Source organism: Podarcis erhardii, assembly GCF_964252035.2.
Source record: "Podarcis erhardii genome assembly, chromosome: 10".
Classification (NCBI taxonomy): domain Eukaryota; kingdom Metazoa; phylum Chordata; class Lepidosauria; order Squamata; family Lacertidae; genus Podarcis; species Podarcis erhardii.
In genome coordinates, this window is record NC_138500.1 from 50,431,280 (window position 1) to 50,675,133 (window position 243,854).

General features: G+C 43.0%; 2 protein-coding genes across 5 annotated transcripts; one reads left to right on the forward strand and one right to left on the reverse strand.

The window, feature by feature from the left end:
• Nucleotides 1-22,188: 22,188 nt before the first annotated feature.
• Nucleotides 22,189-234,968, reverse strand: TMEM117 (transmembrane protein 117). Of its 4 annotated transcripts, none has more exons than XM_081878005.1 (8): nt 234,450-234,968; nt 226,185-226,479; nt 199,450-199,582; nt 151,850-151,949; nt 110,219-110,316; nt 74,041-74,200; nt 39,104-39,233; nt 22,189-22,564 (listed from the first exon to the last, which is right to left on the reverse strand). In XM_081878005.1, the coding sequence occupies exons 2-8, from the start codon at nt 226,459-226,461 to the stop codon at nt 22,401-22,403; spliced, it is 1,062 nt and encodes a 353-aa protein (XP_081734131.1). In that variant the 5' UTR covers nt 226,462-226,479; nt 234,450-234,968; the 3' UTR covers nt 22,189-22,400. The 4 variants fall into 4 exon arrangements, with proteins under 4 accessions (XP_081734131.1, XP_081734129.1, XP_081734130.1 ...); XM_081878003.1 differs by lacking the exon at nt 22,189-22,564 and adding an exon at nt 26,967-29,346 and having other exon boundaries at nt 234,450-234,965; XM_081878004.1 differs by lacking the exons at nt 22,189-22,564; nt 234,450-234,968 and adding exons at nt 26,967-29,346; nt 234,115-234,357.
• On the forward strand, nt 204,471-208,498 carry LOC309351742 (P2Y purinoceptor 1-like; the record flags this gene model as incomplete). Its single annotated transcript, XM_081879560.1, has 2 exons — nt 204,471-204,525; nt 207,285-208,498. 2 exons carry the CDS (start codon nt 204,471-204,473, stop codon nt 208,289-208,291), a joined length of 1,062 nt encoding a protein of 353 aa, XP_081735686.1. The 3' UTR covers nt 208,292-208,498.
• Nucleotides 234,969-243,854: the final 8,886 nt, after the last annotated feature.

Below are 243,854 nucleotides of genomic sequence, written 5' to 3' on the forward strand. Positions count from 1 at the left end.
ATGGAGTTTTTCAGATGATATCTATTGATATACAGATACATGGAAATAAGCACACACACACTTTTAAAGACAATGTCTATAAATAACAGATACTCGAGGGATTTGCTGTTTTATCCACAGATTCTGTCAAGCAGCAATCAGTGTTTTTTCAAGCAGTAATGCAGGCTCCTTGGAAAAGGGGCTGTTTTAATGTAGCATTTTCCTGTTTGCTAATAACTATCAGGGGATCGTGTTTTGCCCTTCAGATGCAATGACAGTTGTCTGCAATGACAGTTGTTTGTGGGAAACACAACCGTCTAATGTGATGGAAGAAAATACTGTTTAGGGATGCTGCTGTGATTTTATTACAGGATGTGTTTAGGTAGCAATGGGAGGTAAAAGAAAAGATGATATTCTGGTTCATGGAAAGAAAAGCTGTTGAAGGATATAGATCCTAATGGAACCAACACTAGGAAGGACCAGGAGCATATCTGTATCTAACACCCAGATCACCTAAATAGGAGTAGAATTGTGCTAAAAGAAGAAGGGCAAAATCTTAGTCAATAAATCCACAGCTTGCATAGATCTCTGGGCCTCAAGATGAGAATATAAATGGCAAATGAGACTGCACTGCAGAAATACTATTCAGGCTATCCATGCTCAAGGCTCTTAAATATTCAACAGAACATGGCTGAGCATTGACTATGTGGACGGAAATCCATATTGTCACTCAGGTGCACAGCTGCATCATGTGAAAACCTACAGAACATGAGATGATAATGTGATTAGATGTCACGGAAGGGAACAGTGCTAGACGTGTCAACGTGTTGGCAAATTGATGAATGCAAGGGCAAAATGGTTCCTTTCTGGTACCATGGGGAAATAACTATGGCTCTGGCATTATGGAAAATGAACTCAATGAAGTATGGAGCTTGTGGCTTGTTCAAGGGGGAAGATTGCAGAAAGAAGCATCCACACTATTAGGGCTTCATGTCACATCAGACGACATTATGTGTGTGAGGGATCATGGCCATTTCTCCTCTGTACAAAGGCTTTCACTGGTCAGATAAGTGGCTGAGCTGAGGCATAAAATTCCCTTCACACGTGACTTTAAGTGTACCACAATCAGTGCTATTTTTGTGGGGAAATGAGTGCCTAAACTTGTCATGAATGCCTCCCTTGTTCTCTTAGAACGGCAATGCCACCTCTCTCCCAAAAAAGCCCAACAACTCTGGGCAGTCTACCCCCATTTTCTGAATTTTGAAAAATAGGGGGTGTCTTATACATGGGGGCATGTTATACACAGAAAAATACATTTGATTCTGCACCAGTCATATTTGAAGATTTAATCTCAGATCTCACTCTCATGGATTTGGTTACTGCCAAATCAAAGCTACCTCGTATCTCTGGGACTGGGGAACACCCTCCTGCTGCTACTTCTACAGTGAATGTGCCATGCTAAGAATTAAGTGTATGTTCATCTGACATGATTGCCTTATCCTGTGCTGAGTTAGGTCTGTCACTGAAATCAATGGACTTGGACATGTAAATCTGTGCAGGAATGGGATGCATACGTGTAATGAGACATTAAAATGGGGAAGTGAAAAAAGGGACTTCAAAAACCCTGGTTGTAAAAATGCCATTATTGTTTTTAAGCATATAAATGCCAAAAATCTAGAAGCCCAATGTAAAATTACTGTTAATTAGTACACTTCCCCATTATTAGAATTTTTCTTACTCTATAAAATACAAGTATAAAACCTCCATACTTCTGCAGACAGCGTTCACCATATTCTTCTAGACAACTTTAAAGATTAATTTCAGCAACATAAAATTTTAATTATTTTGTAGCAGAACAATCTATCATATTATACTGTCCATTAACAGTAGCCATGTACAATTACCATGTTCTGAAACATTTCCCCCTCGCTGATATCTTTTTACCATTTGTTCCTACTTTAAGCCATAACTCTTTTGATGTCTTCTCATGCATCAGACTGACTATGTGAAATCATGAATATCATAAAAATTCCATGAGTCCTTCAACTTATCTATCTGGAGTCATTCAAGGTCAAAATAAACTGATCTGCATCAGTGAAGCTAGGATATAGCCCTATAACAGTATAAAACAGTAGGCCAATAACAAAAAGTAAAATAATAGAATTGTACTACAGTGTGATTCATTCAAAAAAATGAATGTAATCACAGCCTACAATACAAACCTCACCTGAGAATTACCCCCATTGAACTCATTATGACTAATTCTAGAGTAGACATTTAGGATTGCAGACAGTCAACGTAAATGGATTCTCTATGCCATTACATCTGCAAAAAGATTGATATTGATATATTGGAAGGACAAAAACATGGCCTCTTTTGATCAATGGATAGATGGCATGACAACTCTTACAACCATGAATAGATTGCTTTCAGAAGAAGATTGTGTATGGGCAAATTTAATAATATTTGGAAAGTATTCACTGAAACCAAAGTGATCCTTGAATCAAAGTATATTTGAGGGAAACAATAAGTTCATCCTTTTTACATGTATGTTACAGCATACAGTTCTGTAATCTTAACTGCTCCCCATTTGATGAATGGCAGTTCAATGTATCAGCTGACTCCATTTGCCATGGCTTCAAGCACAATGGAAAAACATTTCATTGTCACAATCTCTGAGAAGCCCTGTGATGGGGTTCTTCAGTTTTGTTGACATTTTCTATAAGGGCTGAGGAACTTCTTTCAGAAAGATACGTCCAAAAATGAGAAGTCCCATTGTTATGGGCCACTGAAATGAAGGTTAACGTGTGCTTGGGTTGAGCACATGGTTTTTCTATATATGGCAGGAGTGGAGACCTGAGGTTTTCCAAATATTGTTGGGACTACAACTCCCACAATTCTCCATGCAGGAGCTGGAGTCCAGCAACATCTGAAGGACCACAGGAGGCTTCATACTTCTGACATAGTGGATGTGTAGGTCATTTTTTATTTTTACCGTGTAGATCAACATTGTTTATTCTATCTGGCCGCATCTCCCTAAGGCCTTTCCTAGTCCTAAGGCCTTTCCTAGTCATCTTGGAGATGCCAGGAATTGAACTTGGAACTTTTCAGCAAGCAAGACATCTGCTGTTATCACTGAGCCAAGACCCTGGAGCTCTGAGGGCCACACATTTATTCTACGGTCATGGTTTTATTTAGCAATTATAGAATACTTTCCACAGTGAACTCCCAGTTGCATTAACAATGCAATCTTTTTGATACAGTTCTGAGAGTTGGGTGAAGGGCACAGAATGCAAAAGAAAAATTACAAACAAAGTATTTCATGCTAAGATGTGCTGAGTGGTGGTTGTCTCCATTGATCTAATATAAATCAGATTACAGAGTGACAGAGATGTGGTTATGCAGTTGCCTATCTCATATCTGGAAGGGGAAAATCCTCCCAAAAAGTATAATGGCAACAAAGAACAATGGATGGTTTTTGTTGTTGTTAAATACAGCCGTTGCAGGATATGAATTTGTGCCACTGTAATCCTAGCATGTGGTTTCTTGTTTGCAAGAGACAACACACTCTCTTGCTGAGATCTATGGGGATTTGCAAGCATGAAATTAGCCACTGGAAAATGGCTACATTTTCCAATCTCAACATCTCCAATTAGTAAAGAAACTACAATAAGTGAAAGGGGAAGGGATGGAAAGAAGAACAGATGAAATAGCTGCAAGTTGTTTTTGTTTTTTACTCCTGTAGAGAATTTTGAGTATAAACACACACCCCTGAAACACCCCCAGAAGTAATAATCTAGGGACTGCACTCTTCCATGGATGCTAAGTGCAGAATAAGCATATGCTCAGAAAAAATTCAAGGTGTCTTTCACTGATAGCATTTGGCACACTAGCTGAACCCTTCTCTGGATGACACCGGACATATTAGAGTGCTTGACCTTGCTTTTGTCATGCAACCTCCAAGCCATCTGAAGGCAGCTCTGTTCACTATGGTCACCTGCATCAGAAGTCCAGCTTCAGAGGTCAGAGGAGTAGACCTTGGATGCAAAGCTATTTATGTGGTTCCCCACGTAAATGAAGTTTAAAACAGTACCTAATGCAACTACGTTCCATTTGTTGCAATTACATGACGGGCCAGCATATCCAAGGATACTGAGCAAACCACTGAAAGAAGACTGAAATAAGATCTTAGCTGATGCCAAAAACTAGACAACATGGGTACCAGCCAAAGCTAGAGGGCAAGGTGTTCCATAATCGAGGTGCCTCCCCAGGCATTTGCCAAGCAAGAGCAGGACAGGTAAATGGCCCCTAAGCATTTAGGACTTTGTACATCAAAACATCACCTTTCAGTGGGCTTAGTAGGAAATATACAATCAGTGCAGGCTTTTCAAGGTTGAATCACATGAGCCATCAGGACCTTCAGAGCAGTGGCAGCTGTGTTTTTCACCTGCTGCAATCTCTAAACCATTTTCAAGGGAAGTCCCAAATATTTATAAATTCCTTATGCACAGGTAATGATGTACACAGGGAGAAAATATGTACTGCACATACGGGACAGTTACAATCACAGGGTATGGCAAACACAGGCGTTTTATTTCAGCTGAGTTTCTATATATGCATCTCCTGCAAATTAAGATGCATTTCCTGCTGACATGTGTATTATTAAACAAAATTTTCAGGATGTCAGGGCAGGTAGAGCAGCCTGTGTTGTTTCCTTGCCTGCATGGAGGCTTCTCTGCTCTCCTGATTGCAGGCTGTCAGAGAAATCAATATCTCATTTCTCACATCAGCCAGATGGGTAAACCAGGCAAAGCTTTCGAACGAAGCCTTGTGCATTTGGAGGGGGGCGGGGAGAGGGACATGTTTTCCCTGTTTCAAACTCTACACTTTACAAGCAGCTATTGACAGCTTTGAAGTACTTTCTTCCAGGTCTGATCCATCATGGCGGAGCAAGAAGCTTTTCTGCATGTGTGGTAAAAGTGTGTTTCCCAGCGTGACCTGCCAAATGCAATTATAAATTCACTAAGTGGTTCCTACACTTAGATGTGATTCAATAAACTGCAAAGTCTTGCCAGGAATCTGTAGAGATACCCTGAATCACCTCGAAAGGTGTAGCCCACAATTATATTTCCAAACACTATTTCCTAAGATCCCGGCTAGAGTAAGGTTACCAGACGTCCCCGTTTCCCAGGGACACTCCCCGGATTTGCAAATCACTCCCCATACAAAATCAATTGAAGTTGAAAAGTGTCGCCAGATTCACTGAAAAAAAATCTGGTAACCTTAAGCTAGAGGAAACAAAACTCTTCTGTGGCAGCTTATAAGGTATAGCCAGCATGACTCTATTGATCCTTACAGAAATGTGGATTTAGGCTGCAATTCTATAGAACCTTTCCTGAGAGTACTTCCCATTGAATGCCGAGTGGTTTACTTCTGGGTAGACATGTATAAGATTGTATTGTTGTTAGGATAAAAATTAGCCAATGCTATATTTGTGCATTCTGAGAAAAGGAATCTTCACATACAGTGGTACCTCTGGTTACATACGCTTCAGGTTACATACACTTCAGGTTACAGACTCCGCTAACCCAGAAATATTACCTTGGGTTAAAAACTTTGCTTCAGGATGAGAACAGAAATCGTGCAGCGGTGGCGCAGCGGCAGCAGGAGGCCCCATAAGCTAAAGTGGTGCTTCAGGTTAAGAAAAGTTTCAGGTTTAGAACGGACCTCCAGAACAAATTAGGTACTTAACCCGAGGTACCACTGTACATCTTTTTCATATAGCCATTTAAACTACTTACAGAACATTACTTCAAATTACTTGGTAACAGAAATGCAGAGGGCATACAGGGGAGAGCATGCAGGGGAGAGCACGCAGATCTCCTGCAGCCCCCAGGGCCGCCCCCTGACTCCTGATCCCCGGGAGAGCAAAGGAGAAGAGAGTGATGGCTCAAGGTTGGGAAAAAGAAGAAGAAGAAGAAGAAGAAGAAGAGGAGGAGGAGGAGGAGGAGGAGGAGGAGGAGGAGTTTGGATTTGATATCCCGCTTTATCACTACCTTAAGGAGTCTCAAAGCGGCTAACATTCTTCTTTCCCTTCCTCCCCCACAACAAACACTCTGTGAGGTGAGTGGGGCTGAAAGATTTCAAAGAAGTGTGACTAGCCCAAGGTCACCCAGCAGCTGCATGTGGAGGAGCAGAGACCCAAACCTGGTGTGACGTTAACATATGAGAGTGCTGGAGGTGAAATAGTTAAACAGGTTACCCAATCAGAACCCAGGGGGGTGGAGTCAGAGGGACTATAAAACCAGCTCTGGGACGGGTGAAGGGAGGAGCTCGTAGGGAGTTGGGTGGTTGGTTGGAGTGCAAGTGAATTGGGATAGAGTCTTTGGGTAGGTTGAGTTAGTGTAATGAAATAAGCTGAGTCAGGAACAGTTAGGGGCTAGGAAGACAAGTAAATATCTGAGAAGTGCTTTAGTGAGTGAGAGCAGATAGCGGAAGTTATAGGTCTGGATAGGCAGCCCATGATTGTAATTGACCGATACCGTTTATGAAACCACACGCTTGTCAAACTGCAATAAATAAACAGAAGTTTATGTTCCAATTTAACCCTGACTGGACTCAGTATTGTACCAGGTAGGGCCCGGGTGGTGGCAGTGAGAAATAAAGTGGTGGCACAGGGATCTATAGACGGCGAAACGTCCGGGGATCCTGTGTGATTGCCACACCCAGTTCACCAGATTAGGAGACTACCGCTCTGGACCACTACACCACACTGGGAGAGAATGGGGAAGAACAGGCTAGACTCAGGGATACCTCGTGGCTCTCCTTCCATGGGGAGGGCATACCAGGGCTGGAGTTTGGCGGAGTTGCAGAGAACTGAAGGCAAATGGGAGCAGGTGGCGAGGTGCCTTCCTGGCTGACCGATATGAATTGTGCCACCAACAACCCATTGCAAAGGTGCTGGGTAGCTAGCCCCGCTGCCATTTGCCCAGTTGCCACAGTTACACCAGCGCAAAGATGGCTGTCTCTAACTCTGCAGGGGAAGCACAACAATAGAAGTGTGTCTCTGTTTTCCCCTTGCACACAGAGAAGTCCCCAGAAACCAGATGCGTTTTCACACAGCCCAGCACTTATTACCACTCGAGCAATATGGGTGTACTCTGTCAAACACACATAAGCAGCATCAAAGATCCCCTTTTCCATTTCTGGGTGACACTGCCATGGCCAGCACTGAACTAGGGAAGGCCATGCCAACAAAATGGAAGTCCATCCCCAAACGGACTATGTTCGCAATACTAATACTAATACTAATACTAATACTAATACTAATACTAATACTAATACTAATACTAATACTAATACTAATACTAATACTAATACTAATACTAATACTACTACTACTACTACTAATAATAATATAATAATAATAATAATAATAATAATAATAATAATAATAATAATAATTTTTATTATTAAAAACGCAAGCCAGAACACTCATTTCCGGTTTTGAAGTGTTCATAATCCAAAAAGTTCGTTGGCTAGGCTGTTCGTAATCCAAGGTACCACTGTGTAGTTAAGGGTGTGACTGAACATTGTGTGTTATTTCCACAGGGTTAGGAAGAGCTCTAATGTTTTTCTGGATGACCACCATAATTATCAGCTCTGTGTGGTAAAACCTGTGATCTTCAAATTTAAATTAGGGTCATATTCACCTTTCTTCATGGGATTGTATACTGTGTGCACTATTGGATAAGTGACCTTGGGCCCATCGCTATCTTTACACCTCTACAATTCCAGCATTATAAATTCCAAGTAATTTTATTTTTCAGTTGCACTCTCTTTCTTTCTGAGTACTAAGATGGAATCTCTTCACTTCACATCTCCATTTTATTTGCTGATTTAAGCCAGCAAAAGCAATTTGCTCAAATTACATGAGGAATTCTTAGGCATACACAGCTCATCACATTTCTGATTTGTTTGGTTTGGGCATTTGGGATAGAACTGGAAATGTTAGGTGTTACAACACATACGGTTATGTGTTGTAAACTGCATTATTGCCAAAAAGGAGAAAGGGTGGCATTTTTTTGGAGTAGAAAACAGTCTGAAAATGTAGTAAATAAAAGCAAAACACCAGTGTTACTCCTAGTCACAGGTCTGACCGAGCCACAGCAATCCATGCTCTAGTCATGGCTCTCCTTTTTTGCCTAAAAGGTAGAGTATCTTGTTGACAAGTCTACACATTATTAAGTAAAGGAGCTGGTCTTATCAAAGTCAAGCATGGCTTGCTGAAAAAAAATTAAACTCTACTCTTCAAGTGATCACTTTTGTGAGGCAATCTTCTCTCCCTCTGCCCATTCCTCTGAGCCCTTTATACGCAGTTCCATTCTACAAGCTACCATTATGTAAAAGTCCTTCTTCCAAGAACCAAAATGCATGTCTCTTCGGCCTGATTATGGCTTGGAGTGAGGCTGGCTGAAAATGAATTGCGTAAACATTGATTCTGAGACCGTTGGCCTCTCTGAGGACAAGCTGATCTTTTCATTCTTCTCACAAAAGAACAGGTCAGGTGTGCTATTTTAAAACACCCACTTCCAAAAGTGAGATATTTTACCTTTTCCGTTGTCCAACTTTACAGGGTATCTTTGTGGTTGTTGTTGGAGGGGAAACACCTTTCAGCATAACAAATTAGAAGTCATTCATTTGTCACTCCAGATAGCTTGGGTAACCATTAAATGAACAGAAAGTATTCAGTCCAGCGGTGTAGCTAGCTGCTTGGGTACCTGGTGCGGGGGCGTGTCCTGCAGCCGGGGGCGTGGTGATCCGCCCATGGGGGCGGGGCGAGCCTCTCCACCACTTGGAGCCTCTCTGCTGCCTCCCCCTCAGCTGTAGGGTGGCAGAGAGAGAGGTGGAGGGCAGACGCAAGTCCCACACTGCCGTTTAAGGCATTGTGAAACCTGCAGGTGACTAAGCCACCACGTCACTCCTAAAACGTTTTGTGAGCCCAATTTTTTTAAAAAACCTCATTTTGTCACCTCACCCCCCAGTGATGACACCTGGGTTAGACCGCACCCCCTTCCTCCGCCACTGATTCAGCCACCACCCTTGTTTTCCAGCAAATGAGCTAACATAGGGCTGCCATACATCCAGAATTCCCTGGACAAATTTTTGATTCATCTGTCAACAATGGTGTCCTGGCAGAGTTTTCAGGAGCCATTTAAAATGTCCAGGAAAACCCAGGCATATGGCAGCCCATATTGGAAGTGTTGAGATTATATGTTGAGATATATGTCATGTGCTGGTTCCACGTGCTTGTAGTTATTCCCACCACTGAAAATCTAGGCTCTTTGGAGGTAAGAATAGAGCCATGTTAAATAAATATAATAGCTTCATTGTTTTTAGCACCTGTTGAAGCTAGCCTACCCAGAAACTCAACAGGTACTTAAATATGTAATTTTATTCTATAATGAATATTTTATTAAAACTCTTGATTTTATTTACGTTTTGAAATTTAGTTTTGTTTTCAACATCGTATTTTTATTGGTAATTGGAATGTATATTTTAAGTAAATTGCTTGGTGGTTTTTGATGATTAAGTGGTATATAAATCCTGTGAAATGAAACAGGAAGGGTTTAATGCAAAAAGTAGCAATTTCTCCCTCACCCATTCACACTCTCAGTATGTGGGCATACCATTATTTCTCAGCCCCCGCCCCCGCCCCCACCCCCAAATCAGCGGGGCTTAGTGACAGGCTTCAATACTCCTCTCATGTCACACACTGTGTCTCCCAATTTATTATGCACACAGGGTTTGATTGGCACATCTCAGCATCCCACCTGCAAGCAATCAGAGGAACAGTGAAGCTCTTGCCGCCGTTCTGCTGCTGACTCCTATCCCTAGCGGGCTTGTAGTGTCGCTAAAAATAGGATTTACTAGGCTGACATAGAAACAGGCTCTGCACACCTACCAAAAGAAAAAGAAGAACCCGGAACATCCACACAGAATCTTTTTACCCATGTGGCATCTTCCTAGATTTACAGTGGTACCTTGGTTCTCAAACGCCTTGGTACTCAAACGCCAAAAACCTGGAAGTGAGTGTTCCGGTTTGTGAACGTTTTTTGGAACCCAAATTTCTGACACAATTTCTGCTTGAGTGCAGGAAGCTCCTGCAGCCAATTGGAAGCTGTGCCTTGGGTTTTGATCATTTCAGAAGTCAACTGGACCTCTGGAACGGATTAAGTTTGGCACTTTTGTTTTTGCTATTTACTTCACGTTTTTGTTTTTGAGGTTTTTTCAGTTAATTTGTTTTTGTGACTGTGTGGAACCCAGTTCAGCTACTGATTGATTTATTGTGTGACTGTGGAAATGGATAAAAGCACACCATCCAAATAATGACTATCATCAGTGCAGGTAAGAAAAAATAATAATTTATTTTTATCATCTACAATACTGTCTTTACAATACTAGTAAAATTGTTTACAATACTAGTAAAATTCATGTTAAATTTCTGTTTTAGGGGTTGTTTTTTAAAGTCTGGAACAGATTGATCCGTTTGGCATTTGCATTTCAATGGGAAAGTGCACCTTGGTTTTGGAACGCTTTGGCTTTGGAACAGACTTCCGGAACGGATTAAGTTTGAGAAACAAGGTACCATTGTATTTCTGTATTTCTGGCAGCCAGGCTGTACAGGATAGGAACAGGCTGAAGGGAATGTCTGATAGGGCTTGCCCTGGGAATTACCCCAATTTCTTGATAACATAGGGTTTTGAATCACAGGGTTTGCAACAACCAGGTTCTGCCTTCCTTGCAAGGTAAGGACCACTGAACAATCTGTGTGGTTTTATTTAGTCCTTATGTTTACTGTCTCCTCCCCACCCCCTTCACAGTGAGTTCCCAGGATGGTTTTAAACAATATAACATATCACTACAAAAACAGATAAAATGATTACAATGATAAAACAAGTAAAACTGTTCTAAGTGGAACAAAATGGCATACATGAGTATTGCCACAACCACCCATCTAAACATGTGGAAATTCAAACTCGCAATACATTCCATGCCCTTTTAAAATGTGGGTTTTTTGGGGGGGGTGTTATTGTTTTTATTTTGATTATGTATTTTGTGGTTTTACAGGTCAGCATCATCAGCTTTCCCCGTAGTAATTAAGTAGCATTGGGCAGGGCTTCTTATTTATTTATTTATTTATTTAATGTCCTAATTTTAAATGTTTACTAAAGATAAAATGAGAGGGAGAAACAGAATTGTCACAAACATTAGTCAATTCCACAGAGCGGCGATATCTAGAGTGGGACAAATGATGCTTTTTGGGTAAAATGATGGACAAATGGCTTAAGCAGCAGGGCGTGCCATGGCTGATGTTTGCTGGAATGTAATGTAACCCAGATGTTGGGTTGAAATAAACGACAGACGAGTGGTGGGTGTCATATGGGAGGCATCTCCCGAGCATGTCTCGGGGAGTCTCTTTTATTGAATATTACAGCATTGCCACATATGTGCTTGTTGCTGATTGGTCAACACAAGTACAAAGCAAAGGTTGCATATAGGCATCAATCATCAATAGACCAAAGGCTGGGAAAGGGAACACAGAATTGGACAGGCGTGAAAACCTCCTTGTTAAACTATTACTAGTGATTAATATATAGCAAGACTTAAACAATTACTTGGTGATTAATATACAGCATTCATTCCTAGATGTGGTCAACCAAGCACTAAGAACAGGTCAGACTAAGAACAAGTCAGAATGCAATGTTTTCATGAACTCATGGTGAACTGAACATTCTAGGGTGATGTGCAGAAACAAAACTTTCCTTCAAAAGTGAATGGTTGAAATGCTGTGCTATATTAAAAAATAAAATAAAATGACCAGTGTTGTCTAACCAACCAATAAGCTTGATACACATCCTAAAATAAGTTTCACTAAAATGTAAATCTGAAGCGTGGGTGGTACTATGGTGTAAACCACTGAACCTTGGGATCGGAAGGTTGGTGGTTCGAATCCCTGTGACGGGGTGAGCTCCCATTGCTCGGTCCCAGCTCCTGCCAACCTAGCAGTTCGAAAGCACGTCAAAGTGCAAGTTGATAAATAGGTACCGCTGTGGCAGGAAGGTAAACGGTGTTTCCATGTGCTGCTCTGGTTTCGCCAGAAGCAGCTTAGTCATGCTGGCCACATGACCCGGAATCTGTCTGCGGACAAACGTCGCCTCCCTCGGCCAGTAAAGCGAGATGAGCGCAGCAACCCCAGAGTCATCCGCAACTGGACTTAATTGTCAGGGGGGCTTTACCTTTTTACCATGTAAATCTGAAGCGTTGTGGAAAAGACAGAGCTTTCCCAGGCCAAATGAAGACAGCAGCATGGTAAAATCTAGCCACTTTTATGCTGAGGAGAGAGCTGTCATGGCGGGAATCCAGCGCCCAATCAAATGGGATTATTTGTTTTTCAGTTTTAGCACACACGAAGGTTGGTGACACTTAACACATTGCTTTGCTGATGGAATAAACTTAAAAGGTGTAAACTTGAGACACTTTTTTCTTCCTGCTAGATGGGATGAACCCAAGAAAACCATTGTCTGGTGGATTTCTGCAACATTTCAGTGATGTTTCTCAGCTGCCTTGTAGTTGCCTTTGCCAAGGGAGAGAATCGTTGGCAAACATTGTGATAAGAAGATCAATACTTTGTATTCCATTACACTGAGGTCTATCTCTGAGGGCCTTCTGGTGGTTCCCTCACTGCGAGAAGTGAGGTTACAGGGAACTAGGCAGAGGGCCTTCTCGGTAGTGGCGCCTGCCCTGTGAAACACCCTCCTATCAGATGTCAAGGAAATAAACAACTATTTGACTTTTAGAAGACATCTAAAGGCAGCTCTGTTCAGGGAAGATTTTGCAACTGTGCTTTGAAATATTTTGTCAGGAGCCATCCAAGGTGGCTGGAGCAATCCGGTCAGATGAGAGGTATATAAATAATAAAGTTGCTGTTGTTAGCACACATTCTAATAGGGAAACAAAGAAATGGCATAGAGTGCATGCAACACACCCTACAGTATGGAAACGAATGAGATGAATAAATGTGATGTGAAATCAGAGGGGCTCAGTGCTACACTTAGGGGAGAAAGTGGGGTGTAGGTACCAAGGGCATGGCATGTGGCTAGGAGGAGCGATGAGATGCTCCTTGCTCAGACATTTCTTGGCACATGATCTATCATCACATTTGGTCCCCTTGATCAGGGCAGGCTGAAGGTAGTTCAATGTATATGGTGGGTCTTTGAATGATTAGCAAAACTTTCTGACTCCAATGTGGATTTTTCCTAACTCTCAGATGTCCGTTTCAGTCCTGTATTTACATTAACTTAATACTCAACAGATAAATGGGAGTCATGAATGTTGCGCTCATTATTTTCAAGATGCCCCTTAAATCTTCAAACTGATCAACAGTAGCTACAGAAGATAAACTGTGATGTCATAACCCTGTCAACGAAGAGGGGGCATTTTCAACCTTTTTCTCTCAAAGACTGCAGTTTCCAGCTAACTTTAAGGTAGTTCTTAATTATAACAACTAGAACAATTCTTCTTCTTTCCATGTGTACTGACAGTTGAAGACCCAGTGAAATCCATGACTTAGGAGAAAACTCAAACAGAAACAACAAAAAGGCTGCCCTCCACTTTAATATTTGGGTGTTGAACTGCAGAAATCTTGGTGAGTGAATAAGGAGTGGATTTTTTTGAGTGAAAAAGACTGAGATCAATTTTGGTGCTCCATGTTCCAGGAACACTCTTCTTTGTATGTGATTCCAGTTGGTGGATCTCGAGGTAGTAATAGAAAATAATGCAAATCCTGTAGGATTGAAGTCTGTTCATCCATTTAAATAAGGTTAGCATGGAAATCAACTACCTGCTTCAAAGTAGCTTAGTGCCTTCTTGAAAGTCCATAAAAACTCTATTTATTCACCACTGGAAAGCATGGAGTGCCTTTTTGCAAGCTTAAAATTGCTGCCATAATATATGGTAAATGGAATAGGCAGAGGATTCCTGAGGCACAACTCTAGAGAAAGCACACTGAATTGCTGGAATTCAACAAATACAAAGCAGGATTTCAGCATATACATTGCAGACTTTCAGTTAATAATATCTGGCCATTTGCGGATGAGTTAAGAGTGCTTTGATATGGCCAGCTTTGATTTATGTGAATACCAGATTTTCTGTTCTGCTAAGGGGTACGTTTTTTTTATCTAGTCACAAAGAAATAATGAACAACTTGAAGGGTTATTTGCTCATCGGTTTTTATTTTCTTATCTTGTGATGCCAGAATATAAGATTTTTCTTGATGCTATAATAAACAACCTCTGGAAGGGGTCATATATAAAGCTTTAGAAACGACACCATCGTTTCTCAGAAGTAATTTGGGTTTCAGGATTATTCAGTGACAGAGTGTGATGGGGGTCTTTACATCTGAAGAGAATAAAAGTGAATTTTAATAAACTGCCCAAGGACTGGGTGTAAGAAATGTTTTGAAATCCAGAGTTTTATTTCCCTTGGACCTAATACATTTCAGTAGTAGTCACTGAATAGATAACAGCCCAAGATCACCTGCCATTTTGTCAGGTTGCATCTCTTCTTCCCCCACAAGAGGAAAAGAGTATATGGGGGGGGGGGCTACCTCAAGGCATAGATTCTTCCCAGGTTGAGTCATGTTCCTAGAGCTCTGGGCCTAAGAAACTAAAAGTTGTGTTTAATGCATGCCATGCACTATCACCACTTGGCTTCTAAACATTGAGTGGTTTTAGATGAGTAATAAGTTCCAATAAAAATTGGGTGCCTCCTGTGCTCTTCCATTACAGACCAATCTAAACTTGTCATTTATGCAGTGGTTCCTTGGTTCTCAAATGGCTTAGTTGTCAAACAAATCGGCTCCTGAACACTGCAAACCCAGAAGTGAGTGTTCCAGATTGAGAACGTTTTTTGGAAGCCAAACGTCCGATGCGTCTTCTGCGGCTTCCGCTTGAGTGCAGGAAGCTCCCGCAGCCAATTGGAAGTTGTGCCTTGGTTTTCAAACAGTTTCAGGAATCGAACAGACTCCCGGAATTGATTAAGTTCAAGAACCAAGGTACCACTGTAATGTTAAAAATGCGTTATTAAAATGTGATACCAGAGGGCGCTGTAGAACAGCGAGCCTTTGAGAATGGGAAACTGCATTGAGAGTTACATAATGTTATATTTAATAACGTTTTTACAGATCAGCGTAGATCCAGTCCAAGTGAAGTAAATCCCAACATTATCATGTTTTCTTTCTTTTTTTCTCTAAGCCTTCCCAAATTAGTCTACTTCGCCGCTACAGTTTTAACTCTTACTGGCTTTCTTGCTTTCATGCTGTTTTATTATTGGTTTTATGCTTTGTAGTTTGTTACTGGTGAGTGCTTGGCACTACGTGGGATTTTTTTTAGAAACATCAAACTTAAAATCAGGTGAAGTCAATTCAAAGCCATGTTCTGGTCCACCATCTGGATTCAAAATGGTGCCTGGCATACAAACATCAACAAAGACTGCCACTCCATCTCTGGAACCAAAAATAGTGTACAGTGGTACCTTGGGTTAAGAACTTAATTCATTCTGGAGGTCTGTTCTTAACCTGAAACTGTTCTTAATCTGAAGTACCACTTTAGCTAATGGGGCCTCCCTCTGCCGCCACACTGCTGGTGCGTGATTTCTGTTCTCATCCTGAGGTAAAGTTCTTAACCCGAGGTACTATTTCTGGGTTAGCGGAGTCTGTATCCTGACGTGTCTGTACCCTGAAGCATCTGTAACCTGAGGTACCACTGTAGTAGACTTCTCCACACTTCTTGGGTATACTTGGAATGTAGAGGATCTAAGTGTAAAATAAAATGAATAATATTTTATATTGTGGGACTAAGTGAGTGGTCAAGAAAAGGAGAAATACTTTTAAGTTGTTGTATCAAAACCAGGAAGGTGAGAGTGACCTCATCTGAAGGTCAATTCCACACCATACATTTAAAATACAAGACTCGCCCCCAGTGGCATAGCGTGGGGGGTGCAGGGGGGCCGGCTGCACCGGGCACAACATCTGGGGGGGCGCGTTCGCACTCGCAGCTCTCTGCCCCTACCTGGCTCACTCACTCTCTCTCACTGCTGTGTGAATCCAATCCAAGCCGCCGGGTCGCCACCCACTATGGAGGGGGGGTGCCAGGCGTGCGGGTTAGGGGGCGCAAATTACTTGCCTTGCCCCGGGTGCTGACAACCCACACTATGCCACTGCTCGCCCCACTCAAGAATCCCAAGAACAGTAGTTTCTCCCTCACAGAACCATAATTAGCAGACTAGTTTCCAGGATTCTTTGGGGAGAGCCATGTGCTTTAAATGTGTGTTGAATGTGCTCTCAATGTGTGGTGTGGATCTGGCTGAAGCGTCATGGCTGTGTGAAAGGAGGTTTTGCCACCACCAACTTGATTTCCTGCTTAACATTCCCTGGCAGGTTACGTCTTTATATAGTCAGTCAACCTATACCAACATACCCCTAAATGTGATGTATGTGTGCTGTTGCTAAAGTAAGCTACCCTTCAAGATATTCTCTTGCTCTCTGATTTAAAAGGAATATTCTTTCCATGGTTGTTGGTACTTGCTGCATTGTGTGTGTGTGTGTGTGTGTGTGTGTGTGTGTGTGTGTGTGTGTGTGTTATGGTGACCCCCCTCCTGTTTATCTTCTAAGCTACCCAGGGAAATTCTGTTATAGGGCAGCATGTAAATTGCATAAACAAACGGAATAATGACAGAATAAATCAATAGTGAGCTGGTGCAGCCAGGATTAGAGACAAGCACAGAAGGATGTTCAGTGCTTGCAGCCTCATAACCAGCCTTGTTGGTTTTTACTTCCAGCCATCTCTCTCATGTACTACTCACCTGGAGGGCAGACATGAACATAAAGACGAGTGGGGCTGTACCACAGGCCTTGCCCCTGTCCCTACCCTCACATCAATTGCTGGCCTTGGGTCCTTCGATTTACAATGAGATTTGCAAGCAGACTTCTAATGTGAGGGGAGCCCTCTATTTTCATTTTTAGCCAGATACGTAATTTTTAGCCAGATGCACAGGTGGCGCTGTGGGTTAAACCACAGAGCCTAGGACTTGCCGATCAGAAGGCCGGCGGTTCGAATCCCTGTGACGGGGTGAGCTCCCGTTGCTCGGTCGCAGTTCCTGCCAACCTAGCAGTTCAAAAGCACGTCAAAGTGCAAGTAGATAAATAGGTACTGCTCCAGCGGGAAGGTAAACGGTGTTTCCGTACACTGCTCTGGTTTGCCAGAAGCAGCTTAGTCATGCTGGCCACATGACCCAGAAGCTGTCTGCGGACAAATGCCGGCTCCCTCAGCCAGTAAAGCGAGATGAGCGCCACAACCCCAGAGTCGGTCACGACTGGACCTAATGGTCAGGGGTCCCTTTACCTTTACATAATAAAACTCTGCCAATCAATTACAAAAGAATCTTTGTGCTTTAAACCCAGTGGCAATTTTGTTTCATTATTTAATTTTCCCACAGGTGCTCTTTGCCACACTTTGTGGTACCCAATTTGTCAGAGACACACCCACTAAGTTCAGCGGCAGACTTTGCCTCTCAAATTTCAGCGGCATGCCATGTGTCATGATCCGGGGCATGATTGGCAAGGGGCATGGGCAGGAACGCTGGGGCCAGGGTACAGGCAGTGGCACTGGGAGCAGAGGCAGCCTGAGTAGCCGATGCAAGATCCAACATGGGAAAGGGGTGGGGTAGAAGAGGCAGTCCAACTGGCAGGTTCACAGTTGGGAAGCAGCAAGAAGTCCAACCAGGGTCAGAGACGAGAGGAGATCCAGAAACGTACCAGAGTCAAGGCAGTTGAAAAGTCCAGCTGGGTAAGGTCACAATGCATGATCACAGGAACGGGCTGGAGCTCAGCAGAAGACCTCATTGCTGTGGCAAAGTCCAAGGGCAAAATGCTAGCCTTTTGTAGTCCTCCTGGGCTTGCTCCCAGCCATAGTGCATCTCGTGCTTGCTGGCCTGCATCTCATTCATTTAATGTCAGCACAGCCAGGGCCTCCTGACTCTCGCAAACCCTCACAGTACTCATTACACCATGCAATGCCAACATTTGGCACCACCCACCTCTCACTCTCCATTTGAAATAATAGTTGTCGCCTCCCCAAGTCTCCATGCCCAGTGCAACCAAACTGGTTGTGCTTCCCTAATTCCGCCTCTGCAAAGTTCTTCCTGTCGCTCATTAGTTTGACCTTGGTTGCTAGTAGCAGAGGACATACTAGAAGTCTGAGCTGAAAGTTAATATTCTCTCCCATGAAAAGATTGAGGAGCACCAGCTCTGGACACGGAGATACATTTTGTCCAGTAGTTGCTTTAGCCACTTTCCCACATGTCCACCACATATGTTGATAAGAGCCTAACATTCAGCACCCTCTCCAACAGTTTGATGAATAGGGGGCACTAACAGAGGTTTCTTTAAGTCAGAACTTGCCAAAACTCAATTCTGGCACCTCTCAGGTGGGCGCCATTGCCATTCTAAGAGAATGAGGGAAGTGTATTCATAAGATGATATTTTTGCAGTATATTGAGCGCTACCTCTCTCATTAATGCAGAGGCCAATTGTTGTGTTACATAACTGTGGCTTTTTCACTGATATACCGGCATGCTATGGTAAATTTCACACCAACTCTGATTTATTTCAGTGACATGTGCAGAATATAAGCTTCTGGTTGATTGCAGCACACTAAGAGACCACTTTTCATGAAACAGGGACAAGATAAAACAAAATAATAGAATATTTTACAATACTTGGCCATGTTTCAATTAACATAAAATGTCACATAAATAAGAAAACACATTTAAAATAGTTGGCCCTTTATGGTAAGTATGGAAACACAGAATCAAAGATTATTGGAAGTGATTTGCAATTATTGGAAGTGATTTGCAATTACAGGAACTATTCTAGATGACAGAGAAGATAAAGAGTCCTTGAGTTCTGAGCTGCACTATCTGGCAAAGTGGATGTGATCAAGCAGTAATGACAGTCACTGGCATCTTTTATTGTCTAGAACAGCTTTATGTCTTACCGCTTTTGAAGGGGTGAAGTTTGGCTCCTAGTCTCCAAGGAGCATCAGTACTGAACAAAATTTATTTAACATATTGTTGTCACTCTGCGGATCCAGGTTAGGATACTCTCTATTATCCCAAATTAAATAAAAAAGAAGAATCAATCAATCAATCAGTCAATCAAAGGGCCACTTTGTGCATGCAAGTACACACACACACTATTTATTTCACAACATTTATATACCACTTGAATATACCACTAAGCAATTTACAAAAATGCCCAAAGCGCTTGGCAACCCTATGCCAAAACACTTGACACAGGAAACAACATGCATCCTTATATATAAGGTCATCATGTATGTAGAATCACCCTCAGCCTTCATTGTTCCAGTACGTGTCTTTTTGCACACGTCGCTTGGCTGGAGAACTGCATGGCAAAATTCAGAGATGTGCATTTCGAAGGATAGCTGTGTTTTGATGCACATACTGCTTTAATTAGGTAGGTCTGTCTTTGAATAAAAACTCCGTCTAATTTCTCCCACCTCCCTAGGTGTGCAGAAAGGGGTTGATCTGTGTTCCATGGTCCTGATAAAAATTGCTCCTGCTACCCAAGTCTTAATTCACTTGGAAACCAGTCATTGGCACCAATTCTCCTTTCCATGCTAGATGGTGTCAATGACAACTTCGTCTGGAAGAAAACTGCAGCTTTGGGGAGAGTGTTCACCAGGATGGCAGCTCAAGAGTGGAAGGATTAAGTCTTCACATGTGCAATGGACCCAATAGTTATCAGTCCGCCTACCTACAACGGCTAAACACACACAGCACCAAACTATGTGTTTCATTTAACATACAGTTTGGTCCATTCCAGTCTTAACATGGATTGAGGAAGATGTTAGACTTAGTAGCCCACTCCTGTACTTGTCTTCACAAAAAGCCCATTGAGTTCAGTGGGACTTGTTTGCAGGAAAGTGGTTATAGGATTGCAACCTGAATTAGGTACCAAACAGACAAGCAAGTCACAATGGTTGTTCTTTCTTTCTTTCTTTTTGGATTTGATATCCCGCTTTATCACTACCCAAAGGAGTCTCAAAACTGCTAACATTCTCCTTTCCCTCCCTCCCCCACAACAAACACTCTGTGAGGTGTGGGGCTGAGAGACTTCAGAGAAGTATGACTAGCCCAAGGTCACCTAGCAGCTGCGTGTGGAGGAGCAGAGACGCGAACCCGGTTCCCCAGATTACGAGTCCACCACTCTTAACCACTACACCACACTGGCTCTCTTAAGTAAATGTTCAGCTGAACTGCCTCTCTTGTGTGGTAATTGCACAGATGAGTTTTTCCACAATGTGTACCTAGTTGGTGCAGTTTGACAAAGCTTTCAGCATATGTCAACATTCAACAAAATCTTAGTGTGCGCGCACATGAATGTCATGCTTCCCAACTGCCCTAATGCAATAGGCAATGTGGCTCAAATGAATAGGCTTTGCTAAGGGGTTTCAGAAATGGCTCCACCAAAACATTTTTTAATAAATTACATTTCTTGTATGATTTACAAAGGCTACATATTCATAAATATGCACATCGCAGCCAAGCGCAAAGGATGAATAAAGCCCCACCTCCATCAGTCATCATGAATTGCAGCCCATATCTCTATCTCTGCATTTTATCCTGGTTGAGATAAATGAGACAATTATGGATGCACCTGAGATTAAGTCCCATTGAGCTTAATGGGGTTTATGCCTGAGAAGATTGTATGCTAGATCTAATTCAACATAGCTAGGCTTCCATTGATTTACGCAGACCAAAATCTGTGATGGATTGTGGTTTAAACAGATCCCCTTTAAAATAATTAATGCATATAGGTTTGTTGATTCAAGTTATTACATGGTGTGCAGTCATAAATGAGAACTGTTGCAATAACTTAAGAATTCCTTTTTGATTAAGAGGAATTTATGCATGGACTGAATATGGATTAGTGATTTCTGAAATTATGCCCTAGGGATCCACCTTCATATTGATTCCACCCACCCCCACTCCAACAACCACAAACTCATCAAGTTAATGGATGTTACTAGCATGCCTAGTTCCAACAACAAAGATAACTCTTTCATGAATAATTCCAAACAGTGACTCCAGGTGATTGATTGCAGGGGTTATGAATTGGAGAGATAAATGACTTCTTCAGTATGCAAATACAATACAAGGCAATAAACACACACTGGTGCATATCAGTGCAAAACAATAATTGCAATTAACTCCAGTGTCACGGACAATCTACCTGATATACATTTCTGCGGAAATGCCACAGTCTACTGTCAGGTATGCTGCTGAATTTAACCCTGCCATACAGCCCTAACACAAAGATCCCCAGTCCAGCTGGGATTGAGCACAACAAAGTTGCGGTGAGTGATGAACGGCCCAAGGAGAGAGTTGATGGAGATGCAGATTGCCATGTAAGATGGATGGGACATACGCGGCAGCCTGAATGGGGATTGCATATAATACCTCCCGCTTTTGTTGTTGGCATGCTCATTACTATGTAGATTCAAATCCAAATTTGCATCTGCACCTTTTCCCCCAGAGCAGTTCTCACTCTAACAAGGGAAAGGGCTGGATCTGATTGACAAGAGTCGTGGGCCCATTTGTCAAATAAAATGTACAAATCCTCAGATCAGGGACCTGGAATTATCAGGTATTCTTGTTAAGCCAAAAGGTTGACTATGGTCATTTCCAGGTGATTTGTTCAGGGATGAATGACCCTGATTTGTTTGATATAAAGTTTGTGGAGAGATTAGATGACAACAAAGCTTTATTGAGAATAGACAGAATCTTTTTTGTTTTGCTTTTCAGATGTGCTGCTGCCCCAATCATGGGTAGCTGCTACTAGCAATCAAGGCAGCCCTTTCCTGTGTATCACAAAATCAAAGTTACAGCGGTACCTTGGTTCTCAAACTTAATCCGTTCCGGAAGTCCGTTCCAAAACCAAAGTGTTCCAAAACCAAGGTGCGCTTTCCCATAGAAAGTCATGCAAAATGGATTAATCCTTTCCAGACTTTTAAAAACAACCCCTAAAACAGCAATTTAACATGAATTTTAATATCTATCCATAAAATGAAAGCCATAATCAATGTACTGTACTATAAAATAAATAAGACAGTATTGTAGATGATAAAAATAAAAATTAATTTTTTTCCTTACCTGCACTGATGATAGTCATTGTTTGGATGGGGGGCTTTTATCCACTTCCACAGTCACACAATCAATGAATCAATCATTAGCTTAACTGGGTTCCACACAGTCACAAAAACAAATTAATCAAAAAAGCCTCAAAAACAAAAACAAAAAATAAATAGCAAAAACAAAAGTGCCAAACTTAATCCGTTCCGGAAGTCCATTTGAGTTCCGAAATGTTCAAAAACCAAGGCACAGCTTTTGATTGGTGCAGGTGCTCCAGAAACAATAGCCGACAGCCGCATTGGATGTTTGGCTTCTGAAAAATGTTTGAAAACTGGAACACTTACTTCCGGGTTTTCGGAGTTTGAGAACAAAAGCGTCAAGAACCAAGGCGTTTGAGAACCAAGGTACCACTGTAGTTCTTTAGCCTTTGGACCTGCACAAGCCCCTTTGAAAAATCTGGGAAATCCTGCAGTGAGGGTGGACATTTATTTAAGCCCCCTTTTTTCATCCTCCCCTCTGCTAGTCTAGACTGGACTGGGACATTGGCCAGGCTGACTGGGAAGGATGGAAGTTAAGAACCTACACCAACAAACCCACTGGACTCCAATGATATCTGGAAGGCTGCGGAGTCCCCCAGTGCCAGTTCTCAGCTTCCGAAAGAGCCTCTGTAAAATTTTAGGCCAGAACGGCATTGGGAAAAAAGAAAAAGATCATCTGCATTGGTTGGGTTGAAGAGTGCCAATTTACTCATTAGAGCAATTCCAGTGCGTTTTAAGCAGTAGCTGTTTTGTCATAGACGACACTGAAATCAAACAATTACAGGGAGACAAGTCAGGTTCCAACGAGATCTCAAGAGGGGTAAAAATTAAAAGGACAAGTGGGAAGAAATGGAGGTTGAATGTCGGCAGCAGAGAAGCTATTCAGATGCCAAGAAACCTCCTCATGAAGCAGAGCCAAGTGAGGAGGCTGCCTGCAGGAATCTGATAAGTGACCTTTCATTTGCTGCCCCCTTCTCTGTTCAGAGGAACAGAACAGGCCCCCTGAGTCTGTGAGTGTTTAGAAGCTTTCTGAAAAGGGATGTCTTTCCTATATGGTTCTCCAGCACAAAGCTAGCAACAGAGGAGGGTTATCTTGGAATATGAACAGAACAGGTTGTTGTTCTGTGGATCCCAGGGATTTCCCCATAAAAAGGAGAAGTGGTATCTCCTACTGCATCAGCCTAGCAGTATGCAAGCTGTGAAGTCATTTGTAGTCCTCACTGGGAAAAACGGGTATGATAGCAAGTTTTCAATTGTATCTGTTATGTTTTTCTTTTAAAAAGTTGCGTAACACATTTGCACAGCCAGTGTGTTGTCATGGTTAGTGAGTCTTGGTGGGAGGGACCTCTAAAAATTACCACTGATCCCACCCAAATGCTACAACCAGGAGAAAGTAAAAAGAGGAAGAAAGAAGGCTCCTACCAACGTGAGAGGGTTTTCCAGAGGGCCCCATGGCAAGAGGCCCCTTAAACCTGGAGATGATCTTAAGGATGAGACCTGAACCACACAGCCCATTAATAGGTCATTCTATGTGTTTTTCCATGGAACTGCAAAATCAACTCATGAATGGGCAACTGTGAAATGCAGAGGCCGGGCAGAGATTTATAAGCACACTTTCTCTAACTTCCAGTTTGGACACTGAGGTTGTTGTTTTTTAATGGTGGATCAAAGTCCCTATGTAAGGCTTATAAGGATGCTATTCTGAATCTAAAGCAGGTGCAATGATACAGAAAGAAATGTGTCTATGCTGTGTTGCTAACTGTCCGATGAAATGCGTGACCCAAATTGATTTATGGGGCCTTCATGTCTTCCTCTGCGGTCCTTCCCATTAGTGCCTCACCGGATGTGCTTGACATCCATACAATATGCATATGGGGCCATTTCTGTTCCAAAAACGTCTCTCTCTCTCTCTCTCTCTCTCTCTCTCTCTCTCTCTGTGTGTGTGTGTGAAGTTGGATCCATATGAATTGTCATACCAGAATAGTCCTTTGTCCATATAAGGCCTGCTCAACTTGTCCCCCAACATGCTGAATGGAGCAGATTGCAGAAGCCTACATGAATCTTATAGGGTTGTAGACTATGAAGTTGTCTTCTTCCTGCAAGGACTTCTACTTGCACAATACAATTTCTCCATCCTCAACTTCTCCCCTGTGTGTCCTCCCCAAATTTGTTCTAGGTTTTTTTTTACATGTTTCCCCTTTCATTTGCTTCCATAGGGAGGGAAATGAAATACACTAACTTTCTCCATGTCTCAGGGGGGTGTCAGATGAATGGGAAGACTATGGATCCTTTAGATCACTGTTTACTGTTGATCCACTCCTAGCATGCTCCTTGACAGCAGTGGTAGGGAGGGCACACTAAGATCAGATCTTCCCTTCTCAGACCTTTCACTCTGCCCTTGGAAGGGAAGATCTAAGACAGTCTATGGTCACCTGGAATAGCCCCAAAATCTTCTTGGTGGCTGCTGTAGGTAATTTCTGGGAGTCCTCTTCAATATAATGAAGTTTCTGTTTGTTTGCTTTTGCAGACCCCAATAAAATCTCAGGATTATTAGACTCTCTGATTACTGCTAGACTTTTAGGTAATTCATGGTGGCTTTGGAAGAATTAGTGTGATGTAAGGTGAAAGAATTTATTCTAACGGTGAGCCTGTTGCTTAATAACCATTGCTTAGGGTCATGTAATTGTGGAGGCAGCCAGGCTCAAAGCGCTCTTTCATTTTTCTTTGCACTTTAATTAAATTAATGATTTTCCCTCATACACTAAGCAAAGGAAGTGGAACACACACACCACACACACAAACAAGATTTTGATATTTTGGTGCTCAGCACAGAAGGATGAGTGCTGGCAAACCCAATCAGCCATTTGTGTGCCTCTCGTCCAAATGCACTCCAAAATAAAATTTAGCTGAAAAACTAAACAAAGCTAATCATCTATGCAGCAAAATCAAAGTCTTTGCATTTTAATAAGCTTCCAAGCAGTGGGCTCCCTGTAAAATGTAAATTCTATTTTTCTACAGCTTGAACAAGTTTCCACTTACCAAACACTAATGAGAGCTACAATTTCCAAGGGATACAAATTCAGTGGTGATTAAAAGTTTCTGCAGATAAAATATTAAATATTCTGTAGGCAAAGGGGGGCGGGTGTTGGTATTACTGTGATCCTGATGTCTGTGTTTTTTAAAACCCTTCCAAGAACCAATAAAATCTGTGGAATTTCCAACATCCTGATGCCCACACATAGGTGCCAAGCGAAGAAGTGTTAAAGTGGAGCACCGATGCATCATTTTCAGCAGGGACATCATGGCGGAAATTCAAGCTCGCGTAGTGCTGTGGGGTTTCAGAGTACAGATGAAAAGTAAAAGACACATACTTCGGCAAGGATAGGCTCCAGCCATATGCTGATCAGTTGCTGAGTGTTTATTAAACTTAGCTCTCAAAAGATGGGTAATAAATGCATAGTTCAATTATGCATGCTAATTTTAGCAGGCAGCCAATTTGAAAAGCAGGCACATCAAAACAAAATGCGCAAGCATCGGGAGACAGCTGAGAAACTAGGATTGTTACAGCAGGATTTGGGTCTACTTCTGAGGCAGTTTAAGTGCTTGGGAGGATCGGGATACAGAAGCCCATTTGGAAAAAGGCAACTGACCAACCAGATCAACCTAATGAGGGCCAGTGTGGTGTAGTGGTTCGTGTGTCAGAATCCAGCATCGCCTGAGCTCTGCGAGTGCAGCTTTCTCCCGACTGAAGTGCAGAGTATTTGAGGACCGGGACATTCACAGCGAAACAAAAATGCTTGTTTACAAAGCTATTGTACTACCAACCTTACTGTATGCTTGTGAAACATGGACCACTTATAAACACCATCTCCAGCTCCTCAAAAGATTCCATCAATGGTGTCTCCAAAAAATTTTACACATCACTTGGAAGACAGGCAAACTAATGCTAGTGTACTGGAAGAAGCAAAGATCACCAGTGTCAAAGCGATGATTCTTCAACATCAACTTCGTTGGACTGGACATGTTGTGCAGATGCCTGATGATCATCTTCCAAAGCAACTACTCTATTCCAAACTTAAAAATGGAAAGTGTCATGCTGGTGGTCAACAAAAGATTTTTAAAGACTGTCTCAAGGCAATTTTTAAAAAACAATTGGGAAACACTGGCCTGCGAGCACGCCAATTGGAGAACAGCCTTTACCAAAGGCTTGGAAGACACTTAACTCAGGATGCAAGGGAGAAACGTGCTAAGAGGAAGGCACACTTGGCAAATCCACACCATGATCAACTCCCACCCGGAAACCAATGTCCCCACTGTGGAAGGATGTGTGGATCCAGAATTGGCCTCCACAATCACTTACGGACTCATTGTTAAAACCATGTTTATGGAAGACAATCTTACTCAGCTACGAGTGATCACCAAAGAAGAAGTATGTCGGACTAGGACCCAGGTTCAAATTCCCATTTGGGCAGGAAGCTCACTGGGTGATCTTGAGTTGGTCACTGCCTCTCAGTCTAGCCTACTTCACAGGGTTGTTGTGAGTGATTAAATGTGGAGGGAGAGAGCCAAGTAGAACTCCCTTGAGCTCCTTGGAGGGGAAAAAAGCAAAATAACTAGGAATTTGTTTATTTATTATCTAACAAGGCAAAAGAGAAAATAAACACAATTACACCTTGATTTTGTTTCTCAGTTTTCTTTTTTATTAGCGGACACAGTGTTAATTCCTCAGAGTAACAAAACAACACAGAATTTGCTATTCTATTTCATGCATTCAGTCCTCGTACCACAAGCAGCCAACAAAGTCTATTCCCTTGGTGGCATTGCCCAAGTTGCCTGCTGGTAGACCCAAATGCAGGGGCAGCCAGATATCAGGCTTGATGGATCTATTTTGTTTTCTGCTTGGACTTTGAGATCCACCAACCAGAGCTGGATGCAAAACGATGGCTCCAGGGGATGAGGGTTGGGCTTCTGTATACTTAATATTAAGCACCTGTTCAGCCCAAGGATTTGTGTTCAGGACCGGAATAGCTTTCACAGTCCTTTCAAACATCAGTCAATCCCTGGTTCCCCACTTCCCCAAGCTTTTTATGTTTCAGCAACCTGATTTTAGGAGGTGGAAAGTCTTTTTGAGAAAGATGAACTCTTGCCGATCTACTGCAAATCACCCTGAGATCTACCAGCAGATGCTGAGTTGCTTTCTGCCCATGCCTGCCCCAGTGCATGTTTACATCAGAGTTCATCAGCACTGCAAATGCTGCACCCTGCTAGCTTTAAGTGCATTCCCAATATTGGTTCTTTGGCATCGCTTTGGTTTCGGCAAAGATCCTGACTTGTCCCACCAACACTGCATTTTAACCTTTTTGCTCCTAAAGGAGAAGAGCAGGATTTTTAATCGAGTGGCAATTCATCTCTAATTATGGAAAAGGTAATTAGGTATTATCACCTAACTGCAATTACTTGTGGAGAAAGTCACATGTCCCTAAGCAGTGACCCATGCTACATTATCAGTCTGATGTTATGAATCGGCGTTTGTCTCTGGAAGCTAGCCAGCAAAATTAAAAGGGAATCAACATGCTTCTTTGAAGTCCAGCTGTCGAAGTCATTGGCTCTATGCATCCGTAAATAAAAGCCGGGCTTTCATTGCCATTGCTTATGAGGAACCTTTTCACAAATACATTGACCGTTGACATCAGGCCTGTGTTGTTGACAACACTCATCAAGTGAGGTTCCAAATTGTGGGTAGACCATGTATAATACACTACCCTCCAGATGTTGTAGACTCCAATTCCCATCACCCGTAGTCAGCATGCCAGTGGCAAGGGAGGAATGGAATTGTAGTTCATATTATCTGAAGGGCTAACCACATTGGATGGTCTGTAGGATGTAGCAGATTCTCAACGGTTTCCCACACCAGTCTGCAAACAGAGGGATTCCTTTGCTGCTCCACAGAGTCTACTATCATCCAAGTCTTAGAAGGGGCGGATGTTCTGGAGTAAGACTTACCATGTTCAGCTAGTGGACGACACATTCTCTGGCCAAGTTCTAGAAACCAAAGTGCCCTTTCAAAATAGTTGCAAAGGACAACTTCAGCTCTCTTCCACATGCTGGAGTTAGAAGGACCATTTAAAGTTTCAAGGCACCACCAAAGCAGCATTTTAAACCTGCAGGTTGTCATCTAGTACACTATTGCACTTTTGAAAGAAGCAATCTATAAAGGAATGTTTGATATAATACAATAGGCACAAGTCATTATAATACAAGTAGAAAACAAAGCCATAAAAAAAGCATGTTGAGCACCGTTGGGGTATAGGTTGTATCTCTTGTTCTTTAGACTACGTAAACTGTCACTTTACAAAAAAGTTAACAATGAAATCTGACCACAATTGCTTGTTTCGCTCTTTCCAAAAGATATGTTATTAGGTTAAAGAGTTATTCCTAGGTACGGGAGGCTCTCTTATCGGTTGCAGGGGGCTTGGCTGTTCATTTAAATGTGCGCTAAGGTTTTCTGATGTCAGAAGGGAAGAATTAAAGACGATTTCGCTCAAGTCTGACTTGATGGATATAAAATGTGGATCTTCGCAGCTTAAGGGCTCCTCTGCTAAAACCTGGGTGTTCTCTCGCGTCATCGCCACATCGGACGGCGATTTCCTTTTCATGCGTGTGTACGATTTGTCAAGATTTTCCATGCCTTGGTCGGTTTTCTGAAATCGCCCAAAGAACCAGATGAAGAAGCCAAATAGTGCGAAAGCCAGTAGACATGGAATGAAGGCCAGACATTTGACATCTAGGCTCGCACCAATGTACCGGCTATGCAGAAACATGTCACCTTCGGCGTAGGTCCTGTTGGTCAAAGGGTTAGTGTTGTTTGACCTCCATTCCCAAGACAGTTTGGTTCTGTTCAGGTCCTTCAGGCTTTCTGAGTCTTCTACTGTGTAAATCTTCTGCCCAGGACCAATATATTGACCATATTCATGGGGCTTGTAAAATATCTGATTCTTCCACATGTTCAGATCCAAGATCAAAACAAGGAATATGATTCCATAGTTAAACCACTTGCCTGTAGCAGAAAGAAAAATAAGGAAAGCATATGATGAGTCCATCTTTACCTGGACAGCAAAAGGTACAGGCAAAGTCACTCAGAAGAATATGAAGAGAGCATTTTCAGTTAATTTGTACAATGAGGTTTGAATTAAACACGCAGTAGAATCAGATTGGTGACTGAAAAAGTTTTACTGTTTCAGAATAATGCCTTGCTTTATAATAAATCATTTGGGAACGGAAACCCAAAAGTACAACAAATTGAATTCATCTGTAGGTGACCTGTGGGTTTAAAATACTAGGAGATGCAGTGTAGATCAATAAACCTAAAGAGCAGCTGTTTCGGGACACAAAAATCCTTGCAGAAAAATAAAGGCCACATCTAACGGACCATCTTGCAGGTTACTAAAGTGTCATTAGGAGTGATCACTCATTTGTTCAGAATTAGTGCTGCTGCTACAGTGGTGAATGCTAGATTCTATGCAACTCACTTCAAGGAGGGCAGAAGGCAAAGGCCTCATGGCATTTATGCAGCAGAAAATTCCAGTAGTCAAGCATTCAAGGCTAGAGATTTGTAGCAACTGGTCTATGTCATGCTTGCCTAACACTACTGTTGTATCTAATGCTTCCTTCTTAATAGGTAACAACAACAACAACAACAACAACAACTCTTTCCTGCCCTTAATGATCAGATCCTGGGAAGGCTACGGCAATTTAAAAATACAATATTAAAAATTGTTTACAAGATATTATGATCAAGAGCAGAGGATGGGTCTTGAAAATCTATTTTAAAAATCTAGATTAATGAAATTATGCAAGAGAGGGGGGGATGGGTCCTACAATATATATCAATGGGTTATTGCAAAGAGGTGCATCTTCAATATACAGCAGAAACGCTATAATAAAGGTGCCAAGCACACCTGTTTGTGGAAGGAGTGCCACAGTTTAAGAGCTGCCACAGAAATGCTTTCTCCTGGGCCACCACCCTCAAGTTCTGAGCATGGTGGAACTACCAAGAAGGACTGTGGGGAAAGATTCCTCACCACCAGTGCCACATGGTAGGTGAGATAATCAATGGCCGAGCTAGCCGCTCCAGCTCCTAGAGTGTCGCACATGCCGCGCACCCGGGGCGGGGTGATCTGCCCAGGGGACGGGGTGATTGCGCCCAGGGGGTGTGATCCGGCACGGCGGTGTTCATGCTGGGAGGGTGATCTGGTGTGCCGACGATTGTGCTGGGGGTGCCATCCAGCATGGCGGTGGTCGCACTGGGGGGCACAATCCGGCATGGCAGCATTTGTGCTGGGGGGTGCGATCCGGCGCAGCAGTGATCATGCCGGGAGGTGCCATCCAGCGTGGCCGTGCTCGCACCAGGGGTGCCATCTGGTGTGGCAGCAATTGTGTCTGGGGAGATTTTGTCACCTCCCTCAGGGATGACACCCAGGGCAGTCCGCCCCCACCGCCCCCCTTCCTATGCCCTTGGTGATAATGTGGCTTCACCACGTTTGGTCAGGTTCAGACTGAGATTTGCCCCACCAGCACTAGTCACTGACACTCCCATTACATTGCATATAGGTCATTAGACTGCCGATGTGACCTACATGCTGCATAGCAACCATGAAGGGGAAGAAGGAACAATTGTGTCCATGGCTCTGCTCATCTCATCATTCCACCAGGTGAGGAGAGTCCTGACAGGAACATGAGACATATCTTTAAGGTGCAGGGGAAAAGGTTAGAGAAGAAATTTTAAGAACCCTGTATTTGTCTTCTCTGAAGTTACAAATTGGACAGTAATGTCAAAGCTTAGTGTTACAGTTTCCTGATCAAATCTGCTCTGACTGCTCTTGCCCGCCTTAAAGTTATTGTGTTCTTCAGCAGGGCAGCCTTCGCAGATGAAGCAAAGAGCTTCTTTGTTGCTTACTATGTCACCACAAAAACTCCCTCTTTACTCCCCAAAGGTGGCAACCACACAATCACAGTGCCTGATCTCCAGCTACGAAGGAAACGACCTCCTCATAAATGTGTTCAATTAGCTGCCCCTCAGGGGCTCCAAACTGCTGTATTTATGTGAACTGCTGTCTGGATGCTCACTGGTCAGATGTCCTGGGAATTGCCGGAACATGTGAACACACAAATTGCTCTGCCTTTATCCCTCTGTCCTACAACGAGCCATCCATCTCTCCTAATAATAGCCGGCTTCCATGGATCTATCACTTCTATCTTATGAGGGTTCTCTCCTCCTACCTGGTCAGCATAAACCCTGTGTGGCTGCATTTCAGGAGGAATTTTTTCCGGGTGTCAAAGCCATTCAGGCCTTCTGTTTCCCATTCCGGGAATGGAGCAAAAAGAGCAAATTAAGGATCAGCTCTTTGTCTGTGTGAATTTCCAGTAGCTAACGTTTCAAAATGCTGCTGTTTGTTGAGCTCTCTCATCTCAGTTACAGCCATCGCAAGGAGCATCAAATGCTTCTGTCTGTATCTCCAGAAAGCACTTTGCTGCTATTGAGTGCCTTGCGAGCATGTTTGCAGACACACATACTGTACACAGATGAACAAAACAGGAATCCCTCAGAGACCTTCTGGAACAACCGCTCTGCTTGGATTGCTTCGCTTTGACCTCTGACCTTTCTATTTTTGCCCACAGGGTCCCCGAGGCATCTCTGTGTCTGGAGTGCCTGCAGTCAGTCCAGACATGCATCCTCCGCCTTTGCTAGCCTCCCTATTCTGATGACAACCAGCAGCGAGATTCTTTCAGAGTCTGGCAGAGACAACTTGGTTGCTTAAAACACTGGGTTTCCTTTGCTGACCTTTATTTCTAAATCTGCGGGCATTTTCTAGCATGGTACATATTGATCTCCAGCATATCTGTTTCAGCTGGAATGACTGTAAGTGTATTGTCAATCTTTATACCATAAGGGAAACTCAGAAGCTGTCTTATACCAGCTTAGATTACTCATCCACCAAGCCCCCTGTTTTCTCTTTCAGGGGTAGCTAATGTCTCCATCATTCCTGATGATTGGCCGTGCTGGCTGGGGCTGCTGGAAACTGGAATCCAACAACTTCTGGAGGGTGTGGTTTTGACTATCTTGGACTTGGATCTGCAGCCCACAGTCTCAGGGAGCAAATACCTTTCCCATCGACTGCTACAAGATTCTTTCTTAACTGTACATGCCTGTCAGGCTTCAGGGAATTGACTTCCTTCCTTGTGGCAGTAGATAAGCAGAATAAAGGAAAAGGAGTCTTCTTACCAGTTAGAAAATTTTAATAATCACAGCGAGAGAACAAAGGACTCATCTCCTACGAATGGCAGTGCTTCCAATTAAGGATCCTGCCCCCTTACATCCCTATTAATCTACATCACTTCTACGTCTTGTGATCTGAGTATGTACCCTCTGTGCTTTGTGTGCTTTCTGTTCTGCCACTTTCTTAGCTCTTCTTGACCTTGAGGAGAGTGGAGCAATGCTTTCCAGAGACAGTGAATTTGTTATCCCTCTTCTCCCCACTGTTTCATCTCCTAGCTGTTCCCCATCCAGTATTTCCCAGCTTCTGCCTTCTGAACTATGTCCCTCTGCAAACCGCTTTTCCAAATCTATACCGTCTTCCTGCTCCTGGGAAGATTCAGGATATGGATATGGATATGGGGGAGGGGGAGGTTCCCACCATTCCTTCTCAGTGCAGCCCTCCTCAGCATGGACTCTGACAATGCCAGGGTTTTAACCTGGGACTTTCTACATGCAATGTATTTTCCTGGATGGTTCATCCCACTTTGCCGCTTGAAGCAAAATGGAAAGTGCCACTCTGCCCTGTTGCTGCTGCCACCAGCACCAGCACCGCCATAACTGGTCCTGCCACTGCCACATGTACCACCCACTGCCACATCTGCACTGGCAGAGAAGCGATTCTGGCACTGCTGCTGATTTAAGGCGAGCTCTCGGCTTAAATCATGCAAGATCTTGTGCACTCTGCAAGTTCTCGTATGGTTTTGGTGAGATCTTGGCCGAAATCATGGAGATGCTCATTAAAGAGACTGAAATAACATCCCCTTGCTCAATATTGCAAGTGTTTATATATTTGAATCTGAATTACCTGGACCTTTATAGATCCAAACTATGCATCCAGCATGGCTGGATAATAAATGGACTTTTTTTAAATAAAGGAACTAGTCTAGCCCCTGAATCTATTTTAACAAGGAGAGTGGATAACCAAACTCACTTCTAAGTCCTACAAATCTCCCAGGGTACCATGGAAACTAGGCTATGCTGTGTATTTACATAAACTGCTGCCTAGGAAAGAAAGCACATGCGTTTGCAATGAGCCATCTGTCAAGGGAAATCCAGATGAGTTAAGCAGATGCAAAAACGCAAGATCTCTCTATGCACACAGAAAGAAGAAAGAATGGAAGCAAGACCAAAAAATATTTAACATGGACTAAAACACACATTTGGAACTCCTTGCTACAAAGGGATTTAAGGAGAAGTCATAGCATGGGGGGGGGTGTTACTGGATCATAAAATAATAATGGTGTACATTAGGGCACAGACATCGGTATTGTTGATGTTTCCATTGTGCTGGTCTTGACAGAGACCTGATGAGCAATGTTGGAGAGTAATTGGCACTGACCTTCTCCAGTCTTGTGGCTCCCTCACTTCAGAGTCCAATTTGAGGATTAAGGGGACATTTAGTTAAAAGAGGTGTTCCATTCTGTGATACACTGGCTCCACCATGCACAATTAACATATGTCATGCTCAGGGATTTCAATATATTTTTTCTTGTTTATAGACCACATGGTTGAGGTGATAGATTTTGTTCTGAACACATTGATTTGATGTCCATTAATGGAGCCAATCTAACAAGAATGACAACTTGAATAGAATGAAACGGGCTTCAGACATCGTCCCCCCCACCAGCACATTACAGGCAATTCACATTTATCTGGTCACACACTCACAGCCAATCAGGTATCACATTTATCAACCTGATTTTTACAGAATGCCTGGTAGCTGAAAATGCAAATTTGGCATTCCTTTCACAAACTAATTATACTCAGCCTGTGTGCTAAAGGTAAAACAAAAGCAAAATAACCCTTGTCCCATAAAACCAAAACCAAACCCATAAGAAATGGGTGGATCTCATATGGTCTGGAAGGATCGAAAGAAAGCTGCTGAAACCAAGACAATTCTTAGAGATTCTGAAGTACAACAGGAAAGGGTGTCTAAAGGTAAAATTTCAAGTGACAAAGGGTGTTTGGTGGGAGGAGGGGAGTGTAAATACTAAAAAGACACATTTCTAAATATTACTCAGAAAATGAAGTTGAGAGATGAATGTCCTTTGACATTGTTGATCTGGGTTTGGGGCCAAATCATGTCTTTGAGTATCTGGTGTGAGGGCCTAATATCATTGCCCCACACCAGGGGTCAGGAGCCATTTCAAATTCAGAAGAAGAAGAAGAAGAGTTTGGATTTGATATCCCGCTTTATCACTACCTGAAGGAGTCTCAAAGCGGCTAACAATCTCCTTTCCCTTCCTCCCCCACAACAAACACTCTGTGAGGTGAGTGAGGCTGAGAGACTTCAGAGAAGTGTGACTAGCCCAAGGTCACCCAGCAGCTGCATGTGGAGGAGCGGGGAAGCGAACCTGGTTCACCAGATTACGAATGTACCGCTCTTAACCACTACACCACACTGGCTCTCAGTCAGGATTCCAGAAAATCCAAAGTCTGGACCAAAACAAACTCTAAAATAGCTTCTGAAATGTGACTTAAAATCTGAGTTTGCTGGGAATTCTGTATTTATCCTGGACAGGAATGTTCTAATGCAGGATAAAGTCCATGTGATGCCCTTCAGATGTTGTAGGACTCCAACCGCCATTCGTTCCAGCCACCATGGACAGGGATGATGGAAGCTGCAACTCAGCATCATCTGAAGGGAACCATGCTAGCTCCCTAGATCTATTAGAAGTGCTCTCTTTGTGTTCTGCATGCTAATCTTATGCCAATGATCTGAAAAATACATCACAAGCAACTTCTGGCTTTTCATAGACCTCTGCTGAATGACTGCTGGAAACCTTTAACTAGCCAGTTCCAGGCCACTTCATCTTCCAAGTGCCACCAATTATTTAGATGTCCTGCCAACTACAAGCACAGAATCATTTCCAATTCCTCCAGTGAGTTATTGCTGCACAATTGGAGGACACATTCCTGGCAGTGCCAGAATACTGGGTAACAGGCAGGGATGTCCTCCCAAATGCTTTTTTTCAAAGTTTTTTTAAAGAGAGAGAGAGATGCCATTTCCATTTGACTGTTCTTCTATGACAACAAAATACTTCAGAGAAGGCATGATGTAAAGCCTATTGGCTGGTCCATGTGTGTCGTGAACTTCTCCCTTGGAGAAAGGGAGGGGGGAATGGAAGAATCATGGGTAAATTTTGTTGCTGTCATGTTTTGTTCCTGTTTTTATTTTAATCGACTGAAAAAATACCCATTTCTTGTTGCCAGCTTCTGTGATCTATGCATGGCCTCAGCAGATTTCATAGCTACGGCATTCATTTTGCACCAAATGGACTGAATAACAAACAGCCACTTCATATACAGAGTGCATCATTTCCAAAGAACCTGTTTGATCAGTAATTCACATCACCTGAAATATTTTCAGGTGTTGTATATATTCATCTAGATTTGGACAGGGAAATCACAGCGTGTCTGCAAGCAACACAGAAAGCTTAGAAAGTTCCAAAGTTTGAGAACTGAGCTCAAAACCCAGCATTGATTTAACAACAGATGGGCCTAGCAAAGCCCACCCAAAGGGATTTTCTCATGCCGAGTTGATGTGCTTTATGATTCTCCTAAAAAATGGCACAGAGCTGAGATAAAGCAGGCTCTTGCAACTCAAACGATGTGACATGAATTCAAATAGACTGATTTGTCTAGGAAATCTAATAAATAGAACTTATTAATTCTGAGCTGGAAGAAAAAAAACCATTCTACAATCCCTATTCATGTGCTCATTCTCCAATTAAATTATGCCCTTCACAAAAAAATATCCCCATTAGTTTATCGAGGCTGGGAGAGGGAAGAGACATTGGCTAACCACAAACAGCCTACTTTTAAAGAGCACTAGAATGAAAACAAAGAACATCAAATTCCAACTGCCATATTAAGGTATCTCATTATCAGTGGCATTTCCTTAATTCCCAAATAATCAATATCCCAACAGGACCTCCTGTTTCCTCTTGATTGCTGCATTCACCAGAAAATGTTTAATTATCTTTGCTCTTTCGACCAACAGTAGATCTTTAAATGCCACAGCCTGCACTATAATTTTTTTTTAGTTATGGTTTGGATCTGCTACACCTTCTCCCGCTAAACATACTGGCAGGTGACTCCCTATGGAGGGGTACAGAGGCAGCAGTGTGCGGAGGAATGACTCATGGTTTCAGTTGTCTCTACAAGAATACACAGAGTATGTGAAACAAGCAAGAAGAACTTGAGCTCTAAATACAGGATGGTAAATATGGCCTAATAGGCATTACTGAAACCTGATGGGATGGCTGGAATGTAGAAACTGAGAGGTACAACCTGCTCAAATGGAACAGATCAAACAGAAAGGGAGGAGTAGCAGCAGTAGTAGGTCCAACAAATTCCTCAATTTCCTCAACTGACAATTTCATTTCCCATAAGATGGAAGAAGCAACAAGGGAGTAATCTCTCTTGGACCTGGGACTCACCAACAGGGAGAAACTGATCGATGAAGCGAATGTACAGGATAACCTTGGGAGGAAGTGATTATGTCCTCTTGGGTTTCATTAGACACAGGCAAGGAAAAACTGAGTGTAGTCAAACATGTACTTTAAGAAAGCTGATTTCAAAAGCTTAAGGGTCAGAAATGATCCCATGGTCAGAAATACTTAAAGAGAATGGAGTCCAAGATGGTTGTCAGTTTCTTGACACGGATATCTATGTTTTCATTCCTTTCTTACAGAATTAGGACAAGCCCCACCAAAAACACATCTCCCTGAAATCTGACGCATATTACTCTGCTCTTAAAAGATCTGCACTGGTTGCCAATTCGCTACCAAGCTCAGATTAAGTTGTTAACATTGACATGTAAAACTCACATACAACTTGGCTCCCAAGTATCTGAAGGAACACCTGCTCCTACATTGACCTGCCTTGGGTAAGATCAGTGGGGGTGGCTCTGATGGCAGTGACACTGCCAATTGTGGTTTCAGGGGCAGTGGCATGTGAGAGGGCACTCTCTGTCATGAAATGACTTGCACCATCCCTGTATGCTTTTCAATGATTGGTCAAGACCTGCCTCTTTACTCCAGGCCTTTGGGCATATTTCCTTCTCCTGTCTAACTATGCACTGATGTACATTTCAGCTGTCCTGAAATCTCCCTGGTGCCAACTTCGTGACCACTTGTTTATAACCAGGAAAGATTAGTTTTTGATATGGAGTTGCCACTGAGGTTTTTACATTAATACGATTGCATTTATTAGGTCTTTAAATAATGGGTAGCTATAGTTTTATAATCTGATTTATACTTGGTTTTTACTCATTTGTGAACCACCTTGGTATTTTTCTCAAAATGAGAGGGGGTGTATAAATTCTAAAAGCAACAACACTGATCAGGCTTCCCCATGATGGTTGCTAATACATAACAAAGAATGTGCACATTCATTGATGAATATTATGTCATCTAAGTGCCATTTTCCCATCCTAAAGCAGAACCAATTGGAAATTCAGATTCCTCTTAATGTTAGAGACTGTTTCTGCATCAGAAAATCCTCTCCCCCTCCTTCCCTTTGAGTGCCAGGAACACCTACAGCAGGGTTTCCCAAAATTCAGATCTCAAGCTGTTTTTGGACTACAACTCCCATCATCCCTAGCTAGCAGGAACAGTGGTCAGGGATGATGGGAATTGTGGTCCAAAAACTGCTAAAGACCCAATTTTGGGAAACCCTGATCTACAGCTGTCATTCCTCTTCTAGTTAAAGCATCGCTGTACGTTTCAGGAAGCCTTTCCAAAATGAGAATAAAAGAGAGGCCAGAAAAAGATACAAGCAGACAACAGATGAAAGCTGAACTAATCTGCAGTGACATGGTGCAACCTGTGGTTCCTAAAGACACACATCCTAGAGCTGTTTTGAAAGGCCTGGCCTGCACGAAACAGCAGGTGGTTTTAGAGAAGCTGTTTCAGGCCTGCACTATTTCAGGCTACAGGTGTGGGGCTGCATGGCTGAGTCCTTTCCCACAATCCCCAGAAATGCCATCTACGTAGAATCATAGGACTGTCATGTTGGAAGGGAACCTAAGGCTCATGTAGTCCAACCTCCTGCAATGCAGGAATCTCAACTAAAGCATGACAGATGGCCATCCCACCTCTGCTTAAACCTCCAAGGAAGGAAGGTCCACCACCTCCCAAGGGAGACTGATCCACTGTCAAACAGCTCTTACTGTCAGAAAGTTCTTCCTGATGTTTAGTTGAAATCTCCTTTTTTGAAACTTGAATCCATCGGCTTGGGTCCTACCCTCATGAGCAGGAGAAAACAAGCTTGTTCCATCATCCACATCAAACTAGACATGCAAGACTTCAACTCTGAAGTGGTACAGTCCTGGAGGAGCTTTCCCATGACTGTTGACAGAGATTAAGCTCAAGCATAGCAGAATAAGGTTGGATTCTGGACTACACCACTTCAGAATCACTGGGGGCGCGCGGGCGCGGTGCATTCCCAGCCTAGTTAAATACCAAGAAGGGGATGGCAAAGAATGTTAACATACCTGTTATATGTATATGATACTCCTCCTTTAAAATCTTCTTGAAATAAGGCAATCTAAACTGAAAGTGCGCAGCAGGCAAGCCGGGTAGATTGACATCAACATCACCCATAAAATGTGGAAACTCCCAGTCCTGGTGACAAAGAACAGAACAGAAAAGAAATCACCCAATTATTTATCCTCTGAAATATTCCTTTAAATTATATGTACTTTACTGTTTGTACCATCTTGGCTGTGAGTCCTGGAAGAGCTCTTTGCCTTCTCCCACCTGGTCTGGGAAGGCAGGGCCCGGACTGACTCCAGCTACAAAAGCTGGGGCTGCTGAACAGACTCTTTGGCTGAGGTATGTACCATCTGGTCTAAGAACCTGATGGCAGGGAATCACAATCATGTATGCATTCTCTTGAAGATTCAACCACCAGTATCATCAAAGGGAAATCTAATAGGTTCCAATTCAATTTTTGTGAGAGAATTCATTCACTTTAAATTCACCCAGTACACCTTGTTTATCTCTTCATGCCAAACAGGAATAGTCTTTGGTCAGTGACCTGAGAGTACCTTTGAGTGCCTTGCAGTCCATTAACTTTCAAACCTTGAGCAGCAGCTGGCAGTACAGAATTAATACAGTCAGATTTCTTCAATTGTTATGAGAAAAAAAGAAAAGAAAAGAAAGAAGCAAAATTGGGGCCCTGCTGAGCTTCATTACAAACCATAATCAGAAATTGATTCTTTTCATTTCCAGTAATAGGTCTTGCTGCCATAATTAAGCTGTCAGATCATGGATAGATAATTTAGCAAGCAAGCACCTGACAGCAGAATTCACAGACAAAGCGTAGCTGCTGCTAAAGGCAATACAGATTCATAGCCAATAAAGAGAGGCTGTGAGTCTAAGATCACACCCCTAGACATCGGATTGGTCTCTTCCTAGTCACATTCATATAATGCCTTCTACAAGGATTCCATTTATTTTGCCGGGGTGGCTGGGTGCCTTTTGAACCTGGCAGGGTTGCTAGGAAGTCATGGGGGTGTGGCCACAGTATTCCAGTATGCCACATAATATCAGTCTTAGATTTGAACAGGGAAGCTGTCTTCTGCTGAGTTGAACCAACAACCCATCTAGTTCAGTAGGTTTATATACTGATTGGAAGCAGCTCTTAAGGGTTTCAGACAAGAAGGCATTTCCCAGCTCTACCTGGGAGACGCCAGGGATTCAACCCAGCACTTCCTGCATACAAAGGAAATCCTGTACCACAGAATTACAGCCCACCCCTCCATTTCATCCTGATTTGGCTAAGAAGCATCAATAAGCCTAACTTCCACAGAAGGACATCAACAGAACCTCTGTGTGTGTCGTAGTTGCCTAGATGCTGGGATGCATAACAAATATTCTCCCATGTCATGGCCAGTGAATCTTACATACGTATTCCATGCCAATCCTTCTGATGCGGTTATAATAATGTGTTTTCCATTTGCTTCCTCAAAGGGTCATACTATCCCCACCTTGTTTCCAGTGAATTGCAACGGGCTTTTGTCTGTTCCTACTTCCTGCTGGTCAGCACATCCCAATGTCCCTTAAGACAGACTGCTCCCCTAATATGCTGCTGAAGTTTCTGCCAGTAGCATGACGGCATCAGCTCCTGAAATCCTGCAGCCACCCTATCATGCTGCGATAGTTTCATGGAAAGTCGCTTTAATGTTTCTGCTACGCCAATCTTTTTTTTAAACTCAGTATTTCACCCCATTTTAAAATACTTTATTTATTTATTTATTTATTTATTTATTTATTTGTAAATAAATAAATAGATGCACAGCATGTTCACATTCTTACACATAAAGGTTGGTGGGTAAGTTGGGAATGAGCAGGGTCTAGGTCCACTGCTGCAGGCTGCAGGCCGGTCCACTGTCCCTCAGACCTTGTGGCGGGCCGGGGCAGGGCAGGGGGAGCTGGAGGAAGTGGTGAGGGGGTCAAGTAGTCCTCCTCCCCCCCCCAGCCCCAGCCTCAGCTGCTGTGCTTACCTTCCCAGGGGCTGCCACCACCACCACCGCTGCTGCTTCTTGTTGGTAGGCAGAGCGAGCTCATCCTCTCCATTCTCTGGCACACAGGAGCACCAGGGCAGTGGTGGCGGTGGCGGAGAGAAGATGAGCAGCACGAAAGGGCTGGCTCCAGAGAGGGGCTGCTTAAAATGGCAGTCAGCCAGCTCAGCCCAGCCCCCTTCCTCCTCTAGGCAGGGTGGGGAGAAGCCAGGAGGAGGGAGGGAGGAGGCGCCACCATGGTGTGTGTGAGGGAGGGAGGGGGGGAAATGGAATAATGCCAGGGGGGGAAATGGCGCAGCCCGAACAAACAGAATCCCCAAGCCGATCCACAGACAGTCCGTGGGCCAGATCCTGAAGGCAATTGGGCCTGACATCTTGAACCTCAAGAAAGATGCACAATAGCTTCAAATAGGAGTGGGATGAAACTGACAAGAATGGAGCCCTGCGATGCAGAGGTGAAACTGGCCAAGATTTTCTCATACACACTGCCTACAGTGAAGACGATTCTCCACGAGACTCTGCTGTTTCACACAAACACACACACACACCTCTTCACAAATAAATTTGCCTAATAACAATGACAATAATAATAATTTATTATTTATACCCCGCCCATCTGGCTGGGTTTCCCCAGCCAGTCTGGGTGGCTCCCAACAGAAAATTAATAATAGTAATAATAATAAAGTGATAAAACACCAAACATTAAAAACTTCCTGATACAGGGCTGCCTTCAGATGTCTTTTAAAGGTCAGATAGTTGTTCATTTCCTTGACATCTGATGGGAGGCCATTCCACAGGGCGAGCGCCACTACCAAGAAGGCCCTCTGCCTGGTTCCCTGTAACCTCACTTCTCGCAGGGAGGGAACAGCCAGAAGGCCCTTGGCACTGGACCTCTGTGTCTGGGTTGAACGATGGGGGTGGAGACATTCCTTCAGGTATACCGGGCTGAGGCATTGCACATTTAATACTTTTCTCTTCTATGACTTTCTTATACAGACAACCCCACATTTACATGGGGGTTATGTTCCAAAGCACCACACGTGCCAGTAAAATTGTGTATATTTGAAACACCACTGAAAAATCTAGCAAACACCCCATTTTCGGGTCACTTCCAGGTTTGGCACAATGCACATATACACGGTCACATGCATATTGAACGCACATAAATGGGGAGTTGCCTGTAACTGGTTTTTTTATATATGTTTTTATTTGTAAGGTGTAGCCAACTTGGCGACCTCAGATGTTGTGAAATACAGTGTCCATCAGTCCCATTCTGCATAGCCAGGGGTGATGGGAGCTGTAGTTCAAAATATCTGGAGCTCACTATTTTGGTTGGCCTTGCTACATCCTTATTTTATATGGTTATTTGAACTCCCCCCCCCTTTGTTCACTTTTTTCTTTAAATAAAAAAGGTGTTTACATTGTGAGTCATTTTGAGTTCATTTGGGTTGTAAGCTTTTAAAAGGAATAAAATGAAACGAGCATCTTAGTTAAACTCCCGAGAATTGTTTTCCAAGAGCAGGGAAATGAAACTGACAAGACTTTCAACCCTTAGCTCTGCAGAAAGTCCAAAGGCATTTTACAACAGAAATAAAATTGACAACCTCTCGTCAGGGGAAGTGGCTTCTCACTCCCTGCAGAGGTGAGAGTCTTGTCAGTTTTGCCACCCTTTGTGCACACATTTTTTGGATCACAAAAGCAACATGGAGCAAAATGCTGTACACTATCTTCTCTGCAGCCAAACAGTTGCCAGTCCAATAACAGGGGAGAACATTCTTTCTTTCTCTCTCTCCCTCTCTCTCTCTCTCTCTCATCTGTCTCTCTGTTTTTCTATCCATGCATCCATGCATCTGGCTCAGCTCCTGCACACTCCACTTGCCAACTCCAGAGGCAGAGGAAGGGGGACAGTGGGGGCAGTCTGCCCCACCCCGGGTGTCATCACTGGGGGGGGGTGACATTCGGCGCGCCACCCACCCTTGACTCCCAAGCCTACCCCGAGCCATCGGGGGAAAGGGCGGAGCTGTGCCACCTTGCCGGCAGCCTTCCCCCCTTTCCCCTTAGTTTTGACAGATCAGGGGAGGCTGCCTGGAGGGGGGAAGCCTCCCCCAAGCTGTCAAAGGGCAAATAATAATAATAATCCTTTATTGTCACTACACCACCTGTGTGCAGTGAAATTAAATGAGCCCCCCCCCCCACTCAGTCTTGTTCGCACTCTGTGTGCTTGTCGGAAGTCAATTGCACCACAATTTTTTTCCCCATTCAGCAGCCCAACAGCCCACTGTTCTTTAACCTGTGGGTGCGGCTAACTATACTTCTGTATCTCCTGCCCGGAAGGTAAGAGATTAAAGAGGTGCTGGCCGGGGTGTAAGTTGTGCCTAAGAATTTTCCTCACTCTCCTGAGGCAGCGGTCTCCTGCGATGTCATCCAGTGAACTCAGGGGACAGCCCATAATATCATGTGCTGTATTCACCACCCTCTGTAGGGACTTCCTGTCCGTGGCTGTCAAACCAGCGTACCACACCGTAATACAGTATGAAAGGACACTTTCTATTGTGGACCGGTAGAAGGAGATCATCAGTTTTTGTTTGACACTGTTCTTTCGCAAGACCCTGAGGAAATGGAGTCTCTGTTGGGCCTTCCTAACCACCTGGGTTGTGTTGATTTCCCAAGTGAGGTCTTCACTAAGGAATTTAAAGGAAGAGACTCTCTCTGCACAGCCCCTCCCCCGATATACAATGGGTAAAAGTGGTACGGCTCCCCTCCCCACTGCCCCAGGAATCAGCCCGCCATGGGCAGCTCACCCTCTGAGGCGCTCGCCACAGGCGGCGTCTCCTTGGAAAGCTTGCCCCGCCCCCAGGTGCACAGCATGTGTGCCACGCTGGGTGCCAGAGCAGCTATCTCCACCTGTGGCCAACCCTACATACCCATTTGATAAGGCCCCCTGCCAGCTCTTCACCTCACACAATTCCAGCTGCCCCATCCTTCCACTCCTTCACTGCTTCCACTCTCCGTGGATAAATTTAACAGGGAATCTTCACTAACAACACAATCAGTGACCCTGCAAACTGCCAAGCATGATTACATTTTACATTGGGGTCTGGGTGGGTGCATCGGTGTGCATGCCCTGCCTTCTCTATGTATTGATCTTTATGGCCAGGAGCAAGGATGGGGGAGAAATTTGATTCAGTTCACATTTAAAGGCAAATCTATCTAATTTGCACTTTCCAAAGCAATCAACGAAACAAAACACAGCTATCCTTCAAAATTCACCTTTCTCTGAATTTTGCAATGCCATTTTCAAGTGAAGTAATGTGCATAAAATTCCATATATTAGTAAAAAAATAACACAAAAAACACGCATTATATTGTTGGGATGGCTTTGCAAAAATGTTTATACTGGAATGAGTATATTAGGAGAAATTGCACTTAAATGCTAAAGAGTTTTCATTATGGCACTGAAAACCCAAAATGCATATAGAACAGCAAAGTGTCTATAATATTAGAGGAAACTGCTTTGCAAAAATGTCTGTATTAGGGGAAACTGCATACAAAATGTGTGTATGATGTGGATTTTTTGTAAATGCAAAATGAAGCAGAAAGTGGTATAGAATAAATGAGAATGGACACAGATATATATTTATATCTACCACAAATCCTGTCATGGAGGGTATCACAGAAGGACAGAGAGGTTTTTCCCCAACCCAGCTGTTGCAACTTTTTTTTAAAAAAAGATGTTGTTGGGAAAAAATTACATGTATTAGATGCAACCTCTAGTTTTCTCCTCCCTATATTTTAAAGTGTGCCGAGAGATTAGCGAAGTCCATTATTTGGGGGCATCCATTTTAAAACTAAAGTTGAAACTGCTTTGATCAAAGGAGGAAGAGAATTCAAGTGTGGCATCCAAGGAGCATCGACTCAGAAGGTCCATCAAGTTCAATGAAAATTTTACTCCCTAAAAAGTGTCCGTAGGATTGCAGACTAACAACATTTAATCCCTATTTTGAAAAAAGAGGGGAAGAATTTCTAAAGTCTGATTCAAACCAACACCATTTTTGACAAGTTCCTCAATATGAAAAGGCACCATCCTATTCTGAACGATAAAGGGGGGAAACTCCAAGGAATCATTAATCGAGATGCACAATTCTAGCACCAGCAAGACCCCTGTCACACAACAATCATTAACAAGCCAGGATACAAATCAAAAGATGCAGGGTAATGAAGATACATCATGCATAGAAGCATCAAAAAACAACAACCCTAATCTAATACAAAAATGCATCCCACAAAACATAAATAAGAAAGAAATGTGTCTTTTCTTTCAGAAGAGTCTGTTCAATTATTGAGATTAAAAAAACAAGCACAACTTTTAAAAAAACTTATATCCATGTCTGAAATTATTCTCATTATCACCCTGAGATTCACGAAGTTTCAAAGGGCAACTCTTATAAATGTAGGTTCCTTACAAGTCCAATTAAAGACCAGGGTTGTTGTCTGATAGCCATCATTTTATACCCAGTACATTGTAACTCACACCCTTCAGTTTACACTACGTGATTACTATTCAGACAGCAAAGGTTAAATATGATATGTGACGTTCCTGTATTCTTGAATACTCCAGTGTGTAATTATGTAGACTTTTGTTGAGCTGCATGGCCATTCTCTAGGTTAGAGAGCATGTTGTGCAATGCCTAGCTTCACATTAGCTACTGGGCACTGAATTCCTAAGCTAGATTGCACATAAGGTTCTGTAATTGTACAAATAAATGTGCACAGCCACACCAACGGGTCACATTTGTCCCTCTGAAAACGCGCACACGAACCATTCATTTGAATTCACTAATAGTCAAAATTTGATTCCGTCTGATTGTGCCTTGTAGCAGCAGATCCCAATTAAGACTTAGAGGAATAAGACATTCATAACTTCTACATAAATAATAAGAGGACACGTTCAAAAGTTATGTATTTTTCATTTTGAGATGTATTGGGTCCCTTTGGGGGAATTTTCAAGTTATAGATATATAAACATTCTCAGCCTTGGACTTCCGGGTTAGCGCGAACGGCTAATGGCGGATTCCCTCCGAGCTCCGGAGGGAATCGGCTCTGCTGAGGACGGGTCTTGCCGTGCCGGCGACACGGGGACCCTCAGAAACCGCAGGCGCGGAAGCCTGCGGACTTGGTGACTCGGTGGGCACCTTAAGCGCCCTCCCCGACCCACGAAGAGCCTTTTTAAAGGCTGCGGAGAGGGTACGGAGAGTGGCGTGGTGCTGAGAGTAGACCGCTACCTCAGTAGAGCGAAGCCGCAAGCCATGGCCGGAGAGCGCTGACTTTCTTCCCAAAATTTGGACTGGATAACAAAGGACCCGTGAGTAGTGGAATTTGGACTTTAAAAATTTTATCCTGTGAATTCGGCACGATCGGGGGATGTGTTAAAGGGAAGTCCGCACCCCCTCTACTTATAGACGTTTCAAAGCAAGGAACGGAGAATTAAGGCGGAATGAATACTGTTTTGATGATTTAAAAGTTTCTCACAAATTTGATAGAACAAGATTTTTGTGCTGGAGAGAAAGGGAATTTGGAACTTTGTGTGTATCCCCCCCAAAAAACCCGGGAGTGTCCTATTTGGGTCCCGGAGGAAGAAGTGAAAGGAGTTTGACAGCTGTCAAAGAAGCTGTCAAACGGGCGGACAAAGTAAAGAATTTTGCTATTTAATAACTCTTGGAATTAAAGCTGATACATTTGGACTGAGGCGATTGGAAACAAAGTATTGATAATAACAAAGTAACAGATTATTGGAAAAGGACTACTAAATAACTGAAAGCCCCCTAGGGGGAATTAGTGACATTACAATGGCTGCAGAGGGAAAATTACTGGCGGAGATAGAAAAAATGTTTTTTCTCGTGGGAATCCTGCAGGAGCAGAGTATGGCTCTGAGTAAAGTTTTTATGACCTTGAATCCTGAAACAAACAACTCTGCTGAATGCACAAAGGAGATGTACGATAAAAATTCTGCAGCTGAGCAGGAAGAGATGCCTTTGGAATTGACAGAGAAAAAAGAAGGAGTTCAGACACTACAAGTGGAAAATATCAACCAGAAATCTGCAGCGTTAGAGTATGAGCAAGAAGACCTCTGGATTACAGACCTGCGAAAGATGAGAAAGAAGAAGAGAGAAGCCCCTGGAGTACTTGGAATATTAAAACTAGAAAGAACAAAGCAATATGATTGGGACTTTTCTCTTGAGTATGGAAAACTAGATGGTCTTTCGCAGCAAACACTCTTCAACATTCTGAATGAAAGAAAATATGATCTGACTCTGACTGAACTCCTTCGGGGTCTTAGGACCATCAAAGAGGACTACCAACATAGCTGGCAGAGAGGGACTGACAGAGAATCAGACGCCTCGGACGTGAGGAATCCGGGCTAGAAATATTTTTTGTTTGTTTTTTGGACATTTGTCTAGGAAGGGACAGAAACCGGGGCAGGGGGGGGAGAGAATAGAATTTTAAAATGTTATGTTTTGTTTTACTTGGTCAATGTGACCTATAATTAATATAATAAAGGGAAAATTTGTGAAGGGGAAGTTAGATCGACCTTAAAAAAAAAAGAAGTTAATGATTATAAGAGAATTGGATAGTTGAATACAGATAAACAAAAGATTTTAATTTTTAAAAGCAATGTGAATATCTTTAAGAGGTTAGGTAAGAACTTGCTGAATTAATTTTGGAATTGGGATGTAAGAGGAGGGGGTGGGGGGAAGTCAATGAAAGTGGGTAAAGAAACTTAGGGTATGTAATTGTATTTGTGTGTTTGTTTGTCTTTGTCTTTGTGTGTGTGTCTGTTGTTATAAAATGTAAAAACCCAATAAAAATTATTTAAAAAAAAAAAAATATAAACATTCTCAGCCTTGAAACAACCAAATTAAACAAATCGATAAAGAAATTTTGAAAGGGGAAATAACAAAACCGGTATGAGTACCTGATTATAGAGGAACTAGATGTTCCCAGGGAACTGTTTTGTCCCCAAACCAATTTTCACCTGCAAATGTGCCCCCGCCCCTCAAAAAAGGCTGTTTAAAATAGAAATGTCAGCTGCAGTTCATATTCTTTGGCTTAGAGTATGAACCTTGTAACTTATAATTATATTTTTTTGAATATTTTTTTGTTAAATTTTCCACCGTAATAGCACAAACCACAAAGCAAAATGATACACAAAAACAGAAAAGGAAAAAAAGAAAAAAGGGGGGAAGGGGGGAACAATAAACAAATAGACAATAATAACAATCTTAATTCTTCCCAAATCCAACTTTTTAAACATCTTAATTGACTTCCTCAAATCCCTCCCTTCTGAGTTTCCTTGTAATTTAAAAGTAACAGCTTTCCAATGTAATTTATAATTTTTGTCTCAGATGGGAGGGAATCCTTATGACCACAACATGAAGTTCTTCTCTGTCTCAGATTTCAAACAAGAGCGGAGAAGAACTCAGTTTATCCTTCCTACCCTCATCAGAAGCTCCAGGCACCTCACTCAGTGCTGCAGTATGGAGAGAGTTGAAGACTAGCATATAAGGAGGAAGAGCTTGTAAGGAGGGGGAAAGGAACAGGGCTGGAGCAGCTGGGAAGGAGTCAAACCTATCACTGGTGGGGATTGATTTGACTAGGATCATCTTGGAATAAACCAACTCCAAGATTGTTTCCTGCTTGGCAGGGGGTTGGACTCGATGGCCCTTGTGGTCTCTTCCAACTCTATGATTCTATGATTCTATAAACTCCTTTTGGCCCATAGGGACCTCTGCCACACCTCCTCTACAAGCTTCCCCATCCCATTCCACCAAACAAACAGAAAGAGAGAAAGCACATGTTTGCACTTGCACATGAAGACACACAGACATTGGATTTCCAAGGGTAAAAGTCAGATCCAGTTGGATAAAAGCAAATCTTCAGTTTACATGAGTTTATATGGAGTCGTGGTGATAGATTGCATCTGTACAGTTAAACCTTGATTGTCGAACGTAATCTGTTCTGGAAGACCATTCGACTTCCAAAACAACAACCAAGGATCAAAGGGCGGTTGGTAAAGTCAACGAAGAAAAAAATAAAAAACTCCCCGGAAGCAGTTTGGCTTCCAAAAATCGTTTGAAAACCAGAGCAGTTACTTCCGGGTTTTCAGCATTCAGGAGCCGAAACATACAATAACAGAGGCATTCAGGAGCCAAGGTTTGACTGTAATAAAAATAATAATAACTACAGCACCACAGACACGTTGATACAGGCCCTGGATCCTCAAGGATCTTCATCATTTTTTACATAGGATAACAATAATACCCTACAAATCACAGAGCACATCTGGGAACACAGAGTTGACAAGATCTGCTGGAGGCTTGGAGGGTACCCCTTGTAAAAACTGTGTGACCCATAAGGATCTCCCTCAAATTCCAATGCTGGAAACCACTTTGTTCATGGTTTTATAGTGTGGTCACTGGAGACAGATGTAATCTGGGATGGTGGCTGGCGGTATGGGGGACTAGTAAAGAAAAGTATGCCATGGAAGGACGATGGTGATGGGGGCAGGACTAGCAAGTGCCACCATAGCTCAGTATAGAGCTTCTGCTTGCCATGAAAAAGTTCCCAGGTTCAATTCCAAGTATTACTGGAAATGGGCCCAGTCTGAAACGTTGGGCCCAGTCTGAAATGTTGGTGTGCGGTGTGCTGGTGTCAGTCAGTGAAGGCTATACTTAGCTATCAATGGACTGACTTAGTATAAGACAGATTCCTATTTTCCATCACATGATTGTCATTGTATGAGGTCTGAACATGTGAATAAGAGTTTTATTCCCGCTTCCTTCCAAATCTGTTGAAAATCTGCTGCTATTCAAAAAACCTCAGATAAACCCCTCTTCATTTTGTTGTGTTCCTTTAACATATTTTAATACAAAACAGAACAGGATCGCCCAGTTGTTCCTTGAGACTAATTTTGGCTTCCTATTTTTTTACCTCCAGCCTCAACTGAGCTGAGCACTCGGCAGGTTCTTTCTTCAGTTTACGGACAGTTTTTTTTTTTGTTTTTTTGCAGTTAATTCTGGAGTTAGGGAAACCAATGAGATGTAATGCTATATTATTTTGCACTCGGGAAATAACTCAGTCCTGTCATGTCCGTTAGGCTTTCCCATAAGTTACCGCCAACTGTAACACACATTTTGTTTTTCCTTTGCTATTTTGTGGGGGAATAAATTACTTTAGCAGATTGTGTTATTATGGAGCTTGGGAACTTTTCATGGACATCCCCATGCTGTTATGTGCAGTTGCCAATTCTCTTAAACTAAAGGCTCTTACAAAAGAAATAAGTTACAAAAGAGGATATTTAGAGGGCCCCTATGAATTGTTACTGCTACTACTACTACAACTACTACTAATAAATTAGTCACTTGTTACACAGAAAGGTCTCCAAGCAACTTATAACTTATTTAAAAGCGCAAGCAGAAATGCATAATATTACCAAAAACAAACCAACCCATATCCGCAAAAATCCCATCTGAAATTCATGAAAAACCCGACAAAGCCAGCCCCATCTGTTTGTATTTATACAGTGGTATCTCGGGTTACAAATGTTTCAGGTTACAGATGCTTCAGGTTACAGACTCCGCTAACCCAGAAATAGTACCTCAGGTTAAGAACTTTGCTTCAGGATGAGAACAGAAATCGTGCTCCAGTGGCGTGGCAGCAGCAGGAGGCCCCATTAGCTAAAGTGGTACCTCAGGTTAAGAACAGTTTCAGGTTAAGAATGGACCTCCAGAATGAATTAAGTTCTTATCCCGAGGTACCACTGTACTGTATTTGTTAGAAAATATAAATTACAAAAAATAGATTGTATGGGGGGAGAAAATCTATGTACAGTCGGACCTCTGTTTATGTAACCCTCTGATTATGTAAACTTCAGGATGCAGCATGCGGCAAACCTGGAAGTATTTTACTGGGTTTTGCCATGCACGCATGCGCAGAAGAAAAGAAGAGAAGAAGAGTTTGGATTTGATATCTTAAAGCGGCTAACAATTCCGTTAAAGGAATCTGGGGGTCCCGGATCTCGTCCAAATCCACTTGATGGGCTAGCCCATGCCAGGATCACAGGAAGAAGAAGAAGAAGAGGAAGAAGAAAAAGAGGAGGAGGAGGAGTTTGGATTTGATATCCCGCTTTATCACTACCCAAAGGAGTCTCAAAGCGGCTAATAATCTCCTTTTCCCTTCCTCCCCCACAACAAACACTCTGTGAGGTGAGTGGGGCTGAGAGACTTCAGAGAAGTGTGACTGGCCCAAGGTCACACAGCAGCTGCATGTGGAGGAGTGGAGACACGAACCTGGTTCACCAGATTATGAGACTACCGCTCTTAACCACTGGCTCCCTCAGTGGTCCTCAGGTTGAGGAAACCTCAGGATCCAACCTGACCTCCGGAACAGATCCCATCCACAACCAGAGGTACCATTGTAATCTAATATAACAGCTGCAAAATCTTGTGACCCAATTAAGGTCACAAAAATGCTGAACCATTGCTTTGTCAATTTGATAACTTCCTTTAAAAGTGAGCATGTGCATGTGGTGGTTGGAGATTGGCTGGCTGCTTCACTGTTTTGCTGAGAATGGAAACTTCAAGCAGATGCTGTCCAGAGGAGTTGGTGAGGACAGACAAGCTGTAATTTATGGACTGCTTCAAAGGAATTTTAGAAGCATGAAGACCCTTTCCTGGGCTCAAGAGAGTGAAACACACTGCATTTGACTTGATATGCATAAATAATACTGCTTGTAATAGTTGACATCCTGCAAGTAAAGAGTCATTTTAAAAGTCGTGTGTGGAGTCTGCTTCATTGCAAGGGCTTCGATGGTGAAACCACTGCATCACTTTGCATGACTCAGAAAAATAGCCATGCCCATTACATCAGCAGGAAGCTTCAGCAGCCCATTAACAGCAAACCTTTCTTGTGTTGCCGCCTTCTGGACCTCTTCTGGAGGCCCACAAATATGGACACTTTGCTAGAACATCAGAATGGTGATCAGAGATTGCCAAATTCAATATAGTTACTAATCAGCCTTATTATTTACTCAGCGCTATGCAAAGGGGGCGGTATTCCACAAAGGTCTTTTTTAACAGCCAAATGCATAGAATTTTTCAGTAACTGGAATTACAGTCGATCTAGCTTTAAGGCACAGCTTTTGTAGTTCATAACAACCATGAGAAAGATCTTCCCCACAATATCTCAGTGGGAAAATTCCTTTCATAAACTCTTCCCCACAAGCAAAATATTTTCTTTGTTCATGTCAAAGACTGAATACATTGGCAGGCCATTGATTGGTGCCATAAATGTTATGGGCTTACTGATGAACAGTCTTTAATCATTTGGCAGCAATTAGCCTCTGGCCCAGGTTTTACACTCAACTAAAGGTTATAGGTTTTTCCTCCATAGGCCCCTCTATGTGACTTAAAAGATATGACAGTCAAAGTTCACTACAGAATATTACAAGATCAAGGCAAAGAATGTGTGATTGTGTCAGTTTTCAGAGCACTGCAATGCACTAACGTTATTTTATTAATTACAACAAGGCTCACTGCCTAATTCATTTTTAGGATTATATTTATCCTGCATCATTTCACTCAGAAAACAAGCAAGAGTTATCTCCTAAATGTTCCCCCTAGACAGCACAATGCAGTGCAGATTTACCCAGAAGTAAGTCCCATTGCTTCCAGTGGAGCTTGCTCCCAGATTAAGTCCCAAGTAGGATATGGGTGGCGCTGTGGGACACGGGTGGCGCTGTGGTCTAAACCACAGAGTCTAGGGCTTGCCGATCAGAAGGTCAGTGGTTCAAATCCCCACGACAGGGTGAGCTCCCGTTGCTCAGTCCCTGCTCCTGCCAACCTAGCAGTTCAAAAGCACATCAAAGTGCAAGTAGATAAATAGGTACTGCTCCGGCAGGAAGGTAAATGGCATTTCCATGCGCTGCTCTGGTTCGCCAGAAGTGGCTTAGTCATGCTGGCCACATGACCCAGAAGCTGTATGCTGGCTCCCTCGGCCCGTAAAGTGAGATGAGTGCTGCAAGCCCAGAGCCGTCCACGACTGGACCTAATGGTCAGGGGTCCCTTTACCTTTAGCTTTAGAACTGGGGAAATCTCTTGTTTGAAACCTGGACAAATCACTGCAAAGTGCAGACAGCACTGGTGCCTGACATGGTACAAGGCAGCTCCTTCCTCTTCTTCCAGTTGGCCATTGAGAAAAGCCCTCCCACTGGCACCAATGAGCAGTCCCATCTCCACCACTCATTGGCGTTGAGGTAGGCTGTTTTAAAATTACAATCACATCTCAGAAAGGAAGGCTTAATTCTCCCCAGATGTTGCCATCCATGCCACTTGCCAGTCATCCACACATACACCTGGTATTTTTTAAAAACAACAACAACTTGATTGCTAATTATGTTGTTAATGTAACATAATTAGGCCCTAAGAAAGAAAATGACATATAGCTAGCAATCACTTTTCTTGAGCCCTCAGTCATTATATTCTGGATAAAGGTAGGGGGTATTTAGTTTGAAATCCGCAATCCCTAGGATTGTCATGGATCCAAAGCTATTTTTCTACCCATGTGGTAAAGGAAATGGGTCCACAGCTCCCTCCTTTTGTGATTCCACATAGGGATTTTGTGGAACCACATAAAGATTGCGGTTCCTATGTTCCGGAACTGGGTCTGCAAACTGTTTGAGGTGGGGTTGCCGTCTCCCTACAAAAGAAATATGTAGCTTGTGGGTACAGTTACCTGAAACCCAGGGGCCAAGCCGATGTGACCGTCACTGTGCCCACACTGTGCTGACCTCCCTGCTGCCTTGCCCCTCTCCCTGTTGGTTAGCTGGTAGAAAGCTCTGCATTGGGAAGCCAGGTAAGCAATGCTACCCCACCTTGCTGGCTGCTACTGGCAAGAAAGGAAAGGGCATTTTCTGCCATCGCTGGTACAGATTGTGTAGGGCAGGTTAAATTGGTTTTAATAAATACAGCTTTAATAAATTTATCCATATTTTGGGTAGGAAGATGTCATGGACTAGCTGGATGCAGAAGGGTGATGAGAGGCATCAGCTGGGGGAACCCCCAAGGAAAGAAGGTTCAGAGCCAGGGGATTGGCGTGTAATGATGATGAATGGTCAGAGGAATACGTTTGGGGGGAGGAGGTGTCGGAAGCTGAAGAGGCAACAGGGTTTATTGGGCAGGAAGAGGCCGTGGCAGAGGGCAGCCCAGAATCAGAGGCTGAAGCGAGGCTGGAGAGGAGTGGGGGGGAGAATCAAGGGAGTCTCCCCCTCCTGCTGCAACCAGCTTCCCTCCCTTCTGGTCTCCAAGAACACAGAGAATTGAAGAAGGTGGAACGACAAGACAATGGAGCCTTAGAGAGCGATAGGCAGGCAGACACCTTCAGCTGTCGCAACTGCCTCACTGGGCGAAGAGCAACTGAGGAGAGTTGCTGTGACCACTAAAACATTGAGTGCTTTATTATTTTATTGTTGACCTATGCCTGTCTCCAGCTCCTGGCAGAAGAAGGCCAACGGGTTAAGCTGACTCTACATCCTATTCAGAGTAGACCCCCTGAAAATAATGGATCCAAATTAGTCATCTCCATTTCAATGAGTTTACTCAGAGTAGAACTAGCATAGGCTACAACCCTTGCTCTGTAACACCCTCAATTTCACCATAGCCTCTTCTTCTGATCATTAATCCTTTACAAGAGGTCTGGGCTCTAGTTAACGGCAACTTGCCAGTTCTACTGGTACCAGGATCTTTCATTACACCGAGATGCTGAAATCCAGAATGATTTTAGAATTTCAGGCGGGGATACTTTTTTGGTCATCCTAGTTAACCACTGGTTTTGCCTGCACACCGATTAGGGCATTTGAATCAACCCACCCAAGGACATTCTGCTTAGCTGTTGGATTGGCCGAATCTGCCGGATCAAAGAGAAGGGAAGCAATGGGTGTTTATGTGAACATACATCTTAGATCAGCAGCCTGCAACCTCTGGACCTCATTAATGCCAAGCGGAGCTGGCAATTTGGATACATCCAGCCAAGCTGTCCATGGCTTAGCTGATTCAAATGAAACAGATTTCAATGCCCAACACAACCATAGTTCTTGTATCTCCACCACAGGGGTATCCTTCGACATCTGCGATAAGGAACACTTTTCAATTTATTGTGCGTCATTTACTCAAAGTTTTGTCGTGAGAGCAATAAGGACACAGTAGCCTCCCACCATTAATGCAGGGTCTACCAGTTTTATTGTTTCTAGCAATAACACGCAGCTTCATAAAACCAGCACTGCCTGGATTATTACACTGTACCTTCCGCACAACTATTACATTGCTCATTCATGGCAATTCAAGGAAATGAAATAAGCTCCTTTTACTGAAAGCCTGGGAAGCTTATTTTCCAAATAAAAACAAACAGGTCATTCTTCTCCCCCTTTTATTCTGAAGCAAAATGTTTCAGGCGTAGCCGGGATTTATACTGCACACATAAATCAACCTCCTTAACCAATGAACGGGATCATAAAAGCAAATATAGGGCTTCAAATGGGAGTTTAAAAATCCAAAAGGGAGGGGAGAATAAATCTGTTCAACATTATTCCCTCTGACCCCAGCGCTGAAGCTTCCTTGCTGAACAGGAGAGCAGAGAAATGCAATTTCAGCTATTTTGATACCAGCACAATATATCTGCCTCTGCCAAATCCATGCAGAAAACATAGATTTCATCCTAAAAGGCTTTCTGTGTTTAAAAATCACACACACAAGGCCCAACACATAGCCATCCTGGTTCTAACTGCAGTAACTCAAGCTGGTTTCGACAAACAAAGCAATGTAGTTTGAATATCAAAACTTCTCAGAATGTTCCAGTCATAAGGAAAAGCACAAATTAACTACTCCTTTGGCAGGCCGGTGGGGAGTACACATCTGAGAGATGGCATTGGAATCTGGTTGCGAGCCTTGAATGAATTAAAGGCCTCCTGCCAGTCAGATGAAAGCCTATTTATAGCTCTCAAAAGCAACGACTCCGGTATAATTTTAGAAAATGACGTGAGAGGGATGATGGGCAAACCTTCAAAGGGTTCAGTAATTTGGTTTAGATAAGGATTCATCCTTTAAATGCATTCCTGAAGCACAGCCAAGCTTTTGATGGATGACTTCTTGTGACCCCTCCTTCCTCATCGTCTAGATCCCTGTCCTGCTTGATTGCTGATGCAGCACCTTATTAAAAGAATTCTTGGGGAAACTCCCATTGACAGTCTTCTATGTCTGAGATCTCTCTCTCTCCCCCTCTTATAGAATCATAGAATTGCAGAGTCTTTTTCCAGCTCATTCCACAGCTTCTCTCTTGTATACACTAGATCTGAAGCTGACTTCTTTTTAGAAAAGGGGGAATACCATGACATACATACATACATACATACATACATGCATACATACATACATACATTTAGATAGATAGATAGATAGATAGATAGATAGATAGATAGATAGATAGATGATAGATAGATAGATAGATAGATGATAGATATAAACAGCTAAATCATATAAAATACTGAGGCGGTGCGTGCACCAATGTATGCAAATAGAACATAAAGGTAAAAGGACCCCTGACCATTAGGTCCGGTTGTGACCGACTCTGGGGTTGTGGCACTCATCTCGCTTCATTGGCCAAGGGAACCAGCGTACAGCTTCCAGGTCATGTGGCCAGCATGACAAAGTCGCTTCTGGCGAACCAGAGCAGTGCATGGAAACGCCATTTACCTTTCTGCCGGAGCGGTATCTATTTATCTACTTGCATTTGACATGCTTTCAAACTGCTAGGTTGGCAGGAGCAGGGACTGAGCAACAGGAGCTCACCCTGTCATGGGGATTCAAACTGCCGACCTACTGATCGGCAAGTCTTAGGCTCTGTGGTTTAACCCACAGCGCCACCCGCATCCCCAAATAGAACATAAAAATTCATAAAAAGAGTTCACTCAGCACATAGTTAAACTATGGAATTCCCCCTCCCACAAGAAGTAGTGATCAGCACCACCTTGGATGGCTTTAAAAGTTGAGACAAATTCATGGAGAAGAGTGTCATCAAAAGCTACCAATTACAATGGCTGTGTTCTACCTCTACTGTCAAAGGCAATATGCCTCTGAATACCAGTTGCCAGGAGTCACAAATAGATAGAGTGCTGTTGCACTCAGGTCCTGCTTGTGAGCTTCCCATAGGCATCTGACTGGCCACCACAAGAACAGGAGGCTGGGCTGGAAGGGCTGTTGTTTGGAATATGCCGTCGAACTATGAAAATGCCTATTGTCTGTCTGGATTGATGATAGAGAAAGCGGTGTGTGTGTCAGCACGTAGAAGAAGAAGAAGAGGAGTTTGGATTTGATAACCCGCTTTATCACTACCCGAAGGAGTCTCAAAACGGCTAACATTCTCCTTTCCCTTCCTCCCCCACAACAAACACTCTGTGAGGTGAGTGAGGCTGAGAGACTTCAAAGAAGTGTGACTATCCCAAGGTCACCCAGCAGCTGCATGTGGAGGAGCAGAGACGCGAACCCTGTTCACCAGATTACGAGTCTACCGCTCCTAACCCCTACACCACACTGGCTCTCGTAGAGACCTCTCACTCTTGTGTAGTTGAAATGAAAACTGGCTGTAGAAATTAAGTGTCACTTTCATTGGCCTTCCCACTTTCCCCTCTGGCCCTGCCCACCATTGGGATGTGGTCACCAAAAGACCTTTCTTAGGCTGAAAAATGTCCCCCAAGGCTGGTACAAAGCATTGACAAAAAGGGGTGGGAGCCAAGGAAAGGAAGCCCACTTCCTATGGGAGAAAACATAATAGACATGTCTTCTCTATGGGCATAAAAACATTCATATGGACATAGAAATAACATGATCAGCAAGAGGAATTTAAGAAGGTGTAGAGTCATCAAAGTTGAGATGGCGGGCGATAGAGCATTCTCTAGGTCAAGTAGCCCACAAATATGGGCTACATATCTGTTGTCTAGCAGCAGTGAAGGCATGGCTGTGGTCTAAACCACTGAGCTTCTTGAGCTTGCCGATCAGAAGGTCAGCAATTCAAATCCCCACAACAGAGTGAGCTCCCATTGCTCTGTCCCAGCTCCTGCCAACCTAGCAGTTTGAAAGCAGTGCAAGTAGATAAATAGGTACCACTGCAGCAGGAAGGTAAATGGCATTTCTCATCACGGTGTCCCATTGCGCCAGAAGCAGTTTAGTCCTGCTGGCCACATAACCTGGAAAGCTGTCTGTGGACAAACACTGGCTCCTTCGGCCTAAAGCAAGATGAGCGCCGCAACCCCGTAGTCGCCTTTGACTGGACTTAACCGTCCAGGCATCCTTTACCTTTTTATCAGTAGGCTTGGCAAGTGGAGAACCACCATACCCACATCTCTCCCAGCAAGGGGCAAATGGAAAACATCAAGTGAAACTTCAATAGGAGGTCAATTCACGTTGATCTGCTGGGGCACAGCTAGCTATGTCAGTATCCCTGGGAATCACAATGTAACAGGAAGCTGGCAAGCCACTCCTGCAAGGAGTGTGTTATTCTGATATCTTTTAATAAACTTGTGGTCTATTAAAACCTACCAATTGATACCTGTTCATTTATTCCTTTTCCCATGCAAGGGTGTTTGTGTTTATTTGTTTGTGTGTGTGTTACAGTTAAACTCATTTTACCAAAACTAAGCCATTTAAAATGGGTACTCTAGTTAGCAAAACATCTCTGGGAAAGAAGGGATCATCTGCTTCAAAGCTCGGCACAAATGATAAATCAATTGTCTCATTGGAGGAGCAATTCACCAAGTCAGAATAATGAATGAGCCCTTGTATCATTGTGTTCCTAGTGGAGACATTATGCCAAATGATATGATTACTCCATCTGAACCATTTATAAAAAGTCAATCACAGTGTGGATCATATATTTTACACAGTTTATTTTGACATCCACCTATTTTTTATTCTTTGACACAAAGGTCTGAGCTATAACCTTTCTGTCATGTCTGCAGAATGAACGTTGCTAACTGAAGTTGTTGTGTTCCCTGCATTATGCCATTTGTATTAGGAAACACCATGGGGAATAAAGCTCAGAAATTGCCGCTTTCAAAAACTGACAATAAAACATGACTTTTTAACCTCTTAACTTTCTTTTTTGAACTCGGAAATGGATTGATAAAAAAATGTAGCAAATAAAACAAACACATCTAATTCCAGTCATGGTGGGCAGCTTTTACAACTGAATAAACAACGAGATGATCTGGAACTTCCCTGCTTCTGTGGATAGGCATAGCTGGAAAGCTTCTTTTTATGTTTATTTATTTAGTCACTGGGTATCAACTCAAGTATGCAAACATTATGCATATGGGGTGTTCTATGGGCCATCAGCTCTCACACACTAGAAGATGGAAGACATAGCCTCCAACATTCTCCAATGAAAATAGTGATGTCCTATTCCATAACACCACCATCAACAACAATTTTATTATTCATACCCCACCCATCGGACTAAGTTGCCTCAGCTTCTCTGAGCGGCTTCCAACATATATATATATATATATATATATATATATATATATATATATGCAGGTTTTGGTGTCCTCGGGTGTCTTCCCGTGTAAAAGTTGGGGTGTCTAGGCGACGTTTCGACGAGGTCTCACTCGTCATCTTCAGGCTGGTGCTTTCGGCTTCTTGTTACTGGAACAGAGCAGGATCTCAGTGTTTGAGTTCCTATAAATACTGTAGAGGGGGTGTGGTGTGAGCAGGATCTCAGTGTTTGAGTTCCTATAAATACTGTAGAGGGGGTGTGGTGTATAGCCTCCAATGTTCTGGGCAGAGAGGAAGTTCCCAGGCTAGTGTGCCTTTTCTTCTTTTGTTCCTTAATTACTTGAGAGATATCTTGAGTGATTTCTTGAGTGATATCCTGAGTACCACTTAGGTGGGTCATTAGGTGGGTCATTAACACGGAACATCACCACAAGAGAATAATCATGGAAGCCATCGAGATAGAGAAACACCCTCACAACATGAACAAGCGTGACGACACATCCCGCTTGCCAGACATCTGGAAATTAGCCCTCCCCACAAAAACTGACACCAGATCCAGAGGCACACAGAACGCCAACACCAATCAACCACACCAGACCCAAACCCAGACCCTCTCCACAGATGAATTACAGACACCATCCAGTAGCCAATCCATGGTGGCACCTCCGGATGCTGCACCCCCCTGCAATCCCTACACAGATCTGGCTGACACAAGCCACAAAACCACAGCTCGCCCCTATACACGAAGCCAAGCCAGAGCACAACTAAGTACAGTACAGCCATCTTCTCAGGAAAACTCTTCACAAAGTTCAAGAGGTCAAGACACAAAGACTTTAGCAACTAATCCACACCTAATGACCCACCTAAGTGGTACTCAGGATATCACTCAAGAAATCACTCAAGATATCTCTCAAGTAATTAAGGAACAAAAGAAGAAAAGGCACACTAGCCTGGGAACTTCCTCTCTGCCCAGAACATTGGAGGCTATACACCACACCCCCTCTACAGTATTTATAGGAACTCAAACACTGAGATCCTGCTCTGTTCCAGTAACAAGAAGCCGAAAGCACCAGCCTGAAGATGACGAGTGAGACCTCATTGAAACGTCGCCTAGACACCCCAACTTTTACACGGGAAGACACCCGAGGACACCAAAACCTGCATATATATATATATATATATACATAATAAAACATTCAGTAAACATCCCTATATAGGCCTGCCTTCATATTTCTTCTGAAGGTTGTGTTATCTCATTGGCTCGGGGCTTGCATAACCCCATGCCCGTCGACATTTATCTGATGAAAATAGGGATGTCCTAAGGAAAAGTGGGGAATCCCCGTGACGGGGTGAGCTCCCGTTGCTCGGTCCCCGCTCCAGCCAACCTAGCAGTTTGAAAGCACGTCAAACTGCAAGTAGATAAATAGGTATCACTCTGGTAGGAAGGTAAACAGCATTTCCATGCGCTGCTCTGGATTACCAGAACCGGCTTAGTCATGCTGGCCACATGACCCAGAAGCTGTACGCCGGCTCCCTCGGCCAATAAAGTGAGATGAGTGCAGCAACCCCAGAGTCGGCCACGATTGGACCTAATGGTCAGGGGTCCCTTTACCTTTACCTTTTTATCCACAATTGGGGGCTCTGCAGGTGAAGGGCAGCAGCTTTATCACTGCAGAGAAAGGTGAGGCAGGGCAAAAACATGAAGCACAGTCTCCTATACAGTCATACCTCGGGTTGCGAATGTGATCCGTGTGGGAGGCACGTTCGCAACCCGCAGCACTGCGTCTGCACACACGCGTGATGCGATTTGGCGCTTCTGCGTGTGATGTCATTTTGTGCTTCTGCGCATGCACGAGTGTCGAAACCCAGTGTTGTTAGGCTGCAGGTCTCATTATCCCTGGCCACTGCTCATGCTGGCTGGGACTGATGGAGTTGGAATCCAGCTTGGGGTCTTAGGTTCCCTACCTTGTCTTTCCTCTAATATAAAAGCTGTCAGGGTTTCTACTTCCTCAAACAAGCAACAAGGACTTGGTTGCTACTCCCACAGAAGGCAATGCTAAAACTCCTCCTGCTTACAGCGACCAATATCAGCCATCAGAACAGAAGTTAATTTTGTGGAAGCGATACATTAGCTATTCTTTATGCCTCCCCTTTTTATCTAATTAGGCTTCAGTGGAGTTCAGTCTCCAACTGTAATTATATATAGTTTTCAGTCTACGTTTCTCAAGACACTGTTACACCCGCACCACACACACACACACACACACACACACACACACACACGTAAAATTAAATCTGCCTCGTACTTGACAGCACCTGAGGTCAAAGTTTTCCAACGGATGTGACAGATAGAAATCTGCTCCAAAAATACATTTAATTGAATTTTACTCATCTAATCAGAAAAGGTATTTGTGGTATTACTTGTATATAGGCTAAGGGAGGAATTGCACTGCTAGAAACATTCTGCCACTGCAAGTATATCTGCTTGCCTGATGGAATGATCTATCCTATCCGTTCCCCATATGCTGTTCTGGGGGGTTTTCCTGACCACATGGGCCAATTTTGGGATGTAGGGGGACATGTAGAGAGACCAGGAACTTTTGACTTCTCTCTTTGGACTATTTTTGCTCCAGCTGGTCATAACAAGAACTCTGCAGTTAACAACGAATGCCCGAGTTTGCCTTTTTCCTTCTCCTTCCCAATCCTCTTTCCTTTTGTGCCATGTCAAATCCAAGGGCAGAGACTGACTCATTATAGAGACCTTTATTCCAGTCTGTTCATCAGAAGAGCAGCGTAGCAGCAGAGGAGATATAAAATGCTGTGCACAAACCTATAAATAAGATATAAGCAGCACAAGCAAATAGAACTTTGAGAACAGATTAATTTTGCGACGATAAATTTATGTACAGAACGAGGAAGGCGAAGTCTGTTTTCTCTCTCTAGTGTCATTACAGATCATTTCAAGGTGTTTTTGTTCTAATGCTATGCAAACTTCAAACGTGATCATGCCTTTCAGAAGCCATAGAGGCTGCATCAATTCTGTAGTATCTTCAACAATAAGTAAGTGATTGTGTGTGTTGACATTACCGCAAGGAGACATCTCTTGTCCATTTGCACCTTAGAATCATAGAATTGTAGAGTTGGAAGGGATTCCAGGCGTTCTCTAGTTCAACCTCCTGCAATGCAGGTAATCTCAACATACGGTCTCCCATCCAGTTTGAAACCATACCGGACCCTGCTTAGCTTTGCAAATGTGCTAGCAGAAGATAAAATGCTGCCATAGCTCCTGTAGCTTTATAAGACAAACGTTGTTTGGCATGCTTACTTAGCTAAGATTAATCCATTAGCATGAAATTCAAATTCCTTAATACAATTGTAACACAATCCAGTGAGAACGCAGTAATAGCTAAGGTGGAAACTTTACAAACATGTTTTGATTCTGACCAGTGGGATGCCAGAAGCCTGGCTTGTGTTAAAACTGTTATTGTTCATGTTTATTATTTTAAAACAAGTTGAAAATGTATTCTATTTTTTAAAAAAATCAAAGGTACAGTTTTGGAAGAGTTTAAGCATTCTTGGGAAGGAACTGTAACATTCAATTGCTATGTAAACAAAGCGGGCAAAAAAAATAAATTTAAAAAATCCCTACCTCTGTATGGTGAAGAGAAACAAAATTACCCATTAATGGCCACAATAAAGTATTATTATAACAGATGCTAATATACCTAACGTAGTCATTATTGCAAGGCACCTAGTGATTAAGCATGCATATCCCTTTTGTTATGCAAAAATGGCAACAGCTTTATGGTACATTGCAGGCGCTCAAAGGCAATAAAAATAAGTGTGCCTTTCAACTAAGGTACTCTCCAGTAGCCATCAAACTTCCTGAGGAAGCACAAACAACTGCCATTTAATCGGCTATGCAGAAAAGAAGCAATCAGACACACAACATTACTCATATTTTATCCTGCTGTTTCTGTATATGCTAGCACTAACAGCAAACAATTTCTTTACTCTGGTGTGCACTGTGCATGCAGTTGCTAATATGCATCAGTGTGCCCAAGGAGGATTATGTCTGTGAGATCCCATGGTCCCTGAGACAAGCCTGAAAGGTGCATTTCAAACAAGAGCTTAACATGTAATTATTTTAAGGTAGTGTTCAGAGAATGGGAATCAATGGAGTAACAGGGCAGTTTGGAAGATGAATGTAATAATAATAATAATAATAATAATAATAATAATAATAATAATTTATTTATTATTTATTATTTATACCCCGCCCATCTGGCTGGGCCTCCCCAGCCACTCTGGGCGGCTTCCATAGAAACCAAAAATACAGTAAAATATCACACGTTAAAAACTTCCCTGAACAGGGCTGCCTTAAGATGTCTTCTGAATGTCAGGTAGTTGTTTATCGCTTTGACATCTGCTGGAAGGGCATTCCACAGGGCGGGCGCCACTACCGAGAAGGCCCTCTGCCTGGTTCCCTGTAGCTTTGCTTCTCGCAATGAGGGAACCACCAGAAGGCCCTCGGCGCTGGACCTCAGCGTCCGGGCAGAATGATGGGGGTGGAGACGCTCCTTCAGGTATACTGGGCCGAGGCCGTTTAGGGCTTTAAAGGTCAGCACCAACACTTTGAATTGTGCTCGGAAACGTACCTGGAGCCAATGTAGGTCTTTCAAGACCGGTGTTATATGGTCTCGGCGGCCGCCCCCAGTCACCAGTCTAGCTGCCGCATTCTGGATTAGTTGTAGTTTCCGAGTCACCTTCAAAGGTAGCCCCACGTAGAGTGCATTGCAGTAGTCCAAGCGGGAGATAACCAGAGCATGCACCACTCTGGCGAGACAGTCTGCAGGCAGATAGGGTCTCAGCCTACGTACCAGATGGAGCTGGTAAACAGCTGCCCTGGACACAGATTTGACCTGTGCCTCCATGGACAGCTGTGAGTCCAAAATGACTCCAAGGCTGCGCACCTGGTCCTTCAGGGGCACAGTTACCCCATTCAGGACCAGGGAATCCTCCACACCTGCCCGCCTCCTGTCCCCCTAAAACAGTACTTCTGTCTTGTCAGGATTCAACCTCAATCTGTTAGCCGCCATCCATCCTCCAACCGCCTCCAGACACTCACACAGGACCTTCACCACCTTCACTGGTTCTGATTTAAAAGAGAGGTAGAGCTGGGTATCATCCGCATACTGATGAACACCCAGCCCAAACCTCCTGATGATCTCTCCCAGCGGCTGCATGTAAATGTTGAAAAGCATGGGGGAGAGGACAGAACCCTGAGGCACCCCACAAGTGAGCGGCCAGGGGTCTGAACACTCATCCCCCACCACCACTTTCTGAACACGGCCCAGGAGGAAGGAGCGGAACCACTGTATGACAGTGCCCCCAGCTCCCAGCCCCTCAAGACGGTCCAGAAGGATGTTATGGTCGATGGTATCAAACGCCGCTGAGAGATCCAGCAGAACTAGGAAACAGCTCTCACCTTTGTCCCTAGCCCGCTGGAGATCATCAACCAGTGCGACCAAGGTAGTTTCAGTCCCATGATGAGGCCTGAATCCCGACTGGAAGGGATCCAAATGGTCCGCTTCTTCCAGGCGTGCCTGGAGTTGTTCGGCAACCACTCGCTCAATCACCTTGCCCAAGAATGGAAGATTTGAGACTGGGCGATAGTTGGCCATCGTGGCCGCATCTAAAGATGGTTTTTTAAGAAGCGGTTTAATAACCGCCTCTTTCAGCGGGTCTGGGAAGGCTCCCTCATGGAGGGAAGCATTCACCACCCCATGAAGCCCATTGCCCAGTCCTTCCCGGCTAGCTTTTATAAGCCAGGATGGGCAAGGATCAAGGAGACATGTGGTTGGTTTCACTCGTCCAAGCAGCCTGTCCACATCCTTGGGGGTAACAGATTGGAATTGATCCCACACAACTTGACTAGACAGAACTCTAGCACTCTCCCACCCCGGCCCTGCTCCCACTGTGAAGTCTACTTCTTCCCGAATCTGAGCGATTTTATCTGCAAAAAATGTAACAGTGTGACTTGAGCTAGACAAAGAGAAGCGAATGCTTACAATCCATTTTTTGAACCCCAACGCACGTCATTCAAGCCTCCTGCAAAATTATGCTCTTTCAGACGAATTACATATTTGAATGCTGAAATTTCATCGTGCCAGAAAACGAGCATATCAGGAAGATAGGGAAGCTAAAACCCTTTCAGTGACAAGCACTTTTCTGTAGGGGATTTTTTTGATAGGAAGGAGAGTGTTCAAACCAACAGACATGACTGATTTGATATTCATTCTGTAGTGGTCCAGATTCAAGAGGTTTGGGTGGATGGAGGATGGAGGATGTATTTTGCTTGGCTGGAATGTAACCTTCTGCACAAAGCTAGGAGTAACATCCATTTCTCTGCCTGTTTTTGGCTCTGCCCCCTCCCCCCATTGGTCTGTGGCCCCTGGAACTGCAGCCTTCAAGCTGAAAAATGTTCCCCACCCCTGAATTAGATGACAAAGGGGAGGCACAGAAATCTTAGTACCTGCAGTTTGCTTCCTAAAAAGGTAACATTAACCTTTATAGCTGTTAAAGCATAACAAATTCTAGTATATATTCACGGGCAAATTAAGACATTTCTGAGCATTGGTTCTTGAGAATGAAACTCTTGACAACCAATCCACCTACTGTCATTGTAATACAGGCAACAATGAGGAAGCACGAAGCACGGAAGGCACATCTTAGAACAATGGAGTCAATCAGAGAAAAATTACAGCAGATGGATATTCTCTGCAGAGGCCAATCACTGTACCAGAATAGCTGCGAGAAAACAGGGAGGGGAAGACAGAAAGCAAGCAATTTTTGCCATTTCAAGCTTTCTATTATTTCAACACAGTGGCATTTTCAACCTTGAAATATCCATCCCCTCCCGAGCGGCAAATAACAGCAATGACTGTTGGGAATGCTTCATTAAAGCATTCATTAATGCTTTAATGAAAAGCATTAAATAGCCATGACTGCTGACCAATGGCCAGAAGCCTGAAAAGGCTCGTTCTCATGTTCCTCCCCCCTCCTGATATCTCATGGAGGAGGCACACAAAGAACATCTTCAGATGATGATTCCAGGGTCTGGGTCAGTTCCTATAATGACCGGGGCCAGTTCACATGACCATTTGATGTTTGCCCAGATCCTTGTTATCTCATCTTTCAAAGATATTATGCTTCACTAGCTGTTAAGTCCCCATCACTCTTCATAAAGCTGTACTGTGAGCCACAGATTCAACTATGTTCTGAAAACAACATGGCTGCTAACCTTCATTACAGTGATACTGGATCCCAACGAAAACGTAAGTAGCTGCCATTTCAATCCAGTCCCTTGTTTGCTATTTCAGTGCATGTGGGTATAGCAAGAGTGACAAAGCTGTAGGCCTCCAGATGTTATTGAACTACAACTTCTCCCTGACCGTTGGCCATACTAGCAGGGGCTAATGGGAGTTGGAGTCCAGCTGGAGGTCCACAGGGTAGCCACCCCTAGGAGTTTTGGGGTGTAACCTTAGAAACCACGCGCTTCATACTGATGGTGCAGAAAGCCAAAACTGCCAACAGAGGCAGCAGTTCCAGGGGGCATGTTCAGATCTGTTTCAGAAGTTGTGAGTTGAGTTTGAAGAATGTTGACCTGACACTTGGGAGATGCTTGGGCTATGAGCAGGGCATACCTGCTTAACCACACACCACCACCACCCCAGCATGAAACAGATGCTTTGGATAGCAGATTCAAGAGATAGCATTGTTTTTTGTCTCCTCTGTGTGCCCCCTTTGTAAAATGAGCTCCAATCTAAAGCAGAAGGGCATTGCTTTCACTTTTTGTTGCAGGTCTGGCAATGTCCAAACTTGAAAATATTCCGAGCCCTTGAATTTAATGTGCTTCTTCTGGCGCAATTGTTCCGAGGGCTTAAGCAATAATGAATTATTTCTCTACAAGATAACTTCAGTTATACCTCTAACTGATCTGCTATTACAGTAAGGTCAGACATGTCACAGTGCCTGATTAATGGAATGGACTTACTGAAACTGTTCAGAGTTAAGATCCCAATTACAATACAGGTCATAAATCCCTGTATTTCTCTCAGTCCAGAATCCCACTTACTTCTAATGTGTGCTTGAAATGATCTAACTTTAGATTGTTCTCTGTTTCACAGAAATGTTGATGCACATGTTAGAAACGGAACAGAAACTAAGACTTTCCCCCATGGCATCACAGTTGCTTTCATTACCGATATTGTTACTTTACCAATAAACCATCAATACACACTTAGCAGGAAAGTGTGATCTGATGGGCACATCCCAATTTGAAGAAAACTGTTTTCAAGATACTTTAGCCCAATTTTGCTACACTTAAGTTACAAGTAAACTTACTGGAAAGAGAGCTACACATCAATTCTTTGTTGTATTCTCAGAATGATGAAGGAAGCAAGGATGGAAGTGTAAGGTGCACATGGACTTGATAGGAGCCATCAATCATGTGAAACCTTGATAGGAAGGTCAAGGTACATATGAAAGCAAGTGGGGAAGTGAAAAGACCTAGGAAACACAAATCTGATTGATATGAGGTCAACAATTAACCTTGATTCCCTGTACCAAATTAATTAAATCCAGATGGGAAAAGTCTGATAAATTTGATGAGGTGGGTCAGATAGACTAATGCGTGTCAGGATAGGTCAAAGAGAATGTCGTCCTTGGAGGTAGTCAAAGAAATAAATTTTGAAGCAGTGAATGGAAGGCTGAGTGTATCAACCCATAAGGGCATCTCATAAAGAAGGCGCTGAGGGTTTCATTGATTTGTTGTTGTGCTCATTATTACTGGGCATCCATATCTGTGCCCTGTTTTCTGAAGAAGTTACACAGAATGCCATCTTACATTAAAAATGGTTATCAAGCACTTGGGCTTGCCAAAGCCTCAGGGTCAAACTACATGGCATGGCACTAGATGCATCATTAAAAACTATGGGCTGTATGCAATGTTAGTGTTGAAATTGCCATGCCAAAGTTAGCCCTGCTCATTAATTTCAGTGGGTCTACTCTGAATATAACTAACATGGGATAAATAGCATTGGATGCAACCCTGTGAAAGGGGTGCTTTTACTGAATAAAAGGCACAAGAGCAGAGAGGAGTTCTATTGGGACCATACTGCACAGCTGCCTTGTCTGTCTCCTGTTTTCTGTTGACAGTTGTGACCAATGCTATTTTTCTAGAAAAAAAGGTGCCAGAACTCACTCACCATGAACACCTTCCCTGTTTAATAATAATAATAATAGTAATAATAGTAATAATTTATACCCTGCCCATCTGGTAGGGTTTCCCCAGCCACTCTGGGTGGCTTTCAACAGAGCATTAAAAACAGAATAAATATTCAAACATTAAAAACTTCCCTAAACAGGGCTGCCTTCAGATGTCTTCTAAAAGTTAGATCGTTGTTTATTTCTTTGACATCTGATGGGAAGGCATTCCACAGGGCAGGCGCCACTACCTAGAAGGCCCTCTGCCTGGTTCCCTGTAACTTCACTTCTCACAGGGAGGGAGCCACCAGAAGGCCCTCAGGACTGAACCTCAGTGTCCGAACAGAACGATGGGGGTGGAGACGCTCCTTCAGGTATACAGGTATACCTCACATGGGAGGTGCCAAAGCTGATTTCTGGTGAGTTCTGGCTGAAAAAAAATCCATGGTTGTGACCACTTTCACCCTCTTTTGCATCCAAACTGCAAAGGACAATTTCTCATCATCAACAACAGCAACAAAAACAATGAACAATCCATCTGTTTCAAGTAAATATGTGCCTGAGACCACAGCTGAGATTTCTATTGGCTGTTCGTTTAGATTCCTTAGCTCTGTTGTCCCAGTTGTTCTGACTCTCTATGGCTTCTGCCCACACACAAATTCCAGAAGTTTATTTGCCGCTACATCAATTTGCATCAAGCAGAATTGATGCAGTATTGCCTACATATTGGTAAAGCTGTTTTCTCTCCCACCCTCACTTGGAGTGTATAGTGGCACATTTGGAACACAGTATATTTGCACTTAAATTGGCTCCATCAGCTTGAGGCCAATAATTCTTGTAAAGTGAGATGAGCAAACAGAAGTTAAAAATATAAGCGCAGCTACAAAAATCTGTTACGCCTTCTTCACAAACTGCACATACACTTGTTTAGCATCATGAGAAGTACTTCACTGCCTGGTGTGGCCCCATGGCATAGGGGAAAGTATGAGGATATCACAACTATACAGGAGGGTGCTGACAAATTTGGAAAGATTCATACAGTTGAACCCTCATGTGGATGCAATATTCACATACACTGCCTAGTGAAGTGATCTTGCACGAGTGCAAAACAGATCCTTAACGTGTGTATATGCTGGGGGCTCGGTATCATCCTGGCCTCCAAAACCTCACCCCCCAACTTTTGGTCCATTGCCTTGCATGATGGGATATGATGCATTTCAAAAATGTTGCTGCGATGGCGCCAGTCATAGTTGCATTGTACTGAGTTGAAAAGCGAGATGAATATTGGGCTGAAATAAACACCAAATCCTAACCATTTCAGCAGGGATTCAATATAACAACCCCCCCCCCCAATGCTGAGAATGACTTTTGCACACTAGGGGATGGATTCAAACTTAGTCATCCTTAGAGTAGACCCACTGACTTAAATCTGGATCCAATTCTAGATGATTGGTACTTACAGCTGAGTGAAAATGGCCTCCCATAATGCCCCATGCTATTTTGGGCAGTGAAATTGGGTTGAGGACAATTCGCCAAACATTATCCAGGGGAGAACTGAAATTGTCCAATAGTTTAGGAACAGCTTAACAAAGGAAATTTTCAATAATGTGTTTTTGTTGTTGTTGTTGTTGTTGTTGTTTTTGAGAGGATATGGCTCACTTTAATGTTGAATTGAACTCTGGGTGACAGTCAACACTTATTGCCAAGGAGACCCACTGAAATCAATTGACTTAAATAATTTGATTCTGTTACTTAATTGCTTTAAGTGACTGTATTCTGAGGGTGGCTAATTCTGGATATCATCCTCTATGATTATTAGTTCATGTTGGCGGATTAAGGAAGCAGAGGACTGAGAGGACTAGGGACCAAGCTCATGGCTTCCATTAGTAATATTAAACTAATATTGAGCAATATTAAGACTGGATCCACAGCCTCATTCAGGAGTTCAAAAATATTGCTTTTCAAAAAAAATCTGTTCAGAAATTATTTACTGAGAAACTGTGGCTCAGTCCTGTTCTGTTTCTATTACTAAAGTTAGTTGCAGATAAAGTAGTAACAATTTGGAGGAAATCACAGGAAATGGTGTGCAGCAGGAGTAGCCAATACAGTGCTCTCCAGATGTTGGACTACAACTCCCACCAGCCCTGGCAGGATGATGATTATTCAGGGATGATGGGAGTTGTAGTCCATATGATAGCCACCACATTGGCTTCTCCTGTTATATAAGATTAAATAATCCACAAGCGGAAAGTAATGTTCTCAGTACAACTGAACCAAATTTATATGAGCATTTAGGGCACTTCTGGTTGGTCCCTAGTTTGGTTAGAAGGCCTTTACTGCAATTATTATTATTTCAACCTGTAATTTAATACCAGCCTGAGTCGGCCTAACTTTATTGCAATGGCAATTTGCGGGTGCCGGAGCCACCTTGTAAATAAGATGAGTCACCTCCGTTGTGTGCATCCTGGATAAATATCTTTAAATAAATAACAACTCTGCTGTGCAAACATCATTCAAAAATGCAATTAAACTTAAGACTTACTCTGCACAGTAATATATATATATATATATATGAGGGAGCACTGAAGCCAAGGATTTTCAAATGAAGTTTCCCTCTTAGCTCGATACCCTCAAGGTCATATTGTGGTGACTTCATTTTTCATAGTCAAAGGAATGATTTAGTAATAATGGTGGCAGCATCCTGTGCCTTCAGTATAATGATATTCAGTGTTGCATAGGATAATGTAGGGGCTATTCGTATTCATGTTTCTCATTGCGGCCACACAAAGTGGATCCATTTGTTAGAAGCTCTCTTGCATCTTATTAAACACAATGTGAAGAGTGGGTTGGGGAAGCAAAACAAAAGTGGAAGGAAAACTGCATCACGTTGTAAAAGAGACGGTCACACTTTCATAGTTTCCCCCATTAAACCAAAGTTCAGAGGCATACTATTAAGCCAGGTTTCTGCCTACTGGAACCAACCATTACATCACATATTGCTTTGGCATTCTCAGTAGAACTGCACTGAAGGATAGAAGCACAGGATGGTTGGGAGAAAAAAGGCCAACTCAGTCTTTGCCCTTCAGGTGTCTTGGACCAGCCAGCAGGTGCTGGGAGTTGTAGTTCAAAACATTTGAAGGGAAACCACATTGGCAAGGGCTGGTCGAACCAGTGGTGTACCGGGGGCACAGAGCTGGGCTCCACTGAACATGGCTTCTCCATGTGAACTAGGAAGTGACATCTCCAAACAACCAAACAACTCTTTTCTTATCTCTGCAGCTGCGATCTCTTGGGTGATGTGGAGACTGCTGGGCAGTTGAATGTGCATGAGTACTCTATCCATCGCCCTCCCTCTCAACTTCCTCCACATGGCCCTGGGCACTGGCAACACACGCTATGCTACTGGGTCTAACCCTCTGAACCATCCACACAGCTGCCACCTACAGAACAACCTACTCAATCCAGACCACAAATGGTGAGTAGAACGAGATTGGAGATGGCTTAGACATATTCCACTATGAAGAAACACAAGGAAGAAACAGTTTCCCCACCAGTTTTCCTGGCTACAAGATCCCGAGGTTAATGAGAGAAGATCTTATGGCTGACACTTGTTCTGATACACTGCCAGCAGCAGCTGCCACATCCACACTGTGCTAAGCTCCCTATGCCTTGCCCCTTCTCCCCTTGGCAGCAATGCTCACCATCAGGAAGCCAAGTGAGCAACACAACCCTGCCTTCACCAACCCACCAATCTCTGCCAACTACATTGACTCTAAGGCCACCATGGTTAGAAGCTAAGTGGTAGATATACCATAGGCCTCCTCATGTGGTTGACTCCATCCCCCACAAACACCAGTCAGAATGGCCAATGATCAGGGATGGTGGGAGATGTTGTCCAACAACATCTTGAGGGCACTACATTGGCAAAGGTAAAGGTAAAGGGACCCCTGACCATTAGGTCCAGTTGCAGACGACGGGTTGTGGCGCTCATCTCGCTTTATTGGCTGAGGGAGCCAGCGTACAGCTTCCGGGTCATGTGGCCAGCATGACTAAGCCGCTTCTGGCAAACCAGAGCAGCACATGGAAACGCTGTTTACCTTCCTGCTGGAGCGGTACCTATTTATCTACTTGCACTTTGACGTGCTTTCGAACTGCTAGGTTGGCAGGAGCAGGGACCGAACAACAGGAACTCACCCCATCGCTGGGATTCGAACCGTCGACCTTTCTGTTCGGCAAGTCCTAGGCTCTGTGGTTTAACCCACAGCACCACCCGTGTCCCTCTACATTGGCAAACTCTACTCTAAATAGTCAGTGACAAAAAAAGTCAATTGAAACCAAAGAAAATTCTTACTTTGTCTGCCAGAGCCCTATGTGTGTCTGTGTGTGAATATTCAAATGGTGGCAGAGTTGAAAGGCCACATGAAGACATTTTTGCTCTTTTCTTGTGCAGGACTCCCAATGTAGCAGTGAAATTTGAAAGAGCAAGCCTGGATGGTCTACAAAAAAACTATCTCCTTAGAAACACTGGTTGGTAGGAAGAAATCTGACACAACAAGCTGCCGCTAGACTGGGTGAGAATTTGCTGGCACAAAGGGGGGAAAGACTGCCTGTTGAGAACGGTTGTTAATTCCACATAACCACAGATTGTACATTGATAGTTTTGTAAACCTTGCCTCGGTATGTTATTGCATCTTCACAATAGAGGCCTTTTTATCACAAACAACTTCCCTTTTATTTCCTCCTTTTCTTCCATTCCATTTTGGCAAACGGCAACTGCCCATTTCTACAGTCACAAAACCCTGGCAAAACAAAGCTGGCAATAATCAGATTTTTTTTTAATAAACAAAAACCAAGTAGCTTTTAAAGCCTCCCCCCCCCCCCACCAGAGAACACTGATGTAATGCAAACCTATTAATAGCGGCTGTGAAACAAACATTCATTTGACTTTATAAAGCCTTGGCAGAACAGCAGAGGCTGGAGTGGGGGGACTCTAGCAAGAAAGCAACTTCAGCACTCCCTGGAAGAAATATTGAGACAATGTACCTGCATGACAATCAGAAGGTCAAACACTAAGATGAAAGAAGCCAAGAAGGCGCGCGAAACCTCGTCGCTTGGCAGGAATCCACGGTTCAGCTTGTCCCAGCTGATCCAGTCAGTTGTGATGATGAGCACAACCACAGAGGTCAAAGTAAACAGAACTGTCCTGAATGGGGAAAGCAGAAAAGAGGTCATCAAATCACAGAGTGTGTGTGTGCCTGCAGAGGATGGGTGGAATTACAAGGTTGCTTTTATCTATCTTGCAAATGCTTTTAAAGGATGATGTTTTTATCCACTTGAAATTGCTGGTTGACCTTCTTTTAAAACAGGGACAGGGAATCTCTCATATCTACACACACACACACACACACACACACACACACATTTTTTAAATTAAATTTTCTGTTTTACAATTTAGAATGTTCATTTAAACATCCTTAAAATGTCAGTGACTTCCCTTCTTCTCTTTCCATGGTTCATTTTGCATAATATAAATCCCTGCATATTTTACATAAACTAAACCATTCGCTATTCCATAGTTACATCCATCAAAACTTATTTACAGTGTTGAATTTATCTTAATGCTGCCAATGTTTTCAAGTGTACGCAATTTCCCCCCATATATTCAATAAACATTTTCCAATCTTCTTTAAACGTATGTTATTCTTGTGCTCTTATTCTTTTTGTTAGGTCAGCAAGCTGCACATATTCTATCAGTTTAAGTAGCCATTCTTTTTTAATTGGGATTTCACTTGTTTCCCATTTTTGGGCTAACAAAACATGGGCTGAAGTGGTGGCATACATAAATAACCTTTTTGACACCTAGGAATTTCCGTCTGAATTATCCCCAACAAAAAGGACTCTGGTTTTCTTTAAAGTGCTTTGAAACTTTTCTTTTTCAATTCATTATGGATTATTTCCCAATACCCTTTTACCCATTTACAGGTCCACCACACATGAAAGAAAAGGGTGGGGAATCTCAAGTCTGTGGGCCAAGTGTGGCCCTCCAGGCATCTCTGTCTGGCCCTTGGAACTGTGTCCAAGCCACACTCCCTCGATCAACCTCATACTATCAACCCTTCACATCCACTATCCTGGGAATCTTGGGAGCTGTAGTTTACCCCCACAGAGCTACAATTCTCAGCACCCTCAACTAACTACAGTTCCCATGATTCTTTGGGGGAAGGTTGTTGTTGTTGTTTCAATTTATATCCCCACCCTTTCTTAAAAGATCCCTGGGTGGTGTACAGCATTAAAAGCACATTACAGAATGTCAATGATAAAACAGAATGAAAAACAGAATGAAAAGCATACAGTGGTACCTCGGGTTACATACGCTTCAGGTTACATATGTTTCAGGTTACAGACTCCGCTAACCCAGAAATACTACTACTTTGCTTCAGGATGAGAACAGAAATCGTGCTCCAGCGGCGCAGTGGCAGTGGGAGGCCCCATTAGCTAAAGTGGTGCTTCAGGTTAAGAACAGTCTCAGGTTAAGAACAGACCTCTGGAATGAATTAAGTACTTAACCTGAGGTACCACTGTACTGACATGCACTTTCAAAGTACTGTGTGCATGTGAAGATCACCAACTTTCCTTGAACAAAAGCTGGAAAGTATGCCACAACCCTTTGGAGCTTCAACTATTTAGGAAGTCCAAAAAAACTTACAAAGTTATAGGCATTAAAGGCTAAAACCACTGCGCTACTACTTCCTCCACACTATTAATCAGTTGTAAACATATTCATTTCAAAAAATCAAATTACAGAGATACTTGATTTAACAAATGAAACCCAGGTTTATTGGGGGGGAAACAACATTATTTACGCAGTTCGCATCATTTTGCCACACAATGGCTTGCTTTGGGCTGTCTCTGCATAATAGCTGTGAATCCCTCTTCACAATGCACTTTAGAATGTTTGAGACAGTGGAAGAGAAAACAATAATTCTGGATGTCAATGCACATGTGCTATTACAGAGCAGATAAATGCCTGGGCATATGCATAAATAGAATGTCAGCAAGTCAATATTTGCTTCTGCCTCCAATTGGCCCTCTCACAATTGTTCTAAGGCGTTAGCCCCCTCATTAATTTCTTTCTCTGAGAGGGGAAAAGGAGAAAACACTGAGCATGTTTTCTTCGATGTTTGCACAGATGACCAATGCTCAGTGCTCCTGAAAATCAATGTGCCAAAGAACCCACACAAGTGCAGATGCTGACAGAGGCTAAACAAAGCAAACAGCAATATGGGCATGTATGCCTAGAGACTACATTTTGACTGTGTGCAGGAATCAAATACAAAACAGAATAATATAAAGCACCGCTACAGCATGTGTCATATCCTCTAACATTTCTCCGGTGAAAATAGGAACATCCTAAGGAAAAGCGGAACAGCCCAGGATCAAATCGGAAACCGGAACTGCTTCTGTAAATCTGGGACTGTCGTTGGAGAATAGGCAAACTTGGAGGGTCTGCTTGTCTGCGAAAAGTCACCCAGGTTCAATTCCTGGCAGCTTGAGGTAGGAATAGAAATTGAAAACTTGGAGAGGATGTACACAATGCTAAGCTCGTGGACTAAAGGCCTCACTTGGTCTAAGGCAAATTGCTATGGGCAGTATCCAATGAAGTACTTCTGCTTGTGCAGGATTTGCACTTGTGCAATGGAACTGCTTCCTTTCTTCTTCTGGTACACCTCCATGTCCTCCCCAAATTTGATCCTGACACACAAGGAGAGGAAAAGGAGGGGAATTTTCACTGTGCAGCCAAAAATCCTTGCACCAGCAGAAGTACTTGGTTGGATTCTACTCTCTATGTTTGAGTCATGATATGCATGTTTTCTAGTAACACCTGGAAGCTCTAATCACCTGGGGTCACTCTGACCACTTTGTTACTTTTCATGCAAAACATATATGCCATGTTTGAAGGAAGGTTGCTGGCAAATCACCCATGCAGAACTATTCATTCTTTTATGTGCATCTCACTTAAATCTTTGGAGATTCTCCAGTTACTGTTCTGATATGAATGCATGATATACACAGAGTGAGTAATGTTGTTGCTTGAACTGCCTTTTGAAATTTAAAATAGAAATAGAAATTATCCAGCAAAAATGTACAGGGAAGGGTTGCAATAGGAGACAAACAATATAGCGCTTATGCAAATAATGCCACCATGTAGATATTTCATTGAATATATAAAAATGTCACTGTATTGTTAGAAGGCAATTTCTCTGTTTTTCAAAGAGATTGAGATTGGCTCTGAGAATTTTGTCTAGAAAACTGGATAAAGGAGGCTGGAGACTTCCAAATATTGACATTGCATTTCAGCCTTGCCAATTATGCAATATTATCTGGGAAGCTAGAAAGTACTCAATTAAAATAGAGCATCTAATGTTGAATAAGAACCCTGTGGTCTTTACAATTTGAAGATACACCTACTTCTTTTCTTAAACCCCCCCCCCCAAAAAACCAACCATAATCCATTTATGCTCTCCACATTTCAGCTTTGGCATAAATGGCAGTGGAGGCTATCACTAGTATGTTCTCCTTTGATTCCTAGTGACAGGAGTCTTATTGATGGGTCAGAGAGCTGGGTCTCCCAGGCTGATTATAAAGCTCCCTCAGGCTCAGACAGGTACAGGAGGGCCTCCAGGTAACATGGTCCCAAACCACTTAAGAGATTTAAAGGTGAAGTCCAGCACTTTAAACTGGGCTCAACAACAAATTGGCAGCCCATGTAAATAGAACATAATTGGTGCAATATCCTTTTATCATTTGAGCACTCTTGTTGCCATCTGGAGGCGCTAGCAAACAGCACAGATGTCATTGAAAGACCTTTGAAGAAGGCAGATATCATCCTATCTCCTGCTTACAAGAATTTTTAACCAGCTAAATTTAGCATTTTCTCCAAAGCCTAATGCAACCCTCCTGTCTCTGCCAAAATCTTCGTACTAGAGCTTTGATGATCTGTTCAAATCAAGAGACAAGATGAAAGCCCCAGTTTGACTAGTTTCCTCGTTTTAAGTATGACGTCTCAGTTTTGTTTTTAGCCATAGGAACTGAGTGTATGCTGTATTATGTTTTTCATATCCCCCAAAACTTGGAAATGTACATTTCCCCCTTGTAGTATGGTGGCTAAACTTTATTATTCGAAAAAATTGCAGGAGCAGAAATGGCCATCTAATCCAAAAATAGATGTGCCTATACACAGGTTTTCTTGTTGTTGTCTGCACAATGCCTACATGTATTTGACCTTATTGAGCTATGTATACTTATTCATATAAGAAAATATAAGTAATTGCTCTGCTAACCACACATATATCACATTTAAAATAGAGAAACATAATTAGGGTTATTACAAAAAGTGAAAATCTGGGCACAAAAGTTGTTGAGTTTTTTTTGAGAGAGGGGTGTGGTTTTTTTTGCAAAAAACAACAACCCTAAAAATGTTTTTTTAAAAAATAAATAAATAAATAAATTCACCCAAAAAATCAACACTTCCGACATTTCCCCCAATTTTTGGAATTTCCGACCAGATACTATTTCCGATGGATGAATGCTGGATATGTCCAGGAAATTCCAGAAGTATGGCCCTAAACATAGTCAACTTTCCATCTTAATATATGTGCATGGACATAGATGCATGCACACAGATATCTGGTTTCGTGGCATGGTAAGCCAAACTACCGGGATTGTGCAAAAAAGCTGTCTCCTGGATGTTAGTCTTGTGGTCCAATCAACATCAGCAATCACCATGCAAAACTCTGGCCAATGCACTAACACCCATTGGTTCCCAACCCTGGTTCTAATTTTGCTCAGTAGCTTCCCAGTGGACTAGGGAGTAAAGCAAGGAGAAGACAATAGAACTGGTGGCCAGGGACTTTTGGTGGCCCCAGATGCGGGGAGAGATAGCGGATTACGTCGCCAGGTGTGACACTTGTCAGAGGTCCAAGCCAGTGCACCAGAAGCCAGCGGGGTTACTGGAACCGCTGGAGACGCCACAGCAACCGTGGGAGAGGGTGGCGCTGGACTTCGTCACTGACCTGCCCAGCTCCAGAGGCAAGACGGCGGTGCTGGTGGTGGTGGACCTGTTCACCAAGATGGCGCACTTCATTCCTTGCGCAAAGGTGGCGACGGCGGAACAGACCGCCAAACTCTTCATCGATCACGTGTTCAAGGTGCATGGGCTGCCACAATCCATCCTGTCCGACAGGGGGCGCCAATTTGTTTCTACTTTTTGGCGGAAGCTTCTAGGTATCCTGCATGTCAAGATCAACCTAACGTCGGCAAGGCATCCGCAGACCAACGGCCAAGCAGAGAGAGTCAACGCGATCATGCAGCAGTACCTGAGATGTTACGCCAATCAGCGCCCGGCGGCGTGGGTGGACTACCTGCCGATGGCGGAGTTTGCCTACAACAACACGAAGCACGCGTCGACGGGGGTGACGCCGTTCTTCGCGAACAATGGTCGTCATCCCAGAACCTTCCCGGGGTTCGTAACACCGGGAGAGGGGGTGACGCAAGAAGCCGACCAGTTCGCAGCAGAACTGCAAGAGGTGCACGAGGAGCTGCGGAGACATTTGGAGCTAGCCAAACAAGCATATAAGGTGCAGGCAGACAAGAACAGGAGAGTGGGAGAGGACATCCAGGTGGGGGACTGGGTATGGTTAGCGGCCCAAGCGATGCCAGCCAGGTCGTTGGCTAAGAAGAAGCTGGGACACAGGCAGCTAGGGCCATACCAGGTGGAGGCTAGGATCAACCCTGTAGCTTTTTGACTGGCCCTCCCCGAAGGTTCCAGAGTGCACCCGGTCTTTCATAGGTCGGTGCTCACTCCCTACAAGACCCCGCACAGGTTTCAGGAGTCTGAAACAGTACCGCACGCACGCACTCAGTCACCCGAGAGGGAGGGGGCGCCCAGGGCCGAACCACTCAACGAGGTCACTGAGATCCTGGACTCGAGATGGGGGGTAGAGGGAGTAGAATACTTTCTAGCCAGAGAGGGTACCCCGGCCAGTGCCAATATTTGGGTGCCGGACTACGCTTTAGACGAACCTCTTCTGAAAGACGAGTTCCATGCACTTTTCCCGCATAGACCCATGCCAGCCGAGTATTTTGATGACTGGCTCTTTACGCCCACACTTTCAGACAGTACTTTCAGGGGCTTTTCTTCCGCCGAGGAGAGAACGCCAGACTCAAGCCCGCCCAGGGGATCGTGTTCGGGAGTAGACACAGAACCCTCTTACTGGTGGGACGAGCAACCAGAGGACGACTGGCGCAAGAAATGGCTGACGGGGCCTTGGCAGGCAGCACCAGACGAAGTAGCAATGGAAGAGGGAGCCGAGAACACCTTGGGTGAAGAACCCGCATTCGAACACACATACACCGAGCTGCTAGCAGAGGACATTGAAGCAAACGAACTGTATCCTGCATCTACCTCCGAGGAGCTGCGGCTCCCACGACCTGCCTCCGAGGGCCGGGAGGGGGGAAGGGGGGCTTCGAGGGGGGGATGGATGTCAGGGGTTCAGGGAGAGAGGCGCAGATGAGGGAGGAGACAGAGAGTGAGGGGGAAGGATTCCAGAGTGACGAGGAAGAGGATGACAATGACCCAAGATTGTCCATGAGTCCGTCCAGTGAATCGGAGGACTCCCAAAAGGGAGCCCCTCTGGTCAAGCCAAGGGGAGCTAGAGGGGGAAGCAGTCAGGAGCAGGGAAACGAAGGGGGAACCCCCAGTGGGAGTTGGAGAGCGAGACCGGCTGCTCCGCTGGAACGGAGTGAGGGGGGAGGAGTGACCAGTGTGTCAGAAGGAGCAGAACAGGAAGCAGAGAGGGGAAGGAGATCAGGGCAAAACGTCCTGCCGGAAGGGGAGGAAAGTAGTATCGAGGGCAGTGTAACTGTCGAAGGGAAGGTCAGGAGCAACGTACGCGCGCCAAGTTCAAAATGGGAGGCGCGCGGAAATGAAGAGAGTCCTGGGGAGGAGCCTGGTCCCAAAGCCCGAAGGAGGGGGGAGGAGGCGGCAGAGGATTCAGCCTCTGGAGAGTCCCGAAGGGAGAGAACACAGGGGGGCAGAAAGACCCTGCGGAAAAGGAAAGAGAGAAAGAGGTGGACCAGTACAAGCCTCTTAAACTGGTGTAGAGGCGGGACTGACTCAGAGGGGACTTCAGCGGTCTAAGCGTAACAGACGTAGAGTCATGGAGCTCGGATGTAAAGCTAAGAATGTTCTTCAATAAAAGCTTTTGTACATAAGCTGGACTAGACTTTGGTCTCTTGTGAGCTGGGACCACGGGTGACTCTGACAGTATGTAACCTGAGGTACCACTGTACTGGCTACAAGGGCACTCTATTCCTGGGAAAGGAGCCTAATCCAGGTCTGTTGAGCTGCTGTAGCGAAAAAAGGGGGGGAATGATTACCCTCACCTTTGGCCCTGGTGAGAGGCCAGAGAGAGCCAGCAAGACTGCTGATATGGTGAAGAATCTCCTACTTCATGCTTCCCTAGACCCTCTTAGGACTGCTTTTTTTAAAAAAATAATTTTTTATTGGTTTTCCAACATAGATTATAGACAAAACATCACACACAAAAGAACAAACAAACACATAAAAACATGTATAATTTCAGAACCTCTTTTTCATAAACCTTGTTTCCCGGACTTCCCCTTACCTCCCCTTTTCTGCATCCCTGTTTTAGCCTTTTTTCAGCAACCCCTCACACCAATCAATTAATAACATCTTCTTATTTTAGTTTCTCCTCATACTTAATCAGTTACAGCTGTAAATCTATACTTTCCTTTCCCTTGACATTTTAGCACTCATAAATTGTACAGCAGTTCTTAAGGTATACTTTAAATTTCTTCCAGTCTTCTTCCACCGTCTCTTTTTCCTGGTCACGGATTCTGCCAGTCATCTCGGCCAGTCCCATGTAGTCGATCACCTTCGTCTGCCATTCTTCCAGCGTAGGTAATTCTTGTGTCTTCCAATACTTCGCTAGAAGGATCCTTGCTGCTGTGGTAGCATACATAAAAAACGTCCTATCCCTCCTTGGCACCAATTGGCCGACCATGCCCAGGAGAAATGCCTCTGGTTTCTTATTAAATGTACATTTAAGTACTTTCTTAATTTCATTATAAATCATTTCCCAGAAGGCCTTAATCCTCGGGCAGGTCCACCAAAGGTGGTAGAAGGTACCTTCAGTCGCATTACATTTCCGACATTTGTTATTGGGCAAATGATAAATTTTTGCAAGCTTGACTGGGGTCATGTACCACCTATAAATCATTTTCATAATATTTTCTCTTAAGGCATTACATGCCGTGAATTTTATACCGGTGGTCCATAACTGTTCCCAGTCAGCAAACATAATGTCATGACCAATGTCTTGTGCCCACTTAATCATAGCTGGTTTAACTGTCTCATCTCGTGTATTCCACTTCAACAGCAGGTTATACATTCTCGATAAGTTCTTAGTATTGGGTTCTAACAGTTCTGTTTCTAGTTTTGATCTCTCCATCTGGAAGCCAATTTTCCTGTCTTGTTTAAACACCTCCATTATTTGATAGGAATGAAGCCAGTCTCTTACTTTAGACTTCAATTTCTCAAAGCTTTGTAATTTAATTTTCCCGCTCACTTGCTCTAAAATTTCACCATATCTTGGCCATTTAGATTCCATATTGAGTTTTTTCACCTCCTTAGCCTCCATTGGTGACAGCCACCTAGGAGTTTTGTTTTCCAACAAATCCTTATATCGAATCCAAACATTGTATAATGCTTTCCTAACAATATGGTTTTTAAATCCTTTATGGATTTTTACCTTGTCATACCATATATATGCATGCCAACCGAATCTATTGTCAAACCCTTCCAAATCCAAAATGTCCGTATTCTCAAGAAGTAGCCAGTCTTTCAACCAGCAGAAAGCTGCCGATTCATAGTAAAGTCTTAAGTCTGGCAGGGCAAACCCCCCTCTATCTTTTGCATCAGTTAGTATCTTAAATTTTATTCTGGGCTTTTTGCCCTGCCAGACAAATTTAGATATATCTTTCTGCCACTTCTTGAAACAGTCAATTCTGTCTACAACCTGTAAAGTCTGAAACAAAAATAACATTCTAGGCAGTACATTCATTTTGATTACAGCAATTCGGCCTAACAAGGAAAGTTTCAAATTTGACCATATTTCTAGATCTTTCTTTACTTCTGTCCAACATTTGTCATAGTTATCTTTAAATAGATTCACATTCTTAGGTGTCATATTAATCCCCAAGTATTTAACTTTCTTAGCCACCATTAACCCAGTCTCACTCTGAAACCTCTCTTTTTCTGCAATTGTTAAATTTTTCTCCAAGACTTTAGTTTTTTGCTTATTCAGCTTGAATCCTGCTACCTGACCAAAAATTTGAATTAGTTCTAAAACTCTTTTCGTACTAGTGTCTGGCTCTTGTAAAGTCAATACTAAATCATCTGCGAAAGCCCTCAGTTTATATTGTTTAGCTCTGGTTTCTCTTCAGATCGTATAAATCTTTCGCCTTTTACCTCTTAGGACTGCTTAGCCCACAAAGCAAAGCCATTTTTAAAATAATTTCTGTTTCATTCCTTATAAAACACCACAGCCCAAATAGCTTTTGAAGATAAACAAATGTGCCCTTCAAGCTCATCCCCATCAATTAATCAAAGTCAATTCACCAACCAATTAAATCCATTAAAGTCAACAGCCCCCAAATTAATATATCACACACTTCTGACTCACTGGAAAAAAAATATTATACATTCATGTTGAATACAATATCTGCATGGTAGCAATTTATCATGCACAGTCTTTCATAACCACGTTGGAAGCTTTAAATAGTGCACTGTGGAAATAAAAGCTTGCGTAAGGCCAGGTTTGATGTTGCTGTTCTCGATACTTAGAAAACGTTTTGCAAGCCGGAGAAAAGAACTTTTGCCTTTCATGTTTTCATTCCAGAACTAGAACCGACTCTGATGAACAATTTTGCAGCAAACAATAACCACTGAGCACAATGTGCTATAACGTGTCATGTCCAAATGCCACTGTTTTTTCTTTTGCCTGTTTTATCCCTCGTTCCTTTGACACATTTTTCACCTTCATTTGATGATCTGTTCTCTTGGTGAAAACTCAGATGCATACAAAGCTCTCCTGATCCGAGTGGCTTCTTTTCAATTAGAAGAGCCAAGGTGCGCACATTTATCTGCATGCATGGGTTGGCTCCCTTCATTGAAATGAAATGGGACCCCTGCAGGCGCATCCGAGTGCACATTGATTTCTGGATTACACTGTTTGCTTGGTAGCAAAACTACTGACTGTACAGAGGAAGCCTGAGCATATTTGCTCAGAACGCAAGTCCCACTGAGTTCAGTATGACTTGGTTAAACGTGTTTAGGAGGCTGCAATCCTATGTCCACTTACCTGCATCCAATGGGACTCACACCTGAGTACACACATATATCAAATTACAACGTGGATTGGGGGCTGTGAACAGATACAATATTTTGAGCAGAAAGCCTTATAGCGGATCTCCACTCGTAGTCTTTGGTCAGAGTTCATTCTTCCTCCACCTGGTGCCCTACATATTGGATGCTTCTCACACACATCTGGTTGGTACTGGATGCTGGAGTAGATGGACCATTGGTACAGGATGTGAGTGCAGGATGCTAGGCTAGATGGCCATTGGCCTGATCTAGTAGGCTCTTCTTCTGTTCTTATGCTCTTAAATGTTGCTACAGGACCTGTCCACCTTACCCTGCCTGCATGGCCAATGCCAGGGGATGATGGGAGTTGTAGACCTAAACATCTGGATGGCATCTGGACAGAGAAGGCTCTGTTAGATGTACAGAGAACTAGGCTCAGTAACAACCACTTCTTCCTGTTCCCTGTTGAAATTGGCATTGCAGAGTGAGAAATGGGTTGGTCCTTATGATGGTCACAAAGGCACATCTCTTTCCCCCCACTCTCCCCCTCTGCTCAGAAGCAATGAAAATAAAAAAAACAGAATGAAAAAGGAAAAAAAACCCTTAGAAAAGTCTATCTGGGGCTCCCTTAGCCACAGGCATTCTGCTGTAAGGCAGCAGGTTTTAATTGCCATCTTAGATTAGATGGTCTTAAAGAAAGACAAAACAAAACAAATTCCTTCCAGTAGCACCTTAAAGACCAACTAAGTCAGTTCTTGGTATGAGCTTTCGTGTGCATGCACACTTCTTCAGGTATCTGAAGAAGTGTGCATGCACACGAAAGCTCATACCAAGAACTGACTTAGTTGGTCTTTAAGGTGCTACTGGAAGGAATTTGTTAAAGAAAGACAATGATTAGTGTTGCCCATTCCAATTAATAGTTTCTCCATTAACTTTTCGCAAGCATTCTGTATCCATGGCAGCAACAACTCATTCCTTTCTCTTCTGCTAGATTGAGGGGAATGCATTTTAATTAATTAATTAATCAATTAATGAATTAATTTCAGACTTGTATAAATTGCATATATAAATACCCCATCCAACGCACAACCATTCAATTACAATCTATTCATCTTAATCACATATACCCATTTACTATCCTTATTATAAATTACCCGTAAAAAGTAATTATCCTTTATTCTTACCTCTTTATGTAACCCAATAATTGAAGGAACTTTGCATCAAATGAGCTCACAATAAATACTTCAATTTTAATTATTTGGAAATGTAATCTAATTCATTGCTCCTAGAACAGAGTCTTTACTACAATAATTAAAGAAACTCTCCAAGTATTCTAATAATGTGGTGCAGAATGAGGAAAGACATTGTCAAGAATGTAACCTTAAATCGGAAGCGGGTGGGGAATACAGAGGCCAGTGTAGTGGTGTCAGTTTTCAAAAATTATTTATTATTTTCATTTATTCTCATACTCGTGGTCATCTAAGACACACATGCTCTGTAGAGATCTCTAACCAGATAGCTAGTCTAAAAGCAGAGAGGGATGATGGAACAGGGTAATATTGAATGGCTTTCAGGGACTGGCTGGATGAGAAATGCTGGAAGCTGCTGAACCAAAAGCCTCCCAGGTAAACCCAGAGGATTTCAATCCTGGCTCCTGGTGGTGGGAAACCGGCCACAGAGGAGGGGAAGAGCTGGGAAGTACTGGAGGCTGGGAGCTTGAAGGATGATGAAGAGAAGGAAACTGGCAGGTGCCCCAACACAGGGAATCAGACTTGGGAGTTCTACCACAGAGCCACCCTGACAACTTCTCTGTCAACAGCCTGCAAGACAGCCTGCCAACCCACTCACAGAACGAGGCATCTATTGCAAATTGCTGAGCAGAGAGCCAGGCAGACACAGAGAGGGCCCCTTGAGGCTTGCTGTAGACAGAGGGAGGGGCCTGACCTAGAGGGCTAGGAACTGAAGAGAGAGTTACAAGCCAGTCCTGACAACTGCTTCATCTAGACAGGAGCAACCCTTAGAAGTCTCTGTGTGTTCTCTGTTCTGCTTCCTTAATAAACCAATTTTATGTTAGCCAAATGGGATCGTTCTCAGAAGGCGGTCCTTCTTGCAACTGGGCCCCTGGACACACCCCTGACTAAATAGGTTTCGTTTCTAGGTCTAAGTTTCATTTCTCTAAATAGGCATCACGGTCACAGCCAATCAGGAAAGGGGTGGGGGTGGTTAAGGAATTATATAAGCATCAGCGCAAGAGTGCCCTAGGCACCTGATTGGTGCTGCTGAACACCCACCCTCCCTCCCTTAGTGTAGGTTCTCTGCCTTGCATTGGACAATGTGTGAGTCGCCTGTCTTGGGACAGCAGCCGAGTAGGAATATTTATCCATTTGTCAAATTGCCTACCAACCTTAGAAATCGTCACAACTTTCCAGGTTTGGCGATTAGGCATTGGCTTAATTTTGTGTGTGGAGGGGAGGTGTGGCCATTACATGCCCCTCAATGATCAAAAGCTATTCCGTTAAAGGAATCTGGGGGTCCCAGATCTCTTCCAAATCCGCTTGATGGGCTAGGGCCATGCCAGGATCACAGGAAGAAGAAGAGTTTGGATTTGATATCCCACTTTATCACTACCCTAAGGAGTCTCAAAGCGGCTAACCATCTCCTTTTCCCTTCCTCCCCCACAACAAACACTCTGTGAGGTGAGTGGGGCTGAGAGACTTCAAAGAAGTATGACTAGCCCAAGGTCACCCAGCAGCTGCATGTGGAGGAGCGGAGACGTGAACCCTGTTCACCAGATTACGAGACTACTGCTCTTAACCACTACACCACACCGGCTCCCTCGCGGAACCTCACGGTAAGCTTCTGTTGGGCAAAACCCCGATGTTGCTGCCCCGATGGGTTTACCTACATAGACTCTGTCAACTGGGGCCATAGTCCATTATAGTCTTCAGTCCATGCCTATGCCAATACCACTCACATTTAATTAGCAATCAGTAAAGTTGTGGCCTTAATGTTACCCATCAACCTTAATTCTGGGTCCGTGTGTAGTTATTTCATGGGGGGCTGGTTTGGGGCCTCAAGACGCAAGCAGTTGACTCTCTTTCTCTGATCTGCGAATGACCTGCCCTCCTTGTCGGCTCCCTGACGATGGCATCTTGAGGTGATACAGAGTGTTTTTTGTCCTTACTTTACTTTTCACCCCGTTCCTTCATGCTCGATATATAAATCACCTCTACGCGATGTACAGCAAATTAGAAAAACAAACATATTATTTCTTCAAGGGCAATGCCTGTAACTAAGCATGTGCAACGTACTTTTTCCTGTTTATTCTTGTTTCCATTTCCTTTCCTATGTTCTTTCCCTGAGGTTGACTTTCAGATTGTAAGACCCTCAGGAGTACAGGAACCTGTCACATTGCGCCCTGTAAATCGGCGCAGGTGAAGACTGTTCAAGTTGGACAGCCCCCAACCCCCAACTCAGGGCCACATCATCTGTCCTGTGGGGAAGAACATCAGAAGCAAACTCCTGCTTCAGCAAAGCTGATTGCTGTTGTTTCAAGTGTGCAGTTTTTAGGGGCTCTGTTTTAAGTTCGTAAATGTTGTCAGCCACTTTGAGGACTGTCCTTGAAATGGAGAATATGAATCTGCTCCATAAACAAACCTCTTGTTCATTCACATAGATGCACATCTAAACGTCTCATTGCCCAGTTTTGATACTCACTAAGAAAATTGCATCTGCGTGGCAAATTACATCTTAAATCCTGAAAACACAATGTAATTTGGTGCAGTTTTTGTAAATGATGGTGTGATGGTGGAAGAAGTCTCTCACAAGAACTGCTGAATAAAACGTAAATAAAAATAAAAAGAGCAGAGGCTACTGCAGACTGATGCATTATGTTTTAATTTTAAAAGCATAGGTAAAGGTAAAAGTACTCCTGACCATTAGGTCCAGTCACGGACGACTCTGGGGTTGTGGTGCTCATCTCGCTCTATAGGCTGAGGGAGCTGGCGTTTGTCCGCAGACAGCAGCACACGGAAACGCCGTTTACCTTCCTGCTGGAGCGGTACCTATTTATCTACTTGCACTTTGACGTCCTTTCGAACGGCTAGGTTGGCAGGAGCAGGGACCGAGCAACAGGAGCTCACCCCGTCGCAGGGATTCGAACCGCCGACCTTCCAGTCGGCAAGCCCTAGGCTCAGTGGTTTAGACCACAGCACCATACATTTAGTTATTTATTTTAATTATTGCATTTATTTCTCACCTTTCATTGTTCTTCCCCTCCTCATTTAATCCCCTGTGAAGTAGGTTAGGCTGAGAAGCAGTAACTTTCATATACAGTGGTACCTAGGTACTCGAACAGCTTGGCTCCCAAACAAATCAGCTCCCGAACGTCGCAAACCCGGAAGTGAGTGTTCTGGTTTGCTAACATTTTTCGGAAGCCGAACTTCTGCCGCGGCTTCTGCGGCTTCCAATTGAGTGCAGGAAGGTTCTGCAGCCAATTGGAAGCCATGCCTTGGTTTCCGAACCGTCCCGGGAGTCGAATGGACTCCCAGAATGGATTAAGTTTGAGAACCAAGTTACCACTGTACATATATTTGCACCTGATATACATTTATTGCATTTTCTCCCCTCTTCCATCTGCTTTCAGGGAAGAAATCAAATGCTGTAGCCCAATTAATGACCCATGTTCTGTGTGACAGATTTCATTTCCTAAGGTTCATACCTTTAAGATGGACAGAGTCCATTAATTCAGAGTCAATAGTCGAACACACTGGTAGAAAGATTAGATCTTTACTTGTGGTCTTCTCCCCTTTTATGAATCCTAATATGTGTGAATTCATTTCATTTTCATTTTTATTTGTTAATTGAACTTGAAAATCACTTTGGCACTAAATGACATTCCAGTGAATCTTTGAGGTCTGCTGCATAGTTACTGAAATTAAAAGTTTTGCTGCGGATTTAAAAAGGCCTTCAAAGCTTACAAAAAAATGAAATGAGTAGGTAATGAGGCATAAAGTAACACATTTTATATCATCAGGTACTATGAAGTACTAAGTTGCATGTCATTTGAGATTAAAATTATAAGCAACCGAACTAGAGCACTGGGTTTTTGGTGCTGTTAGTTATTACTCAAAATGCCAAATGTCACTTGATCTTATTTTCATTAATATTCATATTAAATTCTAAAAATGATATTTATGTTAATTCAGTGGAGAAACACTTAGAGTATGCATAAAACACAGGTTTATGCAGGGGGGGAAATCAGATTAGGTAAATACATTACACGGTGAAACATTAGATTTTAGAGAGCACCATATTTTTTTAAGTGTCCTTGAACTTGCATTGGCCATCATTTGCCCAAATGAAAAGTGTTTATCTATTTCAAACACCAGCTGATTTAAATTAAACTCCTCAGCCTTAAGCTTTAACTTGCAAATACCAGCATTTCCTATCTGTGACATAGAGAAACAGCCTATGAAAAGTTCATGGTTTTCCTTGTGAAAAATATTCTCTGTCCTTACCCTAGCATGTGTGGAATGATAACCTGAACTTTCTGTGAATTATAGGCTTTCTAGAACTCTTTCCCCTGTTCAACTGCCAAAATGAAACTTAATGACTAAACTCCAGCAGAAAGCAATTGGAAAAATGATTCACGGAGAGAAATATTCAGATTATATTTTAGTAGCCTAGATGAATGATGACTCGAAAGTGTGGAGCAGTTCACCCTAGGAAGGCGTGGTGAACATTACACTGAGGAACTGTGGGATACTTTTGACCCATCCTATGCTGTATTGTTTGCAGAAAATATTGTTTCTTTCTAATCAGTGTAATACAATAAAACATGAGTTCTACCACTTTGTTCAGCATCAACTGCAGGAAATGGCAGAGCTGATTTTTAATTTTTACAGCCATTTGCTTCAAAAGAGTGGCTCTCTAAGTTCTTAAAAACAGTTTGTTTTTCTTTCTCTTCCCCTTTAATGAAAAGAACGAACATCACAAAGCAAACTGACCAAATTTGTTTTGCTATGTTTTCTGAATTATACCTGGAGAGGCTGGAATGATTGTTTCCTTGATCCAGACCATCTCACTAGGACGAAATGTAACATCTGTAAGCTTAGGTCATATGTTCTCAGGAGGAACTCTACTCAGAGGTTACAAAGTTGAAAATCAGGATATCGGGTTGCGTCAAAAGTAAGTCACTATCCTGCTCAAATGACCAAGCAATCTGTTGTGGGTGGGGTCAACTTCAGCATGTATTTGGGCGCAACTGGGACCCACATCTTTTAGCCCCGTTCTGTTTCTTGCTTATAGCCTCACCTCCAGAAATAGCTATATTTAATGAAGAAAATGTTCAAATGGACTATTCCCCAAATATCAGAAGCTTTCCTTACAGCAGTGGTTTTTAACCAGTGTGCCATGGCACCCTGGGGTGCCTTGAATGGTGGTTATGGGAGATGTGGGCAACACTGACCTCTGTCCCTCTTTCCTTCCCTCCCTCCTCTGGTGTCCTCTTGCATCTCTGCTTCCCAAAGGCTTGCACAGCTGTTTGTTGCAGCAGCCCTGGCTACAAGCTCCCCAAATGAATGGTGCCTCTGGGGCTGGCCAGGGGGTGCTTCTCAGGCCCCTTTGGGGCAGTGTGAGGGAGCACCTTTCTTTGGAGCAGGGGGCAGCTCAGAGACGAGGGGCAGCAGCAGTGGCTGCCCGGAGGACTCCCAAGGAGACGGAAGAGGAGAGGAGGCTGAGGGAACACTCCACAAGGAAAGGTGTTTGAAAAAGGGCGAGAGGCTACCAGCACTGCAGGCAAAGGGGTGACATAACTGGACTCCTGATTCCCACAAGGGTGCTGCAGAAAGAATGTAGTAGGTCAAAAGAGCCATGGACTCAGAAAGGTTGAAAATCTCTCCCTTGCAGGCATAACAGGGACAGAGGTTCCAAAGAAGATGACTAAACTGTTTATTTACATGACAACAGCAGCTAGAATATTATATACACAGAAATGGAAAGAGCAGGTCTCAACAAAGGAAGAGTGGCTTTTGGAAGGTAATGGGCTACACAGAAATGGCAAAGATGGCAGCGAAATTAAGAGATCAAAATGAACTTTTTATAGGAGAATAGAGGCCTTTTGTGGACTGTTTTAAAAAATACTACAGTGGTACCTTGGATTACATATGCTTCAGGTTACATACGCTTCAGGTTACAGACTCTGCTAACCCAGAAATTATACCTCGGGTTAAGAACTTTGCTTCAGGATGAGAACAGAAATTGTGCTCCGGCGGTGTGGCAGCAGTGGGAGGCCCCATTAGCTAAAGTGGTGCTTCAGGTTAAGAACAGTTTCAGGTTAAGAACGGACCTCTGGAACGAATTAAGTTCTTCACCCGAGGTGCCACTGTATAGTCAAATGAAACAGTGGAAATCCTTTCCTTTGCAATACTCCAAAACCTGCCAAAAAACTTGCTAGGTTTTTATTGCTAATTTTCTGAAAGTTTTAATAAAACACAGTTAATTAAAGAGCTTTTCACATTCAAATATATTTCATGATATATTAATGGCAGCAGCTGACATTGCCTTCTGGGTCACAGCCTGCAAGAAAGATCTTAGTCCAATGAGCTCCGATAGGAATGCCTTGTAAAAGTTCCACTCCCACTTGCCAATAACCATCTCTAATGAACTGATTGCACAGATGTCCCATTATGCTTAATGTGCTTCCAAAACTAGTTTAATTTAAACTCTGGATTATGGCCTCTTTTCTACAGCCAGTATAGTGTAAACCTGTTGGCTACAGACAAGATATTAGAGTTTCTTCTCCAATGGGAGAGAGATGTGTTGGGATGTAAAGTGCTGTCTAAAATGTATAAGATATTTCTGGAATGGGGGACAAAGGATGAGCAAGTAAAATCTTCAACGATACATTGGACAATAGATATTGGTTATAATACGGATATGGAAGCGTGGGAATGATTGTGGAATACAGATATAAAATTTACAGCATGCTATGGTTTAAGAGAAAGCTGTGTGAAAATGTTATGTAGATGGTATCTAACACCATGTAAACTGGGGGGAAATGTATAAATCAAAATCGAATAAGTGTAGGGAATGCAAAGAAAAAGAGGTACTTTAATCATATGTGTTGGTCTTATTGAAAGGTTAAATCTTGCTGGGAATGATATATGATGAATTGAAAAAGATGTTTAAAATAATACTTGTAAACAAAAAAAACCCAGACGCTTTTCTTCTGGGAATTATAGGGGTAGAACTACCTAAACAGTATAGAAATTTATTCATGTATGCAACTACAGTGGTAATAATGTTATTTGCCCCAAAATGGAAAGAAGTCCCAATGAAAGAAGAATGGATTAAAATGGACTTTTGTCCATATGGACCCACAAATGGGCGGAGGAAGTCCATGGGAATTTATGGAATTCTGTTTGATGACTGTTTGTAAATTTCAAAATCTGAAAATTAAATAAATTTTATAAAACAAAAACCTATGGACTGTGCAGAAATTGTGAAACTTACTAGAAAAATAAGAAATCAAGATAACACACTTTTTAAATAAAAGAATGGAAATGGTTTATTGAATATTTACAAACAAATTGTAAACAGGTAAGGACATTAGCAGGATTACTGCAATAACCTGCAGTTTCGTAAGAATATATAATTAAAGTAGATGAATAAAAGAATAAGTTAATTTAGAATATGCAGGAAAACAATAAAAATAAACTTAAGGAACTGCAGAAAGAGGAGGAAGGAAGTCGAGTTTTGAAATGTTAAAATGGCTGTAAAACTATTGAAATGTATATAACTGAAAATAATAAATACTTTTTTAAAGATATTAGAGTTTCTTTGTTGTATTGGGCATATCAGTCACAAAATGGATGGGATTCGTTGTATTCTCAATTACAACGAACAGAAACATTAAGAAACTGGAGACTGGATTTAGAATTTGTGTGATTAGTTTTGAGGGTTTTTTTTTTTTTTTGTCTTTTCTGAACTTTGGAGAAAATAGAATTGCCTGGAATATTATTACTATCATCATCATCATCATGATGGGTGGGCAGGTCCATACACTACCAGAAGGCCCCTCAAGGGATGTGATGCGTTACAATATTAAATTCAAAGCACCCATTTTAGAAATGATCAGGGGGTGTTGGGGTGGTGTTTACGGGCTTCTGTCGGGGCCAAGATTTGGTATTGGTGAAGCAATATTTTTGCTGCTTTTGTGGTTATGTTTTTGTATATATTGTTGCTGGAATTTATTGTGAATTGTAAGGGGAGTGTTACATTTTATTGAATATTCCTTAATGATATGCTTTCATTAACTTATTGGTTATTTTGTTATTTTTTATAACATACAGATTTATGTATTTTTTCATGTTGGGAGCCACTCTAAGCACCAAATGGTGATCTTATGACAACAGAATGTTCCCTGCAAGAAACAAAAGTCTCGGTTATCAAGAGTTTGACCACACCTGAGAAAGGTGAGTCACTTTTCAGTGAAACAACCGAATGCAGTGAAGAAACCCTCTCTAGATGCAAAGGGTCGAGTGTATTGTCTCCCTCTCCAACTGGCCAAGGACTGCAGAACACAGAGACCTGCTGTGCCAGCAAATTTTGAGTTTCAGCTTTTGCTGCAGGGGACCTAACCATCATCAATCATCATTGGGACGGAGCTATGAAGGCAAAACAGCCTTTACAAAATTGGACCCTGGAGTTTAAATCACGTTGGCGAGCTTCCTCCCACATCTTTTTTCTCAGGGACAGACCCTTCAGAGTTGGACTCTCAGCCCTTTATCATGACATGCAAGGTACAGGTTTTAATCTAACAACACAAGGATCATTATTTTGTACATAGGGTGTGTTTAGGACCTCGGTGCAAGCGGAGCATAAATGCCTTTACCCATTGTAGACACAAGAGAAGGAATCGTTTACAAGAAAGAAACGAATGAAACCACTGGCAATAACAGAACGTTAAATCTACTCCAGGATTGCTAGCGTTTGGGTTTTGCTTTAATAGGAGCCTGAAACTGAGCTTTCAACCACACTTGGCTTTGCTTTAGTGTTTACTTTAGATAAATTGCCTTTGCTTCCCCGTGCCACTATCAGTCAGTGGTGCATGTCATTACTGGAGCAGAAACTGTCATTCTGCTAATGGTATCACTAAAATAACACATTAGGATGATATTGTTTTCATATGGGGGATATCCATACATCTCCCACAAGTAATTACATTACCAGCAATCCTCTTAAACTATTGGTTTTGCTCAGATGTTTGCCAGTAGTACTAAGTCTAATTATTGGAAAATCCCATTACTCGAGGTGTATGAATCAACAACAAAGGAACCATCTGAACTAACAGGGGTGCCTGAAAGTGTTATTTCCAAGTGGCGAAGATTCCTAATGGTTGGGAGTCTTGTGGGTTTGAGCCATGGACAGGAAAGGGTTGTAAGGTAGGGAGAACAATAAGTGATTTCTAATAAAGGAAAAAGTCTGTGGGCGAGTTCCCTTAGTAACATTTGGAACTATTATCTGATATCGGTGACGTGCTGGAGCCACAGTGTTCTAAACCAAAAATCTATTTCAAGTATCTTTAACATCTGAAATGAAAGGTGCAGAAAAGGAACTGCTGACCTTCAGAATAATAGCTGACCCTATTATATTGCTCTGCAAAGAATGGCAATTATCTGGAAATATTATCACTAAAGTTCTGAAGAACTCGTTTCATTTCCAAGGTCTTTTTCTATTGGAGCCTCTGAACTGGATGCTGGTACAAATGCTACTTTGTGAATCATAAATGCAGCGCTCTTGAAATCATATGCAGTTCTATGCTGATGCCCCAGGACATCAAGCAGAATGAAGGCTTGTTTGCCTTACCACTGACAGCAGTACCAAAGGTTATTTCTGAATCTTCTGGTGGAGAATCCACAGTGTGTCTGAGCATGTTTATGAGCTCCATGCAGGTCAATCAATTAATCCAAAGAAGCTTAACCCAGAAAAGACACATTGATGGTAGGTCACCCAGAAATGAGAGAGGGGGCTGCCTTCGACCAGACAGATGGACTATTTGATCACCTCAACAGTATCATCTTCAGGCTCTCAGGCAAAGGTTTTTACTATCACTGGTTAACATAGGAAGCTGCCTTATACTGAATCAGTACATTACACCATCGAGTCCTGTATTGTCTATATTGATCGGCAGTGATTCTCCAGGGCATCAGGCAAAAAGAAGAAGAGGAGGAGGAGTTTGGATTTGATATCCCACTCTATCACTACCCTAAGGAGTCTCAAAGCGGCTAACATTCTCCTTTCCCTTCCTCCCCCACAACAAACACTCTGTGAGGTGAGTGGGGCTGAGAGACTTCAAAGAAGTGTGACTAGCCCAAGGTCACCCAGCAGCTGCATGTGGAGGAGCGGAGACGCGAACCTGGTTCACCAGATTATGAATCTACTGCTCTTAACCACTACACCACACTGGCTTTCCAGACCTACCTGAAGATGATGGAGATTAAACAAGGGACCTTGTTCATATAACAAATGTGCTCTACACCACTGAGTTTTTAGGACCAATCCTAGTTCGGGACTGTGGCATTACCTTTGCTGGATGAGCTCACAGTCTTCTGGAAGGCTAAGACATATGACCCACATGAGATATGTCTCCCAAAAAAGTGTGGTTTTGGGTGCCATGCCCTTAAAAATTGCAGCCTGAAATCATGTGTGATCACAGCAGCCATTTGGGCTGCTGTCCCCTCGCAAGAAAAAACAGGGCTGTTGATGGGTACGGGGTTTGCCACTGTTAGGAGTAGGACGGGGAACTAAATGAGCCCTTTTTCTGATCCAGCAGGGTTCTTCTCGTCTTCTTATGCCTGAACTGATTTATGAAATTCATCCAATTTTGTGTAACAGCTGTCCAAGCTGTTGCTTTTTGCAGACATTCCAAAACAAAGTCAAATCAGAAGGCCCCAATTATTCTAGGGATTTCCCCTCCTTCAGTTTGACTCAGTTATCTAACACATCAGTTGCATAAACTAATGTGAAACAAACAAACTGATGGCATTCATTCAAGCAGCTCTTCAACTCCAGGCAGGTTTTATTTTGACTCTGCTTAATTCACTTCTTCCTTGAAAGGGGGCGGATGGGATGTGCCCAGCTTGTGATATGTTTCTTGTCTATCATTCCATACACCTGAAAGCTAACACTTGAGTGGTTCTATTCCATGCGCCAAACCCATCAAAAAAGTATCCCTAAACTGGGATATTATTATTACTTTGCTTGTTGATGCTGATTCTGTTGCATTCTTGTTTTGTGGCATTGTGATTTTTTCACCAAAATGGCAAGATGCAAATATTTTAATAAATTTTAAATAAATCAGTAAATAGCTAACCATATAAATAAATTTCTGATCCATGTTACATAAGCACAAGGGCTAAAAAACTAACAGCATAGGACATGATCCAGTCAATGCCTGTATATGTACAACACTTGCACTGCTCTCTTTACAGATGAGAGATAAGAGTATGGTATGGGGTTGTTTGAGAATGGGAAGGGGGGATTAAATGTTTAAATGTTTCATCAATAGATGAATGGCCTCCTTTACTTTACAGTGGTACCTCGGGTTAAGTACTTAATTTGTTCCAGAGGTCCATTCTTAACCTGAAACTGTACTTAACCTGAAGCACCACTTTAGCTAATGGGGCCTCCTGCTGCTGCTGCACTGCCGGAGCATGATTTCTGTTCTCATCCTGAAGCAAAGTTCTTAAGCCGAGGTACTTTTTCTGGGTTAGCGGAGTCTGTAACCTGAAGCGTATGTAACCTGAAACGTATGTAACTCGAGGTACCACTGTACTTCCTGTATTTGAAATGTAAGTCTTCCTCTTTCTTGCAGCTGTATTCAAGTGTATTCAGCAACAACTCATTGGTGAAATAATTTCTAAAAACATTGACAAGGCCAACAACAATGAATATTCAAGACATTAATAGCAAAACTCTTGGATGACAAGAGAGTCAATAGTGTGCGAAAGGAAGATAAGGATCTTGCAGAGAAGCTTTACCAATTTCAGGATCTATTTCTGTTTCCTGAAATAATGATGTAGAAAAAATAACTGCAGCTTTGTGAGTCAGTCAGAATTTGTACATATATACTGTATGTGATGTAGCTGGCACAGATCTCCAAAATGTTTTTGGATTATCCAGTAGTTGCAAGGGGGCGGGGGCGCGAATAGTGAATAAATTAAAACCCAAAATAAAAGCCTCAGGCTGATGTGTTTGAACTTCACTGCAAACATTATTCATACATATTTAATTGTTCCATTGAGACTTTGACGGTTCTGGAGAAGTTCCAGGCATTATTTCCATTCCATTAGTAAGCCTGTAGCCTGCATACTCCTTAACCCAAAATGATTGATTCCATAAACGTCTTACCACTTACTGACCTGAACACTAATTGAAGTTGTGTATAGATTAAAACAAAGTGTATGGTTTTGTTTTTTTCTGAAGCCAGCCAAAATATGTTGTAATCTCTGGAATGCTGTGTGGCAGATGACAAAAGTGGAATTTCTATAGTGTCTCAAACACACACACATGCTTCCTGTCTATGAAGAAAGCTTTTCAAGAAATAACTGCTAAAACTAAAATGATGGGTTGCAAAGGAATAACCCACTCACATCCCTTTCATAATCAGAAGTTGAAAGAGAAAGGTATAGCTCACCCTTCTTTGAAACATTAATATCACGTTACATATTCTTTCATCTGCACTTGGATCTTCTCAATTACTTTGTTTTGGAAAATGCTATGCATTCTTCACCACAAAATGAAACTAAATAATTGGAGATAAGTTTATCGTCTAGGGTTCATTCAAACAAACATGCAAAACACTATTTCCTAAGGTTCTGTTTAAACAGAGAGTGCACGAAATGTATAAATTATTTTAGCATTAAGCTAAAAGAAATCCCTTAGAAAAAGAATTCTGAGAAGAATGAGAGTGATGCCAACTCTGTTTCAACCTTGGTTGGACTCCAGTCTCACAAACTGACTTCACTTGACTAACTAAAATTAATGCAGTAGAAGAATAACAGAAAATGCAAACAAAACAACATACAAGCCAGAAGCACACAGCATTGTGTGTGTGGGGGGGGTGCAGATCTCCTGGCAGCTGTGACTGCTGCTTACACTGGTGGGGAGAATGGGAAGGGTGAGGAAGTGGGAAGGTCAGTGGAGTACAAACATACCAGCAAAGTACAATCCAGCCAATGCATTTGTCCCTACCACCTTATCCCTCTACCTCCTAGTAAGCAGCAAGACTCAGCTGTCAGGAAGTCATGTAAGCATTGCTGCCACAACATGCTGTACACTACTAATATAACCACCATCAGCACAGAGGATTTTGCTTCCCGGAAAATTGTATACAAAGCTGTAACTTGGAAGAGATTTTGGGTGAAGCTGTTCCAACATGTGGGCACCACCACTGGCAAGGTCCTGATCCACTATTAACAAATTACACCCAGTCTCACACAGAAAAAGAAATATATGCTGAAGATATTGCTAAACTAAAATACATGGTGGTTTTATGTTATTATGTCAACGTAAATTACTCTTGTTTTCAAGATGACATTTTTGCAACCCACCTTTGGACCATTTAGTGAAGAACCATTTGGCTATAAGTAGAAATGATAAATAAAAAAGCACACACCTTTGATTCCTTTAACAGTTTTTGCAGCTAAGCTGACTTACGCAAGGTTACTTCTTTCTATAATATCCATTTGATACGACTGCGTGTCAATCTGCAGCAGCTGATCAATGGGCATTTGGCAGTCAGATGGCAAATGTCTAAAAACCCTCCAGAGATCTGGTTGTGAGAAGCTGGTAAGGTGATTCAGATTCAGCTTTCAGCATGCCCTGACTACAGTCTGTAAAGTTACTTTCTGCTGCCAACTTATCTTTTTAGAGGATTTCAGGTGCCCTATAAAAATCTGAGTCATGCTGCTGGTTATTTTTAGGGATGAATGGATTCCCTTCATTTCGTAACTGTTCTGAGGTTCTATCATTCCTTTGATTCTCTTCTAGAAGAATTCCAGTCAGAGATCAGGACTTCAAAACATCCATTCTTAAATTCAGTCCGTAGACGGTACCTGATAGGTTCACATGTCAGCCCCACTTTCTCCACCCTTGACCTTTCCTGTGTTGAGTAGGAAGATTCGAAGGAGAGAGGGTTGTAAATGCACGCAGTTGAGCATTTTTACAGGCACCCCTGTGATTAGGAACCCAGTTCCAACCATGGGGAGAACTGTGTGTTCAGACATGATTAAACCTCACTTCAGAATATTCAACACAACATGGGAAGCGACAGAGGCAGAATGGACAGCCCACATCATCTCCACAATAGAATTCAAGGATTCCTGAATAGGCTAGTATTGTTGTTTGTCTGTCTGTTGTTTTTAGAGGAAACTTCAAAATAGATGCTAGGTATAGTTTGCATGGCAGGCTGGAAGAGAGGGGAAATCATTTTTCTCCCTTCAAACTCATGCTGTGCCATAGGAGCCAACTTCTAGGGGGTGAGTCCCACCCCACAAGATGATGGGCATTGGCATTCAAATGGTGCTGTGTACCCTGTCTTGTGATCGATTATGCAGGGCAGGGATTACCTGGGGTCCCTCAATATTTTATTCAAATTGGCACCCCTGTGCTGTGCTAAGCATCCACTGCTGATGGGAGAGAAAGGGGGTGTAAGAAGGGAACAGGGTTGCATACATGGCAAAGGATATTAACTTCACATATCCGCTCATGGCAGTTGAACTTGTGGTGGCTAGCCAGGAAAGAGATTGTTGTGGATATGGCTCAGTGAAAATGCCTATCCAGGGCGAGAAAGTAGGGGTGGGGGGAGGAATCATATTCAATGCCATAGATCAGTATGAAAATAAGAGTACGAAAAACTTGTGGTATTGTAATAATGTTATACCAAGGTACGGTTCTGGGAAGCATATCCCAAGAAGGATGTGCAGAGCTGAAGAGGGAGCAACCCTTCTCAAGTGGTTGAAGCACCTTCACTTAGGAAAGGCTACAATGATTGGGGCTTTTCATTTTTTTTTAAAAAAAAGCAACTAATGGCGGTCATAAGTACAGTGGTACCTCGGGTTATAGATGCTTCAGGTTACAGACTCCACTAACCCAGAAATAGTACCTCAGGTTAAGAACTTTGCTTCAGGATGAGAACAGAAATCATGCTCCGGCAGCGCGGCAGCAGCAGAAGACCCCATTAGCTAAGGTGGTGCTTAAGGTTAAGTACAGTTTCAGGTTAAGAATGGAGCTCTGGAACGAAATACTTAACCCGAGGTACCACTGTTAAATGTAATGGTAAAGGACTCCTGGACTGGTTAAGTCCAGTCAAAAGTGACTATGGGGTTGCTGCTCTCATCTAGCTTTCAGGCCGAGGGAGCCAGCGTTTGTCCACAGACAGCTTTCCAAGTCATGTGGCCAGCATGACTAAACCGCTTCTGGTGCCATGGAATACCAGAGCGCATGGAAATACCATTTACCTTCCTACCACAGTGGTACCTATTTATGTACTTGCACTGGCGTGCTTTCGAACTGCTAGGTTGGCAGGAGCTGGGACAGAACAACGGGAGATCCTTCTGTCACGGGGATTCGAACCGCCGACTTTCCAATCAGCAAGCCCAAGAGGCTCGGTGGTTTAGACCACAGTGCCACCTGCGTCCCATAATGAGGGTCATAGTAGAAGTTCGTTACACCATGTAAACTGCAGACAAAATGGATGGAAAGGAGAGAGGTTTTCTCCCGGTTACACTTGCCAATCCTGAATCCAGTTGGGATGAGATTCAGGTCAGAAAACAAGAAGCTCTTTTTCTTTTCTTTTTTTACACAGAGAGTAATTAAAGTACAGCATTTGCTACCATAAGGCTGTGATGGCCACTAGTGACTCAAAAGGCGAATGTGGCTTTCAATAGCTGCTCATCATGAGGGCGATGTATTACCTCCAGGATCAGAGGCAACTACCTTTGAATGTCAGTTGCTGGAGGGCAACAACAGGAGACAGGCATTCTCCTCACATTCTGCTTGTGGGCTTTCCAGAGGCTTGGCTACTGCAGGGCACAAGGTGGTGTATCAGAAGGACCTTTGGCATAACCCCACAGCCTCTTCTTCGGAAAGAAGCAGCTGCTTCTCTCCATGCCTCCAGCAACCTTCCCTTGCCCTCAGGCTTCACCATGGACAAAGTAGAATTCCTGTCAAATAATCAAGGGTTGTCTCCTCTTGCCAGCTTTATGATCAACTATTCTAAGCCTCAGATATCTAGCTTACAATGTCCCTAGGAGTATATATAGGATCATATTTTTCTGCACTTTATTGCACCAATACATTATAACCATGCTTCATTTTTCCACAAAAGTGATTATAAAGCTGCCATGTATATTCCCTTTCTTGTTGGCCTGATCTCTCTACCTATAATTATTATGTGGCTGGATTTGTTCTTCCCATGATTTCTAATGAATTCTGCTCAATGATGAATGAATAAATGCCAGTGTATCCCATCCTTGCGTGGACAGGCGGAGTCCCCCAAACCCTGGGCAGCCCCCGTTTGGAATAACAAATCAAGACAACGTGCTATGGGATTAAAATTGGCCACAACTTTATTATGTTTCAGATGTGGGTAGACCTTGGCTCAGGCACTGGACGTTTATCCCTCCCAGTCCCCCGCCAGGGATCTGGGGAACATCAGGGTTATCCAGTGTGTGTAGGGGGGTAAGGGCTGGCTCTGGAGAACATATGTTCAAGCAGAGAGAGACCGCCCCCGTTATGCCGCTGTCGCATGGGAGAGCAATGACGACCTCTAGGCGTATGACCAACGCCTCCCCTCAAACAAGCCCTTTAGCGGGGAACCCTAGTATCGCCGCCGCAAAGAGGAGGGGGTCACCATTGCACGCCCCCCCCCCATTCAGGGAAGATAGACTAAAGGATTTCACCCAAGGCCTGATACTGTCAAAGTTGTGATGTTTTGCTACGGGAAAGGCAAACCTGCCTATGCAGGGGAATTCCTTTCCGGCCCTTCAACAGAGACCCTGACATAGCAGCGCCTGCGAACCTGTGGAGAAAAGGTTAATCTGCAAAAGAAGTCTTAACTGAGGGTGGGAGAAGCTCTGGAGCCAACTGACAATTCCCAGGTAAGATCCTCCCTCTATTGTGTGGGCAAGTAGACCCTCCCCCTACCTGGCCTGATCACCTTGGCAACGCTTCCCCAGGCGGGATTGGGCAACTGACTGAGGTAGGCGGAGACCTCCAGGTATCCCACCTGGGAGGGAGGCGAAGCCAAGCCTGTGCTAATGTTGCTGCATAGGGTCCAGGGGCTGTGCGCGACCATGCAAAGGACACCCCCCATTTAAAGTGGGGAGCGGTCATTCTGTCTTCTTCTGTATGTCATCTTTAGACAGAAATATATTCTACTGCTTGTCATCGTTCTACCAGATTTTCCTGTTATAAATATTCTCTTCCAATATCAAGCTCATTTTCCTTGGCTTTGAGATTTCTAGAACTACATATGAGTACCTCTATATTTTGTCTCCCTTTAGATGTTATTTTTGGATGTGATTTTGCTGTGTTACCTTGACTGATTGAATCTCCCCTGACTCTGGGCTCCTCCAGGTGCCCTGCTTATTGCACATCGATTCTGATTTGCTTGCACAAAATTTATGAGGAGGTTAGACTATGTCCAGTTTGCAATGAGCGTTCATTATTATCACCGTAGTTTGCAGTGAGGTTATACAGCAGTGAGCATTCATGCTGATTTGCTTGTGCAGTGGTTAGACATATTCCAGTTAATCATTCACTCTCCCCACACTTTTCTATGCATTTCCCTGTCACTTTCCTAACCTCAGAAAGCCAGCTTTTTAAAAACACTGGATTTATTGTGCCAGAGCAACAGAGCATTTTTAATCCACTTTAACTGTGCAAACCTAGATTTCTGGTGTGCTCTGGATCCCTCACCCTCAAAATACTGATAGTCTGGAGATGACCTGTATGTACAGCTGCTTCCTACCAATTCTTGCCCACTAAGGAATGCTGGCTGCAGCAGCACCATCTGCCTTGGTGTAGGAATACCATCCTCTGGAGCAAAGGGATTAGACTGGTAGAGGAAGAAGCTGTAGATATCTGCCAACAGTCAGATGGCTTGCCTGGAACAAGAATTCCTCCAGAGCCAGGTCAGAGGAGCAGTGTCCTTTTAGAACTATGAAAAATAAATCTCCAAGAAAACACAAACCCAAAACCAACCCATGAAATATTGCAAGGAATTTTTAAGCCAGAGATTATATCGTAGCAGTTCCAAGAGTTTCTCTTTCTTTCTTTCTTTCTTTCTCTCTTTCCTCAATCAGACAGAGAAAAATGTTTGTTTCACACACAGTTGTCTTAAGGAAAGAAAGGAATCACTTGTGATGTATAGCATTTGTTTTGACTCAAGGACACAGGACAGGAATTGGCTTCTGATGATATCATGCCAGCATAGTTTAAAGACAATCTGGAAAGCTATATATGCTTGTATTGAGCTCCGGTGACAGTACAGCATTCATGGGTCACCGAGAGAGTAGTAAGGCAGAGATTCTCTGCAACTCCACTGACTACTCTGATAACTTTGTAGACCAGAATTTAGCAGCCATGCTAGTCCAACGGAACAAGAACAGGGCAAAATTACTAGGTGCAAGAATTAATTAGTAGGTGGAATAAAGGTATTGCAGTATGTACTACTTTAAATCAGATCAGATTTAGCCATCCAGAAGTCTGCAAAACAAAGAAGAAATTGTGTCATCAAGATCTTGTGCAGTGTCAAGAGATTGAAATTTCTCCTTAGTAGGCACAACAATAACATGATGACGGTAACCACTGGTGCCAGCTCCCACAAGAAACCAGAAGTCGCATTGAGGGCCTTGTGAGGCCTCGGATGCAACCTCTGAGGCCTATGAGGCCTCAGAAGTGCATTGGAGGCCACCCAGGCACAACTGCGGCCCTCACAATGTAACATGATGTCATGATGAAGGACGTTGTGCACCCATAGTCTGGGGCCCAAGTCGGCACCTCTGGTGATAATCATGGCAGTAATAGTAGCATGAGGAGGATTTCTTAGCTGCCCTTCACCATATTTTAAATAAATAAAATGTTTCAGATTACCTTGGAACTCAAACCCCCTTTCCCCAGGTCATGAGGCATTCTTTGCCTCACACAGGATGCCGTGTTGGGGGAACACCATCACTATGTCAAGGGACACAATAGCAGGCCTTCTTCCTTCCATGCTAGCAAGCCTGCTGGCCACGCCATCCCAATCATACATGTAGCATCCATGCAAAGAGATGTTAGCATTGTTACAAAAGTTGGGCACCACCCCAGTCTTTGCTGAGCTGTGGCAAGATCCCAGGAGGGTTCCCGCCACTCACTCAGGGTCTGTATTCCTTTGAGAATCAAGACCCGCTGAATGACATAGCTTTAAGAAATATGCTTCATTCACATATTTACACCTGACTTTGGACGGAGAGAGTCCAGATCGTACAGCATGGCCAACTCAAGAGGGGGGTTGTTTTCCGCAGCCGTGCAGCCCTGAAGGTCCAAGGCATCTCAACGGAAGTGTTGCTGAAACTAAGCTGTGGGCACAGCCTTTCTCCGCTGGTCTCTCACTCTGAATCCCTATCAGGCAGATTGAGAGGGGGAGCTCCTCCTCTGGGCATGTATGACACATTGCTCAGCAATGTGCAGTACTCTCCTCGCGCAGGGTGTCAGAGGTGGAGAAGAGCCAGCAGGAGCTTCTCCTTCCTTCTTCTGACACACACACACACACACACACACACACACACACACACACTGATTGCTCAAGTCTCCTGCTTCTATCATCTACCTTCTGTTGACCGCTCCTCAGTGTCCCAGGCTCAAAGGTGTTATCTTCGGAGCGTTCCCTGAGGGACTCTTGGGAGGCAGGCTGCCACCCAGCCAGTTTGAGCCCTCACCGGAGAACTCTTGGGCTGGTGGCTCCCAGCTCTTCTCCTCCTCCAACCAGGCCTTGACATCTATCCTGTACTAACTGCCAATCATCAAACCGCTCATGAAAATCTCTTGAGATCTGGAGGTGATGGTCAGTATAGTCACTCGCATTCAAGAGGCCCTTGGCACCCACAGAAGCTCCCTCCGGGCTAATCCATTAACCTAGTATCAAAAACGTCTCAGTAAAAAAAGTGCCGTTTATCAAAGGCATCTCTCATTCTATTTATTTCAGATGCGCTGAGAATTCAAATGAGTAGCTCAGTTCAATCCACCTAAGGGCAAAGCAATCCTACCAAGCAACAGAAAAACAAACACACATCAAAAAAACCTTGTTTCTTAAAAGCCAGGAAAAGAGGCGGACTCTGGAGGTCAACCAATTAGAATTATTTCAAGGAGAAAGTTTAATCAAAAGGAAGGAGGGGAAAGCTTTAGTAATATTCTCCACCTCAGCCACATGTATTCGGCTAAGCTAATGCGGCTCAAGCAACTAATGCAATTTAAATGTACACCTGATCCATTTTAATGCAGTCTTCGGGCAACCCCTCTTCCCTGACTGCCTTTGTCGTTAATGTAATCAAATTTATGTTACGTTGTGGCAGGGGAAAGTGGATACTGATGAGAAGTAGGAATACTCAAAAATATTTTTCTATCTTCAGATGTGGGGGTTTGTCTTTTGAAAGCACCTCCCTTTCCATCTTTCCCTCGCTCCCTTCTAAAAGTCAGGTGTCACTCTGTGGAAACACATGGGGATTTGCCCATTAGCAACAAGAAAGTCTTACACTTGTGTCGCGGGAAGCACTGCCGTAAATTAGAGTCAAGGTTCATCACAAGGCAAGCTAATCCAATTCCAGAGGAGAGGGCTGTGAATGCGCAATAGCACAAAAGGGTGAGAGGCACTTACCAGGCTACTGACAGCACCATTATTTTAAAGGCTCTTTAAGCTAGGCCTTTGAGTGCATTCGTCGGTACAATAAATAGATTGTATAATCTTCAGCATAAAGACGCGGTATGAGCAAGGTAGCTCAAATCCATGGATGTGAAAGGTTTGCATCATATTTGTTGTTCTAATAATTTTTGGGCATCCATTCAAAGATGTCTTTGTGTGATGGGGTTTTAAAGCAAAATGGGGGTGGGAGAGGACAAAGAGAATAAAAAGGAGGTGCATTAGACAGCAAGGAGACCTACGCAGCAGCTGCTGTTAACATTTTGTGATTTACTGATATTTTAATCTATCTGAAGTTCTACCTATTGCTTTTCCTGTTGGAGGTAGACAACATGTAATTATGGAAAGCCAAAATCTGAGCACCTTGTTCTTATTATTTCATCTCATGTACAAAGTAAAACTGGATGACTCAATATTGCTCAGCTATCAGCTCATTCTTCTACGGCAAAAGAAAGCTATATTGATTTTTCCCCCCAATAAAACATCTTAGGTTATCTTTTGTAGCATGATATGGGTTACCTGAGCAGAAATGAGTCAGTTAAAGTACACATAGATGCAAAGTGTGTGTCTTCTACTCCTAAGGATTTTGCAAAAGTCTTACACAGGTATGCTTCTTATTCTTATTCTTAATTTTATTAGTATTAATTTTTTTATTAATTTTATTAACTGCCGTTCACCAGCAGGTCCCAAGGTTGGTTACAGCAATGTGAAAATCCAGAATTAAAAACAGTTTAAATATATTGCAGTCACAGGAATGGGGTGGGACTTGAAAACAGACATCTAGGGTGCCAAAAGTCAGGTAAAAGAGGTGAACCTTTAGCAGTCGCTGAAAGCTGTACAGTCGTACCTTAGTTCTCAAACAGAATGTGTTCTGGGAGTCCGTTCAACTTTCAGAACCATTCGAAAACCAAGGCACGGCTTCTGATTGGCTGCAGGAGCATCCTGCAGCGAATCGGAAGCCGGGCAGGATGTCCAGCTGCCAAAAATCGTTCAAAAACCGGGACACTCACTTCCAGTTTTTGATTGTTCGGGAGCTGAAACGTACGAGTTCTAAGGCGTTCAGCAACCAAGGTACAACTGTATAGGGAAAGGAGCAGATGCACCTGTGTGAAGAGGGCATTCCACAGCTTAGGGGCTACTACCAGTGGCAGAGCTTCATGTTCCAGCACTGGGAGGTGGAGAGCAGGTGGGGGCGTGACTGGTGGTGGTGTCCTGGGGGTGTCCTGGGGGTGCCCAGCGTGGGAGGGCAGCCACGATGTCACCCCACCGAGATCGTGGTGCTGGGAGCGGTGTGCTCACCCCGCCCCCCTCTTCGTCCGCCAGTGGCTGCCACAGGAAAGGCCCTCTCCTAGGCCATCCCCACCAGCATTCTGAACTTCTTAAGGTGGACCCTTTGCTGATTTTAACACCCAGTGGGGACTGTAAGAAAGGAGATATTCTTTCAGATATTTGGGGCCAAGTTGTTCAGGGCTTTAAACACTAGCATGAGCACCTTCAACTGAGCCTAGAAATTAAATGCAAATTAATTAAATTAATTAAATTAATTAAATGCAAAACGGTGCTTTTAAATAAGAGGTTGCACAGTGAGGCATGTTGAACAAAAGTTGCATAAATATAAAATATGTAAACTATGTGATTGTCTAAGCTGTATTGTTTTTAACACTTGATTGGAAGCCACCCAGAGTGGCTGGGGAAACTCAGCCAGATTGGCGGGGTATAAATAATAAATTATTATTATTATTATAAGCTAACATTGATGAATGGTTTGGAATAAGCCATATTCATTTCCCCTTCTTCTTTGAGCAATATGCAACACTAGCTGAAGTACATTAAATTTGCCAAAATGGAGGTTGGAAGCAAATTGCTGCTAAAAGCATATGGAAGATGTAAATTTGGAACAACGTGTTCTGCAAATTTGCCTCTTAAAGAATCCCTACCTTAATGATTCTTCACAATTAGCTTTTTTCAAATTAATGCTTTAGTCAAGCAGCTTAGGCCATTCTGAGATGGGGGTGGGAAATATTTCATTTGCATCCATCGATTGAGAAGTGGCCCTGGGAGATATCACAGGGTGAGAGGCTGTGAGAAGAGAGGGATGAGCCCAGGTTAGAAATGGAAGGACACAACTTCCTCTGTAGAGGATGGAAGTTAAGATATAGTGATGAAAGAGGATCTTGTTGTTTCTTTCTTTTCTTCATTTCCAGTAGATTAATTTGTTTTGTTTATTGCATTGTGAAAACTTCAATAAATTTCCCAAAGGCTTTTGCATATGTGGTCATAGCCAGTGGGTTTAATCTTCACCAATGGGAGGAATAGTTCTGTCTAAGTTATGGTTCATTCCCAGTTTGGACCTATTTCCCATTACTGCAGACCCATTAAATCAATGGGCTTAAGAAAGCCAGGGTGGTAGAATGGTTGGGTTGCTAGAATTGGACCCAGGAATCTAAAGTTCAAATCCTCGGTCCAGTATACCTGAAGGAGCATCTCCACCACCATTGTTCTGCCTGGACACTGAGGTCCAGCGCCGAGGGCCTTCTGGCGGTTTCTTCACTGTGAGAAGCGAAGTTACAGGGAACCAGGCAGAGGGCCTTTTTGGTAGTGGCACCCGCCCTGTGGAATGCCCTCCCACCAGATGTCAAAGGAAAAAACAACTACCAGACTTTTAGAAGACATCTGAAGGCAGCCCTGTTTAGGGAAGCTTTTAATATCTGAAGGACTATTGTATTTTAATATTTTGTTGGAAGCCGCCCAGAGTGGCTGTGTTTGTGTTTTCATCAACACTGCTTTGTGAATGATCACTGTAGCTATTTTATATATGGTTAAACTATAATATAATTGTCACGGTCTGTATTTTTTGCATTTCCTGCTTATATTTCTCCCTCTACAACCACGTGTCTTTAAGGGGTCACAATACTTGGTTATAATTTTTAACGTTACTTATTTGCCCATCTTTCTTTTTCACTCTGCTTATTAAGAAGGCTGTTATTGAATGCCTGGCATGTATCCCATAAATAATGTCTTTATTTAATGAGTGGTGTTGCCTAAGGCAATTTTATTTCATTGCCCACAGCAAGAAATGAAGGCACTTATGTCACCCTTTATATTTTAAAAATCCCCATTAGATCAGCTTATTTTTGAAGATGAAATGATGCCTTGCTTACACTTAATCCAATTTAACATTCAAGACATTTGTGGCAAATTATTTCAAGGTAAAAATAGGTTAAGAAAACTTTATATCATGGTAAAACTCAGCAGAACATTTATTGATTTGATTCTGATAAGAAAAGACACGCTGTATCAGACCAAGGATCTATCTCAGCTTTCCTCAACCTGATACCCTCCAGATGTTTTGCGCTACAACCCTTGGAAGTGGTTCAGAATTACAGTGGTGCCCCACAAGACGAACGCCTCGCAAGACGGAAAACCCGCTAGACGAAAGGGTTTTCCATTTTGGAGGCGCTTTGCAAAACGAATTTCCCTATGGGCTTGCTTCGCAAGACGAAAATGTCTTGCGAGTTCCTGCGGTCCCCCCTCTTTCCCCCCCTTTCCCTAAGCCGCTAAGCCGCTTATCAGCTGATCCGCTGATAAGCCGCTTAACAGCTGATCGCTAAAAGCCGCTAAACCACTAATAGCGCTAATCCGCTAAGCTGTCAATGGGCTTGCTTCGCAAGACGAAAAAACCGCTATACGAAGAGCCTCACGGAACGGATTAATTTCGTCTTACGAGGCACCACTGTATATATTTACATGGTATATTCTGTACAAGCACACAGACAACCGTTTGCAGTAATCGAACTGTGGTTATTTCCTACCAGAATAAAACGATCCTGGTGTTCCCCCTTTTCCAGAAAGCTCTGGCAGACTTTCCCCAGTCTGGATAAGGCTTGTCCTGAAGCATCATATCTGTGACCTGGAGTGAAGAAAGAGACAAAGAGACTAGTTCAAGCTGAGGTAGTTCAGTTACAGTCATACACACACAGAGAGAGAGGGAGAGAGAGAGTTTGCAATGTATTTCAGTGATTTCAAACAATACATCAAAAATGCCCCAAGACAGGGGACAAAGTTGCACATGTAATTATGCAGTCCAGTGCTATGTGTGTTCACTCATAGATAAGTCCCAGAGAGGTAAATGGGGCTTAGTCACGAATGAGGACCTGCCCATATCTCAGCTTAATGTGTGCTGTGAACCCCTTGTGTCTCCTTTAATCCTTCCCTGTCTACGCACCATTCTCCTCCAACTGCTGCCATCCCACACTTCCATTAAAAAAAATATTTTTATTGATTTTCCAATATCGTTCCAATAACAGCCTCAGTATAACAATTCCAATTAATTTTATCCAATTATTAAAAACAATTATTAATATACCAAATAAAACAATTTAGCTAAAGTGGCCTCCTCACATGCTAGATTTGATGGCTCCCTCTTTGTTTTTGTTTTTCTTTTCTGCGTTCCAAAATCTTAATAATTTCAATTACATCCCCTTCAAGATAATAATACTTTGTACAATGGCTACAATCTTATGGTTTCAATTCATGTTAATATATTAAATAATTTACAAAGTTTCAAGTAAGGCACTTAGTCTGTAATCACTGTTCATTCCTGTGCATGATAATTTTTTCTCCATGATGTTGTCCCAACCATATATGTTGTTGTGTCTTTCATTCTTCCAATTGTTGATATTTCCCATCATGACTCGGGGGAAGTGGTCGTGTCACAGTTTTCCAAAAACCTCTGCGTCACTTCGTTCCATGATTGAAGAGCTTGTTAGAGACCCCTCTGTTCCAACAAATAAACTGTCCTCACCATTTTTTTTCCAACCTAGGAAGAACAGTCTTATTCCAAACTGCCAATGATTAATAGGAAAACCTCTGACCTTGCAGCTGGCAGATACTTTTCCTCCTTTCAGCTGAAAATTTATAATCAGTTATCTTTCCAGTTAGATTACATTCCAAATTGTCTCAGTCTCCTTCACATTCCTTTGAAAATAACGGAGAGTGGGGGTGGTTTTGTTCTATATTCCAAAATCTATATGAAGCCGCTGGGAGAGATCATCAGGGGGTTTGGGCTGGATGTTCATCAGTATGCAGATGATACCCAGCTCCACCTCTGTTTCAAATTAGAACCAGTGAAGGCGGTGAAGGTCCTGTGTGAGTGCCTGGAGGCGATTGGAGGATGGATGGCAGCTGACAGATTGAGGTCGAATCCTGACAAGACAGAAGTACTGTTTTGGGGGGGACAGGGGGTGGGCGGGTGTAGGGGACTCTCTGGTCCTGAATGGGGCAACTGTGCAGGTGGGAGTCAGTTTGGACTCACAGCTGTCCATGGAGGTACAGGTCAATTCTGTGTCTAGGGCAGCTGTCTACCAGCTCCAATTGGTACGTAGGCTAAGACCCTACCTGCCCGCAGACTGTTTCGCCAGAGTGGTGCATGCTCTGGTTATCTCCCGCTTGGACTACTGCAATGCACTCTATGTGGGGCTACCTTTGAAGGTGACCCGGAAACTACAACTAATCCAGAATGTGGCAGCTAGACTGGTGACTGGGAGCGGCCGCCGAGACCACATAACACCGGTCTTGAAAGACCTACATTGGCTCCCAGTACATTTCTTAGCAAAATTCAAAGTGTTGGTGCTGACCTTTAAAGCCATAAACGGCCTCGGCCCAGTATACCTGAAGGAGCGTCTCCACCCCCATCATTTGGCCCAGACACTGAGGTCCACGCCAAGGGCCTTCTGACGGTTTCCTCACTGTGAGAAGCAAAGGTACAGGGAACCAGGCAGAGGGCCTTCTCGGTAGTGGCTCCTGCCCTGTGGAATGCTCTCCCATCGGATGTCAAAGGAATAAACAACTGACGTTTAGAAAACAGTCAGCCCTGTTTAGGGAAGTGTTTTTTTAATGACTGATATTTTAATGGATTTTTAATCTCCTGTTGGAAGCCGCCCACGGTAGCTGGGGAAACCCAGCCAGATGGGCGGGGTATAAGTAATAAATTGTTGTTGTTGTTGTTGTTGTTGTTGTTGTTGTTGTTGTTGTTGTCCTTTCAAAGGGTGTAACTCCCCACACACACACTTTCTCTCTTTCTCCAGCCATCCCATACTTTCTGCTCCTTAAAACTGGAGATTTTCTTTGAAAATCTGAACAGGAGAGCTACACTGATTATGATTTATCTTTAGCTACATGCTTCTATAGGTCACAACCATCTGGATAGCTCAGTGGGCTAGAGCATGGTGATGATAATGCCAAGGTTGCAGGTTTGATCCCTGCATGGGACAGCTGCATATTCTTGCATTGCAAGGGGTTGCACTAGATCAGGCATAGGCAAACTCGGCCCTCCATATGTTTTGGGACTACAACTCCCATCATCCCTGACCACTGGTCCTGTTAGCTAGGGATGATGGGAGATGTAGTCCCAAAACATTTGGAGGGCCGAGTTTGCCTATGCCAGGACTACATGATCCTCAGGATCCCTTCCAACTCTGCAATTCCATGGTTGTTTAACCAGGATCCATTTGCATAGTCCCATTTGGATTTGGATGAAGCAAAACTTGGCCACGAGTTGTTCTTTGGTGTTGCTATTGCTTCTGGCACTATAAGTGAACAAATGATATCCCATTTGGCATGTGGAATGGAAGTAAGTGGCATGTGAAGTGGTTCCTAGAAGATGGGCAGAAGCAGCAATGAAACCTGCGCTTGTTGTGACCTGGTGCTGTTGTCCAATTTTGAATGGATGACCACTAGAGAAAAGGTTACTGGCCTCCAACCAATGAACTGGCAGAGTGAGCAGGCTTGATTACCATTTGACTAACTGTGTCACCAAGCACAGCGGCACAACAGAGGGGTAGCACCTAATCAACCAAGATCAAAAAGAATAGAAGCAATGGCTGAAAAATGGAATTCATTGAAAGTGTGGGGTTTCCTTTCATGGCGCACCTATCGATTCCCTTGCTTTTGATCTCTGTAGAGATCAACATGGGTCCACTGTTGTAATTCTCTGTGAATGCTTCTCTGTGGAGAGAGGACCTTTTAAGTTCCCTGTTCTGCACTCCTTTGAATTTTCCTACCACTGAGAGAATAATCCCTGTGCCTCTTTCACAAGAAAACTTTGGCTACATTTGCTTTCGCAGAGAAACTATAAAGCTTGCCATCCAGCTTAGAGAATGAGCAACTGCCGCTGCCTCGACATTTCTGCAGCTGTGTTATTTCTGCAGCTGAAATATATTCCACCAAAATATTTCAGGGCCCGCTAAGTCTTGCCATGGAGGTTATATGCCATTGCTCCTAATGTATGAACCAGATCTCTGTCTCTAAGGACAGGTTTTCAAAAAGTGTTTTAAAGTGCCTTTGACACGCAGGAAATTATGGAGCTGTTTGAGGACATGTTTCTGCATAGCAAGAAAATGGAGTTTTGAATGCTTTCATGTCTTGCAACCGTAGTGTAAACTCAAATAGGAAACGGTGTAATGTGACACGAATACCAGTACGCCAATGTTTGCTCAAATTCTTGTTGATTGTTCTAACAGAAAAATGAATACAAAATACTTTTAAAAATGCGGAACATTCTTTCACCTCTGGTGGACATGCCCTAAGGTGAAGGTCTTCTGGGAAATGATATATAATGAGCTGAAAAAGGTATTTAAGTATACCTTTACTAAGAAACCAGAGGCCTTCCTTCTGGGTATTGTCGGCCAGAAGGTGTTAAAGAAGGACCGAACATTCTTCATGTATGCAACAACGGCAGCAAGGATACTCATCGCAAAAAACTGGAAAACTCAAGATCTACCCACACTGGAAGAGTGGCAGATGCAACTGATGGACTATATGCAACTGGCCGAGATGACTGGCAGAATCCGTGACCTGGGAGAAGAGAAGATGGAGGAAGACTGGGAGAAATTCAAGAAGTATCTACAAAAACATTGTAATTTGGTTGAATGCTAAGAAGGATGCTAGATTATAAAAAACTGGCCACCACTAAATTAGATTTGAAATTTGATGATAAGTGAGACTAAAGAAAATATAAAAATTTTTGGAAGAAGTGCTAGATTATATTTGAATGAGTGGACATGAGATTGTAAACAAGTTGATAATTTGTTTGGAAAAAACTTTTAACGATGTAAATGGGAGCGGGAGACGTGAGGGAGCCCAAAGAAGTGATGAAATTATGTCTGTGATAGAAGTAAGACTGTTTATTATTTGTGCATTTATATTTAAAAACTTTAATAAATATTTATAAAAAAACAAAAAAAACAAAATACTTTTAAAAATGCTTTGCCGTACTTTAGTCCCCTGGATTGCAGGGGGCCGGACTAGACAACGCTTGGCTCCCTTCCACCTTAACAATTCTATGGTGAATGCACAATTAGATGTGACTTAAAAGGTTTGCTGCAACAGGCCCTAAGGAATGGCAAATTTCTTTGGATGTCATGGTGACTATAGTTCTATTGTTCTTCTCCTTAATTGCGTGATCAAAGAAGGCAGAGAAGGGTGTTAAAGATTGATTCAAGTGATCTAAAATATTCATAAAAACCCATCTAAAAATATCAAGATCTATGATACGACAATTCTAGGCAGTTACTATGGAAAAGAAGCCTAAGAAATCCAGATTCTGGATCCATCATTTCGGAAGAGAATAGCCCTCTTACAATCAATGTGCTATGTACATGCAACATTCTAGTAACTCTCAACATCAAAGTGGGCTTTGATTCCCAACGACAGACTGCAGCAGAAATGCCACAATTGGCGTCTGCATTGCTTCAGACTTTTGGAAGGCCATCTAAATTCAAGATGACTGATTTGCCACATATGGCCATGAAGACACACACAATTCTGTTCCAATCTAACTCAGAAGTGGCATCTAGAGAAATCCTGGCTTGGTAGGCAACACTGCAGTCCAAGCAAGTGAAGCCTGAGAGTCCTCCATAAAGAAGACCATATGCCCCCTGTGATCTACTTTCCATTATTAATGCCAGTGAAAATTAAGCAGAGCAAAAAAGAAGGACACCCACACAATGTTTTCTTCTTTTTTTAAAAAATGTGGGGGATGAAAAAGCTAGTATTAATTTTTAATCTGTATATTTCAACAGACCATCTGTTAATCAGTTCCCAATTTATGGCTATTTAAGAAAAAGGGGGAGAGGAATTAGAAACAAGAATCAATATTAGCCAATCCTATTTGATTTCCTCATCCTTAGAATGTTCAAAAGCCATAAGATGAGAGACAACTTGTTTTGACATTGTAAATTGATGAGCATGAAATAGCCCACTCTTCTGGGCCAGAGTTCAGGGTTATAAACATGAGACTCTGGCTGCAATCTGCTACATACTTCCTGGGAGTAAATCCTATTGAACTCAGTGAGACTTGTTTCTGAGTTGACACACATAGGATTGCATTCTTAAGTGTAAAATGATGAAAGCAACTCCTTTTGCAAAAAGAAAAACATGGAGTTAACCTGCACCTTTTCAGTTTTGAAATTCTAGCTGCTGGATGATTATAAGGACTCCATGTTCTGTTGGACGCGGGGAAAACGTGTTCAAGTATCTGTAGCATTTAAGCATATATTAATAATGTAATGAATCAGGCATCTGTAGCTCATAAAGCACTCGCTGTGTTATGAGATCTAAAGAGTCACGTCTGCTTTTATCTCAGACTATCTGAGTCTAACTTCAGCTGACAGTGAACCTTAAACAATTTACACTGCCTTGATTCTCCTGTAGTCTCCCGCTGCCCTTAAGCTTAAAGAACAGTTTGGGGATAGGTTTCCACCATAACTGTCTGCCACCCAAAGCAATGTCCACTTGAATCTTCCCCACTAAGAACAATGTTGATAGGCAAGCGCAATGGCACTATCATTGCTGACTGAAATTAATTATAAAACATGGCAGGGGAAGAAAACTGGGTTAATGAAGGTAGGCAAACCATGTTGCTGAAGAGTAAGGCTATTACCATGCCTGAAAACTAAACCTAATCATGGTTGCATGTATTTGGTAGCTATGATATATCTTCTAGCTCACCATCTCCCAGAAATGTTCAGTGTGGCATACAGGGATGGTCAATCTGTCAGTTTTGTTTTCTCTGGGCTTCTCATCCCCCCCCCCCAGTCTCAATTTCTGTTTTTCACACTTCCGCATCACATTGCAATTTTTAAAATGTATTTCAAAAAAATCACCAGCAAATTTCGAACATACACTTTTGTGTGTATACGTGTGTGTGCATGCGCCATTTTTCAACTATACGCCTTTTTGCAAAGTGCTTATCTCTAATGTGATGCGTTTTTGTATGTCAATGCATGCATTCGCTATGCACCCTTCCCCCTAATATATGCATTCTTGTACACATGGCTGGCAAACTGCCCTGCAAAAATGGAAGAAGTGGAAATTTCTAAGAATGGCTGTTTTGGTTCACATAGTGTTTTGGAAAGTGCAAATTAGAGAGGTTTGGCATTAAGTACAAACCTAATTGAATATCCCCTCCGTCCACAGGAGCATATGAACATAGGAAGCTGCCTTAATAATAATAATAATAATAATTTATTATTTGTACCCCGCCTATCTGGCTGGGTTTCCCCAGCCACTCTGGGCGGCTTCCAACAGAGATAAAAAATACACTAAAATGTCACAGTTTATAAACTTCCCTGAACAGGGTTGCCTTCAGATGTCTTCTGAATGTCAGGTAGTTTTCCATCGCCTTGACATCCGATGGGAGGGCATTCCACAGGGCGGGCGCCACCACCGAGAAGGCCCTCTGCCTGGTTCCCTGCAACTTGGCCTCTCGCAGTGAGGGAACCGCCAGAAGGTCCTCGGAGCTGGACCTCAGTGTCCGGGCAGAACGATGGGGGAGGAGACGCTCCTTCAGATATACTGGACCGAGGCCATTTAGGGCTTTAAAGGTCAGCACCAACACTTTGAATTGTGCTCGGAAACGTACTGGGAGCCAATGTAGGTCTTTCAAGACCGGTGTTATATGGTCTCGGCGGCCGCTCCCAGTCACCAATCTAGCTGCCGCATTCTGGATTAGTTGTAGTTTCCGGGTCACCTTCAAAGGTAGCCCCACGTAGAGCGCATTGCAGTAGTCCAAGCAGGAGATAACCAGAGCATGTACCACTCTGGCGAGACAGACCGCAGGCAGATAGGGTCTCAGCCTACGTACCAGATGGAGCTGGTAAACAGCTGCCCTGGATACAGATTTGACCTGTGCCTCCATGGACAGCTTTGAGTCCAAAATGACTCCCAGGCTGCGCACCTGGTCCTTCAGGGGCACAGTTACCCCATTCAGGACCAGGGAATCCTCCACACCTGCCCGCCTCTTGTCCCCCAAAAACAGTACTTCTGTCTTGTCAGGATTCAACCTCAATCTGTTAGCCGCCATCCATCCTCCAACCGCTTCCAGACACTCACACAGGACCTTTACCGCCTTCACTGGTTCTGATTTAAAAGAGAGGTAGAGCTGGGTATCATCTGCATACTGATGAACACCCAGCCCAAACCTCCTGATGATCCCTCCCAGCGGCTGCATGTAGATGTTGAAAAGCATGGGGGAGAGGACAGAACCCTGAGGCACCCCACAAGTGAGCGGCCAGGGGTCTGAACACTCATCCCCCCCCCACCACTTTCTGAACACGGCCCAGGAGGAAGGAGCGGAACCACTGTATGACAGTGCCCCCAGCTCCCAGCCCCTCAAGACGGTCCAGAAGGATGTTATGGTCGATGGTATCAAACGCCGCTGAGAGATCCAGCAGAACTGGGAAACAGCTCTTACCTTTGTCCCTAGCCCGCCGGAGATCATCAACCAGTGCGACCAAGGCAGTTTCAGTCCCATGATGAGGCCTGAAACCCGACTGGAAGGGATCCAAATGGTCCGCTTTTTCCAGGCGTGCCTGGAGTTGTTCAGCAACCACTCGCTCAATCACCTTGCCCAAGAATGGAAGGTTTGAGACTGGGCGATAATTGGCCATCGTGGCCGCATCTAAAGATGTTTTTTTAAGAAGCGGTTTAATAACCGCCTCTTTCAGCGGGTCTGGGAAGGCTCCCTCACGGAGGGAAGCATTCACCACCCCACGAAGCCCATCGCTCAGTCCTTCCCGGCTAGCTTTTATAAGCCAGGATGGGCAAGGATCCAGGAGACAGGTGGTTGGCTTCACTTGTCCAAGCAGCCTGTCCACATCCTCGGAGGTAACAGATTGAAATTGATCCCACACAACTTGACCAGACAGGACTCTAGCACTCTCCCGCCCCGGCCCTGCTCCCACGGTGGAGTCTACTTCTTCCCGAATCTGAGCGATTTTATCTGCAAAAAAATTTGCAAAATCATTGCAGGAGAACATGTGGCCCGTACTGGGCCCCGATGTTACAGGTGGTTCCGCTAAATTGCGAACCACCTGAAAGAGTCTCCTGCTGCTGTTTTCTGCAGATGCAATAGAGGCGGTGAAGAAAGTCTTCTTCGCCGTCGCTATCGCCACTTGGTAGGCTCGACGTTGAGCTCTAACCCGTGTCCGGTCAGATTCAGAATGAGTTATCCGCCACCGGCGCTCTAGCCGTCTCAACGATTGTTTCATTGCTCTCAGATCCGTGGAAAACCACGGGGCTCTCCGGGCTTCATGCAATCGGAGAGGGCGCTTCGGAGCCAAACAGTCAATAGCCCTGGTTAACTCCACATTCCAGCGGGCCACCAGGGAATCGGCTGAAAGGCCATCAACATGGGATAAAGCATCCCCAACCACTCTCTGGAAACCATTTGGATCCATTAAGTGGCGGGGGCGGACCATCCGAATCGGTCCCACCTCCCTGCAGAGGGGATGGGTCGCAGAGAAGTCCACTTGCACCAGGAAGTGGTCTGACCATGGCACTTCTTTCGTTTCGCTTTTACTTAGTGTCAGATCACCAACATCCGTAGAGGTAAACACCAGGTCCAAGGCATGTCTGCGACTATGGGTTGGGCCTGACTTATTCAGGGACAGCCCCGCCCCAGGCCAGATGGTGAGTGGCAGGAAGGAGCAGGGCCCTCAGACACTCACATACAGGATAGTCCTCCCGGGCAGCAGAGTCCAGCAGTCCTTTATGAGGCTTCAGGCCCCGCCCCAGGCCAGATGGTGAGTGGCAGGAAGGAGCAGGGCCCTCAGACACTCACATACAGGAGAGTCCTCCCGGGCAGCAGAGTCCAGCAGTCCTTTATGAGGCTTCAGGCCCCGCCCCAGGCCAGATGGTGAGTGGCAGGAAGGAGCAGGGCCCTCAGACACTCACACGCAGGAGTCCATCTGCCCCAGTGCTGTCAGCACTGTCTGGCAGTGCCTCTCCAGACTGGAATCTTTCCCAGCCCTACGAGGGAATGGGAGGGATTGAACATAGGACTTTTTGCATGTAAAACATGTGTTCTCCATTAGGCTATGATGTATTCCCATCCACATGTACTCTCAGAAAACTACACTAATTTGCCCTGTTGAAAATAATGAGGAAAATCTGCTTGCACAAAGCCTGCAAAGTTAACTGAAGCCATTAGTGCATATTAGCAGGCGGCTACATGGGAAGTCCATGGAGCAAACTTTCGGTAGACCGCAAGATTATTAAACTCCCTCTTTCCAAAAGCACCCCATTGTGCTGCCTGAGGAGATACCTCCACAACTTGGAGCAACTTCAGAAGCACCAACCAGTGCTGCGGCATGAGCAATAGCTATCAGAAAACAAAGCCCAAGTTCTGGTGCATGCTGGCAAGACCTTGCACAGACCTGAAGGAGTCCTTGAGAGCATGACTTATTTCTACAGTGAAGGCATGACTAATAAATGTCAAATATAGACCTGTGTGCACTGAGAACAAGTAGGAATGTCTCTGTACTTTTCCTTTGCTCTAAGAACACTTAGTATCAGCTGGATAGCTAGACCATTCAACAGCAATCAGTTAGCCAAATTTCTTATTCATCCATACCATGCTTTGAAAGTAAATATTTCTGGCCTAGGAAGAAGTATTTATAGCATTAAATAGCTCCTGGCACTTGAGAACACAGCTCTAGTTGACAGTCACACAGAAGCATCCCTTGATCTGCAGACCCTTTTGCAAAGTCCTCTGGGCCCAGGCAGTTAATGATATAGTTCACTCTAGGACAGAGAGAGAGAGAGAGAGAGAGAGAGAGAGAGAGAGAGAGAAGGCTACAGATAGATTCAGATAATAAAACAGCCAGGCCACAGAAAATGCCCCTCCAAAAATCAGCAGTATGTAATTTCTACTTCTACAGTGGTACCTTGGTTTTCAAACGTAATCAGTTCCGGAAGAGTGGTAGAGTTCTGAAACGTTTGAAAACCAAGGCACAAAGAGTGGTCTGCAAATTTAATAGAGACAATTGAGAAAAAAAACATATACACTCAGCGGAAGCCGTTCAACTTCTGAGGTGCATTCAAAAACGGAATCATTTACTTCCGGGTTTACAACGTTTGAGTTTCGAAACGTTCGTCAACGGAGACGTTCGAAAACTGAGGTACCACTGCATTTGCATTTAGCAACTGAAAATCCCAGGAATAAAGGTAAAAGGACCCCTGACCGTTAGGCCCAGTCATGGACTACTCTGGGATTGCAACGCTCATCTTGCTTTACTGGCCGAGGGAGCCAGCGTACATCTTCAGGGTCATTTGGCCAGCATGACTAAGCCGCCAACCTTCTGATCGGCAAGCCCTAGGCTCAGTGGTTTACCAGGAACAGCCAATGTTTAAAATCCAATAAAGCAATGTTGCTCTCTCGGATAGAGACAGGTGACTGTCCAAGACTTCCTAACCTAACACCCTCTCTCCCTCTTCAGCCACCAGATTCTTTCTCAAAATTGCACTTCCTTGCACTATTAGGGATTCACAGTGAAGGGAAGTGCTGTCTATGGTGCTGATGTCGTGACCTGTGGAGAAGAAACCCACGTGCGTGTAAAACGTGGCAAGTGATGGTATTCCAAAGTGCTTTTTAATTTTTAATTTTTAGCCTACTTCCATCAATGATGAACTAGAGGTCAGAAATGTTTTGCTTTGAAATTGCCTGGACATTTGATGTTTATCTCTTTGGGAAGAAATAAATTAATGCTTTGATTCAATGAGTGTAGCATTATAAAACCAGCTACAATTGGCAAGCTGAGGACTACAACCTGGATCTGGGGTGGCAGGCTGGATCTGACCAGAGGGCTGGATCCAGAAGTGCCTAATCCTTTGTGGGCTCACCTGCCCCTCAACCTCCTGACATGGTTTAGAGTTCAAATAGAAAAAGGCTTCCTTTGCAGCCACAGCTTGAATTCAAGTCATTCTTCCTTTGCAGCCCCAGCCTGAATTGATTGAATCCAAGCCGCAGCTGCAAGGGAAACATTTTCCCCTTTGCAGCTGGTGCTTTCTAAATTTAATGCATCTTACTGTCGCCCATGCAGAGCAACAGAAAAAGGTGCCCAATTTTTAAAAAATGTTAAATTTTGGCTGCAAAGAAAGAATCAGTGCGTTCCTGATTTTTCCTTTGCAAGCATCCTGAACTTTCCCAGAGCTGATGTCTTATAATGTCAGGCATGGGACTGGTGGGAAGGGTCCACTCCATATGGCCAGGAGTTTCCCCAGTTACTGCCCTAGAGAATGTGTGGTCCATAAACATTCATGACATTGTGCATATATAGAATGGGGTGACTGAAGGTAGTTGAAGAGAACTTGCACGATGGAACAACCACCCAGAAGTAAACCTGAATTCTCAAGAATTTACCTACTTTTTTGTTGTTATTGTTATATATTTAATTATAACCAGCCTTTTCCCCTGATAGACTCAAGGCAGCTTACAGATTAAAACTTACTTACCAAATTATATTTAGATCCCACCTAGATCAAGGAACCCAAGGTTGCATAGATGTAGTTTTGAGATGGTCCCACACGCAGGGTGCTCCTAATCTAGAACCCTTGTAAACTGCTTTGAGGTTCATGGAACAAGGTGGATTAGATGTCTTAGCTATCCAAAACACCTGTGGTCCTCCAAAGGTTGTTGTTGTTAGGAGCATCCTACTCTCGTGTAGGACCTTAGCAGAGACACATGCCTGGTTGGCATGTTCTCTCCCTCCTGGTCGATCGTTTGGGAGCTTCAAAAGCTTTCTTCAGCCCGAACATCACAGCGACCAATGCCAACTGACACTGGCACACTTAGGGATCTGCAGAGTTTGCGCATCATGCGTGACAGACCTCAGCAACTCAGCATTTTGGCTAACCTACATTTATTTACATATAATACACTCGGAGCATTCTGACTTAGCTCCTTCCTCTTTCTCATCAGACAGCAAAGAGAAAAAGAACAAAGGACAATAGTCCCACTTCACGGAACACAGTAATACAAACATCCTGTCTCCATCACTTCCCACACTGTGGAACAAAAACATACACCGTCATGTGATAGACAACAATCTCATGACTGCAAACATGGAGGAGGAATCTTAACAGTTGTAGCACAGTGGTACCTCAGGTTACATACGCTTCAGGTTACATACGCTTCAGGTTACATACTCCGCTAACTCAGAAATAGTGCTTCAGGTTAAGAACTTTGCTTCAGGTTGAGAAAAGAAATCAGCTTCCGGCGGCGCGGCAGCAGCAGGAGGCCCCATTAGCTAAAGTGGTGCTTCAGGTTAAGAACAGTTTCAGGTTAAGTACGGACCTCCAGAACGAATTAAGTACTTAACCTGAGGTACCACTGTACAATGGCTATTGTCCTTGGTCCTTGATCATGGTGGCTGAGGCTAATAAGAACTGGAGTCCAATAACACCTGGAGAGCCATAAATTCCTCACTGATGTCCCAAAAGATGACAGTAGTGAATTGCCTTGAACATAATCCTGTGGTATAGCAATGAAGACATTGATATTTTCCATTGGCACTGCCCAGCTCAGTCTATGGTATACTGACATAAGTCTATGGTACACTGGCATAAGTGTAATACTCTTACAAATGAGCAAATCTCACCATGAGACATTTTTAGACACAAGTCACTGGTGATTGTACTCTCATAAAAACAAGGCTGTGAAGGCATTCCATTTCTGGATGAAAAGTTTATATAAACAGGCAGGTCCTGAAAAATATTTTTTTTAAAAAATAAAATCTAACCCATAGCCTTAGTAGGACAGATGACATTATATACTGAAATATTTAAGGTTGTTCTCAAGTTGTTTGGCACTGGGTCTATTGTTAACATATATCTGGAGGGGGGGACAACATTTAACAACAGAGGTGTAGCCTTTAAAAAAGTAACTCATTCCACTTAGTATTATTGATCCCCATGCGATCCACTGATATAATTACAGACTACAAAAGCAGCAGGGCTTCGTGGATTGTGCCTTCAGTTCCAGGAATACACTGAATCGTAATAAGCACTTGCAAGAAGCAAGTTTATTGCTGGTTGAATTTTATTCAATTTTCAAAGTGTTGTCTCCAAGGCACTTTCTGGAAATTACTTATTATACATGCTAGAAGGATGCAATCTGCTACTGAATGATCAATTATTTCAATTGTATGCTTTAAAAGAATGATATTCATGTAGGGGATATTATTCAAGAGTAGAAAAAAGATAGGAAATATTCTGCCCACACACCCAAACTATCAAACAGCTGATCTTTTTCATCTCGTAGCTCAAGCATTTATTTTAAGTCCTATCATCAGATCAATGTCAGGTCACTTGCAGTTAAATTGGCCGACACAGTGGTAGTCATTAAAGAGATGCATTCAATAAAGAAAAAAATCCAATTACCTTTTGCATTAGAGGAATCAAATTCATTTTCTGATGCTCATGAAGGACAGTCATTTGCGGATGCTGGTACATCAAAGAAAGTACTTGACATTGTCACAACATACCAAACAATAACACGGTGGTCTTGTTTGGGAAAAAGGGATGTGATCATTGTCATTCCAACAATTTGTTCTGGCTTCTACCACTGTGTGTGTGTGTTGGGGGGGGAGGGTGAAACCACACTTTTTAACGCGGTAATTTAGTTAATTAGCAATAAGTAGGCACCTATAACAGCAACTTTTTGTTCAACCTACAACTGCTATTCACATGATATTCTTCATCATGATATTCCTTCCTTTATTCTTCTCATTCTGCTTGTTCAGGTTCCCTCGCAGTGCACTGGACAGTTTCCACCTCTCTTGGCCTGCCAGCACAAGGATTTCTGCTTGTGCAATGGGACTTCCCCCCATCTTCTCTCCCCATGCCCTCCCAATATCGCCAGCACAGATTTAGGAAGTGCACAGAGGAAGGGAGGAGCTTTATTCTTTTTTTGGGGGGGGGGAGAGTTTTAGTCAACAAGAGCAAATTCTTGTACAGATGGGACCATTACTTAACACTACCTTGAATACAAGCCAAAAGCTAGCATTTCATTGGACCTCTTCTTGGCCTTTGTCCTGCTTGGCTTTCATCATCAAAAAAGTGAACAGATTCTGTTTTGTTTTTTAATGTGGATTTGTTCAATTGCGCCCATTAATGTAGAGACACACGTGTGCGCGCGCACTAATTTATTTTAGAAGACAAATGTAAAACAACTTCACCATACCAGGATCAACTTCATCATCAAATCCCTTACCCACTTTTGCAGCACAATGAACCTATTCTTTTTACAGTACAGTAGGTGTGATTGTAAAAAGCAGAGACATCACCTTGCCAACAAAGGTCCGTATAGTTAAAGCTATGGTTTTCCCAGTAGTGTTGTATGGAAGTGAGAGCTGGACCATAAAGAAGGCTGATCGCCGAAGAATTGATGCTTTTGAATTATGGTGCTGGAGGAGACTCTTGAGAGTCCCATGGACTGCAAGAAGATCAAACCTATCCATTCTTAAGGAAATCAGCCCTGAGTGCTCACTGGAAGGACAGAGCGTGAAGCTGAGGCTCCAGTATACTTTGGCCACCTCATGAGAAGAGAAGACTCCCTGGGAAAGACCCTGATGTTGGGAAAGATGGAGGGCACAAGGAGAAGGGGACGACAGAGGATGAGATGGTTGGACAGTGTTCTCAAAGCTACCAGCATGAGTTTGACCAAACTGTGGGAGGCAGTGGAAGACAGGAGTGCCTGGCGTGCTCTGGGTCATGGGGTCACGAAGAGTCGGACACGACTAAACAACTAAACAACAACACAGGTGTGATTGTGCAAGATCAGTACTTGATGGTTTTTAAAAATAACATTAAAAAATCATTGGTGGCAGGGAAAGGTAAAAAGCAGATATATAATGCAGGAAATGTGGTAATTAGCGCCAAAGCAGTGAGAGACACAGCACAGGGTGAATGAACAGGGACAAGATTGCTGGTTCAGATGTACCTCAGTCATATATCTCAGAAATCCAGTGATCTGCTTAGTAAACAGTCTTCTGTGTTTGATCGGACTAGGAAACGGTGGAGCCTATAATGCAGGGGGTGTGCAATCTGATGTACAAGATAATACTTGCGACTGGCAGGAATAATCATTACATATATGAGATGATCAAGAGAGAGAAAAGAGGAGGTCAGATATTGTTCTTAACCTGAGGTACCACTTTAGCTAATGGGGCCTCCGCTGCCGCAGCATGATTTCTGTTCTCATCCTGAAGCAAAGTTCTTAACCTGAGGTACTATTTCTGGGTTAGCACAGTCTGTAACCTGTAGTGTCTGTAATCTGAAGCATCTGTAACCCGAGGTACCACTGTAATGGCTGAATGCAAAAAAATAATAATCTTAGGCTCCTTTTGTGCATAACTATGATCTATCAGAGGAAACAGAGTACTTCAAAATTACATAGCGCACGTTGATTCATGTTTGTTGTTCTTGAAAGGCACAAAGGGCACAGTCAAATCTGTACTCAGTGAAAATAGAAAATTAGCTTTTCATGCAGTTCCACGAAGGACCACAACATCTATTTTTCAAAACACACTCTACAAAGGCAATCTAAAATTCTTCAGCAGGTCATTGCTCTTTCTCATTAGGAAAAGCTTAAAATACAGTAATTTGTTATCAGTATAGGCTTTGTAGGAGCTCCCACAAAATCAACTATTTTCTAGGAAGTGGATTCTAGTATACATTATAGTCTATTCTCTCCATGGTTATGATGGACTATGTATTATCGAATGCTACAGCATTGTAGGATTATAAGAGATATCATAGGATAACACCATAATATTATAAAGCTGTTTTTGCAGTGGTTGATCATAGGTTGTATGACAAAAGTCATACAATGAGTTGACACAAGTCTCTTTGACCCACCTTCTGTCAGTGGAACAGCGAGGGAGAAAATTCCAGAAATCCCCCCTTCTCTCTGTGCACTCCTCAAATGGAGGGTTAGGAAGCCCTTCAGAACAGTATGGGAAGTTCACAGGATCTGCTAGCGATAGGGAAACTGGTCTCTCTTACTATTCTAGTGGTGGAACCCTTCATGGGATCAAATAGGTTTTTAACAGCAGAGAGCCACCATGTTCTATGTACCACTGTACCATATACGATTCCCTGAATTCCCACTTGTGATGGATTTCAGGAAGTGGGAATTCTGTAACCACACAGCAAACTGGATGTCAGATGGTGAAGAACTACAGTGGTACCTCAGGTTAAGAACTTAATTCGTTCTGGAGGTCTGTTCTTAACCTGAAACTGTTCTTAACCTGAAGCACCACTTTAGCTAATGGGGCCTTCTGCTGCATGATTTCTGTTCTCATCCTGAAGCAAAGTTCTTAACCTGAGGTAATATTTCTAGGTTAGTGGAGTCTGTAACCTGAAGCATATGTAACCTGAAGCGTATGTAACTCGAGGTACCTCTGTATATTCCCAAAGTCAACTTATATTGGCCATCCAAAGGTCACTCTTTATTGAGCACCCCCCTGTTATGATATCAGCCCAAGCTGTTCAGGTTGAGAACCAGTCTGGTCTGATGGGATGAATGTTAGATTTCAACATGGGAAACACTGGATTAAAATCCACTTCATCTGAGTTGCGTTGTAAACACTCCTACAAAGTTCTTGCCTATAGTGTTAGACACAATGCCTTTTTGTTGCCTGCTTACGTGAATTAAGTTGCTGGCTACTCATTAAAATGTACCTTTGCCTTATAGAGAGATATTCACAGAATGACCTACAATTAAGCTATGTATTTAAAGAAGTCCAGCTTCTCAGGAAAAAAAACAGGGTTCCCCCCCCCCCCACACTGCCACACAGTCAGATTTTTATTAGATTTGCTGCTTGTAATTTCTAGACAGTTATTACTATTCCTGTGTTCATAGCAGATATGTACAATCTTTGCTTTACAGCTGCTCTTGTTTGTCATCTCAGCTTACTTGATTAAGCTTTTTTAATCAGTGTTTTGCATAGGATTGTGCACCTTCTGTTGGAAATCATGCTTGGCTGGTATTTAGTAAAAGCAATTGACTGATGTTTTATCTAGGCATGCCCTTTCCTGATCCTACCTCTTAGAATCAACAGTCTTTAACACTGACTTTTCCTTATTTACTGTGCTATAATATAGACCTGACAGTCATTTTTAAATCTTTCCATAATGATGTTGGTAAGCAGCTCCTGATGATGCCATTAAGCTGTTTACATCTAGCATTTAGCTTAATGCCTTAGAGAATTGCAGGATTTGACTGCCTTTTTAAAAACTTGTCTTTCAGCCTGATTCAATGAGCACAGGGATATTTAGGTTCGGGTAGAACATTGCCTGCGATGCAAGGCAAAGTCACGTGCGGCACTGCATTGCCATTATAATGTTGCCACATCTAATTTGGGACATTATGATGGCACAGCACTATGCAATGGTGCTCTCATGTTCAGTGTGTGGTAGCACACAACACTGTTACCTAGAGGGAAAATATTACTGTAGATATTTTCCAAGTGCCCTTCATTTATCATTGCAGGGTGGTGTGTAACAACATTACAATCACATACAATAGTCTGTGAACCGCCCTGAAATCCCCAGATATAGGGCGGTATATAAATTTAATCATCATCCTCAACAACAACAACATACAGGAGTGAATAGCCTTTCGTGGACACATTGTCCCACAGCAACCTCTGAGCTTCACACATCAGAGTGTTTGTGGTGGAAATATAAAAGTGCTCATGGCTAGGACTGGGCAATTGTCAGGCGTCAGAGGATCCGACCTCCCATGGCAGGTTGCCAGGAATGGATACAACAATGAAAGTTCTTACCAATGCTTTTTATTCAATATTCACAGAGAGAGGCTTAGAAATGCAGTCTCTTGTAGCAAAGGTGTTGCTCTGAGTGAAACCCCATCCCCTCTATCTTTCTCACTTCCTCATGAGTCATCGCTATAGGTGTTGAAAAACGCTTTTTGCCTTTGAGATCTCTGCTCTCCTATTTTCAATGCCCGCCATATTCTGGGAGGGGGGGTCTGGAATGCTTTCTAAAGACACTGAGTCTGCCGGCTGTCTTTCCCCTTCTTCTTCTTCTTCTTCTTCTTCTTCTTCTTCTTCTTCTTCTTCTTCTTCTCCTCCTCCTCCTCCTCCTCCTCCTCCTCCTCTCCCATTATTTCCCAGCTTTTCTCCTCATCTGCCTCTGAGCTGTGACCTCCCTCAAACCCCCTGCTGTAATTCTGAACTGTTTCCGTCTTCTCTGGAAAGGTCAGGCTGGGGAGGCGGTCTCTACCATTCCTCCTTTGCCCAGTCCCTGACAGCAATGTATCAATACATCGTCCAGGATCAGTTTGAGGGTCAGATTGCAATGGCATTTTGACCCAGCAGTATATCATAGGTGGGGCTTGCTGGCCAGCCGCACCTTAGCGGCCAGCTGCTTCCTTCCTCCCTGCACCAGGCACTGGTGGCTGCAGGGGCGGCTTCACCCCGGTGCCTCGTGGGGCCAGAGCCAGTGCTCCTTCCTTTTCAACACCTTTAGGTGACAACGTTCCATTGTAGCCAGGCTTTTAGATGTTATTGAGTTGTTTTTATTTTGATTATATAGTGTGTGTGTGTGTGTATAGTGGTTTTAGATTTTGTTCTGTGAAGTGCCCTGAGACCTCCGAGTATAGGGCGGTATATAAATTCTAATAATAATAATAATAATAATAATAATAATAATAATAATGTATCACTATATTGCAGTGTTTGGCTGATGATGAATCACAGTGTTGAAAACCTGATATCACCCAGCCCTACTCATGGCCAGAGTGCAAAAGTGGATGCGGCCAAAATGTTATTCCTGCCTCCCCAAGGATAATTGAGGGCTCTTGGGGGCACAAAATCTTTTTGGAATCACCAAATCTCATCAGCGAAGCTTCGTGAGTCACAAAAAACCCAGTGGCACCAGGGTAGGAGAGTTATAGAAGCAATCCATAAATGTATCTATGCATTTTTTAAAAAAGTCTTGGAAGGGGCTCGTTGGGGAACTACACTTCATATAAAACCACAAACAGTAGTGTGCCCAAACCAACCTAGATTTAAAACCAACAAATGTTGGAGAGTGGGGGATCGCAACACACCTGGAAGTCAAGACCAACACCTGATTCAGCAAAAGTGGCTGCTATGAGAATTAGCGGATAAGAGGGAAGGAATGGGGGACAACCTATCTATCAGATAAGGATTCCGAAAACAGCACAGTCAATTACATCTATGCAGTCCTATATGTCTAATATGCATCACAAAAGTTGGGCAGTTTGGGGCATAGATTCCCCTCACTGGTGTGACACTCTGTGCTGTCACGGTCACCCCTATCTGTAGGGTCAGAGGCATTAAGCTTTTGAGCCGCTTATTTTTTTCAAGAATAAACACTGGCATTTAAGTGCGTTCTCAGGTTCCCTTGCAGCCACTGCCTTCCTTCAGGAAATTCATGAGGCAGAGATAGTACGACCTTTAAATGGCCCCTTGAAACTTTTATGTATACCCAAGCTTTCCTGGGCTTTGGGTCTTAATTTTTAATGTTTCTGTTTTGTACACTGCACGGTTTTATTTGTGCTACACAGCTGCTTTAGGGTTTTATCTTGTTTTTATCTAGTTTTTCCTGAATGTTGCTGTTGTATTTTTATTTTTATGTAAACATCTTGGAGATTTTTTTATATCATATTTAATAAAATAAATATATAATTAACCCTCTGCCCCTGCCTTCTCCCCATTATTGTCCTGGCCAGCATGAGCAGATAGAACTTCATAGATAAATAGATATTTGCATCAGCCACTAGCTTTTGCAATTTGACTATAAAATACAAACATGCATAAACAACTAAGCAGGTAAAATTACAGTGGCTCCAACCACCAATCTTTCCAGGCCCTGGTTTAGGATTGAATACCCTCCAACGTTTCTCTAATGAAAATAGGAACGTCCTATTCCATTATTACTATTACTATTATCACTATCACTATTATTTTATTTATACCCTACTCATCTGTCTGGCTTGCCTCAGCCACATATATGTTTTATATATAAAAACATAATAGAACACTGAAAAACTTCCCTATACAGGGCTGCTTTCAGATGTCTTCTAAAGGTTGGTTCGGGAATTGCGTAACTCCATACCTTCCAACATTTCTCCAGTGAAAATAGGGGCATCCTACCAAACCCTCCAACATTTCTCTGATGAAAATAGGGACATCTTAAGGGAAAGCAGGACATTCCAGGATCAAATCAGAAACTGGGATGGCTTCTGTAAATCCAGGACTGTCCCTGGCAAATAGGGACACTTGGAGGGCCTGGGATTGCTTTGCCTGACTACATCTACAGTTGGCATTCACACAATCCAACAGTAAATCATCAAAGACTGTGTCTATAAGCAAAAATCAAAGCTGTTTCAGACCACAGATGCCCATATACTGGTTGCAGCATCTTCTATATTCTTAAAAAACCAATTCATAACAATAAATTGCCTGAAACTGTTTACTTATTTTCCATGGAATTTACTTCAAAGTAGAAATGTTTCATATTTCAGTGCCAGCTTGAAATATTAAAAAGCACTACTGGTATATAACAAGACCGTCACACTTTAATTTGGTATTAACTGACAACAGAAAGTTTGTTTTATAATGGCTAGGAAACAATCAAATATTAAGGGGGGAAACTTGTCATGAGTTACTTTTCTCCGTATCAGTAATATTCATCAGCAGATTTCCTGTTGCCATCTGTGCCTACAAAGAACCAGAAAGCCCAACAACAACAAAAACCCAACAACAGAGGAACTAACACCTAATTAAATATTTTTTTTGAAGGTACTACTGCAGCACAGATTAGATTCAAACTCTCTCTTACAAATATTTTTAATAGCTGATTAAAAAACGCACAAATATATTATTTGTGTTGTCAAATGCGCGCACACACACACACACACAGTGTCAAAACTATATTTTTAGCCATGGAATCTACTAAAGCCCACACCACTTTGCTTTTTATTTATGTTGGCAAATGAAAGAGAAGAAATCTCGGGGAGCTGAGCTTCGCTCACAGTGCTTCAAAGCCTCTGTTCCTACACAGCTGTTCCTTCTATCATGAGGTTTTGGGTTTTTTAATGTTTATTCTACTGGGTTTATATTGATCCCCGCAGTAGCTGAACCTTAATTGTCTCAGGTTTTACTCTTATAAACAAGCCATCAAATATTGTGGAAATGCAATTTAAAGACTACAGCAGAGATAGTTGAGAACAGAAGAACCATCATTTTTGATAAGACCAAAGGCCGATCTAATCCTGCATCCCAAAGTGGCCAACTAGATGCTTTCAGGAAGCTCACAAGACGAACATGAAGATAATAGCCCTCTTTCACTGTTAACACTCAGTAACTGCAAGTAGAATGTAACTATAGTTAGTAATAGCCACTGATATGCATTTATCAACTCCCCCTTTAAAACTATCTAAGATATGTCTGAGTCTTACAGTTAAGTTTGACTCTTCTAGCACCAATTAAGGACAATCCAATTGCTTGTCACACAAGCTATCACAGGTCAGAACCCCAGTGGACTCTGGCCTATGAACACTTATAGCACAGGAAATGCACTAGTTAAGGTGTCACAAGAGTATTTATTTTCTTCCCCAGCAGATAGCCCTTCTGGAACCTAAATTTCAGCCCAAATTAGTAGGAAGGAAGAAACAACCAAATAAACTTGCAGAGGATTCTGCATCCCAAAGAAGAGGTTGACTCTTTAACCCTCCAGCAGGAGCAGACTTTGGTCTTTCAAATTTCAGCAGCGCTCTGTGCAAAGCCAAAATTTGGTGCCCTCCTGCCTCTTGCCTTGCACTCTGCTCAATTCACTACACCATAGTTGCAATGCCTGGCAGCACCCCCTAGGCTCAGCACCCAGTGCAGCAGAACCAGTCAAACTGCCCTAAATCTGCTTCTGCCCACAGCAATTATTCCAGTTCGGAAACAAGAGCAGGAGTTTGACTGTAGGTGAACTAAATAATCCCCAATGAAAGCAGGCTGGAAAATACTTGCCATAATAAGAAGTGAAACAACCTACTGTATTTTTCTGTGTATAAGACGCCCCCATGTATAAGATGCCCCCTATTTTGGTTTTTAAGAAAACACCCATGTATAAGATGAGCCCCAATTTCAAACCTTATTTTTTGGTTAAAAAACAACAAAAAACCCTAGTCATGTACATGGAAAAATACGGTATTTACTGGTCAACAGTAATGGAATGGGCAGGAGCCTTGGGCTCTCTCAGGAATCTAGACTGAGGGCTTATCCCATGCATTACAAAATGTATACAAAGTTAGTGCATTTGTTTCCATGTAGCAATTGGATTTTACACATTTGTAGATTCTAGGCCATGATTATGTGGCACACTTGGTTGGCAATGTAGTATAGTTCTATGTTGGGGGTTCCCCATCCTACGACTGAGGTGGGGTGGGGCTTGAGGGCTTATTCTTGCCTTTTCGTGTGAGAAGATAAATGAATGTTGTTTTTTCTGCCATTTGCAGAGTTGGATTGGTGGAATCCAGATTGGCAGGGTTTGGAATAGGTTAATTTTGGAAGGGTGGCCCTCTAGTTATGGTTGAACTACAACTCCCATCATCCCTGACCACTGACTGGGGCAGATGAAGTCCAACAACATGTAGAGCCCACCAGATTCAACATCCCTGTTCTAAATGCACGTACTATGGGTTAGGAAGCCACACTTATCTTGGTACAGGTAACACTGGGGCTTCGGGATGGCTCACTCATAACCACCCCTTGGTCAACAAAGGTTGTGCCTACTTCCCATTGATTCATTTTAGTTCAGCATCCACAACAACCAACAATAAAATTCTTCAAACTATAGTACCTACATTAGCAGCAGAATTGTAAATACCACCTTAATAGGTTGTAATGCTAAATTTAACTCACTGTGGATTTTGGTGGCACTATTTTCATCAACACAGAATGCAAACGGTCTTCCATCTCTATTATTTCCTCCCTCAAACCAAAAATAGTGCAGAACAAATCAGGATTATACATTGTGTGCTATTAAATTCAATTGCAGACATTCCCAGTTATTTAGAGCTTTTTTAAAAAAAATGTTTTAAAGCCTTTCGTAATCTCTCAGTTTTGAGTTAAAATTGCCTCAAAATAACCCCCCTCAGAATTTCCATTTTTGAAGACTTTTATTATATGCTAAACAAACTACCTACAGATCTGCTCATTGCATAGTTGGAAAGCGGAAGGCTGAACACAAATGTATTGCCACAAATGTACTTGCACACTTGACTGCTTTCTGCTAGTCTCTAAAATACTGTTATAACCATTTATGACTTACATGGAGTGCGTAGGTGTATATTGTATACCTGGCAACTGATTCAAACTCTTCAATTGATAGGTCATCAGCCTTTCAACTGGGTTAATTGTGATGCACTAGTCAAAGTTAATTCTGCCATTTGCCTTCCTGATATAGTTACTGGTTGAATTGTGGGAGAAAAACTCATGCAGTCCCTTCAATTTACGGCTATGCTTTCCTTCCAGCATATGGCTACGCTTAAAAGCAACCAATTCTGCTAATTCAAAGGACTAAAGATCAGCCTGCAACAAAGAGAAAATTCAAAGGAAGCTACATCTGGCAGTACAATGAAGGCATCATCCGATTACTCCTTTATTGCAGGCCCATTTTCATGTGCGCACTAAAGTGAACTGGGGGGGGGGAATAGATGGATCCCTGTCAATCGCTAGAAATTGCTTCCCCCTGCTGCTAAATCAGTCAGATGGTTAGTTCACAGAATTCTTTGTGGGCTGGAGATCGCTTTTGGCCTTGCGAATTACACCTTTATAAGGTCCGTGACCTGGTCGCTTTAAAAGCAAAAGGGGGAAAAACAGTGCCTACTCATAAAATAAGGAGTGGTATGAGACACCTGAGGGTCAAGTAATTATTTTTAACAAAGCCCCTTCCCTTGTTGACTCCTAATTAAGATTCCACCTCTTCCCCCATTTCATTTTTTTTTAACAAATGCTATCCCTCTGTCTCTCTCACATACTTAGCAACACTGAGGCATTGTGGGGAAATTAATGGGTGCCTAGACCTACTAAAGCACTGCCACCACAGCTAGGTAAGCCTGCTAGGGCCAGCTGACAGAGGCAAGCATCCATCATAGGTGAGGGCCCCTCAAACCTGGAGCCAGCCCTGACTTGCATACCCAAGTGGAGGGCAGGAGAGAACTGCACCAGCTCACTTGCTTATGTACATAATGCCAAACCATCTTAACCCTACCAGAGTCTTATACAGAAGTGACTGGTGAGGAGGAGTGGTGACACATACCTCTTATTACTGCCTCCAGCTGCAAAGGCAGAGGGTAGAGCTATGGTTTTCCCAGTAGTGATGTATGGAAGTGAGAGCTGGACCATAAAGAAGACTGATCGCCGAAGAATTGATGCTTTTGAATGATGGTGCTGGAGGAGACTCTTGAGAGTCCCATGGACAGCAAGAAGATCAGACCTATCCATTCTTAAGGAAATCAACCCTGAGTGATCACTGGAAGGACAGATCCTGAAGCTGAGGCTCCAATACTGGCCACCTCATGAGAAGAGAAGACTCCCTGGAAAAGACCCTGATGTTGGGAAAGATGGAGGGCACAAGGAGAACGAGACAACAGAGGACGAGATGGTTGGACAGTGTTCTCGAAGCTACCAGCATGAGTTTGACCAAACTGCAGGAGGCAGTGGAAGACAAGAGTGTCTGGCGTGCTCTGGTCTATGGGGTCATGAAGAGTCGGACACGACTAAATGACTAAACAACAACAACAGCCATCATGAAGAGTAGCCACTGAAATAGCCTTGTCCTCCATTAATTTATCCATCACTGCCTCCTGTGGAAATGAGTTCTGTACTTTAGCTATCTATATGCTATGTGAATGAGTCATTTCTTTTATCTGTTCTGAATCTTCCAACATTCACCTTCACCGGAAATCTGCAACTTCTAGTGTTATGGGTGAGCAAGAAACTTTTCTCTATTTCCTTTTTTTTTTGCATGCTGTGAATAATTTTATCAACATCTATCATATCACCTCTACTGGCTTTTCCACTAAACTAAAACATCCCAAATTCTGTAAATTCCACTTGATTCCCTTGATCATTTTGTCTGCCCTTTCCTGAACCTTTTCCAGCTCTACAGTAAAGAGATTGAAGCATTCCTAGATAGGGGATCCGGAGCTATGTTGCTCTTGCAAAAGCAAACTGAAATGTAACAACTGAAACTATTCTTAACCATTATTATTATTATTAGATTTTTTTGTTGGGAAATTAAGTGCAATTGTGAATGCTCAGTATTAAAACCAGTTTTGTGTGTGTGGGTTTTTTTTTTTAAGGAAACTCCAGCTTTCCTTCACAAGGCAAGCATTTATATAACAATGGGATATTTCTTTTTTTTTTTTTTTTTTTACTATAAAGATTTTGTTACCCAAGTTGCAGAAAATGTTTTATGGGGGAAGCATACAATTGGAAATATGAGTTTTCAGACAAAACGTCAGTCATTCTAATGAGTACAAGAAAACTTGCTATTTAGCATGTGGAAGGAGGAAAGGAGGGAAGTCAACCTCTCCCTTTTCCGTTCGCTTTCTCTCTCTCTTTTTAAAGCATGAATTATTTGATTTTGTTTGAAGAAAAGGTCTTGCCAAGATGACACCTTCTGCTTTTAAGTAATTTTACATTTTATACTAAGTAAAAAAAATAGAGAGAATAATCTATTGTCTGACCTGGCAGCAACGCACCCATTAGCTAGAACAGAATGCATAACAACCATGTTACCATAGGGTCATTACTCTGCATTTTACAAAGCTGAACAAAAGGAGGTAAATTGTGGGCTTTCCATCTCAGCTCTGTCTAGGAGGAGGGGCAGAAAGACAAATGCCCTTCTGGAAACACTGTGCATTATGTGGGGGTGGGAAGTGCCAACCCTCTCTGAGAGGAAATGTAGGACTTTGACATATACTTACACCACACACACACACACACACACACACACACACAGTTAGGCACACATAATTACATTCCCAAAGAATGCTAAAGCAAAACCCGTTGCAGGATTCAAAACCGCATTCATACCTATGGAACCACAGAAGATTATACAGAAACCAAGGATGTGCTTGCTCTGAGGAAATCACCAAACCAAACCACTTTAAAATATTCCTGGGTTCAGAAAACAGTTTGAGGGGTTTGCATGGGAAACATGTGAGAAGAAATCTGCTGCAAATATTTTCACCAATACATGCACTGTATGCACACTTGATCCTATTTTCTGCATTTTTGTACTGGAGGGTTGCATTGCAAAATTCAGAGATGTGCGAATTTCTTGGGATGGCTGTGTTTTAGCTTGCATGTTTGTTTCAAACAGTGGAAATTAGGTGGGTACGCCTTAAAAGGTGAACTAAATGGACTTTCTGCTCAATCCCTGCTCCCCGGTAAGTGAGGTTAGGACTAGAGATGGGAAGGCCTGGAAAAAAATGGAAAAATTGGAGGGGGAATCCATTTCCCTCCATTTTTTCCCAAAGCGCTTGGGGAGGCAGGGGGAGAAACCTGGGGTTTTTTCCAATTTTTCCGGGGGTTTTCCAGGCTTTCCTATCTCTAGTTAGGACTGAAGGTTTATTCAGGATGCAATCCTAAATATGTCTACTCTGACATAAGTCCGATTGAATTCCATAGGGCTTACTCCCAGGTAACTGAGGATAAGGTCTGCAGCCTTACTTCCTTATTGTAAACATGGATGTTCTGCCTTTCATCAGCACAGCTAGATGTCCAACAAACAAAATGAAAGCATTAATATAATAAAAACAAAACACTAAAAAGATAAGTAGGTTTTGTTTTGTTTTTTTAATAGAGAGTAAAAGCTGTTAACAAATCCACTGAACTTTCAGCCAAGTTAAATACAGTTTGGTTTTAAAAATCTATGGCCCTAAGTCTTCCTAAGAAGAAAGGCCTTAAATAAATATGGTACAATGTCATTGAGGAAGGGCACACAACCACGAAGGCCTCTTCTCACTGGTCCCAGTCAGATTTATCTCAAGGAATGTCGGGACATGCACTGAGGTGTATGATGTGTTACAACAGGGGCGGCCAACCTTGTACCCTCCAGATGTTGTTGGACTCCCCTCAGCCCCAGCTAGCATGGCCAATGGTACAAAATATGGCCAGTGTGGTGTAATGAAATACAACCTGGGAGACCAGGGTTGGAGTCCCCACTTGGCCTTGAAGCTCACTGGGTGACCTTGGGCGAGTCACTGTCTCTCAGCCTAACGTACATCACAGGGAGGGGGAAATGATGTACACCGCCTTGAGCTTCTTGGAGGAAAATGTGATATGTAAATAGACTAAGTCTATAGGCAAATAAAAAGGGACGCGGGTGGCGTTGTGGGTTAAACCACAGAGCCTAGGACTTGTCGATCAGAAGGTCAGCGGTTCAAATCCCCACAATGGGGTGAGCTCCCGTTGCTCGGTCCCTGCTCCTGCCAACCTAGCAGTTCGAAAGCACATCAAAGTGCAAGTAGCTAAATAGGTACCGCTCTGGCGGGAAGGAAAATGGCATTTCTGTGTGCTGCTCTGGTTTGCCAGAAGCGGCTTAGTCATGCTGGCCACATAGCCCGGAAGCTGTACGGCGGCTCCCTTGGCCAATAAAACAAGATGAGCGCCGCAACCCCAGAGTCGGTCACGACTGGACCTAATGGTCAGAGGTCTCTTTACCTTTATAGGCAAATAAATAAATAAAACATCTGTTTTGTATTGTAGCATCAAACTAGCTCATCCTATTTCCTCGAAAGGCAAATGTGGCAAAATTCCCTGGCCCATCACATTACCCAATTATGCCCATATCAACTGTTTTCTATCAAAACATTCTTGAAGAGAGCTCAGATCCAACCACAACTTTCAAAAACTCACGGGAGCTGGACACAACAAGTTCTTATCTTGGTCCATCCATTTCCTTTTCACTTTGGGGAAGAAAACAACACACACTCCATCTGCAAGGCAATATGGAAAACGAGCATTCTGCCTGCCTCATAACTGGGGACTCTGCCAAGCTGTAAAGCTTAATCACAGAGAACTGCCCAGCCAAGACACCCACTTCCATATGCTGCAAGTTCTTAGCAGGTTACCCATGGTGATCAGATACATTTGTGGCATGCTGCTAGATGGTGTGTGTCTGCATGGGGCAGGCAGATTATGAAGCAAAACCTGATATTTAGGGAAAGGGAACTGACAAAATTGCAGAGGCTAGCTTTGCTTAGCAATGCAGGTCAGCTGGAATATATCACCCCAGTGCTGTCTTATGCTAACATTTAATTTAAACTACCCAGTTGCTGCATTTGATATTCCTCAATGGGCTAGTATGTATTATAAAATGACAAGTGTGATCCTACAACAAAATGTTGCAGGTCATACCTGGCAAGTAATAGGAATGCTTCAGACAGGCAGGAAAAGGAAACTTGTACTGCTATTCAGGACTCAAAAAGGGGGTGAAGGGAGGAAGGTGGACATTTCACCCCCTATCCTTCTGAAACCTTCTTCTGATGTGCTGCATGTTAGTTTCTGTTCTTATCACTGTGCAGCTGCTTGGAGTCACAGGACTCTGTTTACATTCCAGAGACCTTCCAGACTGTGGGAAGTCTCACGGGAGGGGAGATGGGATGTGACGTTAGTGGTTTCCTGTTTCCTTTGTTCCTTTGTTTCTTTGTTGATTTGCTCTCTGCTTTCATAGAGAGAGGATGTCTTTTTTGTCTGAGTAGTTTAGAAATAAAACTCTTTACAATGTAGCCCAAACCTCTCGTCTCTTTCCTGTGCTGGAAACTCTGCTGAATGGAACGTGCCTTGGAGCCTTATCAAAGGCTCAGGTCGTTATTCATTGGGAGGCGATTCCGAAGACTCGGGAGAAGAAAATGAGCTTTATCAGCTTGGCCGAGCGGAGATCCCAACACTGCATGCCCACCCTGGTCTTCATAGTTATGCAGCACAGCCGAATGGTGGTTCTGTTGCCCTTTTTCATATCACCACACAGGTGCATTTCTGATACAGTCACAGCCACACAGGAGCTCATTTCTTGTGAACTCACCTGAGGCCTGGCTCCAGAGAATGACAAGGCTGGGACATGGTAGGCCATGTCGAACTGTACCCACTGTTTTGTCTCATCTTCTAGACCATGTGGGATTATGTGGCGCACTTGGTTGGCAATGTAGTATAGTTCTGTGTTGGGGATTCTCCACCCTCCTACTAAGGAAGGGAGGTGTAGGTATTTGGGGTTTATTCTTGGTTTTTTGTGTGATTTTTTTCTGCCATTTGTGGAGTTGGGTTGGTGGAATCCAGATTGGGTTTGGAATAGGTAGGTTAATTTTGGAAGGGTGATCATTTTGATCGTGGCTATTTTATCGGAGAGAGTGAAGTTAGTACTACTCCATCTCTTCAGGTCTTTGTTAATTTGTCACCATAGGGGTTTGTAATTGTGGTGGTATGGTTTGTTGAGGTTTTACTCCCAGGCATCTGAACTTGGTGCGGCAGAGTTTTATCTTTATGAGTCTGAAATTGATGGAGGGGATTGGAGCCTTAATAATTCTCTCATCATTCTTTATACCTTCAAAAATTAAAAGCCCAGGACACTTCTGTAGGCTGTGATGGAACATTTTAGGACAAAGGACTTTCAAACCAAAACATCAGTTACTGTTCAAATTGTACTATAATGGGCGTCCATGAGTAAATGAAAATAAACTATACACAAAATGGTTAGATTTTGAATGAGCAGCAGCAGAATGCAAATGGAAAAATGAAAGAATTCCACCCCCTGAACTATTAATCTTCTAAATGGGCCATTTATGAGCAATGCAATATCTGAAACTTTTAAATATGCAATAAATAAATGGCTTGCCGCTTTCCTTCGGCAGGCTTGACGAAGGTATGTTGTCATCAGATCAATAGTGAAGTGGCTCAAGCGCAAAGGGAAATTCTTGCTGCACAGGGAGGGGGTGGGCTTTTTAATGTCAGGGCAGATTCACTTGAATAGCTTTTCCACAGCCATCTCGCCATCCCTATGCCCACATAATCTCAGCATTAGCATCCTTGATTAACCCATGTATCTAGACTCTGCAGGGAAAGAGAGGAAAATATGACAATGGTACCCATATTATCCTGACTTCTCCACACCATCTGTCTTATTCCTTCTCTCTGACTCACTGGTATTTCATCTTAGGTGACCTGTTAGTCCCTCAAAAGGAACATGTTTTCCACTCAGATCCTCCTGCCTCCCACTGTTTTGGTCACTGGCTGGGATATGGTTATCTTTCAACATCTCGGAAACTTACGGCTATAGGGGTCATGTTTCATGCCTCACTTTGCTTCTCTTCCTACATGCAAGCTGTTCCCGTGTTTTCTGTTTTTATCTTTAGAAGTATCCTCTCCATAAAAGCACTTCTCCAAGCACCGCTCATGTCCCATCGAGCCTCCTTTTCGCTGGCTTTTCGTACTGCGATTGTTGAGTCAAAATAGCCCTGGGTAAACTCATATTTTCTCTCTCATCACTCTGCTCCTTTGCCTCTGTACACAGGCATTTTCAAACTCCTGCTTCTGATGTTCTCTGACACTTCAACCTTGAAATCTTCTTCTCCCTTACTTCTTACTACCATTTTCATCTTGCTTCTGGGCAGAGGTTTGTCTACCATCATCTTCTTTCAACTAGTCCCCTGCCTCCAACTTCTGCCAGGTTTCTCGGTATATTTGTGACAACCACCAAGCCAATTCCATTTATCTCCTCAGTCCCCATTCAAAGCTTTTCGGTGTCTTCCATGCCAGTGCCACATGATCTTTGCATGCTCTGTTAGTGGCTGTTCACCCACTGCATCTTGCAGGCATATATTATTGTACCATGATGCAATTTGAGAACAACAGCCCTCTCAAAATGGAGAGAGAAACGAGCAACCTTTCTTAAGACCAATGATACCTATTGGAAAGGGTATCTCAACACTGAGTTTGGTAAGTCTCTCATGCCAATTATACCTTAATAATTATGAGAGAATTGTTCATTTAAAATGACAACAACACCCTGAGCTTTACGTAGTTGGGATCCAGTTCAAAATGCTATATTAAAAAATGCTGGAACACACTATAAGCATGTGTATTTATGTCTGGATGTGTATTTAGCATGTACAAAAGCACAATATCAGGCTAGTGGTTCCCCCACCCCCCGGGGAATTTCAGTCAAAGTTAATGGACTTACAGCAGCCAGCGATTTGGCCCACTATGCACTTTGTAATTTGCTCTAATAGCCTGGCGAAATTATAGTCTTCATGACTGACTAGGCGGCAAGTGTGGTCATGTCCCTGCTGTGCTTCCTGTCAATCTTTCAGCCTCTGCTAGGCTCCACTATGTTCTTTGGGGTGGCTCTGAGGTAAAGCTCAATACAATTTAGTCAACCATTTAAATTTTATTGACAGTTTTGACACACAGATCTCTCTGGGCCGCCTAGACTAGGAGACCAGCAGACCGCAAGGCGGCTCCAGAAGGGCTGATGAGATAGCGACACTCACAGGCACCTGGGGCCTATGAGGATTCTAACCTCAGGAGGGGCCTGTCTGTGAATGACAAAATGCAAAACGTAACAGGCAAGATGCTTACAGCACTGGTACATTTATCCTTGGCACATTGAAGCATGAAAGCACACACACCGCACTGGTAAGCAACACTGACCCACCTGCCAAAAAGCCGGCACAGCAGCTCCATCCCACCCAATGAGCTTTTCTACCAAGCATGTGTGTAGGTATAATAATTAGGGGAAAGCTAAACAGCTAAGAATGTTTGGGAAGAAGAAAATTGGACTGCACCAACAATAATCTATAAGCCCACAGATGCCTCCTAGTTACAGGACTCGGTTTTCTCCATCTGAATGTTCAAAGAAGTGCTGTGCCAGTTTCAAAGCCTTGTTGCACAGTTCAATTCTATATCATCCCTGATGAAATGCAAACCCATTTTTATTTCCACAAGTGTAGGAGGGTAGCAATACATTTCATGATTTGCAGAGGTGGATTGCTGTAAAGCAAATGCACAAATAGCTTTTTAATGGAGATTTCAGAAGGTACTCGGGGAAACTTGCAAGGGAACTCGGCAGCCTTTCTATCAGTTTAAGTGTTTGAAATCCCCATTCTAAGCCGTGTAAAACAATAATAAAGAAAACTCAGCAAAGACAAGATTAGATTGCTCTGTTTCGAGACCATTTTACCAAATGCAATATTCAAATGAATTTCAGTATGAATCCATTTACACTTGCCAACATCCATCTCAGTCATATTAAGTAATTTATGGAGGGTTTTCCCCCTTGGTACCTCTGTAAGAACAGATTGGGGGGAGGGGGGAAACCCTGACTGCTTTTATTTTGGAGAAAAAGCAGTTGCTGAGTGCCAATATGGATTGCTGCTTCTGCCATATTTTTGCTGAAACTCAACTCCTACCTGCACCCAATGCTGTGTATTTGGAGACAAAATGCAACCAGGAGAGAAAGATTATGGTGTGCTGTCCCAGTTAGGACTGGCATCACATTTTGAACCAGGGCACCATGGCTGTTTTTTCTGCAAATAAAAGCAGCCATCTTAAGCCTGCATGTTTAGACATATCCCTCCCCTCCACCATTTCCAGGAAAAGCAGGTAATTTTGTCTAAGCAACCAAGGGACCAAATTCAGTGCTGCTTCCTGCCATAGGGTAAGTTGCAAGAGGGTGGTATCATAATGAGATATAGTCACTCTTATCTCAGCATCGAAATTAAAAACCCAAATGAAACAGGAAGGTGCACTTAGCTACAAGCACCATTTTCACACTTTCTATTTCCAGAAATATTCTCCCCTCCTCTCCCTGTAACAATTAAATTTTACCATTTGACATCTCCATATATTCTTTCTCTTTCCCAGGTCTCACCAAGCCGAGGCATTATTTAAGGATTAAGCGAGCCTTTTGCTGTGTGTCCCTGCCATCTGCTGCTAATCCTTCCCTCTGGGGGATGCAGGGGTTTTTGTTTGATCATCTATTTAAGCCATTCAAGTTCTTCTGCTCAATTTGCATGGTCAATTGAATCCTTCTCTGATGATAACATCAGCCTTACTAGTCTAATGTTGGGCACAGGCCCCTTCCATACGCCCCGTTTGTCACATTTGTTGAGGAGGCTGGTGAGCAAGAAGATAAAAATACTTTCCAGGTGGAATTGAAGGGTTATACTTCTTTCAAGTAATATTTTAGGAAACAGGGAAAATCCCCACATCTGCCTACCCTGATCTTTATAAAACGACTCCATGTTATAAAGCAGGGATAGGCGAAACCTTCCAGACATTGTTGGAAGCCATTAACTCCCATCAGTTCAACTTAGTGTGGCCAGTGGTGAGGGAGCTGGAGTCCACAGGATTTGGAGACCCCACAAGCTGTCCTCCACTGTTTCAGCATGCAGCCACAGCTTCCTGTGGCTATTATGGGGTGGGTGGGTGCTTTTTGCATATGTGCATATAGATATATAACATATGAATTGTTGCTGTTTGTGCGAGATAATGTGTTGTATGCATTTTAATAGAATAATGTCTTTATAATTTTGAAATGTAAGTCACTGGGAGATATTGATATCAAGGAGTATATTAATAATGCATCGTCGTAAGTGGCCTCAGGAACATGTTTGCGTCTAAAGCAGATCACCGATGAACTAACGTGAGGCACAATAAATTCTGGGAACAATATGAGGCAGAAGAAAAGCATTTGGAAATGGAACAGTCGAAGTAGTCAGTGTAGCCTCCTGGTGATGTGATTTGCAGACACAGAAAAAGCAAATGTCAGTTGAAACATCAGTTGTGAAATGGCCATAGCTTCCGAGAGAAATTGTAAAAAGCAAATCATACATCTGTTCTCAAATCCTTCATGCTGAAAACTATTATATTATTCCTTAAATTTGTATCCCACCCTTCATTAAATTTGTATATTGCTTTTCTTCATTGGCCTATACATACTTCACAACCCCCTGCCATCTTCCAGGAGCTACAGCAAGATGTCCTGCACCTGAATTAAGAATAACGTGCACCTTGACAGACCACTAATGTAGGGAGTTATTTACAGATATACAGAACTTGTGTTCTTTGACTCAGATGTGCTGGCCACTTCAGTTTCAGTTGATGCTGAAACCTGTTCACTTGTTTGACTACAACCACTGAACGATTCACACAGGTTGACTAGTTGGCACAAGTGGCTTCCTGGTTGTAACCATGGGTCCTTTCCGTTTCCAGATATGCACTAACAAGGCCGCTGGGACACTGGCTACCCAGAAGAGCTCCCTGTAAGAAGAAATGCCAACAATGGAACAGGAATTCAGTCTGTCCTGGATGAGAAGAGATGCTAGACTACATGGGCCATTGCCCTGATCCAACAGGCGCTTCTTATGTTCTTACGATCCAGTGATGTTTAGTGTGTAATTTCCACAGAGTTTGGGAAACACTGTGTCAGTATATTGAACAGTTCGCTAAGCAGAAATCCCTCTGGAGAAAGGAGAGAGAGAGAGAGAGAGAGAGAGAGAGAGAGAGAGAGAGAGAGACTGTATAAGAAATCCCCACCCCCAAGAACAGGTGCTTGCTGCTATGAATAGCACCTCACTACCCCTAATGAGGTCATTCGTTACATCCCTGCGCAGCGATGCTTGCACCAGGCAACTTTAGTTATATATCTTATCCGTTTCATTTTTTCCATTTCACGCTTCACAGTTTAATTTCATTTTCACCTCTGAAGTACAGAGTTGTTAGCTGCACTGTACTTCAGATGCTGCTGCAAATTCAATTATATCTCAGAGGAAGAAAAACAATCAGAAAGATGGACTTTGATCGTAACCGGAATTGTCATGCCCAATTTCTTGACACAACAGTGACTCAGTGACGACGTCAGTCAGAGAGTTTGGGGCTTCCCCAACTGCGGTCCTGAGCCTGCATGGAATTCTCAGGAAATGGGTAGCAATTTCATATATAGATAGATAGACAGACAGATAGATACGGTAGATAGATAGATAGATGATAGATAGATAGATAAATGATAGATAGATAGATAGATAGATAGATGTGTGTGTGTGTGTGTGTGTGTGTGTGTGTGTGTGTGTGTGTGTGTGTATGCATGCTGCCCTATGAACATGGCAACTTGAAGCTGGTTGTAAAATAAATTGTTCCACTTGTCCTTTACTAAATGGTAAGAAAGGAATGGCATGCTGTATAAGAGGAGATCTTCCTCCATTTTTTACATGACCTGGCATGATACTATTATCATAATAGTATCATGAGAGCCAGCGTGGTGTAGTGGTTAAGAGCGGTAAACTCGTAATCTGGTGAACCGGGTTCGCTTCCCCGCTCCTCCACATGCAGCTGCTGGGTGACCATGGGCTAGTCACACTTCTTTGAAGTCTCTCAGCCCCACTCACCTCACAGAGTGTTTGTTGTGGGGGAGGAAGGGAAAGGAGAATGTTAGCCGCTTTGAGACTCCTTCGGGTAGTGATAAAGCGGGATATCAAATCCAAACTCTTCTTCTTCTTCATAGTAGCTATTGTCCTTCTGCTCATGATCCATTGGGTCCTACCACTAGGAACTCTAGGCCTCTGTCTCTCGGGACTCTTTCAGGCCACCCCTCAAACCCAGATCCTGCTCTCTTTCCCTGGGCCGCACAGCTCAGTGGCCCTGCACTGCACATCCTTTGAGTGCTTTAAAAAAAAATGTTTTTGCATTGCAATCATGCCTCTTGCTTGCCTGGATGGAGTGATGTGTGAGTTTAGAAACATCTGACTGGCTGGAATGTTGCCTGTCTGCACAAAAGACTGACATCCATTGTCTGGCTCCTGGAAGGTTCCCAATGAAGAAATATACCCTTGGGGCTGAAAAATGTTTTCTGTTCCCCACCTCACCCACTATGGAGGCCAAACTCAAAGCACATTCTAATCATGCATCCTCAAATTAACAGAACAGATTAATGAGTAAAGAAAATCTGGAATGGACAGAAGAGCCAGGGAAGGTACTGGCAATTATTGGATGAAGTTGTTGTTAAAGACGTAGTGGGATATAGTGGTTAGGGCAATGGATTGTATCCAGTTGTGCCTCTGTTTGATCCGGCAGAAGCTTCTGCAACTGACAGAGAGGGGTGATTATTGCAAATCCCCCCACTTTCCTGTAGTCCCCCTAACCACCTCCCACTCTGTCCCTAAAGGACCCATAACCATTAAGCAGATTAAGCAGAAGGCAGGGAGCATGGGGAGGGACAGGCCCTTCTTTTTCTACTAACAGTAGCCTCTGGTGGATCACATAGCACAGAAAAACACAATTAGATAAAATACAATGGGTCTGCAGTTAAGAAGTCGGGTCCAAATTTCTGCTCTGCCATGAAGCTCTCTCGGTGACCTTGAGCCAGTCAACATATTTCAGCTTAACCCATCTTGTATATACTAGTTAGGAGATCAACCCATATGTGATGCTACCTTGATGCCCTTGGATGCAGGCCGTATAACACAATTATAAGAAGAAAAAGGAAATGACAGAGAAAAGCGAAAAATTTTAGGTTTCAGTGATATACGGCCCGTGATTGCACCTTGAAACATACAAAGAATCTGTTATAGTTGGTTTAATGTGATTATTTGGCATTCCATTAGTTTGCAGGTTTGTTTCTTTGTACTGCAGAAACTCCAATGGATACAAGAAGGGGGTATGGTAAACAAATGCATTAAAAATTATACATTTCAAGTTCAAATATCAACTCAGGCCTCAGGTCTGCTTTCAAATGAAGAATCAAATGCAAAATCTATTACAATATGGTACCTGACTTGAAGACAGAGGTACTGAAATCAAAATAAATGTGCACATTCAGAACATCATTGTTCATTTCATGTTCAAACCCCTTCTCCATCCATATTTCTTTTCCAGGAGGATTCACTGAATATGCACACCAGCTTTGATCCTGATATATCTGTCTTTGAGGGAGAGACCACATTACAAACAAACAGAAACTTACAAATGAAAACAGGGTTGAGAAGCCTGTTGTCTTCCAGATGTCTTCTCATTATCCCTAGCCAGTGACTTCATTTAGACATGGCCCTAGAATAATGCCCAATAAGCCACCTGATTCCCTTACTACAGATTCCCCAATCAATTTCTTTCTAGCAATAAATGAACAAAACAAAAAGGATAAACACAAATCAACGTGCATTCAGCTGTTAAACACACAATGTGAGCCTTGGCTCTTTCGTGTAAATACAGATGTGCTTTGAACATCTGCCTGGGAAACTTCTGTTTATATTTCATGTGTTATTCCAAAAAAAAAGTGCAATTCAAGAATGCCATTATCATGGCTTTGCTTCATTTTATACCACAGACATCTGAAGAGTTAACTTGCTTCAGAAACTTTGACAAAATGCCCTGCAATAAACAAAACCTATTGCAGCAACAAAGGTTTTTAATTGTCTCCTGTGTAGTGTCACCTTGATTGGAGGACATCACAGAATATAAAGCACCACCTCAATAGATCTTCATTACTGCGGTTACCACCCACAAAATTGTTGACAAGCCACTGGAAAGTGAGGCCTGGCACCAGTAAACTGCTAAAATGGTTTGCTAGAGAGTGACAGGAGGTTGGAGGGCTAAGAGGCCAGACAGATAAGGTTGTGGAGATTAATGAGCCAAAGTTTCATGAACACCTTTCTTCAAAGACATCTATGCACTCATGGTAACCTTCATTCAAAAACACATACAATCCTTCGATCAGATTTAACTCCATTTTACTACCTGACTATGCAACTTACAGACACCTTCTTTCTCCACATAGAGATTCGCCCTATTACTGAAGGTAAATAAAAGCACAAAGGTTTGGATTCCAAACTAAGTGAATGGAAGTAAGTGAAAGGAAAGTGTTCCACTCCTTCTTTTCCCCATGTGCCCTCTGAAAAACCTCTCCAAGGGGGTTGGGGCCCTCTTGAACAGGGGGTAGTGTCATGGGACTTCTAAAGGACAGGTACATTGTCCCAAATCATTCTTCTGTTCAATTATCTTGGTCTCTGAGCCTATATCAGCACAGATCCAGTAAATACTCCCCAGAGACAAATTTCTTTAAAAGAAATGTGTAAATAAGAAATGAGAAATGCACCATTTGTAAAAGTGAAGCCAAACATCCAGGAATTTACTATTTCATAAGAATGCAGTCATACCTCGGGTTACAGCCGCTTCAGGTTGCGTTTTTTGCGGGTTGCGGACCGCCGAAACCCGGAAGTACCGGAATGGGTTACTTCCGGGTTTCGGTGGTCGCGCATGCGCAGAAGCGCTAAATCATGCTTTGCACATGTGCAGAAGCACCGAATCGCAACCCGTGCATGTGCAGATGGGTTAGAAAAAAGACAGAGGCTCAGTTTGAGGACAGTCTGGGACCTCCATACACACTGTCCAGACTTGTGCCCCATGGAGGTCACTTCAACACTTGTTAACACAGCAGTTTGACTTCACTCTCAGAGGTGCACTCCATTGTCTGTTGACAGGTGCCAACAGAAACTGGGTTCTGGATTAGGTTAATTAGCTATAATGATTATGTAGTGCTGTTTGTCGCAGACTTTTTATTAGCTGTTTCCTAATCACCAGCGTGGGTACACTGCCTGTTGCACTTTGGTTGAAAACTGAGCTTCTTGAAAGACAACCATGATCAAACAATGTCTGTTAACCACTAAATCATGCAATATCTTTCTTCCAAAAAAAATAAAATAAAAAAATTAGCACAGAGAGGACAAGATAGGAAAAGACCACGCTCATAGTCAGCTGAATGATAAATGGTTTTCTGGAAACTCTGAGGTGCCAACGTCCATCCCTGCAGCAACTCTGTTCCTCTTCTTCTAAATCAGTCCCAGGCGATGATTTATTGTGTGCTTGTTTTTCATGGTCACCAAATCAAAATACTGTAATTTGTTTTGGACACTCTGCTTTAGACCACAGCATCTGAAAGCAAATGTATCCTTGATCCTGTTCCCCCCCGCCACCTCCACAGTTTTGATTTGCTCCAGATAGAAGATAAATGAGGAAAATTTAGATGATTTCCCTGCAGACATGGAAAACAACAAATCTGGTACTGCTTGCTTTTAATTCTTACATCATTCCTGTCAAGGGTGCTTCCTGGTCAAAGAAATGCACACAGGAGAGAACTCATTATTCTGAAAGATAACAAAGTGGCTTCTGCAGCTCTGGAGTCTTATGCGCACCAATCTAATGTACAGGCAGCTATTCAAAGGTCCACATTCTATGGAGCAGTTGCAGCACCTGGGAACCGCTCCCCCTCCACTAGTTAATCCACCTTAGCCTGATGGGCTGTGTGCTTGTAGTCGGAGACTACACCTGCATGGAAGCTTCCGCTCTATCCAGTTCAGTTCTCTCCTGGTTCTGGGAGACAATGGTCCAGGAGAGGGTGGGAAAGCACCAAGCCCTTCCCTTCCCTTGCCTGGCCTGCCTCTTTCTCCAGCTCTGAAGATTCCCCCTCTTTGATTCTAGCCTGCTGGCTGGTGCAGTTTGCCACAGACCCCTGCCCCCCTCCCAAATCAGACTCCAGCTCCACTTCCTCTCATCAGCGTCTGGCCAGTGTCTGACAATTCATTTACCCCCTCCCCCCAAAAAAAGACCAGCATTTAGGTAACCATAAAGGTAAAGGACCCCTGGATGGTTAAGTCCAGTCAAAGGCGACTATGGGGTTGTGCCGCTCATCTCACTTTCAGGCCAAGGGAGATGGCGTTTGTCCACAGACAGCTTTCCGAGTCATGTGGCCAGCATGACTAAACCGCTTCAGGCACAACAGAAACCAGAGTGCCATTTACCTTCCTGCCGCAGTGGTACCTATTTATCTACATGCACTGGCGTGCTTTCAACTTCTAGCTTGGCAGGAGCTGGGACAGAGTAACAGGAGCTCACAGGGATGCGAACCACCAACCTTCTGATCGGCAAACCCAAGGGGCTCAGTGGTTTAGACCACAGTGCCACCCGCGTCCATTTATGTGAATAATGTCTATCACAAGGCCCAAGGATTGCTAGATCAACATTCCAGCATTGGTTTTTCCTCCTTGCTCATATTTTGCAATCATATGGCTTGCAAGCTAAGTGGTTGATGTGCATGTTTGGCCTGTTCAGACAATCGTTTTCTAAAGGTTTGGATCAGGGCTGGGAAACCTGTAGATATTTTAGGACCATCATTCTTGACAGCTGGCCATGCTATATGTGTCTGATAGGAGTTGGGGTCTTTAGTCATCATATTATTGTGATGCATTTCTACAGCAAAATAAGTATATTATAAAAGCCAAAAAGATATATTACTTTTAAAAAATATCATGAAAATAAATAAACGAAACAGAACTAAAATGGCAGCACTGAATTACCTATTGAATCCGAACAATCTAGGTTTCTATCCAATGCAGCAGTGAGTAGCTGTCCGATCAGTACAAGGATTTCTACTTGTACAACAGGACTTTACCCACCCACCCCCTGCCAAAACATGCCCTGTGCCCTTCCCAAATCTGTTTTGGAGGGTTGGGGGCAAACCCAGAACAGTTGTAGGGAGTGCACAGCAGGAGGAGAGTGGTGAAAGCCCCATTACCCTTGCACTGACTAAAAGCTCCTTAGCACTGCGTTGGATACCAGTCTCAGCACCTAGCTTGCCACTCAAAAGTTAAGCCAAGTAAAAATATCAACATTTTCTAGAGGCAAGTAAGGAAATGAGACTTTTTATTTTCAGGTGGAAGATTGCATTACCTCCCTTTCACCCACCAAATAAATATAAAAAATACCCAGTCACTGACAACAGTTAATATTTATTCCATTATTCCATTTCGCAACAACAATGAAATCGGCTTCTGCATTCCTAGCCAGGACTCATATTGACATCAAGGGAACAATTTAGCACCTAAGTCATCCTGACTATAGCGTCTTTGTATTTCCAATGCACAAAAACACCCAGCTGTTATTCATCATGCCACTGTGACCTTGGGGCTTATTTGGTTTGAATTGTGCTTTTAAAGGCCTTCTGACTATTCTGGATTTCAATCACCAATTACACTTTTCTGGTTCAACTTTCCCTTTCCCCCCGCTTACCATCCAAGCTGTGACAAAGTCTCCCATCCAGGTCCCCACGGCTGCCACCTTCATAAAACTTTCATTCCTGATGCCCATGAAGTCTGTTACCAGGTATGGCCTGTAAATGCAAGCACATATACCGTTACATTACAAACATTCAGGTACAGCAGAGTTATGGATGATTTGGCTTTGCTGGCACAGAGAAGAAAGGAAAATAATTTGTCTATCAAAAAGTGCTTTGTTTTGCAGTCTAGATATTTGTTTGCTCATTTGCCTTCATATCCTTTCTTACTTCATGCTAGCATACAAGCGGTTCCATGTGCACCTACCTTCAAGTCCCATTGAAGTCAATGGAACACAGTTTTGAATGTTGAAAAGCAGACGTTCATATTCAGAAAAAAACTAGAAGTGGTATTCACAAAATGAACACATATACTATATACTGTACTATATAAAACACAATATAATTGATCTAAACAAAGGTCAGTAGCAACGTTACCCATCATCAATATTCTGGAATTGCCTATGTAACAGAAAAGTTTTGAGCTGGCATCAAAAACACAGAACAGTTAGCACTTGTCTAATTTCAAGAGGCAGAGCAGGCACCAAAAACACTAAGCTCTACTCCAAGGAGCCACTGAATATGTGGAACATGCAGAGGTTCCCATCTGAAGAACTCAATAATCATACAGGTCAGAAGGGGGTTTCTTAGGTATCCTGATTTCAAGAGCTTTGTAAACTATTAACAAAGGGTTGGTTATATCCGCACCTGAGCAGATTCAGTTAAAAATGTGATATAATGTTAAACCACATGTGAGGTGAAAAGTGTTAACCAGTTGAGGGTGGAGTCACGTTTGAGCTGTGTCCCAAATCGTTCTGGTAACCTAGGTGAACGAATGGCATGATTTATTATTGCATTAGAATCATCCCAAAACCTAGCAGGAGAAGAAATCACATTTATTTCCCAACCCACTTGGTACTTCCTAACAGTAAGGAGCTTCCTAATGGAAGAAGATGCACAACTGTGTTAGAGGTATTTTGCCAAAGGAGAGCTATACTTGAAAGATTCCTGCATTGAGCAGGGGTTTGAATTAGGTCAGGATGGGAAACCTCTGGCCCTTCCAACTACTGTGCCCCCCCCCCCCCCGCATACATGGCCAATAACAGAAATGATGGAAACTGTAGCCTGACAATAACTGGAGGTCCTTTTCAAGGTCCATTCCAACTATGTTTCCCAAATCTGTATAAACTGCTTTTAACTTGTGAACCCAATTTTGCAGGATTTCTTTTGCAAATTTTGAGGGCTACTTTTGCAGCTAAAAGCCAAAATGGGGTCAAAGTGACTGGATCACCTATCATATTTTGTATTGCACAATTTGGACTGGAGTTTGTAGTTCTTCAAAGTCTATGAATTGTCCAGCCATCATTCTTTTAGCAAATCTCTTTTAGAGTCAGAATATGAATGGGCAATGCAGGGGGCAGGTAACAAAATTGGACTGGTGGACAAGGAACCCCACTCCCTATGGGCCTCATTTGACAAGCTGCTGGGGCCACCCAGCTGTCAATCACCTGATGCCACAAGGACAATGATGTTAGGTGACGCATTTTCCTTTTTCCAACTGGTTTGAAAGACACAGGGCTTTGTGGGTACAGATTGGCAAAATATGTCTTGCTGGTCAAAAAGTGAGGCTGGCAGGCTTCAGCCCACAAGACAGACATTCCCCACAGCTGGGTTAGTGGAAACTGTTTATGGAAAACCCATGAAGCACTGTGTCTTGGGCCACAGTCAGTCATTGAAAGTTCTATGACACCACTTTAGACATTCGTGGCTTCCCCAAAGAATTCTGGGAGATGAGGATGCTGAAAGTTGTTAAGAGATGCCTATTCTCCCGATAGAGCTACACTGAAGTTCTCCATGAAGAGGAATTGATGGTTAAACCATTCTGGTAATTATATCGGTGTAAGAGAGATAAGGATCCAGGTTGTTCTCTAGATTCAGTTTCTTACCTCTGAGACAAATTACTTCTATCTTTGGCTAATGTAGAGTCAACTGTAGACATGGAAATACTGTAGCCTTAGGGCAAGATTGCATTACAAAGATTCTCATTTTAACTAACTAATTTATTCGTAATGCTAACACATTTACAGTTTGTTTTCTTTTTTTCTTTTTAATTTGCCCTAACCATACCTTAGGTCATCTTCCCCCTTCCCAGTACGTCTATGCTAGCTGCTATACTCATTATTTATCAGCATATTTTGCCTAGTCAAGTCACTGGGTGTGTGGGAGGAAAAAAAGTCGACTGCAAAGCTTTCATTTTGATCCATTCCAAAATAAAAAATATAAAACAGGGGGTTATTTAGCTGCCTTGGCAATATATAGGTTGCCAAATTAAGTTGAAACTCTGCTTTGGAACTTTTTCACATTTTTATCTAAACTTTAATAGCATTCATTTTTTAGCTACAAGTTCTTTCACACCAGCTGCTTTTGAACAAAAAAGGCACCCCAAGCAAGGTTTGTTTCTTTTCTGGAAATATAATGGGCATAGATGCTACTCTATTTATATGGCCTCGCCACTTACAAAGCATAAGGAACCTCTGTTATAAGACATGCTATTAACAGGTTTACTTGCTGCTAAATTCAGTGTATTTTGGTTGGATAGAAAATGCTCCCCACCCCCTTACTAACACTACATTTAAGACAAAACACTGCAGCTGAACTGAATGTTCTCTAGACTTTTTGGTTCAGAAGAAGAGTTGGGCAGTGGACGGGGGTTCACACCTCCTATCTGAAAAAGTCCTTAAGCTCGTCTTTTTGCATGGCTACTTATAGACATGCCTTCCTTTGCTGCTGCTTTGGAAATCTCTCCCCCCATTTCATTATTCTCAAGTAATAAGGATATAACAGGTAATGTCCTGGCAACTGCTACTACTTAGGGGTCTAAAACGGACACATTTTTACTTACCTTTAACATATGGTTACAACTATTACTTTATAGTTCAGAGCAACGGGGCAGCAGGAATCGTGAGCAAAATGACGTCTGGCCCCATAGTTTTTCCCACATCATGATTTTTTCCTTAGTGCGCGCACACGCGCACACAAACACTGCAATTTGTGATATATTGCCATGCTGAATATTATGAAACTATTGCCATGATGTGGCCTTCAAACCGATTTCGGATGGTGTATTGATACATCCCATAGTTTGTCCCATAGTTTCTAGTTTCAGGCTCCAGGCTCACATCAGAAAACTGCCCCCGTATAGGCTCATGTTGACGTGCAGCTTGGCTTCTCCATGTTAGACTCATTAATTCCCGGGATAGCATGGTTCGAGAAAGTACTGCTACTGCCATCAGAGCACTGTGTATAAACCACCAAAATGGAGGGACCAGTTCACACACACACAAATGACACATTTGCTGCAGCCCAGAACAACTGTCAGTTTCCCTCCACCTTTATATAGTAACAAGGCTTTTGCATGAGGCCACATCTAAAATAGCTCCTACTAAACAGAAACTATGAACCAGTCTCTCCTACATCCACATTCAACAAGCTGTCTGCCACCCACTCTGACCCACAATCGGATCATTTTAACCTGATCTTCGTTTAGCTTGCAATACGCATATGGCAGCTGTGGCAGCAAATGCAAGACAATTTGAGAAAGGATACAACCGTGGACTGGAGAGAACAAAATAAAGAGATATCGTACCAGAACCACAGAGTTATCAAATCAGAGACATTTTCTATTTGAGAGATCACAAGATTAAATGAATGAACCACAGACGTGAACAATTTAAATCATTTCAGCAGTTCAGTCTACTTTGATTCAGTTTATAGTCTACTCCCTGTAGCTCTTTATAAATAAACAAAACAAAACAAAAAGGCAAAGCCTCACGAGGAATGGGTTACTGAATGTTGCTTCCATTCCAGTATATGTGACAGTTCACATCCTGCACCATTCTCTTTCCTGTGCCTACATGGTATATCCAGTTATGACACATACAATGTGCTTTTATTAAAGGAATACCCTTAACTACAGAACAGATGAAGTGATTTACAAGAGGAAACATCAGTGGGGCAGAACTCATAATTCCATGGATTAGCTTGCTGCCAGGTCTATAAGAGCAGCTTTTAAAAAGCCTTCAGGACAGGCTTAAAATTATATGTATTTAAAATAAATACAAAACAGACAAAGTTTCCTTGTTTGTTTGATGTGTGAAATCACAGCTAGGGTGTATTTTCCCCCTTTGGTTATATAGGCTTAGAATTGTGTTTGCTGTCCACATTAAGTCCCCAAGGTGTTAATTAGCCAGATACATTTCTCCATCTAAGTACACAAAACAACCCAAAAACAATCCTGTGAACCAGTTCAGACACAGGAATTTCAAAGAGCACCAAAGGATATTCTAAATCCCAGTCTCCTGAGGCAGTGGAAGCAAACTGTTGTTTAGTTTTTGCTTAGATCTTTAACTTTAACATGCTGTACAAAAAGTTTAAATTTTTTTGCTTAAGCCTATTCTTTAAACAAGAAGCTGCTAAACAAGGTGTTTGGGGAGGTGCAAGTCTCTTTCTAACCAAAAGATCCAGGATATGGGAAGCTGATCACTCCATAAATGCTATGATTCGAGCACAGCAGCAACTCTTTTTAACACAGTCAAATAGCCAACATTAGGTCATTTTAGCATTTGGAAAAATGCCCTGTCAATTTCTTTCCTGTATTAACTGCAACTGAGGGGAAAACTGCAGGGTGGGCTAGACAAAGGGAATGCTAACTCTGCTTAGTATCTCAAGATGCATTGTTGAAACGCTTCAGGGCTGCCATTTTGTCAGGTTACCTAATTGAGTGCATTGTAATTTCACACTTTACAAGAAGACAACTCCATTGTGCAAGACTGTGAATAATGAAGAAGGAAGGTAGGCACAAGAGCATTCCTAACCATCAGCCCATATGCAAAGTCACCAGGACTGTACAGCACTAAGGGATAGCTGCAAAATGATGCTAACCCCAGAAAGTTAACTAACAGCTGGTACTACGCAGAAATAAGTCCTACTGAGTTCATTGGTGCTTATTAAAGGTAAACCTGCGGCATTACAAAAAAATGGAAATCATTCCTTTCCACTTATGGGACAATTCACACACTCACATTCATTATAGTCCGACTCAGGGCTCTGCAGGTACAAGGGCATAGAAACTTTTGTTTCCTCTCCTTTCCACTCTAGCCCCACTCCCTCTCAAAAACAGCTCTGGGGGGTCGTGGGACACCCTGGAGGTATACGGCTTCGGTCCAGTATACCTGAAGGAGCATCTCCACCCCCATCATTCTGCCAGGACACTGAGGTCCAGCTCCAAGGGCCTTCTGGCAGTTCCCTCACTGCGAGAAGCCAAGTTACAGGGAACCAGGCAGAGGGCCTTCTCAGTAGTGGTGCCTTCCCTGTGGAACGCCCTCCCACCAGATGTCAAAGAGAAAAACAACTACCAGAGTTTTAGAAGACATCTGAAGGCAGCCCTGTTTAGGGAAGCTTTTAATGTTTAATAGACTATTGTATTTTAATATTCTGTTGGAAGCCACCCAGAGCGGCTGGGGAAACCCAGCCAGATGGGCGGGGTATAAATAATAAATTATTATTATTATTATTATTACTACTACTACTACTACTACTACTATTACTACTACTTTGGAGCAGCAGGAGGGCAGCCATGTTTTCTCCAAACCAGTGCACCTGAAAGGATTCTACATCATGACATAACATCACTGAAAAGGAGCACTATGGGTGAGAAATGACCCCAGAGCAACAAGGAGCCCTATAGATAACTTGTCATGCAGCATATATGTATATATGGCAATGAAGCCTTTGCTACTGGGCATTAAATACAAGTGCGTCCCCCCCTGGTGTTTTAAAGAAATGTCTTCAGCCCATGAAACTGCAGAGGTTTTCTCCCCTCATTTCCTCTCCCTCCATAAATATGTCAATATAATTCCCAATAAACGTTAGGAACATCAGGAGCTTCAGGAGGCGAGAGGCCTCTTGTGCTTGAATCCTGTTTGCCGGTTTCCCGCAGGCACCTGGTTGGCTACTGTGCAAACAGGAGGAAAACTAGATGGGCCCGACAGGCTCTTCCTCTTAGATCATTGGTCTATCTCACTCATCATTGTCCGTACTGAATGGCAGCAGCTGCCTGGTGTTTTTTTTTTGGGGGGGGGGACATTCTCAGCCACTTGACTTGGGACCTTCTGCATGGGACCACTGAGCTACAGTCCTTCTCTAACGTTCTACATTAGTACTGGCTGGAGACATTATTCAAGCTGGGATGGCTGCCTCAGCTATGTAGGTTATCCCACCTCCAGGCAGAAGCCAAACCTGTTGTGGTATCTTTTTAGTAACTTATACTGGGTATCCATGCCCTCCAACATTTCTCAGATGAAAATAGGGACGTCCTATTCTATTATTATTATTACAGTCATACCTCAGGTTACACATGCTTCAGACTGTGCGTTTTCGGGTTGCACACCGTGCCAAACCCGGAAGTACCGGAACAGATTACTTCCAGGTTTCGGTGCTCGCGCATGTGCAGAAACACTAAATCACGCTTTGCGCATGTGCAGAAGCGCCGAATCATGACCTGTGCATGCGCAGACGCGGCACTGCAGGTTGCGAACGTGCCTCCCGCGTGGATCACGTTCTCAACCTGAGCATCCACTGTAGTATTATTATTATTATTATTATTATTATTATTATTATTATTATTATTATTTACTATTTATATCCCACCCATCTGACTGGGTTGTCCCAAGCCACTCAAGGTAGCTTCCAACATATATAAAACCATAGTAAAATATTTAGCATTTAAAATCTTCCCTATACAAGGCTGCCTTCAGATGGCTCGAGGCTCAGTAACTCCATACTCTCCAACATTTCTCCAATGAAAATAGGGGCATTCAGGGAAAAGCAGGACATTTTGGGATCAAATCAGAAACCAGGACAGCTTCTGTAAGTCTGGAACTGTCCCTGGAAAATAGGGACACTTGGAAGGTCTGCTTTTTGAATCCTAGGACTACGCAGATCCTGCTGCTACCTCCCTGCAGGGTGCCCCATGTGGCATACATGAGTATCATTACCCAGATAATGTGTTGGCTGTTATTATATCGAATAAGGCAGAGACCCCAATGCATCAGGGCATACAGTTATGTCATGGTGTGGAAGTGTTTACTACAGTGTTGCTTTGTAAATCTCATCAGTCTCTTTAACCCACGGTTTTACTTTCGGGTTTTTGACAGGCAAAAAGAGTTGCTTAACTCAGTGTGTGCATCTAATTGGCTGTTACTCAGTAAAGTGGCTAACCCCCATGTCTAATTAATCTAATTGCATAGCTTAACCCTAATTAATATAATTACATTTGCCTTCTTTCCATTCTGTTAAATATCCGGAGGCTTTAAACGCATAGACACACAGCCAAAGCCCTGTGATTGTTGTTTGGTTTGCGCAATGGCTGGTATCAGTGGGAGACGAGAATTTGATGGTGGGTATAAAAATGTGATCCTTTGGTGTGTTTGATTCCTGAAATCCACATCAGACATGCTGAGCATCTGCTGGTGTTCTTCTCATGGGCCTTGCAGTGAGTTGAATAAGAATGGTGCTGTTTTACAAAGGTTAAGAACCGACCTCAGGTCAGGTCACACAACATCACACCATAGCGTCCTGGTCTCGAATGCTGTTTTCATCACTGTGTGTTTACCGCTCAAATGGCTGAAAGAGGAATATGTGATCTCCCCTTAAACATTTCCTGTCTGTGTAAAATAGCTGCTAGTAGACACCCAGGGTGGATCTAAACACGGGGGGGGGGGGGGGGGACCCGCTATAAATAAGTCAGAAATTATTTATTTATTACAGTTTTAACAACAACAACAACAACAACAACAACAAATTCTATGGAAACTGCATTTTAAAATTTCCTGCCATGTGGTGTTGCATGTTTATAGCGCATTCAGTTCGCTGTTTCTTTACTAATGTAGGTGAGTCCCTCCAAGTGTCCCTATTTTCCAGGGACAGTCCTGGATTTACAGAAGCTGTCCTGGTTTCTGATTTGATTCTGGAATGTCCTGCTTTTTCTTAGGACGCCCCTATTTTCATCAGAGAACTGTTGGAGGGTATGGAGTTACTGAGCCTCGAGCCGTCTGAAGGCAGCCTTGTACAGGGAAGATTTTGAATGCTAAATATTTTACTATGGTTTTATATATGCTGGAAGCTACCTAGAGTGGCTGGGACAACCCAGTCAGATGGGTGGGATATAAATAGTAAATAATAATTAATTAATTAATTAATTAATTAATAATGATGCCTTCTCTTACTATTATAAGTTGGCTGTTCCTTTGGGATAACGAGAATGGATTTTTAAGAAACAAACCTGAAGCCTCTCATTCCATCAGAACAAATTTATCTTTTTATTTTCAGTTTCAGTGCTAAAGTATTATTTATTATATTACTAGGATCCACTGAAATCAGTGAGACCTACTACCCAAATAAATATACTTTAGTCTTTCTGCCCAGTTAATGTCCTATAAAACATGCAGCCCAAATTGGGCTGCATCACAATGTAGTTCAAATGGAATGTGTGTTAGAAAGTAACGAAGCATACTGAATAATTTTAATCATGAGAAAAACTTGCACAGATTTAGACAACAAGCTGGTAAACATCTACATTTTTGTGTGATTGGTCTCTAAAAGCCATAAAGCATCCACTGTGGTTCATTAATTCATTCCAGCAGGATTTCATTAATGGAATTGTGAGGCATCACATTACTAATCTGGTCCGTTTCCCTAAAATAACCTATTTGATGAGATTAGGGATTTACGTGCGCACTCACCGTCGGCAAACTTTATCTTGGACTTGCTAGGGCATCCCGAGAGAGGTCTCAGGGGGGAGTTATTTACTTTCATACTAATTATAATCAATAATTTCACTACCCCCCTGTTGTGCTGCTTCAGGCCAACTTAATCTAACAGATGGGTCAAGCGCCAAGAGACATTTTTAAATACAGAAAACGTTGTGTTGCGGGATTCGGATATAAACCACATGCCAAGTTCTAATTTCTCAAGGCTTTTACAAGGAAACTTTGCATGTCTAAATGACTACTAACTATGTGTACTTTGCTACAGTAATTAAACAGCCAGCCAAACATGCCCGTTTTGTGCTTCACATGAGATTTCTTACAGGCTCAGCTGCAGAATATTCCGTATTCCATATTTGAACCTGTGATTTTCCTTTGTCAGTTTTCTTTGCAGAAAAAACAACTGAGGCAATGGAGCTAACTAAAGGGGGCCATAGTCACAGGACTGTCCAAACCAGAGATCCTGTATTTTAAAAACACTTACGCAGGTTTCAAACTTCACATCCTTTAATATATCTTCTACAATATATAAATACTGTTCAGCTGACATATCCAGGATCAGGGTATATATATATGGGGAGAGCAGAAGTGCGAAAGCAGATGCCATCCCCCAAACAACAAATGAGGGAACTTCCATGTGCACAATATTTGAACTCATGGAACTGTATTCCTTTTTATTTCAAAAACAGCATGTACTGTTTTTCCATTAAAATATTCAAAACAAGTCTAAATTTTTTATCTCCTAATAAAAACACAAGAGAACAAATTTGCACAGCAGCACCAGTGAGAAGCAATCAAATCAAACTAAACGCAGCAACCATCAATCATCCATTTAAAAGCTTTTTGTTAAGTTATGGGTGAACCTATCAGACGACACAGTGATTCTTCAAACAGCTCTTGTTTATTCACAGGCCAGAACAGAACTGAGCTGAAGGGTTTAGCCAACCTGCTTATATACAGCTCAACTACAAGGTAACAGTAACAACTTTCTGTAACTATCCAATCACTGAACGTCACTTTCAATTCCTTATTTGCATATGTGGACCTGAGTGAAAACTATCTACAGTATCCCCCTGCTGGCCCAGGGTGGGAACTTCAGTATATAACACTTTTTGTTTTGGTTAACATTTCCTTCCTTCCTTTCTACCCCACTTTTGAAAAGCAGCTTTGTAGCCTGGAAAAATAAGACGCTCCTCCAAATGCTAGCGCCTGCTGAACTTGCTCAAGAAGTGAGGTGCAGCCACTAAAAAGACCCTCCTCAGAGAGTGACCTTTGAGTAACGCTGAGTAACGCTGGCTAGCCAATCCCAATGTGGAAATTAGGATTTTAGGTCAAAGGGTGTCAGAAAGCTTGAAGGCATCACTCGTTTTAGAAATTAAGCACTTCTTGTGAGTTGTGGTTGTTCGGAGAAACAAAACGCAATCTCTCAATTATATATGCACCCTACATATCTTAATTGCATGGATAGCTCAGTCGGTTAGAGTGTGGTTCTAATAATGCCAAGGTTGCAGGTTTGATCCCCATAAGGGGCAGCTGCATATTCCTGCATTGCAGGGGGGTTGGACTAGATGATCCTCAGGGTCCCTTCCAATTCTATTAGTCTGCAAAATGTACACACTGAGAAAGATTCTGACTTCCACCCTTAGCTCGGCTTCATCTGCAGCCCTGAGCACTGGCGGGACAGAATCGTTTCTTCGCTGAGATTTACAGCTTCCAACATGAAAAAGGGATTAATGCCCAAAGCTTGCTGAATTTTCGGATGTGCTTCTTTAAGATTCTTAGCCTAACTTCCAGGAAGAATGCTCACAGGGAAGAGGAGAAAAAGAATGCCTGCCAGAAACCGTATTAGACTTTGGAGGCCTGAGCATACTACAACATGGACATGCACACATTTTCTTCATACGTTTTCTGTTCTTGATGCTTTAGGCTGCGACCATAACCCCACTTGCCTGGTGAAATTCAATAAGACTTTAACATACTTTTCCGTGTACATGATGAGGTTTTTTACTTTAAAATAAGCTTAGAAATTGGGGGGGGGGGATCTGTGGTGGCCAAGGGATGGAAAGATCAGGAGGCTCCAAAAATAACAGATTGACAAATCAAATTACAGGAACTGGTGGTTCAAAAATACAATAATAGTTGTGACTCCGTGATAGCATTCGAGTGATAAAGGAACTAAAAGGATTTATTATGTTTTCAGAATGTATTAGAAAAATTATATAGAAAGGTTTATCGTTTTGTGTACATTCAAATGTAAGATAAATGTAAGATAAAACATATGCAAAGGGACTTGACAGGAAGTCAAAGTTGAAGAAAAGATTTTGGAAGATAAAAGGGGAAAAAATATTTACTTTCATTATTATCATTTTCTGTGTGGGTGTGGGTGTGTGGGTGTCTGCACATATGTGTGTTGTTCTATGCAATGTTTGGGAGGAAATAACAAATAACAAACTAAATATTGATGTATGTAATTTTTATTTCTTAATTATATTTAGTGGTAGTATGACTGTACTGTTTTTTGTAACATAAAACCATTCAATAAAAATTATTTTTTTAAAAATAGAAATTGGGGGGGGGCATCTTATACACAGATAGTTCATATGTGAGACAGGCGATTGGTTGCAGCAGCGAGCAGGAGCTTTTCAGTGGCGATTGGGTGGACAGTTTTTGTCTGTGGATTGGCTGTCGCTGTGGCAATTGTGCTTGTGATTGGCTGCTGGTGGTGGCGAGTGGGCAGGTGCTTGTTCTGTGATGGGTGCGATTGGCAGCTTTTTTGAGTTGGGCGAGTGATTTTCGGCATTCACCGCCAAAAAAACGCTCAACAACTCTGGGCCATCTCTCCCCATTTTCTTAAATTGGAGTCCCCAAAAGTATTATACATGGGGGAGTCTTATATACTGAAAAATACCGAGAAGGCATGGTTAGGATTGTGCTGTTTGCCCCTAAAGTACTGTACTTATTCTAGAATACAGTAAGTAATTGGAAAATCTGCTGCTTTTAGAAGAGAAATTTGTTGTTGTTTAGTCGTTTAGTCGTGTCCGACTCTTTGTGACCCCATGGACCAGAGCACGCCAGGCACTTCTGTCTTCCACTGCCTCCCGCAGTTTGGTCAAACTCATGCTGGTAGCTTCGAGAACACTGTCCAACCATCTCGTCCTCTGTCGTCCCCTTCTCCTTGTGCCCTCAATCTTTCCCAACATCAGGGTCTTTTCCAGGGAGAAATGGGCAGTGCCATATGTTTTGTGTCATTCCAACACTCTACCCAAAACAGAATACAGGTAAAAAAGCAAAAAGTTCCCTCCCCTTCAAAAAGACCACCCCGCCCAAACAAACCACCTCAAACAACAATTTTATTTTAAAAGGAATTGCAAACTGGGAGGGGCAATACACCTTGGTGGGCATCTGTGGTGGATTCCAAGGTGTTCACAAATGTTACATCAGAGCATGTCATGTTTGGCAAGACAACTTCCATAAACATCACAGGTTTTGATATAAAAGAGAAACTAAACACCACACAGCACTGAATGACAACTTCCCATGGCACATACTGGCTCATGCCGCACGTTCTCTTTGCTGCTGCTTCAAACAGCCTTTTGATAATCTGTTGTGTCGTCTATATACATAGTATTAAGAATCCACCATGCTTTGACATCACGAACATCTGGTTGGGTGCCTTCTCGGAAATAAATATTCCAAAGAACTGGGGGGAGGGAAAAGTCAAGGTGTAATAAGTATGACAGGCCTTTGATCTTTTCACCATAGAAAACCACATGCCCAATAAATAATTTAATAGAGGGGGGAAGGGATAACTGCACATCTTCATGGATTTGCCCTTCTTTGGTGTAGAGTTTGACTTCATTCAGGATTAGAAGAATACAGGTTTGCTTGTGCTGATTAAAATATATGACTCCAAGGCAGCATTCAGGGGCTGATTTAATCCAATTAAAAGCAAGCAGCTTTCCCCCCCAGTAATGAGCGTGAATATGCCAGCCCCTCTGCTTGTACATACGGACAGGTTTGCAAGCAACAAAATTAATGTATACCAGATGAAGAGAGGCCTCCATATTATTAATTTATTCTTCTGTGTCTAGGTTCTGGTGACCATATGGTAAACAGCAAAATATGTCTCGTGTAATCTTACAGGATGCCAATCCCCGTCTTCCTGAATGCATGAATGATATTGATAGTGACTTCTTAGGTAAGAAAAAAAGGACCATTTCCAATTTCCATGCAGATTAATTGTCATGTGCTTTCATCTTAGGCTATTTATTTAAATCTATCCTCCCCAAATCAAACATAAATATCTACGGCATTTAGTTAAGCTCACACTAAACAAGCAAAATTGCCACAGAACATGTTCAGCAGTGCCAGAGAACCTGGTGCCAAAGGCGTTCTATATTGGAGAAGGAGATGAGATTTCTTCACACTCAGTCTTTTGGCCAGCAAAATGCATAAGCAAATGCCAAGGTTTTAGTGTGATTGCTAAGGCTGCTTCAGACACAATAGGAAAGATGTCATGTGAGCAGTGAAGATTCTGATCATATCTTCCATCCAGCCATGGTGATAATAGCCAGGGAGGCGTGCAGTGGACTGATGGAACGGTAATGTAATGTGAGGCTTCACAACACACATTTAAAGCATGTAGTTTTCCCTCAAGGGTGATGGGAACTTTAGGTCTGTGAGGGGTAAACTATAGTTCCTGGGTTTATTTTGGGGAGGCCATGGGCTTTTAAAGTGCTTTAAATACATGGCATGTACACAGCCTGACTCTTTGTGAGTCTACAAATACTACAAAAGAAAACTTGGTCAAGAGGGTGAGAAAACATGGAAGATAAAGTGGGAATAAAACATAAACATAAGAGTTAGTAGCCACTAATACTATGCACACCAGCATAGGGATTGGCACTAATTTCTCCATAAATTAGGGGGGTTAGAACAAGCTTTCAAAAGGAAGGAGGGGGAATTACAAGGCAGGCCTCTGACCCCTTATAACGTAAATTGTGCTTCACAGACTACTGTGTGTTTCAGAAAAATATGTCCCAATTCTCACAGCGACCTAGGAGGCATGATCAAGGACAGCTCAGTCCAAACTGTGGAGCAAACTAATTCCTTCCCCGTCCTTCATTCAGAGAAAATGAAAAACCAAAGGTCACAAAATCTAGAGATCTGGAAACTATCAATAGAATTAAAATAGCAGTTTGCCACATTACATAGCCACATGAGCGGTAATTACAAGTTGAAAGAGAATCTGAAGAAAGAAAGAAAAAGAAAGATATTGAAAGCATCTTTATCCAATCATAGTAAAACAAAACAAAAAAGTTCATAGAATCACTTGTGAAATGAGGCTAAATCCAACCCTGGCTTTCTGAAAATCACAGATACTGACATTTCAACATATAGTTCAAGGTTAGGCTCTTAAATCAAATTAACTTTATGACTATAAAATAATTCCTAGTAGACAGGAAACATCCACTGCACAAAATAGAGTGCATAGTCAAGCAATTTAACAGATGGCACTTTAAATCAGAGTTAGAGCTGCAAAAATATACAAATCCCTTCAGATTAACGAAAAGGGGCTGTGTGCTCATCAAAACCTACAATCTACTCAAATGTCGTTCATTGGTTCCTACATAGCCATCAAGAATCCTGAGGAAAACTTTTCAAATATTCCCTTGACTGTTTGCTTCTTGGTAGTACCCTTCTTTGTATACCTGCCATGTAAAAGAAGTTTACCTTTTACCTCTGATGTTCAGGGGTAAGTGCCAATCCTGATTGATTGATTGATTGATTGATTGATTAGAGTTCTTCCAAGCCCTTGACCATAAGCTCCCAGAGCAACTTACAACAATAAAACACACAACTGCAAAAGCCAATAAAACCATTACCATTCTAGAGCAGGTGAAATCATTCAACATGGAACAGAACAAGGTAGGAACATAAGGGGCTGCAGGATCAGGCCAGCAGCCCATCTAGTCAATGTCCTCACAGAAGCCACCTGAGAAACCCTCAAGACAGACCCAAGCCCAAGAGCACTCTACCTTCCTGCGGTATCCAGCAACAAACATCTAGAAAAGACAAGATTTTATGTAGCTTCACTTGCATAAACACTAGGCCACTTTTCAGAAAACCAAAGGGGCTCAGCACAAGGAACACAATACAGATGTGAAGTAGCTGTTTCGATGGACAGCTCCCACTGCTTTCAGCAGGTTAAGAATATTAAGCCTGGGCTCCTGCTGAGCCTGGAGAAAAGCTACTATTTTTTGCCTCCTGTGGAATTTCCCGTGCTGTCTCCCAATGACGGTAAGACGCCGCCGTGTTCCAAACCAACCAGCTGGTAAGAGGGGAAACACCTGAGTGAGGTCCCCAGCAGATTATATATCTCATCTCTATCTGCTGCCCCTGACAGCTTTGAAAAAGAGACTCCAGTATTATCTTTGCTTCAATAAATGAGGCCGCTTCAGATGAGCAGTTCTGAGAGAGGCTTTCCATGCTCAGAGCAGGACTTCCAGATACATCTGCACTCACAAACAGACCCAGGGTATTGCTTTGCAACTTATATGCAGTTTCCCCTTCTTTATCATTTTCTTCTATTAAAAAAAAAGCTATTTAGAGAAAATGATAAAGTAAAAAATTAAAAAATAACCATGTCAAAATTCTATTATAAATACAGTTGTACCTCGGGTTACATACACTTCAGGTTACATATGCTTCAGGTTACAGACTCCGCTAACCCAGAAATAGTACCTCAGATTAAGAATTTGCTTCAGGATGAGAACAGAAATCGTGCGGCCGTGGTGCGGGAGGCCCTATTAGCTAAAGTGGTACCTCTGGTTAAGAACAGTTTCAGGTTAAGAACGGACCTCCAAAATGAATTAAGTACTTAACCCGAGGTACCACTGTAGTTAGATAGATCTCCATCCCCTAATAATGAATAAGGACTAGTTGTATCTTGCCCTTTATCATTCTAATAAAGGATGGGCAAGAGACCTCAGGCCTAGGGACCATACACAACCTTCCAGCTGCACTTCCTTCTCAGACACCTGGATCTTCCATGGGTCAAACTTAATTCATTCTGGAGGTCCATTCTTAACCTGAAACTGTTCTTAACCTGTTCTTAACCTGAAGCACTACTTAAGCTAATGGGACATCCCACTGCCTCCACCACCGCACAATTTCTGTTCTCATCCTGAAGCAAAGTTCTTAACCCGAGGTACTATTTCTGGGTTAGTGGAGTCTAACCTGAAGCGTCTGTAACCTGAAGTGTCTGTAATCTGAGGTACCACTGTACCTTTGTTTTTACAGCACCGAAGAAGGCCTTGAAACATTATGAAAATAATATTGGCATCTTGAGATTACATTTCCTTTGTTTCTGGGTTTTTGCATTTGAGAACTGCAAATGCTGCTGAGAGTGAGTCACCCACATATCTCCAGTTTTCCTCAACTGGACTTCCACGGTTTGCCTTACACGGGATGTGAAGATGAAACATTCTTTAAAGATTTTGAATTAATACTTCTACAAGAAACATGGTCAACTAGAGATATCAAAATCAATGGATTCACCTCCTATACGAAACCCGCATTGAAAACAAACACGAAAGGCCGGCCGAAAGCAGGGTTCTGTTGTATGATCAAAGACAACTTAGGGTTTGAAATCAAGCAACTAGAAGAATGCTTACCACTTGCACAAGCTCTACTTTTAACCCAAAACAAAGATCCCTTGCTACTTGTAAATGTCTATATCCCCCCAACTAAAAACAACAGCAGCAGTGAAAACTGGTCACAACTAACCTCTTATATAGAAAATTTGACCGATAAATACCCAAATGCCTCACTGATAATAGCAGGTGATTTTAATGCCAGAGTAGGAACCAACAATGAACAACTATGTAGCAAACTAAATTGGAATACTGATAATGATATCGCACATGCCCTGAAAATAGGACGATTCTCCAGAGACAGGGTTGTTAACAACGAAGGCTTACGCCTACTTGAATTATGTAACAACTTTAATTTGCAGATTGTGAATGGTTCAACAAAAGGCGATAGAAGCGGGGAGTTTACATACTTCTCCCCCCGAGGATGTAGTGTCATCGACTATATTCTTGTCCCTTATAATATTATAAATTCGATCATGGACTTCAAAATTGGAACGCGCACTGAAAGCGACCATCAGCCATTATCGTTGTCTATTAACTTAAAGGACGAAACCAAAATAACTAAGTACAATACCATAGAACCTTCTCAATACAAACAAATGACCCAATTAAAATGGTCCCAGGAAATGAGTGTAGCAGTGGGGCAAAAACTTACAGCCAACCTGAGAAAACAAGTATTATCCAACTTAAAGATCACTAATTTCTACAGTGATATTCCGAAAATTTATAATGAAATCTTCCAAATGTTTGTAGAGCTTAGTACTCCACCTAAAGTTTGGGTACTTAAACATACCGCTAGCCCTTGGTTTGATGATGAATGTTTCCAGCTAAAAAGAAAACTGCGCCAAACATTTAAAAATAATCGCACCAAACTAGAGCCCTCTTATCTTGATGAAAAAAGAAAATATCATTACATTCTGGCTGAAAAGAAACAGAAATACGCAACCCAAAAATGGCTACAATTATTTGACTCAATTCAGAGTAAAAACAACAAAGCGTTCTGGAACCTAGTGTATGGAGGATTGAAAGCCGAAAATCAACTAACTCTACCACCAATTGCAGAATCCAAATGGTCCCAATACTTTACATCTGTATTTAACAATCTACACAGTGAACTTAAAGGAAATGAAACCACTAAAAATAAAATTATTAAACTCCAGGAGTGGCCAAGGGTAGAGGAAGAGGAAATTAGAGAGATAGTTAAAAATTTCAAATCGGGGAAATCTCCTGGGCCAGACGGTCTACCAATAGAATTATTTAAGACCTATATAGATTGGTGGGCAGAACCCTTAGCCCAACTGTTTACGCTTATAGATAAATATGGGATCATACCTGAGACATGGCTAAGATCAATAATTATTCCAATCTTTAAAAATGGCGACCCAAAAGAACCAAGGAATTATAGACCGATAAGCCTTCTATCAGTGATAGGGAAAATCTACGCTAAGCACCTCTTATCTAAACTCCTTACCTGGATGAAAAATCTAAATTTACCAGGGAAAGAACAAATAGGTTTCTCCAAAGGTTGCTCCACACTAGACCACTGTCTTATACTTATGCATCTGGTTGAAAAATACAGATCCCAAAGGCAATCTAAGATATACGCTGCTTTTGTAGATTTTCGTGGTGCATTCGACTCAATTGACCGCCCAAAGTTGTGGAGGAAACTCGCAGAATTAAAAATTGATCAGCGCCTATTGATTCTAATGCAAAATCTACACTCTTCCAATACCTGTCAAGTCAAACTTAACATCAAAAGTCACCTTTCATCAGACATCCCAATCTCGAAAGGGGTAAAACAAGGGTGTATTCTTGCCCCCTTTCTATTTAATTTATTTTTATCAGACTTGCCAGATTACCTTCAAAAAATAGAATCACATGCCCCTAAACTTAATCAGAAACCAGTTCCTCTCTTACTATATGCAGACGATGCTGTCCTACTATCCTTAACGAGCTTGGGTCTGAAACGTCTTATATCTTCACTGATCCTCTATTGCGAATGTAACAAACTCTCTATAAACTATGAGAAGACAAAAATTTTGGTCTTCTCGAATGGTTGGAAATTAGAGAAATGGAAAATAAGAGGGCAAGAAATCCAACAAGTGAAAATCTATAGGTATCTGGGAATCTTATTCCAGAGCAATTTAGGGTGGGCAACCCATCGCACAAATGCCATAAAACAGGCAAAGTGCATCTCATCAGCAGTTGCCCGTTTTCATTATCAGAAAGGTAATCAATTTATTCCTGCGGCAAATCAGATATTTCAAACAAAAGTGCAATCCCAGATATTTTATGGAATCTCGCTATGGGTCCAAGCATATAACAATGATTTAAAAAAGATTCACTCTAGCTTTCTGAGACGTATTCTCGGACTCCCAGCTACGATCAAATATGAAACAATGTGTGCAGAAATAGGCATACACACAATGGAATATTGGGCATGGTCCACCTCAATAAAGTATTGGTTACGCTGCCACTTTCGCTGCCCTCCATCAAGTCTGCTCGCTGATTTGCTCAAAGACTCCTATAAATCAAGATGGTATCAGCACCTCGAAAAAAAGATTGAATCTTTAGGCATCGAGCTGGAGCCCCTGTACAATTCTAATGAGCAATATATTTCCCATAATATCCTAACTAGACTAAAGGATGTCAAGAGACAAAATATTATGGCAGCTGTAAACAAAATTTGCTCCCCCATATTCTATGAATTAAATATCTTAGATAGCAGAGCCAATTACGTCACTAAACTAATAATCCCAGCCCAACGTAGGGCTTTTATGCTGGCCCGTTTGAATGTTTTTCCCTCAGCATTTGTCAGGGGAAGATATCAAAACATTCCTAGAAACAAGAGACTCTGCAGATGCTCTATGAATGTCCCGGACACTGTAGAGCATATTCTCCTTCATTGCCCATTGTACAGTACGCTCCGTCAACGCGTGCTGTCCCCTCTTTTGGGTGGTCTGGAACCGCAGCAAGGTGAATGTGTGGGATTCTACCTATCCGACGTTGACCAAAGGGTAACGGCGGGGGTAGCCGAGTTTTTGGTAGCAGTCCTCCAAGGAGCAGGTTAACAAGGAAAACCACTGACTCTATATGTATATATATATATGCATTTAGCAAACTGCTGCCTTTTTATATATATTTCAAGGCTTTTATATGTTATTTTCTCTTTTAAGGTTTTATTTCCATAATGCCTAATAAAGGTTTGATAAAGTAAGTAAGTAAGATGAAACATTTGTAACTCTGAAGTAGCAAAGGGACTGTGGTTTCTGCCTCCCCATGTTGTGACACCCTGCTGGCTGGGTGGTAGTGTGGCATTCTGCTTCCCTTCTAGCATTCAAAGTGCACTCAGTCCAGAAAGGGAAAGGGGGAATCACCTAGGTAGAGCCTCAACACTGAAATTCTGGGACACCAATGGAATGGTACGGTCTAGTATGATTCGTGGAATGCTGTTTGAAAATCTTAGTGCAGCCTTGCAAATAAACCCATATAGATTAGATTAGATTAGATTAGATTAGATAAATTTATTGTCATTGTCCGTATATACACAGTATACACAACAACAAAAATCAAACACCCAAGACCGGATTCACATACACATTTGCACGTATCTCCAACACTCTCATCCTATTCAGACATAATCTATTAAAACATACATAATCCAGAATATAACACAACCTATTAAAAGCATAGCATAACCTAAAACCTATCACATTCCTTACTACTCACTGCTTGCTATTTCTTACAACTGGCCCTGAGATCATTATTTAGTGCAATCAGAGCTCTTGGATAGAAACTATTCAGAAGGCGTGTGGTTCGTGTTTTCATTGTCCTGTATCTTCTGCCCGAAGGCAACAGTTCAAAGAGGTTGTGAGCAGGATGGGTGGGATCTCTCAGGATATTGTGTGACTTCTTCAAGCTGCGAGACGTGAAGATCTCATCCAGGGTTGGTAGTTGGAGCCCAATAACATTCTGGGCAATTTTAATTATTCTCTGTAAAGCTTTTTTATCCATTCCAGAGCTGCTCCCATACCACGATAATATACTATAGGTTAAGACACTCTCAATGGTACTGTGATAATAGGACAGAAGTAGGTGCTGAGATAGATTCAATCCTCTGAGCATTCTCAGGAAATACAACCTCCCCTGCACCTTCCTCACAACCATATTAATATTTGCAGTCCATGAGAGGTCCTCAGAGATGTAAGTGCCCAGGTATTTAAAACTACCAACCCTCTCCACCTCCTCGCCATTTATGTGCAATGGTAAAAATACACTTTTCTTTCTCCTAAAATCAATTATGAGTTCTTTGGTTTTTTTGGTGTTAAGCATAAGATTATTTTCTTTACACCATTGAATTAACCCCTGTACTTCTTTCCTATAAGCAGCCTCATCATTCTCACCATCATATAAGTCACTAGCCTGCAAAATGTTTACTGCTGGAGGCTGACGGAGAAGGCATGGAGAGCTCCACCCCTCTTTCAGAAATCTGTGGCATTTCTTTGCTGGGTGCAGAGGGGAAACAAAGCAAATAAATCCCAAGGCTGCTCACTCAACCTATATGCAATTCCTAGTCAACTAAGGCTAAAACCTAGTGCTTAAACACAAGATGGACTTTAGTGGTTGATCACAGATTACATTTAATCAAATGTTCATCCTTAAACATATGTTTCTAATACTTAGGGGTGTTTTCTTTTATTTTTACCGTGCTCCCTGCCCTTTAGGGCAAAGACTGATTAAATTTCCAAAGGAAATTATTAAAAGTTGTTCTTCAGCTAATTAACTATCTGGAGGATAAACATGGTGTGTTACAGTGCATGCTTACTCAGCAGTAAATTCCATTCTGTTCTGTGGGTCTTACTTCCAGGAAAGAGTGCATAGGATAGCACTGCAGCGGGTGGTGCTTTGGTCTAAACCACTGAGCCTCTTGGGGTTGCCAACCTAGCAGTTCAAAAGCACACCAGTGAGATTAGATAAATAGATACCACTGCGGCGGGAAGGTAAACGGCTTTCCGTGCACTCTGGTTTCTGTCACGGTGTTCCGTTGCACCAGAAGCAGTTTAGTAATGCTGGCCACATGACCCGGAAAGCTCTCTGTGGACAAACGCCAGCTCCCTTGGCCTGAAAGCAAGATGAGTGCCACAACCCCATAGTCGCCTTTGACTGGACTCAACTGTCCAGGGGTCCTTTACCTTTACCTTTTTACTGCAGCCCCAAAAGTGTTTTTTTGTTTTTCTTAGTCTGAAGTGCACATATAAAATCTACGGTAGCAAAAGGTACATTGATTTCCAACCCACCCCCCACACCTGAAAAAAAGCCTTTGTTCTATAGAAGTAAAGAGTAGCACTAAGGAATTTGAAGTGTTGTGGGTGAATATGTGTCCTTCGTTTCCACCCCCTATGTATTTCCTTCCCTTCTCTTAATTCATGATGCTACATTGTGTGGAGTACAAATGTTGTTGAAAATCCTCACCAAGGCCATGGGGTTTTCAGCAAATTGGTCATCTCAAATGCCTGAGCCAATCATCTGCAAGAGCAGGAACGCACTGGGCCTTGACACAACACCGCTTTGAAGCATTTCCTTGTTCAGCAAGGTCACAGCAGCTGGAGCAGCATAACAATGGCTGTGGAAATTATGCCCTTGAGTTTTGCAGAGGCCCAATGAATTTGAGGCATTGCTATACAGGTCACTCACCCATCAAGGTCAGCTCTGCCCATCTCCAGCTGCCTCAAACAGCAGGTAGCCAGACTGAATTTCTACTAGACTATCATGCAAAGAGACAAGCAGAGAAGGGGGAAGTTTTTTAGTTCATGACTCCACAATAACACAGTCTCTAGTTCACATGTTGGCCTGTTGGCTTCCAAAGCATCCTTTTAAGTGATGATAGATACAGATGGACAAAATCTCTTTCCCCCCCTTGTTGTTAAAAAGAAATGGCAAGGCAGCATAATATTTCCTTGCTTCTTACCTAGCTAGAATAATAAATGTTCTTATAAGAAATAGATCGAGCGACAAACTCAGCGAAGAGTTGCATTTACAATCCCTTCCTCTAAGCTCAAGGTGATAAAGGAGCAAATGACGATCTGTCTGGAAAATATTACTATTATTTCTACAGCACTTTGTTGTGCTGTGTAATGTTTTAGCTCATTTATCCTCACAGCAACCCAGAGAGATCTGTTAGGCAGCCTGAGAGTGGTTTGCCCAAGGCAATCCCCATGAGAACCATCACTCGGCTCTGCGTTGAGTCTGGATCCCCCAAATACAAACTCAACATTCCATCTGTTTCACCAACTAAAAGGAGAATGGAAGAATGGATTTGTCAGATGATTCGCTGATACTGGATCCTGCTAAACGGCTCCATAAGCTAGGCTAGAAATAAAGGATAGCCCTGGAGCCAATTTAAGCAAGATGGGTCCCCCATGTTGACATTGGTAAGTGATCATGATCACTACTTTTTTGAAGCCTCCCATGGCAGTTGTCACATTTAACAGGCAGTCATAAAGAAAGCCAGCTAACACCATCAGTTTTATACTGGTCTGATATGAGGATTCAGATCAGGGATGGGGAACCTTTGCGCCCAGAGACTGAATGTGGCCTCCTAGGCCTTTCTGCTTGGCCCTCAGAACTCTCAACAGACTCCTCATTGGCTCTGCCTCCTGTCCCAAGCATTCCCACTTGGTTTGAACATGCCTTTGAACTCTGGCAATACCTCTTGCTTGTCCAGGTGGAGGATGGAGCGGGGGGTGTGAGTGTGTGTAGAAACTAGCCTGTTTCTTGTTGTTGTTGTTGTCTCAAGAGAAAATGTAGTGTGCCTCCTGGGGTGAAGTCAAACTGCTGCTTTACCAGCCCTGAAGTGATATCACTGGGCAGAGTGTATGGAGGTCCCAGGCTGCCCACTTGGCAAGACTAGCTGATGTGGTCCAAAGGAAAGCGGAGCAATATGTTTGGCACCATGCTGGTGGCAGGAGTTGCCAGAAGGAAATGTTCAAGGAGCCATCCACTCCACTCTGGATTTGTGTTGGGTTTACTCCTTATCCTTTTTTTCTTCTCCTGAAGACATCCCACAGGACAGCGAAGGTTTAGGATCAGAGTTTTCCTTCTTCTAGATGAGCTACTTTCTCAGGCTGATGAACCCCATCTGCCCCTCACTTTCTTCTTCAGCATGTGCAATAATTGCTTTCTTCATCGTTGGACTCACTATTGGTCTTGTCTGCTCAATCCGCCAGAGCCTCTCTTCACATGCGGGGGAGGTCCCTAGCTTACCGAGGTTTTTAGACCCTCATCTGGTTTAGCCTACTATACAATGGTAAAATTTACATTCATTGCTACTCTCACTTTTGACACTGGTCCCACACACCACTGACATGTGGTCCTCAGAAGACTGCCCAGGAGGGAAAGTGGGCCTCTGCCTGAAAAACTTCACCACCCATGATTCAGAAATTGTGGCATGAATCTTACCTAGAAAACTTAGGATGCAGCTAGGACAGATGGAAACGATAACACAGCTCTCTTAAACCTAGCTTTTGTGCATGCAAAGCTCTTCCACCTGTTGTCTGGAAATAGGAGACGATCAGGATTTTGTGCCCACAGGTAGTTAGACAGAATGCAATTGTTTCTATCCCACACCCCTGAAATGCAGCTTTAGAATTATTCTTATGGGCATGCGGGAAAGGGGATTCCTTGGACTTCCAATTGATGTCTACTGTTTAAAAACACAACTCTGATACACAGAATTAAAGGTTTGCCGACTACTCCAAAACACTTCCAACAGCCAAAACAGAAGGCAGAAGTGACTTTCTAATTCATTGAGCTCGTCCTATGGCAAGGCAAGACTAAACTGTCATCTGCAAGGCACAGGCTGAATATTATGGGACACCTGAACTCTGGTCTTGCTTCAGCAACAGTCAGCATTAGATAGAGTCCTATTTAAGAGCAGCGGTTTCTCCCAATTCTCTCCATATGCACAACCCCAAAACGGGTGCCCAATGAATCACAGCTTAAGGCACTGAAATAGCCACATAAGAAAATAAAATACCCTGCCAAAGATTTTATTAAAATTTGTTAGCTAGAGGTATCCTTTGCACACAACAAGGGCAATTACAGTTAGCCCAGTGCCTCTGAAGTAATGCATTCTTCATTGTCTTTGATTTCAAGATACAAGAACGGAATGGAACTTTCATTTCTGCCCATCAAATGTTTCTAGACAATCCTTCACTGAAAAGAACAGCATCTCCAAAACTGCTGAAATTCACCAGGGATCCTCTTCCTTCAGGCAGATTTACAGAGCTTCACTGACTTATCGGTGAGATAAACTCCATTTTTTCACTTACTGCAAAACAGATACTTTTAAAAAATGATGAAGGGGAGATAATTAAAAATGAAATTGACAGAGAAAAGTCTAGGATTCATAAAATGTTGAGTACGGGAAATAGCAGGCTAGGCAAACTAAGACTGTGGTGCAAGGGGGCCGGCTAGTGGGCTTTGCTTATGTGTGTGTGTTCAGTTGATATTTGTTCAGTTTGCAGAATCTAGGTTCTTGTGATCCAGGTTAACAGTAGAGGACGGCATGGTGGGAAGGGCTTATTAGGAAGGGCAAGGTTGATGGAGTGCAAATGCCCCTATCCCACAACTCCATCCACGACTGCAGATTACACTTCCATGCTGTCAGAAGAGTTGGTAACCTGGATTTACCCCAGAGTCGCTGAGAAGAAGAAGAGGAGGAGGAGTTTGGATTCGATAGCCCAAGGTCACCCAGCAGATGCATGTGCAGGAGCAGAGACGTGAACCCGGTTCACTAGATTACGAGTCTACTGCTCTTAACCACTACACCACACTGGCTGAGCAATAATCCACAAAGAAAGTAAGACCTGGCAGCAGCATACAGAAGATCTGGATTTAATCACAAAACATGCCCCCTTCAGTGGCAGGGCAAGCCGTCCATGGGGTGGGGTGAAGGGGGGCGAGCCACCAATAGGGGCAGGGCACACCTACAGCTGGGGAGGGGGCAGCAGGCAGACCGTTTGGGCAGTGCAGAGCCTGCATCTGCCCAAGCCACCACATCTCTCCCAGGAGAGAAGTGTGGCTCAGGCACGCTGAAGGCCCCGCGGTGAGTGCTGCCCAGCACATTGTCACCCCCTCAGAGGTGACACCCAGGGGGGCCCACACCCACCGCACCCCCTTCCTCCGCCCCTGGCACCCTTCTCCAAGATAGGGCTGCTTTACCCCATCATATCCCTGACAACCCAATAGCATCTAACAGTGCTTTCAAATTCCTCTGCACAATTTGCATCCAGTTCAGCAATCTTGCACCAGAGGATTTTTGGACCTGAGATTCCTTAAGTTTGCATAGCTGTCAACTTTTCTCTTTTCTTGCGAGGAATCCTATTCGGAACAAGGGAATTTCCCTTAAAAAAAGGAAAACGTTGTCAGCTATGAATTTGCCTTCCCATTATGCCTTGTGCTGGAGGCATGAGCCCTAACTCCTGGGAGGTGAATGGTCCTGAAATATTCATAGCCTGACTGAATCAATCAACAATAAAAAACCCCAGTTGGGTAACACTTAAAATTCCTGCTCTCACCTCTTTGTGCCTGCACGCTATGAAACGAGCTAATTGCTCTCAATTAACTGACAGCAACCACCTACTACATTATCCGAGGATTACAAATTAAATTCTCATCATGCCTCTTTGTGAAGAGGAAACTACATATAAACAGCATAATGGACTTTGATTAACTAAAGCCTGCTTGGTTTTTAAAAATTATTTGTTTTACTAGAGCCGGGACAAGTTTCCATGAGTTTCCATTACCATGTTGAAATGTACATGTTGGGTGGCGGAAAGAACCATTCATCAAACTGCTAAGCAAATCACGTGAAAATCCCAAATTTTCCCTTTGTTTTTCATTCAAGTCAGATGCTAATCACAGTTCAGACAAAGCTGTGGGGGGAAAGTCCCCAGAGGCTGGGTTTTCAGGCACTGGGGTATTGAGCTAAACCAACAGGACACAGCTCAGGGCATCTCTTGGGTCCTGGGAGAAATGAAGCTGTGCAAATCCTCTCCCCCAAATGGAGCTAGTATTTGGACAGTGTCTTTTTGGTGTAAGCCCCCTCCCTCTGCATGTGACTGCAGCAGGGCTGGGAGGCAGGAAGAGAACAGGACAAAAAGCCATCTTATGGACAGGAGGAAGGGTTATATAAAATGAAATCTGGCTACATAAGAACATTGCCTCATGTTAAATCAGCTCCATCCAGTTCAGTATTGCCTTTACTGACTTGGCAGTGGCTTTTCAGGGTTTCATGTTGAAGTACATTGGATGCTCGGGTTGCGAACGTGAGCCATGCAGGATGCATGTTCGCAACCCGCAGCATTCGCAACCTGCAGCTGCACGTCTGCACACGCGTGGGTTGTGATTCAGCACTTCTGCGCACGCGCAACACACGATTTAGCACTTCTATGCATGTGTGACCACCGAAACCCGGAAATAACCCTTTATGGTACATCCAGGTTTCGGTGGTCCGTAAGCTGAAAAAACGCAACCTGAAGCATGTGTAACCCGAGGTATGTCCCAGTCCTAGCTGGAGATGCTGAGGAGCTGAACCTTGGACTTTGTATATGAAAAGCAGGTGCTTTGCCACTGAATTATGGCCCTTCTGGTTTAATTTATTTGGATACTACCTTTCAAGACTATACAGCCCTCCTGTACAAAACATATAGGGGTGTCTCCAACTCCAATCATGGAATCGTAGAATCTTAGAGTTGGAGGGGACCCAAGGATCACCCAGTCCAACCCCTGCCATGCAGGAATCTCAGCTAAAGCATCCATGACAGATGGCCACCCAACCTCTGCTTAAGGAAGGAGAGTCCACCACCTCTTGTGGGAGTCTGTTCCACTGCTGAACAGCTCTTACTGTCAGAAGGTTTTTTCCAAATGTTTAGTCGGAATCTCCTTTCTTGCAACTTAAAGCCATTGGTTCGAGTCCTACCCTCCAGAGTGGGAGAAAACAGAGTAGATCCACCGATGGCAATGGTCTGAAGCTAGTCATGTCCATTAACATGAATGGGTCTACTCAGAGCAGAACTTAGTTGGATACAGTTGGCAACACACAATGAAGTCAATATCAACAAAACCAAATAACCTTAAACTACACATTATACACAGCTGGAAATAAGGCCAGCACGGGCAGGCTACAAGCCCTCCATCCGATTTAATGAAAAGCCTGGGTGAACAGATCGTTTTTTTAACTAGCTTGGTAAGATCAGCCAAGGTTGGTCAGAGAAGCTCAGGAATAGTCCAGCTCCTCTATTAAACCTTCAGTTCCCAGTATTTTACTTCTAACTGGGCATAATACAGAGGTGTATGCTCCATCCAGAGACTTCTTGCATGTATAGACACTTCCATATACACTAAGACTTTCCCCATTCTCAAAAATTAGGGTGGTGGACAATCTCTGTTGCCTTATTCATATAGTGGCACAATTGATGTATACGGGTAATACAAACATCATGAAAATTTGAAAGGGCACAGGGTATACCAATTGCTGAGAAGGGTTTTGAAATGTTCTCATGGTTCAGATTCCCATGACTGGGAATCTACAAAGTCACTTGAAGAAAAGCAAGGTACTCGCATCCTCTTTCTATTCATGACCCTGTAATGCCACCATTATGCTGAGTAGATAGACGATGGTAGCAAACCAGTCATCTAATGGATGCCCATAAAACAGCATCACTTTGATAGCTATGGACAATTTACAGTGGCTTGCCTATGGGTGCCTCGAGACAAAACACATATAAGTGCCATAGATAAATGCTTGGCAGCAATTTATTCTAGCTATTTGTCATCTGTAATTTTAATGAGTGCACTGCCAGTTCTGAAATGGATCTGCAGCCTGTTACAAGGTATTGCTTCACACATGCTGTAGGTTCCTGTCATCTACCATCATGCCGGCAAAAAGAAAAGGAAGGAACCGTGCACCCACACAATGGAACACAATGACATGGTGCGACATTCCAAACAAGCTATATATAGAGGAAACTAACACATTCAGTTTTGGGAGGAAAACAACATGCAAATGTGGCATGTGCAACAAAATTCACAGTAGTAAAACTGTATTCTGCCTTTGACCCTTGTGCAGAAGTTCCCAAGCGCCTGACAAACCAGCTTGGCTGTTGGGTGATTTGGAGCTGCTGTATAACACTCGATGCTTGGGAAGTACTGAACACAGGGGCTTGCAAAGCACATTGTGCAGAATTTCCCAAATGGCCAGCAGCCAATTGGTTGTCAGGTACCTAGAAAGCAAAGGGCAAGCTGTGTGCTTGGTACTTCCCAAGCAGAGCAATTCTCTAGTGCCCAACAGCCAACTGCAACAAGGAACTCTGACAGATGTCAGTTTGTTTGGCTGCTGTGAAAATAGGATGTTGGACTAGATGGGCCTTGGGACTTAGCCAGCAGGGTGCTTAATTACGATAAGTAGCTTCTGGGAGGAAACCTATAGTCCTCGTTGCATTTATGATGGTAACATTTGTTTGAGGGATTCATGCCCAGCCCTTAGAAATCCCAGAGCAGCTCACACCATTTCAAAACGCAATGGTATAATTTGAAAGCACACAAATTAAGACATACAAAAATATACCAACCAACCCCCCAAAATAAATTTATTTGCCATTGATCAAAATAATGAGATGCCTATAGCATTTACTATAAACCTTCTGCAGAATATTCACTGGGCTATGATGGGTTCACGTGCTAGCACATTTCAAAGCTAAGCAGGGTCCCGTATGGTTTCAAGCTGGATGGGGGGACTGCATGTTGGGATTCCTGCATTACAGGAGGATAGACTTGATGACACTTGGGGTCCCTTCCAACTCTACACTTCCATGATTCTATTGAGTATACCTCAACCTGTTCTTCCTCTTCAATATCCAACCAGTAGCAAAACCTTCTACCCCTTTTTTTCCTTATTCATCTTTAAATACTTAGCAGCTTCCCAATGGAAGCTGAATAGCCCTTTCAATGGCCTTAGGCCAATTTAATATATGTAATGTTCCTACAAGCAATACCTATAAGGCACATCATGCCTAGGAACAGCAACCATATTTCACCAAGCATTGGTCTTTGTGTGGGCAAAACAACACCATCCCCACTCACAAGGGAAATGTCTCAGTAGGATTGGGGAAAAGAAGAAGAAGAAGAAGAAGAAGAAGAAGAAGAAGAAGAAGAAGAAGGAGGAGGAGGAGGAGGAGGAGGAGGAGGAGGAGGAGGAGGAGGAGGAGGAGGAGACAAAGAAGGAGGAGGAGGAGGAGGAGGAGGAGGAGGAGGAGGAGAAGTTTGGATTTGATATCCTGCTTTATCACTACCCTAAGGAGTCTCAAAACGGCTAACAATCTCCTTTTCCCTCCTCCCCCACAACAAACACTCTGTGAGGTGAGTGAGGCTGAGAGACTTCAGAGAAGAGCAACTAACCCAAGGTCACCCAACAGCTGCATGTGGAGGAGTGGGGAAGCGAACCCGGTTCACCAGATTACGAGACTACCGCTCTTAACCACTACACTACACTGGCTCAGATTGCAGAAGATCACAAGATTGCAGAAGATCACTTTTTTGTTGTTTGGTTTTTTGGGGGGTGAAACCTCCCTTCCCCATTGACGACCAAGCATGGTGAATGGTCACAGAATGCTGACCTTTAGAGGGTGGAGAACTGGGAAACTGGGGAGGAGACAGAATGGTTGAAATCCTGAACAAGGAGCACTCCAGACTAAAACATTTATTTGCAGATCAAGTTTGCTACTAATTTATTCCCGGGTGGTTGGTTTAGTATTGCTAGCATAGTTTATAGCAGATGAGGGGACAGATTGGGGTCCAATACTATTCTCAGTTATAACGCGTCTCATTAGAGTCCATCAGCATCAGTACCTCTTGTTGTTGTGGTTGTGGTTGTTGAAAGCATATGAACAAATGGAATAGAGTTACTTCTGCATCCCTGCTGTTAACAAACAGCCAAATCTGCAGTAGAGTGTCAATATTATTATGGGAATCAAGTTTGACTTTTGTACATAAGGGATTATCAACTGATGAAAATAGAAGTAGCTGTCAGGTTCCATTAGAAATGTACATGATGCACTTAGCTTCAGCATGCTACAAAAGACTGGTGCAGAGCAGAACTTCTACAGCGTTACATCAGTCTTCCTTGAATAATAAATGAAACTCTATTCTCCACAGACCTCCGAGATTATAGAAAATTGCATTTACCCCTATTAATACACCATTTTCTGTTTAAAATGTTTAATGTTCGGTACACTCCGTAGATTCCTTGGCTGCCAAGCAGGTATAGCACAAATTTGATGTATAACACAATGACTAAAAAAGTACTCAAACAACTCTCCCAAGAGAATGAAGTTGGTAGGTCTGAGGAATTAAATCTTTGAGAATTCCAGTATGAACTGATCTGATTTACACCTCTCAGATGAAAGACCAATGCATAAGAAGGGCCTGCTGGATCAGCCCAATGGCCCATTTAGTCCAGAATCCTGTTCTCACAGCGACCAACCTGAGGGAAACCAAATTCAAGAGCGCTCTCCCCTCTTGTAGCTTCTAACAACTGGTATTCAAAAGCATTGCTGCTGCTCACCATGTAGCCAAAGAACAGCCATTGTTGCTAGATCGGGTCCTCTCTTAAAGAGGGCACGTATTGCGGTGAGACCTGGACAACTGACTCCCTGTGTTGTGGTTAGGTACATTTGGTCAGCCACAACACCTGATTGGTAGGGCCCTTGAAGCTGGGTACAATCTGGCCAATGGGACGCAGTCTAAACAGTTCGAGGGACCTATTTATGCCCATGCACATGGCCCAGAGCTTCCTCTTTTGGCGCATGCATTTGGAATACCCGCTCACCTCTCCCTACTTTTAGGGCTTGTTGCGCTTGACCTTGCTATGCCATCGTGTGTCGTCTGTCGTTGGGACAGGGGCACGGCAGGAATTTTCCCCACTTGGCTGATTGGCTGTTGCCATTTGGGTTTCGCCTGCCATGTAGCAAATCATCACAACTTGTAAGGTTGAGGATAGGCTCTGGTTCAGGTGATAGGGATGGGAGAACGCTCTCGCCATCCCTATGTGAAGGGTATTCCGTTAAAGGAATCCAGGGACTTAAGGGTTTGGTCAACCCCTGAGAGGGGGTTGTGCCCATGCCTGAGTCCAGGGGGACATTTGGGTGTCAGAGTTAGCCTGTTCCCAGCTTTCCGCTTATCCATGTGTTCACCCTTGGCTGACCTATGCCCTGGGTCAGCGCTACCTGCAAGGCAGGGAGCTAGTCGAACCAGAGCCTATGCAACCAGTCACTTTCTGTAATCAATAAAGTTGTGGCCTAAATTCTGCCAAAAACCAAACCAAAAATTTGAGTCAAGTGTGAATTTATTTAGGGGGGAGGTATCTGGGATTGAACACGCAATAGCCACTGATGCAGTATTAGACCACTTTAAACACTCATGGCTTCCCCCTAAAGGATCCTGGGAACTTTAATTTGTAATTCCCCTCACAAAGCTTCCCAGAGTTCCACAAGAAGAGGGACGTTGTAGCTCCATGAGGGGAATGGGGGCCTCTTAACAACTCTTAGTACCAATAACAATCTATAGTTCCCATGATTCTTTGGGGGGAGCCATAACTATTTAAAGTAATATGATACTGCTTTAAATGTATAGTGGAGATCTGGCCTAACTAACATACGAGTCAGAATATAGCCATTTTTGCATTTATTCGCAAAAAGCTTCCGGAACAGTTTAGGGCTATATGCGCAGAAATGGAAAGAAAGAGAAATTGCAACCAAGGAAGAATGGATATTAAAATTAATGGAGTATGCAGAAATGGTAAATCTGACAGCAACAATAAGAGATCAAAGTGATGAACTTTTTATTGAAGAGTGGAGACCCATTTTGGACCATTTGAGAAAACATCACGGTCAAATGGAATCGCAAGCAGAATTCGAAGTATGAGCAGCGGGGACAAAATGATAAAAAGTGCATAGATAATAAATGCACATTGGGTAAATGTACGATGTATAATGCAGCAGGAATAAGGGTGGGAACAAAAACACCATGGAGGTAAGGTTGGGAAGTAAAATTTTCACCAGGAATTAACATCAAAGTTGAAGTTAATATGTAAAAGCTTTTGAAATGCAATAAAAATCTAAATGGAAAAAAAATTGATTGCATTCAGAAATGTGCATTTTGAAAGAAGAAGAAAAGATTTGGAAAGTTTGTTTTTAAGAGGCAATGTGTTTAAAAATTTTTTAAAAAAAAACAACCACAAATTTAATCTGAATTTTGATGGGAGGGTTATAATCACAGATTAATGCAGAAAGAGAACAGAACAGACTTTGTGGTGAGCACATTCTGAAATTGCTCTGACCAGAAGAAAACTGACTTGTCCATCCCTAGAATGAAAGAAGGCAGGATTAAAAAAAGATAAAATTAGAATCAGTTGTATGTTAGGCTGACTCAGATGTCTAGAACTGTATAGTGCATAGGAGCATAAATGGACAAAGGGAATAAGCCTGTACTCACATCAAAGGGGTGTGCAATTAGGTGAGCTGAATCAAGGGTCAATGAACAGGGCTCTGCTACTCACTAAAGTTTTGTAACGCCTTGTTTAATATACTTATTGTACTGTTAAGTCTCCTTGAAAGCTAAGGAGAACTTAACTGATAAAATCGACTGCTTTAATTAAAAGCACTGGAGGTTGAGCGGGTAACAAATCTCTAAAAAAACAAACCAGGAAGCTGAAAAAGCTTTGAAAATGGCAATTCGTTTTAAAGCCCTGCGACGGGTTTCCAATTAATGGTCTTTAAAAATGTACCTTACAGATTCCTAACTAGAAAAAAGGCCTGAAAATGGCACAGCAATGGGAATGCAACAATGACCGTGTGCAAACCTTGCACATTCAGTCACTTTTCAGCAAATGCTTTTGTGGTGATCCGAAAAGCCTGTGCGCGTTTTTTTCAATTAGGTTAGGAAATAAGTACATCAAAGCCACGTCCCTCGAGTATGCTGGGCAGGCAAATCCCCACCTGCTTAACACAGAAAGCATTTTATCTTCCTCCTGCTCGGGAGTTTGGTCCATCACCAAATTGATAACCATTAATGAGATTGCTACCATCCTGCGTAGAGACAAACGGCAGGCAGAGCTGTTGGACCCAGGGTACAGCTGCAGAACGCAGCGGGCCGATGTTCCCAGCTGAGCTGCACAATCTTCGCCAACAGCCGGCAACCACCAAATTGAGTGTGATTAATGAAGGATTCGCCAAATAGATGGCCTAATTAAATAACAGTGACTAATTAGTAATTAGCACACGATTTAGGCAGATAAAAGCATTTAGACACATCAGATGTAAATCTTGCCATTAAAAGAGGCACATTTAATGTTTACAGTGGTACCTCAGGTTACAGACCCTTCAGGTTACAGACTCCACTAACCCAGAAATAGTACCTCGGGTTAAGAACTTTGCTTCAGGATGAGAACAGAAATCATGCAGCGGCGGTGCGGCGGCAGCAGGAGGCCCCATTAGCTAAAGTGGTGCTTCAGGTTAAGAATAGTTTCAGGTTAAGAACGGAGCTCCGGAATGAATTAAGTACTTAACCCGAGGTACCACTGTATTGTAGATGGGTCCTCTCCCCAAACCCCCATTTCTATTTGTATGGCTTTCTTCCATGATACAGCAAGCCAAACACTTCTTGGGGATTACAAACTTTTACCTAACTAGCAGGAAAATGATGGAGAATGCATGGGGCATTACTGTAAACAAAACTTTTTTGACATTTTGATTAGGGGCTAGGGGTGACACTCAGTGATGCCCGCCCCTTTTGCAGTGGAAGTCCACTTGCACAATGGGACTTTGGGTTTTCCCTCTCCTGCCTTCAGTTCTCTGTGTGCCCCTAAAATCTGTCTCCCAAGCCTCCAAAACAGATGGGGGGGCATGCAGGGAGCTGCAGGAAGGAGGGAAGAAAATGGAAGCCCTGCTGCATGACCAGAAAACCACTCTCTCTGTGTTGGATCTCACCCCATATATTTCACATATGTTTACATAATATATGACAGGGGTTGCCAACATGATATCCATAGGTATAACAAGACCCTTGAGGGCTTCTGTGGGCACCCAGGAAGTCTTTCATTCACCTCCCCCACCCATTCTCCCCTTGGTCACGGGGTGGCAAGTGTGGTTATCATTTTCTCCCTTGAAAAGAGCAAAGACTTGAAGGAGGAACTTGACATTCTTTCCCACTTCCTCTTTCAGATAGATTGGAAAAGTGAAGAGTATGGACTGCCAATCAGCTGGAAGGTTTACATACCCCACAATGAGATTATTTCATTCTTAACTGTTCACGTACAATTATTTAAAACCCTTTTAACACCTTGTTTACTTTCAAGGGAACCAGAGAGACTCTCAAAAGCCATGGAAGAACCATCACCCACCCCCTAACTGTTGACAGCTCATCTATATTTTTCAGAAATCATCTCTTTACAAAATGCATAAATGTCTACAAGTCATGAGGCACTGGGATAGAAATCTTAAAAATGTTTAGATTTCACACCCTTTGGTTGTCCTGAGAAACTGCCTTCAACTTTTTGGCAGATGCAATCAAGAAATCCCATCTGTTTCCCACACTTAACATTTCCAAAACGCCTGCTCAAACCATATGGGTGCCGTTGTTTCTGATCAATTATTTATTATATATGGAAAAATAATTAGACGAATATGATTAATGGATGGGAGCATTGAGCACTTGCAGATGGCAGAACTAAATATTCATTTGTTGCAGAGGCTTCTTTGGGTAGGTAGAAAAATAGTGTTCCATGTATGATTTTTGAATCTCCTTTTCAGAGAGAGAGAGGGGGGGGAGGCAAGTTAAATTTTTGGCTTCCTCATCCTTATCCACCCCCCCCACCCCCATGGTAACAAAAGATCAGATGGTTCAAACTTAACAAATACATTTTCACACTAGGGCTGATTCCAACTTGCTGAAAAATTCTGGCCACAACGGGTGTGTTAAATAAGAGACTCCAAAATGCTTAGCCACAGTGCCCTCTAGCAGTCTCCCCCCTGATTTCAGAATATTCATTGCAAGTTCTAATGTAAATTCTTTTATGGAAATCGAGCTGTGAAGCGACCAAAAGAACACAGGAAAAAAATATTTATCCTATAGTAATGCAGACATTCCCAATAGCCTCTGTGTATGTGTCATATAAAGTCAACCCAATATTTCTTCCCAAGAGCTCCTTCTTTTTGTAGTTCCCAATACAAAGCCAACAGAAGGCAATCTAAGAATAGAAAGATAAGCAGATTTATATGGAGATGCCTGACCAATAGGGAGGGGTGAACCCATCAATTCTGGCTTCTCCCAGTTCTTCAATTTTCCAGTCTTGCTTCTTCACATTTTCACATTAGTTTCCACACACACACACACACACACACACACGGTCCTCATAAAAATTCGCCAGCAATTTAGTGTGAGTTGCATGTAATTTACCTAAATACAATGCATTTTTGAAGGTCATTTTCACCAATATATATATACTTGTCTTCATGCTTTAACCCAAACAGATGCCTCTTTGGGGTTGTCCACATTACGTGGCTGGAGAACTGCACTGCAAATCTTGATGGATGGCTGTGTTTTGGTTCTCAGATTGTTTCAGAAAGTGCAATTTTAGGTAGATTCGCCTTTAAATGTGAACTGAATCAAATTTATCTAACTTGAATTCACACTTTTGACTTGATTATTAGTTTCCTTTTGCTTTTTCTAACCAGCAACAGAAATACACGCCTAAACTGGCTTGCTGGGTTTTACGTATCTTTAGGCGCCAAGCAAGAACCTTCCACATCTCCCAGGCCTTTGACTAATTAAATAGGACTGCTATATGTCCAGGTTTTCCCAGATATGTCCCCGAATCGCTCAGGAAAATGGCATCCGGGCGGATTTGTGCTGAATCGGCAAAATTTCCAGGAAAACCCCGGTGTATGGCAAGTTGGGCTGTTTTTAATTTTTTTTAAATCAAAAAAGAAATCTAAGAAAAGCCCCCAAATGAATGTTTTTTGGGGAGATGTTTTTGACCAAAAAAACCCCCCACAACTCTGCCCAGATTTTTACTTTTGGGAATACGGCAACCCTAAATTAAACCATCTACAGCCTTTTTAAACTTGGCCTGGGGAGTATTGCTTTTGTTTGTTACTATGCCGTGTATTTTTGTGTTTTTATATTGTGAACCGCCCTGTGACCCTTGCATGAATGGTGGTATAGAAGTTTAATAAATAAATAAATAAATAAATAAATAAATAAATAAATAAATAAATAAATTGCATTCTAATTGCATAGGAGATCAGTGACTGAGTTGGGCTCTCATCAGAAGCAAATCAGACTCATCTCATTGGGACACACTTTTGAGTGACTGTGATACCCCCTATGCTTGAATCCTGCTTGCAAGTTTCCCACAGACATCTCAGTGGTCTCTAGAGGGGCTACTGGGCTGGGCTCGACAGGTCTGATGCAACAAATTTTTCTTATGTTCTCCTGACTCATGGCACCTGAAGAGGGCTCATTTATTTTTGCCATCTTTCCTGGATTTGCCTGCCCTTCTAGAAACCTAATAGGATTGCTTAAGGTGCAGGATAAAAACTATACAAGCAAATGGAGATAAATAAGGGCATTTAACTGTTCAACGACAAAAGCCAAAATATCCCACTGGGCATGCCCAGACCCTTGGGCCCACCTAAAAGAGCTCTTTGGATCCCAGCCAAAGCATTTAGGAAGTAAGTGCATGGATAATAAGAATTAATGACTACAAGATTAAATGTAAGCGAGTGCCTAATTAAGCTCAACTCACTGATGTCGGTGGAACTAATGGCCTGATCCTAAGAGCAGCTGTGTGGCAAATTAATGGGGCCAGCAAGTTAAATGGCTGAGGGTGCTATAGAGTGGCGGCTATGGCAGGACGACACTAGCATGCATAGGTTTTGTTGCAGCTACCACTGCTCCACCAGCCACGCATCCCCGCCCCTTGCCCTGTGCGTTGGAACTGTGCTGAATAAAGTTCTTGTTGACACCGAGCTGGCTATGCAGAAAGGACAAAGACTTTAAGGAAGCCACATACATTGTGCTTTGACTGCCTTTAGGGTGCTAATTTTCAGAAGGGAAAAATTGTATAAACACAAAAGATGTAACCGGCTGTACTTTTGAATAAACAAAGTATACTATTCATTGTATCAAATTTCAACAGAAGTCTCATAAAGTTCAATGAAAAAGCAGAAGACCCAGTGGATCAGTTATTCTCTAGTAAGTTCATGCATACGTTTCATACATCTATAAGTATCTATTCCACCTGTCTGTTCATAGAGTCCAATAATCCACATGAAGGGTTGTTACAGTTCCACAGAATCCTTTCAAATAGTCTAATACAAGGATTTCCGGAATATTAGCCTTTTTCACCATCCTAGGCTTCATCAGTAGAACAGGCTGCTATGTAATATTACAGGATAGTGGATCTTATAGCATAGTAGTGGTTGCAACAGACAGGTGGAATAGAAACTTATACATGTATGGACCTTATGCATGAACTGATCCACTGGGTCTTCTGCTTTTTCATTGAACTTTATGAGACTTCTGTTGAAATCTACAATTTGATACAATGAATAGTATACTTTATTTATTCAAAAGTACAGCCGGTTACATCTTGTGTGTTTATTGAGTATGTTTCACGTAACCATAGGTTTGTTGTTGTTGTTTTGGGAAAAATTGTATGGCAGAACACCTTTCCACTAAGCATGGTATAGGGCAGGGTTTCCCAGACTTGGGGTTCTCCAGCTGGTTTTGGACTACAGTTCCCATCGTCCCTGACCACTGGTCCTGCTAGCTAGGGACAAAGGGATTTGTAGTTCAAAAATGGCTGGAGATCCAAGTTTGGAAAACCCTGACATAGGGGAAGGACCATTGTTCAGTGGTAGTGCTTCTGAGTCATATGCAGAAGGTTCAGCAGTTGCATTAGCCCTGACGCAGTGGCGTAGCATGGGTTGTCAGCACCCGGGGCAAGGCAAGTAATTTGTGCCCCCTAAACTGTGGATTTGCACCCCCTAACCTGTGGATTTGCGCCCCCTAACCCTAACCCCCAGATGTTGTGCCCGGTGCGGCCGGCCCCCCTGCACCCCCCACGCTACGCCACTGCCCTGACGTAGGGGTTGCCCACATGGTATCCTCCAGATGTTGTTAGACTACAACTCCCATTTGACCCAGCAGACATGGCCAATGGTCAAGGTTAATGGGAATTGTAGTCCATTAATATCTCTGAATTAAAGAGAGATGGAAGCTGCAACAACGTCCCCCTCTCTTTCTAATTGAGCCCTTTGCTGAAGAGGTTTCTTTTGGAAGCATCTGGAAAATCAGCAAATGGCTACACAAATGAGTTCTTATGTCACACACACACACACACACACACACACAGCCCAGAATTCATCGTCTGGTTCACTTTCTGCCAGCTCTGTGCGGTGCAAACTATGCTTCGGTGCAATGCGCCTTCTTGACCAAAAATGGAATACCTTAATTCCGTGCATACAAAAAAATGAAACAGATCAGACATGCATTTCTGACACAGTAAATCTCTTCATAAAAGGACTGTCATGGAAAGGAAGCTTAATACGACAAGCTTGTGTCACGTCTAATCGCAGGACTTTGCCACCCCTGTTACCTCAGCACAAGCCACTTCGGATCACAGCAACTGTGACTACCTCAAGACAACTTGTTTATTGAACATTTCATTCTGATTTGGTTGTGGCAAGGTTTTACAACACTCACCCCACACTTCCCAGTGCATGGTCCCATCGCTTTCCTAGTTAGAAAAACTGCAAGAGGGTGGTGGAGTTGGTTGTGCAGGAGTGCTAACTGTGAAAACAAGATGTCGGACTCAGTGGGCCATTGGCTTGATATAGCAGGGCGATTCCTATGTCTGGTGCGTATTTTCCCCTTCAGGGAACATTTATGCTCCTTGTGTCATTTAGCAACAAGGGGGGAGGCTGGCTGGGGTTGCCACAAGGAAAGGGGAAAGGGCAGAAAATGAGGCCCAGAGAGTACAGTCATACCTCATGTTACGTTTGCTTCATGTTATGTTTTTTCAGGTTGTGTCCAGCGGTGACCCGGAAGTACCAGAAAGGGTTACTTCCGGGTTTTGCCGCTCGCACAAAATGACATCACGCGCATGCGCAGAAGCGGTGAATCGCAACCCGCGCATGCACAGACGTGCCGCTGTGGATTGCATTCCTTTCATGTTGTGAATGGGCCACCGGAATGGATCCCGTTCGTACCACTGTAATCGTGGTGACACAAATTTGAGCAGGGGTGCTCAGCTACATGAGCAGCCCTGGTGCAAATGCTTACAAGACACCGACATGTGACCCATCAAACTGAACTCCTGACTGCCAGTCATGTATTGTGAGTGTATCAGATGCTTGCCAGCTTCCCACTGTGGCAGGCAGCAAGAAAAAAGAAGGGAGCTCTTCCCACCTCTTAACAGATCTTACATAATTTGACTTGGCAAGCCACAAGTTGTGCAGCCTAGCCATATCACCAGACATCTCTAAAAAGGCGATGCAGATGCAGACCCGAAACCCTACTCCATCTATTTCACAACAAATTTAAGAGCAGCTTCTCCATTACTGCGGATAATTAGGTACCAATGCTTCATGAGCATTTTTACTGCTAAAACCCTCACTGGAGTCCACCACCACTTATCAATCAATATAGCACTTATTCAGGCTGCTAAAAACTTTCCAACAGCTGCCAATTTTGTTCTAATTTATTCCCATTTAAGCAGCACAAAGGAAGTAAAGGCAGCATTACAATGATTTACCCAATGCCATTGTTCCTCCCTCCCTCTCTCCCTTCCTTCCTCTAGTCTGATAAAAATATTTTCAAATGGACCACATAATTCTCCTTCCCCCCTCCCACTAGGTTACTTCAATTTTAATAGGTTCCAACACTGTAATTTTCATTTTTGCTTCCACTTGCGGCAATGGGGCAGAGGCTATAGCAGCAATCAGCTAGAACAATGGTCAAGGTGACATTTGCTAGTTCCCAAGAGTTTTGACGGCAGCTCCTGCTTCCTATTCATTTGCCCCATCTATTTCTATAACCTCCTTTTTTTTTGTCTGTCATGGATAAAGCATCTGTTCTGAAACATGAGCAAAGAATCCCTGCAACATTTTTATACCTAACGAGTATCGAGCATTAGGAACATGTATTAAAATTTGAACACATGTGCACAACATGTGTGTGCATGTATGTATGTGTGTATGGGGGGGGGGAAGCTGTCACAAATATACCTGGATAGTGTGAATTTGCCACTTCAGAATATCTATCTGACATCCATTTGTCTGTCCAGGCAGTGGCTCTGCTAATTAGGCGCCATTTTGAAATCTGCAGCATGGCCCAGCTTGTTGTCACATGCAGCCAGGCCTGGGAGCAGGAGGGAAAGAATAGTTCTCTAGGTGCCTCTGTCACAAAGACCCAGAACTGTACATTAAGATAAACTTTTTGCATATGGGTTGCTCCTAAGGCACAAGACATTTAGAAGCCATCACCAAAATCAAATGTATCCAAACCCAGTCTGTTCCCTTCCCCCTTCTCTCAGCTTTCCAGAGACACATCTCCCAACTTTCAAGAGATGGCTAGCTTGTTCCTCACAAGTGTTTTGACATATTCTATACCCATTGCTTTATTGACTGCATTTCACCCTTCTTCTAAGGAGCACAGGATGGCATATCTTAACACTACTCACTGCATTTTAACATATATGGTTTTTTCACATTATTGTAATTCTGTAGATATGATAATAATAATAATTTATTTATACTCTGCCCACCTGACTGGGTTTCCCCAGTCACTCTGGGCAGCTTCCAACAGAATATTAAAATACAATAACCTATTAAACATTAAAAGCTTCCCTGAACAGGGCTGCCTTCAGATATCTTCTAAAATTCTGATAGTTGTTTTTCTCTTTGACATCTGGTGGGAGGGTGTCCCACATGGTGGATGCCACTACTGAGAAGGCCCTCTGCCTGGTTCCCTGTAACTTGGCTTCTTGCAGCGAGGGAACCGCAAGAAGGCCCTCGGCACTGGACCTCAGTGTCCAGGCAGAACGATGGGGGTGGAGACGCTCCTTCGGGTAGTTTAACTAGTTTTTAACTGTAGCTTTGTGTGTATGTAAGCTATGTGTGTTTTATGTGCATTTGTTTTAATTTATGTGAGCTGCCTTGAGTTACCAGTTCTGGGGAAGAAGTGGGATAGATAGATAGATAGATAGATAGATAGATAGATAGATAGATAGACAGACAGATAGACATATATAAATAAATGTCAAGGCCCAGTTAAATCAAATCACTGGACTCAGAGTTAACTAGTATGTGCAGATCCACATAAGTAAAATGGGGTAAAATCCCCATGGACAAGGATAGTCTGGCGATGGTGATTCATGCATTTCTAACCTCAAGACTTGATTACTACAATGTACACCACATTGGGGCTACCCTTGTGTGTGGTCTGGAAGCTCCAGCTGGGGCAAAATACTGTGGCCAGACAGCTGATGGGAACAGACTACCAGCACCGCATAACTTTGATGCTTAAAAATTGTCCCTAAATTATTGAGCCAGATTCAAGATCATTCATTAATCTGCAAGGCCTTACCAACATGTGTCCAAGATATATTGAGGCCCAATCACTGAGATCAGCTGATCGTTGCCCATGGTTCAGATGCACAGTTTGTAACCTAGTGGTCTCCCTCCCAGCTGAGATTAGACAGGCATCTTCTTGCTGAACTTCAAGTACATGAGGAGACTTGCACTAAGACTTGTTCCAGCAGACATTTACAGGAAGTGGTCAGTTTTATGATAACTTTTGATGGTTCTATTGCCTCATTTTCTGCAGCCTGTTTTTATGTACCCTGCTTAGAAACGCGAATCATTAATTGGTGTCTAAATGTCGTAAGTAAAACAAGCAAATCAATAAAAATGAGGAGATTTAAATGTTCATAATATCCCAGTTAATCTTGGCTGAAACCTCCTGCTACAATTTTAAAATAGGAACAATAATTTCAACCTTGAATATCCAATTTGAGCATAGTCATATTATGAAAGCTTCACATTATTTCTCTTTCGGCAATCTTGATTATCATATTATTTTTGAGGGGGGACCTCAAGGTTGCAAGGGATTTTTGTAGTTAATTAAGAATCTTATTGATTTTTTTAATGCGTATATACAATTAAATTTGCCTGCTCTTATCTTGAGTGCTGCATAGAACAATGGCTAAAGCAGCAGGAGTAGGTGGCCTCATCTGCTGGCTTCAGCTGGGCTCTGACATGCGAGGGAATCCATTTCTCTGGTCTCTCTCTGCACAAAGGAAACCTTGACTGAATGAGAGTGTAAACGCATTCAGGGAGCTGCAGTGTATCATCCATAGGCTCTCGAGTTTGAGAAACTGTAAATTTCCTCAGGAAAAGGGAAAAAATCACCCATGGGGAATGTTGTATTATTGCTTTCATAAAAAGGAGCAAAACCTTGAAAATGCTGTCCATACAATCCAAGTACATTCCAAAAGAAACGTGAGGTGTTGCCATGGTAACCCCAGGCAACACCTTGATATAAATCTGAGGCAGAAGACTATGAAGTGGCCTGGACACCCCATTTTCTTTTACTGGTATTGGTGAGTGTGGATTCCCTGTTCCTCCTCTAGAGCAATGTTTTCCAATTGGCAGTCCGAAGACCCCGAAGAAGGTGGTCCATGGCACCATTCACATAAAAAAATACTACCACAGAGATATCAAAATTTTCAAAAGTAGGGGTCTGTGGCTTGGCTTTTGAAAAACAAGGGCTCTGCAATCGTTAGCTAACTGGGTACTACTGCTCTAGAGTCATAATTTCCTTAATGGTTTGCTCCTTTCTGCCTAACCCCAGAAGGAAGGGGGGAGAAACCAAAACAGAGCCTTGGGGCATCTTAAAAGATGTGCCCAATGTTAGTCCGACTTAAAGCAGACCCAGTGAATAAACATGCCTAACTAAGGTCCACTAATTTCAGTGGGTTTTGTTCTGGGGAGGGAGCACTTGGTTAGCGACCCCCCCTAACAAATTTATCGTGGCATATAAGCTTTAACAGGCTTTTATCAAATACACACACAAGAAGGGTAGAAAGAGTAGAAGAAATATTTGAGGTGTGTGTTCTTTTAATAAAGAGAGCCCAAAACATGAAGCAGCACAGGAGGCAAACAGAGATGCATCACGTTACAATTTCCGAGTGCAAATTTCCGATCCGACCCGATGGATGATGATCCAAGCAGGCTGGCAACCAGTAGCTGCTGGTAATGAACCGACAACGTGGCAAGATCAATAGTATAAATAAACTTCCTCCTGGCAAATATGTTAATGGGTTCTAAATGTGCTAATGGATCCCAGTTGGATGACTTTACTCTTTGAAACTTTTCATTGTTAGCTAAGGTCTGCTACAGAGCATCCTATGAGATTGATATATCCCTCACCCCACGATTTCTGGGTGGCTAAAAAAGCAGACACATCACCTTGCCAACAAAGGTCCATATAGTTAAAGCTATGGTTTTCCCAGTAGTGATGTATGGAAGTGAGAGCTGGACCATAAAGAAGGCTGATCGCTGAAGAATTTATGCTTTTGAATTATGGTGCTGGAGGAGACTCTTGAGAGTCCCATGGACTGCAAGAAGATCGAATGTATCCATTCTTAAGGAAATCAGCCCCGAGTGCTCACTGGAAGGACAGATCCTGAAGCTGAGGCTCCAATACTTTGGGCAACTCATGAGAAGAGAAGAGACTCCCTGGAAAAGACCCTGATGTTGGGAAAGATTGAGGGCACAAGCGGAAGGGGACGGCAGAGGATGAGATGGTTGGACAGTGTTCTCGAAGCTACCAGCATAAGTTTGACCAAACTGCAGGAGGCAGTGGAAAACAGGAGTGCCTGGCGTGCTCTTGTCCATGGGGTCACGAAGAATCGGACACGACTAAATGACTAAACAACAACAACAAACAGCTTATTGCTCAAAGGGAGGTTAGAGGGGGTGAGATGCCACCCACTTCTTTTCTGGCAGACATGATGAAGTCTGGCCCAACCCTACCACATAGAGGCAATTAGTGATACTTTTTTAGAAGAAGAAGAAGAAAAGCAACAACTCAGAACCATAACTGAATTAACAAGCCACGTTACCAGCCTGCCTTGAATAATTCTTCAAGAGTAACTCCGTTCTAATTAAATTCTTTTTTAAAAAAATAAAGATAAAAAATATAGAAAACCACAAACATCATTATAATTTGGGGAAAGTTCTGTATAGGCTCGTATTACTGGATTTCTGACTCTTCACAGTACATGCTGCTATGGATGGTAAGCAACACTGATCACTATTCACAGCTTTCTAAACCTTGAACCCTTTTGAAGTCCCAAAATATACCTCTCTTCTGATTTTTAAAGCCTTTTGCTGCCCTCTTGTGGTTCTTCCCAGAAATATGCTGGTGAATGATAACACACCCATATGATGTGGGAAAGGAAAGAACCGGCGCTGATTTTAGAAGGCAGTTTGGCTTTCATTCCAGTGTTTTGCAAGGCAGAAAGGTTTTGGATTCCTTGCCCTGTTTTAGATGATGGTGCCTTAACTGCTAACACATACTTCTGTGGCAGTGTACAATGTCTCCTGAAATATAATTATCTGATATCAATACATTTTGCCCTGATTCCTCAAAACACATTGAGATGGTGTAGATCAGGGGTGCCCAAACTCTTGGCATATTTTTTGGGGGGGGGATCCTTGTTGTATACACTACAAAATGTGCATTTCACAGAACATTGGGAATTCTCAGAATTATCCTCCCTCTAGACAAACAACAGGCTACACCACTCCACCACACCACAGAAAAGGGGGGGGGGGATAGGAAATGCTTCTCTGCTTGGGAAAGAGTTTTGTAAAACTCTGGGTTTTTAAAAATTAAAATCCAGAAGGGGCTAGGGGTGCTGGTGCGCATCAAAGGGTATGCGTCCATAGGGACCATCTTGTGAATCCCACACAATAATTATTGTTTGTTTGTTTGTTTGTTTGTTTGTTTGTTTGTTTGTTTGTTTGTTTTCTGCCCATCTGGCTGGGTTTCCCCAGCCACTCTGGGCGGCTCCCAACTGAATACTGAAAACACGATAAAACATCAAACATTAAAATCTTCCCTAAACAGGGCTGTCTTCAGATGTCTTCTAAAAGTCAGAGAGTTGTTTATTTCCTTGACATCTGATGGGAGGGTGTTCCACTACCAAGAAGGCCCTCTGCCTGGTTCCCTGTAACCTCACTTCTCACAGGGAGGGAACCGCCAGAAGACCCTTGGAGCTGGAGCTCAGTGTCCATGCTGAAAGATGGGGACAGAGGCAGTTAGGCTGCCCCCTATCGTGGCAGACAGTGAGAAGGCCAAGACCTGATAAGATTCAGCCAGGGTGATGTGTCCTCAGAGAGAGTCTGTTGAGATGCTAACATATAACCAGGGGAATAGTGTGGGGAGAACTAGTGGGGCTGTAGCCCCAGGCACATGGTTTTGAGGGTGCACGACCCCATCGGGATCTCCACCCTGCCTGCCTGCTGCTGGGGGTCTCTGGGCTCCAAAACACAGCCTTGCCACTGCAACCCTGGCCCCCTCGCCAAAGCCAGATGGGCTCCCCCCTGCACAGGTATGCAGCACAGTGTGGCCCGTGAACCCTCTGTGCCCCATGCCCACCCAGCAGCAAGGGTTCGGCTGGTATGGCAGGTTTTGTGCACTCTTCACACCCAGCCCCTGGTCCCTCCTGTGTGCTGCTGCATATAATGGCTTCTCTAGTATTTTGAATCCTCAAAAAAATGTGTGTTTCCTTTCATTGTTTTATGTTTGGTTTGGTTTGTTGGCTGGTTTGTGTGTTTTTGAGGGGGGAAAGCTCCCCCATTCAGCAGCAGGGATGCTTTAAATATCATCCCCCTTCAGAAAAGAGCACTTTAAAAAGAAAAAAAGCAAAAGGAAATACAGCTTCCCCAAAAGCAGGACACACCATGCAGTGGCGTAGCGTGGGTTGTCAGCACCCGGGGCAAGGCAAGTAATTTGCGCCCCCTGCAGTGAGAGAGAGTGAGTGAGCCAGGTAGGGGCAGAGAGCTGCGAGTGCGAGCGCCCCCCCCAGATGTTGCGCCCGGTGCGGCTGGCCCCCCTGCACCCCCATGCTACGCCACTGACACCATGTTTGACCAGAAGTAACCTCAACAAAATTCATGCCGTTCACTACCAGGTTCTTGACACATTCCGTTTACTCCTTCCCCCACTGCTCCCCATTTTATTGTCCCAGCTAGTAAGCAAAAACAAGGGAACGTAACAAGTTCCATACGTGACTGGTGGGCTCATGGAATAAAATAGGTCACCTGCACAGAGGCACTGCTGTGTTTGAGGAGACCCCAAGTGAGATGTCTTCTGGGGCTGCACTGTGTAGCCCTTTACTGCCCTGGTGTCCCCCAATCGCAGGGTCTGGGAGGGTTGTGATGCAGGTTATGTGTGTGTTTGTGAAACATAGAAAGAGGGAGAAAATGTGGAGAAGGAGGCGGGGGAATGCAGGTGGGCGCCACCCCCTAGTAAAATTTAAAAGACATGATGGCCTGAAATCAGCAGGCCCATGTCCTTCACTTCTTTTCTAGCCATATGCCAGAAACTGATGAGCATTAAAACAACAACAACAACCACATACACACCTCCAGGAACTCAAGTTGTATTCACCACTCAAGTTATAATTTTCAGTTATGAAAAGATTTGTGCCATATTCAAGGATAGGAATGAATCTGATTCACTCTGCAATGCAGACCTGTCACACTCAGTATGTTTTCTGGACTGCAGCTCTCATAATTCCTAACTATTGGTCATGCTGGCTGGGACTGGTGGGAGTTGGAGTCCCAGAACATTTGGAAGACCATAGGTTAGTTATGCAGTGACCAATCTGTTACGGCACCCAAAATAGCTAATTAAGAGGATATGGTTTAGGGAAAGACAGCTTACCTCATGTAACCTGCCATAAGGAGACACAGATTGTATATGTGAGAAAAAATAAAGAGGAAGAGGATGGTGCTGAAGAACATTGTCATCCAAGAGCCGTGGTCCTCTCGGAACATTTTCAATCGGAGTAATTGGCCTGCAATGAGAAGATGGTTAGAAACGTGTTAAAACAAATGTTCGCCCAACAGGTTTTCCACTGCTCTAATACGAGAGGGAGAAAACACAGGTGGCAGGTCTATATTTGCTTAGGAGGTTCAATGATTGAATCAAACTCCAATAAACATGCAAATGCGCAGGTTTGGCGAAGAATATGGTCGGCGGCTCCATTGTAAGGCATCTGTTTACATGGTAAACAGAGATACCCCTTCCCAGCGGTTGTGACGTGGCTTGGAAAACTCGTGTCACATTCATGCATACATTTGACTGCAAAACGTTTTTGGAATGGTGCAGTTTTTGTTGATTCTGTGTGAAGGAAAGAATTGGCTTGTGGCTCCCACAGAACGAGACACGCAGAACGTTGGCTCCAAAGCTCCTGCTGTGGCCTGGCACACCCTCTTTCCCACATCATAGTATTTTCTTGTTGGGCCTGTTGAGGTATTATACTAGGAAGAACAAGTGGGTGTGGGGGGTGGGGGTGAGGCAGTTTCTGGGTTGCTTGGATAATCTGGACTGCTGACTCCCAAAGGAATAATTTGGATTCCAAAGTTCTGCTGTTCCCTCAGCCCAAAGTTCCTCAAGCTAGTATACAAGTGCTCATGGGTATTTCAGTAAATGTACAAGTTTACTGGATATGGCCTGGGGTTGGGGGCTGAAAGTGGCCCTTCCACTTCTCTCCTCAGGGCACAAGCCCTCCCTAGTCACACCTGCTTCTGGCCCTACTTTGAGTGTTTTCACTTGGCTGGGGTGTGTCCTTCAACTCTGCCATCCCACCCATGACTAGGGCTGGGCAATACAGTATCTGGTTTTCAGCATCATTATATATCACCAGCTAAACAAAAACCTGCATCTAACGCTTAGATTTGGGATGCAGGTGGCGTTGTGGGTTAAACCACAGAGCCTAGGACTTGCCGATCAGAAGGTCGGCAGTTCAAATCACCGTGATGGGGTGAGCTCCCGTTGCTCGGTCCCTGCTCCTGCCAACCTAGCAGTTCGAAAGCACATCAAAGTGCAAGTAGATAAATAGGTACCGCTCCGGCAGGAAGGTAAACGCTGTTTCTGTGCACTGCTCTGCTTCGCCAGAAGCGGCTTAGTCATGCTGGCCACATGACCCGGAAGCTGTACGTCGGCTCCCTTGGCCAATAAAGTGAGATGAGCGCCACAACCCCAGAATTGGTCACAACTGGACCTAATGGTCAGGGGTCCCTTTACCTTTACCTTTTTAACACTTAGATTAGTGTTGTATGACATTCAGGAATCCTCTGTGCGTGTTGCAGAAACCTGATTGCTATCTCCATCCTGAGTAAGCGTAAGGAAGGCTACCTTACATTTGCCTGAATGCCACTCCCTGCTAACAACCAACTGATTAATAAACTTGGATTGTATTATCTGATACAAGGGGCAGTGCAAAATAACATGTGTGATGGATTCTATTTGCCTCTGTCCACAAGGGCATAGTCTATCTACAAGTAATATTTCCTGGACTCTCCTCTGTTGTGTTGCTCAGAGTAGCACATTCAGTCTCGCTAGCATGTAGGCCCTGGGCTGATTCAAGTTGGTCAAATGGGAGAGATAAGATGCCATTGGCTGCCCACCTTGCCCCACCCCCAGACTTGCAACAGCACAATCTCATCCGTACCTATTCAGAGGTAAGCCACAATGAATGATATGGCGCTTACTCCTGTGCGAGCAAGTTTAGAACTGCAACCCAAGAGAACTACTTCAACTCAGTTTGAACTGGCTTTAAGAGTCCTGTTAGCGGAGAATGTATTTCATGGGAAACGCAACAAAATAATGTTTATTGTGGCAACTCAGCCATACAGAAGAGCATTCAGCTTGGTGGTATGCTAACAATAAAGTCATTAATCTCCATCCTAACTGGATATCTACAGCATATTTTATTCTCTGTGAAAAAGCTAAACTCTTTTACTGAGTTAGAGCTACGGTTATCCTGTATTCCCATCTTAACAATTTCTCCCCCAGCCCCAGCCCAGTTCTGAGGTAAATTCTAGCCCTTTTGGTTTCAGATATGACCATGGTAGAAGTCTCTTCCTGCAATGTGATTACCCTACTTAGAGAGCAGTGTTAACCAAAAAAAGGGAGGAAAGTAGGGTGAGTGCTGACATTATTTAACGCTGAAATGTTAACATACCACTTCTTCCTAATGAGGCAATGTATAAGTAAGTGATGGCTGAGTGCCATGAGCGATGCTTCAGGAGGCAAGTCAGGGAGAACGAGCATCTAAAATAGAATCATTTCTCACAATGAAAAATACTTAAAAGGACTACAAAGCAGCTTACGCTAATGGCTTTCGCTGAAATGCTTCTATTTCAGGAAGCTAATTGATTAACACAAAAAAGCAGGTGGTTCAAACCATGACCTGTGGTACTTAAATTTTAATTGATTTTAGTGTGACTAAGGCCAGATTGACACGTATGGCAGTCCAATGAGGTGGAAGGGTCCTGGGACAGCAAGGTGGGTTGTGCCACGTCAGACAGCAGGTTGAAATACCCCTTTTGAAAAACCTTCTCATGTACAGAAGCAACACTTCCCTGCAAGTAACAAGCTAACACATCAGGAAGAGAATTTCTATGGCAATTATATGAATATCAATCAGGAACATGGGTGGTGCTGTGGTCTAAACCACTGAGCCTCTTGGGCTTGCCAATCGGAAGGTCAGCGGTTCAAATCTCCACAATGGAGTGAGCTCCTGTTGCTCTGTCCAAGTTCCTGCCAACCTAGCAGTTTGAAAACACACCAGTGCAAGTAGATAAATAGGTACCACTGTGGTGGAAAGGTAAACAGCGCTTCCGTGTGCTCTGGTTTCTGTCACGGTGTTCTGTTGTGCCAGAAGTGGTTTAGTCATGCTGGCCACATGACCCGGAAAGCTGTCTGTGGACAAATGCCGGCTCCCTCGGCCTGAAAGCGGGATGAGTGCCACAATCCCATAGTCATCTTTGACTTGACTTAACCGTCTGGGGGGTCCTTTACCCTTTACCATTTTTTAAAATGTGAATATCAAACTACAGAGATTAAATACTAAAAGCGACCACAAGAGAAGTTGGAACGAGTAAACCTTTGCAATGCCGCTTTGTGATGGAAACAAATTCTTCATAAGAACATAAGACAAGCCCTGCTGAATGCAGGAACATCTGGTTGGCCACTGTGAGAACAGGATGCTGGACTGAAAGGGCCACTGTCCTGGTCCAGTAGGCTCTTTTTATGTTCTTAAAATAAAGGCTGACCACCACCAGCTCTTCCTTAAGATAGGATTCTCCAAGTGATGCCACCTGCACACCAATAACCACACCAGCAGGCTAAAGAGGGGGAGCCTGGACAAGCAACGGTCATGGGATTCTGAAGGAAAGTTTTGTTTCTGCACATGACTAGAATGTTCAGTTCACATTGAGTTCATGAAAACATCGCATCCTGACCTGTTCTTAGTGCTTGGTTGACCACAACTACGGATGAATGCTATATATTAATCATTAGTAATTGTTTAAGTCTTGCTATATTAATCACTAGTTTAATATAGCAAGTTTAATAATATAGCTAGTTTAATATAGCAATTTAATAAGGAGGTTTTCACGCCTGTCCAATTCTGTGTTCCCTTTCCCAGCCTTTGGTCTATTGATGATTGATGCCTATATGCAACCTTTGCTTTGTACTTGTGTTAACCAATCAGCAACAAGCACATATGTGGCAATGCTGTAATATTTAATAAAAGGGACTCCCCGAGACATGCTCGAGAGATGCCTCCCATATGACACCCACCACTCGTCTGTCGTTTATTTCAACCCAACAGGATTCGATGGCAAACATTTGTGAGCTTGGGAAGACTATTGTTTGTTTATTTAAATCATTTATATACCACCTAATTTTTTTAAAAAAAATCTCTAAGAGGTACTATTCACTAAGACTACTACGTCCTTCTCAAAATGGGCCTCCAACAAAGGGAAGATCCTCCCTTCCTTGTTACACTGTACTCTGGCTTTTCCTCTAGAGAGCCAGTGGATAAGAGCAGTAGACTCGTAATCTGGTGAACTGGGTTCACTTCCCCGCTCCTCCACATGCAGCTGCTGGATGACCTTGGGCTAGTCACACTTCTCTGAAGTCTCTCAGCCCTACTCACCTCACAGAGTGTTTGTTGTGGGGGAGGAAGGGAAAGGAGATTGCTAGCCACTTTGAGACTCCTTCGGGTAGTGATAAAGTGGGATATCAAATCCAAACTACTATTACTCCTCTTCTTCTTCTTCTTCTTCTTCTTCCAAGGACCTCAAGGTGGCATGCATGGTTCTGCCCCTCCCCATTATAACCTCACAACAACCCAGTGAGGTAGGTTAGGTTGACCGACAGCAACTGGCCCAAGGTCACCCAGTGAGTTGTATGGCTTAGTGGAGATTTGAACCCTGCTCCCTGAGGACCCAGTCTGACACACTAATCAGTGCACCACAATGGCAAACGGAGGTGCCAGTGCTGTGAGCAAAAAGACCCACAAAGGTAGCTAGCTAGCTAGCTGCTGTTGTGTACTTTGGATTGGTTTCCTAGGATTCCTTAAAAGCATCTACACAAAACAAAACCTGATCGGTTTGGATTTTATGCGGTGTATTTTTCTGATAAGCAGTGAAAACACAGGCGGCAAATTGTTTTCCTGAGATAATATGCAGTATCATTGTAAAAGTGTGGGCAAGCAGAAAAGTGTGACTTAGCCTTTCTCTGCGAAGGGGAGGAGTCTAGAGGCTGAAAGAAGTGGCCCGTATGTTTCCATTTTCATTATCCACAATATGTGGATTATTAACGAACACAGATGAGAACATAGACGTTAATGGGATTCTGACAAAACTGGAGATTAATGGGGAAATTCCGAGATGACTTGGAACTCCCAGCCCTGCACAATGGAAAATGCAACCATTTTTAAACCAGGTAAGAAAATAGTAAAAGACGTATTTTCAAGTATTTGTTTGAGTGGGATACAGCATTTAGTGTTGTTCTTGGCATCTGTCTGTCTCGAGAAAGAAATGTAGGAACTAACCTGAGTTTTAAGTTATACATAAGCATGGAATACAGAGCATGCAGCTGAATATTATATTTTCCACGAATTCTTATACTGAAATGATTTTCAAACAGTTCTCCTTTAATTCTAATAAATACAGATCTTGACAATTCATTTTACCTTGATTTCATTAAGAATTAAAATGAAACGTTAAATTTCTATTGGCATAGCTCATTACACTTTACTGGAGTGTTAATTGAGCATAAAAGAGGGATTTGCCTCACAATTAATAACCAAAAGGTAAAGCATTAATTTTCAGTACTGGATGTCATATTAGCTACTGTTCCATTAAAGACCAATATCTGTTTCTGTTTTTACTAACGCCTAATGCTGCAAAGCGTGAAAGGCTATAATTATGAACCATTGTTTGCAATGTATCCCATAATATAGGATATACATGACTAGGAATGGGTGAATGTGACAGTTTCAGTTTCTCTCAGTCTCTCATTTTTCCAACTGTCAGTTCTCTACATACACATCAATTTGTGGATTTATTTATTTTTTAAGTCTACATGAAAATTCATCAGCATTACATGATAAATTTATCTTCATGCACATGTTTGCAAAGCACTTTCCCCTAATGTAATACACTGGTGTATGCTATAGTCACTGATATATGCATTGTTTACACACTTTACCGTAGTGCATGCATTTTCAATGTGCTGGCATCAATGCTGATTTCAGGTGAGATCGTGCAAGAAATCACACGAGCTCTTGCAGGCTCGTGATTCCAGCAACACCTTGCTGGAAATTGACACAATCTCATCCAAAATCAGCACTGCTTCTCTGGCAGTGGTGGGGCACCCAGCGGGGGGCAGGGCATGAGGTGATGGACTCATCCTGCCTAATAGCTGTGCCAACTCTGGACTGAGACAGTTTAATTGTTTGTAGGATGCTGGGGGGGGGGGAGTTTTGTCATTGATGCCACAGGAATGGTGGAATATAAATTGATTAGAAAAATCTTCACATCTGTCAACAGCACATAGCTCCATGACCCACTCACACATGCTTTGACACATGATGAAGCTAATATACCCACCCCACACCTTCTCATGTTTCACTTTGTCCTCATTTGGTAATTTTAGACACAGAAAGCAGCATTAACACACATTATGGGATTGTTGCCTTCATAGTACCTTTGTTTAGCAGGAAGTAATTAAATATTATCATCTTAGCCTGGATAATGTCTCCTTATCATTTTGTGCTTGTAATTACGGGAGTCTTTATAGTAGTCCAGAGATTAAGCAGTGAGAAGTAATTACCAATAGATACTTATAACTACAAAATGAGTTGCATTACCCTGCTGGAATGCAAGGTACCCTCCAAACAGGAACAGCAGGATTGTGGAAATGAGCAGTCTAAGAACACATAAAATAGCAGTCTTAGGTACAGAAAACTAGGGCTTTGTGGAATAGGCGTTTTGCAAACATTGCCTGGAGAGACTCAATGACAAATTAAATGTGGCATTATTCTCATCGTGGGGCCTTGCTTTGTTGATATATAGGATGGAGCAGGGGAAGGGGAGCTGGATTGGGACCACGATGAGGGGGTTTAACCCTTTGGAACCCCACCACCACAGTCCTGATCAGAATCCACCCCCACAATCCCCAAATGGACTTGCTATTCACCATGAGAAGCTTTATATACAGTGGTATCTTGGTTCTCAAGCGGCTTAGTTGTCGAACAAATCGGCTCCCAAACACCGCAAACCCAGAAGTGTGTGTTCCGGTTTGCGAATGTTTTTCGGAAGCTGAACTTCTGACACGGTTTCCGCTTGAGTGAAGGAAGCTCCTGCATCCAATCAGAAGCCACGCCTTGATTTTCGAGTGGTTTCGGGAGTCGAACGGACTCCCGGAATGGATTAAGTTTGAGAACCAAGGTACCAATTGGCTAAACAAAAGTCATGGCAAGGCTAGGAAGCTGTCTTATATCAAGTTAGACCAAAGGTCTATCTAGCTCAGAGTAACACCACTAGCTGGCAGCAACTCTCTCAGGCTGTGGTTTCTCCAGTGCCAGGGATAACCTGGGACCTTCTGCACGCAAAAATATATTGCAAATGAGGGAAGGCAAAGGGCCATCAAGAAGCATCCTTATTTGCCATATTTTCCCACTGAAACAGTAAATCCAAATTACATGGGAAAACAATATGGGGATGGCATTTGGGTGAAGGCAACATCATACAGAAAGTTTGGACTTGATATCCCGCTTTATCACTACCCGGAGGAGTCTCAAAGCGGCTAACATTCTCCTTTCCCTTCCTCCCCCACAACAAACACTCCGTGAGGTGAGTGGGGCTGAGAGACTTCAAAGAAGTGTGACTAGTTCAAGGTCACCCAGCAGCTGCATGTGGAGGAGCGGGGACGCGAACCCAGTTCCCCAGATTACGAGTCCACTGCTCTTAACCACTACACCACACTGTCTACACAGACACTGCACAAAATGTGCATGCATTATCTGATGTGCAGAAATGCCCACTTTCCAATTTTATTGTACCATACTATCATTCGACCCCAGCCAGTGCCAAGTGAGTGGGCCACAGAGAATTTATTTACCACTGAAGTCCTGTTTGCTCACAGAGATCCTTTTAAGTGTTTTGAAGCAACACCTTGACTTTTTCTTTTGCTTTCAGGTAAAATCCATGGAAGGATGTCAAATACCACTTGCATTACCTTCTGCAGCAGCTTTAGCAGGCTGGAATGGTACTGCTACTTTGTATTTATACTTTGCTTCTTAGTTGTGCTAATAGGATTTCTTGGGAACATGTTCACGCTGCTCTATTATATATACACTGTGAAATCGTGGACCAGTAGTACTGTATTTTTATTCAATTTGGCACTGTGCGACTTCACCTGGATTTTCCTGATTCCCTTTTCAGCCTACTACCTTCTGCTTAATCACACAGCATATTCTACCCAGATATTCTGCCAGGTGAAACGAACGTTCTTCGACATTAACGTCTACGGAAGCATCTATTTTCTCACACTGATCAGTTTTGACCGATTTCTAGGTGCCGTCCACCCAATTCGTTCCTTAAAGTGGTGGGATAAAAGCAGAGCTACGTATTGCACCATCGCCATCTGGGTCCTCATTTTCATAGAGTCCATTCCTGATTTTTACTACACATTCATGGTCCAGAGGAAAAGGGAATCTGCCGCTTGCCTGGATAAAGTTGGAGACCCTCTGCACTTTGCGGTGCCTTTTACCATTTTCAGAGTTCTCTTTGGATTCCTTATTCCAGTCATAGTCATCTTTACATGCTACACGTTGACTGTGAAAGCATTACAGAAAATGAAAAACCGCCAACAGGGAAGACACCGAATTGGAAAGTCCTTGATATTGGTTTTAGCTGCCATGGTTGTTTTTGCGGTGGCCTTCATTCCCTATCATGCCACGATGACGGCAGTGATAATTTACAGAATGAATTACCAGCTCAACTCTGACAATATACACCTGATAGTTGTCATTTATAAGTTCACCGAAGTCATCTGTGTTTTGAGCAGCTCCCTAAACCCCATCATTTTCGTGCTTGCAAGCAAGAAATTCCAAGATAAGTTCAAAAGCATGCAGTGTTCTCCTAAACACAGATGTCATTGCTGTCGATCACATAAAATTGAGGATGCCGCAGCTGCACTTTGATAGGTTAGATGCTTCGTCATTTTCAACTTCTGCTTTGATAATAGTTTTGAGACAAGTGGTACCTTTTGTTGAATCAAGCTCTGCTGGCGTATCAGCAAGCTTTTCAAGGTCATTGAGTCTTTCTTTGAGCATTACTGTTAGAGTAAAGTAAACCCATAAGGACAGGTGGTAGGGATGAGCATACTGGCTCCAGCTTCCTCCAGCTTCATTCCCATTGCCCTTCCAGCTCATAGATGGTAACATCTGAAGCTGGGAACCTTCTGTACTCATGGAAAGCCAGTGTTCTAGAATATAGAGTGACTCTTCAGAAGGAGATTGCTGCTTCCTTCACAAAAGGCTTAGGGCAAGTGGATTGCTCTCCCCTGCCTCCTCGTGTGTTTATTTTTCCCCAAACTGTAATGTCCGGAAAGGGCTATGCCTTAAGTGAACTGGACTAAGGGTTCTACGCAGCTCGATAGCGGCTCACAAACTGCAGAAAAGTTCCATTCCAACCACTTTCACTGTACTGATCTTGGATCAGGCCATACATTGGAATCTCACCGAACTCTACCATATCATCAGAGAAGGATGTGTGACAGATGTTCACTAATGAACCAGATCTCAGTAATGTAATCAGTTCACATTTACCATTCTATATTGAAAGGGAATGACAGCCCTTCAAGTCTTAAAAGCCACGGCCTGGTATTTCCAGATTTAACCATTGCTTATGTGCAGGAAGTTTTCTCCATTGGGGCTTCTTAAGCATTACCTAAGTCGTGTGGTATCCCCTATGCCCTGATTGCCTTCCAGAAGGCTAGGCACCCAAACTGTGGTCTGAGCATCATTCATGGCATGTCTTTGAATAACACTTCCACTTTGAATTTTATAGAAGTCTATGGATTTCAAATGGTAATAAAAAATAAGAAATAAAAATACAAAAAAAAAAATCATACAGTGTTTAGCACAGTGCAAAACAATTGCTACAACAAGCAGCAGAGAAATCATTAAGGGGTCTGTTGGGGCCACAGCAATTTTCAAGTGGTCCATGGGGGGTGGGGGTGGGATTCACTGGCCTTGATGAATGGTTAAATGTCCCGATTGTGTAGACAAAGGCTGATCCCATAGGCTCCAAACATGGACCTGACACTCTGCTGGGAGCCGTTTGGGAAAGACCTGCAGGATTGGCTCCTGGCCAAATGTTGTCCCAGCCGTGCAGATGAAAGCAACTCCCATGCGGCTAGAGCAATGCTTCTAGGGCTCCATCTGTCCCTATATTCAACAGCTGGTAAGCAGGTAAATTAAATTCCTGTTTTATGGTACAGTGCTGCAAACATAAAATCCCTGATAGAATTTAGCACAGCCATGAATTTAGCTCACCTACAAAGAAAGAGCAATGGGCAATTAAAATACAAAAATGGATGAAGATTCTTGTTTTACCCCTGAGTCCGAATGATTCCATTCCATTCCATTCCTAGGATATCGGTTAGTCAGTCGAATTTATTTGCTAAAAATTCATTGGTCATGACAACGCTACAGGAATACAAACAGCATCAAGGTAAATTTTAGCATAGGTGTCCCCAGCACAGTGGACTCCATGTTGTACAGTGGAATGTTGTACAGGCTGCTAAGGAATATATACAGATCTTATATGTAAGATCTTATATGTAATGTGTTTATATCCCCATCCACTGCGAAATAATAATTTATTATTATGTTGTTGTTGTTTAGTCGTTTAGTCGTGTCCGACTCTTCGTGACCCCATGGACCTGAGCACACCAGGCACTCCTGTCTTATTATGTATGTTGCCACTAAATGTTAAAACTTTAAATTCCACACTTTAAGGGCCTCTTAAGATGGTTCGCAATATAAACACACTGTCGCTACCAACTCCACAATAAGAATGTCATTTAAAAAATTAGAAGTAGCTAAGTAAAAAAGAAAGAAAGAACATTAGAAGCACCAGGAAGAAACAGATCAAACCCAAGATCTCCTAACCAGCTTCAAATGCCCTATAGAACAAACAAATCTTTACAGATCCTATAAAAGCCAGTAGGGAGCTAGCCTGTTAATTCTTCTTCAGAAAACATTTGGATAGACTGGATGTTACGCTCTATCCAACTACCAGCTAGGCTCAAATAGCTTAGAAACCAGAAGCAGAACTCTGCTTGGTGAGTTCTAGAGTTCTAGAGCTCTAGAGTGAGCAGACAGGTTCATACTAAAGACGACAGAATATTCTTAATCCACTGTGTTTTATGAGAATTCAAGAGCTTCCCACCAAGTCCATCCACTACCCTATTTATTTCCATGTTTGGTGGGAGGAGCTGTTCCATTCATGCAGTTATTACTTTCTTTTCCCTACTCATGTGTAGCTCTGTGTGCCCAAAGTATTTTGTATCTCAGTCAATGGGAAAACTGGGAAAGGGAAGTCATCACTTGCAAATGATTCACAGCCACAATTCAGTGGGAGAACATTTGCTTGCCATGAAGAAGTTCCAAAGTTCAACCCCTGGTATCTCCAGGCAGGGCTGGGAAGACTCCTGCCTGAAACTCTGGAGAGCCACTCTGGAGAGCTAGAAGGACCAATGCTCTGTCTCAACTTCCAGTGTTCCTCAGATTTATCACATGCACACAGAATGCCTTTATTTTGGATGCACTGGCCATGCTTGGACAACAGTATCTCAGCTAAATAAGCCAAGAGATTAATGAACCTCATCTCCACCTCAACACAGCCACTTGGCTGTTTCCCTCATGTAAACAAGCAAAATCACTGTTAGTATGGTTTCTTGTCATGTCTAAACCAGGAAACTATGGCGAGCAACTTCCAAAGAAGCCTGGATATGAAACCAACCATGGTTTCATATGCTCACTTGTTTGGAGGACATCAACCAGTTCCCTGGAGGACATCAACAGGGAGCTATGCTTAACTTGAGACTCCTTGACTCTTGTGAAGGAAAGAGCGAAGCAACTGCATAAGTCTTGTTCATATCTTGACTTATGAAGCTGGACCGGTATTTCTTTGAAGCTGATTTCATTGATTTAACTAGGTGGGTGCTTTTGTGCATTGTGAGCCAGTTCCTTGAGGAGCATCAGAGAATATACGAAAGTTCTTCTGGGCTTCAAAGCAACCTTTAAAAGGTAGTATATGCCGCCATTTTCAGAAAGCAAGCTTGAGCTTCACTGCATGTGCAAAAGTCCCCCATGTGGCTCTTTAGATCCCAGCCTTTGCTAATGAGTCACACATTTCAGATCAGTAATTACTTTCATAAATAGCTAGTGATCTTGTTGATAAAATGGCTTTATATTTTTACAGTTTAGCTAACACAGGATTTACATAGCTACTCCATGATTCACTAAAAAAAAAAGAAATAACAAAAAGGTCACTGCTTTTCTAGAACCATATCCACTCTACTGTGCAAACACAGCGACTGTTGTTTAGACTATTTTTAGATACTTACTCAGCAAAGAGAGGTGTTTTTAACATGTATTTTCTGGGGGGGGGGACCAAGCTAACTACAGAAAAACCTTGCTTTGGTAACTTTGACTTGAGATGGCTTTGACATCTTAAATGAAAGAGAATGGATAATTTAAAGAGAAGAGATATCACAGATCTTTACAAAAGGCATCAGACTTGAAGAGCTAGTGAGCAGTCAGTGTTATTACAATATGGTTGTGCACCACAGATACTTAGGACTCTCCAAGTCAAAAAAAAGTCGGCTGTCAGGATGTTATTAGCATATAAATATCCCCATTTTGGTTTCTCAGTTTCTCATTGTCCTAATCTTAAGTTCAGTTCTCCATATTTCTGCATCCATTTGCAAAAGATTTGATCAAAAGTGTTCCTGAACATGTGTCAGTATTTTAGCATATGCATTTTTGTGCAATGTGCACATTTTTGCAAAGTAATTTTCCCCAAGATAATGCATTTCTGTATGTTATTTTCACTAATGCTTGTATTTATATGCCCATATTTACCCTAGTATATGCATTTTTGTATTCAATACCGAGCCGCTGAATTGCAAGAAGTGTAAATAGTGATGGGTGGCTCTGTTTCAGTTAATGCGTTGTTTCAGAAAGCATGGATTCTGTAGGTTCACCTTTCGATATTGACTGAATCATTTCCCCCCATTACCAGCCAACCCAGTTTGTTACCAACAGTAGGAGGTACCCTGATCCCATCACCATCAGAAGATGGTGGTTGACATGAGACAGGGCATTCCCAGTGGTGTCCCCGAGTATGGAACTCCTTCCCAGAGGATTCTGGTCCGCCTCCACAGTTGACATATATAAATATCAGTTCTCATTGGGGTAGGTTTCCCCCTTTAGCTATTTTAACTTCTGCTCTACGTGTGTGTGTGTGTGTGTGTGTGTGTAATATAGTGGTTTTATGGTCTGTTTTATATCTGTTTATTTCAGATGTTTGTTTTAATGATTTGTTATGTGAAGCCACTCTGTACCCAAGAGGGGGGGGGCACAAAAACACCAAATACATGATGATAGATAGATAGATCTTCCTGATCACTGCTTTGTGGCCCACAAATGGCTACCTTCGTTTAATAAATTAAAATTTGAAAAATAAGCAACTTGCTTGGTCATGTTTATTTCAGATGTTTGTTTTAATGATTCGTTATGTGAAGCCACTCTGTACCCAAGAAAGAGGGCACAAAAACATGAAATAGATGATAGATGATAGATATAGATGATAGATAGATAGATAGATAGATAGATAGATAGATGATAGATAGATGATTGATTGATAGATAGATAGATGATAGATTATAGATATAGATGATAGATAGATAGATGATAGATAGATAGATAGATGATAGATAGATAGATAGATAGATGATAGATGATAGATGATAGATGATAGATAGATGATATAGATAGATAGATAGATAGATAGATAGATAGATAGATAGATGATAGATAGATGATAGATAGATGATAGATAGATGATAGATAGATAGATGATAGATAGATAGATAGATAGATAGATAGATAGATATAGATATAGATAGATAGATAGATAGATAGATAGATAGATAGATAGATAGATAGATGATAGATAGATAGATGATGATAGATAGATAGATAGATAGATAGATAGATAGATAGATAGATAGATAGATGATGATAGATAGATAGATAGATAGATAGATAGATAGATAGATAGATAGAGATAGATAGATAGATAGATAGATAGATAGATAGATAGATAGATATAACAAGATCAAAACCCTAACAATGGTAAAGACTTGTTCATCCAGCAGCAAAAGCCTAATAATTTCCCAGCTAACATGTGGCACTTGAGTGAGCAGCTACATGGTCAGGCAGGGTGATATCCAAAGATAATGGGCAAACTGTGGCCTCTCTCACAACCCCACAGACAATATTTGGAGGAGTTAAAAATGTACATTTACTCAGCGGCACACAACTATTTCTGATGTCACCCTGATTAACTTGTTTCCCTGCAAACCAAAGGCACCCGACATCTGTTCATATTTACCTAGCCATATTTTAATCTGCAAACAGGGGGCTTTTAAGTGCTTCATTATAATATTACTCATTTCTGTTTGATTTGACACATCCAAATAGTGTGAAACGAGCTCGTTCCCATTTCCCTGGAAGAAAAGAACAATTAGCGGATGTAGTCGAGAGGCAGTGTCAACACAATCTCCAAATAAGAGATGTGTTGCACAGGTCCTGCCATTGTTCGCATGACTTTGCAGAATATGGCAACCGTAGAGATCGCCAGGATTGTCTTACAAAGTTGGCAGGCACTAGTTAAATGTTTCTGGATCTCACTATTAGCTAAAATGCTCTAATTAACTAATACCGAGTTCTTTTTTGGAGGGATGCCAAGGAGACCCACATAGGTACCCTGCCCGTACAGGCCAGTCTTGCCAGACTCTAGGGTTGTGCGCTCATCTCACTCTAGAGGCCGGGAGCAAGCGTTGTCCGCAGACACTTCCAGGTCACGTGGCCAGCGTGAAGAAGCTGCTCCAGTGAACCGGCACCAGAGCAGCACACGGAACGCCGTTTACCTTCCTGCTATAAAGCGGTACCTATTTATCTACTTGCACTTAGGGGTGCTTTCGAACTGCTAGGTGAACAGGAGCTGGGACCGAACGACGGGAGCTCACCCCGCCGTGGGGATTCGAACCGCCGACCATGCGATTGGCAAGTCCTAGGCGCTGAGGTTTTACCCTCAGCGCCACCCGTGTCCCAAGGAGACCCACATACCATGCATTAAATTAATTTGTAGAGCAATCCTACACATATGGGGAACAGCAAGGAAAGGGAACTCCTGCTGCATGGGAAGAAGGGACGCAGCTCGCAAAGCGCTGAATGCAACCCAACGGGATTTACTTCCGAATGAATGTGCTGCCAGTCTAGTTTAGGGAAAGCAACTGGAATTGTTTATATAGGCAACATAAACCTTTCAATCAAATCAACCATTTTAATCTAGAGTCTATTAGCATTTTTCAGAGGAAGTCAAAGAGGCGGACATTAATTCCACAGCGCTTCCTTTGGGGTGTGCGAGGCAAGTGAATCATTTCAATAACTTTTTGCCAGCATTTGTTTTAGAATGTTTTTATTACAGCCTGAACTTTGCAAAACCCAGTAATCAACCACATTTTTTAAACAAAAGAAAAGAAAAATCTAAACATTATATGGAATACGGTGTCTTTATGCTAACAATACCTTAAAACAATACCTCAGGTACCTCAGGTTAAGTACTTAATTCGTTCCGGAGGTCCGTTCTTAACCTGAAACTGTTCTTAACCTGAAGCACCACTTTAGCTAATGGGGCCTCCTGCTGCTGCCGCGCCGCCAGAGCACGATTTCTGTTCTCATCCTGAAGCAAAGTTCTTAACCCAAGGTACTATTTCTGGGTTAGCGGAGTCTGTAACCTGAAGCGTATGTAACCTGAGGTACCACTGTAATGACTACGGAACCAAGTATCCCTCCCTCAGTTGATGTTATTTGTTTTATTTATATCCTACATTTTTCTCCAAGGATCTGCTCCTTCTCACTCAATCTCCACAACAACCCTGTGAGGTTGGTGAAGCTGAGAGGCCCCATGCACAAAGGCAGCCAGTGAGCTTTATGACTGAGTGGGGATTTGAACCCAGTTCTTCCAGATTCTAGTCTGACACTTTATTTATATATATATAATTTTTTATTAGTTTTTTAACATATCATTTTCAACAGTCATTAAACATACTTTTACATTTTATTCATTTTTTTTTTACTTCCATCCGTCCTGTCTGAAAATTTTCCAATCTAATCTCTTAGTATGCATTTCTTATTTTCCCTATTACATTTCAAACTAATAACCAATAGCTCTATCTTTTTCTACTTTGTAACACTTTGTATAGTTCTCCTTACAAAACTTCTTGTAGTCTACTAGCGTAATTTGTTAATTACAGTTGCTCTTCAAATAATTCATATACTTCTTCCAATCTTCTGTAAATCTCTGGTCCCACAGGTTTCAAATCCTTTCTGTCATTTTGTCCAATTCTGCATAATCCATTAATTTCGTCTGCCATTCTTCTTTCATCGGAATTTCTTCTTGCTTCCATTTCTGGGCTAACAAAGTGTGTTCTCCTTCATGGAAAGCACATGTTGCGGTGGGGGCCGACAGGACACTCCAAAGTTGTGGGGCGGGCTAATTGATCTTTGGCCACTGTTGTGATTGGGCTTACCTTGTTGTTGGGAAGAAATTAATGCTGCCATTTGTTGACTGACGGCCAGAAATGTTAAAACTCCCTGCATGGGGCATAGAGCTTCCTCTTTTGGCCCCGTGCATCGGATTGACCGTCCCCCCTCCCTTTAATTAGGGTTGTTCGCTTTGACCTTGCTATGCCTGTCATGGGGTCATCTGCTTTTGGGGCAGGGGCCTGCTAGGAATTTTGTCCATCTGGCTGATTGGCTGGGGCCATTTGTTTTTTGCCTACTGTGTAGCAAATCGTCACAACTTGTAAAGTTGCGGTTAGGCATTGGTTTATGGTTTGGTTGGTTGAGGAGCATGGATTGGCTGTGCCTGCCCCTCTAATGCTGCTGCAGCAAGGGATTCCGTTAAAGGAATACAGGGGCTCACCATTGCTTTCGTCCGAACCCTGTCAAGGGGCTAGGGCCATGCAAGAGCCCCTGGTTGCATTCGGGGAGGGCTGAGGGCAGGTTCCCTGCTCCGTCGCTACCCCCAGATGTATTCCCCTTTCCTGACTTTCGCAGGCTTGCGGAATGGCAGTCTGTCCCCCACTGGGGGGCAGATAGTCGCAACCAATGCCTAAGCAACCACTCACATATTTTGTATTTTAATAAAGTTGTGGCCAAAATTATGCCAAAAACCTTAAACAAAATTTCTGTGTGATGTGTGAGTTATTTGGGGTAGCCCTGGGGACTCTTGCCCTAGTCTGACACTTTTAACTACCATGTCATGTTGTGGGCACAGATCTGTCCAGAAAGATTTCTTGTGTCTGGGGAGAGAAATCTGGCAGAAACTCTCCAGGGTTTCAGACAGGAAGTTCTTCCCAGATGTACCTGTAGATTTTAGATAGACTGAACTTGGGACCTTCTGCAGGTATAGCAGACACTATGCCTCTGAAACTGTGACTTCTTCCCAATCCTGATGCTTTTCCTTCCTTTGAATTCATGGAAAGAGGCTGAAATGATTCATTCTTCTTAGGTGATTTTGTGGGGAGGGAAATCCCAAGTGTTTGCAAAGGCAACATTATTTCTTCACTTTCTTCTCCTGCAATCTGAACATGAAAGTGAAGCACTGAGATGTCTTTATGGGACCCAAATCTGTCATCAGCCAAGCACTCATAACAGGAGTTATAATACCAATGCTATTCCAAAACATTGCAATTTCTACTCCACTTAAAAACAGGTTCGCAACCAGATTTGGGGCATCCTTGTTTCATAGATGTATTACAAAAATATTTTCACATTCTGTTCCCCGTCCCCCTCATTCTGTTAAAAAATTAAGCAACAGCTGAGAGCTTGCAAAATCTCTAAACAGAATGTCACAAATCCTCTTTTGCATCAAAGGGTAGCCAAGCTGTTTCCTTTTAATTTGACAACTGCCAACAACCCAAACTAGATGTGTAGTGCAGTTTTAACACATGCCTGATCCTTAAGGCTTCCTGCACAAGAAAAAAGGCTGGCACAGAAACACGGGGTGGGCGGAATATGGGAAGAGAAAGGAATCTCTGGCAGCACCACAGCAATCTCAGGAAGCAAAACAGAGAATGTTGTCATAGGACTGCAGTTCTGCACACAGACTGACCATTAGCAAGGAATGCCATTTTAATTTCAGAGGAGAGGAAGGCTGAAGGTCCCGATGTATTGTGGAGGAGAAAGAGCTTAAACAAAAAGATTTAGGTTATGCATGGTAGATATGGCATGCACACTGACACATAGAACCCTTAATGGCTTGAGTCCCAGAGTGGTGCATGCTCTAGTTATCTTCCGCTTGGACTACTGCAATGCGCTCTACGTGGGGCTACCTTTGAAGGTGACCCGGAAACTGCAATTAATCCAGAATGCGGCAGCTAGACTGGGAGTGGCCGCCAAGACCATATAACACCGGTCCTGAAAGATCTTCATTGGCTCCCAGTATGTTTCCAAGCACAATTCAAAGTGTTGGTGCTGACCTTTAAAGCCCTAAATGGCCTCGGTCCTGTATACCTGAAGGAGCGTCTCCACCCCCATCATCCAGCCCGGACACCGAGGTCCAGTGCCAAGGGCCTTCTGGGGGTTCCCTCGCTGCAAGAAGTGAGGTTACAGGGAACCAGGCAGAGGGCCTTCTCGGCAGTGGCGCCTGCCCTGTGGAACACGCTCCCAGCAGATGTCAAGGCAATAAAGAACTATTTTACTTTTAAAAGACAACTGAAGGCAGCACTGTTTAGGGAAGTTTTTAATATTTAATGCTGTATTGTTTTTAACACTTGATTGGAAGCCATCCAGAGTGGCTGGGGAAACTCAGCCAAATGGGTGGGGTGTAAATAAATTATTATTATTATTATTATTAAATATCTGACTGTTATGGCTGGCTGTTATGAGCTGCAAGGGAGGCCCTTTTGGAAGATCCATTGCTCTGCAAAGTTCGAGGGGCTGCAGTGCAGGAGATGGTCTTTTCTGTGGTGCCCACCACCCGCTTGTGGAACACTTCAAGGTGCGTCTGGCCTCATCACTGTATGCATTTCACCAGGAGGCCATGGTGCATCTTTTTGCACAGGTGGGAAATGAATTCAGAATATCACTCCCGGTACAGTTTTGCTGTTGGTTTTGCTTGCTGTCTGATGCTCTAAAAGTGGGGGGGGTAAAGGACCCCTGGACGGTTAAGTCCAGTCAAAGGCAACTATGGGGTTGCAGCACTCATCTCGCTTTCAACTGAGGGAGCCGGCATTTGTCCACAGACAGCTTTCTGGGTCGTGTGGCCAGGGATGACTAAACCGCTTCTGGTGCAACGGAACACCGTGACAGAAACCAGAGTGCACGGAAACACCGTTTACCTTCCTGCCACAGTGGTACCTATTTATCTACATGCACTGGTGTGCTTTCGAACTGCTAGGTTGGCAGGAGCTGGGAGAGAGCAATGGGAGCTCATTCCGTTGCGGGGATTCGAACCACTGACCTTCCGATTGGCAAGCCTAAGAGGCTCAGTGGTTTAAACCACCGCACCACCCGTGTCTGATGCTCTAACTGCAGGCTTAGTGCTGCGATGCACCATGTGACTTCCTCACTATTTTAAGTTGCATGTAACCCACCATGAGAAGGCAGGATAAAGAACAGAATATAAGAAACATAAATCTAAGTGACTCAGGGAGCTGTAGCTCTCAACAATCCTATAGTACAATCCAGCCACATATTGACTCAGAAATAATGGGCCTTACTCCCACAGATGACTGCAACCTTTTACAATATGATCCACAATTGAAGTCCTGACCATTTTCACATTCAGGTGAAAAGACTCCTTTTCGTCTATTTTTTTCCATGAAATTCAATTCCAACTCTTTAGGAGATGCAAGAGAATCAAGGCCCACCTAGGGACTGTTTTTCAGACATTTATTATTTCAACATTCAGAGATTATTTCCAAGTTAGTAAAACAGAACCCCTCAAGTGAGGGCTGCATTGGATTCACACTGTGTGTATTCAGTGACCTCTGGTGGGCAGTTCTGTTAAGTACCTTTTTAAGGGTCCAATTAAGTTCCATCAATCTGCAGCTTGAGTTTTTCCCAAAGTAACAGAAGCAGTGTTAGCAGCAATTCTTGCGAGGGACACTTTGGACTCAAGTCATGGACAGAAGTGTCCAAACTCTAACCAACGAAGCTATCCACTTGATTTAGATCAGGGCCCTGGAAAGAGGAAAAATGATTAGACTGCTTCCTCCCCCGTATTGCAGCCCTAATTTAAATCAGGATTCTGCTCTGCTGCTTGTGGAAGATGAAGAAAATGTCACCGGGTGATCTAATTATGGATTCCCATCTAACATGTCATTTGACACCCCCTCCACACACACACACATCCTTATTTACCAGGCAGAGGGCCTTCTTGGTGGTGGCACCCACCCTGCGGAATGCCCTCCCATCAGATGTCAAGGAAATAAACAACTGACTTTTAGAAGACATCTGAAGGCAGCCCTGTTTAGGGAAGTTTTTAATGTTTGATGTTTTCTTGTGCTTTTAATTCTGTTGGGAGCCCAGCCAGATGGTTGGGGTATAAATAATAAAATGATGATGATGATGATGATGATGATAATTAATGTGAACCTGGAAGAGAGGAAGCTGATGGAATCGAAGAGGTCTACAAGGATTCAGTTTTCATAGGAATCCTGTTCAAGCATTTGGTACCACAGGAGCTTTCTAGAACAGACCCAGCTAAACCCTTCAGCCAGGGGTGGACCTACATTTTGAGGGCCCTGAAGCTCAAAATGTAATGGGGGGCCCTTCTCCAGGTTTAGTACTAAGAATCTGTTTTGGTTGCAATTCTGACTGGCTGTCTGCAAGTGCTAAGCCAGATTTTATGAGTTGTCATTTCTACCGGCACTGCTATCAGTGGGACTGTTGGAGTCAAGATTTAATTTTGTGGGAGGGCTTTTTCTCTTGTAAGACAGTTCAAAATGTTTAACAGAGCTGCCCATCTCCATGTGAATGGAAAACACAGAAATCTTTCCCAGTCGGCAAAATATGAAATATGGACCTGCCAAAACATCCTGGATTCAGTAAAGGAGGTACCAGCACATCTACATTATTCTGCTGTTAACAAAATTGGGAAAGCATCAACGGAGCTTATGGAAGGGCTGCTTACTTCTCTATTTTTAGATGCCTACATTTGCATCATCAGTGGTCCATACTGCCAAGTTTTATTTACAAGGCAACTTTCAATAAACTGGCTATAAACCACAGCTGGAAACTGATGAGCCTGAATCCACATGCAGCCGCTGATTGTCAATTCAGGTATTTATGATTAAGCCACTATTTAAAGCCTTCAGTCACATGCATTCTTCAGAAATGATTGCTATTATTAGGAAACAGTTGAGTTTAGAGCCAAAAGGAACAATATAATTTTGAACTATTGAAGGCACAAACAGAAAAAGGGGTTGCTATCAACAGTGTTGGTGGCATCAATTCATCCTGCTTCGATCTGCTCTGCGGTCAGCTGCAAGAAAGTATTGTCAGCGTCCAGAGCTTTGCTGTCTTGGCTTAATTGCCCTCTGCCTACCTAGCAAGGCATCTATTACATTCAATATTCTCTGACATTTATTTCCCAAGCTCTTATTATGCAGTCTCATAATGCCTTTCAAATAAACGCCACATTTCACCTGGGGGTGACACGATTTAGTTGCAGGCACAATACCCATTTATAAAATAAAAAAGTAATTGGGAAGCCAGATAAGAAAAAAAGTGAAATTCAGGAGAAAAGCATGCTAAAATGTTGATTAATTTTCATGGGAACCTTGTTTTATTTTATTTTTTAAATCACAAACTAATGCACAAATGTGGTGAACTGACCTTAAGGCTGGGGGGAAATGAGAAAACCAAAATTGACAGATACATTTTATGTTCAAGGTGATTTATAGAACATGAAAACCTGATGTATCCATCTGTTGCTTTTTCTTTAAAAAAAAGTACCAAATGTAAAGTGAGTTCATACAACTCACTTCATGGCGTTCATGAAGAAAAAGACATCTCTCCCAATGTTCTGTATCTTCTCTTAAAACAAAGGGGTCACTCTCCTCAAAGTTACATTTTTAATTTTTAATTTTGCTTTCAAGGCACTGCTGAACACATCTGACTCTCCCCCTGGCAATGTGGCAAAGAAAAAGAGAAGACTTAAATATGTGCATCTTTTTTTTAATGACTCTTTTTAAGATGTTGCTGGATGCAAGTCGTACTGCAGAGTTTTCTTAAGCCCTGATTGTTTATGGTTAGAATCGATTCTTGAGCAACTTCCAATTTTGATTCCAATACCTCGACCTCTACTCTCAGATAGAATATCTGTAATAGCTCTGCATTTGTATACTTTAATGATTATGGTTGCAATCTTGCATACACTGTTTTGTCTCCTCTTTTTTCAGCATCTGATCAATGTGATCAAGGCTTTATTGCAAACTGGCAGCCTTTATAACACCAGAGCAGGGCTGACCAATGTAGTGCCCTCGGATAGCGATGGGGGAGAAACTCAATTCAGTTAACAGCTAAAAGCGAACTTATTGAATTTGCACTTTTCAAAGTCTTGTGAGAACCAAAACACAGCCCTCCTTTAAAATTCACACTTCTCCAAGTTTCATAATACACTTCTCCAAGTCCATACAAAAATGCATATGTTAGGGCCAAGGAATATATTAGGACTCACGGGTGGTGCTGTGGGTTAAACCACAGAGCCTAGGACTTGCCGATCAGAAGGTCAGCAGTTCGAATCCCCGCGACAGGGTGAGCTCCCCTGGCTCGGTCCCTGCTCCTGCCAACCTAGCAGTTCGAAAGCACCTCAAAGTGCAAGTAGATAAATAGGTACTGCTCCGGTGGGAAGGTAAACGGCGTTTCCGTGCACTGCTCTGGTTCGCCAAAAATGGCTTAGTCATGCTGGCCACATGACCCGGAAGCTGTACGCCGGCTCCCTCGGCTAGTAAAGCGAGATGAGCGCCGCAACCCCAGAGTCGGTCATGACTGGACCTAATGGTCAGGGGTCCCTTTACCTTTTATACAGCTGCAAATATAAATGTTTTACGTGCATTGTACAAATGTGACACTAGATGGCGATGGTGGGCTAATGACAAATTCAATAGATATATTTAAAAATTAAGCATTTTCACAGCTTTTTTAATGTAAATTCCACCTTAGTGAAAATAGCACACTAGCATGCATTGCATCTGGGGAAACCGCTTGCAAAAATGTGTACAGCATTTTAGACCTGCCTTGTCTCAGTGCAGACAATGGCACAGTTTCATAAACAGGTGGGAAAATAAGCTCAGCGAATGGAAATCCCACCAGTTCTTGTGTCAATGAAGATTTCTACTAAAAGCCTTAAACAAAAGCTGTTTACTTTCAAGTCTTAAAAGTCTGCTGCTCACCAGCTGCCTCTTTGACCCAAGGCTTCCCCCCCCCCCCCATTCCAGAGGCCAAATTATGTTTCATTGTGATTCCGGTTAGCTTGGTCACCTTCTGAATCTAAAAACATTCTATTTACTGATGGGATATTAGTAGTTTTTAATATATTAAAAAGATATATTAAAAATCTTTTTTGGCCCAGGTGTGTTTCTACACACACACACACACACACACAGTAGTACATTAAAGCAAATTAGTCAGCAAAGGTGAGGAAAAGCTTACTTAAGCTTTTTTCCACCTTTACGCATGTTTACATCTTCCCAGGGATTTGATAGTGCTTCAGCAAAAATGGTGTTAAGTCAGCATTTGCAAGGCTGTGGCTCTCTCTCTCATAAATTTCTGGCACTAGAGAATCCCCATGAACCAGAGGACTGAGCAATAGAAAATCTTAAATTATAGACGTTTTGTTTCAATTGTAAAGAGAGCTATGGAAAAGTAAATAAATATAATATTAATTTTCCATATTCCATAACAATTATAATTACAATATGCTGCCCATCTGGGAGACTCCGAACAAAATATCAAAAACCCTGTTACTAGCTATTTCAAGTTGGTATGTGTCACTTTAGAAAATAATATAAGCAAAGAAAGATAGGTCTCCACCCCCAAGGAACTTCCAGTCTAATTTGCACAATGGGTAAGACAAGGGGAGGGTAACAAGGGAGTAATATATGCAAATACAGCTTGAGACCCACAGGCAGAATGAGTTCTATCTGACACTGTTGTCCAATTTGCACAAAACTTCCACTTACAAAACTGAACTTTCCCTCCCTCTCTTTCCCCTACCAGCACCCCAAATCTGGCCCAGAAATGGGCATTTTCTGCTGTTGCCCCTGCCCTGTGGAATGCGCTTCCCTCCGTGCAACCACCAGTTGCTTCAGGTGACATATCCCTCTTGATGTCAACAATGAAACCGAATAGCTGTGGGGTCTGGGAAATCAGACTGAGCAGAATATAAATATAGACTGATTCACCACCTGAACCAGATCTGACTTCAGCTTTGCCTAGGAATAGGTCACGAACACAAGCTGTGTACTCAGATACACGTGTAATCTGAGAGGTATATCTGTGCTCCTTACCTTTAAAATATTAAAAACAGGATCTGACCCATGTTTGTTTGGTAAAGATTACGAGAGTTAGCACGGCCGAAATCCTCTTTCACCAATGTATATACAGTGGTACCTCGGGTTAAGTACTTAATTCGTTCCGGAGGTCTCTTCTTAACCTGAAACTGTTCTTAACCTGAAGCACCACTTTAGCTAACGGGGCCTCCTGCTGCCGCTGTGCCGCCAAATCACGAATTCTGTTCTCATCCTGAAGCAAAGTTCTTAACCCGAGGTACTATTTCTGGGTTAGCAGAGGCTGTAACCTGAAGCGTATGTAACCTGAAGCGTATGTAACCCAAGGTACCACTGTACAGAGAACCTGGAAGCCAATTCAGGGACTGCTCCCACTGATTTCGCAAAGGATACACATGTGTGTTGGATATCTGGGGTGATGGGGAATCAGATGAACTTGAAAACAGACCACACCCTGTGTCACACAACGGGAATGTCAGATGTTGACAGTCTCTGACTAGCCACATTTGTGGACTGAAAGAGATTATCACTTGTCAATGGCACCTTATGATGTTCTGCATATAACTAACTACTCCATAAGCCAGCCTTGAACAACCTGATACTCTCCAGATGTTTTGGACTACAACTCCCATCAGCCATAGCAATGCTCATCTAAAACATTTGGGGGGGTACCAGATTGGCAAAGTCTGCCATAAGCCAGTCTCTCAAGTGATGAACAAAATTTTGCCACACACCAATGCCTAATCACATATTAAAAGGAGAAGTGAGTGATAAGTCTTTGTCACCAAGAGATAGGATGTTATGCATCGCCACTTGCTAAGGTGATCATATGTGTTGGTGCCACACAGTAAATAATCCGATGGTGTGCCCATCTGACAGATACCCCCAAGGAGATCAAGGCACCATATACAGTCCCATGCCATCCCCACTTTTTATTCTCACAACAATTCAAATATTTAAGGTAGGTTGAGACAGGGTGACCAGACCAAAGTCAGACAGTGGGCTTTATATTTGAGTGAAGGTGAGAGATTTGAACCTGGGCCTTCCCAGACTGGCAGGCAAGCTTCCTGATCTCAAAGCAGAGCTTTCCTGATGGTGAGAGGAAGCAGGGTGGTTTCAACTTTTTCCAGGGACATTTTGTCCAGACATCTACATGAAGCAAATGTAATCTGGTTGAAACCTACAAGGAACCAGGCAGAGGGCCTTCTCGGTAGTGGCACCAGCCCTGTGGAACGCACTCCCACCAGATGTCAACTACCAGACTTTTAGAAGACATCTGAAGGCAGCCCTGTTTAGGGAAGCTTTTAATGTTTGGTGCATTACTGTATTTTAATATTTTGTTGGAAGCTGCCCAGAGTGGCTGGGGAAGCCCAGCCAGATGGGCGGGGTACAAATAATAAATTATTATTATTATTATTATTATTATTATTATTATTATTATTATTATTATTGCTAATCACACTCGTGGTTCCATTAGCCATCCCCCCTGAGTCTTCATCTTTTAATGTTTTAATTAATGCTTATTGGAATAACATAATGGTTTTTGTGTAACACGGGCTTAGATTTTATTCCTGAGAACAAGTCATAGAATTGCAAAATCACAGAATTGTAGAGTTGGAAGGGACCATGAGGGTCAACTAGTCCAACCCCCTTTTCACCCAATGTGGGGCTCCAACCCACAACCCTGAGATTAAGAGTCTCATGCTCTACCAGTGGAGCTATCCCAGTTCTTAAGTCATCCTCATAAGAATGATCTCACTGCAAAGAGTCAGTCCTATCTGGAAAATCTAGCTCAGATCACAACTCCATGGATTGGACGGAATGGACAACAAAGGCTCCCGGGTACTGAATGCATGCTTACAACAAATGCAAAAAAGCACATTAAACAAAGCCATGCTCTTATCATAATATCCAGGCCGTGTTTCACAAATACGTCAAGACAGTGAGGAAAGTGCCCTGAAGCATGTCTTTGGCGAGGAAAGTTAATGCCCTCTTCATTAGACCAAACAGATGTGCCTTCACTGTTTGAAAGATTATTTTGCTTATAGTCATCAAGATTGATGATCTGACTGACTCATCACTGCTGCGCAGCACATCCTATTCAGCCATCATCTTTCACTTTGCTTTGCTGCCTTTTCAACCTGAAAGGTGTGAAACGGGAACATCTCACAGAGAGGGAGAGAGAAAACAGACTTTTAGCACATCATGGAACTTACCAAACAAGCGTTGATGGAAGAAGAACTTGCCAGCTATCAGTCCGGTAAGGATGGCAAGCAGCCACAGGAACACTTTTAAAAACCTCCAGCCTCCTCCCTCGGGGTATTTGTTTGCTACAAAAGAAAAGCAGTTCCCCACGACAATGACATTTGCTTCTGTTTGACTGTGAGAGACTGGATCCTCGGCAAATATCAAGAAGTTACAGAAGATCACCAGGTAGGCCACTATCAAGCGGGACCACGGATGCTGGAAGTAGTAGCGGAAGTCTTTGGCCATCCTCAGACCCTTCAGCCCCTGCATGCAAAAAGCAAAGAAGGCATTTGTTCTATTGTGTTACTGGATGTTGCACTATGTTATAGTCTTACAAGGGCTATAACAGAACATTAGAAGTCAGACTATTGGCCCATCTAGGCCAATTTGTTCAACACTGGCTGGCAGTGACCATGCAAGGTTTCAGACAGGAAGTCTTTTCCAGCCCTATCTGGAAATACCAGAGATTGAACCCGAGATCTTCCACATGCAAAACGGATGCTCTACCACAAAGCTATGACCCTTCCCACTAAACATCACTTCCCCCTGCCACCCCAGCTTCTATCCTCTTTAAATGGGCTCCGGAACTGGCTGCCTGTTTGTGTGACCCTGTTTACCAACTCCAATGGGGGCACACTGAGCAGATGGCGAATGCTGACAAGAGTGAATGAAAACCCTCAACTAAAGGCACTTTCATTCACTTAGGCCAGCAGCTTCCCAAACTTGTGTCCCCAGCTGTTTCCCATCATCCCTAGCTAGCAGGACCAGTGATCAGGGATGATGGGATTTGTAGTCCAAAAATAGACCCAAGTTTGGGATACACTGATTTAGGCAAAGAGCAGCTTTTGCTTCAATTGATAGGGAAGATGGATATGGAATCCACAGAAATCAGAATTTTCATTCTCATTTCATTGCAGGGGGCTGGACTTGATGATACCTTCCAACTCCACAATTCTGTTATTCTAGCTCTTTCACTTCTTTTCTAGATTAACAGTGGAAGTCCAAAGGAAGTCAACCGGACTATAGTTCCACTGGAATCAATGGGTCGTAAAATGAGTCACAACTAACCAGTTCTATTGATTTCAATGGGACTTAAGCACAACTAACCTACTCTGGATTTGGGGCCCATGTTTACATAAATAGGGTGGGAGAGGCTCCAAGGCAATGTAAGCCTCATGCATGCAAATGCTTCAATATTCAACTAATAGAAAAGTTCCGACGAGCACACAGAAGCAGGATTTTCACCCAAGTCAAGACATCTTGCATGTCTACTCAGAACTAAGTCCTGCTGAGACCACATAACTTACTCCAGGGTGTTTATTTAGGCTGGGAGTGAGCATAATTGAATACAGTGAACTGATAAATCATGAATATTTTAATTAACTGATGCATTTGTCAATTAAATTTGCATATGGATAAAAACAATGGGTCTGAAGCAAACAGCAGACTTCCTTTGGTTTTAGATCAGCGTTGAAGAACCTGTGGCCATCCCAAGCTACAACGCTCATCATCCTTAACCTCTGGCCATACTTGCTTGGCCTGATGAAGACCTGCAACACCTCAGCCGTGCACAACCTCCTGTGTGCTTCGCATCCAGTGTGCTCCCACCACAGGCTTGTGAAGCTGTTAACACACAGTGTTAGCCACAACCCACACCTATCCTGTAGTTTCTTGAGAAATGCTGTGTTTCCCCTAAAACAGCTTTGATTCGATTTAAAAACATAGGACATATATGAAATCATCCATGGCCCCTTTCCATCCACTGGTGCAGACAGACAGAAGGAAACTTGGAAACACATCCAACCATACTAATGTGTAAAATGGTGATCATAGGGTCCCCACCCATGTTTTAATTGATGCATGTGTCATAGATGGAGCACTGATCATCAACAGGATTTATAGTTACTTGTATTAAAAATAATGGGTTGGATTCAAAGGTGTGCAAGTTGAAGGTGACAAGATCCAACCTATCTATATATATATCTGTCTGTCTGTCTGTCTATATCTCCTGACTAATCCCTGTAATTGAGTGGTTTAAAAAACTATCCTCAATTGCATGTTGCAGACTTACCTAGAAGCAAGCATCTCACTATAGTCTAAGAACAGGTTTTCCTGCAAATCACCTTGGACTTCTCTTAATAGCTGCACAGTATGCCAGTAAATGAATGACTCAACTGAGATAGACCTTAAGACTGTTGGCATCTGCATTCCTTAGTAACATTCACTTTAAATGAATGGAAGGAGCCAAGGTGACAATATTAAGAATACTCCAGATAGAACCATTCTGGAGATCCCTATTAAGGGTTATACTCACAAATGAACAGAATTTATGATTACAGATAGGTAGCCGTGTTGGTCTGCCATAGTCAAAACAAAACAAATTCCTTCCAGTAGCACCTTAAAGACCTGTATCTGAAGAAGTGTGCATGCACACGAAAGCTCATACCAAGAACTGACTTAGTTGGTCTTTAAGAATTTATGATGTTTTTGGACGCTGAGAAAGCATTTGATAATGTCTCCTGGAATTTTATGCTTAAAGTAATGGAGTCTATGAGATGTGGGGACACTTTTATAAGGGGAGTGAAAGTGATATATACAGATCAATCAACAAAACTGATGGTGAGTAATTTATTGATGGAAAATTGTAAAATAACCAAGGGAACAAGACAAGTCTGCCAGCTATCACTCTTATTGTTCATAGTAGTTTTAGAAGTATTGGCGCAAAGAATAAGAACTACCAGTAATCAACAAATTAAAGGGATAAAATTGGGACAAAGAGCATGCAAACTAAAGGTATTTTGAGATGATGTGATGATATGGTCCAGCTCCGAGGGCCTTCTGGCGGTTCCCTCACTGTGAGAGGCCAAGTTACAGGGAACCAGGCAGAGGGCCTTCTCGGTAGTGGCGCCTGCCCTGTGGAACACCCTCCCATCAGATGTCAAAGTGATAAACAACTACCTGACATTCAGAAGACATCTGAAGGCAGCCCTGTTCAGGGAAGTTTTTAATATGTGACATTTTAGTGTATTTTTCATCTTTGTTGGAAGCCGCCCAGAGTGGCTGGGGAAACCCAGCCAGATGGGCGGGGTACAAATAATAAATTATTATTATTATTGTTATTATTATTATTGTTGTTGTTATTATTATTATTGTTATTATTATTATATGATATCAGAAGAAGATCCAATAGAATCAATCCCAAGGGTACTCAATGAAATAAATAAATTTGGAGAAGTGGTGGGTCTCAAAATCAACAAGAATAAAACCAAATTGTTGGTTAAGATTTTAAAAGATGATGTTAAGAATAAATTACAAGAAATATCTGAGTGGTGATCATGGGAATCAGAGTGCTAGTTCTTCCTCCACTCCCCAAATCACTGTCCCACATGCCCTCCACAAGTTGACAGGGTGGGGGGAAATCTGCAGCTGAGTACATGGAGGTTCCCACCCATTTATGTGCTTCTCCCTCTATTGTTAACCTCTTCTTGATCCATTGTTCTTAGCTGAAGAAATAACACTGCTTGCACATAGCTTAGGAGTAGGGAGCGTGTTGTGGGAAGGCTGCTCCTCAGACATCCAAACTGGAGTCTCAGCTTTCCTGGATAGGGGCTTGAGCCAGAAAGTAACATAAGAAGAATATTCACGGCACTGAATCCAACCCTGAACGCTGACCGAAGGCTTACAGGTAGGGCTGTTTTTCAGCTGGAACTCATCAGAACTGCGTTCCAGCACCTCTCAGGTACTTTCCGGCACATCTTAGGTGGGCACCACTGCCGTTCTAAAGAGAAGGAGGGAGGTCTCATGGCAAGCTCTGGCACCTCTTTTTCTAGAAAAATAGCACTAGTTACAAGGGAATAGAGAACATTGCTGTGCACTAGTTTGAAAGTGTAGCTGCTGCTTTAAATGATGTCATCGCATGATGGTGTGTACCAATGCAAAACCCTGGGTACAAACCACTCCAGTGCGTTTCAGATGTTATGTGTGTACACAGCCTCTGTGAGCTGCGCAAGCTTCCAGCTCCCCCTTCTCCTTTCTTTTATTTACTCATGGGTATAATGCTTGAATTGGAATAAAGGATATGCCTTATGCTAAGGAGGCTTTTCCTCCTTAGAAAAGGCACACGTTTAAATTTATAGGTGGCTTTTAAGCCACAAGGGCCCTCATAACAGCTTACCATAAAATAATAACAGACCATAAAACCATCAAAAAGCAACTCATAAAAGAAAATGCAAAGGCAGAGCAACAGCTCCATCCCAAATTAAAAGAAAGGGGCAAGCTCAGTTTTCAAGAAAGCTTAACGGAATGTGTCGTGCGTGTGTGTGTATGAAGTCTGACTTTTGCCACTCAGAAAGCACTGTCTACATAAAAGTGGCCCATCAAGACAGAGGAAGCTGGGACCACCTTGTAACTATGGGGCCACTGGGCAACTGTTTGGAACAGCAGAACACCCTGGAACACCCCAGAATTTCAGGGCTTCCCTCTGGCTGCGCATTGTGGAACTCTGCAAGGTAAAGGTAAAGGAGCCCTGGACTGTTAAGTCCAATCAAAGGCGACTATGGGGTTGCGGCACTCATCTCACTTTCAGGCAGAGGAAACTGGCATAGACAGCTTTCCGGGTCATATGACCAGCATGACTAAACCACTACTGGAGCAACGGAAAACCGTGACAGAAACCAGAGTGCACGGAAATGCCATTTACCTTCCTGCCGCAATGGTACCTATTTATCTACTTGCATTGGCATGCTTTCAAACTGCTGGGTTGGCAGGAGCTGGGACAGAGCAACGGGAGCTCACCCCATTGGGGGGACTCGAACCGCCAACCTTCCAATCAGCAAGCCCAAGAGGCTCAATGGTTTCACTTTGCAAGTAAAGACCAGCAGGGATGGATGGAGGGATGCCACTACCCAATCCAGCCCTACCCCCTGTTAGTTTGCCCCCTTAGGCAGGTATAGAACTGTGCTGTGCATTGCTTTAACTTTTACAATCCCTACATTTCTTATCAGGTTGTTAGCTGCCTTGAGTTCCGCTTTAGAGTGGTGTGGTTTTTTAAAAAATAAAGATATACACTGAGCACCATGCACAACAGCTACACATTCAGCAACATATAATTTCTGTTCCTCCCATCTAGTATTGTTCATGCATCACATCAGACAGCTTAAGTGGGGGGTCCACCAGGACAGCATCAGTGAGCGTACAAGTGCCTGCAGAGGTCTTTCTTGGCACTCCCAGGGTTTCTCTGTCCCTCCCCAGCCACTGAAATGTGGCTTGAAAGAATCACTCTGCTGTTGCCAATATCAAAGGTCCTGGTGTGCTATGCTCTTCCTCCGTGGCTTGATGCAGTAATGCTTCTGAAAACCGGTTGTTGGAAACTGCAGGAGGGCAAGAGTGCTCCTGGGCTCAAATCCTGCTTGCAGGTTTCCCCCCGGGGTATCAGGCTGGCCACTGTGAGAACAAGGTGCTGGATTAAATAAGCCATTGGCCTGATCCTGTAGGCTCACTTTACATTCTTCTGTGTGTGCTCGGTTGCTGGGTGGTTGTGGGGCCCACAATAGCTCCGCTGGGTTGTAAACGGGCACACGGGCCATTTACAATTTAAATTCACAATTCAAATAAAATACAAAAACAACAGCGATATAAATACAAAAATATATACACAACATGAATATACAACTATTGTGAGTTGTATCTATCTATATGCACTACTACAGGAGAAGAAGTGTCTCCCAAATCCAAAACACTGAATAGGGGAAACAGCAACGTTGTGGCTCCAAGCAAAGACTGTTATGAATAAAGGAATAGGTAAAATACCTGGAATCTCCAGTTAATGGATCTTAGGTGGGCAGGGCTGGAAAAGACATCTGCCAGGCTTGGAAAGCCAAAGTCACGGCCCATTAGATGTTAGTGGACAACTACTTCCTTCACCCCCATTGCCTGATGAGAACTGGAATCAAACAATATCCAGAGAGCCCTTCTCTCTGTAGTAGACAGTTGACAGGATCAATGGTCTGACAGATTGCTTAACAGAAACTGTGGCTCAATGTTAGCAAGAGGACAATCTCTGCAGCTAAACTATGGAGGCTTTCATACACTTCAATGCTGAAGCGTACCAATCAATTTATTGTATCCAAACCTAAACTGATTGCAAAAGAATACATTCCACAGACATGCATTCCATTGTACTGTTCTTTAGGATTCTGATTTAAAAATAAAGGTCTGCGAAATCTGAACTTCAGTAAAGGAATTTAAAACTGAGCATACTGTTTGTTCCATCAAAAAACACACAGCCAGTTCATTCTGCAGCTTCATTTTGCATTGATAAAGATAACAAAGCATCTATTATTGTGTGTTTTTCCAGAATGGTGTTCCAGTAAATAGACCCATAGATCTTTCTTAAAGAATGTAACTGGCAACAATGCAATTGTGTCAAAGACACAGGAACTAGAAAAGCAAGATTTAAGAAATGCCAGAGATAATTGCAACATTTGTTTGGTGACAAGTGGGAAAGCAAACAGCGCTCTTTATAAATCACTGGATCCAGTATTTGCCATCATTTAAACAACACTAGTGGTTTTTAACATGAGCAATTGGTGATGTTTCAGGCAACTATATAACCAAATCTTATCTAAATAATTCAGAAAGTTACCTATATGTTGTGAAAAAGTTACTGTCAGGGCAATAAATGAATTTATTCAGTGTGTATATGAGCAAGGGAAGTAGACTCATGGGACTAAGATCAAAACAAGAAAGCCATAATTTTAAAACCATCATTTTGATCTCTAAAAGAACTTTTAAACAAAAATATACTTTTGTGGGGTTTTAGATATCAAAGCAAACTAGTGAGGAGAAAGATAACTATGCAGCCCAGCAGTGGGAGAATTTCATCTCTACAGATGTTGGATTACTGCTCCCATCATCCCTAACCATTGGGCATGCTGACTGATGCCCATCCAGCAATACCCAGAAGGCCATATATTAGCTGCCCCTGATATATAGCACACATTGTCCCTCATATAGTTGATTTCATATACCTTATACTAGCAATACATACAGCCGGACTGTAAAGTAGGACAATGATATCCCCATGTTTCAAACGAGGGACTGAAAGGAAGATCAGATGTCAAGCATTGTTAGATTTGAACTGGGAGCCATTTCGTTTGCCACTATGAGACATCATCTCTATTCCTACAACACTACAAAAATAAGCAAATGCAAACCAACTGTCTTTCCTGGTCAGCATTATGCCAGGTTTATACGACAGGGTTTTACAATAGGACACACCAGAAAAGGCACGTTAAACAGAAGAGGAGGCAGAGCTAATGGACATGATACAAGTCTGAGCCTTACATTAACCATATACCTATTCTCACTTTAAAAAGGTATAGGAAAAACAGGGCTTAATTCCAATAAGAACTTGCCCAGATTTAGCCCCCAAGCCTGTTCTCAGTTCTGGGTCATGCAAGGCTAATAACAGAGGACCCGTCAATCCCAGGCATCTGCGATTAGGGGTAAGTGTTTTCAGGGCTAGGGATGCATTTTGGAAAAGAAACATTGCGCGAGACAGAGAAGCCTCTCAGCAATGGGGCTTTAAAAACAAACCTGCTAAGGGGCTATAGGAACACGGAAGCAAGCAACCCCAGATGTAGGGGGCGGGCTGCATTGTAAAGTGGAGGTTCAAAGCCAATGGCGAAGGGCTCATCAACACGCAAGCACCGAAACGTAGGTTTCTTTTGAATTTATTCCAGGAATACTATTTCCACTCACAGGGTTGAGGGGGATGTCCGCTCCCCTACTAAACGCTTATTTTTAGAAAGTGTGCATCAACACCACCCCCCACTCCACACACACACAAACACCATTTTCACACAAGAGATGAGATAAAAATTTACCAGCGAAAATTACCTTCTGTGGTATCACCGTCTTGACCCCCCAAAGAAAAATAAAAAGCCACCCCTAAGGTTGAGGTCCGATCTTCAGCGCCGGCCCCTCGGAGCGAGCACGTGCAGAGTGCCTTTCCCACGGCTACATAACCCCAAACATTTTTGCCCCGGGCTCCCTCGCAGTCTTAAGCCCCGGCCCCTCTCGCGTGGGAAAGTGTGGGGCTCCCGTCTGAGCCCAATGCCGCTCCGGGCAGGGCCGAGCCGCGGCTCCCCCCCTCCCTTTTAACACGCGCGATCGCGGAGTGGGAGGGTGGGGAAGGGGCGGGCGCCCGCGGAGGCAGCGCGCACTTGACTCACCGCGTCCTGCGCAGGCACGCTGCCCTCCAGGACCGGCCTTTCTCCTTCCCTGCGCGGCTCCGGCGCCACGCGAGACAGTCGCCTCCTCGGCCGGCTATAAATATCCCGCGGGCGGACGCGGGGGAGCGCAGCCCGCCGGCAGCCCACGCCCTGGGGCCGTCCCTCGGGCCGCTGCCCTTAGCGGGCTTTCCCGGAGGACGTCTCCAAGGGATCGCTTGGCCAGGAGGAGCCCGCGGACGCCGGATCCGTCCCTCGCTGCTCGCTCCCTGCGACAAGGCCGGCTGCGGCTGCAATCCGGGCTCCCTCGCCTCTCTCCCTCCTCTCTTTCTCGCCTTCCCTTTCCAGGCCTCGCTGGAAGAAACTAGCGCGCATCCGCCGGGGGCATCTCGGATTTGGAGAGCTGGGCGCGCCGAGGGAACGAGGGCGCACGAGAGGCCCGGCCGGAGGAAGAGAGAGGCTGCTCTGCTCCCCTCCCAAGGTCGCCCGCCTCCCTCTTGTCGCACGCCGGAGCTGGCTGTAAGTCACCCAGAAGCCCAGAGATGCGTCTGGCATCTCCTCCAGCTCTTCCCACGTAGAAGGTTCCTGGTAGCATAGACCCTGCAGGGTAGGACAGCTGTAGCAGTGGAACTCCTCAGAGGGAGCATCTGAGCTGAGGGTCTGCAACAGTACCAGCTTCCTCCTCCTCGCAGTTGACAAGGGTTCCAACTTGCATAAAATATTGCCCAGATAAGCCCTGCCTGGCAAAATCGATCACAATATGCAACACACACACACTATTTCAATGGCAGCGCCACTGTACATACACTTTGGGTGGCCTGCCCCCCTAAAATATTTTTGTGGGGGGGAAGGGACCTTGGCCTCCAGGAGTTGGCTCAGGATCTTGCCTTAATTTTAAAATTATTAAAAATGTTATTAATCATTTTTAAAATTATTTAAAATATTACCTTGCACCGCTTTTCATCATTTAAGCGTATCATTTCATGTTTCTTACTGTTTTATGTTCTACATTGTTTTAAATTTCATATTTAATGTGTTTATTATATTGTGTTTTATGCATTCTGTTTTCTTCCTACCTTCTCTACTGGTTCTTGACCAAAATAAATATGCGTACCAACTAACTGCTTCCTATGTTCCTAATTTCTAATAAAGGTGGATAAAATCATGTAGCGAAGCATATAATCTGAAATTTCGGCAACATCACTAGTAACTCTCTTTCTGGTTGGTTCTTTGTATTGACTTTTGAAGATGCAAAGTGATTTGCATTTCTTATCTTCAAATGGATGGCCTTTGCAACAAGCCTGTGAGACACACCACTAGGACAAACTCGCGCACCACACATTTGTTTATGGTGTACCATACAATACAATGCTTGCCTTGTTTGTATAATGGAAATGGTTCCGTATGCTTGTGCCATAAAGCAGAAACATTAATTGGTTTCTTGACTTTGGCTTCAAGAAAAAGAGTTCTCTGGCATTACAAATGCATCTGCCCTTTGAGGTACATATTTTATGTTTGCTTGTTTTCAGTGGCTATAATTCTTGCTATGTGTGCCAGCCGAACCATCTCAATTTCTATTTATGTAACTTTTACTAAAACCCTACCTACTTTCGTAGAACTAAGTCTCACTGAATTCAGTAGGACTTCTGAGTAAACAGAACAAAACAAATTCCTTCCAGTAGCACCTTAAAGACCAACTAAGTCAGTTCTTGGTATGAGCTTTCGTGTGCATGCACACTTCTTCAGATAGGTATAGGTATCTGAAGAAGTGTGCATGCACACGAAAGCTCATACCAAGAACTGACTTAGTTGGTCTTTAAGGTGCTACTGGAAGGAATTTGTTTTGTTTTAACTATGGCAGACCAACACGGCTACCTATCTGTAACTGAGTAAACAGAGTTAGGATTGGGGCTTTAGGAAGCTTCACTGAAATCATACTCTTATTTTTTTGTATTAAAAAAGAAAGTTTTTGAGGACTCCAATGGAGACCCAAGTTATTGCTTGCTAAGCAAAATACCAAATCTCTACCAGAAAGAACAGGCCCTTCTAATCTGACAATACTCTTGTAAAATGTTTACATATATAACAAGTATAGGCAGGCATCAACTACCTTGGGTATGACAGGACTTCCGGGATTGATGGTTTTCACGAGAAACAGGGCTGGCAGAAGATATTTTGCTGCCTATGGTAAAGGACAAAATGGCACCCTCTCCCATTCCATGTACAGAAGATGAATGGACTGTCAAATCAATATCCTACTTTAATTTAACATGGGTGATGAGACAGCATCTTCCAGTACATAAAAGCAGCAGGGCAGCTTGTTAAAGAATGCAATGCAGACTGTGTGGCACATGCCAGTGTGTCCTCACCTCACCTTGCTGCTGCTCCCCTTAGCTCCAGCATCTGCTGTCAGAGGAAGCTGCCTCAATCTGTCTAACAGTAGGGCCGGCTCTTACTAGAACTCTCATCTCCACGGAATAGAGGCTGTTGCAAAAGACATACACTGAGCTCAGAATTTTGTTTTCAGTTCTAGAATAAACTATAGTCTTTCCACACTGAATTGGGCCCAGATACTAATTGGCAGTCAGTGCAGTTGGGCCAGGATTGGTGTTATATGCTCAGGTGAGAAACCTGGCCACTGAATTCTGCACCAGCTCTCCGCCCAGCCTTGAACAACGTTGTAATTTAACACCATGAGCAGAGTCTTCTATTCATTCCTGCATCCTGGCTTTATCGGCAGCTTCTAAATTTGTCAATTCAACTGTACCACTATGGTGTCATTTACAGGACAGAGAAGAGAAAAGCGAATTGCTGCACAATAGCTTTAGGACATAGTGTTCTATTCAGAAAGGAAAAGTCTATGATATGTATTCACTTCACAAGCCACAGTTTTCTGGAGTAGCAAAGTAACCCACTTTATCAGTCAATGCTGGCCATCTATTAAAAATCTGTGTTGGGTTTTTTTAAATGTGAAATACTGTCAGAGGCTGGACTGAGGAGGAATGGTGAGGACCGCTTCCCCCACTTCACCTGAATCTACCCTAGAACAGGGGGACAGTATAGATTTAGAACAGTGGTTTGCAGAAGGTCATAGTTCAGAGGCTGCAGAGGGGAGAAGCTGGGAAACATTGGAAGAGGAACAGCAGGAAGAAGTACCAGGGGAGAAATAGCTGACAGACTCAGTGTCTTTGGAAAGCATTCCTGACCACCACCACCACCACCCCGCCTCCCAGGACCAGGCGAGCATTGAGAGTAGTAGAACAGAGAGCTCAGAGGCAGAAAGCTCAGAGTAGCTGGTGCAGGGGTGACTAGAAAAGATGGAGGGGGTGGGACTTCACTCGAAGCAACTGCATTGCTTCATCTCTCTCTGTGAATATTGAATAAATTACTTAGTGAGCATTCTTCTTGTTTATCTGCTTCTTGGCTGCCACCGTGGGAGGGATTAGATTCCCTGAAGCCTGACAAATACAGGTAAACATCACATTTCTTGTTGTTTAGTCGTTTAGTCGTGTCCGGCTCTTCATGACCCCATGGACCAGAGCACGCCAGGCACTTCTGTCTTCCACTGCCTCCCGCAGTTTGGTCAAACACATGCTTCTAGAACACGATCCAACCATCTCGTCTTCTGTCGTCCCCTTCTCCTTGTGCCCTCCATCTTCCCCAACATCAGGGTCTTTTCCAGGGGGACTTCTCTTCTCATGTGGTGGCCAAAGTATTGGAGCCTCAGCTTCAGGATCTGTCCTTCCAGTGAGCACTCAGGGCTGATTTCCTTAAGAATGGATAGGTTTGATCTTCTTGCAGTCCATGGGACTCTCAAGAGTCTCCTCCAGCACCAATGCACTCCATTGGACAAAGACACCAGGCATATAAAAACATCACATTTAGATCACCTTAAAAGTGATGACAGGTTACCTTGGCACATTTCATTTATCCTCACCAAAGCCCAACTAATAAGAGATCCAGAAAACATACCATCAGCATGCTGAGGACACCCAGCCTTCTCCTTTTCATCTAATCCAAATTTGCAGGTGGATGCCCTTGACAGGTGTCTTGAGTCAGTAATGAGCTAGACTGGGCTAATAACTCAGCCCAAACAATATAAAGATGCTAATGCCAGCTTACAGAGAAGTCGGTATTCAGCTGCTGTATCCCTTTAAGCAGGCATGGGGAACCTCTGACCCAGAAGTTTAATTTGTCCTGTCATGGTCCAATTTGCCTGTGAGCTTGTATCCCCTAAATCATGACCACCTGCCTCACCACCTGACATCATATCTCAGGTGTGGGGCAGGTGGGGATGCAGCTGCCCATGCACAACTTAAAGTGTTCACACAATTCTCCCTGGGCAAGGGAGGTTTGTGGTCACCAACATTCAGCTCACCGGCAACAAGAGCAAGCCTGCTGGGATTGGCTGAACTGCAGAGTTCCCGATGGAGCATCAAAATGATTGACAAGTGGGTTCCCCTTTAGACAGGGGAACCTGGGTTCCCCTTTAGACAGGGGAACCTGGGTTCCCCTTTAGACAGGGGAACCCAGGTTCCAGCCAACCTGACCGGGTTCCCCATCCCCTTCCTCAAATATCAGCTTCATAACTTCAATGTGCTGTTAGACATGGCCTGGAAAGTGATGGCAAAACAGCATCTGTGACCAGAAACACCTTTCACCAACTCTGGTTAGTCCTCTCCTGGCAAAAGATGCCGTTGCTACAGTGATCCATGCCTTGTTACTATGACGTTAGCCTGCCTCTGAAAGGTCTTCATTTTGCTCAAAACATAGCAGCAAGACTTCCTTGCCCAGTATACCTGTAGCAGCATCTCCACTCCCATTGTTCGGCCTGGACACTGAGGTCCAGCTCCGAGGGCCTTCTGGTGGTTCCCTCATTGTGAGAAGTGAAGTTACAGGGAACCAGGCAGAGGGCCTTCTCGGTAGTGGCACCCGCCCTGTGGAACGCCCTCCCATCAGATGTCAAAGAAATAAACAACTATTTGATTTTTAGAAGACATCTGAAGGCAGCCCTGTTTAGGGAAGTTTTTAATATTCGATGAATTATTGTATTTTAATCTGTTTTAATTGTTTCTGGATACAATTTCATGGTTGTGTTGACCTATAAAACCCTGTAAGCAGCTTAGGTCCTGCCCATCTGAACCTAGGCATCTCCACATAAGCATGACCATTTCCTGAAGTTGTCATTGGGCATCCCCCATTGCAGATCCCTCTAGAGATTAGGCAGGAGCTGATTACCGGAGGCCGGTCCTTTTATGTGCTTCCACATGGGATATAGAACTCCTTCCGAGACATTTAGTCAGCCGCTGCTCTCTTCTATTGGGCAAAACCTTTGTATACATGAGGTTTTGCCTAGGCATCTCAGTCACTGTAATAAAGATGTGGTTTTATGGATTAACTGCGTGCTTCCGGGATCCAGAGCTGAAAGAGCAAAACTGTTGGGCTGACCCCTATAATCATGAAAACAAGGTTAATAAAGATGTGATACTCAACCTTTACAAGCCTAAGACAGACACATCAGCTGGAATACTACTGCTTCCCTTTGCTTCGGGCAACAAAGTTGATTCTGCTGGCATTTGAACAGATGAGCAAACACTGTCACAGCTGAGTAGTCCTACTGAAGGACTGTGGGATGGCATCCAACCAAGGCATACACAGAATAGATTTACTGAAATCAATGAACAAGTCAGATCATGTCTTAGGCCCTGATTTTCCATTTTCAACAGGGCAGCATTGTGGAGTTCTGCCAGGAAATAGGTAGTGCAGTGGATTTTCCAAACCATCACCTCAAAACAAACTCTGATGAGATGAAATACCACCTGTTTCAACATCAACCGGCCTAGTTATTAAATTATTTGGTGGCGTTCTGCCTCTGCGCACCTCTCCGTAACTTTGTGGGTGAGACTAAACAGCTTTCTTAGTAGTGGGGCATCTTTTCTGTGAAACTGCCTTTATCCACTTTGTAGCTTGATGGCTCCTAGGCACCAAATATAAATGGGGATGTTTTAGTGGTGAGCTTTAATTTCCAGAGAGGTAGCTGTGTTAGCCTCTTGCAGCAAAATCAACAAAGAGTAGCCTGGTACTTTAAAGACATACTGTATCTGTTTCTTATAGCACAGCTTTTGTGGGCACTTCATCCGGGGCCTGATGTGTGATCCTGAATTGCAGGTGCATATATATATGGTTTGGGGTGGGGATTGCATACAATAAGGTCAGAAGGAAAGGCAATGCAAAGAAGTACAGGCGCAGATTATTGCTTTATTAACAGTGAGTGTTCACACCCATTCTGACACTGGTAAGCTAAACCTGTAGGAGATAATGTCTTGGCCACTGACTGGTAGGACCAGTGAGGCTTTACAATGCACCATGGCTGGACCCAGACCAGATTCTGGATCAGCTTAGACCCTCCCTGCCTCCAAAGTGTCCTGTTTCAGGGTCTTCTGGCAGCTGTTGCCAGTGGGCATCCCTTCAGAAGTCAGAAGAGGATGCTCTGTGCCAGGAAGAAGCCAGTTTAGCTAGCACAGCTGGGCAGAGGGACACCTCAATCCATTCCCACACACTCACCGCACAAGGTAGATTTGGATTGCTCTGGGGGTATTATAAAACTGGATTAAGCCAATTCAAGTTACAAGTGGCAGTACTGAATCTCGTGATGTATTGGAATTCAGTGGATTCGCATTGCAATCTCCCTTTAAAGTTTTGTTCAATGGATGGCCACCTGAAGGTCAGTTACAGAGTGTCCTGGGAGGCTGAGCAGGACCTAATGTCATCCCCCACATGCTCAGGAGTTCATTTGCCTGCTCATTTCCAATGCAACCAGCCAACAATGCGCCACAAGGCAAACAGGCCATTCTGCATGCAAATGAGTAAAAGAACACAAATTTGACACGAGAAACAGCAACACAGAAAAGCCAGTAGAAGAGCATTTTGAATCACGTTGAAATAAATGTGTCTTACTCCTAGTAAGTGACTTAAAAATTATAGTGGACTGGCAAAAACAACAAGCCCCTTTTCAAATCAAGGCTGCAATCCTATACTAAACACTTTGTTGTTGTTTAGTCGTGTCCGACTCTTCATGACCTCATGGACCAGAGCACGCCAGGCACTCCTGTCTTCCACTGCCTCCCGCAGTTTGGTCAAACTCATGCCGGTAGCTTCAAGAACACTGTCCAACAATCTCGTCCTCTGTCGTCCCCTTCTCCTTGTGCCCTTCATCTTTCCCAGCATCAGGGTCTTTTCCAGGGAGTCTTCTCTTCTCATGAGGTGGCCAAAGTACTGGAGCCTCAGCTTCACGATCTGTCCTTCCAGTGAGCACTCAGGGCTGATTTCCTTCAGAATGGAGAGGTTTGTTCTTCTTGCTGTCCATGGGACTCTCAAGAGTCTCCTCCAGCACCATAATTCAAAAGCATCAATTCTTCGGCGATCAGCCTTCTTTATGGTCCAGCTCTCACTTCCATACATCACTACTGGGAAAACCATGGCTTTAACTATATGAACCTTTGTTGGCAAGGTGATGTCTCTGCTTTTTAAGATGCTGTCTAGGTTTGTCATTGCTTTTTCTCCCAAGAAAATACCAGGGGGTAATTCCCATTGATTCAACAGGGCTTACTTCTGAGTAAATCTGTAGAGCAAGGGTGGGGAACCTCAGCCAAGTGTGGTCCTGTAGTGCTCTGTTTAGTCCTTTAGTTGGAATTTCCTGCCTGGTCACTGCAAAAGCAGGATGCTAGACTAGACGGGCTGCTGGCTGGATCCATCAATCCCTTCTTATGTCCTTGAACATTTTTGTCAGCCTGAAATGTGCCCTCAACCAATCCTCTTGCGTGTCTGGATGGAGGAGAAGGGCGAGTAAGCCTGTGGAGTGGGTTCTCAAAGGGTATGGGTGCACCACACTTGTGTGGCAGAAGAGGGTGGCAAGTGTCGCAGGGCAATCAAAGAAGCATCTAAACATTTCATTGTAGTACAGCATAAAAATATATATTTTTAATTTGCAGAATATGAGTCGATCTCTTTTCAATCTAATTTGTCTATCTCAAATTAGAGCTAATATAAATGAGAGTGCCTGGCAAAAGCAAGCTCATGACTCTCACTGAGTTTGTATATACAGTACATACTTAAGGAACATATGTAAGAGGCTTGTTTATTATTATATTTTGGGAATCATTCAAGTTCTTATGTAGTTGCATTGTTTTACTTTCTGGTTGCCCCGTGATCATATTATAAAGTCATCTTGTTCTATGTTATAAATCAAGCACTGCTTGGAGTTGTTTCTTTTTGTTTTTCAATGCATTTCTCACCAATAAAAAAATTCAGTGTGGCGCAAGCAAATTTTTATTTTTACAGTGTGGCCCAGAGGAAAAAGTTTGAGGACCACTGCTGTGGAGAAACTAGCCTCCTGTACAAAAGCAGACCCTCCAAGTGTCCCTATTTTCCAGGGACAATCCCAGATTCACAGAAGCCATCTCAGTTCTGATTTGATCCTGGAATGTCCCACTTTTCCTTAGCACATCCATTTTCATCAGAGAAATGTTGGAGGATATGGAGTTATGCGATGCCTGAACCAAGGAGATAAGTAACTATGCAACCATTAGAAGACACCTGAAGGCAGCCCTGCATAGGGCAGTTTCTGAGTGTGTAATATTTTATTATGTTGTATATATGTTGAAAGCTGCCCAGAGTGGCTGAGGCAACCCAGTCAGATAAGACAGAGTAAAATTATAATTTATTTTTATTATTATTATTAGTTGTTGTTGTTGTAGCAGGAACTCTTCTTAAAATAATAATAAGTTTTTTGTCATGGGGGGCTGGAATGGATATACACCCAATGCTTGAGCCAAAAAAATCCCCTATATCTGTAATCAATAAAGTCGTGGTCATTCCTAACCCCAGGAGGACTCCCGTGCCGAGCGCCTGAGGGCCCAATCCTGCCACTCACTACCTGGCCTAGGGCAGGGCTGACAGACTCCATAAGGACTGCTGCCGCTGCTGCTGGGCAGAGAGGGCTCCTTAAAAAAAAAATTGCTGTTTTTTTTTACCTATGTCGTTTTAAACTGTGATATTAATGCTGCATTCTTAGTTTTAGATTTTATGTGGAAATTGTTTTCCATTTGGTTGTGTATTTTTTTGATGTGGTTTATTTATTATGATTTTTATAAACTTGTCATATTGTAAGCCGCCTTGAGCATGGTTTTTAACTGTGGAAAGGCGACATACAAATAAAATGATGGTGATGATTGTCTGCTTGAGTTTATTAATCACATTTTACATTTAGTTGGGGGGGGGGATGGCGGCACTGTGACTGGTCCGCAACAAACAAACTTCGTGGTGAGTTTCTCCACCTTTTTCAAAAACCAAAACCCCCACTGGTGATGATGATTATGGAAAAGAACTGGTGATGGAAAAGAACGTGCC

What these genes read in the sequence shown, in the direction of transcription:
- TMEM117 (XM_081878003.1), bottom strand. Translation starts at nt 226,461, where the DNA reads ATGGCCAAAGACTTCCGCTACTACTTCCAGCATCCGTGGTCCCGCTTG. An exon ending in CTTCCATCAACGCTTGTTTG is followed by an intron (nt 199,583 to 226,184) that starts GTAAGTTCCATG and finishes TTCTCATTGCAG; the next exon opens with GCCAATTACTCCGATTGAAA. An exon ending in ACCTTCTGATTGTCATGCAG is followed by an intron (nt 39,234 to 74,040) that starts GTACATTGTCTC and finishes CTTTGTCACCAG; the next exon opens with GACTGGGAGTTTCCACATTT.